Source organism: Oryza brachyantha, chromosome 2, assembly GCF_000231095.2.
Source record: "Oryza brachyantha chromosome 2, ObraRS2, whole genome shotgun sequence".
NCBI lineage: Eukaryota > Viridiplantae > Streptophyta > Magnoliopsida > Poales > Poaceae > Oryza > Oryza brachyantha.
In genome coordinates this window covers 26,441,317-26,711,003 of record NC_023164.2, presented here as the reverse complement: position 1 = coordinate 26,711,003, position 269,687 = coordinate 26,441,317, and the positions used below count along the sequence as shown (strand labels likewise).

General features: G+C 41.3%; 42 protein-coding genes, 3 non-coding genes and 2 pseudogenes across 60 annotated transcripts in view; 18 read left to right on the top strand and 29 right to left on the bottom strand.

The window, feature by feature from the left end:
* Window positions 1-9,667, bottom strand: part of LOC102718712 (myosin-8-like) — a 14,947-nt gene extending 5,280 nt beyond the window's left edge. Inside the window, exons 1-22 of the mRNA XM_006648051.3 lie at window positions 9,077-9,667; window positions 8,504-8,632; window positions 8,187-8,330; window positions 7,915-8,060; window positions 7,634-7,790; window positions 7,478-7,536; window positions 7,236-7,395; window positions 6,483-6,632; window positions 6,244-6,380; window positions 6,018-6,164; window positions 5,804-5,905; window positions 5,049-5,106; window positions 4,848-4,949; window positions 3,340-3,377; window positions 3,103-3,229; window positions 2,855-3,025; window positions 2,638-2,769; window positions 2,454-2,563; window positions 2,316-2,376; window positions 1,282-1,459; window positions 969-1,174; window positions 167-286 (exon numbers count right to left, since the gene is read on the bottom strand). Coding sequence (XP_006648114.1) covers window positions 167-286; window positions 969-1,174; window positions 1,282-1,459; window positions 2,316-2,376; window positions 2,454-2,563; window positions 2,638-2,769; window positions 2,855-3,025; window positions 3,103-3,229; window positions 3,340-3,377; window positions 4,848-4,949; window positions 5,049-5,106; window positions 5,804-5,905; window positions 6,018-6,164; window positions 6,244-6,380; window positions 6,483-6,632; window positions 7,236-7,395; window positions 7,478-7,536; window positions 7,634-7,790; window positions 7,915-8,060; window positions 8,187-8,330; window positions 8,504-8,632; window positions 9,077-9,079 — 2,637 coding nt within the window. The 5' untranslated portion in view covers window positions 9,080-9,667. The remainder of the gene's footprint in view (window positions 1-166; window positions 287-968; window positions 1,175-1,281; window positions 1,460-2,315; window positions 2,377-2,453; window positions 2,564-2,637; window positions 2,770-2,854; window positions 3,026-3,102; window positions 3,230-3,339; window positions 3,378-4,847; window positions 4,950-5,048; window positions 5,107-5,803; window positions 5,906-6,017; window positions 6,165-6,243; window positions 6,381-6,482; window positions 6,633-7,235; window positions 7,396-7,477; window positions 7,537-7,633; window positions 7,791-7,914; window positions 8,061-8,186; window positions 8,331-8,503; window positions 8,633-9,076) is intronic.
* An 8,616-nt stretch (window positions 9,668-18,283) lies between these two features.
* LOC102718429 (NADH dehydrogenase [ubiquinone] 1 alpha subcomplex subunit 9, mitochondrial) lies at window positions 18,284-22,190 on the bottom strand. The gene is made up of 12 exons (XM_006648050.3): window positions 22,013-22,190; window positions 21,797-21,902; window positions 21,022-21,086; window positions 20,837-20,922; window positions 20,669-20,753; window positions 20,525-20,595; window positions 19,670-19,801; window positions 19,428-19,543; window positions 19,164-19,287; window positions 19,013-19,081; window positions 18,802-18,922; window positions 18,284-18,723 (listed from the first exon to the last, which is right to left on the bottom strand). The coding sequence occupies exons 1-12, from the start codon at window positions 22,122-22,124 to the stop codon at window positions 18,587-18,589; spliced, it is 1,224 nt and encodes a 407-aa protein (XP_006648113.2). The 5' UTR covers window positions 22,125-22,190; the 3' UTR covers window positions 18,284-18,586.
* A 743-nt stretch (window positions 22,191-22,933) lies between these two features.
* Window positions 22,934-25,053, top strand: LOC102718148. Its single transcript, XM_006648049.3, has 4 exons — window positions 22,934-23,155; window positions 23,650-23,720; window positions 23,805-23,940; window positions 24,723-25,053. Exons 1-4 carry the CDS (start codon window positions 22,990-22,992, stop codon window positions 24,812-24,814), a joined length of 465 nt encoding a protein of 154 aa, XP_006648112.1. The 5' UTR covers window positions 22,934-22,989; the 3' UTR covers window positions 24,815-25,053.
* A 1,094-nt stretch (window positions 25,054-26,147) lies between these two features.
* On the top strand, window positions 26,148-30,587 carry LOC102720122 (uncharacterized protein sll0005). Its single transcript, XM_006649107.3, has 13 exons — window positions 26,148-26,403; window positions 26,520-26,669; window positions 26,830-27,006; window positions 27,120-27,263; window positions 27,389-27,494; window positions 27,610-27,758; window positions 27,844-27,969; window positions 28,088-28,231; window positions 28,383-28,470; window positions 28,836-29,209; window positions 29,377-29,709; window positions 29,828-30,046; window positions 30,139-30,587. Exons 1-13 carry the CDS (start codon window positions 26,188-26,190, stop codon window positions 30,271-30,273), a joined length of 2,361 nt encoding a protein of 786 aa, XP_006649170.3. The 5' UTR covers window positions 26,148-26,187; the 3' UTR covers window positions 30,274-30,587.
* Window positions 30,588-30,708: 121 nt separating this feature from the next.
* Window positions 30,709-32,739, bottom strand: LOC102717870 (tubulin-folding cofactor A). Its single transcript, XM_006648048.3, has 4 exons — window positions 32,630-32,739; window positions 32,303-32,456; window positions 31,069-31,155; window positions 30,709-30,987 (listed from the first exon to the last, which is right to left on the bottom strand). The coding sequence occupies exons 2-4, from the start codon at window positions 32,453-32,455 to the stop codon at window positions 30,889-30,891; spliced, it is 339 nt and encodes a 112-aa protein (XP_006648111.1). The 5' UTR covers window position 32,456; window positions 32,630-32,739; the 3' UTR covers window positions 30,709-30,888.
* A 5,994-nt stretch (window positions 32,740-38,733) lies between these two features.
* LOC102717592 lies at window positions 38,734-44,182 on the bottom strand. 4 transcript variants are annotated; one of them, XM_015833986.2, is made up of 7 exons: window positions 42,924-43,526; window positions 42,579-42,814; window positions 42,148-42,310; window positions 41,983-42,062; window positions 40,130-41,881; window positions 39,864-40,017; window positions 38,734-39,768 (listed from the first exon to the last, which is right to left on the bottom strand). In XM_015833986.2, the coding sequence occupies exons 3-7, from the start codon at window positions 42,299-42,301 to the stop codon at window positions 39,125-39,127; spliced, it is 2,784 nt and encodes a 927-aa protein (XP_015689472.1). In that variant the 5' UTR covers window positions 42,302-42,310; window positions 42,579-42,814; window positions 42,924-43,526; the 3' UTR covers window positions 38,734-39,124. The 4 variants fall into 4 exon arrangements, with proteins under 4 accessions (XP_015689472.1, XP_015689473.1, XP_006648110.1 ...); XM_015833987.2 differs by lacking the exon at window positions 42,579-42,814 and having other exon boundaries at window positions 42,924-43,063; window positions 43,165-43,526; XM_006648047.3 differs by lacking the exon at window positions 42,579-42,814 and having other exon boundaries at window positions 42,924-43,036; window positions 43,165-43,526.
* A 1,797-nt stretch (window positions 44,183-45,979) lies between these two features.
* Window positions 45,980-55,397, bottom strand: LOC102716572 (CLIP-associated protein-like). 5 transcript variants are annotated; one of them, XM_006648042.3, is made up of 18 exons: window positions 55,018-55,397; window positions 54,106-54,271; window positions 52,880-53,041; window positions 52,685-52,782; window positions 52,368-52,442; window positions 52,206-52,274; window positions 52,049-52,134; window positions 51,857-51,974; window positions 51,243-51,341; window positions 50,840-51,167; window positions 49,064-50,763; window positions 48,887-48,946; window positions 48,297-48,413; window positions 48,117-48,191; window positions 47,974-48,042; window positions 47,823-47,891; window positions 47,299-47,400; window positions 45,980-46,460 (listed from the first exon to the last, which is right to left on the bottom strand). In XM_006648042.3, exons 1-18 carry the CDS (start codon window positions 55,306-55,308, stop codon window positions 46,311-46,313), a joined length of 3,834 nt encoding a protein of 1,277 aa, XP_006648105.3. In that variant the 5' UTR covers window positions 55,309-55,397; the 3' UTR covers window positions 45,980-46,310. The 5 variants fall into 5 exon arrangements, with proteins under 5 accessions (XP_006648105.3, XP_006648106.3, XP_006648107.3 ...); XM_006648043.3 differs by having other exon boundaries at window positions 48,297-48,401; XM_006648044.3 differs by having other exon boundaries at window positions 49,064-50,751.
* Window positions 55,398-67,407: 12,010 nt separating this feature from the next.
* Window positions 67,408-69,009, top strand: LOC102719841 (GDSL esterase/lipase At5g33370-like). The gene is made up of 2 exons (XM_040520789.1): window positions 67,408-67,704; window positions 67,825-69,009. Exons 1-2 carry the CDS (start codon window positions 67,461-67,463, stop codon window positions 68,685-68,687), a joined length of 1,107 nt encoding a protein of 368 aa, XP_040376723.1. The 5' UTR covers window positions 67,408-67,460; the 3' UTR covers window positions 68,688-69,009.
* Window positions 69,010-69,871: 862 nt separating this feature from the next.
* On the top strand, window positions 69,872-73,177 carry LOC102719562 (haloacid dehalogenase-like hydrolase domain-containing protein At2g33255). Of its 2 annotated transcripts, none has more exons than XM_040520858.1 (5): window positions 69,872-70,430; window positions 70,535-70,577; window positions 71,699-71,756; window positions 72,150-72,284; window positions 72,572-73,177. In XM_040520858.1, the coding sequence occupies exons 1-5, from the start codon at window positions 69,941-69,943 to the stop codon at window positions 72,755-72,757; spliced, it is 912 nt and encodes a 303-aa protein (XP_040376792.1). In that variant the 5' UTR covers window positions 69,872-69,940; the 3' UTR covers window positions 72,758-73,177. The 2 variants fall into 2 exon arrangements, with proteins under 2 accessions (XP_040376792.1, XP_006649169.2); XM_006649106.3 differs by having other exon boundaries at window positions 69,873-70,430; window positions 71,696-71,756; window positions 72,572-73,176.
* A 444-nt stretch (window positions 73,178-73,621) lies between these two features.
* Window positions 73,622-77,079, bottom strand: LOC102719276 (FT-interacting protein 3-like). The gene has a single exon (XM_040520857.1). The coding sequence runs from the start codon at window positions 77,077-77,079 to the stop codon at window positions 74,077-74,079; it is 3,003 nt and encodes a 1,000-aa protein (XP_040376791.1). The 3' UTR covers window positions 73,622-74,076.
* A 12,365-nt stretch (window positions 77,080-89,444) lies between these two features.
* Window positions 89,445-96,762, top strand: LOC102716294 (receptor-like serine/threonine-protein kinase ALE2). Of its 2 annotated transcripts, none has more exons than XM_006648041.3 (8): window positions 89,445-89,873; window positions 92,161-92,274; window positions 92,373-92,456; window positions 93,126-93,494; window positions 93,590-93,853; window positions 94,572-94,961; window positions 95,053-95,293; window positions 95,658-96,762. In XM_006648041.3, exons 1-8 carry the CDS (start codon window positions 89,810-89,812, stop codon window positions 96,343-96,345), a joined length of 2,214 nt encoding a protein of 737 aa, XP_006648104.2. In that variant the 5' UTR covers window positions 89,445-89,809; the 3' UTR covers window positions 96,346-96,762. The 2 variants fall into 2 exon arrangements, with proteins under 2 accessions (XP_006648104.2, XP_015689570.1); XM_015834084.2 differs by having other exon boundaries at window positions 93,123-93,494.
* A 378-nt stretch (window positions 96,763-97,140) lies between these two features.
* Window positions 97,141-99,577, top strand: LOC102716014 (exosome complex component CSL4). Its single transcript, XM_006648040.3, has 7 exons — window positions 97,141-97,374; window positions 97,468-97,542; window positions 98,330-98,418; window positions 98,594-98,678; window positions 98,870-98,951; window positions 99,092-99,208; window positions 99,388-99,577. The coding sequence occupies exons 1-6, from the start codon at window positions 97,141-97,143 to the stop codon at window positions 99,178-99,180; spliced, it is 654 nt and encodes a 217-aa protein (XP_006648103.2). The 3' UTR covers window positions 99,181-99,208; window positions 99,388-99,577.
* Window positions 99,578-99,680: 103 nt separating this feature from the next.
* LOC102718994 (carboxyl-terminal-processing peptidase 2, chloroplastic) lies at window positions 99,681-103,780 on the bottom strand. Of its 2 annotated transcripts, XM_006649104.2 has the most exons (13): window positions 103,630-103,780; window positions 102,971-103,268; window positions 102,719-102,871; window positions 102,101-102,183; window positions 101,801-102,009; window positions 101,568-101,636; window positions 101,363-101,478; window positions 101,187-101,262; window positions 101,072-101,113; window positions 100,855-100,963; window positions 100,380-100,477; window positions 100,116-100,209; window positions 99,681-100,011 (listed from the first exon to the last, which is right to left on the bottom strand). In XM_006649104.2, the coding sequence occupies exons 1-13, from the start codon at window positions 103,729-103,731 to the stop codon at window positions 99,886-99,888; spliced, it is 1,575 nt and encodes a 524-aa protein (XP_006649167.2). In that variant the 5' UTR covers window positions 103,732-103,780; the 3' UTR covers window positions 99,681-99,885. The 2 variants fall into 2 exon arrangements, 1 of the variants encoding a protein (XP_006649167.2); XR_001549735.1 differs by having other exon boundaries at window positions 101,187-101,636; window positions 101,801-102,013; window positions 103,630-103,765.
* Window positions 103,781-105,073: 1,293 nt separating this feature from the next.
* LOC102718717 (2-(3-amino-3-carboxypropyl)histidine synthase subunit 1) lies at window positions 105,074-107,167 on the top strand. Its single transcript, XM_006649103.3, has 2 exons — window positions 105,074-106,488; window positions 106,769-107,167. The coding sequence occupies exons 1-2, from the start codon at window positions 105,117-105,119 to the stop codon at window positions 106,798-106,800; spliced, it is 1,404 nt and encodes a 467-aa protein (XP_006649166.3). The 5' UTR covers window positions 105,074-105,116; the 3' UTR covers window positions 106,801-107,167.
* Window positions 107,168-108,009: 842 nt separating this feature from the next.
* LOC121053695 lies at window positions 108,010-108,206 on the bottom strand. The gene has a single exon (XR_005811239.1). It is a non-coding gene; the product is annotated as a U2 spliceosomal RNA (small nuclear RNA).
* A 505-nt stretch (window positions 108,207-108,711) lies between these two features.
* On the bottom strand, window positions 108,712-113,061 carry LOC102718434 (alcohol dehydrogenase class-3). Its single transcript, XM_040520501.1, has 9 exons — window positions 112,918-113,061; window positions 112,626-112,762; window positions 112,056-112,102; window positions 111,637-111,962; window positions 110,553-110,635; window positions 110,400-110,475; window positions 109,568-109,725; window positions 109,091-109,252; window positions 108,712-109,010 (listed from the first exon to the last, which is right to left on the bottom strand). Exons 1-9 carry the CDS (start codon window positions 112,955-112,957, stop codon window positions 108,894-108,896), a joined length of 1,146 nt encoding a protein of 381 aa, XP_040376435.1. The 5' UTR covers window positions 112,958-113,061; the 3' UTR covers window positions 108,712-108,893.
* Window positions 113,062-113,938: 877 nt separating this feature from the next.
* LOC102715735 lies at window positions 113,939-116,669 on the bottom strand. The gene is made up of 9 exons (XM_006648039.3): window positions 116,404-116,669; window positions 116,270-116,329; window positions 116,018-116,065; window positions 115,786-115,918; window positions 115,607-115,683; window positions 114,997-115,092; window positions 114,848-114,918; window positions 114,403-114,493; window positions 113,939-114,320 (listed from the first exon to the last, which is right to left on the bottom strand). Exons 1-9 carry the CDS (start codon window positions 116,623-116,625, stop codon window positions 114,204-114,206), a joined length of 915 nt encoding a protein of 304 aa, XP_006648102.1. The 5' UTR covers window positions 116,626-116,669; the 3' UTR covers window positions 113,939-114,203.
* A 1,942-nt stretch (window positions 116,670-118,611) lies between these two features.
* On the bottom strand, window positions 118,612-120,823 carry LOC102718153 (28 kDa ribonucleoprotein, chloroplastic). The gene is made up of 4 exons (XM_006649101.3): window positions 120,278-120,823; window positions 119,883-119,984; window positions 119,486-119,758; window positions 118,612-119,044 (listed from the first exon to the last, which is right to left on the bottom strand). The coding sequence occupies exons 1-4, from the start codon at window positions 120,791-120,793 to the stop codon at window positions 118,994-118,996; spliced, it is 942 nt and encodes a 313-aa protein (XP_006649164.2). The 5' UTR covers window positions 120,794-120,823; the 3' UTR covers window positions 118,612-118,993.
* Window positions 120,824-121,502: 679 nt separating this feature from the next.
* On the bottom strand, window positions 121,503-122,546 carry LOC102717875. The gene has a single exon (XM_040521455.1). It carries the CDS (start codon window positions 122,544-122,546, stop codon window positions 121,719-121,721), a length of 828 nt encoding a protein of 275 aa, XP_040377389.1. The 3' UTR covers window positions 121,503-121,718.
* Window positions 122,547-124,188: 1,642 nt separating this feature from the next.
* On the bottom strand, window positions 124,189-125,784 carry LOC102717596 (60S ribosomal protein L37-3-like). The gene is made up of 4 exons (XM_006649099.3): window positions 125,699-125,784; window positions 125,468-125,603; window positions 124,537-124,638; window positions 124,189-124,461 (listed from the first exon to the last, which is right to left on the bottom strand). The coding sequence occupies exons 1-4, from the start codon at window positions 125,699-125,701 to the stop codon at window positions 124,415-124,417; spliced, it is 288 nt and encodes a 95-aa protein (XP_006649162.2). The 5' UTR covers window positions 125,702-125,784; the 3' UTR covers window positions 124,189-124,414.
* Window positions 125,785-126,011: 227 nt separating this feature from the next.
* LOC102715455 (nicotinamide/nicotinic acid mononucleotide adenylyltransferase) lies at window positions 126,012-128,300 on the top strand. The gene is made up of 9 exons (XM_006648038.3): window positions 126,012-126,183; window positions 126,276-126,358; window positions 126,463-126,548; window positions 126,629-126,712; window positions 126,802-126,886; window positions 127,026-127,105; window positions 127,247-127,348; window positions 127,434-127,492; window positions 127,605-128,300. The coding sequence occupies exons 1-9, from the start codon at window positions 126,128-126,130 to the stop codon at window positions 127,714-127,716; spliced, it is 747 nt and encodes a 248-aa protein (XP_006648101.1). The 5' UTR covers window positions 126,012-126,127; the 3' UTR covers window positions 127,717-128,300.
* Window positions 128,301-128,336: 36 nt separating this feature from the next.
* On the bottom strand, window positions 128,337-129,876 carry LOC102715179 (glutathionyl-hydroquinone reductase PcpF). Its single transcript, XM_006648037.3, has 2 exons — window positions 129,061-129,876; window positions 128,337-128,972 (listed from the first exon to the last, which is right to left on the bottom strand). Exons 1-2 carry the CDS (start codon window positions 129,804-129,806, stop codon window positions 128,510-128,512), a joined length of 1,209 nt encoding a protein of 402 aa, XP_006648100.2. The 5' UTR covers window positions 129,807-129,876; the 3' UTR covers window positions 128,337-128,509.
* Window positions 129,877-130,124: 248 nt separating this feature from the next.
* On the bottom strand, window positions 130,125-132,225 carry LOC102714891 (60S ribosomal protein L23). The gene is made up of 4 exons (XM_006648036.2): window positions 132,130-132,225; window positions 131,206-131,490; window positions 130,649-130,690; window positions 130,125-130,444 (listed from the first exon to the last, which is right to left on the bottom strand). The coding sequence occupies exons 1-4, from the start codon at window positions 132,140-132,142 to the stop codon at window positions 130,362-130,364; spliced, it is 423 nt and encodes a 140-aa protein (XP_006648099.1). The 5' UTR covers window positions 132,143-132,225; the 3' UTR covers window positions 130,125-130,361.
* Window positions 132,226-132,407: 182 nt separating this feature from the next.
* LOC102713987 lies at window positions 132,408-138,421 on the top strand. Of its 2 annotated transcripts, XR_001549695.2 has the most exons (11): window positions 132,408-132,588; window positions 132,790-132,888; window positions 132,972-133,405; window positions 133,505-133,706; window positions 133,789-133,956; window positions 135,439-135,539; window positions 135,627-135,695; window positions 135,777-135,820; window positions 135,926-136,040; window positions 137,979-138,204; window positions 138,333-138,421. XR_001549695.2 is itself a non-coding variant. In XM_015834008.2 (10 exons), the coding sequence occupies exons 1-9, from the start codon at window positions 132,421-132,423 to the stop codon at window positions 135,994-135,996; spliced, it is 1,356 nt and encodes a 451-aa protein (XP_015689494.1). In that variant the 5' UTR covers window positions 132,408-132,420; the 3' UTR covers window positions 135,997-136,040; window positions 137,979-138,343. The 2 variants fall into 2 exon arrangements, 1 of the variants encoding a protein (XP_015689494.1); XM_015834008.2 differs by having other exon boundaries at window positions 137,979-138,343.
* Window positions 138,422-138,714: 293 nt separating this feature from the next.
* Window positions 138,715-140,346, top strand: LOC121053201 (protein PHOSPHATE STARVATION RESPONSE 1-like). Its single transcript, XM_040520767.1, has 6 exons — window positions 138,715-138,938; window positions 139,119-139,195; window positions 139,281-139,320; window positions 139,555-139,609; window positions 139,830-139,899; window positions 140,025-140,346. Exons 1-6 carry the CDS (start codon window positions 138,872-138,874, stop codon window positions 140,250-140,252), a joined length of 537 nt encoding a protein of 178 aa, XP_040376701.1. The 5' UTR covers window positions 138,715-138,871; the 3' UTR covers window positions 140,253-140,346.
* A 483-nt stretch (window positions 140,347-140,829) lies between these two features.
* Window positions 140,830-141,575, bottom strand: LOC102714618 (cytochrome c1 2, heme protein, mitochondrial-like). Of its 2 annotated transcripts, none has more exons than XM_006648035.3 (3): window positions 141,352-141,575; window positions 141,065-141,272; window positions 140,830-140,982 (listed from the first exon to the last, which is right to left on the bottom strand). In XM_006648035.3, the coding sequence occupies exons 1-3, from the start codon at window positions 141,408-141,410 to the stop codon at window positions 140,854-140,856; spliced, it is 396 nt and encodes a 131-aa protein (XP_006648098.1). In that variant the 5' UTR covers window positions 141,411-141,575; the 3' UTR covers window positions 140,830-140,853. The 2 variants fall into 2 exon arrangements, with proteins under 2 accessions (XP_006648098.1, XP_015689497.1); XM_015834011.2 differs by having other exon boundaries at window positions 140,830-140,979; window positions 141,352-141,573.
* Window positions 141,576-142,760: 1,185 nt separating this feature from the next.
* On the bottom strand, window positions 142,761-143,577 carry LOC102713715 (cytochrome c1 2, heme protein, mitochondrial-like). The gene is made up of 3 exons (XM_006648031.2): window positions 143,432-143,577; window positions 143,104-143,314; window positions 142,761-143,011 (listed from the first exon to the last, which is right to left on the bottom strand). The coding sequence occupies exons 1-3, from the start codon at window positions 143,485-143,487 to the stop codon at window positions 142,916-142,918; spliced, it is 363 nt and encodes a 120-aa protein (XP_006648094.1). The 5' UTR covers window positions 143,488-143,577; the 3' UTR covers window positions 142,761-142,915.
* Window positions 143,578-156,960: 13,383 nt separating this feature from the next.
* Window positions 156,961-161,254, top strand: LOC102717322 (very-long-chain aldehyde decarbonylase GL1-6). Its single transcript, XM_040521487.1, has 9 exons — window positions 156,961-157,090; window positions 157,209-157,432; window positions 157,551-158,003; window positions 158,109-158,499; window positions 158,978-159,085; window positions 159,564-159,764; window positions 159,871-159,969; window positions 160,082-160,255; window positions 160,802-161,254. Exons 1-9 carry the CDS (start codon window positions 157,031-157,033, stop codon window positions 160,991-160,993), a joined length of 1,902 nt encoding a protein of 633 aa, XP_040377421.1. The 5' UTR covers window positions 156,961-157,030; the 3' UTR covers window positions 160,994-161,254.
* A 2,922-nt stretch (window positions 161,255-164,176) lies between these two features.
* Window positions 164,177-171,483, top strand: LOC102717044 (phospholipid--sterol O-acyltransferase). 2 transcript variants are annotated; one of them, XR_005811159.1, is made up of 17 exons: window positions 164,177-164,422; window positions 164,987-165,122; window positions 165,836-165,980; window positions 166,471-166,640; window positions 166,721-166,797; window positions 167,351-167,564; window positions 168,029-168,203; window positions 168,387-168,486; window positions 168,588-168,682; window positions 169,387-169,438; window positions 169,510-169,581; window positions 169,737-169,905; window positions 170,507-170,611; window positions 170,691-170,775; window positions 170,862-170,944; window positions 171,030-171,112; window positions 171,262-171,483. XR_005811159.1 is itself a non-coding variant. In XM_006649098.3 (16 exons), exons 1-15 carry the CDS (start codon window positions 164,177-164,179, stop codon window positions 170,941-170,943), a joined length of 1,923 nt encoding a protein of 640 aa, XP_006649161.2. In that variant the 3' UTR covers window position 170,944; window positions 171,030-171,483. The 2 variants fall into 2 exon arrangements, 1 of the variants encoding a protein (XP_006649161.2); XM_006649098.3 differs by having other exon boundaries at window positions 171,030-171,483.
* A 1,869-nt stretch (window positions 171,484-173,352) lies between these two features.
* Window positions 173,353-174,773, top strand: LOC102713445 (desumoylating isopeptidase 1-like). The gene is made up of 3 exons (XM_040520879.1): window positions 173,353-173,470; window positions 173,605-173,702; window positions 173,824-174,773. The coding sequence occupies exons 1-3, from the start codon at window positions 173,462-173,464 to the stop codon at window positions 174,494-174,496; spliced, it is 780 nt and encodes a 259-aa protein (XP_040376813.1). The 5' UTR covers window positions 173,353-173,461; the 3' UTR covers window positions 174,497-174,773.
* A 3,228-nt stretch (window positions 174,774-178,001) lies between these two features.
* LOC102713166 (transcriptional corepressor LEUNIG_HOMOLOG-like) lies at window positions 178,002-183,580 on the top strand. The gene is made up of 13 exons (XM_015834125.1): window positions 178,002-178,250; window positions 178,355-178,386; window positions 178,483-178,580; window positions 180,039-180,148; window positions 180,227-180,522; window positions 180,632-180,707; window positions 180,794-180,905; window positions 181,557-181,606; window positions 181,695-181,997; window positions 182,086-182,190; window positions 182,811-183,029; window positions 183,137-183,281; window positions 183,347-183,580. Exons 2-12 carry the CDS (start codon window positions 178,355-178,357, stop codon window positions 183,257-183,259), a joined length of 1,524 nt encoding a protein of 507 aa, XP_015689611.1. The 5' UTR covers window positions 178,002-178,250; the 3' UTR covers window positions 183,260-183,281; window positions 183,347-183,580.
* On the top strand, window positions 183,348-185,279 carry LOC107303391. The gene is made up of 3 exons (XM_015834126.1): window positions 183,348-183,456; window positions 184,704-184,852; window positions 184,947-185,279. The coding sequence occupies exons 1-3, from the start codon at window positions 183,359-183,361 to the stop codon at window positions 185,108-185,110; spliced, it is 411 nt and encodes a 136-aa protein (XP_015689612.1). The 5' UTR covers window positions 183,348-183,358; the 3' UTR covers window positions 185,111-185,279.
* Window positions 185,280-189,363: 4,084 nt separating this feature from the next.
* Window positions 189,364-190,865, bottom strand: LOC102716761 (3-ketoacyl-CoA synthase 12-like). Its single transcript, XM_040520868.1, has one exon. The coding sequence runs from the start codon at window positions 190,793-190,795 to the stop codon at window positions 189,398-189,400; it is 1,398 nt and encodes a 465-aa protein (XP_040376802.1). The 5' UTR covers window positions 190,796-190,865; the 3' UTR covers window positions 189,364-189,397.
* A 10,230-nt stretch (window positions 190,866-201,095) lies between these two features.
* On the bottom strand, window positions 201,096-207,420 carry LOC102712888 (glutathione reductase, cytosolic). 2 transcript variants are annotated; one of them, XM_015833867.2, is made up of 18 exons: window positions 207,330-207,420; window positions 206,969-207,126; window positions 206,802-206,866; window positions 206,609-206,678; window positions 206,300-206,371; window positions 205,987-206,190; window positions 205,533-205,606; window positions 205,363-205,446; window positions 204,557-204,644; window positions 204,385-204,466; window positions 204,029-204,102; window positions 203,709-203,816; window positions 203,550-203,614; window positions 202,881-202,994; window positions 202,061-202,160; window positions 201,907-201,960; window positions 201,733-201,828; window positions 201,096-201,486 (listed from the first exon to the last, which is right to left on the bottom strand). In XM_015833867.2, the coding sequence occupies exons 2-17, from the start codon at window positions 207,101-207,103 to the stop codon at window positions 201,733-201,735; spliced, it is 1,485 nt and encodes a 494-aa protein (XP_015689353.1). In that variant the 5' UTR covers window positions 207,104-207,126; window positions 207,330-207,420; the 3' UTR covers window positions 201,096-201,486. The 2 variants fall into 2 exon arrangements, with proteins under 2 accessions (XP_015689353.1, XP_006648092.1); XM_006648029.3 differs by having other exon boundaries at window positions 201,471-201,828.
* Window positions 207,421-209,344: 1,924 nt separating this feature from the next.
* Window positions 209,345-209,431, top strand: TRNAM-CAU. Its single transcript is given in 2 exon segments — window positions 209,345-209,382; window positions 209,396-209,431. It is a non-coding gene; the product is annotated as a tRNA-Met (tRNA).
* Window positions 209,432-209,656: 225 nt separating this feature from the next.
* LOC102716481 (F-box protein PP2-B1-like) lies at window positions 209,657-211,751 on the bottom strand. The gene is made up of 3 exons (XM_015834039.2): window positions 211,369-211,751; window positions 211,127-211,245; window positions 209,657-210,461 (listed from the first exon to the last, which is right to left on the bottom strand). Exons 1-3 carry the CDS (start codon window positions 211,645-211,647, stop codon window positions 209,942-209,944), a joined length of 918 nt encoding a protein of 305 aa, XP_015689525.1. The 5' UTR covers window positions 211,648-211,751; the 3' UTR covers window positions 209,657-209,941.
* A 2,173-nt stretch (window positions 211,752-213,924) lies between these two features.
* Window positions 213,925-215,761, bottom strand: LOC107303703 (F-box protein PP2-B10-like). Its single transcript, XM_015834038.2, is given in 4 exon segments — window positions 213,925-214,627; window positions 215,263-215,281; window positions 215,284-215,380; window positions 215,468-215,761. Coding segments are annotated over 4 exon segments (906 nt in total). The 5' UTR covers window positions 215,747-215,761; the 3' UTR covers window positions 213,925-214,116.
* Window positions 215,762-220,192: 4,431 nt separating this feature from the next.
* Window positions 220,193-223,374, bottom strand: LOC102712611 (F-box protein PP2-B11-like). The gene is made up of 3 exons (XM_040520933.1): window positions 222,956-223,374; window positions 222,708-222,829; window positions 220,193-221,246 (listed from the first exon to the last, which is right to left on the bottom strand). The coding sequence occupies exons 1-3, from the start codon at window positions 223,256-223,258 to the stop codon at window positions 220,706-220,708; spliced, it is 966 nt and encodes a 321-aa protein (XP_040376867.1). The 5' UTR covers window positions 223,259-223,374; the 3' UTR covers window positions 220,193-220,705.
* Window positions 223,375-225,134: 1,760 nt separating this feature from the next.
* On the bottom strand, window positions 225,135-231,801 carry LOC102712334 (translation initiation factor eIF-2B subunit epsilon). Of its 2 annotated transcripts, XM_006648027.2 has the most exons (15): window positions 231,574-231,801; window positions 231,271-231,510; window positions 230,533-230,847; window positions 230,284-230,391; window positions 229,999-230,191; window positions 229,190-229,452; window positions 228,960-229,089; window positions 228,755-228,822; window positions 228,334-228,582; window positions 228,182-228,255; window positions 227,340-227,431; window positions 226,765-226,847; window positions 226,084-226,155; window positions 225,797-225,922; window positions 225,135-225,446 (listed from the first exon to the last, which is right to left on the bottom strand). In XM_006648027.2, exons 1-15 carry the CDS (start codon window positions 231,718-231,720, stop codon window positions 225,405-225,407), a joined length of 2,202 nt encoding a protein of 733 aa, XP_006648090.2. In that variant the 5' UTR covers window positions 231,721-231,801; the 3' UTR covers window positions 225,135-225,404. The 2 variants fall into 2 exon arrangements, with proteins under 2 accessions (XP_006648090.2, XP_040376526.1); XM_040520592.1 differs by lacking the exons at window positions 225,135-225,446; window positions 225,797-225,922; window positions 226,084-226,155 and adding an exon at window positions 226,173-226,339.
* Window positions 231,802-233,793: 1,992 nt separating this feature from the next.
* Window positions 233,794-236,176, bottom strand: LOC102712056 (cinnamoyl-CoA reductase 1-like). The gene is made up of 4 exons (XM_006648026.3): window positions 235,826-236,176; window positions 235,560-235,742; window positions 234,798-235,147; window positions 233,794-234,252 (listed from the first exon to the last, which is right to left on the bottom strand). The coding sequence occupies exons 1-4, from the start codon at window positions 236,174-236,176 to the stop codon at window positions 234,093-234,095; spliced, it is 1,044 nt and encodes a 347-aa protein (XP_006648089.2). The 3' UTR covers window positions 233,794-234,092.
* A 3,301-nt stretch (window positions 236,177-239,477) lies between these two features.
* LOC102716196 (cinnamoyl-CoA reductase 1-like) lies at window positions 239,478-240,795 on the bottom strand. The gene is made up of 4 exons (XM_006649095.2): window positions 240,475-240,795; window positions 240,203-240,385; window positions 239,770-240,125; window positions 239,478-239,652 (listed from the first exon to the last, which is right to left on the bottom strand). The coding sequence occupies exons 1-4, from the start codon at window positions 240,793-240,795 to the stop codon at window positions 239,478-239,480; spliced, it is 1,035 nt and encodes a 344-aa protein (XP_006649158.2).
* A 4,223-nt stretch (window positions 240,796-245,018) lies between these two features.
* On the bottom strand, window positions 245,019-246,928 carry LOC102711778 (cinnamoyl-CoA reductase 1-like). The gene is made up of 4 exons (XM_006648025.3): window positions 246,497-246,928; window positions 246,210-246,392; window positions 245,776-246,125; window positions 245,019-245,505 (listed from the first exon to the last, which is right to left on the bottom strand). Exons 1-4 carry the CDS (start codon window positions 246,794-246,796, stop codon window positions 245,331-245,333), a joined length of 1,008 nt encoding a protein of 335 aa, XP_006648088.1. The 5' UTR covers window positions 246,797-246,928; the 3' UTR covers window positions 245,019-245,330.
* A 1,243-nt stretch (window positions 246,929-248,171) lies between these two features.
* Window positions 248,172-248,395, top strand: LOC121053677 (annotated as a pseudogene).
* A 3,449-nt stretch (window positions 248,396-251,844) lies between these two features.
* Window positions 251,845-255,936, bottom strand: LOC102715922 (annotated as a pseudogene).
* LOC121053676 lies at window positions 255,445-255,636 on the top strand. The gene has a single exon (XR_005811221.1). It is a non-coding gene; the product is annotated as a U2 spliceosomal RNA (small nuclear RNA).
* A 416-nt stretch (window positions 255,937-256,352) lies between the features above and the next one.
* On the bottom strand, window positions 256,353-257,925 carry LOC102711504 (cinnamoyl-CoA reductase 1). The gene is made up of 5 exons (XM_006648024.3): window positions 257,760-257,925; window positions 257,498-257,652; window positions 257,209-257,391; window positions 256,638-256,990; window positions 256,353-256,530 (listed from the first exon to the last, which is right to left on the bottom strand). The coding sequence occupies exons 1-5, from the start codon at window positions 257,923-257,925 to the stop codon at window positions 256,353-256,355; spliced, it is 1,035 nt and encodes a 344-aa protein (XP_006648087.2).
* Window positions 257,926-263,532: 5,607 nt separating this feature from the next.
* LOC102715648 (pollen-specific leucine-rich repeat extensin-like protein 1) lies at window positions 263,533-265,430 on the bottom strand. Its single transcript, XM_040521045.1, has one exon. It carries the CDS (start codon window positions 265,375-265,377, stop codon window positions 263,830-263,832), a length of 1,548 nt encoding a protein of 515 aa, XP_040376979.1. The 5' UTR covers window positions 265,378-265,430; the 3' UTR covers window positions 263,533-263,829.
* Between the last annotated feature and the right edge of the window lie 4,257 nt (window positions 265,431-269,687).

Sequence of the window (269,687 nt, the reverse complement as noted above, 5' to 3'; positions counted from 1 at the left end):
CAAGTGTGACATACACTATCCTATAATATGACTAATCCAGAAGGTGCAAAAATATGGGCCAGTTAAAGAAAAATTCTTGAGCAAAATTTCTCAGGCGCAGCTCAACATGCTTTCATGGAAATAGCGTAGTTAGAACATAACAAATGTCTGGTGTCCTTGAATTTACCATTTTAAGCTTCCGAAGCTCCTTCCTAGCAACCTTTCCTCTCCAGGCACACTGTGTGGTAATGGCAGCTTTCTTTGTTCTTGAATAATGCAACCTCGCCAAGAACTCACGGCAGCGACTCTGAAATAGAAATTTGAACAAGTACAAAGTTAGAAAAACACTTTGATAGGATCAGATAAGGACTGTGCACAGTTTGTCTGCATGTTAGAATTAATAGAATTTTACAAATTCATCGGTGGAATATAAAACTAGCTGCACCATATGTACAATTAATCATATTTGGGATATGTAACTCGTTTTCCTCCTTGCAATCTTAATGAAATTGGCAGGCCTTTTCTTCGTCCTTCCTGGCTAAAAATATTTGGGAATTGGGAGAAATATTCAATGGAAATAAATGTCTAAAAGGCACAGACTCTGCGCGGCAAGTAGACTTTCAGCTATTGAATTCATGGATGAAACTGCCATAGGTGAATAAAATTTTGTTCTAGTTTAATTACTATTCAATAAACTGCAAATTTCTTTAACTGTACCTCCCAATGGAAAATTAGATTTCATGAATCTTTATCAGTTTATCTAGTTCCATGCTGAGGAAGCTGTCCAGGCAGTAATAATAGCATTACTACTAAAGACTATAGCATGTTCCCTGCAGTTTCAGGGCTATCACTGACTGCCAAATAAATCTTAAATATATCAAGGGAAAATCTTAGTACTTTTATTGATTATTATTCCATTCTACTATCAATGTGCATGTGATCAGGCAACACATGCGCATGAAACAAACTTGTTTATTAGTCAGTTTTACCTGGATAACAATAGCTGCTTTTGTTTGTTGTCTGAAGTGGAGCTCTTTGCGTGCAACCATCCCACGTAAAGCTGATTGGATAGTAATTGCCGAATCAGAGAGTTCACTGTATGCTTTTCTAGCAGCATGCATGCGATAGAAAGTCTGGATCTTGAGGGAAGCAGCTTCTCTGCGGAGATTCTGGTAAATTCTTCTTGCAAGCTCCCCTTAAAATATGAAATGGAAGCCATGTCAGAATTTTTTTACATGAATAAAATTTAATATAAGCAGGGAAAGAGAGGCTACAATTTGGAATAAGAAATTCAAATCTCACCGCGACAAATCTTCTGCAATTGTACAGCTGATCTCCGCAGTTTAATGAAATTCTTCTGTGCCAGAAATGAGCGAACTTTCCTCTGAATCATGTTGGCGGAACGTCCTAACACTTCATTTCTACGAGCATCAAGCTCAGCCATTTGACCAGCACGAAGAAACACTTTTGTCTTGCCAATCTACATATTCATTTGCAAAAAAAGGACATGCAGTTTACTCCACATCAATACTGGTAAAGATAGATCTTCAAGCATTCACTTACAGATCATATGTTACATTCTGTTCTAAACAATTTTGACTCTGCAGCCTATGCTCAGCTCTACACAAGTAGATAATTTTATAGGAGATAGCACAATTCTTACACTTCAAGGCATAATTCTTATAAAAAAAAAGGCTAAGAATTAGAATGTCAACAGGTGGTAATGTCTTATAACTAACACAACGCCAATATCTGGCTCCAAATACAGACAATAGCTCAGTACAGTTTGCTTAGCACCTCAACCACAATGGACCAACACTTGTGAGATGTTAGACAACGCTGTTTCAGCATTAGCAGTTATCATTTATTATACAAGTGTACCAGATGAGGTTCCTTAGTAATCATTTATCCAAAAAGTCATGCGTTTATGGATGAAAGGAGTCATCAACAATATTGAAACTACTCCCTCCATTTCATAATGTAAAATGTTTTAGCTAGGCCTAGATTCATCTATTGACTAAGGTATATTGTTTGTATATATGTTTAGATTCATTAGTATTCATATGAATCTAGATAATGCCAAAAAGTCTTATATTGTGAAACGGAGGTAGTACTTACTGCTCCCTCCGTTTCATAATGTAAGACATTTTAGCTATGCTTAGATTCATCTATTAACCAATGTATATTGTTTATATATATGTCTAGATTCATTGATATCTATATGAATTTAGGATACGCTAGAACGTCTTACATTATGAAACGGAGGTAGTAAGTATCAATTAGACCAGATCAATAACACCCAATGCAAAAGTAACTTTCTATGTAACATCCATTACCTGATAACCTTGTAGATCTACCTTCTCCAACAGCCTCCTTACAGCAGCAATCTCATCAGAGCTAGTAAAATGAATACAAACGCACATCAGTTAGTAGGCTCAACAAATTAAACAAAGAAACAGTAACACAGGTAATACCTTCCACTCAAAACATCAGGCGCAAGAATACCAAAGCGATCTATAAACTCATAGAAAGTTCTTCTAGTAGGATACCCAGCACAGCTTATCCTGATTGCTTCCATAACCCCCTGAGGTTAGCCAATATTGTAAATATTGATGTTGGAACTTGAAAGCAAAAAATATGTGAAACAGAAAATCTTACTCCACATCTGAGCTGCTGAAGAACATTCTGGTTCTCAAATATTGATGGCTTGAGTAAATTATTCGGCTTTACACAGCGGATATAGTGGGGCTCAGTAGCACTCAAAGTCTCCAAGAGAGATTGCAGTTGTTGCTGCATTGGATTATATATGTATTAAAAGAGTAAACAATCATAAGAAACAGACATTCAGAAGAATTTTATGCGACTTATTATGCACCTTGAACCTGGAACCGATGGATGAAAACTTGGACGATTTTGAGGAATCCTCAGAGAGAAGAGGGAAAAGGCCCGAAACAAATGAACATTTTGAAGCACTCAAAAGGGCCTGATGTTCAGCAACTACGTAATCTTTGTTCTTGTCCAAAAATAATTCTGTTTGATAGGTGACCTATAAATAAAGAGGTGTCCAACTTAGATTTGATCAAAAGAACTGTGAAAACTAAAGATAAAGGTAGTCATACTTACATCTCCAGCATAGTGGCATATAGTGAAGTCTGACCGTGATAATTTTGGCTTAGTAAAGCGCTTGTTATTTTTGAAAGTTTGGTACAATTTCTGAGCAAATGTCTCATATGTAGATCTTGGGAGCATACTGTAACACAAAACCAAATGTTTACGGATCAGTTTCTTGGAAGATTGGATTGCTGTATGCTTGAAGACCAACATAAACAACAAAAATGATTTCTTATCAGTGATCCATACCAGGCTTCATCTAGAAGGGCAATAATTCCACCAGGTTTCTGCAAAGGAATAATCGGATGCTTAGAAGGAAGGGAGGGAGGGGGTGGAGCAAAATACAGTTGCATGACATCACCAGTGGGTTTCAGCAACACGAAAAAAACATATATACAGCAGCATGTATATCTAAGAATTGGAGCTAAGGATACTTGCAAGGTCTGTTTCATTTGCAATTTATATCTGGTTCGGTTCCATCATCTCAGCAACCAATGGTGCAGTTGGATAGGCCAAACCGACAGACTATGTGCAAATGCCCTGCTTAGTTAGAGGTTGGATGGATGTCTGGGACAGTACATAATTTTGTATAGTTACTCATATGAGGTGATCAAGGACCGGCATGTGAGTGTATTATGTTTGCAAGAAACAACAAGTTTCCAGTGCAAATAACAACAAACTGTCTAAAAATACTGAATTAACCGACAATCACTGCATGTTGTCATGAATGACGAATCAGAAACAAACCACTGCGACAGACCATTGAAAAGTTGGTGCTTAGTCAGTTGATCACTTATAACGAGTACTAAGGCCACGTTTGCCGGTCCCTTCAAGTTAACTTACCACCCTCGTTTTTCGTGCGCACGCTTCCCGAACTGCTAAACGGTGTATTTTTTGCAAAAATTTTCTATAGGAAAGTTGTTTAAAAAAATCATATTAATCTATTTTATATTTTTTAATAATTAATAATTATTTAATCATGTATTAATCTAGTACTATGTTTTTCACGCCAGGGTAAGTTAACTAACCTCCACCCATAAGAACACAGCCTAAATTACTTATGATAGTTGATCACTAGTTAGCGGTTGTATTAGATAGCCACCATTCAACACTAATCATTGTTAATTACTACTCTCTGCGTCCCAAAAAAAACTTCATTTTTAGCATACTTGACATATACCTATAACCAGCTATAAACACTAAAATGCCCTTCACTTTTTCAAACAGACCTCAATGCACCTGTTCCCTACTTTTTCAAATCCCAATACATTTGTCCCCTAATTTACCAAACTTCCATGTAATAATTGCTCAAAAATGAAGTCTTTGTGGGACAAATATAAGGAGCTGAAAAACGAAGTCTTTTTGGGATGGAGGGAGTACAACACAATGCATACCTAAGGGATCCCACGTGACCTGATGAGTGTATGGTGTACAAACATGGTATCTGGAGGAATGTTCAAATATGGCACATTCCCTCATGGGCCATGGCCTTGACTCGACTGCATGGGCTCATTCAGTTTAAGAAACAAAACAACAGAATATGTGTGGATGTTTCATAACTCATGCAAGGAAGATTTTGTACAAACATGACTGCATAGCAAGGTTTGAGAAATAAACCTTCATGACAAACATGATTAGAACACACAAATTCATGAGAGAGAGAGAGAGAGAGAGGTCTCATTTTCATTCAGGCTTGTCTTAGCATGACTATAGAGCAAGGTTTGAGAAATATATATATTCATGACCAAGAAAGCAACCTTCTCAATGAGATCAAGAACATCCTGATTGTCAATGAACTCAATATAACTCCAATTGATTTCTTCTTTAGTGTACTCTTCCTGCTCCATCTTAAAGACATGCTGCAGGAAAGAACTTCAAAGTTGGAGATCTCTTATTTCAAAAATAAAAATCAGAAGACTGAAAGTGTGGGTGGGAGCAACGGGAAACAGAAAACTTGCCTGGTTGAAGTGCTGTTGCAGCTTTTCATTTGTCAAGTTGATGCAAAACTGTTCAAAACTATCAATATCAAAAGAAATATGAATTAGACCTGGGTGCTACAACAAATCCATAAAACTAGAGAAATAATGGAAAAATAATAGACAAATAAAAACTAAGAAAGAATTAACAACCAACAAAAAAATTTCTTGCCTCATGATAAATTGTATCATCTTAGTTAATTTGGTGATTGTAAAAGATAAAATGGATACCTAAAAACAACGTGGTAATAGTCCTGAGAATCTACTTAACTACCACCTATGTTTAACTTTTTGAAAAAGTACGATCGCACCAAACATGCAAAAGGAATACTCTGGATCCAACATTTTGCACTTCTTCAGAAAGTCTTTCATAGCAGGAGCTACATTCATGGCATGTATTGCAGTCAATGTTTAAGATCTTCCCCGAAATGTAGCCATACTGAATCTTTAACATTTAATCCTATGTCAAAGGAAAAGGCCCGCGAATATAGCATCTTCCATATACATCCATAGCTTTAGTTCTTGAGATATATGGAGTACAACTGTGAACAAGTGTTTCAATGACTAGAAGTGCCATACCCTGAACAGCACATAGTAAGGCGTGAAGCTGAATTGCCACCATTTATTACTAAGAACTAAATTGGGGCTAACCCAACAGCTTTCCTCTAGCTTGTCAATAAATTGACAAGATTACATCTAACATGCAATCAATCATCAAAAGCGTACCAGTGAAGCACCTGTTTGTCTTGAAGCTTTCAAACCCGTAGATATCCAGCACTCCAATTAAGCATTTTGAATTTGGATCTTGGCCGATAGAGCAGTTTATCTTATCCACGAGCCTAAGATTAGAAGTCATTTAACACATCAGTATAAGGTGAAAATATGTATGAAAGCAGCAATAATGTTCCTTTTGAATTGGTATAGCAGACAAGTGCAAAACTTCAGACTCACCAATCAAACAATCGTGAGTACACAGTCTTAGCAAGTGCATCTCTACTTCCCTTAGCAGCCTCAGGATCCAACGTTTTTACTATGCTCTCGTCACGAGTCACAATAATACGCTTGCACAATGAATCTTCTAGTGCTTTCTCATCACACCTACAAGACCAGATTTGTGGCTCTTGTGAGATACTGTAGGCATTCAAAAGTTTCTAAAAGGAATCCAAAGACCACATACATAAAGAGCTCAGCAGCTGTCTTTAAATGGAACAGTGATTTTTCATCTTTAGGTTTTGATGACTCCCCATCATCCCCTTCAGCAAACTCAACATTTCCCAAGTGGAGGATGGCAGCGACGACCCGGAAGATTGCTTCCTGAAGCATCATAAAAAAAATAATGTGAAGCTCAACAAGGGTGAGTAAACTTCAAGTAATTAAAAATGGTACTTGTTAATCATTGTAAAACCAAATGCATACCTGCTCTTCAGAACTGATTCCAATAATATCCATAGCTTTTCTAGTTTCAAGGTACTCTTTAGATTCATCTAGGCCTTCAAGCTTGTAGCAGTTGGACTGATTAAGATAGTGAAATGTTCTGGGATCTCCCAGTTTGTATTTCTTAAGTTCCTGTAAATGAAAAATGGCATCAGTCAGCCATAATGCAATTCTATATGAAACACAGTGCGTGACGCGAGGTCACAACACACAGTATTTTGGGCTGCAAAAACGGTTACAATATTTAGCATTTCATTAAGCGGTAAAGGGGAAAAGAACCTCTAGAGGAACATGCCATTGGAAGGCTTTCATGCACCAAACTAGTCATAACAGTTGTCAATCTATCAGAGAACAGGAACAATTTGAAGGGAGAACTTTAGTATTGGAAACTATATAAACTATATATTTAAGTTTAAAAGCATTCTATTCGCGCTACAGTGCATGCTATATGAAACGGTATTCCTTCATGCTGACCAATATATAAGTTGTGGTATAACTGGGAATCGATCGAGTTAAAGAATATGGACAACTGTCAATCTATTGGTCCCCAATAATAATCTATACAGGATATCTTGGGTAGTAAGTAGCATTTACAACGGCATTATGGTCATGCCATACTGAAAAATGGATTATATAACAGCTCATATATTGTAAGCAGCATGTAAACATAGCATTGCTATTTACATAAATTTGTCTAATCAAAGAAGGACATGAGTTAAAAAAAAGGGGCAGCACCTCGGGTGGGGCAGCACAAAGCATGTAGAAACAATGATAATTTCTCTCTGGGTCAGATATTTGGCAGACACGAGATCTCTCAAGCAGATAAGTTCTGACAGCAGCTCCTGATATTCTCCCATTGTGATCAAACTGGATCTCAACAAACTTACCAAAGCGACTGCAATAACAGCAGTGAAAAGAAAATTGGTTGAGCGACACAGATATTGAATCATAATGATCATATAAGGAATGCTTCGTACCTTGAATTATTGTTTCTGACAGTCTTTGCATTTCCAAATGCTTCAAGGACAGGATTAGACTGATAGGAGTATGGATATGAAATAGTCAGTTGAAGAGGAACAACATATGTCACAAAAATAGCTTTCTGAAACTAGGTGGCACTCAGAAATTATCACCTGAAGAACTTGCTTCTCAACAGTTCGCCCTTCAGAGGCAGCCTTCCCACCCATGTACGCAAGATAACGCATTATCATTTTAGTGCTTTCTGTTTTGCCAGCACCACTTTCTCCACTAACAAGAATTGACTGGCTTACTCCTTCATTCAGCATCAGTCTACACCAGTAATCAAGACATTCTCTCAGTAAAACTCAAAGGAGAAAAGAAGTTCTTTTAGTGGAAGCTCCCATTCAAACTGTAAACCACCTTGTAGTTATCAGCAGATATCGTAATGACCTACCTGTATGCAACATCTGCAACAGCAAAAGGATGGGGACTTAATTCACCAAAATCTGCCCCTTTATATTGTTCCATCATCTGAGTATCATACAGGTGAGGCAGTCTTCGAAAAGGATTTACAGCGATCAAGATATTTCCGGTATATGTCTGGTTTCAGCACGAATAAGTTGGAAACATGAGATACAGAAGAATGATGGCAGCACTTAAAATGTGAGCATTGGAAAATATATATAGAGAAGCGTAGTCACATTATACCGGGTAAAAAAAACTTACATATATTTCATTCATGTCATATCTAGATTTCAAATTCTGAAGAACCCCAGGTTCATGCAGGTAAGCAAGCTTCGTCATGTCATCAACTCCACATGGCGATTCCTCGGGATCCTTTGCATGGACATTGGAACCTTTAACGGTAACCTGAACAAAATAACCAAATTTGAACTTGGTATAAATTCCATTATTATGGAAGATCAGCTCAGCTCAGCTTTACATAGTTTCTCCAAGCTGCTTAGATGTTACAAATTCAGCAGTCATATAGTTGACAGCTGGTCACATTATAGCAATACCTAATTTACTTATGAACAACTTACCGTTTTTTCATTGGAACACTTGACAATAACCGTGTCACCATGGACTTTTATAGCCTCCCCATCAATCCAGGCGACATCGGGATCCTCAACCCAAACCTGGGATCCCACCGCAATGGTAGCTTGAGCCGCCTGCAGGAATACATTTATGACATCAAACGCTAGTCGCATATTGCTTGACGCGGGAAAAACATCATTCTTCCTAAAATGTCAACAACACCCATGCATTCTACGTTCATTACAACAGCGCTATATTGAACTATTTTCTGGCGCGGACAATAGCGAGGCGTATTGGTCAGTTGATCAGAAGGGCAGTACAGACAACTCAAACTTCTATAGCACAATAATTTCTGCATCAAAAGGAATAGCACGAGAATTTCTAGGACAAGAAAAAAAAAAAGCATCGTCCTCATTTCCCATCCAAACAGCCTAACTCCCCGAGGGCGGACCTAACGTGGGGCATGGTTGAACTCCAAAAATAGTGTAGGAGAACAAAAAAAAAAAGCGCTATCAGCATCAGTAGGGTAACAGCCGCGTCCCTGGAGCAACAAGCCAGCAAAGCTAGGGCTTCCTTACCATCGAAAGAAATCAAACCAGGTCCGGGTGGATCTTCGCTACTCCTCCAGACTAGCAGGGGAAACGATGAAGACAAACGACGGAGACTCGGACGGGGTAGCCGCGCGACGACGGCCCGGCCGGCCGGCACCCCGAGCCGGCGAGATCCAATCACCGGCGGGAGGGACCCGAATCGCCGGCGGAAAGAAACCGCGAGATCAGCGGGACACCCCCCACGAAAGCAGCCGCACCACCACCAGCTCCTCACGCTCGAACCGCCGCCCTCCGAATCCGCTCCCCCAGGAACTCGGAGCAAATGTGGCCGCCCGCACGGAGAGCGCCGCCACCGGCACCCAACGAGTCCGCGCCCGCGATGGCGCGCGCCGCCGTTTGCTTGGGTTGGGTTTTCCGGGGGCGGGGCGGTGGCGGTGGCGTCTCTCCGAGCCCCCTCCGCTCCGCTCTCCGTGCTGTTCTGGTGCTTCGCTTTCGCGGAGAAAGGGGAATGCGGAAGGGGAAGGGAGGAGGAACAGCTGCTGCTGCCGCCGCCGCTGCCGCTTGCTCCTCTTTTTTTTTTCTTTTATTTATTTGATTTTGTTCTATTGGATTTCTTCGGGTTTTCTTTTACTGCTGCCTTGCTTGCTTGCAGTCTGCGGCATTTTTTCTTCCTCCCGGGTCTTTCGCTTCACCCTTCCCTTCCCGTTTATTTACCTACCGGGTTTTGGGTTTCTGTATGTCCCAATAGATTACCCGATTATGTATCTCTCTTCTAATGCTAAAGGAGATAAGTGCCTGACTAAAAGTTATTTTTTACTTCTTGTCTGTATGTATAAATATGAATACGGGAATGCTAAATGGGATCTAAAATAAATCATTAATCATACATAAGCAAGGCTGCCACAAAGCCGATGTTTTAATGAAGTACATGGGATAATACGGTCTAGATGTAAAGGTTTTAAGTTATATGGTTTTGTTCAAATAACGATGACAACAGAGAAGTAACAGTGAAAAAAATATGTGATGATAATGGAAATGAGATAATGAGCACGGAGCAATAACGTAGGCGTGAGAAGTAGATTGGTAGGGTTGCATAAAAGGGCAAGGTTAACTTACTACAATTGCGCGGGAAAAACAAAACCTCATTAACAACCTCTCTGTAAAAACAAAAAACAATTGAAATGTGGTATGGAGACATAATTAATATGTATTATTGTGTGTACTATTCTATTATCATACTTAAAAAAATCTGATACTTAGAAAATGAAATGGTTGCATATGCGAAATATTTATTAATTAACAGTTGCATCCTGTAATTAAGCGCAACATTTTTGTATAACCATTTTTCTAACTAGTTAAAATCTCAATTAATCTTAACCTTGTTAAGTAGAACTTTAACTTTGTAACTTATTGCCCTACCAAATTATGAGTGATTGTTTAGTTTTTTTCATAAAAAACAAACTACATATTTGTAAATGAAAAATAAATTATATAAAAATTTTATATATACATTCTTAGCGATCAAAAAGTCAATACCGAAAAAAACTTTAGAAAAAACACCAAAATCAACTATGAAGATTAAAAATTCAAATTTTGGTTATAAGTATAAACACAAACATAAAAATATGGCGAAATACATATATACACCAAGGGTTTTTTGACATGGTAGGTAAGCTATACCGTGTACGTGGTGGGTGCAAGCTACCAGCCTAGCATACGGCCGTAGTGGTATGGTTCAGAGGCTGGACCCGGTAAGATGCCCATACCCGGATGCGATGGCAAGTAGATTTTTTTTTTACAGCCGACGTGGCGCCAACTCATTGGGCAAACCAGATTTAGCAGGTCATAAGGTAGGCCAAATAAATAAAATAAATACACGGCCCAAAAAAGAAGACAACAAATACGCGCCGTTTTCTTTTTTTTTTCTTCTCTTGCACCCGTCGCTGGCACGTTGGTGGGTACGCACCCCGCGCCCCCGGAGCGGTGGGCCCTACCGAAAACGGAAACGCGCGGTCACCACCGCCCCCCGTGGGCCCAAGCGCCGTGGAGGCGGGGCCCACCATGTCGGTGAGCGGTGGGGTAGAGTAACACCGGGTGTGCAAGGGAAGAGCTGAATATGTCATCTAAAAAGTTTAAAAATAGGATAAAATCTACGTCTCTTAATGTATAGTTTTATTTATTGTTATTTCCTAGATTACATACAAGACATAAGTTGTATAGGTACCAGTGCATAAAAGGTCTCATCCCCATGAAACTCATTTCATCTCTTTCTTTATTAATGCACTGTCACATCACCAAAAATGCCTACATGACACCCTATTTATTGCACATATGTATCTTTATAAGTTTATATCACTAATGTAAATCATAGAAGAGTAAGCTATAGGCTTATACCTTATGCTCTTAATTATGTGGAAGTATTTAAGCTACATTAGAAATTTTTAGTTTTTTTATTGCACACGTGTTTTCTAGAATGCTAAGCAATTGGATTTTAATAAAAGCAATTCTATATAAAAGTTTATCTCACATCTTGTAAAGTAGAATTTTAATTTTCATCATTATATAATTGAATAGGAATTAATAAATATTTACATCTTTTGTTATAAAATAACGCAACCTTGACGGTAGCAGCTAGCAGCAGCTTATTGCCTCGTGATGCCGTGCTGGTGTGCATCATACAAAAGTCTCAACACGGTTTCACAACTCATTCCTGTGATGACAAGGGCATTTCGGGGAATTCCAGCACCCTTGTGATGGTCGGTGGCGTGTCTAGGAGCTTTCCCTCCTGCAATTTCCTTCCGTTATTGTATTTCCTTTTCTTTAAAAAAAATTCCTGGCAAACTAGGACTCCATTCTTTTTTTCACGTTTTTAAATAGTTTGTGGCGTAAAAAATTATATATAGAAAAGTTTATCATCTATTACCGCGATGGTTAAATTTTATTTGTTTGCACCCTCGAGAAACAAATGATCTAATTTTTTTTTAAAAAAATCATATATTTCAAACGGGATCTAGGCCAACTGGGGATTGTAAAAAATGTCGAAAGAATTCCTCTGTTTAATTACAAGAAAGTTGGCCCCACGACGTTGTTGCCTCGTGATCTTGGGTTGTCTAATTTTCTTTTGAGAACTGTGATCTTGGTTGTCAAACACTCAAAGAAATACCAAAACCAAAACAAAAGGGCTTCCTAGCTAGTGTACGCTTCCTTTTTCTTTCTTGTCAACGACCGAAGAAGGCTTCTCCACGAATTCAGACGCATCTAATTTTATGATGTTGACGAGAAGAGAAGAGAATGCGACAAGAATTGATTAATTTTTGCCTCGATCTCTCGTCCAATGACATTATGTATGGATTTGGTTTCTCACGCTAGTGTGTAATTCTAACTTGGGCCGTGTTAGGCTCACCCATAATTAACCGCATATTCTCTTGTTTTTCACGTGGAAGTTTCCCGAACTACCTAACGGTATATTTTCAGCGAATATTTTCTATAGTAAAGTTGCTTAAAAAATTATACTAATCTATTTTATATTTTTTATAATTAATAATTAATTAATCATGTACTAATATATTATAATTTTTTTACGTGGAATAACCAACCCTCATTCTACGTGTACCGAACACGTCATTAAGCAGCCGCGCTAGAGCCACGGGATGCAAATCTAATGGCCCAAAATCGATAGAGGATGTATTCGTCTAATGTATCCACCGAATAATTACGGTAGGGATGATACTAAGGCATTTGATTTGAAACTTGAGTTAACAAATTATTGATGAGATTATGGGTGGTTCCTAACATGCAGTTGCAGTTGAGATCTTAATCCATGCTGTATAGGGATCACTGTGTCCTCTTCATTCATTCATCTCATGCATGATTCATGATGCATGTGATGAATTAAAAGCGCTCAAATGATGATCGGATTGCTCATGAATATCTATGGATGATGATTTCGTGCCTAACAACGTGGAAACACCGCCATTCACGGGACCCTTTTTTAGCCCGGCAATGGGTACTCAGCTATGATGCTGCGAGACCTACCACTAATTTTTAGTACGTCAGTATAATGCTAGTGGGAATCAATCAAACTCGATCTGTGCCCCCTGCACATTTTTTATACTGATCCTAAGCACAAAAGTAAGCAGAATTTCATGGCAGGATCGATAAATTAATTCTAATTTAACTTCCTATGTTGAACAATGAAAGATAAATCAAGACTAAAGCGGCTACTCCAACTGATTAAGGTCGCGTTCGGGGTAGGGACGAGGAGTTATATATCCGGCACGAAAAACATATTAATATATAATTAATTAATTATTAAAAAATATAAAATAGATTAATATAATTTTTCGAGCAACTCTCCTATAATTTTTTTTTAAAAAAAGTATACCGTTGTAGCACTTCATGAAACGTGCGCGGAAAAATGAGAAAATATAGGGTAAGCTACCGTAGAGTCGAACGCGGCCTAATTGTCTGACTCTGCACAAAGCCATTTAAACAATAGTACTGCCTGCAATGCAATGCAAGTATGCAACAAGTAATCGAGCAATTTTAATTCATTGAAATATCAGAAGAAGAGAGAAACTCGAAATGGATGCACAGATTTTTTTTTTTTCAAGAGGTTTCGGTCGACGTTAAATTTTCTATGTTTTCTATGTATAGCTTATAGCAAAAGATTTTTTTTATTTTCGTATATTTCATTTTTTACAAATCAAATAACACTTATAAATTAATTAAAAGTCTAATTCTCGTCTAAACGGAGCAATCCCTTAATTCGGAGTTCAGTCTGTTTAACATGGACAGCCTTGTACGATCGATATACGTACGCAAGAGTCAGCTTCAGTAAAAACGAAGTAGCGACGTCACAGGCAGTCATTCTTTTCCTAGCTAGTACTAAGGCGGTGTTTAGATGCTGTTTGGGAAGGAGGATTTATTTCTGCTCCATGTCACATTGAATGTCTGGACACTAATTTGAAGTATTAAACATAAACTAATTATAAAACCCATTTCATAACTTTGGACTAATTCGCGAGACGAATCTATTAAGCCTAATTAACCCATGATTAGCCTATGTGATGCTACAGTAAACATTTGCTAATTATGTATTAATTAGGCTTAAAAAAATCGTCCCGCGGATTAGCTCTCATTTATGAAATTAGTTTTTTTATTGGTCTATGTTTAATACTTCAAATTGGTGTCCAAATATCCGATGTGATATGGGGCTAAAAAGTTTAGCCCCATATAAACACCCCCTTAGTTGCCAAAATTTTTTGGCAAAAACATCACATCGAACGTTTGACCTGATGTCGGAAGGGGTTTTCGAACACGAATGAAAAAACAAATTTCACGGCTAGCCTAGAAACCGCGAGACGAATCTTTTGAGCCTAATTAATCCGTCATTAGCACATGTTGGTTACTGTAGCACTTATGGCTAATCATGGACTAATTAGGCTCAAAAGATTTGTCCCAAGATTTCTTCCATAACTGTGCAATTAGTTTTTTGTTTTATCTATGTTTAATGTTTTATTTAGATGTCAAAAATTCGATGGGTTGTTTTTAAAAAAAAATTTAGGAACTAGCAGAAGGAAGGAAAGAAAGAAATCCTGAACCCCAAATGAGCACAGGAATATAGGATAGAGTTGCAGAAAGTCATGACTTTGCTTTTGAGTATATTCGTAGGAAGCTACAAACGCAAGTAAATTGCAGAGGTCAAAAGTGAGACCTCAAAAAGCAAGTGCACTACTACACTACTTTTACTATCGGCTTATACTTGCCCCACAAAGTAAAGAGCTGCCGCACTTTATTCAACACTAGTACACTACAAGCTCCGTAGAAAGGGGTGTTCTTTTCTCAACATTTTTAGATTTTATATACTTTTTAGTTTTATGACAGATATTTAAGCATATAAATAACATTTTGTTTTAGAGTATTTGTTTATGTTCATTTGCAGTATCCATTATATTTAAGAACGGAGACAATACCATTTAGAAACTAGATAAAGCGCGGGTCTCATCTTGTTTTCTTCTGATTTGCTTATAAACCAAAATTTATTTGTTGATTTTAAGGTTTTTTTATGCAATTTATTTTATGATATTTGTTTTTAGATTATTAAGAATATGTTTAAAAGAATTATTCTTAAATTATTTCTTGTTAATCACCATCTTGAGCAAGGCAGAGGACCGCAGTAAAAAGGTTCTTGTGTGAATTAAAAAGTTGGCAAGGTACAACAGCATCAGACGCATGGATGCAGCAGAAAAGATGCAGAGGAAGAAGAAAAAGGAAAATGGAGGCTAGAAAGCATGAGAAGTAAACGCGTTGGGAGAAGGAAAGAGTCAAAACCTTCAATCAATGACTTGTCTGGTGATCGGTTGATCACCTCTTGTTTGCAAGCAAAATGCAACACGAGAACAAGAGAAAGGAAAGGAAGAAAAAAAAAAGAAAAGAAAACAGTTGCCAGACGAACACACCAGACAAAAAAATTAGGGCATCAAAGCATGGTGCTGCCTCTTGTCTGAACTCTTAAGTCACACAATAACAATGATGAATTAATCATGGATCTGCGTACGTTTATCTTAATCCAGCTGGTATCAGCTCTGGATATGCTACAGGCTTGGTACAGTGCTCTATATTTATTCACATTTGCATGGGTGCAAGCAAATATTAAATATATCGGTACGTGATACTCGCTCTGTTCCAAAATATAAGGACACAATAGTACCCTGAAAAACTTATTCATTTAATCTCTATGCTCGGGCTAAAAGGGAATAATTCCAAACTCGATTTCCTTCGACCCCTTTCCGTGGATTGACTAGTAAAATACTAACTTGAAAAAATAAACAAGAGGAAATATATGGGAAATGGGAGTTATGTCGTTGGATTGACTAGTAGCTTGCTCTACTAAAATGGAGAATGAGTGGCTGGCTTGCATTAGTGCAGATCCATTAACAGAATAGCCAGCTAGTTTTGATGACAGATTGGGTGTCCTATTCCTGTCGTACGAATGCTGCTAGTCAAGAGTGACATTCTGGACACAAATAAACGAGTACTGCTATCAATGAAATCTTATAAGCCATCTTGTTAATTAGTTGTCGGTTTAATCTTTCCAAGTGCCATGCAACCAAGTTGACACGACATGCCTTATATATTTCTCTATTCTGAGAGAACACGAGTTCGTTGCTAGATGCCACTGTTCTTGATGTAGGCGCGCCGTGTATGAACACGATACACTCCTCATGAATACTGTCTTCTCAATTTTGTTGCTGTTTACGAGTCAAATTTAAATTTTTTAACTTAAATTTAGACTTGATTTTAGGATTTTTCATAAAAGTATATTTTCTATCTAAACTTTTAGATCGCTTAGAATATATATATATATTTACAAATTATTTTTAACTTGCAATATGCGGTCTGGCTTTTTTTAAGAAAAAACCAAACAGTTACCCCCATAACTGCCGAAACTTGACTCCTATAAGTATTATTAGAATTTAACTTCTTATCAAAATATAAACATTTATGCCTAACTCGATTCAAAACATTCTAACAATTATGGAGCCAATCAGTTACTATTTACAATTCTAAATTTGAAAATTAATCACTAAAATAACCAAAATACATTTTTTTAATCTCACCTTACTATTCGCTGAACAAACTACTCCTAAAAATATTAGATTTGGTACTTGTTCGATCAGTTGTAGTTGTACTGATCATCGTTGCATTGGTACCTTATAAACAAATATAAATGGCTGTGATGAGGTGATCAAGTATATGTAAAAAAGTCTCTCTTAATTATTAGGAACGGTACTAGCAGCAGTGATTATGACAGATGAAACGTGCGTGCGAGGCAGGACGCACGACTGGCTGCCTCAGGATGGTTCATGGTACATGATCTCTCGTCGGTTGATGCATCAAAATCTTCAGAAATTCCAAGCACAGATGCGTCTCCGGCCGGGGGCCAAAAAAAAGGGAGACGTCCTGACGTCGCCGTCACCGAATTGATCAGTAAAACGATCAGTGAAACCCCCACAAAGATGATGATGAAATGAAGCGAGTGATGTGGCAAAGCGTTAGCTGCACGTACAGAAAAGTGCCGGGTTGATTGCTTGATTACCGGTAATGCAGTTGCTGCTGGTCCATGCTTTTGCTTGCTTGCTTGGCTGCATATAATTAGTGATAAATAACTCTCTCTCCTCCTCGGCTGGCACCGGTGGCTGGAACATCCATTTCTCATCAAAGTTGGCTGAGAGGACAGGAATCAGTCTCTCTGTCTCTTTTGAGAGGACAGTAATAATCAGCCAATCTGATTAGTGTGGGTGTTTTGGCCCAATTCCTTGCTGGGCTGGCCTATTTGGATTGATGCATATACTCTTACCATTTTTTGGGGGGTAGTTTGAACAGTATATACTATGGTTTGGTTTGAAGCCAAATAGTTGGTAATGCCCACGCTCAATTTGGTATAGTTAACTTTCTTCGCTATGCATAAAATTTGGTAATAATCTAATAAACCAAATATGAATGATGGTATAAAATATGGCTCCAGGTTGATAATAATCCAAATATGAACAATGCAACTACCCTAACAGTAAACTGGTATTACCAAAATTTACTTAAGATTTTGGCGCTCCAAAAGAATCGGTAGGGCAGATAACCAAACAAGCTCTAAGTTGAACAATCTCATGCAACATCACAAAAGTCACAGTGCACAGACCAAATATCTACAAGGGAAAAAAATTCTACTTAACCCTATAAAAAACATAGGGGTTGGTCTATTAACTCACTCAAGTATATATAAAGAAAAACTCACAGATTGGTTTTATAAATGTTTTTGACCATGTGCATTATGACAAGGACAATATCATGGTAATATAGCGCGTTAAGTATTTTGTAACAAGTGTAAGGGCTTGAAAAAGCACATTGATGCTCGTATATAATTCTCGGTCTCACTGATTAGTGAGAAGAATGGATCAATTTCGATCAAATGGACTAATCTGTGTACCCCACAAGCAATACACTTCTATATCATCATCAACATGGCAAAACTACTCTCCACATATAAGTAGACCCTAATACTTCCAGCCGGGGGTGGGTGGGTAAACACAATTACACAAGGAATAGGTCAAGCATGTAAGTGACTTTTACTTATCTAGAATCGGTCAAAACACAAGGAATAGCGCGCCCGATGCATTGGTTCAGGTGCCAATCAATCATACAGGTTTACCGCATCATCACACTGTACAATCGAGCTGATGCAAAAGCAACGCACAACATTAGGGTATTTGGTGTAATGGGCAAAGAAAGAAACATCTCTGTTATTGTATCATCAGACTGCAACGATTCGCTTCACTTGCATTTTGCAACTCAAAAATTGACAAAAGATTTTGTACGCCTTATTGATGAAAACATGAGCAGGAACCAACATATGCATCGAATTTGGTCCTGCTCGCTGTAGGGCGGCTGGCAGCAGCAGCAGCAGATGGGTAAGAAACAAACACATCAATGTTTCTGCAACTAAATGATTAATTCTACAGTGTCTTCAGGAGTGGAAGACTACAGCTCGGAACTTCGTATCTTCTCACTGACAGTAGAACCAAAAGCTGGACCACCCTTTCGATAACAGACAAGAAACTCAACCGGATACCCCTTCAATTTGTGAGGCATGATTCCAAGGTCCGCAAAAGTGAGAGCTGAATCATGTCCCCATAAAACAAATGTGAGCTTATGCAAAACAATGCTACAAATCAAATATAAGGGAGAATGCTTACCATTTTCAGACACTAAGTTGTCTACAGAAAATGCATTAATCTGATCTAGGTTGAAAATTGATGGGCTTGGCAAGGGGAAGGGCACTTTGTTTAGCAGCATTTCCCTTGGAGAAGAAATAGCCTGCACCACCCGAAGCATACCAGTTAATAGACAAGACAATCTAATATGCAGGCTGTCCTAACCAACACAAGCTGCAATGTAAATTCATACCCTTGCAACAGGAAGAGGAACATTGATATACCGTGGCCATTCACGTATTGTCTCATACATCAGCTCAGCCTGTAATATCCAAGAATATTTTCATGCGCAACTTCAAGATTCATTCGTTGCTGCATAACAAAATGCTGCATATGATAATTACCAGCTCATGAACAGTATAAATTTCAGGTCCACCAAGTTCATAGGTCTTTCCCATGCTGGTGCCATCATCCTTGAGGGAGTTGACAATAGCAGCAGCAACGTCGACAACATAAACAGGCTGAATCCTGCAAAAACCAAAATGTTGCATTAGTGTAATTTCACTTACCATGGCAATTTAAGATGAATTATCTGATTACTTAATGATCTAGAGTAAAGGTTTTAAGTAAAGGCATTATGACAACAGCCAACAGGAAAACTCAATTACTTTGTAGTTCCACCATCAACAAGCGGGAGGAAACTCCAATTTTTTGCAAACTGTGCCCATCTGTTCAAAATCCGATCTTCTGTACCAATCATAGTTGCAGGCCTCATAATTGTAGCCTGTTGATCGATACAAACAAAAGTTTGGTTAAAAGTCATTTCCAATATTAATGGGAAATATAAATCTCCAAATTTTGGCAGCAGAGAAATATTAGGAGTTTAGTATCACCTAACGTAAATTATTACCTCAGGAAATTCTTTCAACACAGATTCCTCCCCAGCAGCCTTTGCCCTCAACATTCTAGAAGGTGAAGAGGCTGATGCTCCTAGGCAAGAAACCTGGATAAATCTCATAATACCCCCATGCTCCTTAGAAATCTGTGCATAGTCCATAACATAAAGTACGTAGTCAGCCACAAATAAAGTCTTAGAGAGAATTATATTCTCATGATGCAGCAAAAAAAAAGTTACAAATGATTGCAAAAATCAGTTTTTTTTCTTTGTGCAGCATAAATTATCCCATTAAATAAAGTTATAGAACATGGATATTTACCCAGGGCAGCAATTCACTTGTACACAAAGAGGAAAGAACATAATAACTCTACACTGAAGGCAGCAACTGTGCTGCTGCATTAAAAGACTAATAGCTCAGTGGAAACAGTGGTATTTTTTATTTTTCAATGAAAGAGTACCATGCAAAATTTAAAGCAAGAAATTTCCATTTCTAGATATCGATAAACACTATTAACCAAAAGGGCAGCTAGACAAACCATATACTGATGCCAGAGCAGGGACATAAAATAGATTGTGCTCAGAGTCATGGATGAAAAACCTAGCCAAGGTCACCTAAGCTGGTAAAGTTTCAAACTAACAGACAACGATTATGTGATTTTCCAATGCTTGATTCATAACTTATGCATTAATCCAGCCAAATGGTTGCCTGTCTATGTGATGCAATCTCAGGATGAGCATAAGAAAGCCAATGCATTCAGAATTGAAATTGGTTGCTACTTTGAATTCCATCTAATCATAATTTTCACTGACCCTTGCAGGAGTTATCTATATAGTTGGAAGAAAAGCGGGTGTGTGCACAAGACATACCATTGCAAGTTGTTCAGCCATATGATGATTTACTTCTTCAAATCCATAGTTTCTTGTTTCATACTCACGTCCTATTGAAATTGAGTTGACATGGTCAGGATGGGTTTTGACCCTGAATACAATGTGTACCGAGTTAAGACATACCTATGAGGTTAATGACTACATTGGACTTGGCCATGACAGCCTTGATCGAATTCACATCTCTTGGATTGTACTTCATAGGAACAATCTGCCAAAAGAAAAGGGCAGGGTACATAAAAGGGACAAATGAAAATAGAGTTAATGACTGACACTACTTGCTAACTACAGTACCTGACCCAAGTCACCCATCAACTTCAGGTGCCGGTGACAATCCTCAGATCCTCTAAATGGGACAAGCACCTGAGTCCCCATCTTTGCTGAATAAAAATAAAAATTTAAGTAGCCGTTCTATTCCACTTTGTTGAGATATATAAATCACTACAATGTAGCACTACAGGTCTACAGCCTTATCTCACCAAGTTGTTGCACAAGATAGCGGCCAAGAAATCCAGTAGCCCCAAACACCGTAGCTATGATTCCACTGTCATGAAATGCCACAATGATTTCTTGTTATAAACCCAAAGCAAGATTGGCAGACTTTGACATGTATAATTAACGCCAGAAATGCGCGAGTAACACCGTTAAGATAAATACCGGTACTGCAATCTGTGCACTTAGCACTCTATGCACGCAGCAGCATGATTTTCTCATACATAACAAAAGGGTGTGGGATCATATACATTTTTTTTAAAAAAATTTTTAGGTAAAAGGCTCAGATGAGCCCTGCTTTTACTGAAAGCAGATCATGATCATATACATATGCTGGAACAACACCATATATATTCCTACCAAAGCTCTAATTCAGCTCAGAGTAACTAATCATGCATAAAAAAAAAAGCCCAATTCACATAATTACAGTTAACAAAATTCCACGAGATGCACAAGTACACAACACGACTAGAAACTAGGTCATTGATCATTCAGGCAACTAAATTCGACACACCCATCGCAAATGCAGCCATATGAATTGCATGATCTGATGATCTAAGCATAAGAAAGACCATACTTAGGAACCCATATGTAGCATGGCAGCACGAATGGATCAGAACACCAACGCGACCTAATACACCTAAACCAAATCACGGGGAAGGCAAACCTGCTTTTAGACGCAGGATTGCGACAACGGGAAGCCCGATACAATCAATCAATCACTCAATCAGAAGAAGCAGCAGCAGCCGCCTAAGCTCTCACCTCACAGACGACCTCCCTCCGGTCCCCTTGCGGACGAGATGCCCCGTCCCCTTGACCGCCGGCGCCCTCGCGGACATGTACCTCGCGCCATCTGCTCCCCCCAGCCCTGCATCAAAACCCAACCACCTCTAAGATCTACCCTCCGGCGGCACGCGCGGCGTGGTTCACGGGTGGTCCCCGGACGCCCGGGAGTGGGAAGGGCGCGCGCCTCCATACCTTGGGGAGCGAGCGCCGGCTGCGAGGCGGATCTGAAGGCGGAGATGGCCGCCGCGGTGGTAGGGGAGAGGTGGCGTTCCAGGAGCTGCCGCCGCCACGCCGCCGCCTGCATCGTCGCCGTCGCTGGTCGCGGTGGTCGGAGGAGGAGGAGAAGGCTGGCCGGCGACGAGGAGGCCAAGTGGTGGTGGAGAGTGGTGAGGGAGGAGGTAGGGTTGGGGGTGGGTCTAATTAATACGCGCGTGTTCGCGGCTCGCGCGATCGAATCGTACTCTAACTAAACTTTATGCAAACAAAAGTTTATACATACAAACTTTTATATATATATATATATATATATCATTATACCTACTTTAGGTGTATAAACTTTATGAAAAAAAACTTTAGATATGTAAAGCTTATACATATAAACTTAAATATACACACATATATATCTTTATACTTACAAACTTATATATATAAATATAAATATTAAATATTATATATACATAAAATTATTGATATAAACTTAATATAGAAAAATCTTTATACATACAAATTTATACATGTAAACTTATATCCGTAAAATAAAAAACCATATACAATCGAAATGGGTCGGCCCATGTATCATATATATACAAGAAACGGGCCGTTTTTCATTATGGGCCGAACCGTGGGCCAGAACATGAGCCGAAAACGTGTAGTGGTAGCTGTTTTGGAAGTGTTCGCGCGTTTGTAGGGTTGGGACTTTGTGAAATCTAGGTGGGCCTTGGTGCGGCCAATTAGGATCGACGCAGTTGGGCCCATTTGGTTGTGGATTTCGTAATGGGCCCGGTTCAGCCCAATTCGGCGGAGGCAGTTGGCCTATTCTGTTTTGGATTTCGTAATGGGCCGAGGCCCATTTACCGGAGGAAAGTGAGTGAGTGTGGACTAGTGCAGTTGGTGGAGTGGTGGACGAAGCGTCCGGTTTTCTCCTCCTCCTCCGGCGAGCTCGACGGCGGATGGACGGGCAGGCGCCGTGGAGGGGTGGGGCTTCTGCCTCCAGGCTCTCGTACAAGAGCGTCACCGTCGCCGTGTGCGCGATCAACCTCCTCGCGACGGCGCTCCTCCTCCGCAACTACTTCTCGTCCTGGCCGCGCATCGCCGGCGGTCACCGGTTCGATTCTGGTATGAACTTACTACACTGCTGTGCTCTCATTCGCGCTGTGACTGCTCGATCTCTCGTTGGATGATTTGGGTCTAGAAATTTGTTCGAGCTGGTACCCAAATTGGACAGTACTGGGATTAACTGGTCAGTGAATTGGATCTAGGATAGCAAAGATCAGTTCTTTTCTTTTGATTGAAGTGCAGGCTGGCTTCAGCTAACACCACGCCACACGAAATGTGGGGAATTTGTTTGTGAACCCGAGCAACCGACAAAGATCAATTTTTTCCCCACTCGGAATGTCTTCTGAGCTTTTGAGCAAATGGGGGAAATCCCAAATGTAGTGAACATGGACGCAGCGCTATAAGCTGCCCTCAAATCTATCGAATGGGACTAGCTTTTATCCATTTTCTGCAAATGAGTTGTGGTTTCATTTGACGTCAGATAATTCCTTGGATAGTTTTCAATTCATTTGAGGCTTCGATAACTGAATTGATCTTGTGATACACTTCTGCAGCTCAGCTACGATATATATGGGAGTCGGAAGAGATACGTCGTGCTATGGAACCTGTGGATTTGATCAGGAGAGTAAGTCATTGTATGTCATGTTTCTCGTAGTTTGTTCAAAGATAATTCATTGAATTGCTAATCAAAATTAGATTTGCTACATAGGTGAAGGAAATCGAGCAAGAAGCTTACGGTGAGCATGGCATGTCAACACAAGAAGATGCCAAGCAAACAGCTGCTGTTGATGTATCAAAAAGGCTTCAGGATTTAAGGGCAGGAAATGATGGCAGCAGCCAAAAAGGTTCTTAAATCTATTTCTCAATCTCTTTCTGTTCCTGTATTTCGGGGGCTGAAGGGTTCTTTCAGTTTATACTCTGCACTATGCCTGTTTGGATTTGAGGAGAACGATGGTTGCATTCGCCAGAACTAAATGAATTTAGATGCTTGCGTACATAGTCGATCCTGACCATAACCTCTTTGTAGTACCACGATCATATTGCTGTCAATTTGTGGCTTGCGATGTGACAATGTACTACCTCATGGAAAAAAGAAACACTTCCACCATTGCAAGGTAGAAGAATCCATTAAACTGGATATGGAAATAATACTTTTGGATACTTGGATGGGTTATAGTCTTTTAGATCAAGGAGCTTCAGGACATGGTTGAAAGAAGTTGAACTAACCAAACCAAGAGTTTGCAATACTGAGTTATTTTGATTTCATCAGCATTTCCATGCTATCGTTCCAATTGATGCAATGTGTATACATAAGCCTATCAACTGGTAATTTAATTCTTCAGAATAGCAGTTAGACTTGGTCTTTAAACCATGGTCATATTATTTTTTCGGTATGTTTTCCTACGCCCTTTTGTAGAAGATGATGACCATTTTCTTGGACACGGATTCAGTGATATTGCATCGTGATATTCTCGGTGACCTTCTATCACTGACATGCGAGCCCCACGTGGGTCCAACATATACGGGGCTCACATGTCAGTGACAGAATACCACCGAAAATAGCACGGGACAATGTCACTGAATTCGGATCCTATTTTCTTTACCATTTTGTGGAAACAATGTGCAGCTCTTGAGGAATGGCGTAAACGGAAGATGGAGCGCGCAAGGCAGCGGGCGATCGAAAAGAACGGGACCGCATCAGGTCCAAGAACGCGATGAAATGGAAGAGCTATTTGGACACAACATGGCGGGTGTTCTGGTCTTCTGGATCTGCGGCGTGTTGTAAAAATTTCTTGTTGCTTTGATGCACGGTGTTGTGTTTTTATGTAGCAAAAAACAGAAATTTTTCAGCAGCAAAGCAAATTTCGTCCTGGAAATGTTTCTGATTTTCTGGACCTCTCTCTATTGCGTTCTGTGATATAGTTCTTTTCTACTAAGAAATAAAATCATTCCATGCAATGGCACTTATAAAAACTATTTAAAATATATTTTCATTTTATTATAGTTAATTCATTTGTTTTTATTCATAATACATGCTGCGTTCAAAACGACTATCCTTTTCTAGTCCTATTGTCCATAAAAAAATCATTTGGGAACATTTTTTGTATTGGAGTTTGCTAAAATTATGCAGACCACAATTAGTACTGTAGTATCGTAAAGAGCCTTCCCCACCCCAAAAGATAGCCATTGAGGTGAAGGGGCTCTTCTACTTATATCTTAGATTCTTTGCCGTTCCATAATCAAGGTGAGATTATACAGCAATCTTCTCTTCCACACATTGGTGTCCCTTAGCCCTTCACCGTATACGAGCCCTCCATGCCCATAGTTCTTCAGGTATACGGGTCCACAGGCACCCACGGTCTATCAAGTCTTCAAACAATATGTCCATCGGGTCTGAGATTAAACTAGTCATCTCTAATATCAATGTAGGATCGTAAAGAGTCTTTCCCACCGAAAAACTAGCCATTGAGATGAGAGGCTCTCTCACTTATATCTTAGGTCATTTACCATTTCACGACTAAGATGAGACTATTCAACAAATATAACCTTTAGGAAAGCTAGTAGATCATATACTCAACCAAAAATACCTTGTGATTCGTTAAAATGGAGAACAAATATTTACATCAATGCGTCTAAGATGGTAAAAAGATGATTTTTTTTTTTCAAAGCAGGAGAGCAATTATCATAAAATCGTTCAAATGTTCAGAGCCTTAACTAATCGTTAGCATTGGGTGGCCAGTGGCTGCCCTTTACCTGAGCTGGTGGGAATCTGGTTGGTCGAATCCAACGCGGACACCTCGCGCCGCTCCCTTTCGTCCTCGCTGGTTCCCCCCGCGCCGCCCACTCCCGCCCCGCGCGCGCACTCACACCAACCTCGTGCCCGCCGCGACGCCACGTGGCCGCTCCCCAGCCAGCCGCCGCCCCCATATCACTTCCAGCTCCGGTCTCCGCCTCCGTCGTCTTCCACCACCAGACGCACTCGCGCGACGCAGGCCAAGTGAAAAAAAAAGTTTCTTCCTTTTCTTTTTCCAACCACGTACGCGCGCGCGCTCCTACTCCTCCTCGTCCTCGTCCTCCTCGGCGTCTTCGCCATGGAGGCCGCGGCGGCGTCGTCGGGGGCGCCGCACCTCCTGCACTGCGGCGGCTTCGCGCGTCTCCCGGGCCTCGCGGCGTCCCCCCTCGCCGCCCGCCGGCGCCGCGCCGGCCGCGTCCTCGCCGTCGCCACGGAGCCCAAACCCTCCTCCGCGCCGCCGCCGCCGCCGCCGCGCTCCAGGTCGAGGAGGACTCCGAATGACATCTCCTCCACCGTAAGACTGTCTCCCTGCCCCTGTCCCTGCCCCTCCCCGCACGATCGCCCGTGCTACTCTGTCTGAGATTGCGTTCGTGCTCTGATTTTGCCTTGCTCTGCTGCCAACGAATGAAGCGGTTCGGGGAGGTGTCCAAGGAGATCCAGCGAGTGCGCAAGCAGATGGAGGAGGACGAGCAGCTCTCCACGCTCATGCGCGGCCTCCGGGGCCAGAACCTCCGCGACTCCCAGTTCGCCGACGACAACGTCCGCCTCCGCCTCGTCGAGGTGCGCCACCACCCGCAAAGCCATCGACTTCACCGCACACGCTTCAATCACACCCATAGCATATGCCATTTCTACTATATGATGTGTCAGTGTTACTGCTTTGGCTGCAATGGTTTGAAAAGAACAAATTTTTGTTTCCCCTTTTCTTGGTTGGCTCTAGGTGTCATCCACGAACAACAACGAGGCACTGCCTCTCGTGTACAGTCCTGAGATCATCTCCGCATACTGGGGGAAGCGTCCGAGGGCCGTCGCCACACGAGTCGTGCAATTGCTGTCCGTTGCTGGTGGATTCATCTCTCATCTCATATCTGACCTTATTAACAACAAGCTCAAGGAGGTAGCAATTCGTTTTACTTCATCCACCTTGTTATTTTCTTTCTGAATCTTCAATTCAGTTGCTAACTGATGAAAGAACACTCGTTTGGGGGTGGTTCCAATGCTTGTCTACAGAATGAAGTAGCGCGTGCGATTGAGCTGAGGGAAATTGTGACATCTTTGGGTCCTGCTTATATTAAGCTTGGCCAAGCACTAAGTATTCGACCAGATATTCTGTCCCCTGCAGCAATGACTGAGTTGCAGAAGCTGTGCGATAAGGTAAATATTTCTATTTTTATTTCAGTATGTCCATACCCTTGCTGCCACACAAAATATGAGCCTATCATTACAAGCGCAAAGAGAGTTATTTGTTTGCTAACTGGGTGATCTACTGCTATGTGAAGGTCCCTTCGTTTCCTGATGATATTGCAATGACTCTTCTGGAAGAAGAGCTTGGGCGACCATGGCATGAAATATACTCTGAATTATCCCCATCCCCAATCGCTGCTGGTACTTAATACTGCCCACGTGCTGCACTGATCATTTGTGGCTAAAACCATTACCAAATGAAATTATATTGCATCAATGATACTCACGGTTCTTGAACTTATGCATTGTGTTGCAGCATCTCTGGGACAGGTTTACAAGGGACGCTTGAAAGAAACTGGAGAACTTGTAGCTGTGAAAGTACAGAGGCCGTTTGTACTTGAGACTGTCACCATTGATTTATTCATTATTAGAAACTTGGGCCTGGTACTAAGGAGATTCCCGCAGGTAAATATTTACTTCTCCTTAGTTGAAACTGATGTTGAGACTATATTTGTGAGCTCACCATTGAACCAATACTGAATATTGTCAGGTCTCCATTGATGTTGTTGGCCTAGTAGATGAGTGGGCTGCTCGATTTTTTGAAGAACTTGATTATGTGAACGAAGGAGAAAACGGCACACGTTTTGCTGAAATGATGAAAAAAGATCTTCCACAGGTAAGTACTTTTGTGTACATATCTAGTCTCATACAAGCAGCGAAACAGTACTGCTTTACTGAGTGATAAATTTGTTTATCAAGCTGTTCACTTGTGAATTTATTTAACGATCTTCCAGGTTGTTGTACCAAAGACGTACCAGAAATACACATCTAGAAAAGTTCTTACCACACAGTGGGTAGAGGGAGAGAAGCTGTCACAAAGTACAGAGGATGATGTTGGATCATTGGTCAGCGTAGGAGTCATATGCTACCTAAAGCAGGTTAGCTCATTGGCCTTATATCATGGGTTAATGTAGGACTCGTGCTATTCCCAAACCACATGTTTAAAAATATGCATGCATATTTTGTTGATGTGAAGTACTTTTATTCATGAATGACTTCTTATTTTCTGGTTTTATGTTCCTCTGGCAGTTGCTTGATACTGGATTTTTCCACGCTGATCCACATCCTGGCAATATGATTAGGACTCCAGATGGGAAACTAGCTATTCTTGATTTTGGTGAGTCATATTATGGATAATACTTCTCTCACACAGCTCTGGTATTTTTATTTGTTTCTCATAATAGACAAAAGATATACTAGTCCCCCGCCAAAAGAAGGAGATATACTTGTCAGTTTGCATGTGAATCCATCTGGAAGAAAATGCTGAGCTGTGTCATTATACCATGGGTCGTTATTATTTAATTAAAATATTTATTCATCGGCAATGTTAACATTACTTGAAAATACTTTTCTTCTATTTGAAGGGGAAAAAAAGGACTCACGATCACTTTATTTGTACTGTCCGTCGAATCAACCTGCTTTTGCTTTGTTTTCCATCTCCTTTGATGCTAATGAAAAGAAATATATCCTCCTTTCTTGTAGGGCTTGTAACTAAATTGACGGATGATCAAAAATATGGAATGATTGAAGCAATAGCCCACCTTATTCATCGTGATTATGATGCGATAGTCAAGGACTTTGTGAAGCTTGGTTTCATCCCAGAGGGAGTTAACTTGGACCCAATCTTACCTGTATTGGCCAAAGTTTTTGATCAGGCGCTTGAAGGAGGTGGTGCAAAGAATATAAACTTTCAAGAGTTGGCAGCAGATCTAGCACAGATAACATTTGATTACCCATTCAGGATACCTCCGTACTTTGCCTTGATTATCAGAGCCATTGGAGTATTAGAGGGTATAGCTTTGGTGGGTGATCCTGAATTCGCCATCGTGGATGAAGCATACCCATATATTGCACAGGTTAGCATTTGATTCAACTCCATGACTATGCTGCATTTCCTAAAATAATACAAGACAAGCTTATCCTAGCATTTTGAATATTCTTTCTTTCTTTGGTCTGTTTGGGTTGAAGGTTGATTTTTTGATGTTTTGCATTATTGATTCATGATTTTCTCTTATTATAACAGAGACTACTAACAGATGAGTCACCTCGTCTAAGGAGTGCCTTGCGATACACAATATATGGCAAAACTGGTGTTTTCGATGCAGAAAGATTCATTGATGTCATGCAAGCTTTCGAGAATTTTATTCGCGCTGCAAAGAGTGGTGGCGGGGAGAACTTAAAAGGTAGCATGGCTGAGCTGGCTGATATAGGAGCTCAACCAAGCACCAGTTTAGTTCCAGTTCCTGCATTTCCTATGGCCATATCACAGCCTGAGCAACCAGTCCAAGCTCGGGCTGCTCTGTCTTTTCTACTATCTGAGAGGGGTGACTTCTTTCGGGAATTCATTCTTGATGAGGTGAGCTCTCATGTTACTGTAGTTGCATGCTTGGTCCAGTAATTTACAAGTTGCAGGGATATAGTTTTAAGAAAATCCAGCACTTTCATATTGAGACCTTTTATTCTCTGCCTTGCAGATTGTCAAAGCCATAGACGCAGTTTCAAGGGAGCAATTGATACAGATTTCTGCATCTTTTGGGTTTGGAAATGCTACCCCAGTTTTCAGCATGGTTCCTGTCAGAGCTAGAGCACTGCTTCCTACAATCACAGAGGAAGACAGGGTCATCTTGAACAATGTTGAGAAGGTTGTGAAGTTCCTGACGGCTGGGAATGCAAATCCAACAACAATCGATGGGGTACGTACATACTGAATTCCCAACACTCTGCATTTCTACAAAAAAAAATCAAAAGATTACTGATTTTCTTTCTTTCTTTGGTTTGATGTCAGGATGTAAATGTGGTGTATCTTGTACAAGAGCTTCTACCTGTGTTGCCGGGCATTTCGTCGAAGATCCTACCAGAAGTCATGAGCCGGTTGTCATCGCGAGTATTTGCACGGCTGATCCGGGAGGCATTTTTGTGAAGTGATTTTTCTTTCTTTTGATGGGAGATTGCAAACAGTTATTTCTCCCCTTTTTAGCATACATCATAGAATGATGATAGAACTCGTAGAAGATTGTACAGCCAAACGATGTATATAATTTATACATCCATATACGCAGATTAACCAAATTTTAACTAGCAATTTTCCTGCGCAAATGGAAACTGCATACCTGCAGTGGGCATTGCACTTACTTTGATTGAGCTGCTAATTGAGCTTTCTTAGCGTTTCGATCAGAACGGGGTGTTCAGCTGTATATGCAAATTAGCCAGTGTTTAAAAAGCAATTCTACGACTTTGCTAATGGTGACTCTTGATAGCTAATAAACGTCAAAAGATCGAAACAAAACTTGCAAACAACCGAAGCGGCAAACAACCATGATTAACTGACACCAATCTTCGCAGTAGAACTATGAACTCCAGGAAGAAAAGCACGCACATAATCAGGGTCAAATCTTCAAGGTCAGGGCTCAAGAGCCATAAAAAGGATACAATAGTTCATTGTTCACAGGCTCACAGCAAACATCACAGTACTAGATAAGCCACTGTGGTATCAACAAAACAGAGTTGCTGGGATTAGAAGAACAAGACTTCGAGTTTAATCTTCTGTTGGCTTCACTACTGCTTCGACTTCTGCGATTGTACTCTCAGCCTCTCCAATCTCAGCACCTGGTTCATCTGATTCCTTCAATTCAGCCTGCAATAGAACAATGGTTGGAGTTACTGGAGATGAGGATGTGGAAAATTAAAACGCAGCTAGAAAATTTGTGTATGATACCAGAGTTGCTTTCAAGTCTGCCAGTGCAGTTTCAAGACGCTTATGGCAGTCTGGGACCATCATCCTTGACTCAGCTAAAACATTCTCCTGCAGGTGTAAACGGCATTGTCATACAGTTCAAAGAATACAGTTGCAATAACAGAGTGAGCAAAAGTCTATCCCAATCTCATTCTCGTGCACACACAAAAAGATCAATTTTGGATCTCTTCAGACATATATGAATTAGGATATCTTAACAAGCCTACCATCACTGAATGACTTGGGAACAAGCTTTCCCCAATACGTATATGTAAAACTCTGAACAATATGATAGTCAGAAAACATAGTAGTGCCGTGAAGAATCAACATGCCACATGTTCATTCAATTTCATTTTCTTGGACGCACAGGAGAGCTGTGTGTCATTGCACTGAAGAAGAAAGTATGACATACAACACCCAGCACACACCCAGTACCAAGTTACATTCGCGCAGGAGAGCTGTGTGTCATTGCACTGAAGAAGAAAGTATGACAATGATGAGAGAGTAGAGGGCTTTTCAGATATGTTTTATTTAATTCACAGTTCTGTTTATAACAATGTCCATTCATATGGTCTGTAGCTATGTTTACATAAGCTTCCCGATTAAAATATCCCACAAGTGCAATTTAGTTTTTCACAAGAAAACATTATTTGCTGGGTAAGACTAAAATAGCTTGTTTTACATCATGTCATTAACATGGACAAACCAGAAGATAAAATTACAATCAACCATTGACTTGTTCAGTGAGTCATGACATATTGAGTTATTGATATACAATGAATTTTGAAGCCAAACCATTGGGTTAATCATCAGAATAAGTGGCATTGGAATATGGATCTGAAACAGGACTTGAAATCATGAATCCAACCATACACAATGCAGAAATCACTACGCCATAACATTGGAGAACAGATGATAACATATGCAAATCTGTTTAGGCAACACACTGACAAGCACAAAAGGATAAACCAGATAGTTAACAAGGAATGTTTAGGTACTTCTTTTGCTAAGTCACTTTGATGAACAGCTAATAACGAAGAAGCAACAAAATCTCTTGATATAAAAAGGAGTATTTTTATATTCTTCTTTTAGTCACAATACACAGGGCATGCATTCCTAGCAGTAGTGCACTGCAGACTAAGGCAGACGAATCAATAACAAACAGGTTAAGAAAGGGAGAAAAAAAGGGTTGCAAGCAAGCACAAGATTTTTTCACCTGCTGCTTGAGATCGTAGGGATCGGCGCCTTTCTCCTTCATGTCAGCGGTCTTGGCCGCCTCCTTCTCCACCTCCTTCTCGTAGGAGCGCAGCTCCTTGACGATCCTCTTGCAAGTCGACGTCTTGATCTTTAGGTTCCTCAGAGTCGCCATCCTACAATGCAAAAAGTGAGGAAAAGCAATCTATCAAACGATGTAGATCCACGGGAAAGAACAGCATAAAGATCGGATCTTTCGTCCTCGTTTATACTGAGTAGGCTCGAACACTTCCGATCGATGAGATGAGATGAAATGAAATGAAGATTAGCGAAGAAGCAATTTGTTTACCTCAGGTTACTTCTCCGGCGAGAGCTGACGGCGGCGGAGGGCGGCGCTCGGTGGAGGAGCGGAGGATTAGGGGAGAGGGAGCGGCGGCGGCGGCGCTGGGGTTGGGCCTATTCTCGTTTCGGCCCAGCTGCGTACGTGACGTCACGCTTAGAATAAATGACGTCAGTGAACTAGGGGACCCGTGGATGCGAGTTCGCATGGCCTCTACTGGGCCTCAGAAACACCTTCTTCGCCTTCTCTTGAGGCCCATTATTTAGTGAAAGCAAGCACGGCCTTAGGAAGGCCCAAATAGGCCCATATTAACTCGCCCACCCTGGCTTTACGTGGGCCGTCTTGATTGCAATAAATTGGACCGTTCAAGGACAGCTTATATAATACCATCGTGTAGTCCCTCTCATTAACAAAAGAAAAATAACCTGTGAGTAAAACTTTTATACGTGTCTACAAATATTTTCTAAAAAATGCTGTAAAATAATCCAGTGCGAAAGAAAACCACACAAAAAAAAATTAACTTCAATGGTTACAACGGAAACTGATGACTGCTACTGGTAAAAAAAAAAGGAATAAAAAACTTCGCAGGGCTGTTGATGAACATTCAGGACCATGTATACTGTGTTAAAAAAAAACCCTGATATTATGTCTGCATAGAGAATACTGAATCCTTGTATTGTGTGTGCAAAGACCAAAAAAAGGAAGAGTGTTTCTACTGGTAGTTAAATTACTCTACTTGCAAGAGTCTTAAAGCAAGTTTGACTCGTGAATGGTCGTTACAGGGAGTTGTGTGTGTGGTCCTTGGAGTGCAGAAGTTAACTGAGAAAAAGGCAGAAGAGTTACTTACTCACAGACTAATCAGCTTGGACCATTATGCATCTATCCTGCTATGATCCGTGAGCTAAAACGCACCTAATATCACTGTACTTTGTGGGACAGTTTGCTACGCTGATGAAAAAACCGTTCTGGTTTAATTCTCTCTCTAGGGAATAGCATAACTTCTGCTGCTTCTTTGTTGAAGCAGGACTGAGATGAAATATATAATGCAAAGTAGCTAGCTACATTGTAATTAAACTACTACAACAAGGGTACTTGTATGAGCTTGAGAAAGAAAACAGAGTCACCGGCCTAGTTCAATCAGTGTTTGTAGGAGTTTGTTGTGCCTTGAATTAATTGAGCCTTTAGTTTTTATCAGTGATGCATTTGGACAGTACAGTAGTTCAATCAGTGTTTTTAAGAGTATATGATTAAGATTCATCTCAACCAATCATGTTACCTTCCTGCAACCAGCCTTAACAATGACACCAACTCAAAGTGGTAGAGCTTTTATTGGGGCCTTTTTGACCTTCTCTGATGCATCCAAGAGTTTCACTTCACCAATGCAGCAGCCCTGCAGCATCAGGACAAACAGAATTCAGAGGATATAATAGCATAAACAGAAACATATATATGGATGTAGTGATAAATTAATCCAGTTCAGTTTGTAGCTTGACCTCATCATGCATGGATGGACACACGTACAGGCTAGCGCTGTCGTTACACTGATCAGTAGCGATCATGTGTGTGGGGGACTTGGAGCTTGTACAACATCAGTGCGTACGCACGCACGCATCCATGCTTATAACATGCACTTGTTCATCTAGCTATACTGCTCTTAGCCTCTTAGGTGGCGTTTAAGATAGTTAAGGTTGAAGCGCAGAAGGATTATCTGATTTAACGATAACTATTTGATGGTATAAACAGATGAAATAACTAAATTAAAAATTTGCTATAGAAAAATTAAATGAGAAATGTTTGTGTATAATTATTTTAGATAAAATACACCGTTTAGAAGTTTAGAAAGCGTGTACATAGAATCGAGGATCTGAAACAAGAGGCTCCCACCACATGATCTGTCTGTGGGCGAGAGGGCAGCAACAACCAAAGCTAAGCTGCTATGATTGTGCAAAATGGCCTGTTGATGAGTTCTTAATCTGTAGCAGTGCCCTGTCAAACATGTATGTACTCTCACACTCATTATGTGTTGTACTAGATCTGCATATATGTTTTGTGTACATCTTGCTGCTGCTACTTGCTTAATTTCTTCCTCTCAAGCTGGTCCCTGAACAATCCTGTTTGATCTGCATGCATGCAGGCCGGCTAGCTAGGACCAGCTGCATGTCATGGACAGCAAATTTGCTTTGGCACAAAAGCTGCCTTGTCGAGTGGTATACATGTATACTGTAGTGTAGTACTGTATTTGTGGGTGTATGTATGTATCTTTGTACATGTGTCTATGCAAGCATGGACCAGTAGCAAGTGTAGTGGTTGTGTAAATATACTCACTATATACATGAGATTGCCGGCTGAGAGATGCAATTGCAGTTGAAGGACCACTCAAGATCTGAACTTTTTCTCCGAAGTAGATAAGGTGAGAGATTGCACAATAATAATACTAGTAGATAGATACACCTATATAGATATACTAGCACATTGCCCGTGCACTGCAACAAGATTTTATTTTAAAAAATATCATAACATGTTATTAACATTATTTTTTGTATGTGTCATATTTTAGTTGTTACATATACTTGTTATTGATATATAGGTCTATTAATCTCACGGTTCTTTTTTCTCATAATAAGTAGTTAGTGGAAACGGTTAATATATAGAATCCACCATTATTTTTTCTTTTAAAAATAGAGTATAGATAAAAAAAATAAAGAGTTGGTGGTGGTAGCAAATGTTTATAGTAGTATAGATAGATACTGCTATATAGATATATGGATAGATAGATAGATAGATCAAGAAGCTATTGGTTGTATAGTTTGATGTTGTGCCTGTAGGCATTGGCCTCTTCTCCTTGGTTTAGTATTTGGCTGAACAGAATTGAATGGCATGCAGCCATGCATGATTCAATTGAATGCAAGCAAAGCTGGTACATGCACTGGCCTGCTGCATTCATGCAATGCATGCATGGATCAAGCTAGTGTAAACTGAATTGAAGGGGAACTGAATGAGTTCTGATGGAGTTGCCTGCTGCTTCTGCTGCTGGATTGCACTCTTCCTCTCTGATAGGTTGGATTATTGGATAGATCCGCTTCTTTCGGGCATGCATGCAGCTGGATTAATGTTGCTGCAGCCAGGATCTCTGTTTCACTGTGCTATTTTGCATGTCAATTTACTACTGTGCTACCACTGGTACTGTACTACTCCTGTATGTTAGCTGCTGCAATTTAGTTACTCCGATCAGTTCAAAATATAAAACATATTTTATTTTGTTAGGATAAGATTTTGATTAAACTTTTACTACTCCTTTCGTCCCAAAAATGTAGACAGGGATGGATAGTAAAAAAGTAGGTGAAAATAACTAGAGAAACGCAGTAATTGGTTAATAAGAGAATATATGTGAAAAAATATTAAATACTGAATTGTTGCGATTTTATTGAGATGATGATATTGAGAAATAACTATATTTCAAAATAAATGGTGAAGTTAAAAATAGATTTATTTTGGGAGAAAAAATATATTAGAACATAACTTTTAATATTATTGTATTTGTATTTAAAAGCCATTTTTATAATCATACTTTTATATTACATAAGTGATATGTCAATACAATAGGGTCAAGCGTATATCCTCACGAAACAAAATAGCCATATATTTTAAAACTGAGGGAGGGAGCAGTTGTCTCGCAGCAACAAATCTCGGCGTGATCGCCGGGAATACGTGTGTACATATACACCGTACAGTACAGATAGGCACATGCACCTGTACGCTTACACGTATGCAAGTACGAGCTAAAGCCGAGAGCCACCCAATTGGCGTGTGACACGTGGCCGCGAAAGCTGTCCTGAATGCACGTCTAAAGCCTAGGAGTAGACGAGATGGCGGTGAACCTGAATTACATGTTGCTATAATTTGAAACAGTCAAGCCAGAATCTGTTAATTTCGTAATTTCTGGTTTTTCTTGTGACCTATTTCGTAGTTACATATTACTTTCGTAAGCGGTTCCTGTAAACTTGTCTCAAAATCTAAATCATTTACTCTCTCCGTTTTCTCTCCATTTCAAAGTATAAATATTTTTAGCATTATCCATAGAGTTATTTATCTCATCAATCACTTAGCACGCAAGATTCTTACTATTTTGCCTGGCTTATCCTTCTACACCCCCTCTCTCCCTAATTTAATAAAAAGTATAATACTATTAACATTAATCTCTTTTAAATAACCTAGAAATATTTATATTTTGAAACATTAATTTATTTTATTCTGGAGTACTTATGCGCAACTTGAACTGCACACACACAATCATCACTCCACGAGTGTCCTGTAAAGCCAGCCAAGGAAAACTGAAAAAGCAGATCACACAGTACTTATATTTAAGTCGTGAACGAAACACACGGCCACCAATGGCAGCGATGATGAACAGAACAGGTCCACCAATGGCACCGAGATCACACCAAAAAGACACCTCTTTTCTAACTCAGAAAAAGGCAGAAAACCGTTGTGCCCTAATAAATGAACAATGTGCACAATGCAAACCAACCCTATCACCCCAACGGCTTCTTCCTCCCTCTAGGCCGGTGAGTGCAGTAGAGTACACCCCATTTCTTCACGCTACAAACAGTTCACACCTTAATCACTGCACCCAACGCTGTTCCCAGATTCACAAGTTCATATGAATCATAATCATTATATACTATAGTAGTACTAGTGTACTCCCAGTAGATCATAAACAAGATTTGCCCCAGGCATTAAATTTAAGTGGCAGATTTGCAACTCATAATGCAGGCGCCCACAGGTTTCCAATTGCATAGAGTTTCATGTTAGCTCTGTTTCAGGTTATAATATACTTAAGTTATAAGATATTTCGATTTTATACTTTGATTCAATGATAAAATCTAGGAAACACTAAAACATCTTTATAACCTTAACCTGAAACAGATGGGGCACTAAAGTTTTCCCGTCACTGCTTGCACAGCCACACATGGAGTAAAATCTGTTGTTTAGTAGCAGGGAAGTACACAAAAGTGAGCATAGCATAGCAAAAGACCCGAGGCAGAAAATGCAGGAAGCCAGAAGAAAAGTTCAGAACTTTTTACCCTGAAACTACTTTCCCATGTAGTAGCACAGTAAAAACTATTTTTCATCATTTTCATTTATTGAAGAGAGACAATGCAACAGCAGTTGCTACTCTCCCTAAAAATACGAGACTCTGTGTGTCGAGCTGAGCCGCAGTGGCAACTTGCAAAGCAGGGTGGTCAGGAAGATGGTGAAATTACACGGCAGGATGCTCCAGATATTCACATGCTTGGCCTGTGAAAAAAGATGAACAGAGATAAACTGACCAGCCTTGGCCCTCTCCTCCTCCTTCAGGTCCCCAGTAACCTGCAAGTGCAATAGCAATCCAGTTGCCAGTTGGCTGTGTGAACTGTGAGGTAGTAGCAACTCACTGACGTGTGGGTCCCAGTGACACACCCACATGAAGCCACAGTAGCCCACTTGCCAATGGGCAGTGACACACACAGCCACAATCCCTAATCCACTACTCATCAGGCAGAACAATTCTTCAGTTTGCAGGAACCAATATGGGTCAAATTTATAGTATATAAACTGGAATTGCACGAGGTACCATGAATCCATGTTTCATGCCGCTGTTTCAGGTTCAATGAAAATTCATTAGTAGTTCCAACTTGTAACTTCGATGTGTGACACCAAGAGATTCTCCAGCGAATTTTCTATGTTCTTTTAGCTAACCCCAAAATATGCTATTATCACGGCGAAGACAGCGTCTGTCTGTCTGTCTGATTCACCATTAACAAAGGGGTTGTCTGTCTCACTGATTCACCATAACATGCCTATGGCCAAACAGCATTTGTCTTACTGTTAAGACGGGTAGGCTATAAGCCCTATGATTGAAGTAAACAAAGCGTGCTACACAATATATAATTCACAGTTGACATGCAATGCAACATAGCAAAAGCTTACATTTGCCTTGTGAGCCTCGTGAACACATGACATGCTGCGGATTTTTATGCCTCATGGATCAGATCATTGCATTGGACAGGGGTTGATAACAAATGAAGCAATTAATATATTAAAATCTACCGATTGTAGGTTACCTTTTTCAATCTTAAATGAGACAACACCGGTGACCACAAAGCAACAACACCAACAGCTCACTAGAGACGAATGGAATCAATTATTTGTCTTGTGTTGTTCATGGATTAAAAGGTATAAACACAATACTGACAAAATGTATTTTTCTTCAAACGTGAAAACAGGGCAAGCTATTTACAGCACACCTCTACTAAGAAAGAGAAAGCTCCTCTCAGAAAGAAAAAGAAAGAACTAACAAATGACACATATTAGGCAAAAGGCACATTTGGCATCACATTTCTGTGGTAATGGGAATTAATGAAGCAGTGTTACAGAGCGAGTATGGCGTGAGCAAGCAGCAATGTTAGTAGGCAGAAGCAAAATTAGTGGTTAGAAAGGTGGAGGTACCTCACTAGTTGTTAGTCAGACACTCAGATCTACAGCTGCATCTGCAATCAGGTCCTCCAAAACCATAGCACAAATCGTAGTGGTGAGTTCAAAAGTCTCCAACCGTGTCATGTCACCACGGGCCGCCTCCACCACCTCTCTCTTCAGTATCATTTCCACCAGGAGGTTTCTTTCAATAGTTTCTCCAGGTGGATACCTGTCAAGGATCGACCAATTCCGTATGACTCGCCAAATTTCATCGGCCGCTGAGTTACTACAATCATTCTCGCAATCTTTGTGTTCCAAAGAAAACGACCTTCGCCATGGGTACGCCATCAATTCTGCTGTCCAAGTGAGCTCAGTGAGTGCCTCATTGACAGCGTCGAAAAGAAACTTCTCTTTCGACCGCCTTTCCCGCAATTTAATTCCCTCTTCTTGGTAATCTGAGAACTTCTCAAGCAGCTCCAGTTCCAAAGGACTTGCCAACATGCAACCATCTCTATCTATGCCCGCAGAGCAGACTAACTTTTGGATAAATGTCAATGAATCTTGATCTTCATCAGCCTTAGAGAAGAGCCTTGATAGTCTCAAAGAATTGGGCGACATGACTTCCAATGGGGGATCCTCCCACGAAAGTGACCGTGAAAATGATCCGATCAGTGGAGATCTGGACAAAGTTTCTGCACAAACAAAAGCACGCAACCAGATGTCATTTACATACATATTACGAAGAAATATTTATTTAATAGTTAGATGAAATGAGTTTCCAGCTTACGTGGGGACGCAGAGATGAAACTTTCAGATGAGCACAGCAGGCTTCTGTTGTTATCAGAGAGAAATGGTCCGTCTAGTACAGACACAGGACTTGGTTGGTCCTGTGACTCACCAAAGATTCCTGGGGCACCAATAACCGGGATGGAAGAAATATCCTGACAAAACATAGCCAAAATTTCATATTTCAAAATTTTGGATGAATACAGAAGAAAAGGCACAATCATGCAAAATTGGTAAAATAAGGTTGAGCATAACATGTTCAATTACCTTGGCAGGTATGTTTTCCATGCCATTGCTGTGCCAAGAACTAGCCATAAGTGTTGGCATAGAAATCTCATCAGCATTCTGTGATGTACAGTTCAGTGGATTGTCCAGTGCAGAATGGTCTGTGTTTTCATTGAAATCACTAGCAGTAGCTGTATTTCCATGCTTGAGTCTATCGTTAGTCGATGGAATTTCAGATGAATCTAGCTTCCCCCGAGCTGTTTTCTTATTTTTAGAGAACAGGCTGGAAACCTTTTCCCTAAATGATAATGACTTCCTATTCTTTTCCTTCTCAACTTCATGAGAACCAGTGGCAACTCCATTTAGCTCAATGCCTCCAAAAGACAAAGAAATCGGAACAGACCGAGAACGTGGCAAACATAAGAACGGTTCTTCCGAATCCATCTCAGGTGTTGTGTTCTCCAATGTTACATCCCCAAACACTTGATCTTTCTTGACTTCCGGAATGGTGAGCATCTCACCTAGTGTGCCTGTACTTCTGCGTGCTTCCCTTTCTTCCTCACCAGAGACAGTAGATGATACCATTGACAACCTCTCTAAAATCCGTTTTTTGGCTTCTCTGACCACTGATGGTTCACGTCGATGGGATGTCTGACTAGAGCATGATGCAGAGTAAGGGCTGCCACTCCTGCTCAGGAAATCCCAGGAACGGCCAGAAGTAGGAGTACCGAACTCCAAATCCTCACTTATTTCACCAGATATTTCTTTTGCATTCTCAACTTCTGACTTGCTGAAGGAGTCATCTCCAATGTAAATATCATGGAACTCATAAGAGTGTAAGTTTTCTTCATCCTGCTTGTCTTTCAAACGCATTCTCATCTGCCAAGTTATCTCTTTGGCCAGTCTTCTTGAGCTTGGCACTGTCTCATCAACTGCCGACATACTATCCTCTTCGCTATCGCCCACAGTTGATGATGATGAAGGAGATCTCAGAATCTTGGGTTCATAGGCCTTTACAAGTCCTGGCTTTAGTACTACAATTCTTGTTGGTTCAGAAAATGTTGAATTGGCTGGGGAAACATTTAAACTCTGATGACGCCTGCACTTGTTCTCTTCACTTTCATCACCGTCCGAATATAGCTGCCTCCCCACAAGAGTGCTGCCATTTCTCTTGATCGAGTCTGATGGCTTCAGTATGGTTATTTGTTTTGTCTCCGAAGGTGGTGTAACAGGTTGGAACTCATAATTGTTGTTCGATAACAGTGGATTTGGCTCATCAAGGAATTTCAAGAACAGATCTTTATTTGAGCTTAAAAACTGCAATGCTTCTTGGAATTCCTTCGTGTGGAGAAGCTTCTCATCTGTTGCCAGACGTTTCGCTTCAGCAAACTTTTCGCGCACAAGGGTCATTCTCTTCTCACAAGAAGGCTCCTTCCCTTGGTATTTATTACTGCTGATATTCATTCTTAAAGTTTGATCATTTAAACCACCGCATGGCTCACTTTTCTGGTGGGTTTTGCTTTCCTTCTTTGGTCTGAGATTCCGGCTGTGCTCATCAAAACCACCAGATCGATATTCCTTGTTTGATCTTTTTCCAGATTTCAGATCAGATTGGTGGACTGCAGCATCATTTAGACCCATCAATCTGGCAACAACATTCAGCGGCTCCTCACCAGACATCCCTTCTTTCCACATGTCCTGCTCTATGAGCATTTTAACAGGCGTCTCACCAGATCTTTTAGTAGGTGAGCTCAATCTTTTAGTTGGGGACTGCTTTCTAGTCTGACTATCTCTCTGTAGTAAAACCAAATAACAAGAAATACATACTGAGTATAGGTTATGCTGAGGTCGTTTGTAGTTCAAAAGGACCAAAGGGAGACAGACCATACACCTACCTTTTTATCTTCTATCTGTGATGAGAATGGACCAATTGCCATCTTGAAAGCATTACCCCGGTCTTTACCTGCTGGAGAAACTGCAAATCGTATGCTGCATTGCATCAGAGCACAATCTTGTTGCATAGTAAAGATGGAGAAACAAAAGGAGCTGAAGAAGCATACCATCTCTATGCGCTTTCTCGGTGAGCATCTTGGTCGCAACCACGCCATTGCTGAGGTCGAACATGTTTATCATCCTCCCCAAGCATCCAGGGAAGGGCGTCAGAACCTGCAGGTCCTGCTTCTTCTTCAGCTTCCTATCTTGAACACCTCTCATCTCTCAACACTGCAAGCAAATTCAAAAACAGCACACATTAGATATCACGAGAATGCCAAAGTACCAACAAGATTTCAAAGTTTCAAATTCACACTGAACATTCAGACAGCTCCAAATTATTATTTTTTGAACCACAGAAAGAGCGGAGGCGAGTAAGAACTAAGAACCAGACAAGACAAACCGGCCAAGAGCGAAACAAACAAACAAAAAAACAACTGCATCCAAAAGAACAAGGAGGGAGAAGGATGGAATCAATCAACACGTGAAATGCACTCACCCCCACATCCCCGAGGAGAAGAACAAACCACACAGGGAGAGGAAAATGGGAAACTATTATGAGAGACAAGAGTGTGGATGGATGGGAAACGGCACAAGAACTAATCATCACACTTCACACCCGGCCTGGAAAGGCCACAGTAGTAGTAAGCAGCAGCAGCAGCCAAAGGAGAGGTGCAGAACAAAAGAACACGCTACAGTAGCAAAGGCTTTCCCCCCATGTTGGATGCGACGAGCCTGGACAATCTCCACAGATTAAATACCGCATCACGCACAAATATGCAGCAGCAAGACCGAAGCTTGCGCATGTCGCAACCACGCCGCGAAAGGTGGGGGGATTTCTTACCGGAACCGGACGGCATGGCGACGATGCGTGATGCGTCCGGCCGGGGAGATCAAATCCGCACGAAAGGGAAAGCAGGCAACGCAAGAAAGCTCAGCTTCAGCTCGCATTCCTCCCTTCAGAAAAGGCACGGGCTTTTCTTACTTGCCATCGAGAGAGAAAGAGAGAGAATGGAGGATGAGAAAAAGGCAGAGAGAAAGGTAGGTTAAAAGAATCCATGGAGGTCTCGTGATTGGGACTGAACCTGGGCGGCGAAACTGACGGACCAAATGCTAAAGCCAAAGCCAAGCTACTATTATCTCGGTGAATCCATGGCAATGCCGCGAAGACGAAGAAGGGGAGGAGGAGGAGGACACGCTTGCACTTTGCGGCCAATGAGGCCGGAGGTAAAGGCGATCGGCATGGTCCCCATGGATGGATCCGGTAAGGAGTAGGCAACAGCGGATGGGATGGGTGGGTAGGTGGTAGGAGAAGACGAACAAGATCAGTCGCTAGCAGGAGTGGTAGTACTACCAGATAGTAGACTCCATTAAAGACGATGAGGGAGCTCCTCCTCCTACTCTCCCATTGATCGGCCGGCGGCAGGTGGGAGAGACGGAGACGATATCGAAACAGTTCGGGAAAGCGAGGCGAGGAGGGAGGAGGAAGGAGGAGAGGTTGCCACCTGAAAAGGCGCCGCTTTTGGGGACGAAAGCGACGGAAGGAAGGAGCGGTCACCCCAAAACGGCAAACGAAAAACCACCACAATAAAACTAATCAAAGCCCCATTCTTTTTGTTCATACCTTCACCGCGCCGCCCGCCGGCGAGGCCCCCCGCCACCGCCGCCGCCGGTATCCAACAGGGCCGGGGTCGCACTGCCAGTGGAGCGCGGATCTCGGGAGCCTCCCTCCTCAGCGCGCCATTTGCAGCGCCGCGGAGCCGGTGATCAGGCCCGCTCGTCCGCCGCCGCCGCCGCCGCAATACCTCTCGCGCTCCGGCGAGGCGAAGGGAAGGGAATGGTGGTTGCGGAGAGGGAAAGAAGAGATACCGGAAACCGCTTCTGCCCTTCCTCCTTCCTGCACACTGTCCCGCGGGCGCGTCTCGTCTCGTCTCCCGCGGTTGCAATGGCGCACACGGAAAGGAGGTGGAGGTGGAGCTGAGCTGAGAGGTGGGAGAGAGAGAGAGAGAGGCGAGGTGGAGAAGAGAGGAGGAGGAGGTGGGGGGCGTGGCAGAGCACGTGAAGGCTCATTAATGGGCCGCGGCACCCGCGTCCAGTGCAGCGGCGTACACCTCTCCTCTTCTTTCTTCCGCCACTGCCATTACCACCACCACCACTTCTTTCTTCCTCGCAGTAGGAGGATTATCCAGTGCTGCTGCTGCAGATGCTAATTTCATTATTAAGCGTAGCCGAGGCCAAATTGGCATGGACAAATGTTTTTCCTCGTCATCGATGCCACCACCAACAGCATCTGCATCTGCATTAGGGCTCCGCTAATCTTAATCTCGTTCTTGTTTACCTCGTCCTGTCGCGTGTAGTAGGCCCGGCCGTAGCTGCTTAGCTGCTTGTCCGTCCAGTTCCATAATACTCCAATATTTTAGCATATTCATCTTTTCACTCTCCTTATATTTATATTTATAAGCTGAATTTTAAATTCTAAACTTAAATTTAGAGTTAATTTTATAATTTTTAGTGTGACTTATTTTTAACATTTTATTTTTAGATCATTAAGAACACGTGTATACAAATTATTTATAATTATTTTTTATTTGTAAATATGCATTTGGTTTTTTCATGACCCCCCTAGATAAATAAATACACAAGTTAAAAAAGAGCATTTTCTCATTCTTGAGTAGGTAACACGATGTACCACTGTTGTCTCTACAAAATTTAGTACCAAATTTCACAAAGAGAACAGTTGTACCTTATAATACCTCTCCTTAAGGATGAAAAAATACTCTAAAAAACCTGTTTTAACAAATATTTTATACTGCAATTTTATTACATTTGATATTGCACGATCTTTGAGACTTTTATCTTAATCAATAAATTTATAAAAATAAGTTATGTCAAATAAAAAAGTACATTAGGATAAATCTAAACATTAATATTTTTAGTTTTTCATTATGAATAATTAAAGCTTAAGTTAGCGTTATTCGGAAAACGACTGAGGCCGGGTTCGGCTCCCCTACTAAGTTAACTTATACCTATTGTTTTCCACGTGCACATTTTTTGAGCTAATAGACGATATATTTTTTTTAAAAAAATTTATAAGAAAGTTATTTTAAAAAATCATATTAATATATTTTATATTTTTTTAATAATTAATTAATCATATACTAATCTATTTTCTACGCTGAGAGGTAAGTTACAGCCTCCCAAAGGAACACGGCCTAACTATATTAGGCATCTGTGGCCTTTTCCTCTCGGGCCTCTTGCCATGGCTGCTGCCTCAACTTGGGCGTTTGGTGGCGCCTATCATTGCGACGTGCATGTGCACTCACAGTGCCTGTGCCTTCCTGCAAGCTTAACTGCCTGGACAGTCCTGTCCAGCAGCCTCCTCTCCTTTCTGCGACACCCCTAAGTCGCCATTGTCCTACACACACATCATTCATGGCTGCCGGCCAATGCAGCACAGATTGATTGAATCCCAGCATACATTACTGCTGGCCGGGCAGATTAATTAACCATCAAGTCTACTCTTTTACTGCTTTTCTACTCACATAATGCCATCTTGTCTGGCTGTCACTGCTGCTGCTGCAAGTGAAGGAGAAGAAGAACAAGAACATGGCACTACATCACTACTTGTAGTAATCTTTCTTTCTTTCCAAACACAACTTGGTCTGTGTCTCTGTGTGTCTAGATCACTAGATGGCCATTTTGTAAATGGCTTCCCAGTCCCAAATGTGGTAGTGTTAGTATCTGCGAGATTTGGCAGCATGAACAGGATTACAGATAGCTCAGCAGGGGGGAGATGTGTAGCATAAATCAGGGCACATGCCGGTTGAGTACGGCCAAAGGAGCAACTGGACAAGTTGGAAATCTCACAGCCTATGAACTGCACACCCATTTTTTTTTCTCCCTTTAGATCACACCACCTGTAGCAAACAGGATGAAAATGCTGGTACTACTATACATATACTCCATTGATGTGGTACAATCTACACTCACTGCCTAGATGCATGTTTCTGGATAGTAAAAACAGGTAATAATGATTTACAGTATGTCTACTCTATACTCATAAATTTGGAGAATGGAGGGAGAGCTGTTGCTGCCCTTATTATTGTGCACACATGGGCATGCATAAAAGAAAGAAAAGGCTAAGGCTAACCAACGGTGGAGAATGCTGCCGTTGCGTTGAAACAAGCAAATGCAGCGCCCTTCTGCTGACTGCTGCAGCCTGCAGCCTGCATCAAGCGTCCACAGCAATAAAGCTCGTCTGGGACAGCCTGCTCGCGTACGTGGTTACCAGCTGCAGCTGGGCGCTGTCCAGCCGCTCCAAATACGGCAAGAACGCCGGCCCGAGCTTCAGGTACGTATCCACCAAGCACAGCACCACAGCCTGCAATGGCAACAACACAGGATGAGCATTGTGCTAGACTGCTACTTCTAGTAGTAGTAAACAAGATTGTGGGGAAAAATGCATTTCTCGATTGAATGAATTTTTACTTATTTGTAAGTTTCATGCTACTGCCTTTTGTGTGCCATTTCTTGGAGAATATATCCATCCATGAACCTAACTATGTGTTGAGTAGAACAGATGTAGAAAAGCAGATTCAGTGGACGCGCATGGCATGGCAAACCCAAGGCCTTATAACATGAGGCCCACAGCCCACTGAATCCAAAGACAGTACTAAGTGATCTAAGCTGGGATCAGTTAAACCTAAAGAGGAAGCTGGCCCACAAATAAAACTGAAGGGGGCAACCCAAATATATACACTACTGTACTCGTATGCATCGATATGACTGGCTCGTGGATTTCTGAACTTTACTGGGAGACGCTCAACTCCTTGACATTGCAGGCTTGTAGCTATAATCTTGTGAAGATAATAGTCAATGCACTGGCAATTGAACAAGGGCAATCTCACTGACCTTTCCTTGAATATTCCTTTTTTTAAACCTATGATTGCCAGCATACTTTTGTCTTTCCTTGAGGCGGCAACAGGTCATGATTGAGAGCAACTTTTTAGATATCACAATTGATGCATTAAGGCCCGAATAAACAAAGATGACATGGAATTTATTTCTACTTTTTAAAAAAGTATTTACTGTGCCATAACCTCCCGATGTCTGGAATTTTGGGAAAGGTGAAGAATAAGAAAAAATGCTCTAAAATTCATCTCTGAAAAATAGTATCTGGTATTAAACAGGATTTCTGAGAGGAAGTGGGTATAAATGACCTTGCGGACATATGGACTATGGTTTTCAAAGGCATCCAGGAGTGCAGGAAGAAATATCGACAGATGTGCCATGAGATTGTCCAGTGATAATCGAATAACAAGCTGCAGATAAAGGAAGAGGTCAAAATTAGCAATTAAAAAAAGAAAAGTTGGGTGCATAGCTCACTCAACTGATATCACAAGTTCAAGGAAACCAGAAAGTCGTAAAACACAGATAATGAAATGCAAGATTAAGCATGTGCTCTTTCACCACATAATTTGACGGTTTAGCCTACTGGCCTAGTTCCACTATATTGTTAATGTCTCCGTTTCACAATGTAAGACTTTCTAATATTATCCAGATTCATATGGATCCTAATGAATCTAAACATATAGATAAACAATATACATTAATATATAGATGAATCTAGATATAGCCAAAACGTCTTACAACAACATGAAACGGAGGGAGTAGAACTGAACTCACCATTTTACCATACATAAGATTGACATATATCAACTATGGAACTTGTGGTTAGGATTACCTTGCTCAAACTATTGATGCTGACAATAAGAATTTTTTCATCCTGGCAAGTCAACTGAGGAGCAATTGCCTGTGTATTTGGATGAAAAACATAAGATATCAACTACTGCAAAAGGGGAAAACGAAATATCCAAAAGACCAATAACGCATACTCTTAGGCATGTCAAGGGATCAAACTGAGTAACCACCGTTGTCAAACATATATGGGCTTGATTTACAACCTGCAATGACAATGGCATAAAGGCATGAGATCATGGCATCAATAATTGCAAGCTGATCACTGCCAGTGCAGTACCTTCAAGGCAGCATCTTTGGTTGCATGCAGCAATTTACCTATAAGAGTATCAATACAATTTTCCATTGCAATTCTCTGGAATACATGGCCATGACAGATGTTATTTTCATGGAAGATGACATTAAATAATGGCACCTCAAGAACACAAGTATCCATTTAAATAACTTAAGAAACACTTACTTGCTTTTCAAGAATTTCGACCAATAGAGAAAGTGCAAGCTCTCTGGTGGATTCCTCTGGATCATCAAGCATCTCAAGTAGAGAAGAGGACATCTGGTGCAAATTCTGAAAAGGGAACTAGTGAAAAAAAAAACTTTTTTTATATATGAACTCTGTTTTCTTTGGCTTGGCTTTACTGCAAACCCTGTTCAGTGTAATATTAATCTAAAGAACTTTTTTTTTAATCTCAGGCTGCTGGATCTAATGACTGCTATGTTAGTTAGATGACTGTTTCTATCTCTTATAATGCAATGGTACACAAAGCATTTTGCATATTCCTATTTAAAAAAGACAGCAGGCCTAGCCAGAGGACAGTCACTTAGGCTGTGTTCTTATGTCATTATGGATTATCAACTTTCGCGGGCACGCTTTTCAAACTCCTCAACGGTGCCTTTCGTGCAAAACATTTAAAGTTCCTCATCTGATCTTTCTAAATCACTTTTTACTAGTTAATTCAGTTGTTTATCACAAATATCAGATGATCTAAAAAACTAAAATCTTCATCACTTTCAAACGGGGCCTTAAAGTTTCAGATTAAAGCCTTGTCTAACCTTGATTGATGCAGGGGGGCCATTTATCTCCGGAACTTCTTCCATTTGACTAATTGTATCCTGCTTATCAAAAATGATATATGTGATCATGCTGGCTCTGACGGGCCAAAATAAGAACAGTCTAAGAAACAGTGATCAGACAAAAACATCAGGCAGGTCAATCAAGTAGTTAGAAACCTGATGGTATGTCTTGGAAATGCTTGGTCTATGATCCTGACAGTTATTTGACATGACATCCTTATTTCTGAAAGTTATACTCAGTTCACTCGCATTTGATTCCTCAAGCCTCTTGATGTCAATACCCTCTTTTCGTGGGCTCTCAACTGTGTTATCTGATATTACACTGTGGTCAAATATTCTAGGGAGGTCACTCGACCTTGTAGCACTAGATCTCTTGTCCATCATTTCAGTATCATGACCATTAGATTCATCGCTAGATCCAGATTCAATTTTCCCAGTGCGGCGCTCACGGACTTCCAAAGAAATTCTTGGGAGACTGTGGAGTGCTGAATTGAACACATCATCAGCCTTAAGACAATCAGACTGATATGTGGCATGCTGATGGTGCTTATTTTTCTTTATGACTAAACCTTTAGAATAAGGTTGATCTGCACCAATTGAAAAAGAATCAAATAATGAGATCTTTGGCTTATGTTTCTTTTGTTGCAAGAACTCTTCCAAGTCGCTTTCCATTGTAGGGATCAACTGCTTTATTGCCCGTCTCAATCGCTTTTGTTCTTCCATTGACAAGCCAACTATAAAACTTAACAAAGATGCAGGATCATAATGAGAATAGATTGATGAGAAACCAGCAACGCTAACCTCTTTTAGCTTACTGTTTTTATCCTTAAACAACAGAGCTAGTTTTTCAAGCCATGGCTTAAGGAAGCTGCTAGAATAGTTGTCAGAACTGACTGTGCATTTTACAAAAGAGGCGTTTGCAAACTCAATAATTGCCAATTTTGACTTGGGGGATTTCTGTTCTTCTAGAGCACGAAGTAGGGCTGGTAAGACAGAATCAATGGAATAGATTTCGCCTGCAAGTTTCAAAACTGCTGAGCACTGCTGTTTGATGGATTCCTTTGGATGATTCAGCTGGGAGAAAACATGAGGCAGAGTCTTGTCCAGATAATGTTCAAAAGGCTTCTTAAAAACTGGCATGATCTCTGAAAGTGATGAGAGAGCAGCCTGTGCTATTTTATGATGAGGGTCATCCAAGTAACGACTAACAAGCCTCATAACCTTGTCAAAATTTTGTGCAACTTCCTGAATGCCTCTTGGTCCCTGCTCGAGCAAAGATTGTCTTAAGAAATTGAATGCGTATACCCTCATCATCCAATCTGACCTTGGGTTAAGACCCAATGAAAGTGCCTCTGTGAGAGAGGAGGGAACATCCATATTGCCGACCATTTCACCCAAAATGAGTTGCTTGTCATCTAAATCACCTCTGGTACTGGCATAAAACCAGTTTGTCATCTGCTTACTCAAGAGAGGGCGCCGGAAGTTGGGGGTGTAATTATTCTGCGGCTCCTTACAAACAACACTCTTATTAGGAGTGCTAACACGATTTTTCACCTTCTGAACTCCTGTTTTTCCACCTGAGCTGCCATCAGAATTTACTTGAATAAGGTTTTGTTTTAGTGAGTTTCCTGATTCTTTCAAATTAACAGAAGGTGAAATGTTCAGCAGATCAGAAGGATGTATCAAAACTTGAGCTTGCTGAGACATCTGTTCAGTATTTGGCCTGCATTCAACCTTGTCTTGAACAATTGTTACATCAGTTGCATCAGACGATGACAGTTCTGAAATAGGTTCTAGTGCCAATTGAGTGGCAGAGGATGGATCACAAGCTGAAAAATTGACACCTGCATTATTGGCTGGATTCAATTACTTGAGATCTTGATTTTCTAGTTGATGGAATATAAAATAAGGTATTTCTGTCATGACATATACCTGAATCACATTTATCAGGATCAGGCTCTTTGTCTGGGATTGTTTCCTTTTCTAATGTACTGGTATCTTTAAATGAATTTCCAGTAGTTGAATTGCCATCAGTTCTGCCTTCAGCTTGAATTTTTGTGGTCGTATCATCATGTTGAAGGGATGCTTTAACTTGTACTGATTGAAGGTCTGCGGAAGAAAATGACGTCCCAGAATCGACCTTGACAACTTTGTCCAGTGCTGTTGAATTACAAGAACTAGATTGAGGCTGCATTAATTTAACTCTTTCTACTGGAGAAAGATGCCTCTGATGTGTTTCAGCATCTTCGTCATTAATCATCTATACATTTCAACAAAATAACGTTAAATTATATGACAAATTAGTCTAATATATCAGATAAGTTTGAGGATATACTTTCTGCCTGGATGATTCAAATGATGAGAACAACTGATGAGAGCGTTCGGGCCAAATCCTTGAAAATATTCTGTAGCATGCTCTAGCACTTGATCGGACCTTCAAATTGGAAAACAGCTTAAATCTCTGGTTTAAGTCATCAAGCTGAACATGAAAAGAGCATCCACACAGGACCACTAGTTTAAGTGCACTTCAGTGCACAAAATAAGTTCTTGGTGAAATAAAGTGAGGTGTTCTTGTAAAAAAGATAACAGGACCATGTTCCAGATTACCATAATTTTTTTAAGGAACTGGCAAAATCACTAATTTTGTGCAGTACATTTACTGAATATGTGTGATATATAGATAAAAGAAAATCAACTAAAAAGTTTCTGCAATGGTCAGGAAGAAATGTGGAAGTGCCCTTCATACATGTCAAAGAATAACTGTGTTCATGGATTACCATCCTCGAAAAGTATCTTGAGTTACCATATTTTTTAGTGTAAAATTTTAGTGCCATGAGGTGCAATTTTTCAATATAAATTTAGTACCTTAAAGCACTAGAATTTTGCACTAAAATTTTTAGTATCTCAAAGATGGTAAAAAAAAACTGTGTTCGTATGTTGTATAAATACCTCACTAGTTGCATCTTCTATACAGCACTTTATGAATTCTTCATAGAGGTCAACTGATCTCTGTATTTCTGGAGTATCAACCCATAACTCCAACATCAATATTGCATACTCACAACACCTACAACAGAAAACACCTTTTTAAAACCATTCGTCCAAGATTATAGCTATTCTATGTTAATGCGTTTATCTTACCTGGCACGAAGAACTGCACTTCTGTCATTCTTTGCAAATTCGATAATTTTTGGTAGAATACGAGCTACTTTGCAGTTCCTCAGCATCTGTACTTGGGAGATAATACACATAAAAATTATGAAATCAAATGGGAAACAAAATTTCTTCAGCGTGTTACCTCTTTTATACAATTATCCGAGGACTCGGCAATTACATGAATGGTGATCACAACATTCTTAAGAAGGACCTACAAATAAAAAATGGTAACAAGGTCATTTCAGAAGTATCCATAATGGTACATTTAACTGCCAACAGATGTAGAAAAAGGAAGGCAACATACCGGAATAAGCAGTTCAGCACATGGTTCAAAGTCACGCAGCAGTTCTTTTGATAGGAAATTTAGCAAATGACATGCCTATAAATATCCGAAAACACTTGGTTAATGAGCACCCAAATATGATTGGAAAATGGCCTGTTAAATACCAAAGGTTTAAAGACAATCACCTATCATATCTATTTTTGGTTCACATTACTTGGCTACAGTTTTCTATGGGAACTACTGATTTGCAGTACATAAAAGCAACATTCTCTCATCTCAATCAGTGAAAATAACTTCCGCTACTAAAAAAATGAGAAAAAAAAACTATACATGCAGACCTGTTTTACAACACTTGATCTCCTATCCAGAATCTGAGTTATAAGTGGGGTCACAAGCTGCTTTAGGAGCATAGGAAAGGCTGAATAGTCCGCAGAACCTGGCACAAATTAAAGAAAAATCTCAAAACTCTTGAACTTACCCAATGTGTGCAATGACAGGAATCAAAGCAAACAGAAAGGAGCAGGAATTGCAACCTCCAAGAACTAAGCCTTCCACTCTTTGCATTGCAGTTATCCGGATTGCCCACTCATTATCTGGATGTAAAGTAGAAGCTACCTTTTCTATTTCCCTTGCTAGGTCCTTCTCAGAGAATACCTTTATTGGTCCCAGCAATTTTCTTGTGAAATCTCCATCTCCTGTAACAATCATGGATGGACAGATTGCATCCAAATTATCAGGAAAAGATATGGTAAGGTCAACAAAATGTGAAAAAAGAAGAAATAAAAATCTGAGGTCCAGGATGCACAATAGAATAATAGGTAACCAGAACTCTATGTTCAGCCGGTGTATATGGTTCTAAAAGCGCACTGCTTGCTCTTAGCCTACTATCACCTATTGGTTGTAAATGGATCCACTAGTACTTAGGCAAGTTCACCGAAACCTATTACTGGTGAAAAGTGAGCCAGCATCTAATGGCCACTAATAATTCAAAGCTATCTGGCAAAGAGAATCATGACCAGCAGGCCCCAGTTAATCATATAAAAACAAATACTCAATTGGAAATCGAGGGATAAAAAATGGTTGTGAATCAAATAATTATAACAAGTGTTTCAATTTTAACTTTATATATGCGATAAAAGGTTGAGATACACAGGTATGCATTTGCACAGGTAATAGGTTCCCTGATGAACCAAATAATTTAAATTTGATGCAACAAATGCAATAATGAGCTCATGATCAGAGTTGAGGGATACCATTGCAATGGTGTCTCAACTATGTGGCGGTTTAGTCTAAGAATAGATAGCTGTTGATCTTTAAGCCCCTGTAATTATTTTGGTATTTCTGGTTGTGTGATTCTTGTATGCAGAGCGGGGGTAAGCTCAGTTTGTTCTATCACCCTGATGCGATTGACTGAGTTCAATAAAGCTTCCATTTATAAAAAATGCAATAATGAGCTCATGACCCTTTGAGACAGTTAGCATATATCAAATAGAAACAAATTTACTGGCTTCATAGGCGGAAAAAAGCAAATAGTTTTGGAATACTTTTACTGACTATCAAGTATATTGAACTAGTAGTACATCATTGATGTTGAAAGTACTGAGAACAAACAATTGTGGGAAAAGAATGCTACAATGGTTACAAATATTTGGCATATAATTTAATAACAAGTTTGGTGTGATCTTTATCTAAAAATAAATGAAACCAAAATAACAATTTACATTCTTTAGGTTTGAATCCCTGAGCTCTCGCATAGTACCTGCAAGAAGTGAGGTGTCTCTTGTGATAATCTTCACTTTAGGACTTTTCTTTGCTTGATTGGTATCCGTAGGTTCAATTTCTATTGTCATACATCGATTGTCTTGGATATCTGATATGCATGGGGTTTTCTCTCCATTTCCCATCCTTGCATGCATCTCCTTCATCTGCAACTCAGTAACCAAAGCATGAAGGGATGATTAATAACAATGGGTATTAATCATGTAGCAGAACTTACAAGTAAAGTGTGTGCCTGCTTTCATGATATGTGTCGAAAGCACTACAAGTGATACATTGGATGAGCATTTTTCAACAGAGTGAAAAATGCAAAACCTTGTTGCATCTCATAAATTGCGCAGATGACTTTGTTTTCAATATGTTAACTTTGTAAGTATGTATTTGTGTCTATACACACACACACACACATTTGTATGAATTGTCAGCATTCCAGGAGGGAGTGGTATTTACTCCCTACGTTACATATTGTAAGGATTTCTAGTTTTGTCTATATTCATCCATTAAAATATGTATATAATTTATATATATGTCTAGATTTATTAGCATCTATATGAAATCTAGATAATTCTAGAAAGTCTTACATTGTTTGTGAAACCGAGGGAATACTGAATTACTAAAAACATGCAACATTCACTTTCTTTTTTCTTTCTGATCTTACTTTTGTGCTGTATATTATGCACTGTTAACAACTCTCAGTAATTTGCTACAGTTCAGAGTTCAGAAGCTGTTCATGCAAATCAACTTTTTTTGGCTGGGCCGACCAAGTAGTCGGCCAAAGTATATTAAGATTGTAAGAGGAATGTACTTCATGCAAATCAACTGGATAATGACGCAGCACCACGAGCTCAACACAAACTAAGGAAAGGGGGAGGGAACTGAGTCCCCCGAATGATACCTCCATGAGCTGCACGAGGAATTTCCTGGCCGCCTCCCGCACGGCCGCGTCGCCGTCCCCGAGCCGCCCGACGACCAGCGGCGCGAGCTCCTCGGAGTGGCGCCGCATCGCGCCCCCCCTGGCGGAGCACAGCGCGTCGAGCGCCGAGCGCGCCGCCTCGGCGTCCCCGCCATCGTCGGAGGCGCGGAGCAGGCGCGCGCAGCACTCGGCGAGCGCGGCCGCGCTGGCCTCCGAGAGCTCCGCCCCCGGCGCCGGAGTCAGCTCCCGCAGACGCACCGCCGCGGCCGCCATCTCGCCGACGGCGATGGTCCGGTCTGATGCGGTGGAGAATTTGGAGGGAAACCAAACCAACGAAAGCTGAGGCGTCCCAGAGAAGGAAGCGAGGCGTGGGCTTTTGGGGAGGAGGCTTTTATAGCGGCGTGTTTAGCGGTTTGGAAATGTGCTTTTACCAAGCTTAATTAGGCCTTGATCAAAATTAATAAAATTTTGATACTGCTCCCTAAGGTCAGAAACATTTATTATTTCCCTAAGGTCAGAAACATTTATTATTTAAGACAGGGCTTTGTTAACCTTCTAAAATTTCCATAGATAATTTGAATACAATATATTGATTCTCTTCGAAAAGTACATGACAGATGAAAGATCAAAGATTATCTAATTTTTATAACTATTTAATGATACAAACAATAAAATTAACTAATATAAAGTTAAAAATCTACTCTAGAACAGTGAGATAGTGAAATTCTATATATAAACTTTTTTTAAAAACGTGTAGTTTGACAAGTGTGCGCGCAAAAGTCGATGAATAATCTTGAAAAAAATCCATACGAACGAATGCAACCAATATTATAAAGTTATTAGATTTTATAAATTTACTTTAACACAAATTCGCTTCTAGACAATTTTAGCAGTTTGATCAAATTTTATCCTAAACACATATTTTTTTTATCAGAGGGGATAGTTTTTTAGAGGAAATAAACTTGGGATTAAATTTATTTGAAAGGGTTCCAATTTTTAGATTCTTATCTTGTGGTGCTAGAGGGGAACCAAACATAACTCCTTTTTCTTTAATATCAAAGCAAGTTAATCTGCTCCAGAAAATACATTAGGAATTATTTTTCCAATCTCCAAAACATTAGGTCCATCTTATGTTTTGGAGCTCTACCAAACAAACCAAACTAAATGTTGAAAATTGTTGTTTTTCAAAGAAGAAACTGCTGATGTGATTCTTTACTTACCAGAAAATTTGGGGGGGGGGGGGGGGTGCTCTATTTTGCATTTGATTCCCAACCACCTTTCTATATCACCAAATCAGTCCTTTTAATTTCGTTGTTTTAAATGTGGTCCTTTAATTCATTGATGGTATTACTCACGTGTCTCCGACATCCATTGAGTTCAGAGATATCATAAGTATTTAATTAACTTCAATTCTAGGTGTTACTGCCTATCAACAAGCGAGACACCTATTCGAGTAGCTAATTTTTTCGCTAAAAAAATGTACGAGATAACTGTGTTCTTAAAAAAATTTCTTGAGTTATATACTCGTACTAGCGATGGTGGTAATTGTTCGTTCCATAGAACCCAATCAATTCAAATTTAACTGATTAACTCAACTAATTAATTCAGGCGTTCAGACCGTTGGTGGCTGATGCACCATCGCTGTTGTGATGGAAAGAAGAAATTCATCCTCTTGAGAGCTACATTCTCTGCTAATGAAATTTTCAAAAAAAAAAAATCTCTGCTAATGTTGATTAGAGTCTTAGTTAATGAGGGACAAATAAGCGTGTTCTATGTAGTATTAATATTTTTTAGATGATATGTCGTGGTATCGTTTTCCAGTTGATTCCTCACACGAACAACTCTGCATTTGTAAGATGCCAAGTGATCGTGTTCTTGTCTCCTTATGCAAAGTTTTCTTTTTACTGGAAATGAGAGCTCCATGGTTGTTTCACTGTTCCTTTCAGAGTTTTTGTCTTGACCTTTGTGTTGGTTCATCCATCACAGTTGGGTAAACTATATATCTATGGTCTCCAAAAGGTTTGCCCTGAAAATAATGGCGGCTTAGCAACTGCGGCTAAAAAAAATCGAGAACCCCAGAATACGTCGTGCTTGACATATCGTCTTGGAATGACTGAAACGACTGAACATACGGTGAAAGCTTTCTGTTTCTGAGACTGAAAATGACTTGGAAAAAAGGAAGAAGGCGACACATGCAATGGAAGTGATGGACGAACCAGTGTCTGAAAATGAACGAGCTAGCTGGAAAACCTGCTCTAGTCGTCGTCGTAGCGTATATATGTAGACGTAGACGATCGAACAAACGCTAGAAAACCAGCAGTATACTAGCTCTCTGATTTAGAATATATACGTGTACGTACATACAGCAAGGTTATCTTCATTTCCCTTGTCATGTTTTCCCAACCTTCTAAACTATACATAATTTCTTGAAATACTTTTTGCCAATAATTAAGGAGTTAATTCATTTTTTATCTTTAAATAGCTATCGCAAATACTAGATACATCAATTTCAGTAATATCAAACGGGGCGTCTTGGTATGCTATACATTCGTGTCTGCTTCCTTAGACAGAGAAATTTTTTTTATTAATTTTATATGATTATATCAAGTTGATACGGTTACATTAAAGCCACATTCAGTCTCTGTATAGCTAATTAAGATGTATACATTCGTGTCTGCTAGCTATGTCTGCGAGCACGCGTAGCCGTCGTCGGTTGGAACAAGCACATCAAACTGCAGGTCCAGGGAACGAAGGAGAGCCAAATCATCTCTTGAGAAGTTAAGATCGCCCGCAGAATTCGCGCGCTAGCTGAGTCGTCGCCGTCTTCATGCATGCAAACCAAGCTAGCCAGCTAGCTGCATATCTCGTCGCTCTGACATGGGGCTCATTGTTGGTCGTTTCAAGGAAAAATGGCAAACAGTAAACGATAAATAATTTATACATATTTATATACATAACCAGAAACTTTTACCTACAATAAAAAAGATATAAAATTAACTTTATATTTAAGATTAAAAATTTAAATTTAAATTTATAAACACATGCAGACACAAAAATACGTGATTGCAGCTATTTTTATCTGGTCCCGATTTGAAGTGGAGCTAGCTCAGCTAGCAGCAGTAGCGGATGAAGACTACAGTACAGTACTCTCCTAGGGCTGCGTTCGTAGTTATCCGGCACGGAAAACGTAATAATAGATTATTATATGATTAATTAATTATTAATTATTAAAAAAATATAAAATAGATTAATATAATTTTTTAAAACAACTTTCCTATAAAAAATTTTTACAAAGAATACACCGTTCGGGAAACGTGCTCGAAAAAAAAAAGGGGTGTTAAATATCTAACTTGAGTTGCCGGCCTAGGAGTATGTACTAGTTGGCTCCTGGTGGATGCATGCGTCTGATCGCAACTCTGAATTTTGGAACGGAACGTCAGTGGCCGCCGGCCGGTCGGGACCGTTAGCGCGTTTGCATCAACGCTGGCTGCTACTGTAGCTACCAAGCTGTCAGTGGTAGCTACCACTGATCCAACGATCAAAAATATGGCCGGTGAGTGAGCACACCGCTCAATTCTGCAACATTCGCAACGACGACTGCGGTCTCTGCAGTAGCCTTCTTGCGTAGCTGATGGACGGCCATGAGTTCATCCGTGGACCATGCATATGGAAGTATGGATCAAGATATCAGTTCAGGCTTCAGGCTCCATATGTCTTGAGATCAACCGTGCATTCAGAGATCTAGATGATTAAGAGATCAGTTCAAACCTCGATCATTTCGTTTATTGAAGGTTTATTAGCAATGAAAACTAATTTATATACATACACTTAACGATTCGAAGCAAATGTGGTAAAATAAGCTACTAAGTAAAACCACATATCAACTCTTTAAAATTAAATTGTAAGATTCAAAGTCTAGCTTACAAACATAGGCATAAACAAAATTTTGATATGAAACAAGTACTGCATACGCGCCTCTGCACTTGCTCCCGGGTGGTTGGGTTGGGATTAGGATAGGATTTGGATGGATAATTGGATATATGTACACGTACCAGCCGGCCGTCGTATACTCGTATTAGTTCAGTACACGAGCGTGTGGCATGATGCCTCCCTCTCAACTTACAAGGACACAAATGTATCCAGTTCAGCATGCATGTCTTATATATACTAGTATTTATACGGTGTCCCGGACGGTATACCAAATACGGATGGTTTTATTATGCTTTGCATGCATTCTTGGAGGGTTGAATACCTACATTATATTATGTATGCTAGCTCGTTTTTTTTTTCAAAGGATAATGCATGCCTTTTTTTTTTTTAAGTCCTGATACTACTCCCCAACAACCAAGCTACATACATCATGTTGGGAGTAGCCAGTGTATTTTTGTACGGAGTAGTTTATATCATTTCGGTTTTGCCGTTTGCGTTCATTTTTCCTGCATTATATATATATTTTCCCATCTGGTGATTGTTGAGTAAAAATGTGAATTAACTATTTAGGGATGCATACGCGGAATTGATGATGACCATCGAATGATGCATTAGTAGTCAGCACTATAATTAAATTCTCAGAATGGTTCCAACAGACACCTCCAACGGTTTGTGTTCGTGTAGTTGGGTGTAGTTAATTAATTTGAGGTTCGATCGATGAACATATAATTATGTTTGGTATACACAATTATTTTTTATGTGACCTTATTTAGAGTTGTAATGAAGTCAAATTTGCTGATAGTTCATATACACTTGTACTGCACAAACTAATCATTTTAACTGATATATCTGCATATGTAAAGAAAAACTAACTTCGATCAATCTCTTTGAATCAACAGACAATTAATTAGTGGTACTTATCAAGGGAGTTTTCATAGGACACAAACACGCAGTACAGTATATATTACGGTGGCATGCAGCAATCGACTGTTACAGATGATACATCAAGATAGTTATTGTACTGGATTGTTCCAACGGGCCAAGACAATGGCGTGAGTCTAATCGTTTGGATATCACACACAAACACACACACACACATGTTTAGTCTTTTTTCTTTCATTTCATCGCTCCGGGGACAGCTTAACAACCTTCATCGCCTCTGTCTAATAAGAGGAAAAACCTGAGTTCTATATATCTCTAGAAACTTAGGAACAATAACATTCCTGCGCCATAAAAAACCTTTTTAAGAAAAGGAAGTTTGCAGTACTTAAGTTAGCACCGGTATATTCTAAATTTTCTAAATTTTATATTAAAAGTTTTGGTATCTTTAAATACATAGTATCTCCTCCGTTTCATAATGTAAGACTTTCTAGTACTGTCTAGATTCATATAGATGCTAATGAATCTAGACATATATATAAATTATATACATTCATCAGTTGATGAATTTAGTTAAAGCTAGAAAGTCTTACAATATGAAACAAAGACAGTAGTATTTAGAGATATCAAATTTTACACTATAAAATATTGTAACTCATGGTAAATCTTAAGAACTATAAAAACTCTCTTAGTAATGTGGCCAGTTAGATGATCCTGATCCACACAATAGTTCGATGGCAATGTACAATTGTTAGCTGTGAGTTATTTGACGATGGATGAAGCTAAGTTTACGGTGAATGAATTAAATATTCAAAAGTTGATAAGTTTACTTAAATATAATTTACTTAAAAATTGCTGATGAAGAAAGCCTTTTGTCAAAAAGAAAAAAATATCGTTCAGTAGCTTGTGAAGCATACCCAAAATATTCTGGTTACCAATAACACCCCTTCAATGCCTGTGGATGTGGAAGCCCTTAATTGCACTCCTTAATATGATGAACATTAAGTTAGCTGCCGGAGACAGTAGCCAGTATGCAGTCGTCTTCAGTTTAAGTTGAATGAATTCAGTCGCCGCCGGTGATGGTCGGCCGGCTCATCGATCCTATCTGAACCTGACGTTGCTGCGTACTGTCGCCGGCCGGCCGGACTGACCGTCGGTCCACCGCATTGCCCTGCCCTCTCGCATGTGGCGCCGCCGTCGCCATCGACTGACAGCCGACGTCGAATCCGACTCGATCGTCGGCAGTGGCGGAGGATTTAGGTTATGGATGGTCCGACCGATTTTTTTTTCTAAACACAGTATGCTAACACATATAATATATATATATATATATATATATATATATATATATATGCAAGCAAGTATAAATAATAGAATAGACTATAAGTACACTAGAATATATGAATAAAGGAAACATATAAAATTAGTAGTTAAGTAAAATTTTGATTGAAACATATATGGCTTCCTCGTAATAAAATAGAAGCTTAAATGACTAGAAAAATTTAAAGAATATTACCGCATTACATTTCTTCTTGTCAAGTCTATGCCTTCTAAATTCTAATGGCTATAAAAGTATTCATTATATCTTCTGCATCCATTTTAAAAAACATCCCGCTCAATAAAGATGATCATGTTACGTCATTTGCCGGAATACCAATCGATAAAAAATATCAGTTTTTGGGTATTAAGGGTTGATTAGCATTTTTTTTTTGGGTGGTCGGGGACCACCCGGACCACCCCCTGGCTCCGCCGGTGATCGTCAGATGTGCGCCCGAATTCTCGGCGAGCGTGATGCCTGACCAACACGCACAGGAGTACAGGACACACGCCTTTTTTTGCTTGCACATCTCCAGTACCCGAAAAGGCCGATGCTGACACCAATCTGCAGAAGAAAAGAGAGGATGTGGAGCGAGGAGGATAACTGTCGACAGAGATGGTGCGCTGTACGCTGTTCGTACGTGCGCATCAACGGACAACGGCCGGCGACTGGCTGTCGTCCTGTCGACGTGCATCATGCTCGATCTCCCTGGATGTGCTACTGGCAGCTCACAAATACGAGGGGTGATCGTTTGACTGATATACTTACAGACGGAAAACTATTTATGAATAAAATTTTTATGTATATATTTTTAGCGAGCTATTCTTTTCGTTCTAAAATAAATTAATCTTTTACCTATAATGTTTGACTCTTCGTCTGATTAAAAAAATTTATGATTAATATTTTTTATTAGATGATAAATCATGAATAATACTTTACGCGTGACTAATTTTTTTTTAACTTTTTGGAAATCTTTTAAATAAGACGGATGGTCAAACATTGGACATGAGTGGACAAATAACCACCTTAAGTGGTTTTGTAGGTGATTTTGCCATATAGATGCTAACATGGTAGCATCGTTGCTTGCCTGGCACAAATATTGACCCATTAAAATCAAGTTGAACCAAGTGTTTCTTTTCACTCATTGATCAACAATCCTAAAAATTACATATTATCATTAATGTTTATCATTCTCAAGCCAGTTCACTTGTGAAAAAAAAAGTACCACCATGTCACTGCTCCCCCCATACTCCACATGGCCAAAACCACAACAATGTCATCATGTACTCAGCAAAACCACCTATAAAACCACTTTAGAAAGATATTTGAACTGGTTTCGTACGGCAGGGAGTGAAATATCCAGTAATATCTAGTTTTATACAGCAGGGACCAACCCTGATAGTTTAGGGGTGAAATAGACTTTTTCCAATTTCTTTATTGGGCGACCGGTGAACACAAGGGCCAGCCCAACTAACTAACCACCCATTACGTAAGCTTGGGCTGGGCCTTCCGTTCTATTGGGCCTTATGAGCCGAGCTCAGCACTAAAACCAAGGACAATTGGGCCAGACCAGTTGAGATGCAAGAGACGATGGCCATGGCCCAGTCAGACCGCCACGTGTCGGCCGGCCCTTCATAAATACTAGCCGGTAAAACGGTTCGCCGGCTCGCCTGGACAAAGGATCGTCCGGCCGCCTGCGGTACAAAGTACAACGAAAGATCACAACTCGCAAGACAATTTTAGGATCCTAGAAGACACACTCTTCAAACTTCTAAATAATATATTTCATAAAAAATATTTATACAAAATTTTCTAGTTTGATTTTTCTAAAATAAGATTTTTTTTAATTGTGTAGTAGTTAATTCAATTGTTTATATCGTCAACTAGTTATCACAAAAATGAAAAGCCATTTAACCTCAGCTATCTCAAACAGCACATGATGATCCGTTTATGTTGGTGTATCTATATCAAACTAAGTTTACCATAATTATTTGGACTATAAATAAATGGTTTCTTAAAATAATTGACAAAACAAAGGATGAATTAAATATTATAAAGGTGATAGACTGATTTGGAAAGGTTGTCTAAGAAATATCGATAAAGAATTTTCTTTAAACAAATCACCCCACTTAGGAGATTTGGCCTGCAATAATTTGATGACTCCAATCAGAAAAAGAATGGGCCTTTAACTAGAGCTAGCCGCTAGAGTTGATACACCAACATACGAGAGTAATTATTTTACCATATGTGTACGCACGTAATGATATAGGTGTACCCAGTACAGAACATACGGCCTTAGTCGTAATTAATACTATATGATACGGAGTAATTAATTAATTACCAGTGGTTGAAACGATCGACACGCTCATGTACTCCATCTTCTAATTAACTTCAACAGTTAATGGTTCATGGCTACCTACCTAACTTGGTACTATTACTGTATATGGCTCCGACAACTCTAGCTAGCTATCAATTGATGCCTGGAATTTACAAATACTATTACATAGTGTAATTACACAATTTAAGCATATATATACCAAGTTCATCAAACTTGTTATGCATACATATGCATACACAGTACATTGTAGAACAACTTGTGAATGGTTAATCATTGGGAGCATCTCTCCCAAATGCATCCTAATTAGCATTTAACAACAGGGGCGAGGGACGAATCTACCACCGGGATTAGGGGGCTTCAACCCCTCTTACACGATCCACGTCATTGAAGCCCCGTAACAAAATTTCTGGTATTACTGAAGAGATAGAAGGGTTGGAAGCAGTTCTTTTTCGTTCAGTCTCTCCTAATATTTTTTCTGAATCCGTCACTGTTTAACGGTGTAGAGAACCTTAATAATTCAATGCTTCGTCGCTGCCTGCACTAAGACATACTGTATCAGTACTGCCTAGCTTGTCTGTATAGAGTGGTGGCCATATGTATATGATGTGCAATTAAGAGATATCATCGGATCTATTTAATTCCCTAACATCACTGTCATCAGAGCATTCTGTGTACATTAGGGATCTCGTGAGACAGTGACACCCTATCAACCTCGACTTAGTTGCATTTGGACACTGCATGTCTGCATGTAGTAGTGTCCATCAGAATGATTAATTTGCCGTCATTGGATCTCCAATGCCTCTGAGGTGACATGCGTTAAGAACAAAGCATCGAGAAAACATCGCTGTAGCCTGCATTTGCATATGCCCAGCAACAGCAAGGACATTGATTATAGTCGCATGAGATCAAATGCACTCCTTAGATTGTCAGAGTAGTTCAGCTGTACCTGTATCTGGTTCACTTGTGTGCAGAAAGCAAATATATACTACTGTGTTCAGGCGCATGAATGAAAAATATGGCATCAGTTCGCCACTGAATCACGTCAGTACATGCAAAAAATGGAGTTTAGGAATGCATTCATGTTACGCATCATCAGTGTTCATAAATACCAATGTGTACCAGCATGGTAAATAATACTCCTTCCATTGTAAAATATAAACATTTCTAGAATTCAAATCTTATATCGTAATATAAGCATTTATTTTCATATTTTCAATCGTTCTAATAATTTCAGAGTCAATCAGATGCTTAGAAAGAAAATCTAATCAATTCAAAATTCAAAAATTGATCACTGAAATGACTAAAAAATATTTTAACTTTTTCTTAGTCTATACTACTACTAAATAATCTAGAATTGCTTATATTTTAGCACAGGGGTAGTACTGCCTATCTGGAGCTTTATCAGGTTTATCAGCAGTAAAAACACAGGACATGTAGATTGACTGCAAGAACAACAGTCATTGTACTTTACTTATAACCGTTTCACTTCAGGAACCAAAAGCATGTGAAGTAAAAATTCTTGTACTTCAACTAGACTTCTAGTAGCTTGGATCTCATCCTACTAGCTAGCTACTGAGCACGTCAATTTGTTTTCATCCTCCTGTCCAGGGAACATGAGAATTCAATGGCCTCCAGAAGGAGGTGAGTCTGGTTATGTTATTATGCAGCCAGGTCATTCCTAATGTTAGAGTAGTTCACTGTCTCCCACTTGTTAAAACAAGGGAACAAGAATGACCTCACCACACAGATGAAGATGTTTACACATCAAACTGTACCCATTCTTTTTCTTGTTTTGTTTTTATAACCGACAGCGTTTGTAACTTGGTAGCTTTCACTAATGCAAGCATATAATCTATATGCATATTTCCCACATAAATCTAGGAGCTAATCACTAGTTGAGTACTTCATTACATATGCATTGTAGCCTTCTAATTAGATTGTTCGCAGACGAAAGTTGATGGATTATCTACTTGATAATATGAAAAGAAAATAAATATTATATGTTTTATATCTTATAAATACCGTAGCTTGGAATGAGTGGCTAAAATGCAGTAGAGGAGAAGTTTTCGATAAGTATTTTTAAAAACTTAGATCAAATAATCTGTAGCAATAATCTAATGGATAAGTTGAAAAGAACTGGTAGTCTGAACAACGAGAAGGCAATAAGTGAATCTTCATGATTGGTACCATCTAGATTTTACCATGAACAAGTTCAGAAGGAAGAAGGTGCTCGATCATGTACCTGAATTCAGAAATAAATGCAGTGTGGCTGAGGGTTGGGAAGGGTCCCCTCTTACTGCTTGGACAGATCCAATTTCATTTCATGGGGATTTGTTTTACTCCTTACTGAAGAGAGTACAGATCCTGAGATAGATATTCAGAAGTAATTGGCAGGCTAATTGTACACCGAGTATATATTCAATAGCTAGCTAGTGTAGATGGTGATGTTTGATTCGTATTGTATATAGTATACATGAATGCATGAGTGTGATCCTATGAAAAAATCTATAAACAGAAGAGGTAGCATTGCAGCTTGTTTAGTAGCTTATCTGAGCAAATGTGGTAGGCAGAAGTCGCCCTAAAAACTACAATTATGTAGCTTGTATTAGGTCATAAAAATAGAAGCAGAAAATAAGTATGGAGAGAAAGAGAGGAGCTTGCCATTTTGCAAATACTGAGTGACTTGGTTAAAGATACAGTGTTTCTGCAATGAATAAACTCACTACTTGCTGGCAGAACCGGTCTCTTGTCAGTCAAGGTACTACGCACTTGCATTTTTTTGAGGTGGCACTGAATCACTGATCGATTGCAATGTAGTATGAATGTATGATCACACTGCAGGGAAAAGAAAACAGCTGCATGTGAGCTGCTGATGCATATTACTCAAACTCCAGATCTTACTATTGCTCAGCGTCAATGTTAAAAGCTAGTTATGTCACAGCTCATCTAAATCCAGGCATGGTTGCATATATGATAGATCCAGCTGCCCTCTTGAATACAATGTACTAGTCACTGCAAAGCATTACCACCGAGTAAGAACTGTCAAGACAAAAACACCATCGTGTCAAATTCAGTCAAGGGGTGAGACTGACCAATCTTTGCATTGCAGCAGTCCAATTAACCACCTAACTGATCAAACTCATTCATGTCAGCTTACCGGCAAAGCAAGGACATCTGAAGAAAGATTAATCCGAATGCAAGAAAGAAAACAAGCCGGACAAATGCAGGTGCAGACTACCATCGAGCAAGAACTAATCCAGTCAACGAGCGAGATTGACCGATCTGTTGCGGCAGCCTAACCAACCACCTGACCTAACTGATCGGCCAGTCAAGAACACCCGAATCTACAGAAGAGAAAGAATCGTGGCTTGTTTAGTCCGTAAAAATTTTTGGGTTAGATGTCATATTAGATATTTGATCAGATGTCGAAAGACTATTTTAGCGACTAATTGAAAAATTAGTTACATAGGGTGTTAGGAAAGCATGAACGAATTTTTTAAATTAATCCATCATTAGCACATGTAAGTTACTATAGTGGTTATGGTTAATCATAGAATAATTAAGCTTAAAAGGTTCGTCTCGTAAATTCTTTCTAAATTATACCATTAGTATTTTTTAACTATATTTTAATGCTCTATACATATGTCCAAAATTCGATGTGACGAGTGAACGTGAATTTTTTTTAGAACTAAACAGGCCTCAAATGTAAATCGGAGGAAAGATTAATCGGAGTGAAAAGAAAGAGAATTACCGGAGAAATGCAGGTGCAAGTGCAAATGCAGAGGCACCAACCACGGACAGTAGTACGGGCGATGCGTAAACACTGATCACCCCAGCGAGCGACGTCGCGAGGAGCGCGCGCTATAAAATGCCGCGGCGGCATGGCGATCGAGCAAGTGCAGAGCGATCCGGCGAGTGAGATCAGCAACAGGAGTAGTAGTCTTCGTAGTCGTAGCATTCATGGCGTCGTCGTCGTCGTGGCTCGTGGTGGTCTCCGGCGCCGTGGTCTGCATGGCGGCGCTCGTCCCGGCGTCGCACGCCGCCCGCGCCTTCTTCGTCTTCGGCGACTCCCTCGTCGACAACGGCAACAACAACTTCCTCATCACGTCGGCGCGCGCCGACTCGCCGCCGTACGGCATCGACACCCCCGACCACCGCGCCACCGGGAGGTTCTCCAATGGCAAGAACATGCCCGACATTATCAGTTAAGCAGCAGCAGCTAGCAAGCAAGCAAGAAGCTAATTAATTACTCGTAGAATTATATATAACTAATCAAGCCACGATCGAGATGAATTAGCTAATGAATCTACGTGCGTGCGTGCAGGCGAGCACCTGGGGGCGGAGCCGGTGCTGCCGTACCTGAGCCCGCACCTGGACGGCGAGAAGATGCTCGTCGGCGCAAACTTCGCGTCGGCCGGCATCGGCATCCTGAACGACACCGGGGTCCAGTTCGCGAACATCATACACATCGAGAAGCAGATCCGGTACTTCGAGCAGTACCAGGACCGGCTGCGCGCGCTCGTCGGCGAGGAGGAGGCGAGGAAGGTGGTGGCCGGCTCGCTGGTGCTCATCACGCTCGGCGGCAACGACTTCGTCAACAACTACTACCTCATCCCCTACTCGCCGCGGTCGCGGGAGTTCTCGCTGCCCGACTACATCCGCTACATCCTCTCGGAGTACAAGCAGGTGCTGCGCCACCTCCACGACCTCGGCGCGCGGCGGGTGCTGGTCACCGGCGTGGGGCCGATCGGGTGCGTGCCGGCGGAGCTGGCGCTGCACAGCGCCGACGGGCGGTGCGACACGGAGCTGCAGCGCGCGGCGGACGCGTACAACCCGCAGCTGGTGCGGATGCTGGCGGAGCTCAACGCGGAGGTCGGCGGCGACGTGTTCGTCGGCATCAACACGAAGCGCGCCCACGACGACTTCATCGAGGACCCGCAGGCGCACGGCTTCGCGACGTCGACGGAGGCGTGCTGCGGGCAGGGCAGGTTCAACGGCATGGGCCTCTGCACCGTCGTCTCCAACCTCTGCGCCGACCGCGACGCCTACGTCTTCTGGGACGCCTTCCACCCCACCGAGCGCGCCAACCGCCTCATCGTCCAGCAGTTCATGGACGGCTCCCCCGACGTCATCACCCCCATGAACCTCAGCACCATCCTCAAGCTCGACCAGCAACCTCTCAACTGATCCATCGCCATTGTTGCTGCATTCCTTCGCATCGCATCGCGCCAATGGCGCCATCTCGTCTTCCCGCGCGTTTTCGTTTCGATTTGAATTAATTGTTCCACGTATTATGCACGTAATTAGTTCATTAGCTGTTGCTAGATAATATCATATAGATTCCACATAAAACCATATGTGAGCTCGATCATCTCCGGCCATCAGATCGATCGATCACTCGTCATATATGTACTGCGTTGTGTATGTAACGTGGTGTGTTCTTGCTTCAATCATATCATTATTGATAGGTTTTAATCTAAGCAATTTTTCCTACGTATGATTTTATTACAATTTTCAGTCACATAAATGCAGAATCACATACCTCCCTGTTACTAGCACATTGAGACAGCCGAATTAAGATCTGTCATGCATGACAGCGGTTTATACTTAACACAGTGTGATGTTAATAACAGAGGTACATACCGAAGAATCCAATGGTCTGTAGAGTCTGGAATGAGTTATTATAGGTAACATAAAATCAAATTCCATCAACCAGTATGAAGTTAATTTTTAGATGTTTGGATTATCTGATTTTTTATAGTTATTCGAAGAATCAAATGTATGAACTTAAAAAAATTACCCTAAAGAATCATATGAGAAACATTTTTATATAAAATGTTTATACGAAATATACCACTTAAACTTGTGGCCGCGAAAAATCCAAAATCTGTGGAGCAAAAGAAAGCAGCCATGCTGCTGTAAAAAGAACAGAGAAGTGAATTAAATGAACAAACCAACCGATCGAACCAACCTAAAATGAACATGCGGCATTGTAGCATTGCATGTACAGAACTGGACATATATGTTTAGTAACTTTATCATTATTTAACTGATTTCACTCTTATCTCACCGATAAACAGTCCACAGTATATTTTCATTTCTGCTTATACTTATAAACGAAAATTTAAATTTTCAACACTAAATTTGGAATTGATATTTTGGTTCTTTTCACCAAAGTTTATTTTTCAGTATTGTCTTACATATATAAAAAATTTTATTTATCAATTATTTTTTCGTTTGCAAATACGTCGTTTGACTTTTCCATAAAAAAACTCAAACAAATACCTTGTAGAAAACAAATTCTCCCTCTAACTAGTGGGTCGATATATTAGTTACATAATAGTAATGGATTAGGATTGTTATTTACACAAAACCCGCTGTTTAAAATCGACCCGACCTAAATATTTGCAAATTTTAATTTACAAATCAGCCCCAATTAGATGTATCGATTCGTTCGGTTATCCCACCACAAGGCGAACCAACCACCAAAACAACACCACACACACGAAGCCGAGCCATCCAATCCAGCGGCTGAGATCGCGCCACGTATGCTCCCCCGCCTGCTCCTCGCCTACCGCCTCCTCGCCGGCGCCGCCCCTCTCCCCGGCCGCCTCGCCCGCCGCCGGACGGCCGCATCCATGTCAGCCGCGGCGCTGGGGCACCGGGGCCCGACGGCGACGGCGCTGCGCCTGCGCGGCGTGGTGTTCGACATGGACGGGACCCTGACGGTGCCCGTCATCGACTTCCCGGCCATGTACCGCGAGGTGCTCGGCGGGGACGAGGCCTACGCCGCGGCGCGCGCGGCCGGGGGAGGCTCCGTCGACATACTCCACTGCATCGAGTCCTGGGCCCCCGACGAGCAGCGCCGCGCCTACGAGGTCATCGCGCGGTTCGAGCAGGATGGACTCGACCGCCTCCAGATCATGCCCGGTGAGCCTCTTGGCCTGCGTGCCATGGTGTTTTCTAGTACGAGTTCTGTGGTCGCGGTAGCTTGATTTCTAAACCTACTGGTTGCAATTTGGGTGATTTTGCAGGGGCGTCGGAGCTCTGCGGATTTTTGGACGCAAAGCAGATCAGGTGAGCGTTCTTGGCCCCCGTCTGGTATAGCCCCCGGTTCTAAAAATTAGTTCAGAAATGTAGCTCGATGTGCTTATTTTTGTTCGTCAAGATAGTTAGTTGAGCTGAATTGATTTTGTGCAAGAAGCCAATCCTGGACGGGAGATTTGTAAAAATGGGTCTCCGAGTGTATGACATGTGGGTCCATCTGTGTCTATGAAATGTGGACCCAGGGGTAAATCTGCGAAACACTACAATTGAAGGCCTATTTTTCCAATTTTTTCATCCTTGGACAGACTACAGAAATTGTACTGTTGTTGCTCCCCTTGCCTGTATCATCTCATCATATGGTAGTCTGTGGAGCACCCAGTTCTTAGTTCCGAAATGTAGCTAAATGTGCTTCTTGCCTTCATCAAGATACTTAGTTACGCTATCCATCCAATCCAAGCTGAATTAATTTTGCTTCTTAAGATTGATTTTGTGCAAGAATCCAATTCTGGGCGAACTAAGCAAATTGTACAATTGCTGCACCTGGTAATATTATTTATACACCTATTGCTTACAAGTTGATTGAATTAAAGCTTTTAATTGATTTACAACAGTACAGGCCGAATGTCAGAAAGATAGACAAATATTTCTGTTGTAGACTGGCAATTGGATGGCTGGAAAGGTCATCTGGAACTGAACCCGTGCATACTGCTATTTGAGATACACAGTTATCTCTATTCATTGCCATCTTTTCTTTTGCAGTAAAAGACCTTTGTTGTTCTAACAATTGTGAGTGTGCTCTATCTATTTGAAATGTGCGTACATTGTAAAATGTGGCTGCTAGGCCACATAAATATCAATGTACTGCAATATATATCAAAATTATGTCGTGCATTTCTGACGGGGTTTTCGTTAGATTGCACAATGTGTGTGACTATGTGCCTCAGTGCTGGGGTTGTTGATAACATCACTGGAGCGATCTGAAATAGTCTCCTGCCCTCCTTGTAGTGCCTAATGATACTTAGTTTGTGTTTTTACCATTTTGTAAAACAGCAGAGTTATTTAACTGTTTTTGTCTGTTTTTCCTTCATTATGTTAACGACATTTGCGGTACGACTGAGGCACTGAGACCTACCCTCTCTTTTTTTCAGAAGAGGTTTAATCACCCGCAATGTAAAGAGCGCAGTTGATTTGTTTCACCAGAGATTTGGTGTAAGTTGCTGTATCTTTATTCTGATCTTCAATTGTTCATGTATTCTGATAATTTTCATTACTCTGACCTGTTGAACATTGTTTATATTTGGGCACATTTTACTAAACTGCATGATTTTTTATTGATTATTTGTTGACCAATTTGTTGCACCGCTACTTTCTTGTGAGCCTTCCCAGTGCGTGTCCCATATTGTAAAAGGTAGGATGCTTGAATTTTGCGAAATTCAAGAGATTATTATAATGTTCTGTGAGTCTAATTTGTTTAATAGCTTGCTTCTAACCTTCCTATCTTCACTCAATCTGATCCATTGCTTGCTGTCAGCCCAAGTTGCAATTTATGCTATGTCTTTAATATGCTAATGGTACATATGTGCACTGAACTTTTTTCTGCAGATGATGTTTTCTCCAGCCTTAAGTAGAGAATTCCGCCCATATAAACCAGATCCAGCTCCGCTGCTTCATATTTGCTCCACTTGGAATATCCCACCAAATGAGGTGGTCATGGTTGGGGACAGCCTCAAGGATGATGTGAGCATTCTTTATAAATTAATTTCTATATAGTATGCTTTATCCCATGGATTTAATTGTCAGTCTGCAGTTTGAGTTATGTTTACATCATAGCAAGCAAATACATTTTTTTCTAGTGTTGCTTTTTATGCCATTTAACTGTAGTACTTACATTAGCGAGGGTACTAGGGACTAGACTGCCCTTTTAGCTCGCGGTCACGGTTTTCTGAATTTAGAAAGATGGTTCAGTGGCCTATGGACACTAATCCGTTGATTCTGAAATGCTTTCGTTGAAAAAAAATGTGCAGATCGTTTGTGGAAAGAGAGCAGGAGCTTTTACTTGCTTACTCGATGAAACAGGACGATATGGCCCCCATGATTCTTTGCCTGAAGATGTTCGACCTGACTTCAAGGTTTCTTCGCTTTCCCAAGTACTCTCGGTGCTGGAAGAGCATTTTGATTTGGCACCGGTGGCTTCTGAGAGCAGAATTTGACAGGAAAGTTTTAGTTACCTGTGATCTAACGTGGAACCAGCTCCTGCTCCTTAATACTATGGACTCTGTCAGTGGTGTTTCAAGTACCAGAATCCCGTACAGCTTATGAAGATCATGCTCCCCCACTAAATTGGATTACAGTTTGTGTTCGTCAGTTGCCCTCAAAATGATTCATCGTTTATTGTCAAGAGCTCCGATTTGATGTATAACCATATCTGCTTATACCTGTCAGTATTCTGTGGCACACGATGCACTCTGTCATAGGCAAAAAGAAACCCTTGTGATGACCGGCAGAATTTGCCATACTATTTGGGTGAATTTGTGTTCGTTCACCTAGCACACTGATTCAATACAAAAATTTTCAGTTTGTGCCCTGTTTCAACAAGTGCATATACATGCGCCAAACGCAAGAAAACAAATTGGCTCTTTGTTGTTTCATGGCATGCAGCATGTACCAATCTTGGTCAGACACAAACCAGCCAAGCATTCAGAGTTTGAACAGAACAAGCAGCCCACTGTCACCGTGGTCCTCGTGGTAAGTCAGAAGAGCACGTAGCTCCATGGTACAAAGGCCAAACCAAACCAACCGGCAAACACGTTTGCTCAAGAAGAAACTTTGAACAAAAAAAGGTAACAAGTTCATCCATTTTTTTTCTCTTTGCTTTAATCGCTTCAAAAGACGACATGAACAAAAAATTATTCAGCACGAAGACAGGTAGAAGCAACAGCCCACGGGCATGCTCATTCTGCATGCAGCTCACTGCACAACGTCGAGGTAACCAATCAGTGATAGAAATTTAACGCTTGTTTAGCTTGAAACGAGGAAACTAATTCCTTCTTCCAATATTTTGAGCCCTGCAGCCACATGGGAACAGAATGGAGACAAAAACAAAACAAAAGGAAGTGTCACAAAAGCCACACCCACATTGGCACATGTGTGAGGCACCACCATCTTGAAGAACACAGGTACTAATAGTAAAACCAATTAAACATTTACTACTAGTATTAGTACTAAGCCACACTGCACTCTGACAGTTGCAGTCCAGAACACAATACAGCTAACAGCCTCCTCATAAACTCTCAAGTATCAACCTGATGAACTGAAAGGCACAAGAACAAGCCTGCTGCAAGTCTGCAACTACTACAAGTTGCACCATAGAGCAGCATACATTACCTAAAAGCATTAAACTAAGCAACCAACCTGAACCTACTGCAAGTTTGTTTCTTCCTAGATTCCTTTGAAGCATCTCCTTCCCGCCAAAATCACTGATCATACCACAAGGTTAGCTACCTTGTCAACAGCTGCACAGCAACGAGGATCAGAGCAGGCTGTCAGCCTTGGAAGGCAGCCTCCTGAAGAAGTTCATCAGCGGAGACGGCATCCTGCTGCGGAACCTTGGCGGCCGCAGAGCATAGAGGCCCCAGAGCCCAACCAGCACCTTCATCGGTATGGTATATGCAATGACCGCTGCAAGAACACAGGCGATTGCGAAAAGCAGTGTCGCCCTCGGGTCACGCCAGCTGAGAAGAGCCTGCATTCGCTCACCCTGAGTCGCAATGTCGCCAACCACCGTCTGCACCCTCCCTGCCACGCTGCGAAGGCGGTCATACCTGAAGCGCACAACATCTCCTCGGCTCGAAGGGAATGTGTCAAACTCCTCATCCAGCTCATCCACGGTGGCGGCATCTGCATGGGATAGCCTCATCTCCATGTGAGGCGGGTGCCTTGGGCGGACACGGTACCTCCATAACCCGGTGAATGCCATCGCCAGGAACGCTGTTGGAAGAATCAACTCTGGCATTGTGACAAACACCAGGAATGTAAATACAGCAAGGCATGAATGCACCGGGCGATGCCAAGAGCGGACAAGTTCAAACCATCTGCCAATAGTGATTGGACCAGAGAGCACGGTGACAAGGCGGAAGAAGTTTGCCTTGCTACGCCGCATGCTCCATAGATGTGAACGGTGGTCTAGCATGTACTCAACAACCTCTCTGCCAAGTGGTGGCTCAGCGCGGCCAAGGCGAGCTGCTACAACATTGGTAGCCTGGAAGCGAAGACTCTCAACCTGGCGCACAAGCAGCGGCTCGATATAGTGCATCTTTGGAAGCAGTGGGCGCACATAGGCATGGAACATGTTGCCAGCATTGCCACAGCAGAAGCGCACAGCTAAGTGAAGCTCTCCCATCTTCTTGACCCCTGATGGATGCAGCATGAGAAGGGGGTAGGCATGTGTATACACCCTATCAGTCTCCAATGTCGAAAGCCGGATACGAACTTTGCCGATGCAATTATCACGGACAGCCAATGTGGTATTCCCCGAAGCTGGTTTGTCAACATGGCAATTGTCAAACACACCAACTGTGATCACAGTGCAAGGATCAAACACCTCCCATGTGTACTGCTCATTCCACCTAGGGCACACAGAGTCGACGACAGTACGAGTGCGAATCCACTTCTGGCCATACTTTGCAACACAGTATGCATCTGATGTTGCACCTCTGCCGTCACGAGTCTTCATCGGTATCAATCCAGTTGCACCAAGAACACCAAGCTCAAGAACCCCAACATGTGGTTGCCACAGCTGTTTTCCAGTAGGCCGGAGATCACTGCTGTATGCAGTAGCCTCATCAAGAACATGATATCCCCCATCAAGACTTAAGCGGAGATGCACGCGGCTCCCAAACCTATTCGTGTTGCCACTCCCGACATTGCCACCACCAGCGCCACGGTCGAGCCCAAACCACCTGGACACGACAAGCTTCTCGTCCCATCGCCTCTCAATGGAGGATACTGGAACAACAAGGCGGCCAAGAACATCATCCCTTCCTGGTGACACATGATCCTCCAGAGACAACACCAAGAACTCCTCAAATGGCTCAGCAACCACAAACATCAGGTCTTCATTCCAGAATGGGCTTGATGGTCCCCGGTTCGCCGCCACTGGTGCCGGCCGTGTGCGCAGCATTTGGCTCCCGACCTGCGCGCGCACAAACAGCTCCGGGTACCGGCCAATCGCCATTGGCCCCTTGTCCATGGGGATCAAGTCCTGGGCTTCAATGACGGACACACGAAGATACCACAGCTTGGGGGCGACATACACCTTGGACTTGATGGAGCCCAATGGTCCATAGCCATGGACGCCGGCCGCCTTGGAATGCCAGGCCTCGGCGAAGGCCTCATCGGCCTGGGTGCCGAACCAGACGGCGATCATCACCTCCGCGGCGCCGCGCTCGCCCTTGCGGTCCTCCATGATGTGCCACTGCGGCGCGAGCGTGCTGTCCGGCGGTGCTCGGCGCGGCACCTCGGAGAGATCGAACCAGACGCGGCCGACGTGGTCGTCGCTGCCGCGCGCGCGCACGAAGACCTCGACGAACGAGGACTGGATGGTCTCCTTGGAGAAGGCGAACACCTGGTCCCAGTGGTGCGCGGCGGTGGCCGGGGTCACGCCGCGGTAGTTCCCCAGCTTGACCTCCGCGACGGTCTCGCCCACCGCCGGCACGCCGCGCGCGCGCACCACGCGCACGTAGAGATACTGCATCTGCTCGACCAGGTCGTAGGTCGCGCTCGCCTTGTCGGCCGTCGTGCCGCCGCCGAGGCGGGGCCGTGTCTCCTTGAGAGAGAAGTCGCCGGGGCCGGAGAACACGGCCGAGGCGGGGTAGGGATCGGCGAGCATTACAGGCTTCATGAGCACCGGGGCAGGAGGAGGCAGGATGTCCATGGGCGCCTGCGGCTGCGGAGGCGGCGGCTGCACGGCCACCACCGGCTGCTGCTGCTGCTGCTGCTGCTGCTGCTTCTTGGTCCCATTGACCGGCGGCGCGGCCACCACCTCCGGCCCAGACACCACCGCCTTCACCGGCTTCTCCGGCTTGGACTTGACAACAACATCCCCGGAGTTGATGCGATAAATCTTCAAGGTGATCTCGCCGCGGATGTGGGAGAAGAGGCTGCGCTTCTCAAGCGTGTGGAGCTGCGGCACGACCTCCTCCCCGGGGGCCGGCACGCCGGCGCACGCGACGCGGACCTTCCCGAGGAAGTTCCGCCCGTGCGGCGCCGCCACGCCACCGCCGGCCCCGGACGCGGCGCGCTCGTTGTACACCCCGACGTCGATGGCGCGGTAGGGCAGGCCCCCGGGGTCGGCGACGGCGAAGACGAGGCGCTCATTCCACACGGGGTTGAGCTCCTTGGGCCTGGCCCGCGTGCGCAGCTTCTGGTGCTCGAACTCCACCTCGACGTACGCCGACGAGGAGCCCTGGCCGTCCTTGGGCATGAGGTTGTGCGCCGCCACCACCTCCACCACCAGCTTCTCCGCCTTGGCCATCTCGCCGCGGAGACCTCCAATCCACGGCAACCCCAATCACCACCAAAGATTCAAACTTTATCCAAGATTTCAAACGACGGACAATGGCCGAGCTGCTCTCGCGCTTTCTTGGGGAGAAAAGGGTTTATACGGCAGTGTGGGGTTGGGGTGAGGAGGAAGACGAAGAAGAGCTAGGCAGGCGCGCGTGGAGGAATCTCCATCATCGCAATCGATGAGGTGAGGTCAGGGAGGGAAAAGAGGAGGAGGAGGTGGGCTCTGCTTCGAGCTCAGAGGCGGTGGAGGTGGAGGTGGTGGCAATGGTGGCTGGCTGGCTGCTGCTCCTGCTGCGTGCTTCGCTTTGTTTTTGGCTTGGACTTGACTGCTCTTCCGTTTCCGCTGTGCTGGCCGGTGCAGTGCAATGGGCGGTCAAAACGAACGGAGAGATCGAGCAGTATCCATCCGATTCAATGCAGTGTGAACTGGAGTGGTGATCTTTTGCTTGGATCAGTGTTTTTTCCACCGGTGAAAGTCTCAACGAGGTTGTTAATTACTCGTAGGTTAATGCAGTGGTAAATGCATGCACAGTGGAGAAGTGAAAACGGCAGCTTCATCAAACAGCTTGCTTGCCAGGCTGCCTCCTCTGCTGCAGTGTTGCAATTGCCATGGGAGCTATGGAAGCCGTGTGCTGGCGGTAGGGCGGTTATGGTGCGTTTTCCGTGAAAAGCATGAAAAGTGTGGTAAATTCAAAATTAAAATTTTGAATTCAAGTCTGATGGTAATGGCAGTTTGGGCTCAAAACCGCACGATTTGTGGTTTGTGAAAAAACCCATCGGCAGTTCAATCCGAGGATAAAAAATAGATAAATCTAAAAAATATTATAAAATTAGAAAAATAATAAGAAATAAGTAATATGATATATTTAGAACAATTATGACATGGTAAAAAACAGAAAATTTAGCACGATATCTCTTAAAATAGAATAATTATATATGACAATTCATTATTGGTTATTAATATATAACATAATTGAAAGTCAAAATGGACGTCTATTTGGTGCAGGGTTGCAATTGCCGTTGGAGCCATCGAAGCCGTGCGCTGGCAGTAGAGCGGTTACTGAGAGCTTTTTGCGGAGAGCAGAGAAAGCGTGATAAATTCAAATTTAAAATTTTGAATTCAAGTCTGACGCTAAGTGCGGTTTGGGCTGAAAACCACACGATTTGGCAAAAAACCCATTACCAATTCAATCTGAGGATAAAAAATAAAAAATCCAAAAAATACTATAAAATATAAAAATAATATCACATCTGTTTCATATTGTAAGACTTTCTAGCTTTATTTAAATTCATCCATTGATGAATATAATATATATATATATGTCTAGTATTTATATGAATCTAGTTAATGCTTGAAAGTCTTACGTTATGAAACGGAGGGGCAATTCACATTTGGTAATTAGTATATAACATAATTAAAAGTTAAAATACACGTCTACACCATAATGCACTAGCATAAGTATTATAGTTAGGCCTTTCACGGGCCATGATGAACAATACTATCTTTCTTCCTTTTTTTTCATTGTTCCTGGGCTAATAATATTTCGGACCTTAATCTTTGTTAAAAAAATCATGTATTTCTTTCACCAAACAACTGTATAAATCAATACCTATTACTGATATTTTTTTAAAAAAAGAATCTCATTTTTTTTAACTTGGGACGAAATTTGGCAATTCAAACCGCACCCTACTGGCTACCATGGTTTTCACTGACCATGCTCCGCTGAAAGGTTCCCCCTACCGCCCTTGGACGGGGTTATCGTATCCGACAGTAAGCATATAACTACAAGAAATCACATATAATTTATTGAAATTCTATTTTATTTTTTAATACCTAATTTAATATGGTTACCACTTATTACTGTTACCCTACACCTATTACTGTTACCCTAGGAGTAATCGTGTGCCTTTTGAGACTCAACGGAAATACTAGCAGGAGCAATGAGGAAATTGAACGGCTTTTGTGTAGGTTCCCATTCATTGTTCATTATCAACGATGGATTATTGCAGATATACCTTTGAAACACGGTAAATTATATTTTAAAATTATATATATAGGTTTCTTATTTAATCTTTGTAAAACAGAGTACTTAATTTAGTTACTATGAATTTACTCTTTTAAATAACTACTCGTATCATATAAATAGATAATTATGATAATGTGAAATATCTTATGAGAGAGAAAACCTAAGCTAGGGACACCTATCATTTAAAAAAGAAAGAATTATAATCACATCATCATTTATTGTTTTGGTACACCTATGAATACATGTAATGTATACACTACTTCGTCCTAAAAAAGATAATTTCTGGATTTCTAGATTTAGTATTTAACCATCCGTCTTATTTAAAAAATCAAAAAAATAATCATATGTAAAGTACTATTTATATTTTATCATGTAGTAATAATAAAAATATTAATCATAAAAAAAATTTAAATAAGACGAAGAGTTGAAAATTCCATCCAAAAACTCAGAAAGTCGTTTATTTTGGGAGGGAGGTTATAGTCTTTTTTGTGGTGAAAAGTTTTAAATAAACTATACTTAGAGGAGAGATTTATGCTAATTAATACATGCTCGTATATATCACTTCCACCATGGGATGGACCAAAAAATGATGGGCAGAGAAAGAATAGTACTCCCTTTAATATGTTTGATTTTTTTACTCATAATGTTTGATTATTTGTCTTATTTATTTTGCTTCTGACTTAGTTTATTATAAAAAGAATTTTAAGTACGACTTATTATTTTGTATATTTATATTAAATTTTTAAATAAAACGAATGGTGAAAAAATTTAAACATCTTATATTATCTTATGTTATGAATATAAGATAATGGAGGAGGTAGTAGTACTTATCTCTTAATGGAGTATAATTTAGGGCTGGAATAACTTAGGGAAAATGGGAGTTTGGCGCGAAGCGAAGAACGAGAAGTGGATAAGCCTGCCGGGGTACAAGCACGCATGGGGCCCGGCCGCGGAAAACACGGCGGCCGGTTCTGTCGCCGGCGGCCCGTCGGCCGGGGCTTCGTGCCGACGTGCTTGTTTCCTTTTCCGTTGGTTCGTGTGTGTTTGCTGTTTTAAATTTCCGCCGTATTTATTGGGAGCAGGGCTTGCAGCAGTGCAGCAAAGGGGTCTGTTGTAGTTGTTGCATGGACGTACGACGCCAGTATTTTTTAGCAGATTTTTCTCATATTTTTATCGATTTTTAGCACACACCTCTTGACGGTTGAATGATATTTTTCTAAAAAAATACATATAGAAATTTATTATCTTATTATTCTAAACATGGAAGAGAAAATACTATGTACCCTTGAATAAATAAGGAATGCATGGGAGTGTGAGATTAAGTGAAAATAAAATAAAAAATATTTAATGGGAAGTAATTAATAAGATAAATAGTATTGTAAATAGTGACAAAAATACTTGTATTGTGTGATAAGATTCAAATAATAGAAATGATTATATTTTAGAATGAAGAGATTAGATAGTACATGCTCTGACTGTTCCAAAGTGAAATCATTATTCAAATATCATACCACAGTGTAATCATTTATAGTCTGATTCGTATGATTTCGATCATTTCAATTATTTCAAAGTCAATCAGAAACTTGGAAAGAGAATTTAATTATTTTGAAATTATAAAATTGATCACTGAGGTGATTTAAAGGAATTTGAAACATCTTTTTAGCCTATATCAATAAAAAAATATTTATATTTTGGATCATATCTAACCGGTTAGAAAATTATCCGAGTAGCTGCAGCTGCCTGCCTTGTATGAGTATATCGATCACACACGTCGGACCAATCTGCCATTTGCTACCTGGATGTGGAGCGGCCGTCCAACACATCTTTTATTTTTAACCAACACATCTTTTATTTTTAACCATTATCCCGAGGAAGAGAGCTGTTCTTATTATAAGAGAGGATATAAGAGTATTTCTTTAGTAAGTATTAGGTGTTTTAAGGGGGAGATGTGTAGTTAATATATATTAATAAAATATAATTGATGTAATATAAAATATGTAATATGCATAGTATGTTGAAGTACACACAACTATGGATGAAATATTTTTACATGATGGTTCAAATAGAGTTACGTAAGTTTAAATTTAAATAAGTTGTTGGACATTCAGCATACTCTCAGGGCTCTTCGGTTCCGAGGGAATTTCGTCGATATAAATATGAAAAGGTAAGGAAAATGATTACATATACAAACTACTCTATACGAATGTTTTCGAGAGGTTGAAATGGATGTGTATTTTTTTCTATATATAACTGTTATATGAAAAGAAATGTTTTTTATTTACTACGCATCATTTCTATAAACCGAATGACACTCATATGAATATTCCCTATGAATCCAAATAATTTGTTTTTTCTCCAAAACGAATGAGTCCTTAAAGTGAAGTATCAGCCTCATAGTTTTGCTTAATTAGTACTTCCTATGGTTTCATAATTCTTGTCATTATGTATAAGTCTATGGTCAAACTTTTAAAACTTTAAATATCAATAACTTATAAAATATCTAGTTTAAAAACATTAGCACACACATGTGTAGAAACATAATAAATAGCATCTTAATAAATTTAAACATAGGTTTGTTTTTATATATTTTAATAGAAAATCATGGTTAAAATACATTCAAAGGACCATATCATTGTAAACAATTATGAACTATAGCGAGTACAAATCACACTGCTTTAATAATAATTTTGAGTAAAATTTTTATATATTGTTATCAACGATTTAAAAGCAAAAGCTGAAAAAGACATCATGATGAAAAACTCTAAATTTAAGTTATAGTAAAATTTTAATTTTGTCTTATAAATACAAACATAAGAAAAAAAAGATAAAAACATCCCCATCCACTACTCCATTTTATCCTCCATCTAAAAAATAATAGAAAGGAGGAAAAAAATCGCTCCAGCAAATATTTTATCTCGTTCTTTCAAAAATAGAATATCCTCCACGTTCAAAAGATTTCAACAACATGAGAATGAGAGTGATTGGTTGCAAATATTAGTAAGATATATATACAAAATGTAATATAAATATTCTGTCCGAAAGATAACCAGTACCAGGAACAAATGTATTTTAGGCGGTCATCTGATCAAATGTTGATAAGCTGATGGAGAATGCAGCAGGAGTTTATCGGATTGGGATTAGTGGCGTGGTACGTGCACTACTGGTAGTAATAAAAGGCCACCACAAACCTCGGGCCTCGGCGAATGTTTTGCGTTATCTACTCCTGCTAGTACCGGCACTCCGTACTTCTCACGTTGCTCTTACCTTTGTGTGTGACTGAAACTGGGACCCAGAAAAATGTGGGGCCAGCATGGAAGCGGCTGGGTAGTCGGGTCCCATGAGTGAGGCGGCAAAGCGAGGCACACGACGGGAACGGCGCGGATAGCACCGAGATTCGTGCCGGGGAGTGTGGGGACCACGCAACGGTCAAGCTAGAAAAAGGCTATGGCCGGGCGTGAAAAGGGACGTCATGTCCGCTGCCGCGTTGCTGCGGGGCGGAACGGAACGGGGGCTCCTCGTGAGCAGCGAGGCGTGCCTCCCGCCCTCCCTGCACTGCACCATTTGTCTCGCGCTCTCGGTGCGGTTCATTCGACGAACGTGATGTTTATTTGGAAGGACTAAAAATCTTATTAAATGATATATCTAAAGTAAAATAGTAGAGTAGTATACTATAGTAGGCCTTTAGTCTTTTTAGCATCTCTCCCAGAGACTTTTTAGAGGCTAAAAGGGACTAAAGTGAAGTAACTTATTAGATTAGCCACTCCAAACAAATAGGTCCTAACAAAGAGGATTTGATTTTTCTAAAAAATTATTCCTATGTATGTCCTTGGGGTCGTAAGAATGAAGTATAAAGAAACATATTTACAGAGAGAAATAAAGAAAATTTTACTTCTAATATTTTGCCCTCTACTCATATAGTCATGTGTAAAAAAGAAAAAAAAGGGCAAGACTAGTTTATGGCACGGAAAAGGAAAACCAAAGTGCAAGTGTTCGATATTTTTTATAAAAAAGTCAAACGAAATATTTATAAATAAAAATTAAATTATGAACAAAATATTTATGTATGTATTCTTAGCGAGCTAAAACCAAGATTAGGAAATAAAACTCGGTAAAAAACTTTAATTTTTAGTGTATAATTATAAAGAGGTTTAAAATTTCTTCGGCTCCTGAGCGGAGAGAATACATTTGTTTAATCACGGAGCCAGGGCTGTCTGAGTTTCTGACTCGCAAGCCTGACGATACAGCAGCAGCAAAGCAATGCTGCCTGCGTCGGAGGAGATGGCCACCGATTGCCGTGTGGGAAAAGATGGTCGCTTCCGGCCGGGCACCCCCCCCCCCCCCCCCCTCACCGTACGTACGTACGTCCCGTGCGCGAGTAGCGGGCGGGCGGGCGAGTACGCACATATACCTAATCTGCGCCCTCGTATTTTTTATATATTTAGGCTTATAAGTTTTAATTTTAATTTTAGAATTGATATTATGATATATTTTTCATCATACTTCGTTTTGCAGCTTGTATTTTACTCCATCCAATCAAAAATATTTATCATCTGAAACCAAACTCCTAAAATACTGTCAAGCAATTATTTCTTAAACACAGAATTGTTTATCAAAATTTTTATAATTTTGATCAAATCTTATTCGAAACTATAAATATTTTTGATCGGGGAAGTATATAGATAAGGACACATATATAAAATTTTATCCATACATTATTTTAAAATGTAAATATGCCATTTAATTTTCCATTGAAAAGCCAAAAGATGAGTCGCTGCTCATCGGCTCAGCTGGGCGTGCACGAATGACAGTGTGCCATACTGCCATGCGATGGCAAAACCGTCAGACGCGAGGGTCCCCAGCCATGGTTGCCTTTTTTTTGGTCGCTTGCCCTGGGCGTGCCGATGCACACGATCGAGTACACTCTTTTGGCTGCTGCTGCTGCGTCTGCGTGCCCGTCTGACTGCACTTCTGATGATCGCAGGCAGCTCCAGCTCAAGCTCCAGCTTCTTTGTACAGTAGTACCTTTGGATATGGATGGAGGGAGATGTGAATTTGTGGCATTTTCGTTTTGGCAATCTTTTGGGCCAGAGAAGTTTTGTACTCAAATGCAAGCCCATGTTAGTAATGCCTCTGGCCCATGAGAACACACATGGGCCTAATCTGTCGTGGGGTTTGAAACCTGCCCAAGCTCATTGGAGGTCCCTCAACTAAACACCGAGTCTGTTTGATGTCTTTAATCCCAAAACCAGAAATGTATATCCCTAAACTCACGTAATCCGTTCAAAAAAGGTCCCAAGACAGTGTTGACATATTTTTTTACTGGTTTTGCTGACATGGCGTTTAGTGGGTCCCACATGTTATTTTTCTTAATTTTTTTCTCTCTCCTTTCGCTCCTTCTCTCGCTTCCTCTCATCTCTCTCTTTCCTCTATTTTCTGCTCACCCACATCCTTCTAGCTCGCGGTTGGTGGCGGCCTGCGGATTAGGGCACGGACGGCTGTTTGCGGGCAGCAGCGGGGGCCGGCGGGTTGGGTACGGTCAGCGGGTGGCGGCCGTCGTCTTGGCCTTGGCAAGCTTACGCACGTCAGACGTTGGCGGTTGGCCTTGGCGAGTTTGTGCCCAGGTGCGTACGTGCAGACGTGCTTGTGAATGCATTATGCATGTTTGCTTCTGAAACCTAGCTCGTCAGCGGTTGCATGCATTTTCGTTGCATTATACTTGCGTCCAGGTGTGTACATGCTTGTGAACGCATGCAGAGTTGCAGACCATTTACTTCGGTGCCGAGAAGCTCAGGAAGAAGGTTGAGAAGGGATGCCGGAGGAGAGTTGAGCTGGTACCTCCTGACCACCAATGCCGCCGCCATGACTGCCACGCGCGCCCCAACCATCCGTCGCTATCCGCACCCAGCGCCGGACGGGAGAGAAGAGAGAGAGGAATGGAAGGGAGAGGAAGAAAAGAGCCACGCCCGGCATTTTTTTTCTCTTCCTATTGTTTTCTCTCCCATATTGTCCTCTCTCTTCTTCCTCTAATCTCTCTCGGTGCGCCAGCGACTCACGTGAGCGGCGACGAAGTAGGCCATACGCGTAGCCGGAGGCGTTCTGCATCGGGCGTAGGAAGCAGACGGCGTGGTAGATCTTGGATAGGTATTCGAACAAGAGTGGCACCAGGAGCACCGTCATCATCGTCGTCGTTGATTCGACGCATATCATTGCTGGCGCTGCCGCTCAGATGATCACCTGTGCACTCATGTAGAACGTGATTGTGTGCATTGGAAGTAGTCAAGGCAATGTATTGCATGCATAGGTAAAGAGGAAAACAAAAACAATACATACAGAAACAAATACATGGAGGGAGACATGCACATGGCTTCACTTGTAGATTTTTTTGTCTAGCTACCGCCGCAAGACTAGCCACCGCCAGCCCGGCCGTCGCCACCGTCGCAGGCTGCGCCGCCCAGCTGCCTCGGCCGCCGCAAGCCACCGCCAGCCCCGCCTGGCTCTGCTCGCGCCGGCGTCCTCCAGCCTGTTGCTCTCACACCCTAGCCGGAAGAGATTAGAGGAAGAACCGAAGAAGAGAGGGAGGAACTCTGAAGAGAAAAGAAAAGGAAGAAAGAGAAAGAAAATAAAAAAAATCTGACACATGGGACCCACCATGCGTCACGTCAGCAAAATTGGATAAAAATCAACTCAATACTGCCGAGGAATCTTTTTTAATGTTTATATGAGTTTAGAGGTACATATTTCTGATTTTTAAGTTAAAGGACTTTAAATAAACTCGACGTTAAGTTGAGATACAGTGAACTCATTCGTTTTTGATACAGAGAAAGCAAGTGGGCCGGATCTTTTCTCTAAGCATTGCACTGCACTGCCCGAGCTAGGTATGGATGACCCTTCTCCGACGTAACTTTTCTTTTTTTAATTTATGACTTATACGTGGGCTCGATAAATACGAGATATATATGTTGAGTGCGTTCTAGAGTGACGTTAGTAGTGTTGCTAAATAGTGCACGAAAAACAAGAAATGTTATTAGCATATGACTAATTGAATATTAGCTATTGTAAACTTGAAAAATATATTAATATGTTTTTTAAACAACTGTTATATAGACATTTTTAGCAAAAACAGTTTGGTAGCGTGCACACCGGAAAAGCTAAACATCAGCCTCTACGTGCCTTTGCGAACGCACCTGTTAACCCTAGAGAGAATCTCAGAGAGGTGTTTAGTTGAGAAAATAAATTTTTTTGCCAGTCACATCGAACGTTTGACTGGATATCGAAATAAGTTTTTGGACATTAATAAAAAACAAGTTTTATAGCTCACCTGAAAACCTCGAGACAAATATCTTGAGCCTGATTAATCCATGATTAGCATATGTGGGTATGGATTAATCAGACTCAAAAGATTCGTCAAACGATTTCTCCCATAAATATGTAATTAGTTTTTTATCAGTGTTTAACTTTATTTAAGTATTTAAAGATTCGATACGGTGATTTAGGGGAAAAATTTAAAACTAAACGTGTCCCAATCCACTAGTCACAAGTCACTGGACAGAAGAAGACGCTAGCAGCACACTGCAGTGCTGCTGCTTTTGACACAAGAAGAGTACACGGAGCTAGTAGTAGAACGAGCACGGTGTCTGCTCGTCGATTGGCAGGCATGCGCGTTCTGACGCTGCCCTTTTCTTGCACGACTCCGCATGTCTACTGTACCGATGCTTCCACTGTACCGGGATACCGGATTGCCGCCGTCTCGCCGCACCGGCCTTTTCCGGAAGGCAGAGATCTCTCCTAGCGCGTTCGCAGGTGAAACACACAGTGAAACTCTTTCTCCTTTTTTTTTCCGTGGTCAGACTTTTCAAATTTGCTAAACAGCTTGTTTTTTATAATAACAATTATATAAAAATAATTCTAAATATCAAATTAATATATTTATCAAGTTTATACAAGCTAATACTTAATTAATCATGTACTAATGTCTTTTTTATTTTACGTGCGCTGATTAGATTAGTTAGCACCATCAGATGCGACGATTATTTAAGTATTAACTTTTACAAAAGGTTCTTTGGCCTATGACCTAGGTATGTTCATAGTGTAGCGAAAAGCAGCTTGATGGGTGGGGACGACATATGGACCCAACTAATTCTTTTACTTTTTATTGTTTATTGGATTACCACGTTGGTGTCATCTATACAATCCTATATCAAAATAACTTTAAACGATACTAAGGAATAATTTGTTCACGTTAAAACGTCGTAAATGTTTAGTTTTACCGTGCGGGGGTAATTCATAACTTCGTAATAGTTCAAGAGTAATTCTTACCTAAAATATATACCCAAACAAGTGATCAGCGGTAAGGATATGGCCTACACGTGTTTGTGAATGTTTAACGTTGAAGCATAAGCATACCGTTCTTAGCAGTTTTAACTGTTGTTTACGAAAATTTTCTAGTTGGCATGTTTTACGTGTGATACTAAACTCAATCCGTGAAAGCTTTAACACAACCCCAAAACCACTGCCATCTCCACCAGGGTCCAGGGATAAGGAGATAATTTGATCATTAACACCCAAATTCATGTATTACTTTCTAAATTTTATATCAGATGAAACTTCCGCTCTTCCCCAATCTCACCACAAAAGTGACGTACTTTTCCGTCTATCAACTTTTATACTACCTCCATCCCATAATAATCTTATCGTCGTTTTTCCGTGTCCAACGTTTGACCATTTATCTTATTTGAATTTTTTTGTGATTAATTTTTTTATTATTACTGGATGATAAAATATAAATAGTACTTTATACGTGACTAATTTTTTTAAGTTTCTGTACAAATTTTTTAAATAAGACGAATGGTCAAATGTTCGACACGGAAAAATAAAAATTGAGGTTGTACAAATTTTTTAAATAAGACGAATGGTCAAATATTCGACACGGAAAAACAAAAATTAAGGTTATTATAGGATGAAGGTAATAATATTTTATTTCTCCCCATCATATAAAGGACGGAGGAGGGCACACTCTTCGTCTTGTTTTCCGTTATAATTTGTTTTATATAATCATGTCACCAATTAATACTCTAAGTTCCCGCTAAAAGTCACATCTTGTTTCTTGCTATCTTGTTATAGTACACCTCTCTATTGTTTTTCATTGTTTTGACGAATATCATATGTGGTTAATAAAACAGTGATACTTTCGAACCATTGATTATAAATATAATCTACTACTTACTTTATGTTTAATTTTTTTTATAACGTTTGATCATCCGTCTTATTTAAAATTTTAATACAAATATAAAAAATGATAACACATGCTTAAAGTTCTTTTGATACAAAGTAAGCCACAAGCAAAATAAATGATATTTTTATAATTTTTTTATAAGACAAATGATCAAACGTTATAAGTAAAAAAGTCAAATATCTTATATTATAAAACGAAATGTAAAACGGAGGGAGTATTTAAGTAATATTCCCGTTCCCGATTCTCAACATTTTTCAACGGAATGCCTCCACCATTATTATTCCCTTTCTACTACTTATATCAGATAAGGACGGCCTAAACCATCCTAACATTCACTTTACGCTGTAAATATACACCTACAATATCATCAAAATTCACCAGTTACAGAACAACCACTAAAGAGAGCATATGCACAATCCCAATTATCCATAGGCAACATAGAGCGCGTTCGCAAATGCTCATTGGGCTAGTTTTTTTTATTTTACTGTGCACATATTTGATATGAAAGATTCTTAAAAAATAGATTAACTAATTTATAAGTTTGGAATAGCTAATACCGAATTAATCATGTAATAATGAATTTTCTCGTTTACGTGCGCTAATTAGCCCAATCGCCACATGTAATTGCGAACGCGCTCATAGGCCATATTAAAAATTCACAAACATAATGAAGTTTTTTTTTTGAATGCTGATTTTTATATCAATTTAAGGGTTCAAAAACACTGAATTAACTACTACAGTACAAATTAAAGTTTTCCTCCATGAAAGATCATATAAATATTTTCCATATAATCCTTTTATGCACCATTTATACATTTGAAAAACAAAACAAAAAACAACACGTCCATAGTCGCGCACACCACACTTCCATAGCGAAGAACTAGCGTAGCACTGTAGCGTAGGGGCACTGCAGCAGCAGTGGCAGCAACAGTGTACCCCAGCCAGTGGGCGGTGGGCCCCCCTACTCGTCCCCCAGCCAGTGGGCGGTGGGCCCCCCTACTCGTCCCCGTCCTTCCTCCCCTCGCAGCAGCAGCAGCAGCAGCAAATCGAAGCAAAGCAAAGCAAGAGCGGTAAACACAACAAGTCGCGTCGCTTTCTTCCTTCTCCTCCTCCGGATTCGAATGCCCCCCTCTAACCCCGCGATTAGCAGCTCATTAATTCCACTCCAAAATTAATGCATCCATCCATCGATAATAATCCTCCCAGCCCGAAGCGGAGCGCAGCCACCACACCAACGCGAGCAGCCGCGGATGCGCTCCAATTTATTGCTTTCTCCCCCTCCTCCTCCCCCCACACACATCCCCTCTCCCCACGAGTAGAGTAGAGTAGAGTATAGTTGGGTTGCGTTGCGTCCGCGCTCTCCTCGCTCGCCGATCCGCCGCTTCCAGAAGCTTCCAGATCCGCCGGCAATGGTGGTGTAGCGCGGCGAGGGGGGCGAGATGGGCGGGGGTGGCTTGCTCCTCCCGCTCCTGCTACTGCTCGCCGCGGTCTCCACGCTCCGTGGTACGTATGCCTTCCCTTTGCTTGCTCTCGCTTTCCTTTCTGCTACCGTTGGGGGGTGGACGGGGTCGGAGGCTTGCTTGCTCTAGGCTGGGTTTTTGGGGCGAGGGGATTGCGCTGCCGGTGCTGCATTTTTTGTTGGGGGGATCTGTGGCGACGTGCGGTGATGCCGTTCACGGGCTAGGGTATGTGGAATCAGGGCGTGGCGCTGTCGTCTCGACCGTGCGCGCGAGGTGAGGGGTGCTGTTTGTGTGGCGTGATGCGGAATTCTGCTGTTAGCGGCACGTTCTCTGGGTGGAAATCGTAGATTATGGCGTGATCGATGGTTTTGCCTAGTGGATTGTCCACTCCCTGGGCTCCGATGCTAGCTATGATGTCGGCGAGCTAGGTTTGTGCGTCTGGTGATGTGTGTATGGTCTGGGATTCCACTTGCAAGCCTGCCCACGTGACAATCTAGAGAGTGTCGTAGAAGCTGAGAGTGAACCATCATGCTTGGATCTGAGTCATCTGACTCAAGGGTTTCCATGCTTGAATTCCACATGCGCCGGAATACCCGTTACGCCATCCTGCTACTTCAATGGAATTTAAATTGCGTTTGGAGCACATGTGCAATCTGCGCGACAAAACCAGTCAATAGACTGATGCATGGGATCTTAAATTAGGAATGCGGAATAACGCTTTAGTAGTACAAATCTGACCTGTTAGGCACACTGATGAAAACTCAGCCAGCACATAGTTGTATTTCTACAGAAAGCGTAACGGTCTTTTGCGCCTTTCTTAATATAAATGCAAGGCGCTCTTGTTCCCGCGTATTTCAAATAAAACAAAAGTGTAAACCTGTCTCCCACACCTGTAGCACATTATTGACAAATGATGAAGTGGATATGCCCTCCCTTGATTGTTTTTTTCTGGTTGTGAGATTTTAGCGCACACTGAAAACTCAAGCAGCAGTTGGTTGTACTTCTACACAAATTGCAACGGTCTTTTGCGACTATATAATAAATGCAGGACACTCTCGTTCCCGCGCATTTTGAATAAAACAAAAGTGTAAACCTGTCTCCCGCCCATCTAGCATCATTGTTGACAAAAGATAATGTGGACATGCCCTCCCTTGATTGTTTTTTCTAGTTGTGAATTGTTAGCACTTAAGTGGTACAAATTTGACCTATTACACACACTGAAAACGCAATCAGCACATGGTTGTACATCTACACAAATCGTAACGGTCTTTTGCGTTTGTCTTAGTTTAAATGCAGTTGTTCCCACACATTTTGAATAAAACAGAAGTGGAAACATGTCTCCCACCCCTCTAGCATCATTATTGACATATGATAAAGTGGACATGCCCTCCCTTGATTGTTTTTCTGGTTCTGAATTGCTAACACCCTTCTGGAACATATAATGAATTTGATATGTATATTTCTGCTCATTTGTTGACCATAAAGAGAATGCCACTCACCTATTCAATTGTTACTCATAGGTCAAATACTGACCATATTAAACTAGGATATTAGATTTAACAACCTTGTACTCAGCTCTAGATATATGAACTGCCACATAAACTTCTATATTTGCAGAGGCGCTAATCCTATCAATGATTGAAAACTATCATCTAAAGGTTATTTCACGTTTTCTTTCCATCTCAGTGAAAACAGTTCATTTAATTTGTTTTCTTTTTTCCTTTTGAGAGGAACAAGTAGGGGTTAGGACGCACATGGCACACACCCCACTGTTGCCACCACACACATGCATGTGTACACACCCGTTACATACGTTAGGAAACAGGTCAAATATCCCTGTCTGGTGTGCTGGAATGCACAGTCCCACTACAAGTACATGTGTATATGTACTTGCAACCTACATGTAATTTAATTCAGATTGCAAGGCAAGGACCAGTATCGAGCCCAGGGTTTGAGCGCTTGTGGGCATCCTGCACAACCTGAGGTCCTGAGCTAGTGTTTGATCTCCGGTTAATGTGTTGTGTTGTAGCAATGTAACAGATTTAACATGCATTACGATAGCATATGCAAACCTCCAACATTTTCAGAATCAGAAACAATGATATCATCTTCCCACTTTATATACTCTTATTTTAGAAACAGAAACCTCCAATGACCAATGCCTATTTAGGTCCCAAGTACAATGGCTGAGCATGCTTTAAGTAATATTTTGGAAGTACATATATTGTTACTCTTGACATGATGCTCGCCATTTGATCGGAATAATGTTTTCTCCCATTTCCTGAGTTATTTTTTCTCAACCTCAAACCTAACCCCTTGTTTTTTTCCAGCAATGGCACCACCTAGTCCAGCTCCATATCCATCAGGATCCCCAGATACAAGATTGCTTGGGCCCCGAATTTCACCGGCATTTTCTCCAAGGGCAATGGCTCCAGAATCCACTGGTATGTATCTGTGAGAATTTCTGTGCTACAAGGTCCATCATATAATGTCCAACTTTATATTTCCCATCAGATATTTAATATCTGCTTACTTTTTACAGGCGTTTCGGTGCACCCTCCTTCACATAAGCACCACATAAGGCCACAACATGCTCATTCACCATCCCCATCTCCCCTGCCCCAAGGTTTGTTATGCTTTAATCTTGTCATGAATCCTAGAGGAAGTTTCTTGCTCTCTGGGAATATATAAATTTTGGGTGATTTCAACACAGTTTAAAACTTTCCAAAAGTTGTGATTTTTTGGGGCAACATAGTTAACCTTGTCTTCTATCATTCCACTGAATATTAAGCGAATATATGAGTTGTGTAAGAAACAGAAAAAGTTCAGTCAACAGTTCTGTTTTTTTATTTCAGAGCAGCAGAGTTTTTTCTCTCTTGATGATTAGATCAGATAATTTTATTTGATGATGTCATTACATATAAAAAATTGAATTCTTTTGTTGAAATGTTTAAATTTAGATGCTCCTGGAGCTCAGGAAACTTCCTCATTCATCCTTGTGCCACTACACCAAAAACTTTGATATTATTTTTTTTGTTAGATGTATATGTACCATTGTGCACTGATCTTCCAGTATATGTGTCTTCTGCATAGTTTACCTGTATCCCTATTGCATATACTCTTTCCATTGTGATCTAGGGTCCAGTTCTTCAACATGGTATCATGAGCCCATTCTGTGGATAATTCTTCATATAAAGTGTTTCTATTCACGAGTATTTTTGGAACTAAATTATGCTTGCATCATTGCATGTTTTTGCATATTAATTTTGCTTATAGTTCCTTTTATCTTTAGCAGGTTGTACTGATAACTGCTCGGATCCAATGACTACAACACCGATTGGCTCCCCCTGTGGTTGTGTGCTGCCTATTAGTGTTATTGTTGATCTAGATGTAGCTCCATATTTGCTATTCATGCGGATAGCAGAACTAGAAGTTGAAGTTGCAGCTGGGACGTTTCTTAAACAAAGCCAGGTGAAGATCATGGCTGCAATTCCAAGTATACAGGATGATCAGAAGACCAGGGTGACCATTTATTTGGTGCCACTAAGAGAACAGTTTGATGGCTATACTGCCTCCCTGATATCTGATAGGTTCTGGAATAATAAGATTCAGATCAATTCGTCTATTTTTGGAGATTATGAAGTTATAAATGTTACCTATCCAGGTAAAAACCTATAGATGGAATACTTTCTTCTTACTCATTTTTTTGTGTGCTTGTGCTTCAAGTTATGTTTCATATATTCATTGTTGTCTATGCAGGCTTGCGATCTCCACCACCATCTCTGCCTGAGACATCTCATAATGATCCAACTGGAACCGGAGAAGATCCAATAACTGCTGATGTGCACCATGGGAGGAACAAGAAACTAGATTCATGGATCATTGTGGTAGTTGTAGGGTCTTCTCTCACACTTATAGCAGCATGCATTGGGCTTGCGATTTTACTAGTAAAATGGTATAAACTTAAACAGCTTCATGAGGCTGTGAGCCCTGCAACTACCCCAGCAGTCAATAGAAGATATGGTATGACTACATTCCTAATTCCTTTTGTAGTTAGCATGCTATTTTCTACTAGTACTGCTTCTATTGTTGTTTGCTTCCCCCCCCCCCCCCCCCCAGTTTCTTTGTTTAAACCTGCTTGGAAATATGGGTAACTTGGATTTAAAAAATTCCCTATTTTTTGCAGTATTTCCATGCCAATCCATTTTATTGATACACCCTGTTTTAAAGCCATTGTAATGGAGAAATGTAATGAACTTGTTTTAGTGTTTTTGGGCAGAGTGGAATTTCAAACACTAAATCGTTTGTATAGTATTTTCCACTGCAACTGATATTGTTGCTGCTTAATGGATGGAAATCAAAATTGCATTGTATGGAAGTCTGTAAGTGTTGCAAGAGGTCTGCATGGGGAATACCAGTTATTTATTTTGCAATCATTTCCTCTTGTAAGAAAATAATTTCTTGCTTGCATGCCAGCTAAACATGATATGAATTTATCCAGATTGAGCATTCCATCGATAAATTAAAACATTTAATACTCCGGTTGTGATAAGAAGTATGCTTGACTACACCCTATTTAGAACAATATTCAGAAATGCCTTCATACAGACCTCTCATGGTCTTTATATGTTTATGTGCCTTTAGCTTCACTCTTTGGACCACAAATTCTAAAGTTGTCGTTACACTAAACTGTTGCAACATAAACCCTTACAGCAAATATAACAGCTTATATGTAATGTAGGTGGCAGATCAACTTTATCTGTTAGCAGGGTGAGCTCAGCATCGGCGTCAATGCTCTCAACAGTGGCTACTTGCACAACATCTGTGAAGACATTTTCACTTGCCCAGCTTGAAAAGGCTACTGATGGTTTTGATTCAAAAAGAGTATTGGGTCAAGGTGGGTTTGGACGTGTCTATCTTGGGACCATGGATGGTGGAGACGATATTGCTGTTAAATTGCTCACCAGAGAGGACAGGAGTGGTGATCGAGAGTTCATTGCAGAGGTGGAAATGCTCAGTCGACTACATCATCGGAATCTTGTCAAATTGATTGGCATTTGCATTGAGCAGAACAAAAGGTGTCTTGTTTATGAGCTTATACGCAATGGAAGTGTTGAATCCCACCTTCATGGTATGTTCTAAATGCTAGTTACTGTGAGCCATGCCAACAAAATGCTTTGAGTTAACCTCTCTCTCTCTCTCTCTCTCTCTCTCATGTCTAGGTGCTGATAAGGCTAAAGGCATGCTGAACTGGGATGTTAGGATGAAAATTGCTTTGGGTGCTGCTAGAGGCTTAGCATATCTACATGAAGATTCAAACCCTCATGTTATACATCGTGACTTCAAGGGCAGCAATATATTGTTGGAGGAAGATTTCACTCCTAAGGTTACTGATTTTGGTTTAGCAAGGGAGGCAACCAATGGAATTCAACCCATTTCTACTAGGGTAATGGGTACTTTTGGGTAAGACTCATTTTGCTTATATCCATCTGCTATGACAATGTCAATAATTGTTATGTTAATGTATAAAAGTGATATGTGATCTTCATTTCTTTGTAATTGGCATGATCATGATCAAATAACTGCTTCCTTTTGTGACTATTAATGTTTGTTCCTTCCTAATTTCATTCCTTTATGTTGCTGTCGTAAATAATATGAGAGTTTTGTTGATTATTTCTTGGTATGGTTCTTCATGCTATTTTTAATGTCAAACATTACTAGTCTTGTGCAGAACTTTTGACGAACCACACCTTTCTAAACCAGACAAATTGTAGCTTGCTGCTGGATTCCACTTAATAAAAAAATAATTTTTTATTTTATTATGCAGGTATGTTGCTCCAGAATATGCCATGACTGGGCATCTTCTTGTGAAGAGTGATGTCTACAGTTATGGTGTCGTCTTGCTGGAGCTTTTATCAGGAAGGAAGCCTGTATGCATGTCCGATACCAATGGTCCTCAGAACCTTGTGACTTGGGCTCGTCCTTTGCTATGCCACAAGGAGGGTTTGGAGAGGCTGATCGACCCTTCTCTGAATGGCAATTTCAACTTTGATGATGTAGCTAAGGTGGCATCCATCGCTTCCATGTGTGTTCACAATGATCCGTCACAGAGGCCATTCATGGGTGAAGTGGTGCAGGCACTGAAGCTTATTTACAATGATGCAGATGAGGCCTGCGATGATTCTTACAGTCACAGGGATTCATCGTGTGACCAATACGACGACTACCATGGTGCCCTGGCCCTCGACAGTGGAAGCGGTAGCTGGTGGAATAGAAGCTCAAATCCTTCCGGGTTTTTTGACAATCGGAACCCACTACCAGTTATTACCATGGAATACAGCTCCGGCCGGATAGACGGATTACATGACCCTCGCTATCCATTGTCGACGGGTGCTCATGTACAATCACCAGCCCTCCAGAATAGATCAGGACCCATCCGGATGAAGAAAAAGCTTGCCTCATTTTACCGGTCTAGAGGTAGCTTCAGCGAGCATGGGCAGATGCCTCGCCATTGATTAATAATCTAGTGTTAGACTGTTAGCTTCAGTTGACTTGGGATTGAGGCTGTGGGGGGGTTTCTTTTACCTCTCGTTGATTCTTGCCTCTTGGTTAGTGTACAGTTTTCCCGACAATCCCGGTGACCCTCTGGTGTGGTGCTGCCGTCACCAGTATAGATGTTGTTTTCATTTGCCTTAATTTCTGCCTCCCCAAGAAGCAAATGAGGATATGGGGTTGGCAGGTGTTCTCTAATTTTGCAAAATTGCGGTTCATTCCTCATGCATCTCATCTCTGATTTGTGTAACCTGGGTAGGAAAATTTCTTGCCAGAATTCTGGGCATCATCTTGTACTGGGTTGTTAAGAATTGGATTATTTGACCCTCCTCTCGTTGCCGAGGCTGTACATGTCAGGTGTTAGCATTCCTTCCTAGTAATGTGTGTGATCTCTCTCTCTCTCTCTCTCTCTCTCTCATTCTCATTTTGAATTTGTCTTCAATTCATATATGGTTTTTGTTTGTGCTCCAGCCCTTGGCTTCGCTCCAAATTGTAGGTGATCAATTCTTGTAGCAAATACTAATGTTTTTTTTTCCAGAAGCCACGTAAGGGAAATAAATTATTGAAAAAAATGAATTTAAGCTCAATTTTTCACCCTTTACGACCTCCCTCCGAAGCATAAACTTTCAAAAAAATTATTTTACTAAAAAAAAACAGGAGTGTTCAATTCCTAAAAAAAGTTCAAAAAGATGAATTTGTTTATGGTAGACGACACACAGGGCCCGTTGTTTAAAAGGCCGTTAGGCCCAAATGCCCAAATGATCAACGGTGAGGCCGAAACCCTCCTCTCCTCCTCCCTCGCTTCTCCTCCCATGGCAGCTACGGCGATGGAGCACGACGGCGGCGGCGAGGTCGTCACCCCTGGGGAGCTCCTCGGCAACTCCTCGTCCCTCCTAGCGGGGCGCGGCGCCTACGCCGAAGGCCGCTCCGTGCGCGGGTCGGTCACCGGCCATCGCCGCCTCGTGCCGCCGCCTCCCGGCTCCACCGACCAGGTAGGGTTCTGCTAGGGTTTTTGAATTGGTAGTGCCCTCGAGCTTCTGCTTCTGACGGCGCGTGTGGTTGATGATGGATCGATTCGGCTGCAGAGGTTCACTGTGGAGGTGGTCGGGCACAAGGCCCATGGAGCTGTGCCGCAGCCCGGAAGCGTCGTCATTGCCCGTGTAAGATCTATGTGTGACTTTTGGAATCTGCAGTTCATTGTAGCAAAATCTGTGCTGTTGTGTGGATGAAAATGCCATGGTTGAATAATTATTAATGCATACTAGCATTAGTCATTAGTGTGTAAGGATTGTTGCTGACTGTAAATCATGCAGCGTTTGGTTATATATCTAGTGTCATTGTGTCGGCATAGACAGTATGCAGTTTACTTGATTTTTCCAAAATGTGGAACATGGCATCCTTCTGTCATCCTTGTGTGGATGTACCAACATACAGGTGGATCACACACTTTGCGTTGTTCAGTCTTGGAGGATATGCATGTATTTGGTTCACAAAGTAGGTTTCATAATGTCATTTCTGTGCGTATGAACATCTAGAACCTACTTCAAATTTTGTTGAGGTTATGACATCCAGGCTCCAGCTAATCCTTCAAATGTATTTAGCACATCCCTTCATCATATAAGTTGGCTTGGATGACATCTTGTACTGTTTCATGTATTGGTCATGACTCATGACTGTTCTGCTTATAACATCTCTCTTCATTGACCTATTCTGCAAACTAAATGATGGAGATATCTTAAAGTTCCACCTATGCCTTTTCCCTGTTAAGGATCTAAAGGATTTTACTGTCATATCTTCCCTAACATCACTTTCTTAACTGCACTACTGGTACACTGTTTTGGTTAGCTGCAATGGTTATTTGTTTGCTGCTGTAGCCTTTAGGTGATTAACTAAGGAATTTTGCATGTAACTTCTTCCTAATTTTGAATGTGCTGGTTGACATCGCAGGTGACAAAAGTTATGGCTAGGATGGCCTCTGCAGATATAATGTGTGTTGACTCAAAGGCTGTCAAAGAAAAGTTCACTGGCACGATAAGGTATGGGTCCTGTTTTCTTTGCTGATATGCTTACATTTACACAACGGATCTTTTGCATTACTTCACTGAGTTAATTACCAAACACATTTACAATCCAATGTTTCTGCTTGCCACATTCCGTTTAGACTATCGCAACCAAGTTCTTCATGGTTCGGCTATGCTCCTCTGTATGTAGGCAACAAGATGTCCGTGCAACTGAAATCGACAAGGTAGATATGTATCAGTCATACCGACCTGGTGATATTGTCAAAGCCCTGGTTGTATCCTTCAAGGGAAACTATGATGCCCCTTTTGATTGATCTTGGCTATCTACTGCTGTGCATCTGTATATTTCAAATCACTTTATCCTGTATGCATTTTGTCTCCACTTGATAGTTTATCTACAAGTTTCTAATCTTGACAAGCTACATGAAAATTATGATTGGCTTGGCATCCTTGAATCATGTTAAAGCTTTCTCTTGGTGATGCAAGGGCATATTACCTTTCCACTGCCAAGAATGAACTTGGAGTTGTTTCTGCACAGAGTATAACTGGTACGTATTCCATTATTTGAGTAACAATTTACTCTGTTAATTCTCTGCTTCCAGGATCATGCAATTTATATCTGTGGAAATAGTTTGTATTGTCTGTTAACCAGAAGTCCTATTAATGCTGCTTACTTATGTTGCTCCAGGTGGTACACTGGTTCCAATCAGTTGGACTGAGATGCAATGCGAATTGACAGGCCAAATAGAACAAAGGAAAGTTGCAAAAGTGGAATAGATTTGTTAACTTTGCTAAATAGAAAAAGGTAAATATGTCAACTACTGTGTTTTCTCACACACCCGCCCTTTTTTTGGCTGGAAGCGTGGATGTTGTGCATTTCGAAAATCCAGTAAATCTGTTATGCTTTTAAACACTGATCTATCTGCATCATTATGCTACCGCGACTGAAATTTCTCACCATGATCACCTTGTTATTTATTATAGGTTCAGGATGGTCTACAATGTGTCGATCAACGCTGATGATTCCTCACGCGTGTATGAAAAGTCGCGAAGCTTAAGCTCACGTGGCCGAATCGCCGATGCATTTAGAATTCTGGTTAGAGATGATTTCATTAGGATTCTTAATGATGCAAGCGATACAACTGAAGGTTTTGTAGTGCATTTGTTTGGACCTTTGTTGTTGCTTAAGCTCTTACATCTGGGGGTTCAGAAGTTTTTCGATCCATACTGTAAAATCCCCAGTGTGTCGATGTTCCAAATATGCTGCGGTGCACCCGTCACGCAAATTAAAAAAAAATGATCTACAGTTACACATGATTTTTACAGCGACACATACCAGCACAGTTCCACCAGCTAAGGTAAATTTGGGATTCTAGACAAATTTTCAAACAAAATGAACAATGAACATGGACCGATGGAACTCGGCCACTCCAAAATGTGAACAAAAAACCGGCCAAAATGGGCTTCTCCGTTCCAGACGCATCATCTTGTGAACAGCTGAGCAGCGTTAAGGTTGCAGGCAGAGCTGGAGTCCCTGAGGCAGCTGCAGAAGGCGTCTTCATCCGTGGGGAATGACGCCGGCAGCGGACGGTCCGGGATCACGCCGATCTACCAAGGTACAGTAGAACATTAACAAGACATCAAAGAAGCAATCTTATCTTCCTCCATGAAAATTTTAAGCCATCGACAAACTCAATGGGCAAATGCCCTACCTTGTCTATGTCCGTATGGGCAGGAGTTTCATAGCGAGCAACGGTCACAGCTAAGCCAGAGCCGTCAGATAACGCAAACACCGACTGGATCTTCCTGGAGATTGCCAAAAGTAGAGTGAGATATCCGGACAGACAGAAGAGAATAATTCCCTCCGGGCTAATAAGTTCATCTTTCTGGTTTAAATATGAACTAAAGATAAATTTATTTTGAGATTGAGTAAGTAGCGTGCACAAACAGATGAGAAACAAACGTGAGGGCAGTACCCTTTCCCGTATGTTGGCTCCCCATATATCACTGCCCTTTTGTTGTCCTTCAGTGCCCCAGCAAGGATCTCACTTGCGCTTGCAGTCCCTTTGTTTACCTAGCAAGTTCAGAAGGTGATATCCCCATGTCATGATTGTACGATATGTTATATATTCATCCCTGACCGAACATATTTACCCTCGTCTTTTCCCTTATGCTTATACCTATAAGCTAAAATTCAAATTTTCAATCTTAAATTAAAGTTGATTCAAGGGGTTTTCATCGTAGTTTATTTTTCAGCCTTGATTTTTAGATCACAAAAACACATATATAAAAGTTTTATTACAAATTATTTTCCGTTTGCAAATATATTATTTTGCTTATTCCTTCGATAAGCCGAAAAATAGGCAACAAGCTAATCACGTTCTTAAGCCACCACCCTCGGATAAATTATGCAAAACTCATGTCCCATTGTTGAGCAGTAATAGGGCATACCAGCACAACTAAAGGCTCCGATGCCGCAACCGTACTGATTCCATCTGCCTCATAGATGTCACGAACACCTTGGCTATCACATATATACACAATAACACCCTTGTCCATCCTGACAAACCGCAAGCAACATGTTGACACTTCAATTTAACTAGGAGAATCAGGAAAAGAATGCAGCATGACAGCTAACGAATGAAAGTTATGAAGTGAACAAACTTACCAAATCTTTGCAATTTCAATTCCTTCAGGAAAAAGACCACCGCTGCATGAGACATAACAGTATTAAGATTTCAATAAAATGAGGCGAACACAGCCCTGTTTCTTCAAGTTCAAACCTGTTATTTCGCAGATCCAATACAAAAGACTTCACATCATTGTCCCTTAATTTCTTAAGAGCTTCCTTAACAGATCCTGGGAGAAGATGACCGATTAATATGATCAGCAGGAAATAACATCTAAGGAAACATATGGTGTTTTATAAAGGCATCAGAATCAACTCAAAGTCACTAACCTGCGGCGTTCTGGTTGAAAGTTGTCAATTTAATGTAACCAATCTTTGAGTTATCTTTTGCACCTGGAATTTCACACATCCTCGACCTTACTGGGTTTAAAGTGACCTTTTGTCTCCTATGATAAATCAAATAATGCAACAACTAATGAAACGAAATGACTCTTTGCTCTCCAAATCTATGAGGGTATCACGAGAAGGAGCTTACTTCACAACAACATGCCTGGTATTGGAGCCACTACGAATGTCCAAATCCACTGAGCTTCCTTCAGGGCCCCTTGCAAAGATGTAATGGAATAGCGTCAGCCTCTAAAAGAAAGTATGCAACAGTTAAGTAGGCACTGAAATACCCAAAGAAAGGTCAAAACTAAGATACACAACTTCATACTCGCAATGCAGTTGTTTTTTTTTAATAAAAAAACAGTTACAAATCGGTCTTACTGTAAGCGTTCTGCTGCATCATATATATCCATGTCTTCTGTGCTTCTGTTGTCAATTGCCAATATAATATCTCCAGTAAGAATACCAGACTTTTCTGCAGGACCTCCTGGGGTGGCTGACATGACAGCAAGCCCTGAAGGTGATCCATTAAGCGCCATTGGGTAGCCAATCGACAAACCTACACCCGTGAGTGTGCCTTGCGAGCCAGACTTCCTTCAGAAAAGGTAATGGCATGAATTAAAAAACGGTTTATGATATACTGCTATGGTTTCTCTGACCATCAAGGACTGAGTTTCATACCCGCAAACTCTTGAATTTCTCGGGTTCCAAGAAACGAGTGAATGGGTCGTCCAATGTTGAAAGCATTTTCTTTATTGCAGCATCTGAAATCCAATTGTTCTCAAGTAAACTGACTGAACGGTATCGAACTTCAAACATGTTCTTGTTTCTCACATATTTATGATGTTTCAAGGTTATATTTTCTGATTTGTGAAAAATGCTCAAACCTAAAGTGCTACGTTATCAATTATCGCTGTTCTACAAGGCATATCTTCCTAGCCTCCTGCCTTGGCACTTTAGCCCACCTAGCTCAACTAGTTGGTGACTATGCACCACCAGCCTAACGCCTTTCAAAACTCATTACGATATAATATACACCTGTAGCATATAAACTTATGGATATAATATATACCTGCCTTGGCACTTATATCCTACTCTAATTGACAGATGTACTTTGAATAATCACCTAATGACTTTTCAATACAGATATACTTTTTCCGCAGAATAAAACGACCTATGATGTATCAGAGTATCCTGCCTCTTGGCACATAAAACTAATTTTGCCACAGTGATATTATTGAAGGGCAATATAAAATAAATAACCTAGAAAGAGAAAGAACAACATTAAAAAAATCATACATGTCTCTTCCCGCGTATTCATTGGTTCATTGCGAAGAGCAGTTTCACGGTATCTAAACCAACTCTGCCCATTGAACGATTTGTCATAATACGCACGATCAACTGCACGCCAAGCCTCCAGGAAAAGCAAATTTTCCTCAGTGAGCGCCGATGCTTGGATTTTCAAAGGCAAATTTTAGACACAGGTGTCAGTATAGGTAGGACATAGAGCAAGAATGAAGGCTGCAGTTTGTACCAATGCGGAGAACTCACATGAAGGTGATGTATAGGTGGCTGCAGATACAGACATAACAAGCACCACACCCAAAACCACACGGCCAAAGCCAATCGACAGAAAGGGCTTGGCTGCCTTATAGCCTTTCGCAAGATTACCACGCAGACTCATCAGCAGGGATGCATAGCTTGACAGCATTCTCTTCACTGCCCGCGGCAATGCGGAGATATGCTGTCCAGTTGTTAAATCACTGCTGGTTCTCCTCGTTGCCTTGCAGCACAGATTCATGTGAGCACACCGATGACTACGAGGTTCCCATGTGGAAACAACTGCCACCTAAAGTTAAGTAAAAAAAATGAGTGTTTTAAAATCCTGATGACTGATACAATGAATAAACATGAACAGCAAAATGTGCAGAGCTGTTAGGTCGATTGGGGACTGAAGCGGGAGCACTTCATGCCCATCTGAAGCAAGCAACCGAGGAGCCACCTATGGAGGAATAGGTCGTGGCTCCATGAATCACCCCTGCAACCTAACGAGACATCTAACACGTTCTCGTACTCCAAACTAATCAATCAACAGCAGCGGGAGCACGAACTAGTCCAGCTCCTTGCGATGTCGCGGCACCATCCACGCACCAGCACGACACGGATCGGCAATCCCGCGTCCAAATTGGGGCATAGCAGGAGCGACTCACCGTGTGCAGCCGTAGGAGACGAGCGCCCCGACGGGTCACGGCCGGCGACGGGGAGGCGGCGGCGGCGGGGACGGAGAAGAGTGGGCGGGAGCACGTCGCCATCGGCCTCGCCCTTTTGCGCAGCCGATGAGCTCTCGACCAAAACTGGAGGCCTCGCTTTTTTCTCTGGTCGACTCGAAATTGAAATTGGAAGCAATTTAAATCTTTTCTACTTTTTTTGAGGGAATTTTGGGGCTGAGAGATGAATGGATAATGGCCGCGGAGTTGGCTCCCTCCACGTGGCATGCGCTTTTTCGCCTGAGTGGACGTGTGTTAGCCACACAACTTTTCTCTGGACTGAAATCGACGTGCCTTTGGATTGGAATTTTTCTTGTTTATATATTTTAATATAATAATAACAAAAACAGTTTTTTTATTTTTTTAAAAAAACAAGGCCCTATGTATGGGTGCACTGGTTGGACGATATAACCGACATGGAAAGCATCAGCTAATGGTCGTGCAAATCAGAGAAATATTTGATATATTTATAAATAAAAAATAATTTATGAAAAATTTCATATACATAGTCTTACTAATCTAAAAGTCAATGTTGAAAAATAAAATTTTATGAATAAATCTCAAATTTGACTATAAATTTTTGCATATAAGTACAAGCAAAACCTAAAAGATAAGAGTGCATGATCAATTCCGAGAAGAGGGGCTGCCAACTTGAAATATTAACACCCTCATAGTAGGCATTTTATCCGCTTTTATCTTTTCGACACATTTAAAGGGGGCATTTCATATACATCCCTCTTAGAGCATCTCCAACATCTCATTTATCTCATCCTCTATCCTGAAAATAGAGGATGAAGACTATCAATTAAGCTCCAATAAACATCTATCATATCATCTATTTTTAGATGACATCTATATTAGAAGAGAGAACCTTCATATTTAGATGATCTCTCTCCATCCTCCAAAAAGATATAGAGGATGTCATATATGTATGATACAGTGGGGTACAAAGAGATATAAAGAATGAAACTCATTTAGATGATTATCCAAATGAAGATATGGATAACCAAATTTACATGAGCTGTTGGGATGCTCTTACTCCGGTTAAATTTGTCCAATAGGTGGATGCTATGGGCTGCTATGGGCTAATCGTAAATGTGACCATCGTTTTTAGCAGCCTATCTAATCGGTGCCAACAAGTATTTGTCACTCGGATATATCGCCTTTTAGCTGGAGTTGTGGTCAAGTTTTATAGTTTTTTCCAACAAAAATATTTTCGTTAATTTTTAATAAAAATTGTATAAATAGAAAATTTCGTTGGATTGGGCTCAAAGTGCTGGCTGGGTGGGCTTTTTCCTTCTTGAGATTTCGGATACAAGCGGCCCAATTAACTGGCGAGCCTCTTCCCTCTCGTTGCCCTCCGGCCTCCTCCGCTTCGCCTCTTCTCCTCGCAAACCCTCGCGCCACTCTCCCCACCCGCCGCCGCCGCCATGGACGCCGGCGAGCCCTCCACCTCCGACTCGCTGGTCGTTGCCGCGGAGGCCGCGCAGGGGCCCAAGAGGAAGCCACCCAAGCGCTTCGTCCACACCCCCATCCCGCCCTCCATCCTCTCCGACCCCACCCTCGTCGCCGCCGCCACCGACCTCCTCCCGGCCGCGTACAACTTCGAGCTCCCCAAGACGGCCCACCGCATCCGCTCCTCCGGCGCCCGCCGCGCCGCGCTGCAGCTCCCCGAGGGCTTGCTCCTCTTCTCCCTCCCGCTGTCGCACCTCCTCGCCCCGTTCCTCGAGCCGGACCCCTCGAACGACCTCCTCATCCTCGCCGATCCCACCTACGGCGCGTGCTGCCTCGCCGACCGCCCCGCCAAGGCGCTCGCCGCCGACGTCCTCGTCCACTACGGCCACTCCTGCCTCGTTCCCGTCACTTCCTCCCTCCTCCCCGTGCTCTACGTCTTCGTAGAGATTCATGTTGACGCGCAGCGCCTCGCCGATGCTGTCCGCGCCGCCTTCCCGGACCCCGCCGATGCGCCCCGCATGGCCATCGCCGGCACCGTGCAGTTCATTTCGGCGGTTCACACAGCGAGGGAGATCCTCACACGTGACGGGTACCATGACATCGTCGTGCCACAGGCGAAGCCGCTGTCCTCCGGTGAGGTTCTTGGGTGCACCGCACCTGCCCTGAAAAGGTCTGAAGGGATCGGAGCGGTGGTGTTTGTAGCAGATGGGAGGTTCCACCTTGAGGCCTTCATGATAGCCAACCCCGGGGTCAAGGCCTACCGCTTTGATCCATTCCTGGGTGTGCTTGTGCGTGAGGAATATGACCATGTCGGGATGAAGCAAGCGAGGAAGGAGGCAGTGCTGGCAGCGAGGAAGGCGAAGAGCTGGGGTGTTATACTGGGCACGCTGGGGCGGCAGGGGAGTGTAAAGGTTCTCGACCGGGTGGTGGAGCATTTGGAGGAGAAAGGGCTGGAACATACAGTAGTGCTCATGTCAGAGCTATCCCCAGCAAGGATGGAGCTGTTTGGGGGTTCAGTGGATGCGTGGGTGCAGATTGCATGCCCACGGTTGTCGATTGATTGGGGTGAGGGATTTACGAAGCCAATGCTGACAACATTCGAGTTTGATGTCGCACTAGGTTACGTTCCCGGATGGTGGGAGAAGGGGAGCAATGAATGTGGCAGTGGATGCTGTTCAGGATTAGGAACTTCCACAGATTGTGGTTGTAGCAATGGTGGTTGTGCTGACAAGGATTTTGGAGGGGAATACCCGATGGATTACTATTCTCAGGATGGAGGTGATTGGAACAGCTGCTACATGAAGAAGAAACCCTCTACTGGAGAGAGAAAGCTGCGAGTTCGGATTGGTAATTACTCAAATTCATAGCAGTTTATGTGTGGCTTTTTTGTATGTCCTTTTGCCCTATATACTGGAACGAGTGCCTGTATCTTACATTTTGAACGATGGCAAATATCAGTGGCATTTCTCTATGTTTTATTAATCCTTTTGAATTAACTAGGAAATTAATGAGATGTTAGTCTGTTTTATAATACCCTGCTTAATTGGTACATGGTGAATTGGTAATTTATTTTTTTGCCGCCATTTGTTATATTTGACATTATTTATATTTACCAATATATGAGCAGGCAGCAATGTTCAAGTTGAGGACAAACAATAAAGCTAAACATTGTTGAAATGAGATACCAAGAGCAGCTTCATGTTTGTTTCGGAAGTTTTGACACCAGAGTTAAATAGTAGTTTTGGTCTTAGCACTGTGGTTCTATGCGCAATGCAGAAGTTACGAGTGCTGTGATATTTGTATCTGTACACAGATGTAAACTACTCGATCCTGCGGGACACTGTAACACTGTGGTATTGTCTTCCCATAAATAGTGAAATGGTCCTAGTTTATGGAGCACAGTTTTGCTATCTCGAATTTGCAACCTGAATATTGATGATCTGATTGTCAGCTGTACTGTTTTAGATAGGCATGCGCGTTGCAATGGTTTTTTATTTAGTATAGTGGAAGGATTGGGGTTGGGCTGAGCGGGCTGTTAGTTTTTGATACTGCGTGGGCAGTTTCTTTGAGAATTCGTTTCTTTGGATGGTTTTTATGCAATGGTTTTTTTTTACGCTTTTAGGTTCTACAATTATAGATTGTTCCAATATGTAAAAAATATGGTCGGTCATCTATCATATTGCAGATGTTTTTTTTTGTCAAAGTAAATTATCTAATAATATGAAAGTCTGAATATCTGATTGCCAAGTTGATTTGTGTTAACCATGTGCCCGTGGTGTCAAGCATGCTGGCCTTGGCCAGGCAATGGGCATGAACACACATGCACCAGACGATGCTTCAGAGCTCAGAGAGCTTTCCAGTTCCTGCAGAAATACTATAAGAATATAAGCTCATTCCAGCGCCAGCCCTCCATTCACAAAGTCGACTGCACCATCAGTATTTACTTTAATCCAAAAATAACGGTTTCCATCTCGGTTCTTCTGTCGGTACCATCACATTTGACAATGCTCCAAATACAATACAAAGGCATCAGGCATCAGATCTTTATAATATCGAAAGTTTCTGCAGATTGCATCGAGTTTACAGTGCTTCTGGAAACTCTGATAAGGATATCTATAATTCAGTTGGGAAGGCACGTGAAGCCTGAAATTCTGACTCCGCAGTCTGCACACATCTGACGGAGGGTGTCCATTATCAGTTCATGTATGTCCTTTATTCAGAGTTCCTCAAGGCCTGTTATTTAGAGTTCGATACTGCATAATGAATACATTTTAACACTGAACTAAACTACCTGGTGCAAACTAGGATGAGGATACTGTATCTATGAATCAGACCAATCATCAGAATACAATGTTTAAAATGTTTTCGTTGGGGTGCGCCAGGCCCAGGCAGCAGTGCAACGCCTAGGCAACGCGTGAGGACCCCATTGGCAAGCCAATGTAGTGGGTCCTTCCCCACAAAAAATAAATTTAATATCACAGTGGACACATGGCCCACATATCAGATATTAAACTGATAAGAACAGATACTACACTTGATCTTAGCCAAAAGGCCGAGAAAGGTATGAGTTGCATAGTCCAACCCCTCCTGCTTATGTACACTGCGCAGCGCCCTCGTCCGCTCTCCCGTCTCCGAGGTGGTACTAAACATCTAAACCCAGAGCCACCTGGAGCAAGCAAATATATGGGCCGGAAGTCTTCCCTTCGCGGGCTTAAATATGGGCTGGATTTGCCTCTCTGGCGCGTTGTGGAGAAGGCCCAAAAAGGACCGTATGGTTCGCCGGCCCATGACGGAGGTGTTAAATAGGTACTGTTTCCACGGAGCACACTTGCTGAAATAAAATGTTTATGCAGACTATCACATGGATTGATCGAGTTTACAATGTTTCTGCAGAAATTGGAGAGTTTAAAACGTCTGATGATGGTATCTGAATCTGACTCTGATGAATGTATCTGTTATTGTGCTATAGGTCAAATGGTAATAGTGCGGCAAATTTCACCGTAGAACAAGAACAGATCACTTTTATTCCCAAACCACAGACACGTCAGCAGGCAAACATTCAAATAGCAATTATCCCCAAATATCCAACAACGCATATTATTATTAAGAAGTGGTGTCAGTTCAAAGTGCTCCAAAGCGAAAAAGGGTACAAGAGTTCTATTTCAAAGGCTGGTCGATCTGGATTACAATTTGGCGTGACAAGGACTGCTTGGATCAGAAGCACAGCCAAGAGCAGATGCACCATCATCGGTTCATTTGTCCATTGACAGCACGCAGCGCAGGCAGCCACCTTCGTGGAGCAGGTCAAACGCCTTGTTGATGTCGGACAGGTTCATGCTGTGAGTGATGTACTCGTCCACCTTGATTTCCTGTGGATTAATTACATGGGGATTCTGGTGAGATGAATCTCCAGAATGAGACTTGTAAAGGTTTTAGATAGTGTAATTACCTTGTTCAGGTACTTCTCAACAAGCCATGGAACTTGGGTTCGGCTCTTAAAACCGCCGAAAGCTGTTCCCTTCCAGACACGGCCAGTGACGAGCTGGAATGGCCGTGTCGAGATCTCTTGGCCAGACGCAGCTACACCGACGACGACAGAGGTTCCCCAGCCCTACAGTAGCACCCACAGAAATTAAGCGGTTGAAAGCAATATATTTTACTTTGTGATGGAAAAGCAATATATTAGTCTATGAGTGAAAGTTTAAAAACAGATGTTGCTTTACACATATAATGAATATACCTTTCAGATCAAATATCATTAATTCATTTTAGAAATAGACATTGGATAGTAGCATCAAGTGATTCAAGATCGTGAACTGCTTATTTACAGCAAGCATTACGAAGAAGCACTTGAAGTTTGTCATTAATTTGTACACAGCGACAAGTTCACAGAGATATCTGAATGCAAGCTGCAACCGTAGCTTACCTTGTGGCAGCATTCCAATGCAGCCCTCATAACAGAAACGTTTCCAATGCATTCAAAGCTGTAGTCCACGCCACCATCTGTAAGGTCAATTAGGACCTGTTGGATTGGCTTGTCATGGTCTTTTGGGTTCACAAATTCTGTAACCCCAAAGTTCTTCGCTGCAAATAATAACGGCAGAAGAAATAGAAAATAAGCGATGTCTGGTTTGCAGACAATTTTCATGAAGTAACTCATGCAATGTAATACATACTTTGTCAATAAATAACACATACAAAGCATCCAATTTGAAAGAATACTTGTGTGTTACATATGATGGGGTAATGTGATAATTAACAAGAGTAAGATGCACACAAGTAAAAGAGGGTAGATAGTAGTAATAATAAGTTAACTATGGATGGATTATGGATCAAAATCCCTGTCTGTCTAGATTCATCCCAGAAATCCCTTATATTTTGGGCGGAGGTAATAGTTAGTTAACTATGGATGGATGATCGATCAAAATTCTCTTTCCTATCAGAAGTTATAGAAGTGCTGCAAATACAATGGTGGGCGATGGTGCATCAAAGATCCTTCGCAAGAAAACAAATTATTATATGGGAAAGTATTTGCTGGTAACCAAAACATTATATTAGAGAATATTTACCTCTCTCCCACATTAGACTAAACAGAGCAATTTCAGAGTAACAGATTTATTAAAAGGCTCCAACAAACAAGTTGCACCACCAGACAGGTATAAGATGAAAACAGATCCCTTGCTTTAACTCTACCAGACTGTTGTTCGAAATTTATGCATTAAGGTGTGTGACAGAAAAATGGAAATTATGAAACATACCAACATCAAACTTTTTGCTATCAATGTCAATGCCAATAATCCGAGAAGCACCAGCTGATTTCGCCCCCTCAGCAACCTAGAATGATAAATAACATGTCAAAGCTCTCTTTACAGACTAAGATATTAAGTGTTTGTGAACGTATTTCAACTTACTGCAAGTCCAACTGTGCCAAGGCCAAAAACAGCAACAATGGCACCTGCTTCAACCTTTGCAGTATTCCATACAGCTCCGAGGCCTAACGATTGTAGTTTGTTAGATATACAGATGAAGATGTCATAATTATCTGGATAATGAATGTGAAAGTGTGAGGCAATAGTACACAATATTGTATCTAATGTGCCCCAAAAGAGTACAAGGAGTGGAAATCTTGAGGTACCATTGACACAGATGTGGTGAGGCTCTCCACAATCCACATTTATAAAATAGGGTACAATAAACCTAGAAAATGCATTCAAAGAAATATACAGACCCATCGTTTGACTTTTTGGTGGAAAAAGATAATCGACATATTTGTAAATAAAAAATAATTTGTGAATAAAACTTTTATATAGTTGTTCTTATCGCTGGAAAATATACTATGATGAAAAAAGAACGAAGTGCATCAGCGGTCCCTAAACTTGTGTGCATGTGTCATCTAGATCCCCGAACTCTCAAAATGCATTTTTAGGTCCCCGAACTTGTCCGGGGGTGTCATATAGGTCCAAACCGGCTCCGACTCACTCCATCCGCTGACGTGGCATGCCACGGTGACGCCTACGTGTTGGTGGGGCCATGTGGGTCCCACATGTCAGTTTCTCTGTCTCCTCCTTATTCTTTTCTTTCTCTTCTTGTAGGCGCCACCGTGGCATGTCACGTCAGCGGATGGAAAGGTTTTGAGCTCGTTTGGACCTATATGACACCCCTGGACAAGTTCAGGGACCCAAAAATGCATTTTGAAAGTTCAGGGACCTAGATGACACATGCACACAAGTTTAGGGACCGCTGGTACGCTTCACTCATGAAAAAACCTTAAAATGAACTCCAAATTTAAGATTAAAATTCATTTTTTGGCTTATAAGCATAAGTAAAAGCGATAAATGCAGAGTTTGTCTAATACTACATACAAAGCTAGAAAGCGATAGCATGTTACGTTGAAGTGCTGATTAATAAACACATCAGAGTAGTACAAGATATGGTATGGAACTATAATTGGTGAATAAAAAATTAGCCTTCATGAGGTCACATGCAAGAACCTACCAGTAGAAACACCACATCCAAGCAGGCAAACTTTGTCCAGCGGTGCCTGTGGGTTTATCTTTGCTACACTTACATCATGCACAACAGTATACTGACTGAATGTAGATGTCCCCATGAAATGGTAAATGGGCTTTCCATTTATTGAGAAACGGCTCTTGCGATCATTCATCATGATACCGACCCCTGTGGCAGCACGAATTTTACCACAGAGGTTGGTCTTTCCACTCTTGCAGAACTTGCATTCTTTGCATTCTGCTTGGTAGCAAGGAATGACATGATCCCCAGGCTGCACCTCAGTTACTCCTTCCCCAACACTTTCAACAATTCTATGAACATAATTAGCAGAAACTTATAAATGCTCAACTATATTAGCTGCACATGGTCATGTATGGAACAAACTAACGTATCTATATGCTTACCCAGCAGCTTCATGACCAAGAATGCAAGGAAAAAGACCCTCAGGATCCTGCAAGGCACATAAAACACATCATAAGGGCCTGTGTCGTTGGTATAATAACGTTGCCAACATTGTCACAAGGCACAGTAAACGCAGCACTCTCAGGTTTCTGCCGATAATTTCAACTGCCTATAGATTGACAGTAATCTACATCCATTTTAGCTTTCAAGGGAAATAAAATACAGGAGCAACTCATGCGTTGTTAGCTCGAAGAAATCTGCAATCTTACAGTAGAAAATTGTGTAATCTTCCCCACATTTATGTAGTCTGAAGCAACACCTAACTTATTGTAACAATAACCTGTTACGATGCTACTCGACAATTAAATATTAGTAATGAAATAACTAAAGTAAATCGAATTCCATACGGTGCGGCCACTAACTACCATCACCAGATACGTGGTTGGGAAGAACACCACACTAGTACACTACACTACACCACACTACACTAGTACCTACCAGTGTAAAGTGACGAGTTCGAAGAAATCTAGATTCGAAGAAACGCGGTGAGCAAGAGTCGGGGAGAGACGGACCTTGCCGCTCCATGTGTAGTGGTCGGTATGGCAGAGGGCGGTGAAGAGGATCTTGACACGGACCTCGCCGGCCTGCGGCGGCGCCACCTGCACGTCCTCGATCGTCATCGGCTTGTTGGGCTCCCATGCCACCGCCGCTGCACCCACCCACCGGCGGAATCCCCCGCTCCAGATCAAACCAAAATACTCCCAAAAAAATAAAATAATAATAAAAAGGAAACGGTAACAATACTAGCATAGTACCACCATGATGAGGACGAGAGGGAGGGCACCAAGATCAGTGCAGGGTTACCTTTGCAGGTGATGACCTGGCCCTGGGTGGAGGAAGCCATTCCTGCCCCCCTTTCCTTGCTCTCGGAGGTAGCAGTAGATGCGATGGAGAAGAGAAGAGGTAGTGATTGCGAGGTGAGGTGAGGAGAGGATAGGGAGGGCGAGAGCCGAGAGAGAGAGAGAGAGGAGGAGGTGGGTGAGGGTTTTGGTTGGGTTAATTGGGCCGGGCCCAATTTGGATTTTAAAATTTTATGAATTTTGACTTTATTTATTAGATATTTTGTAAATTTAATTTTGTATTTCAAAAATTCATAGAACTAATCTCGGGCCCAATTTGGATTTTAAAATTTTATGAATTTTTATTTTATTTATTAGATATTTTGTAAATTTATTTTGTATTTCAAAAATTCACAGAACTAACCTCCTGCCGCCCTCTAGGAGGGCGGAATGCTGATGTGGCAAACAGTCACTCGGCCGGGAGGGACGGCCGGCAACGGGACGTTGGACCATTTTGCATTTAACCCCTTATTGCCCTTAGGCTAAATGCAAAGTGGCCACGCGTGCCTCAGGAATTTTTCATGATTAAACTATAGTTTAATACATATATGTATAACATATATAATTATTTAATCACAAACACTCTCTTGGCTCAATGATCACTATCCTCCTCTTCTAAATCGAAGAAAATATGCTCCCACGAAGATTCGACCTTTAGTCTCTAGGACAGAAGAGATTCCTATTTTTGCCAACTAAAAAAGTTCAAGCAAAAATCAAAGAAAATATGCTCCTATGTAACCTCTGGTCCCCTAGGATAGAAGAGAGCGACGGTGATAACATATCTTCTCTCAACCGATGATAACATCGCTCCCATCTAATTTCTTCAAATACTGTCTCATGTAATCGCGACCATTCCTCACTTGATCCTTAATTCCTCCGAAAAAACATAAATCTCTATATTCTGGGACGGAGGGGTATAAACATTAAATGTTTTGTTCTTAACCATCCAATTCGTGGGATTTTCCCACAACCACTGAGAAAAAAAATTTAAATGCCAGGTCAAATGAATACTAAATCACATGCCCTGCGGGGTTTTAACTGTAACTAGTCAGTCCCGAGTTGTTCAACATTTCATTTCAAGAGCTTCAGAAATCACTGAGAAACACTGTACACTTGGAATTCTTGTACAGAAACACTCCATGATTAATACATACATTTATACAAACAGAAGGCTGCGAACATGGCCTGGTGGCCTAATTTAGAGCAGATACAATGGCATGACATCCACGGTTTCAGGCAACTGTCAGGCAGCTACTCCGGTTTGTCGTCAGAGTTGATCTGCTGGGCTAGTAACAGCAGCCCCAATGCCGCGAACACGGAGAGGGCAGCCGACGTGTAGCCAAGAACAAGCAGAGAGACCTTGAGTGACTGCAATGGATGGAAGGCCATGACAAAAGTTAGCAGAATTCAAATGGAACTTGCTGTAATCTTCAGGTGTTTATGCTGTTACCTTGGCCATCTGCATCGCGTTGTCGTTTGCATACTGCATCGTGCCGTCTGGAATGTTTTGTACACCACGGGCTAGTTGCCATGAGAGAAGCCTGGTTCACAAGATAAATTATTAAATAGACAAGATACTTGACTACTTGAGAGCCCATATCATGCAGAAGTACATGGGAGTGAAGCACTTCCTAGAGAAAGCCAATAAAAAAAGTAACTTAAGTATGTGCAGGTGTGTCCAAAACTTTTTAATATGACCATCCATTAGACTATGGGGAAAACAAATCTGTCAGGATGGAATCGTTTCACTAACATCGGAATTGTATCCAACAACATTGGTCTCATGATGCAAGTATTATATGGTGAATTTTTTAACACATGCACGAGCAGGAGTTGACGACATCAGGATTTTCGAAATTTCAATAGAAGAAATGTTGAGTGGGTCTGACATTTACCCGAAAACAAGTCCAACTGCAGCTCCAATATTTGCCTTTTCTGCTGTCAACTCAAACTCAAGTTCTAAAAACTGGCAAAGCGGGGGAATAAGAACTAAATTGTTCAGAATAATTTCTTTAACATTATTAAATTGCAGATAGGTTCATACCTTCAGTTTCCTTTTTACTTTCATAGCCTCTACTTCAGATTGAACTACCGGACGTTTTGACAGCAGCTTACCAGTTTTGCTCATTGTTTCAGCAATCTACAGAGATACAACAAAAGAAAAGTTACATTTGCACAACCACCTATGTGATCAAACCTTTTGACAATCCAGTAAAACAAAGCAGAGAGGACTTCCAGATAGTGGCTACAGAGTGGATGAAAGGTAATTTAGCAATAAGAGAGAACAAAGGAACATGCTGTGTCATAACACAATGAATTTCACAGGCTTTCTTCTGCCTCCATAGGTAGGATTTTTTCCAGGAACTCATCCGCATTACAGAAGTTTCCATCAAGCTGAAATCAGTTATACCTGAATGCTGGATGGAAGCAACATTCCTACTGGCCCCAATCATAACATACTAACATCTATACATGATTTATACATGATCATTAGCAACTAATAAGCAAATGTATAGAAATAAATTTGTTATGAATAGCACTTGTATTCATTATGAGGGCACTAGGCCCGAATATATACAGGTACAAGGTATGAGTAAATATAGAAACTATAAGATTCAAGAAACAACAGCATGGATAGAAGAATGAGCCTAAACCTTCTTGAGCTCTCCCTTGCCGTACTGTCCCATGGCCTGAAACCTCCTTCCAGCTGATACCAGCCGCTTGCCAAATGCTACACTATGTAAGGCAAACAGCAAAGGGACACAACCTTTCAGTCAAAAGACTATGTTACATAAAACACAGCTATTGAAGATGTATGGGATCCAATCCATGCCTGATTTGGCGCTGCCGGTCAAGTAGGGTTCCATTGAAGGAATTTGCTTCACAAGGCTATTTGATGTCGATGTGTCAGCCATCTCCCAGGCCTTTGCAAGGTTCAGCAGCAGATCACCTACTTCTTGGCCACACTATCACTCCACCAAAGAAACACAAACAAAAATTAAAACTTCTTGTACCAAAAAGAGGCCTTCCTAGATCCACTATATGTCTAATGCATCAGTGCCTACCTCATCAAGAACAGGCCCATTGGAGAGATCAAATGCGGCATCATTGAGCTTCAGCAAAAAATCACCTAATACTTGTTAGCCCAAATAAAAAAAGGGGTTGTATTCACAGTTTACACTATAAACTTTGTATCTTTGCCACAACACTGCTGTTCGAGAATGCCTTTGTTTGAATTTATGTGGTCAAAATCGTATCTTCATAAAGCATACACACGAATTCAGTTAGAACTGGGTGAGAGGGCAGTCGCTGCTTACGTCGAGGCGAAGGTCGCGGGGAAGCTGGGACAGGAATTTGGGCGGGAGAACCAAGCAATCCTACGAAGAAAAAGTCTCTGCAAATTGAAATCTTTCGAATCCAGGCATAGATTTGAGACACTAGAGTGGCTTACAGCGAGCTCTTGCAGGAGGGGAAGGATAGGCTCCTCGTCGGGGTTGTCGCCGCCGGTGGAAGAGGAGGTGACCGGCTTTGGCGAGTCGGAGGAGACGGCGAGTACAGTAGGTGGATATCTACATCGCCGGAGACGGAAGCGGGAGGGACGGGAGGAGGAGGCGGCGGCGGCCGCGGGGAGAAGTGCAGCGAGGAGTGGGCGGCGGAGGACGGCCGTGGCCATTCGAAACCGCTGCGTGTTTTTTTTTTCACTTTTTTTTTCTCTACTTTTCGTTCTAATTTTACATGTTGAGATTTTTTTTGTTTTGGAAACCAAAATTTCTGGGCTTGGGCTTGGGTGGAAGGGCCCACGCTATCTCTTTGCTTCCAATGGAATTTGTCCAAAATCAAATTTCTCATATTTTTCTTGGAGTAAAGCAAATGAAAAATCGTAGCAAAAACACGTGCACTGTAATGGTGCAAGGTTACAAATTTGCAGCGATAGCATTATGCTAATTTCGCTGGAACAAACCGTACTCACTCTATTAAAAAACAACTTATATCATATTTATAGAAATAAGATCTGTAATTATGATTGATTGAGACGAGAAAGTACACAAAGAAATTAAATATAGAAGATCATGATTATTTAATATGTTGAGGTAAGTAGACAAACCACACTATCGTGAGATAAATTTCAGTTATAGAATGATTAGTGTTTTAAGGAGGAGACACTATAATTTTCTGAAGCTAGTGATGTTGTTTCCAGTCTTTTGTGTTCAGAAATGTGATAAAATTCTTATCAACGACGCATAGCAATTCCCAGTGTAAATACAAAACATAATGCCTTTTTGTTTGCAGTATTTTGTGTTCAGAAATGTGATAAATTTCTTATCAACGACGCATAGCAATTCCCAGTGTAAATACAAAACATAATGCCTTTTTGTTTTGATATATCACGCCATTTCAAGGCAGGAATCGCCAGTGTAAACATGAAAACACAGCCACGATCCATCACTCTATGAAACAACTAATTTACATAATTACATCCACAGAGTCATCAGCAGATGATCATATCCAGTTAAGCACTTCACTGAATTACTGAAGCATCCAATGGTCTAAACTAGAGAGCCCTAAGCATGATGCAGCAGCAGAGTCTCCCTTGTGTCTCTAGGACTCGGGCCTCAGGATGCCATTGACCACGGACAAGCCCACCACGACGCCGAGCGCCTCGGCGGCGGCAACCGCCCCGGCCTGCACTACCGCGTCTCCGGCGAGCTCGGCACCGGCCACCAGCTGCAGCCCCTCCCCGGCGACCTCCCTCGCCTCCTTCCCGGCCGCCTCCACCGTACCCTTCACCGCCTCCCCGCCGGCCTCCGCGGCCTCCACCGCCGCCTCCTCCACCTCCCGCACCGCCTCCTCCGCCGCCTCCTCCGCCCGCTCCAGCTTCTTCCTGATGCCGAACAGCCCGATGCCAGCGGCGTTCGCCGGGGGCGCCGCCACGGCCGGTGCGGCGGCGGACAGGAGCAGGAGCACCGCGGACCTCCGGTCGAGCCGCACGGCGGAGGCGGCCACGCAGCGGCTGCGGTGGCGGGCGGCGGTGGATGCCGCGGCGTGGACGACGAGGTTGGAGGCGCTGGAGACGGCCATGGTTGGTGTGCGTGGCGTCTGCTCAGCTCAGCGAAGTGGCGAGTGGCGCGGAGGGACGCTGCCTTCTGGTCTAGGATGAGGTGGACCGGGAAGACGGTTGCCTTGGACCAACCATCCCATGACACGTGGCACAACTATTTCCCCTTTTTTGTGTATAGATCTTTAGCCATTTGTTGATCTTTTTTCTTTTTTATATTACAATGTTAGAAGCTAACATTACACTAGAGTGGTCAGAGTACCTCTAGAAAATAACGGTAGCTAGTCATTTGACTTGGCTATCTTCAAGATTTTGGTGAGTGTACAAAATGACGCACGCTCGAAGAGATTAGTCATTTGACTTGGCTTGCTATTTCATTCACCAAATAGGTTTGACCAGCTAACCTCGTTAGTATTGGGGGCTTAGGGTTCACTGGACGGTACCCCTCTGTTTCACAATGTAAGACTTTAGTCTTGTCTAGATTTATTACTATCCATATGAATTTAGACAATGCTAGATAGTATATATAGAGAGAGTCGTGCTGTTATGAGTCACGATTCAAAAACATATAAAATCATCTCCAAAATTTGATTTATATGGCTCAATAGATTCTTTATATCAAAATCTTATAGCACACATATTAGACAGTCTTGAAAAAAATGTAGTTCCAACAGGATGGAACTATGGAACTGAGTGGTAAGTGATAACCCAGTAGCCTAAAATTGTTCAGTCACAGCTTCATCAGATATACACCTGATAGAAACTAATAAGTTTCCCATGCATACAAAAAGATACATCTGCTGTCATACTAATTCAGAACTATGTTCTTCCTGTGCCTGCTCTTGCCGTCTTGCGGTGCGCTGCAACAAGTAATCGTTGCATCCATGTTTGCCTGAAATTCGCATCTGAAGGCAGCATTGCACATTGCACACAGTATTGCAGGTTTCTCCTGTGCATGTGAAGTAGGAATAATCAAGACACCCTTTTATTTCTTTCCAAGGGCGAGGTTGACCCGGATCTCCCTGCCTTCTAGTTCCTGAAAAATATGTTATTGTTCAGAGAATTTTTTTAAAGATTCAGTTACATGACATGTTAAACAAAGCATTTCACGTCCAAGATGGCATTCAAGATTCATTCCAAGATTTTTTTTTTGCAGTGTTATTAGCGATTTCAAATTTTCAATCGCTTTCCAGGCATATTTTAACTTGTACAAATTTAACTGAAATTCATCATTGATTTATCTTGCATCTGGAAGCTTAGCTAATCCACTCTCGTTGTCATTTCAGCGCAAGAAAGCTTTTGATTTACTCCCCCGTTTCGTAGTAAGACTTTTTAACATCATATAAATTTATCCATTAGTTGATGCATACAATTTGTGTACATGTGTTTAGATCTATTAGCTTTCATATGAAAGGCTAGAAAGTCTTACGTTGTGAAAGCAGAAAAGAAACGACGTAATCAGGATGTTGTAATTTACCGTTCCGGTGAGCGTGGAAAGAGCTTCGTCCATCTCCTCCTTGGTGGAGTAGCAGACGAAGCCGTAGCCACGGGACCGGCCGGTCTCGCCGTCGTAGAGCACCCGCGCGCCGACCACGTCGCCGCACTGCTGGAACACCTCCGTCAGCATCTCCGACGTGACCGTCCACGACAGGTTGCCGACGAAGAGCTTGTGCTCAGTCTCCGGATACAGCGGCAGCTTCGGCTTGGGCTTGTCGGCGAAGTTCACCCTCATGGTGCGGCCACTGTACAGCTGAAACAAATCGAATCGAATCGAATCATGGCTTCAGGAACAGAACTGAATACCGATCAATTTACGACGGAAGCAGAATGGAAGATGATGCATAAATGGATTGATTGATCATGAGAATGCTCACGCTGCCGTCGAGGTTCTTGATCACTTGCTCGCAGTCTTCGATCGTGCTCATCGTCACGAACGCGAAGCCTCTGCTCCTCCCTGTTACCCGATCGTACAGCACCTAAAAATAAAATTTTCAGGTGTTGAGATCTAGTTTAATTTTACTGAATTACAGCTTAAGTTGATTGTGGTTGGTAATGGGCACTGAGCTGGATTGTTAGTGCAAAAAAAGATCAATTTTACTGAATTCCAACATCAGGTAAAGCATCTCATGTGCTATGGTGTTTATGTTCGGTAAAAGAACTGCAAAAGGCGCCATTTTTTTTTTCACTCGCCAATTGAATATTTAAGCAGAAGCAAGCATTTATCGCACAGAAGTTCGCTTAAGCAAGCAGGCCATGGTATATACGATACCTCCACCATCTCCGGCGTAGCGTAGTCCTGCACAATGCCGGCGAGCTGCGCGCTGTCGCAGTTGTACGGCAGGTTCCCGAAGTACAGCTTGGTGGTGGTGGTGGTGGTGGTGCCCGCTGCCTCCGCCTCCGCCGCGCCACCGCCCGAGACGGCCTCCAGGAAGCCACCCTGCTGCTCTTCTTCTTCCTCCTCCGCCTCATCCAGCACAGCTCCATCTTCGTCTTGCAGCTGTTCGTCGACCTCCTCCTCCTCCTCGACAGCCGTGGCCGCGGCCTCCTCCTGCGATACCATCGCGGTGGCCGCCCGCACGCGCGTCCGCCCCGCCGTCGCGACGACGGGCTTGGCGACGTGGTCGGAGACGGCGAGCAGGAGGCGCCGCTGCTGGTGGTGGTGGTGGTGCGCGCGCGCCGGCGGGGGGCGGGGGAACAGCTGGGGCGCGTGCTGGAGGTGCATGGTCCCGGAGGCGGCGTCGGGGAGCTTGGGGCAGGCGAGGCGCAGCGCGGCGGGGGTGGCCATGGCGTCGTGGTGTGATGTGGAGGGGCGCGAGGCCAGTGGGAAGGGATGGAGCCTTCATGGAGGAGATAAGAGGGTGGTTTTGTATGGGCCATTGACATGTGGGCCCTGACTTGTGGCTCTTGTTCATCAGCTCCCCTATTGTTATCAACTTATCATACTTTTTTGTTGATTTTTTATTATTATTTTGTTGATGCAGCGGTGTTTAGCTTTGCAAGGGTAGTATCCACAGTTTCCTTCACGTGCAACAACCTAAATTTTAGCAATTTTTAAACGTGCCAATACATATGTTCAAAACGGTGGATAATATTACCATGGTTGTTTTGCACCATTTCGTTCATAGAATAAAAGTGCAAACAGTTTGAAATCATTAATTTTTCACAAAAAATATAAATAATAAGGCTGTAGTTACTTTATACAGTCAAACGTGCCAATACCCTTCGTCCCAGTCCCAAAAATCAATTACGGATTTAGAATTTTTATTTAAGTATTTAACAAACCTAATAGTCGTACAAAGGCCACGAACGTGAACGGACATCTACGGTGACTGGGTCTTGAATACGTCACGGCTCAAAATATAACAACTTCTATGTTATATATTTTCGACCCACAATAAACTAATTATTGACTTTTCTTCTTAACCATCCATATCATTTCCTTATTTATTTTTATTAAATTACTCAATCCACGCACCCAACTTAAAAACGTTTTATTTTATTTCACGACCGATGGAGCAGTAAACAGACGTGTTTGTCCCTCACAAATATTTTCCAGAGAGCTTATAACAGCTACTACATCTTACAAAAATCTTCAGTTTCTTGTACAATTTAGGACTAACTGAGCAGCCTTTTATTCTGTCCTGCTGCTTAAACGCAGCAGAGAATAACTATCATCCTGAAAGCGTAGGCTGATGCGATCATCAAGTTCATCACCTCTCCCGCTCAGCGCCGCCGCCGAAGCAGGAGCTCCGCCGCCGCCGCCTCCGCGACCCGCTGCGGCGGCGGTGGTTCGCCTTCTGGTCCGGCGACAGGTCAGCCTTCCACTTCTCCAGCGTCAGCTCCAGCTTCCTCTGCTCCACGGCGGAGCCCCTCGCGTCCATCGGCCCGGAGTGTTCGACGAGCGCCGCCGGCGGCTCGTCGGCCTCCTCCGATTCGCTCACCTCGGCGATCCTGGCTAGCGACCCGGGCCTCTTCACCAGGAGGTCCTTCACGGAGAACGCGTCCGGGGAGTCGGGAGAGAGCGGCGCGGTGTGCGCGTCGGTGGTGTCGAGCAGCGCCACCGCCACGTTCACGATGCCCTGAGGCCGGAGCGAACGCGGGCGCCGGAGTTGCAGCGCCGCCACCTGTCTGCCGGTTGTCCCTCGCGCGGCGGACGCAGCTGCCGCTGACCCCGACGGTCCGACGAACGTGCTCACCACGAGCCGCGTCAGGCCGAGGACAGCGTCGCCGCCGAACCTCCGCGCGGCGCGCACCTCGACGGTGACGGCGGCCGTGTCGGACCGGAGGAAGGCGCCGTCGACGCGGAACAGGAACCTGTCGTTCCACGTCGGGTCGGCTCCGCCGGCGAGGTCGACGCCGGTGCGCAGCTTGTGCGCGCCGTCGGCCCAGGCCACGGCGTAGGCGCGCACGCGGCGGCCGAAGCGGCGGTGCAGGTCCTGCGCGGAGATGACGGTGACCTCGAGCAGGTGGGGTGCGGAGGGGGGCGGCGGCGACGGCGACGCGAGGCCGTCGTCGCGGTGCCCGCCGCCCGCCGACATTGTTCCGGGTGGATCGAACCAAACGAGAACGTCGCGTGGGGCATTAAAAGGAGAGGCAAAATTGGAGGGAAGGGAGCCCAAGTTTAGGCGCGAACGAGTTGGCTACAGCTCCAAGAAACGCAGCGCCAGCACGCTTGCCTATTTGGGGGCGGTTCACTTCAGGTAAAATTCGTTATTTGTTTTAGAAGCTGTGTTCTTCAGCTGAATTGATCCGATTCATGTACCATATAGCGCTGTCAATTTCCATCTTCAAGGCAATTTCGTGTGATTTGAATTCTTGAAATTAAAAGAGATGAAAATGGAGGATATTCAAAACTAGCTGCCTATAGCAGTAACCTTTGCGTTCTAAATAGTCACTAACCTTGTACGGATGTGCATGCTAAGAACAGGTTAGAATAGAAGATAAACACAATATGGAATTATAGTTGTAACATATATATTAATTGAGCAATCTCAATGCATGCCGATCAAATAAAACGGTATAATTTTAGGTTCAATACATACATGAGTGTGCTGCAAAGAAAGATATTAGTCGCGCATTTTTATAGAAAAAAATAGCGTTTCATGATTGCTATCAACTATCGTTCCGTTGGACTATGCTTAGGCAGTATAAATGTTAAGATAAAATACTTGATAGGAATCTCAGAGAAACAGAGGACAATATAGTGCAAATATTTGATGACACCATTATATACCAAAACAAAGCTAGCAACAATGAAAAAAAAAACCCAGTCTCGTTATGCAAATATTGGATGACACCCGTGGTTAGATCAGCTCAAGGAGATCAGAAGAAGAGGCGAGATGCGAGTTCCAGCTTGAATGATAGAAATGCTGTGAACTGGAGAAAGAAATGTCATGAATGAATGGTGTTCGAATTAATAGCGGGACAAATAGCGGGATAGTAGTAATGGCATGGCCAATAAAAATGGAATGGCCTGGCAATCTGGCATGCATTTAAACATGAAGGAAGTAAGAACCCGTTGAGTGCAATGGCCCAAGCAAATTTGGATATTCTTGCTGCACGCTCGAAAGTAAACAAAGTTCCAAACATGAACGTAGCACTGACTGTAGACTGAATTTCTTCCTTCTCAGCTGTGTGAATTAACTAAAGCTTAATCCTTTCATGCTAAAAATGTAACACGGGGAAACAACAAACAGCAGCAATAAAGCCACGTGCATTGATATACAGCTTCAATACAACTCACGAAGCCAAATCTCAATGAAGAGCTAACTCATAAACGCTGCACCAATAGAATTGGCATAGCTGCTTGTCGCCAGAGACGGCCATCACTCATATGACGTCCACCAAATTTTAAGGGAAACTGAGCTACAACATAACATTCACACAAAACAATTGACAAGCCGGTACTGCACACTGGCAAAAAGCATTCACACGACACAACATACTAGTACATCTGAACTCAGAGTCTCAGACTGTCCATCATAACATCCACACAAAACAACGTACTACTTCTGAACTCAGATAGTCAGATCCCATCAGATAATACACACACAATACACACACAACGTTTGCAAATTGCAAAAGTTCCACTGGTGCAATGAACACACACAACATTCGCATCATAGCGCAGGAATCACATAATACACACACAACGTTTGCAAATTGCAAAAGCTCCACTGGTGCAATGAACCCCAGGCAATAATGGCAACTGAGCGTGCAAGGGATGATAAACAGATTAAACGATCTAGCAAAATTCAAAACTCAAGGATTAACATCCAGGGTGCAAAAACAACATAAAACCAGACATTGTTTGCCTCTCATCTTAGGAACAGAGTTTCGATAAATAAAGCAACAAAATACACTAGTTTCAGGAACCAGGGCTCCAAGTCTTTAGCACAAGTGCAGTCTAGTTGCTGGCAGCAGCTCCCTTCTTCCTCGGTGCAGCCTCAGTCCCTGAATATCATTCAGGGCATGAGTCAAAAATCAAAGGAAGTGTAGAAACATAAGAGAAAGAAGATATAAACATACCCTCTCTGAAGTTGCTCTTGAACCTCCTGGGGAGGTGGCGAAGGTATCTCATCCTCCCAGTTCCGGTGGTCTTCCTCCTGATGGCCTTCATGCTCCAGTTGTCTGTTACAAGAATGAATCAAGAGGGTCAGATTTACATCATAGGAGCCGAATAGATTCTATCAAACTTCCTAATGTAAACAGTAACGACTAGCAGATTCCAAGTCTAAAGCAACTGTGATAATCAACCTAGCCACCACTTTGTATTTGGATACAAACAAATTGGCCAAAAGTTCTGAACTTGACTTATTAGACTGAAACATACAAGAATCAGGGTGCATAAATCACGACACATGTTTCCTCTCAGTCACAAAGCATCTGCCAAAAGTATCAACAGACAACCGGAGATATAACATATACTCACTTTGACACTGGAAAGTAAACACATATAAGCACCATTTAGGTACAAATTACAATATAAGACAGCAAAGCAGCTCAAGGAAAATGCTACAAGGGCAGTTACGCATCTCATATATTTCACATGCTAATCAAGTAATCGTTGTAGAAATGTGATGCAATCTCAACAAATGTTGATATAATTGGCGTCCAGGGTATGTATAATTGTAAGGTGAATTATTGAAAAGACTAAGAGGCTAAAACACATCAATAATTTCTCTAGACGTAATATACCAAGATTGTTGATCAATCAAAGCTAGCAGGGACTTGTACAGAAATAGCACAATCAGCCTGTGCCAAGGTAACAATTAACATAACAAAAATGCTAACTGAGTATGCCGACTTGCTGAGCAATGTATGTCTAGATTCGTTAGTATCCATATGAATATAGGGAAACCCAAAACATCGGATAGGTTTAAACGGAGGTAAATACAAACTAAATGGAGCACAGTATACTGGAGAAGGTGGGTATGGGGATCGGGCGATCTCATCTTACACTTGCGGATGCGGGCAGCCGGGTAGCCGCAGGAGGAGCAGGTGCTCTTCTGCAGGTGGAAGCTGCGGCGGCCGCAGCGCACGCAGAGCGTGTGCGTCTTGTTCCGGCGCTTGCCGAAGCTCCCCGTACCCTTACCCTGCGCAACACCAAAATCAAGCGAGTCAGATCCACCGCGAGGACAAGCCACAGCGAAACGCATCGATCGCCTCTCTCGCGGCGGATTCCCCTTACCATTTCGCCTCCTCCTTCGCCCGCCGCCGCCGCCGCCGCCGAGGGAGATGAGGAAGAGAGCGCACCAAAAACCTAGCTCACGACGGGGTTAGGTTTTATAGAGGAGCGCAACCGCTCGAGGCCACCAAGGCCGGGCCTAATTAGTTTATGGGCCTTTCGGCCCACTAAGTGGACGCGGCCCAGTAAAAGGACAGGGCCCACCTGGGCCCATTCAGCGACGAGCTCCCTTTCCTCTTCCGCCCTATCGCCGGCGGCGCTTTCCCCAGTGAGCTCCGCCGCGTGCTCCGGCGACCAAGGAGGCCACGGGATTCTGGGAGGGAGGGAGGGAGGAACCGAGGTTTGCATTCAAAAATTTTGTGGCGATCGAGAGTCTTAGGTGGATAAGCCTCGGTTTGAAGTTGCAGCTGGCACAGGAAGAGGAGGGCGGCCATGGAGGAGCTGGAGTTGCCGCTCCCCACGGAGAAGCTCGCCGTGGATCCGGCCAGGTAAGGAGATCCGATACTGTCTTGTTTTTTGGATTGCTTGATGGGTGGTCTCATCCTGCCATGTATCTCTTGATTCTACCTTGATTTGGTAGGGATGGAGGAAAGCGAGGTGTGGCAGTGCTAGTGGCCACCGGGAGCTTCAATCCTCCCACCTACATGCACCTGCGCATGTTTGGTAACCCTCACAATTTTACCTACAGGCTTGTGTTACCCATGAAAAAAGCTTGATAATTACAGCAAGGTGGCTTCTTTTTCCCCCTTGTGATATGTTCCATTTAGAACTGGCAAAGGATGAGTTGCAGCAGCGAGGGTATTCTGTCTTGGGTGGTTACATGTCGCCAGTGAATGATGCTTACAAGAAAAAGGTACTTGGTGGCATTAGCCATTTTTATGAATCTAATCACCACTGTTATCCTCACTGAATTTAGAATTTGGAACGGATTAGGACCTCTTATCAGCAATCCACCGAATTCGCTTATGTGAACTGGCATGCGAAAGCTCATCTTTTGTGATGGTTGATCGATGGGAGGTAACTTTGTTTTTTTTCATTTTCATCTTATAAGGTCAGCTGGACTCTGCCACACATTTCTTATACAGAATGTTGCATCCTTGGTACAGGCAATGCAGAAAGGTTATCAACGCACCTTGACTGTTCTCTTGAGAATTCGGAATGCTTTGTGCAAGGATGGTTTAGCAAATGGAGGTATTTAGCAACCAATTGTGTTTGAAAATAGCAAGTCCTTTTTCCTCGTACTGTTGGATAATGTGAACCAGTCAATCCTTACCTTGCATGCATATAAATCAATTATGTCCAACATGTATTGACAACAAAAATGTCACAGCTAATCTCAAGGTAATGCTTTTATGTGGTTCTGATTTTCTCGAATCATTCAGCACCCCAGGAGTTTGGATTCCTGATCAGGTATAAAATTTGAACTCTGGTGTCAACACACAAAACTTATGTGTCCATTTTGCAACCCATGCTGTGGTATCATATCTAGTTGCTGTATGCTTTGCTTTCATGGACAAACTTACTTTTGTTGGCACCACCTTCTGTTTCCAGGTCAGGACCATATGTAAGGACTTTGGTGTTGTTTGCATACGGAGAGAAGGAAAAAATGTTGATAAACTAATATCCAGCAGCGAGACACTGCAAGAATGCAGGGTAGGAAGGACTACTGCAGTAGAATAGTAGATTAGTTTTATTTTCTGATGTTGTTTGCATCTTACCTTGATGAAGCCATTTTCAGGATAATATCATTTCGGTTGATGAGATTGTTCCAAATCAAATAAGCTCATCTAGAGTAAGGTAGTTCTTTTCTACACTGGCTTCAGGTTTATCATACGGGTGCTCTTATATCCAACATCCTCTATTGAATACTGACATGCGGATCCTGCATTTGTGCACGATTAAATTACAGAGATTGCGTAAGAAGATGTCTATCAATAAAATATCTTATTTGTGATGAAGTTATCCAGTACATTGAAGAACACAAACTCTACAAGGAAGCTGACAGTAGTGATACAAGATGATGAGTTGACAATAGCAATGGTCGAGTGCAGACAATCTGAATATGGATATCTGCAGTCTAAATACATACGTTATTTATGATTATACACAGTTAAATGCTACTGGATGCCTATTTTATAAATTATAACTAACAGGCAAAGGTTTCTGTCATTCTGTGGGCATCTATTTGAGATATACAACTGACTTGGATAAACATTGAGAAATAAAAGAGGGCCTGCCAATTGTATGTTGACTGGAAGTTGTATGCATAATAAAGAGTAATATACATGTGGTACTTGTCATCAGCTGACCTCCTGTTTGGCATAATACAAGAGTAAAGTAAAGGATGGATATTTCCTACAAACCTTCCTGGTATCAAATGCCAGTTTGGCAGCCGGTCAACAATGTTTCAGAAGCATCAGCTACTCACATCCATGTTTTACTGAATTTCTCTTGCCACTCGTTTAATCTTCTGCCTGGTCTTATTATGCAATTGAGCTAACATGCTAAGATGTCATATGCATTGCAATGAAAAATTTTGGTATTTTCACTTGGAACACACTTGTTGCAATGAAATTTAGGCAGACTGAAAATCTGCACTTCCAACAGGATGGAGCTATGGAACTGACTGACAACCAAGCAGTTCCAAGGTGAACAATGGTGATCAGCTTCCTCCTTTCATGTCCCCCAACAAATCAATATATACATACATGTTTTTTTGTGATCCTCATGTCATGCAGCAGTGGCTGCAGCTTTAGTTGATTTACAAAAGTTTTCATGTCCACAAACTAGAGAAATGTTGCAGAACTATTGCCACTAGTTGGAAGCACTCGTTGCTTCGAGCTGCTTACTGCCACTACCAGCAGCAGCAGAAGACAGCGCCTCCCGGCCATGTGGCTCCAGGAGCGCCTCCCGGTCGCAGCTCGCCGGCACGAGGGGCTGGATGCCGCCGGGGTTGAGGGGGAAGAGGGCGCCGAAGTAGCCGTCCATGATGGCGGCCATGTCGCAGGTGGCGGCCACCTTGGGCATCTGGTAGATGTCGCGCGTGTAGGCGTGGAGGCTCGGGTACTCCACCAGCTTCCGCCGCGTGCACCGGAACAGCGAGCTGTAGACGAGGTCGAACCGTATCAGCGTCGTGAACAGGCACACGTCGGCGAGCGTCAGCCTGTCGCCGCAGAGGTAGCGAGACCCCGACAGGTGATCCTCCAGCCGGTCCAGCGCCTCGAACAGCTCGCCGGCGGCGGCGTCGTACGCCTCCTGGCTCTGCGCGAACCCACACCTGCACCACTAGAAGGTCAATCCTTGCAATTGATCATCTGATCATAAAATGGAAGGGGCAATGCGTGATTTTTCTTTTTTTGAGATACCTGTAGACGCCATTGTTGACGCTGGGGTAGATGAAGGAGTACCAGCGGTCGATGTCTTGGCGGAGCTCCGGCGGCCAGAGGTCGAGGCCACCGGCGGCGTCGGCGTCGGCGAGGCCGCAGAGGAACTTGGCGATCTCGATGCTCTCGTTGCACACCACCTCGCGCCGCTCCGCGTCCCACAGCATGGGCACCGACGCCCTCCCCTCGAACCCGCCGCGGCGCGCGGCGTACACCTCGCGGAGCTTGCGCTTGCCGTAGAGCGCGTCGGGGCTGTCCGGGGTGAAGGACCATGCGCCGTCGTCCCCCGGGAAGGCGACGGAGAGCGGGAGGCGGTGCTCGAGGCCGAGCAGCGCGCGGACGAGGAGGGCGCGGTGAGCCCAGGGGCAGGGGAGGCCGACGTAGAGGTGGAGGCGCGGGCTAGGGGTCCCCACGACGGTGGGGAAGCGGGACGGCGTGCGGGTGAAGGCGCCGGTGGCCGGGTCGGAGGGGGCGAGCTGCCGCATGAGGAGGCCCCACGCGGAGGTCCAGCCATGGCGGACGGCGAGGACGAGCTGGGAAGGAGGCAGCGCGCGGCCCCAGAGGAGGCGAGTGAGGGCGGTGAGCGGGTCCTGCGAGGCGGCGACGGGGCTGAGCCGGTTACGGAGAGGACGACGGGGACGGTAGGGGAACGGAGATGGGGAAGGTGGCGGCCGCCGCAGCTGGAGGGGAGACGGGGGAGGCGATGGCGGAGACCACATCGGCGGCATGGCACGGCTTGGTGTTTCGCCGGCGGAGCGGGGAGGAGTGGAGGAGGACGGAGAGTGAGTGGGTCCGGCGTGTCAGCGACTCAGAGGCAGTGTGGTGGATAAGGAAGTCCAATCAAGCCCAGGCCCAACAAAGTCACAAGCACGCCCACAGACCAGAAGTATGGGCCTAAACCGCACGGCCCATTTAAACAAACTCAAAGATAGCCTATTTAGATTGAAATGGAGACGATTGGTTTGAAAATTAACCAAATACTGTTGTCAATTGAGTATAAACAAAAAAAATCACATCTTACATTATGGAGGAAATGAGACACGCAACATCAAAATTCCGAGACAAAGCATTACGGTTTAAACTCGGGCCAAATGTCAGGCTAAGCATCAGTGCCATATCATATTGCTCAAATGTGTTTCAAAAAGCTTAACTGGCCATAATCCAGCAGGACAAACATAATCCTGGGGAACTACTTTAAGGTCGATACAAAACTAGCAGCTCTTTTCAACTCTGTCAAGACAAGCAAACAAAACGCTAATGGAACTTTCAAATGGCTGCTTTGATTAGACGATCGCATTTGCTGCACTTGCAATCCTGGGCCACAGATCAGCGCACTCCTTTCCTATTGGTCCAGTGATGGCAGAACCTGCACAATGGAAGAACATGTTATTACTAGATTTCAAGAAAGAAAATTGCTGGCTCAGGTGTATGCATCAAGTGCAACGAAATTTGGCTCAACGCTTCGATCAACAACGTTTTCAGTATAAATTAGCCCTTATTAATTCAGTATTGTTCTCAACTACATATTTTGATGCATTGTACAGAACTATCAAGATTTGCAGGATGATACCTTTCATCTCTCCCTTGGGGTTCACAATGACTCCAGCATTGTCTGGAAATGACATAAAAGGAACATCAGAATTTAACAATAAGGCAATCATTGTGAATTTGTGATTAGGAACAACTTCTGTAGACAGAGGAACAGGAGAGCAGCAGCTAAACACCAGAAGTATAGAATTGAATACTTTACAATTCAAGCACATTTTAATTACAGGTGAAAGACAAAAGGGCTAGATAGTTTCAACTTTAAGGGTCCTTTCATGAACAGGTTCCAACTGACTACTGAGATAGGTAGCACAATGCAAGAGAACAGCGTATAATGCTGTTTATTGCAGGCGAAGTTGCATCTATAGTAAAAGTGACTCATATCAGCAGACTGGAAACTAAACAAAACACATGTCCAAATTATTATGGGTTCATGTGCAGAGGGCTTCCATTTAAGCAAGCAATTTCAGCTATAATAGAACAGTATATCAACAAAAAAAAAATAAAGAACCATGTAGATGCTTGAAGAACTAAATCATTAAACACAAGATGAAGAATCCCAAGCATGTAAACAGAAAGCACCTTCGAAGTACATGTAGACACCATCCTTTCGGCGCCACGGCTTGCGCTGCCTCACAATGACAGCTGGCATGACCTTCTTCCTCAGGTCAGGCTTCCCTTTCTTCACAGTAGCCATAACCATGTCCCCGACACATGCAGAAGGAAGCCTGTTAAGGCGTCCCTTGATTCCCTTCACAGAAATGATGTAAAGGTTCTTTGCTCCAGTGTTGTCGGCGCAGTTCACAGTGGCTGCCACTGGAAGACCCAGTGACATCCGGAACTTGTTACCAGCACTACCTCCACGCCCTGTGGTTTAAGAAACAGCAGCAGCACCCAATAAGTGAGATCCAAAACATCTACTCAGCAAATCATTGTATCCATTTAGTCTACTTGTCAGTTTAAGACATCAATACCGCCAAATTAGGACAATTGAAGCCTACCTTGAGAAATGTGACTACTCAAATGCTTCATCTAACAGCTTTCCAGAAGAGAAAGCCGCAGAACTAAAACAAGTAAACATCTAAAAAGAATGAAAGTACACTCATTTCCGAAGGCCCTTAATGAACCTAAATACTATACTGATACTAACAAGGGATAAACTTCAAATATCAGATCAGCAGAACAAGAACACGAATCTACCCTCCTAAACCAACAAATAGCTAGACAACGATCCCCATTTCGTAAAAATCTACACCACATCTAACTATAGATAATCAAACAACCAACCATCCTCGCAAACACTAGAAACAGACCAGATCATACATCAGACCACTCAATCACTTCCACGCAACCCTAACGACGCATCGAACAGCCATCCATTTTGCATCTTACAAACGATGAATTGCATGATGTTGCGCACCCCAATCCAAGCATCCCTCCGCACAAACTAAAGTAGCGCGCACACACATAGAAGGAGAAATCATCGGGAGGGAGCAGGAGATTCACCTCGCTTCGACATCTTGGAAACGGCGGGGCGGCGGCGGCGGCGAGGGGATGGCTTCTCCCCCTTATATACCGGGGGTTTCTAGGGCTTTGTGGCCATTATTCACTTTACACCCCACAGAATTTTCTACGAGTCTGAACCAGGCAGCACGACTGCACGAGGGATTTACATGAGAAAAGAAATAAATTTAGGAGCTCATATAGAAATAATCGAACGTTGTGGTGTTTATTGCACATTAGTCCCTCCAAAAGTTGGAATTGTGAGAGAGCGGGTAGTGGCAGGAGGAGGAGGGGATGGGTTGGGCGCACGAGACGGTGGCGATGGAGGAGGTGCTCGCCCTCGTGCGGAGCTTCGTGGACGTCCTCGTCCTCGCCGGCGGCAGCACCTCGTCCGGCTCCGCCGCCGCCTGGCGCTCCGGTGACGTCAAGAAGGCCTTCCAGTGGGCGCTCTTCTTCGAGGAGGTATGCGTCGTGCTGCCCCTTCCGACGACATGGTTCTCTCGGCATCTTGAGGAAGTCCGCGTAGCTTACATGGTTCTCAATGGTTTCCGGATTGAATACAAACAGACAAGCCATCTGAAGAATTTGTTGTTGTTGTTGAAGTAGTGAAGTGTTAGTACTGATTAATGGAGGGTGCTCAAATGTTCCTTGCATTGTGTTCAGGTTTTCAAGAACCTGCGTGACATTGGTCGGTATGATGATTCCGCAAGAGACCTCGATGCTGCACTCGTTGAACTCACCTCAAGCCCGAATTTCCCCAAGGTGCTTCTGAAAAGATATTTCTTGGCTGCGTCCATTCTGTTCATCCTGAGTTTGCACGTAATGATGTACCCTGTGTCATGCAGGGTATTGAGGACCTACGGTCAAAAACACTTTCGAGGGCAAGGGAGTTGGTTGTGAAACATTTTCTGAAAACAACGAGTGTGGATAATTTAGGCGCTGTTCTTGAAGCAGTTGTTGAGATGGATATTGATGGCATTTGTCCTAGTGGTGAACGCGATGTGTGCCAAGAGTATGTGCGGTCAATATTGGATATGAATTTGTCTCGTTTGATGCTAAAAAGGAATGCCTGTGATGTTGGACATCCCCCTAGCTCTGAAATTTGTGAAGAATCCTTGTTGGGTAATTCACAGATTCTACTTAAAGAACTACAGAAGAAGCTGGATACATCATTGTGTATTTCTTTGGCTGAGAGAGGGCTGAGCACACTTCTCAAAAGCATGAAAAATAACAGCTTTGATGATGCAGGGAGCACATCGTGCACCCCAGCAACTGCTTGGTATGTAATCCTGTAAACACCTCTTTCTATATTTCTATAGTTGTTAATCTGTATATATTTGTGTCATTTTTTTAGACAGACTTTCTATTATTAACACAGGAAAACTCAAATCATTGACAAGTTTATCCTGTGGAAACAATGGAGAGCAAAGTGTTTGTCATACTTGCTCAATGAACGTACCATTCGGATTATTTCCGGAACTAAATTGATCTTTAATGCTCCCAAGGAGCAGTGGATAGGATTGTTCGGACCATTGAAAGTTTCTGCAGATTCTTATCAGAGTGGTCTCATTGAAGTCATGGTACATATTCGTGGATTGGTCTTTGCACTTATGAGTAATTCATTCCTTATATTATCATAAATATGTCATGTTACATTTATAGGAGATATGCTTGTTGGGCTTGGCTGCAAGGCAATGGAACTCATTGATAGAGAGCTTCATGTCACATACTTTTAGTTTCTTTCCTATATCAAAACAGTATGCTGATCTGCGCCAGTTGCTTCAAGGAACAGCTCAGGATGTATGCGAAGACAAGCTTCTTGGTTTCAAGGTCTTTTTGTTTTATATTACTAGCTAAATACTGTGCTTTGCTATGGATAAGAATGAACCATACATGTGCTAACATTGTTTGGACTAAGTTCATTGTTAGATTGTTAAAGCAACTAGGGGATTCCCTACGTAATTTTGCACGAAATTAGATAAAACTAGAATTGGATTTGATATTATATATTATATTTTCTATTTCTATTTCTATATAACTATGGCCGCGTTCGTTTGAAACGTTGGTAAGATAACTTAGCTCGCGCGGAAAACGTAGTAATATATTAGTACATGATTAATTAATTATTAATTATTAAAAAAATATAAAATAGATTAATATGATTTTTTAAAACAACTTTTCTATAGAAATTTTTTACAAAAAATACACCGTTTAGCAGTTCGGGAAGCGTGCGCGCGGAAAACGAGGGAGATAAGTTATCTAACATGGGGGACGAACGCAGCCTATATCAATCAATTTACACCGCTTAATCTAGACCCACTACAATCCGATGGCTCAATTTTTTTTCTTCGATTAATGTGAATATTTTTAGCCCCAGAGCAAACGGAGTGGCTCGTTTTCAAGCTATGTTTATAATATAATATATTTCACCTGTGCAAATGACTTTGCATGATAAATTTGTATGCAATAAGATATTAATAACATGTAGAAAGACTATTTTTTAACATTAAAGAACATAAAGTAGTTGATAAAGAAAACAAGATAGGTGGTGGGGTGGCAGATTCACTGCCACCACCATTCCCTTGTTTTAAAGTAGTATAGATTTTGTTGATTCTTCCATCTACTGGGAATATTAGTTTCTGTGAGAACCTTTTGAAACGAAGTAAAGTCATGCCCCTGTAAACTACTAAATGAATACATAAACAAAATTAGGAACAGCTTCTGAAAGGTACACTTCAACTGTCAGTATTATCAAAGCATCATTGTGTCAATGGTTGATGGCGCTTTCCTGATGTTGTGATAATGGATACAAACCTTTTAAGTTAGCAATTGCCTTTTGGTTTTGTTGCCAATTGAGATATCTTTTTTTAGATAATGGAAGCTTTATTGATCTCAGCCAATTAAATACAAATATACAACTGTTCTGAGAAAAATAATCCCAGCCTCTGCACCACGAAAGTACACACAGCCAAAACACACTCACGCAAAGTACTGGAAAAAAACTCATAATTAATGATCAAGGGCCTATTCGAAGATTTGATCACCACCCATGCGCCTGAGTAAAAAAATCCCTGGCCACCTGGTCCAATCGTAGACAAGCCACAGTGATAGAGTACTTTCTGAGATTATCTGAGGAAACAAGAAGGTGTAGCAGGGGCATAGTGTTGGTCAGATAAAGTAATTTTGTGTGTGGTCATTCTTACCTCTTATTTTTGCAGTGGGCATGAACAGGTCCTTTTATTTTCTCAGAGCTGTTAATTCCTTTTCTCTGAAGAAAGTGACATCTTCAATCTTACCTTTGAACTTCAACAGGAGATCGATATTTTTGAGTATGTGAGGCAATCATTAGAGAGCAAACCGTACATATTATGGCTTCTACCTCCAGTTCTTACTGCTGCAGCAATGCCACCATGGTGAGCTTCTTGCTTTTCACCTTATGGTACGGCCTGTTTAGTAGCATCGTTGTTATGATAATTTAATGTTTGTAATGGATCCTATAGGTCAAGCTTGTTTAAGATATACCTTGTTGAAATAGATAAGCAATTTGATGAAGCTGCTTCCATAGACCGGTATGTTACCAACAGCTGAGGCATGCAAGCTATGTTATATTTGCAGATTGTGATAACAGCTCTTATCCTTGATTTTCATAGAAAATGTAAGTGCAGAGGAGATGGAATAGACCAACATCAAAACTGTAAGTAATATGATAGCTGTAACTAAAAACTACCTCCTTTGTCAAACTTCAAATCATGAAATACTCTATGTTTCCAAACGTGCTTTAATATTTTTATTTTGCTAGGTGAAATCACTGAAAGGATTCAATGTCTCTACACATTCCATGTTCAAAGAACTCAACTAACAATTCAGTAGTGGCAGTAGCCATGGGTCACAGGAGTATGCACTGCAGTTTCAGAGTAATTGATTTTTCCAAACTGACTGCACTACCTATTTCCACTGCGTATTGCATGTTGAAAATTTTAGCCCAGTAGCTCATTGATTAACAGTGTATGCAGATTGTAAAACTGGAAATCGAATAATTTTTGGTTTTCTCTGTTTTCCTTTTAAGTTGACAAGCTATGATGAATACAACCATCAGATTGCTTCTTGTTCTGGCCATGTTGACTTTAGGTGATTTATCATAATCATGTTTGTCCTCTCTTTCTTTCTGAACATTGAAACTGAAACCTTGGGAGTGATTTGTGCAACTGTTGTGGTTTTACTGGCAATAAGCTTACAGTATGAGTTTTCTCTTTTTTTGGGTTTTCATCCAATCTCTCTCCTTTTCTATCATAGCCCTAAAGCATCAGCTATCCAAGGGAGACTACACCAACCCCATCAAGAGAAGGAATCAATCAGAGTTTTCTTTTTTTCCTTTGATAACTTACTGCAATCCAAACAATGCTTCGTTGACTTTTTTTATTATTTTTTTCCTCTTAGTGCTTCTGGATCTCACCTGCACCAGATCAGAACTCAATTAATAAAGTTTTTCTGCAAACTTTCAGTTTTCTATGCCTGCTATTCTTTCTTCATGGTTTTGGATAATGGTAAAGATACAAGTATTATTTTGGAACAAGACGTTGCCAGGCCAGCTTTTCAAGGAAAGCTTCTGTTACATGCCAAATTGAGTTTGTCAACTCCAAGGTGCCTAGTAGCCATAAAATACTCCTAGATTGCAAGCTCATTGTTTGGATTCTTTTATGATTATTGCTTCATCAACACAGTAAAAGCCTTGTCAAGATAGATGTACGATGTTCAGATACTGCTAGTGAAGAGCTTCTTGTACTGGAATCTTTATTAGAATTCAGTAACTGATCTACCTAGTAGTTTTGTGTACAAGATATATGTTTCGGTTGGACAATGCAAGCAGAAGTGAACATATATGAGGCCATAGGTCTGTGTACCGTGCTATTAATCTATCATTTATTATCTGTGTTGATACTTGCAAAGCTTGTAAAAACTGAAGGAATCTGACATTGGTTACTTCTGGGAATGGTTGGTGCATGCAAGAGCTGGTAGATTTAATATTTACATGACAGAAGAGTGGTCCTTGTGGTCCCATTTACAAAATAAAATGGAGACATTTTTTAAGTAGTAACAGATCATTAGGTTAGTGGTTATAAAAAAATGGATGCATTTAGCAGATTAAGTGCTCCTCTAGAACCGTAACCCCACCCACCAAGATACATACAACAGACTAACCTTCTTAGCTCCCAAGACGATCAAAGATCCATAGCTTCAAACCTTTGTTTTGAAATTTAGTACCATCGCATCTTTTATTTCATTCTGGGAATAGGCAGGTAAGTAGCTTCACTATGTTCAGTTAACTGTTTAGCAACACAAAATCCAAATCAAACTACCTTTTTCTGCAGCCTCTTTGATCTGATTTCTCTTGGAGATTTTCCTTTTTGTTCTTCTGTTCCCTTCTGTTCTTCATTGTGTTTCTTTGGGAATTACTGTAATATGCTGGACTTGTTCTTCTTCTCCTTTTATGTTTAAGCAGCGGTTTAATTCTGCAAATTTTTCCCTTCTCTCTCTTTTGCTTCATTAGAATGGTCAGTTTACCCTCAACTGACACTTCACATAAATATTTTGGTCCGATTATATTTTTTTTCCTTTGCTAAGATGCATATCATACTTGATATTCACAATTCCAAGTTCCTTACTGATTCAGTATTTGGGGGTCACAAATATATCTAGCTATTGGGCTGCAAATTCTTATAAGACAAAACTTTGTTAAACATGTGGAAAGAACACTTATAATATCTGAACAAGATCAGGGAAACTTCCTTAAGTTTGATGTAATAGACTTCTGCACTTAGCTGATGATATGACCAAAGCTTCACTTTTAACAGATTGAAGTGGATCATTTGAGGGGTACATGAAACAGGCCTACATCAATTATGGATCAGATACGCAATGGAAAAGTTCCCCGATATCTTTCATCATCTATAACTGTAGTACCAGCACTCTCCGAAGTGGCATTTCCTAATTTTTCAGACTATAGACCAGCCTATACCGAAAGGGAGCAGTGTGGTAGTTCTATGAACTCATTTGGTACTTCTAGTTCCCAGCCTATGTGTATGTTAGCTTCCAACTTTACATCAGATATTTATATCAATAACAGTGAGTCACCTGTGGGCAAGCTTTCTTCTGAATCATATGCTATTGACACCTCTTGTTGTGATTCTTCCTTGCTGCCAACGCAGTCATCATACAAGGGTAATCCAAATTCTTTAAGGATGCTTTATCCTAAAGTATCTGAACAGAATAGTTGGAGTCAAGAACCACTGCCTGGAGTATTTGTTTGTCCAACTAGCGTTGATTGTCTCAATCAACAAGATGCAACTATTTTTGACCAACAAATGCAAGATAGCATTGCACGAAGTCCTAATACCAACCTGGGAAAGCAAATTGAGTGGTTCTCGTCAGGCACTTCATGGCAATATATGGAAAATTCAGATTCTGCTAGGTCTGTGCTGAAGGTATATGATCGGACCTTTTGAATGCTGTAATTAACTTCAGGATTTCTTATCCTCTCTCTTGCAATTCAGACCAGCTTTTTATTGGTGAACTTAAAATTTCAGATAACATTGCCCCTCATTTCCAGGCTGTTGATGCAACAAGTACAGCACCTTCCAATTATTTACATTGCCATACACCGAGAAATGCATCAAATCTTCCCAACTCCAATGAACTTTGTTCTGGCAATCTCACTTCTTCAAACATTACTCCAAACAAACCAAGGATGCGGTGGACACCTGAGCTCCATGAGCGGTTTGTAGATGCTGTTAACAAGCTTGGTGGAAGTGAAAGTTGGTCCCTGATCCTTTTTTTTTACATTCTGTTTTCTGTTTTTCTTATTTTCCTCCTTGACATTTTTTTACAGAACCGTGATGTTTTCACAACAAGAAACAAGTGCAAGTCCATGTTTGCTAGTTATCTTACTATTTTTGCTATATTTATTCTCATTCCTTTTTATTTTTCCCCTACAGAAGCTACTCCAAAAGCTATCCAAAAAGTTATGAAGGTTGAAGGCTTAACTATATACCATGTAAAAAGCCATCTACAGGTATGCATTTGTTGCTTGAGTTTTCAATGATTATTATATGACTCTTCTTGATTTTCCCTAATGACCATGGATTATTCTTGTGCAGAAGTACCGCACAGTTCATCATCGACCTGAACTATCTGATGGTCGGTGTGTTTCTATGTTGCAGTTTTGGTTTACTGTCACCATTTTAAGATAGGTGATGCATGTCATATTGTACTAGAGGGTTATAGTGACCCTACTATGCTGTTGAAATTTATTAGAATGTAGATTGTGATCTTTAAGAGAATGAATTTAATCATTCACTGTACTTGATTAAATTTGAAGTATATTTGAATATTTCTGGAGTTTTATGTGTTTTTCTTTATTTGTTCTAATAGGTGAATCTGCGAAAAGAAATGGCCAAGCAGATGAAGTTTCCTCTCAGCCCATGAAGTGAGATGATCTTTATGTGATATATCTCCAAGTCTTGATAATGCTATAAATATCATGTATTCGCGTAGATGAGTAATGAAGGCATAATATCTCGCCTATGCACTAAGTGAATGAATTTGCATTCTTTTACTAACTTATTTCGATGGCCTGTTTTAGGTTCAAATATATATATATATTGTACGCCAGTGTTTTCTGAGCTTTTACTGTGTACCTACTGCAGAGGCATGGAGACTTGCGAAGAATTAAGAGCGCAGATTGGTTTGCAGAAACAACTTCATGAACAACTTGAGGTGCACTTATTCTTTCAAAAATGAGATGCTTGTTTTTTATTTGGAACTGCAAAAAGAAGGAACGTGCCAGGTCAGGTTTTGTGCATTTGGTTAATGTAGGATCTCTTGTATTTTCCTATCCACAGATCCAAAGAAAGCTTCAAATGCAAGTAGAAGAACACAGCAAGTACCTCGCCATGGTGATCGCAAAGCAGAGTGAGAGCCTTAAACAGCTGGGAGCATTACCAAGATCTCTTGGTGCACCATCCACGCAGGTTTTGGATAATAAGGAAACATGTGAGGGACAAACAGGAGACACCGATTCAGCAGAGCAAAAATCTGAGGAACACGATCTCGAAATTTCAGCCAAGTGACCTGCTGGATCATTGGCTGCATGAAGTGAGAATCAGAGCTCAATTCTATTCTGACAGGATTTGGTCATTGGCTGTAGAAGATGATAATCATAACCCAATTACTAGGAATATGAGCCACCACTTTGTCTGAAACTCCCATGCTGTTCATTCCCTACACAAATTTTCCCTGAAATTTTCGTTCAGGGAGATCCAAAGCTGCTTCTTTTCTTTGTGGAGAACTATGACCATGTAGTAGTCCGTGCCAGAATGTAGTTTAGTCACAAACTCACAATAAAGTCAGTGCCAGGCATGGTTAGCTTATCCATTTATTGATGATTTACACTTGTAGTAACATAGTATGACCACTACTTTTTTTTTTAATTTGCATCAGAACTCAACTTCAGAACATCATTTTACATGTAAATTCTGTAAACCGAGCATATCATTTCCACACTTATATTCTATATCTTCATTCTACCATTACAGTAGGATACACTGAGCAACACAAGATAGACAGAAATACATGCTGATGCATGATGTGTTCATATGATATGAACAGAGTAATTTATTCCGAAGCAGTGTTGAATTGCTGATGCCATCTGAAGCTTGGAGGCAGCAGAAGCTACAGCCAGGCAGGGCCAGCCAGCGCCCGCTTCTTCAGCTCCTGGCACACGGCGGCGGCGCCGGCTAGCATCGTCGGCGCCGCGGCGGCGCCACCGCCGCCGGCGTAGAGGTTGCCGCGCAGCCCCTGCTGGATCAAACATGACTCGGCAAAACGAACTTCAACGTTGCTAGGCTAAATTGCTACTACGACATGTGCGCTTGATTATTACCTTGGTGATGAGGGCGAGGTCCGGCGAGCACGCGCCGCCGTTGACGGTCGCCGCCGGCTGCGCCTCCTTCACGACGACGATCTCCGCCGCCTTGGGCTGCGCCGCCGCTGCCGCCCGCGCCGCGTCGTCGCTGAGCCCGGCGTAGGGGAGCATGGAGTGGCACGCGGCGCAGTCGCTCTGCATGAACACCTTGCGCCCGCGCTGCGCTCTGCACACCACGACACTGGGGTTAGCTCGCCGCCGCCGCGACGGCGTGGTCAGGCAGGAGGGAAGAGCTCGGCGCTCACCCGTCGGTCGGCCACGGGTAGGCCGAGCAGGCGGCGGCGTCGCCGGAAGTCGCGGCCATTGCGGCACGGCTAGCTACCTCGGTCGAGCAGGCTGCCTGCGGCTGCAATGGCTGGTCGAATCGAGCGGCTAGTGATCTCTGAACCAGGCAGCGTCTGTCTCTCTCTCCGGATAAGAGAAGCTCGTCGGTGGCGACTGGCGCGCAGCTTAATTATTGTGGATCGCGTGGTGCCGACGTGGAAACTGGCATGATAAAGTGGCGCCTTCTTCACTTCTGCAAGGACAATCCGTTATCTCCGATGCAAGGCGTATTAGTATTGGAAATCGATGATACACGTACATCAAGTTTTCACTCAACTCTAGATTATTTTATTTTAGTTTAGTTCTGATTTATCTATCCTTAGTCATGATATGAATTCTAGATTATTCACCGTAGTTGGCCACGACGACAGTGTTAAAAAACAATCGGCAAATAAACAATGAATATAGCATATCAATCATAGAATATACGAGATCTAACGTGAAAATCCTTCTAAAGTAGAAGAGAAAAAATAACGGAATCAGCCAACAAGGATGGGGTTACAACATCGCACGGAGGCTTAAAAGAGCTATATATAAGGTGAAACCCTAAAATCCGTTGCTCGAGCCTTAATCCTCGGCCTAATCCTCCCGAAGACGGGTCTTCGCTTCACTCTGTGAAATAGATCTTTCTACTAACACAAATAAATTTAGATCATAACTTAATAGACGGTGGGGGCATACAGCCATAGCCGCCGACGAGACGGCTGAACAGTGAGCACCCTCCGCAGGCAGCCGGTGGACGTCCAGATCTGAGGCCGGCCGCCGTAGAAAAAAAAAAAAAGCAAAGCCCCAGCGGCGAGCAGAGCTCTCCGGCCGCCTGCTCACATGCAGCGGCCAGAGCGAGCACACTATCCAAGCGAGCGAGTTGCAAACTTGCAATTTACCGCCATGATCGCGGACGACGTCAACCATCCATGGGGGCGGCTCCCGAGGCCTACATAGTGATCGATGCATTCATTTTTAAAAGAAATTCTAAAACGGCACGTTAATTATATTTTTATTAAATGATTTATCTGCTACTAAAATTAGTTCTATAGCATATAAAATATACTAAAATGGTAATAAATCATATTTACATATTTCAAACGGCAGATTATTTCGAGCATATTTTACAAACTTCTAAACTATGTGTTTCATGAAATAAAAAAAATTCTTTAAAAGCTTGTTCAAATACTTTCCTAAATTAATTTTTAGGAAAAACGGCGTAAAAAAACGGGGAGTAGTATAAACCCTAAACGAGTTATAGAGAAGATTAGGATCGATACCACCTCACACCACACGAACCATACCCAACTCGATGACAAAACCCAACGCAACGCATCTTTGCTAATAGAGTACACACCTACATGGTGATGCATTTCATTTTGCGTAGAGTAAATTAATTTATTTCAGTGCCACAGTGCTGGGAGGAAGCGATAGTAGTACAAGAGATCATCACTGATGTCACCATGGACAGATCACAGATCAGACTTGGCATCTAGACTTTCAGAGCCAGACGAGGCTACCCAGTGTCCGCTTCCTCAGCTCCTGGCACGCCGCGGCGGCGCCGCCGCCGGCGGCGTAGAGGTTGCCGCGCAGACCCTGCGGGATCAAATAGAACCTGGCTTAACAACCCAACAGTAATGTAAACAGCTACGTACTAGTAGTAGCTAAGAATGCCTTTTAATGTGTACCTTTGAGACGAGGGTAAGGTCCGGCGGGTACGCGCCGCCGTTGAGGGTCGCCGCCGGCTGCACCTCCTCGAAGTCGAAGACGACGATCTCCACCGCCTTGGGCTCCCACGCGGCGGCCCGCGCCGCGCCGTCGTCGCTGGCCGAGAACATGGCGCCGCCATGGCAGGCGGTGCAGTCGCTCTGCATGAACACCTTGCCCCCGCGCTGGGCTCTGCCATGCTCACAAAACAAAAGCACCACCGGGTGCATGGGTTAGTTAGCGCACGAGACGGCCGGAAGCGAGCGATCGGAAGAGCAAGCAAGCAGCGGCGTGCTCGGTGGTGCTCACCCATCCCTCGGCCACGGGTAGGCCGTGCAGCCGGCGGCGCCGGCAGTCGCAGCCATTCCGACACGATCGAGCTAGCTAGCTAGCTAGCTCTTGGTCGAGCTCGAGCAAGCAAGCTCTTCCTACCTCCAATGGCTGGTTCGCCTGCCACTGGCTACTGGCTAGCTACTATAGCTGCTACTAGTAGTGGATCGATCGGTGAACACGTTGCCTGTCTGGGAAGACGGAGATCGAGGAACACGTTGCCTAGATGGCGGAGCACAAGATTCTCGATCACGTGATGCTGACGTGGGAGCTGGCCGTGGAGACATGTTAGGCTGGCGCCTTCTGTTGCCAGAAGCCGTTTTCTCACTAGGAAGGCGTACAGCTCGCAGGGTAATTAGCCTTTCAAACAAATGAGGTTCCTACCGTAACATAACTGCATATAGTATTTGTTTTTATTTTTAATTTTTGTTCTTCAAACTCGAACTATAATTTTATTTTTCCTTATTTTTTTGTCATTTCGATAGAACTTTATTAATGATTTATCTGCTACTAAAATTAGTTCTATAGCATATAAAATATACTAAATTGGTAATAAATCATATTTATATATTTCAAACGGCAGATTATTTCGAGCATATTTTACAAACTTCCAAATTATGTGTTTCATGCAATAAAAAATTTCTATATAAGCTTATCCGAATACTTTCCTAAATTATTTTTTTTAACTCTGCAGTTCTAATTTATTTTCTTTTACCATTAATAGTTACGATAAAATGAAATGATCTTCTGTATTCGTCCTAAAATATACAGTATACTATAGCCAGCGCAGCATTGCAGTGGGTATCAATTTTCAGCAACGAGGCCTTAAAGTGCAGGCACTTGGGCTGAAAGAGGGAAGACAGAGTTGGTTTGGGCCCAATTATAAGGACTTTGTTGCTTGCTTTTCCAATATGGGCCCAATATACACTCATTTTTATTGAAGAAAACACAGTCAAATTCCAATTGAAGTAATGAAAATTTTCATTTTTCAGGTTCGGTGACCTGGGATCATCTATGTGAAATTGAAACATATAATGAGAGGAGGCAATATTACTCATGCAACGACAATAAAAAATATTGACTGGGATGCATCTGCGACCAGTTTGAAGAACACCACAGCCTGTTCACTCTTGCAGTCTTTGGCTTTCAGTTGAATATTTCTGTATTTAAGAGGATGGTACCCATCGACCAAGAAGCAGAGGTTGGAACTTAGGAACAAAATTGCTCAGGGGCACACTCGCTTGCCATGATCCACTTCCAGCCTGTAATAATGGCTGATCACCATGCAAAGGTGTTACTCTTTCTGTTTCACAATGCAAGACCTTTTAGTTTTTTCTAAATTTATATGGATGCTAATAGATCTATATATATATATAAATTATATATATTTATTAATTGATAAATTTAAATAAATCTAAAAAAATCTTACGATATGAAACGAATGCAGTATATCAGTAGTTGGCTAAAGCGACCGATGCTGTGTTTGTTGACGGCCCAAATAAATTGATCTAGATAAGCCTGGCCAGCATACACGTAAAATAACCAGAATCGCTCGTGCTTTTCTTCGGTCGGGGCCCATGGTCAGTAATACATGTGACATGGACGACCCAAAGGGGTCATTATAAAGGGAAAATTGATCCATTTTAAGTTTCTCAAATATGAGTTGAGTTTGATCTCAAGCAATATAGAAGTTCCCAAACTATTAAAATTGAAACAATGACTGAAACAATTTATCTTCGTTTATAGTTGCATTCTACTCCCTCCGTTTCATAATGTAAGATGTTTAATTTTTTTTTACTTGCAATGTTTTACCATTTGTCTTATTTAAAAAATTATAGAAATATTATTTATTTTTGCTTGTGACTTACTTTATTATCAAAAAGAACTTTAAGCACGACTTGTATCCTTTGTATTTATATTAAATTTTTTGAATAAGACGAATGGTCAAACGCTACAATAAAAAAGTCAAACATCTCATATTAGAAAACGGTGGTAGCTCACGACACTAAGTAAAGAACGGTGATTTTTATGCGGTAGTTCAGTGACGGTCCAATCAAAACAAAGAATTTAAAAACTCATAAGATTGTTACTTAGAAAATAAAAAGATGAAACCGACTTGTCCCTTCTCCCTCCATTCCCCTATCCCTTAGGGATGGTGAAGACACCTAAACACCCTCCTTCGGCTCTGATCTGGCACACACGCTGGCATCCACTACTAGATTTCCTTATCGCCACTTTCTGTCTTCTCTCCACTCACCCCATATCAATGTTCTCCCGTTGATATCATTCTAGGATTAAGCTTGCCTAACATTTTTTACACTTTATTCTTTTTAGAAAACTTATTTTATAAATAGACTTCTAAAAAATAATAAAAAGTTTCATTATAAACCTTAATTACTAAACAACAAAAAACACAAGACGAGGGCAATGGTTTTGTCGTCGAGTGAGATAAATCAATTGATGAGCTATTTAAAGTTGGCTTATTCCTCAAATGAAATCAAGTGGCCAAGTCAACTGAGAAATCAACTGTGCCTGTATGTAGTGTCAAGGGGGGCTGTTTGGAGAGCTTTTGGTAGCTACACTTTCTCGCGGAATCTTAAGAAGTCAGAAACTCTCCCAAACAACACTTAGCTTCTAAAAATCTGAAGTCGCGGAATTCAAAAAAATAAAATAGAAGCTAAAAGCTGATAAACCTAGCTTTAAAATAGAAGCCAAAAGCTGAGAAACACTTAGATTCTGAGAAACTTCTCACCAGCTGTATCTTAAAATTTTATAATTTTAAGCTCACCAAATAGGCCAAGGGTGGCAGCGTGCATGCATACGGGGGCTCACCGCCGACGAGAGCGAGAGCGCGACGACGGCGCACTGCTATTGCGATGGACGTTCAGATGAGATCCGAGACCGGTCCTTCGAGGAGATACCGCCCACGGTGTCCACCGTACAATGGGCGCCCTCCCCGCCGCCGCAGCCAGCGGTAAACCATCCCGCCGGTCGCCGCGCTTGCCCGCCCCCCACCCACCCACCCACCTGACCTGACCTACCCACCCCTCGCCGCAGTTATGTTGCTCCATCTCCTCGATCCGGCCCCTCCCTCGCTGTGACTCTGCAGTACGATCACCAAGCTAGGGCGCGAGCTAGACCAAGCTAGGCGCGTCAGCCGGTGGGCCGCGCCCCACGCAGACACTGCAGGCTGCAGTGCCGGCCGCTCACCGCCTGTACCATCGAGAAGTAGAACCAAACCAATGGCATAAGTGTGGAGCACATGAACTGCATTCGATCGATCGCCATGAGAATAGTATCAGCAAATTGCAAGCTCTGCCTCTGCACGCCAATGAGACCACTATTATGGCGTCGTCGTCGTCGTCGATCCTACGCGCACGCCGAGTGATTGATTACTCGATCTGGGGGGTACTTAATTAGGCGGCCGTCGATCGAACGATCGCCATTAATTCGTCCTTGTCCCGGCGATCGCCGACGACGTCAACGACCCATTATTCCATGGGCCGCCGCGCTGACGCACTGCTCCGGGTGCCCCCACATGTCGCTCCCGGCCGGCCTCCGATCCCGGCTGCTCGATCGATGCTTCTTCCGCGCCCGCAGCTGCACACAGCAGCACCGTGCTCGATTGCAAGAAAATCTATCAGAGCTAGTTTCAGAGACAATCAAATCTGCACCTTCTTCTTCATCTACTAGTACCTAGCTTGATCAACAGTACTGAGAGAGAGCTGAGCCATAGATGCAGCTACGAGTACCGTCAACCACAGCGCCTTTTCGCTTACAAGCCAAAAATCTTATTTTTTTAAGTTTTAAATTTAGAATTGATTTTGAGTTTTTCAACTAAAGTTTAGTTTTCAGTTTATTTATAAATTAATACGTTGTTTGATTTTTTTTCATCACCCTTAATATTTAGAAAAATACCGAAATGCTGCTAGCACATTTCTGCAAACTGCAGCTAACCATTTTCAACTTTTAGCACGCGTTAGTTTGCGATCCACTAGGATCAAACAATATGAATTTAATCCAGACGCAATTAAGCTAGCTAGCTATGTGAGGAGCCAGATCAGCTTGCGTTGTTGGCGTCCAAGAAAAAAAAAGGGGGGGATTCGATCTGACTAGGCTGAATCATATGTACGTACGAGCTTGCAATTACGCATGCGTGACTACCAACTGGATCAATGTATACATGATACATAAAACACTGTGAAAGCCCTGTGCTTACACAGTGTGCTATATATGTGGCCTAGCTAGGCAGCCATGATCATCTGGATGGTGCAGCAAAGATCGATCGATCGACTCGCAAATCACGATCCATGTATGCGTGCACGAGCTAGCATTACTGATTTACGTACTGAGGCCTTGTTTAGTTTCTAAAAAAATTTTCTAAAAGCATCGTATCAAATTTTTGGAACATAGATGAACCAAAAAACTAATTTCACAGTTACGTAAAAAATCTTAAGACGAATCTTTTGAGCGTAATTAGTCCATGATTAGTTATAAGTGCTACAGTACCTAATATGTGCTAATGACGGATTATTAGGCTCAAAAGATTCGTCTCGCGGTTTTTAGGCTAGCCGTGAAATTCTTTTTTTTCATTCGTGTCCGAAAACCCCTTCCGACATCCGGTCAAACATTTGACGTGACATCTCTCCCAAAAATTTTCTCCCAACGATGATTTCCCTTTTTCACTGAATGATGAATTGATTTTTGATGGAAAGACTCAAAAGAGCCCTTCTTTTTTACTGAAAGCGAAGAGAGTGTCTGCTTGCTGGGATTACCAGCTTACAAACAAAGCATACCAAATATTCAAAACATTTCACAAGGTCTTTAAGCAGCTAGCTGAAAGATTTAACAACCCAACAGGCAGATACGCTAAAGATGTAAGGCTCCTATCGTTTCGCTTTTCAGAGAAATAAGCGAAAACACGTTTTTACAAACGAAAAATAATTTATAGGTAAAACTTTTATATACTGTCTATAGCAACTTAAAGCAAAATACGTAAAACGAACCATAATGAAAAAACCACAAAATAAAGTCCAAATTAAGTTCTAAAATTTAAATTTTGACTTATAAGCAGTTGCAACTGCGAAACCTTTAAGATTTCACTGAATGATGAATTGATGGTCTCTGACTTCTGAATATATATCAGTTGGTCACAGTATTTAATTTAGGCTAACAATAATATGTGGTTGATATTTTTGAAAAAAATTCAAACGATGTATTTGCAAGTAAAAAATAATTTATAAATAAAACTTCTATATACATATTCTTAACAATATAAAAGCCAAGGCTGAAAAATAAAATACGATAAAAAAATCACAAAATCAACTTTAAAGATAAGGTTTTAAATTTAAAAATTGTTTTATATGCATGAGCAGAACCGAAAAGATAAGACTGCTACTCTTTCATTTATTTTAACGCGGAGTATATGCCTAGTGTATATATAAATACACACACAACCTATACAGAGTACATTCATTAGTTGATAATACTAGGCGTCGTTGCTGACGAGAGGAGAGTTGGTAAAGGCATTATTAGCAGGGAACTGCATGCATCGAAATGCATCTCCTGCCTACCAGTACAACTCGATCGCTCTATCTGCTACTTTTGTGTATCTGTCGAGGGGTGGGTGCCTGAAATTAAGAGCTGTGCGTGCAAAAACACTAGGGGTGATGGTTTGAAAAAGAAAAAGAAAAACAGTATATTTATAAATAAAAAAATTGTGAATAAATATATATATATATATATTCATTATTGTTGCCAATCTAAAAATCAAACCTAATAGGTAAATTACGGAAAAAAATATTACATATTTAAAGTAAAAAACGTATACATTTAACTTATAAACACAAGCAGACGCGAAAAGATACGTTCGATGTCTGCATACACTATACATTAGTCCACCCTTTTCCAGTTTTCCTGGATCGATCATAACGAGACATCTGCGTGCTGCATATTTCTGCTTTTAGCGGCAGAAATGCAAGGACGATCAGCATAACGAGTATGAACAACCTTAATTCAGGACTGATATGGCATTTCACTACTTGCAAAGCCAAGTGAACTGAATAGTAGTAACAGTAATGCAGTAACATGTGTTCAAATCAATCGACCGATGTGTACCTTCCAACACATGATTTGCCTGTTCCTCATCAGGAAGGAAAGGGGTCATTTTATATCTTATTCAGGAAAAAAAGTCAAACAATATATTTGTAAATAAAAAATATTTTATGAATAAATTTTTTCTTAGTAGTATAAAAGCTAAAGCTGAAAAATAAACTATGATGAAAAAACTCTTAAATCTTATTCTCTAAATTTAAGGTTTAAAATTTAAACTTTAGCCTATAAACATAAACATAGTCAGAAAGATAAGGTGAAAGGTAGCGACCGGTCTGGCGACCCACATCTGTATGCACAAAACCATATAGGGTGTGTTTGGTTCGTAGCACCTAACTCATCTTGGCTCAGTGTATGCATGTGTCATTTGTTTGGTTTCTTTGGATAGGCATGTGAGCCTAGTCCTGGGGATGCAAAATGGCAATAATAAGAGCCTGGTTCTACCGAAACGAGCTAGAGATTCGTGCAATGTTTCTAGTAGACATTTCGCAAGAGAGGCACATGTTAATGAAACCAAACAATTTTATTGAGGAGACAGGCTGAGCAATCCCAACTTACCAATCAAACCAATATTCATGCTAGGCCGAGCCAGGATCAGTTGGACGGGCTAGGCCATCCGGCTATTCAAGTTGAGCATGGTATTCAAGTTGCACGGGTACCCCGAAGATATCCATGCGGGGAATTAACTGCCACAACTCTCCCGCGAATTTGTTTTCTTACTTGTGCGGTTAAATAGTAAAGAAAAAAAAAGAAATACCTGACTGATACTCTCTCCGCTTCATAACCTAAGATGTTTACTTATAATGTTTGACCATTTAGCTTATTTAAAAATTATGAAAATACCATTTATTTTGCTTGTAATTTAATTTATCATCAAAAGAAATTTAAACATGACGTGTTATTTTTTATATGTGTACTAATTTTTTTAATAAGACGAATGGTTAAACGTTGTAACCTAAAAAGCCAAACATCTTATATTATGCAACAGCCAAACATCTTATATTATGCAACAGAAGTAGTATATTTTTTACTAAAATAAACCAAATATAACTACAGTATAACTATAAGTATAATTACAACAATTGCAAGTAGTATATAACTACATAGCAGGTAAGTCCCATAGATACAGAAAAGTTTAGTACTAGTTATATTATAATTACACTATAATTGTTTTACGGTTGTATTCGTCTGATTTTAGCGGAAAAAATATTAGGATAGATTTTTAGCAAAATCGAAAGAAAAAGGCTCGCTTTTCGTCCATAAACTTACATAAAAGCATAAAGCCGTCCCTCAGAACTTTAAAACAAAACACAATTCATTTTTACATCTTCGAACCCTTCAACTTTCATTCCTAGTTTTGACCGAAGAAAGTTGTATGGTTTGAGAAGTTGGGTAACAAGTAATGTCCGGTTTTAAAGCCGTGGAATAATTTTCGGGCTTTCATGAAAGTTTAGGGACAAAAGGTTAACTTTTTTCGATAGTAAAGTTAACTATGTTACATATCCTTTCAATAACAAATAAAACTAAATTTGATCACACATGGAGCACAATTAAATAACTAATTTAATCAAATACACCTTCTCTTTTCATAGTTTTATCTATGAGATCTGTCATGGTCCAACAAAAAGTATCTCGACCGGTACCAAATTGTTTCTGATCGTTGAATCTTAGGGCCTGTTTGGCACAACTTTAGCTCTCAAATGGTACAGATTCTACTTTTTTAGAGCGGAGCGAGCGGAGCTGCTCCTAAAAAATGAACTACAGGGATGGAGTTGGGTTTTTTACTACTCCACAGCTCCACTCCACGCCAAAAGACCCACTACCCTTTATTATTTTATTATAATTACTCTCGAATTTACCACTCATGTAGGACTATATATTATTACTAAACATTTATATTATATGTTAACTGTTATATAGGATTTTGTAACCATATAGTTGTGTTGTTTAAATTAAAATTTTAATTATATGAAAAAAACATAATTAAATTATAGCCTAATCATGACTCCATATGATCCACAAGAGTATTATTGTCAATATACTCTGTATCGTCTTGTTTAGGAGTTCTACAGCAGACCAAGCTAGCCAAACAGTTTTGATCTACTCTACAGCTCCCATAGAAGAAGCTCTCACTAGAGTTAGAGTTTGGAGCTAGGATCTGGAGTTCAGAGCTCTATCAAACGGGCCCTTATAATACCAAACGGGCCCTTATAATGCCTATTCTACTGAGCTAGATCCAATGATAAAAAATGATTTAGTACCGTGAGATAGCGATATCTCGATGTACTTATTTTTTGGATCGTAGCAAATCTCTTTGTTTATTGTTTATGTTTCTATTTGTAGTATGATAAAATAAAATTTGAGACATTTGACCGGATTTGTTTATATGGGAATATAGCATAATATAATTTTCATGTTTAGTTGTCTGAAACGAAGGATGGAATTTTTAGAATCTACAAAATCCTTTGTAATGGCTTAAACTATGTGAATTTTGTGATGTCCAATCCATGGTAATTCTCCTAGCTATGAGTCTGCATGTATCTCTTCTTTATTTTTTTAAATAATTTTCTTACTACCTCCGTCCCATAATAACTTCATTTTTCAGTTTTTTGATATAATGTTTTTACTCTTCGTCTTATTTAAATTATTTTTGTGATTAATATTTTTATTGTTACTAGATGATAAAATATGAATAGTACTTTATGCGTGACTATTTTTTAAGTGTTTGTATAAAATTTTTAAATAAGACGGATAGTAAACGTTAGACACAGAAAAATAAAAAATAAAAAATAAAGTTATTTTAGAACGGATGTAGTATATGCACTCTAACTAAATGATATTTCCAAGTTTTTATTACGATTTGCCAGTACCTATCAAAATCATGAAGGAGCCACGAATGAAAGAATGGGAGAAAAAGTGCCTATCAAATACACCAAACAGATTGATATGGAGGGGAAGAGGATTAGAGGAGTAATGGTCCTAGGCGTGGTTATATATATGCTTTTATTATGATTTGCAATCAACTGTTTTACGTATACGTGTACAACAAAATGATTAAGGAGCTATGAATGCAACAAAATGGGAGAAATATCTACTTGGTCTATTTTAAAATATAGTTAACTTTAGAGCAGCGCTAACTTAAATATTTTAAACCTTAACTATTAATAAAAAAATCGATATGATTTACACTAAACAAACTATTCTGATATATGTAAATCTTTTCTACCTAAATAAAATATTTCTATAAATATTACTGGTTGGTTTAACATCCTAAAATTAAATAAATTAAAGGAGTATATTTTAAAACTGATGGAGTATACCCAACGGAAAAAAAAGGAATATAGAAGGAGGCACGGCTGCATTTGGTTGGAGGTTAGTTATCCAGCGTGAAAAATATAGTAATAGATTAGTATATGATTAATTAATTATTAATTATAAAAATTAAAAAATAGATAATATGATTTTTAAAATAACTTTTATAATAACTCGAAAAATGTACGATCGAAAAACAAGTAAATCTGGCAGAAAAACTCGGCCTGGTCCTATCCTGGCACGGATGCCATCGCAATGAAGTCTGCCAGGAGGCAGAGTTGAGCTGGAGAGCAGCTCTCATACTCAGCTAGGTGTGAGTAGCTCTCAAACACTACCGGACACACAAAAGCACCGTAAATTCCATCTTGAATTCCCCTCTTCAATGTGCACCGGCCGTCCGGAGAATAGACCGGAGTTGCAGCTTTCATGATCGCAACCACCAGCGACCTACTTCGACTGCTACGCACAACAGACCGGCCACTGGGTACGTACAAAAAATGTTATCAGAAAAAGGGCATGTCACGGTCTCTCAGGGTACATCCATTTGCTGTTTCATACTACAATCATGTGTGCTCTTATGAATTTTTATTTGTCTTTTGAACCTTTTTGTTTTCTTAATTTTAAAACTATATCCCTGTTAGAACTTACTTTTATATCTAAATTATTTTGACCATATCACTTCATCCGACGTGGCCAAATAATAATGTTATGAGAAGTTAAACGACAGTCCCGCTGTCATGGCAAAATAATATTATAAACTCATTTTCGCTGGTATGACCAAATAACATTGGCTATGACATGACTAAAAGATTTATGTCTTAATATAAACTTTTGGAGGGTTTAATTTTAAAATTATAAACTACAAGTTCGAAAAAGGAAAAATAATACGTTGTTATCAACTTCATCCGTGAGTATGTGACTACTCCTAACCGTAGTGTGTACCAGTGTACGTACGTGGGCTAGTGATCTGGCGGTAATCTGGTTTAGTAGTGATATAGTAGTACGTCTGTTGTTAATTAATTTGGTCCACATTCTATACGCGCATGTGTCGATGATGCCAACCTACGTAGGGGCTGATGGGTTGTCTTTTTCAATGAAAAAAAAAATCAAACAGTATTTTTTAAAGAAAAATTAATTTGTGAATAAAATTTTTTATATATGTGTTTAACGATCTAATAGAAAATAAACTTTAATAAAAACCTTAAAATGAACTTTAAATTTAAGGTTAAAAATTCAAATTTTGAATTATAAGTATAAATAGAAGTGAAAAATAGGGTGGCAGTGCAATAAAATAGATCATGCATGATATCAAATATGTTGTATCCATTTTATTTTAAAAATATTTAAGGTCAATTGGGAAAGAAAGATGGGTCCTTTCAACTTTTGCTCGAGCATACTACCTCCATTCCAACTAATTACCATCTGACACTATTCAAGTTCAAACTTTGAATGCTTATCTTATAATGTTTTATGAATATTTAATTAAAATATCTCGTATTATTAAAGCATGTTATATCCTAAACATAAGCATTAAGCTTTTGTTCATCATAATCTAACCATATAAATATATAAGAAATATCGGTTAGAGTCAATATTAAAGCAGTCACAAATGTTTGTGGAATAAAGGTTGGAGAATATCCAATAACAGTGCATTTTACAATATTTTGTCTCCCATCTAATCCTAGCTGACAACGCGCATTACAATTTTACAGATACGAAGTCATTGATGGAGAATTTGAGAAGTTTTATGGAAACTAATTAAGGTCATATTTTGCATAGATCTAGTGAGAACATGTGGTTTCCAAGTCAAATTAAAGTGATCTAAAGTTTATACTTTATATGAAAAAAGAATCGAATGGTTCATCAAATGTTACTGTCAATGTAATTATAACTTTAGATTTATAGATTTATAAAGCTAGAAATAAAAATATTATTTCAAAATAGAGTTTTCTTACTATGTGAACGAAGGTGCATATAGGTATCATATTTTCTAGTGCAAAAATTTAGTATCTCCAACTATTCTACAAGGTATCTAGAGGTAAAAAAAATTCACAATAATAATTTGGTACGTACAGATACTTTATTTAAAAACTGTAGAAATTTTCGTTAGAGTATGACCGGCAACTAAAAACATCCCCTAAATGCATCTCGAACGATAGGCCTGAATACTTGTTAATTACAGCTGAAAAAATAACTAGACAACCGGCTATCTCCTTTTCAATTGAAATGTTTATCGAAACGACCATTCTTTCATTTTTGTTTATTTTTTTAAGTACGTAAGATTGTACCAACCTTAGTTATATATCTCAGAGTAAAAGAATTAGTGAAAATTTGGTACGTACTCCATTTCATATTCCATTTCATATTATAAGACTTTCTGACATTGCCTAGATTTATATGTATACTATATCTAGACATACATATACAATATATACGTTGATATATGGATGAATATAGATAAATCCAAAAATCTTAATATGAAACGAAGGGAGTATTTAATAGTAATTTCTGAGGTACTATAAAATTTCTCTCTTTTTAGCTATGAATATGGGAGTGCTTGCATGCTACAGCTTGCCACGTCTAAGACTAAAATCACAGTTTTGTCTTCATCACTCGTTTTGTTTCATATCACAATTATGACGAACCACATTTTTTTTTTCTTCTACAATGTCCCACATATGAGAGACTGTCAATTTTTTTGTTAACGTTGTCGAAACTGTGACTTGGATTTTGTTATCCACACTTTGTATATGACATCAAGTCTAGCTAGCCTAATATAGTACTCCAATATGTAGCTTAACAAAGTTAGTGAATGACCCACCAGCTAACTCCTTGTTCAGGGTTATTTCGTTTTAAAGAATTGCAAAGAAAAAGTGTAGCAATGTGAAATGCATATTATAGCGGCACTCATTTCAAAGGAATACACATAAGAAAAACTATAGGAAAATTTCCTATCTCTCCACTATTAGGAGCAAAACATAGAAAAAAAGAATCCACTCTAACCTCATTTTCACAATGCTAAAGAAAGAATTTATATGTTTTTCAATTCTATATGTCTGCACATGTATTCTTGTCTTATTACTATATTTTTCCTATTTCTAAAATTTAGAAATTCCTTAAACCGAATAAGCCCTCGTTCGTGGATCGTATGGACTGGTTTGAGTCAACTAGTTGGTGTAAACCCCACTTTTTTACTCCCGTGGTCTAATGCGGATCACCAGCTAATTACTCGCTGCATTCCTAAATATATTACATTATTACTTAAGTGAAACAAGAGTATATTCAGTATTTTCAAATGCAAATCTAATAATATTAATTTTGTGACATAAAAATTCTACCTTAAGGGGCTAATCTCTAGTTAAACCCTTGCGCTAATAAAAACAAAACAAAATCTTACTAACTCCGGGCAGTTATATATGGCGCTTCGGACATCCAAATTAACTATTTTCAACCACAACCTTTTGTCCTAACGACAAGCATTAATTACCGGAGGCAGTATATATTCTGAGAGAGAGGGAGTAAGGCCTTATTTAGTTTGAAAAAAAATTTGCAAAAAAACATCACATCAAAACTTTAAATATATATTTGAAGTATTAAACGTAGTCTAATTACAAAACAAATTTCAGATTTCGCCTGGAAACCGCGAGACGAATCTTTTGAGTCTAATTAATCTGTCATTAGCATATATTGGTTACTGTAGCACTTATGGCTAATCACGCCTAATTAGGCCCAAAAGATTCGTCTCACTATTTTCTCCATAACTATGTAATTAGTTTTAATATTTATATATATTTCATATTTTATTTAGATGTCTAAAAATTCGACACGATGTTTTTAGGAAAAATTTTGGGAACTCAACGGGGCCTAAGCTAGCTGTAAAATCCGTGACGGAGCAAGCTGTAAAAATACCCGCAGCGTGGCTGGCCCTGGCCTGCATCTGCAGGAGGGGCCACAGGAGTAAAAGCTCTCGCCATTTGATCCGGCCGTGCTGTATGATCAATGGAGGAGTCGATCGATCGATCGAGCTAGCTAGCTACTCGATCTCGCCGAGCCTATATAAAGCCACCATCAGCCATACGATCCTCGATACCACAGCTGCATTCGCCGGAATAAGCAGGATCGACACAATCACACCCAACCAATTTGAAGCTAGCGATGGCCTCCAAGCCTGGGCCTTTCACTCGCTGGCCGTGGCATGACCTTGGAAACTACAAGGTATCAGCATCATTATAGCTCTCGATCTGGTGTTTTATTTTTTATGTCATCAGATAGATAGATAGTTAAGCTAGCTGCTGTGTGTAACAATGGTGTGTGGCTGGATGCATGCATGCAGTATGTGCTGCTGGCGCCATGGGCGGCGCGCAGCACGTACAAGTTCGTGACGGCGAGGAGCGAGGAGAGGGACCTCCTCAGCTTCATGGTGCTTCCCGTCGTGCTGATGCGGCTGCTCTACAGCCAGCTCTGGATCACCGTGTCCCGCCACCAGACCGCCAGGAGCAAGCACAAGATCGTCCACAAGAGCCTCGACTTCGAGCAGGTCGACAGAGAAAGGAACTGGTAATTAATCAATCAATTAATCACTCACAAAACTCAACAACAACAAATACAAAATATGTTCGTTCGATCCAAATATATATTTACAAAATGCATGATTGAATGTGCATGATGGCTGCAGGGATGACCAGATCATCCTGACGGCGCTGATATTCTACGCGGTGAACGCGACGGTGCAGCAGGCGCAGGGGGTGCCGTGGTGGAGCTCGAGGGGGCTGGTGATGACGGCGGCGCTGCACGTGGGGCCGGTGGAGTTCCTCTACTACTGGCTGCACAGGGCGCTGCACCACCACTGGCTGTACGCGCGGTACCACTCGCACCACCACGCCTCCATCGTCACCGAGCCCATCACCTCCGTCATCCACCCCTTCGCCGAGGAGGCCGTCTACTTCGTCCTCTTCGCCATCCCCATCCTCACCACCGTCGCCACCGGCACCGCCTCCGTCCTCACCGCCAACGGCTACCTCGTCTACATCGACTTCATGAACTACCTCGGCCACTGCAACTTCGAGCTCGTCCCCAAGCTCCTCTTCGACGTCTTCCCCCCTCTCAAATACCTCCTCTACACTCCATCGTATGTAACTCTTTTTCTTTTTTGTTGCTATTGACGTCTCGCTGTCGATGGGAGATGAATAATTAATTAGTTAATAGTTATACTAATAGTGAAAGATTTGTGCAGGTTTCATTCGCTGCATCACACGCAGTTCAGGACGAACTACTCGCTGTTCATGCCGATGTACGACTACATTTACGGGACGATGGACAAGTCGAGCGACGACCTGTACGAGAGGACGCTGCAGGGGAGGGAGCAGCAGCAGGCGGCGCGGCCGGACGTGGTGCACCTCACGCACCTCACCGCGCCGGAGTCGCTCTTCCACCTCCGCCTCGGCTTCGCCTCCGTCGCCTCCGCGCCTCTCGGCGCCGCCTCCGCCGGCCGCCTCGCCATCCGCGCCGCCTCGTCGCTCGCCTCGCCGCTCCTCTCCCTCTTCGCCTCCACCTTCCGCTCCGAGGCCAACCGCCTCGACAAGCTCAACATCGAGACCTGGGTCATCCCAAGGTTCACCTCCCATGTACGTATACTACCCCTACAATTTCCGTATTTTATTTTTTTAAACTTTTTTATACCATATTTTTTAGTGCAAAAGATTTGGTATCTTAAAAGTACATTGTAACAAAAAAATATACTAAAAATCTTGGTCCCTAGATGATAAAAAAAAAACCCTTATTTTTTAGTCTCACTTCCATTTCAAAACATAAACATTTTTATACATTTTTCAGAAACATATCTTAAACACGTAGAAATCATTTCATAAATTTCATATTATAATATTATAAGATGTCGTGACTATGTCTAAATTTATTTATGTATATATGAATATGCATGTTTTATATATAAGTTTAATTTGTTGACATCCATATAATTTAATGGGGCGGTATAAAACATCTTATAAAACACATAAAGAAATTAAGTAATATTGTTATAGTTTCGAATGTTTTTGTGTCCGAGAAAGAGTGAATTAATGGGGGTATTAATGGATGCGGACGCAGTATACGTCGAAGAGTGATGGGCACGCGGTCAGCCGTTTGATAGAGAAGGCGGTGTCAGACGCAGAAGCAAGTGGCGCGAGGGTCCTCACGCTCGGCCTCCTGAACCAGGTAAATGCAATGCAACAACGCTGCCCCTGACAGATCCAATTCAATTCAATGCATGCCTTCTCACTGTTCACCCACTTTAATGTAACAGTACCAGCAGTAGGTGCAAGCTCGTAATACCAGCCACTGCTGCGTTGTGTCACTCGCTCTCTGCATGCCGTAGCACTTCAAGTCTGAATCTTTGCAATTTTATAGTTACATGGGCCCGAATGCATCTACCAAGATTTAGTGCAAGTTTGTTACTTATTAGCATCAGCATCAGACAGTTGGTAATTATCAATCATGCATGATTGCATTAGCATATTTTCACCAACCAGATCGAGAGAGGTCTGATAGAAGGAACAGTATTAGGAGTAGCATTTAGTGGCATGCATGCATGATCATGGACAAGTGTGTACTAAATGTTCACCCCATAAATCCGCATGGTTCTGCACGGATATATGTCAGGTGATGCTAATTGAAGTCTCTGAATGATTTGCAGGGGTACGATCTGAACAGAAACGGGGAGCTATATGTCACCAGGAAGCCCAACCTCAAGACAAAGATCGTCGATGGAACCAGCCTCGCTGTTGCCGCCGTCCTCAACATGATCCCTCATGGCACCAGCGACGTGCTCCTGCTGGGAAACGCAAACAAGATCTCTCTCGTCCTTACCCTGTCCCTCTGCAAGAGAGAGACACAGGTCCAGCACTCCTTTGACAGCAAAAAAGAAATTAATCTAGGCTGTTATTACGAGACTCGATCTGGTGATTTAACAAGTTGTTATTACTGGATGTGATCTGGAACAGGTGAGGGTGGTAAACAAGGAGCTGTATGAATGCCTGAAGCAGCAGGTGCAGCCTGAAATGCAGAAGCATCTGGTTTTGTCTCACAGTTACAGCAGCAAGGTTAGCAATCAACACATGCACTGCATGCGCTGATCTACTGCTTGAATACTTGACCATGATAAGCTGGGTGACTGAACAATGGCGGCATGCATGGATGAAATTGCATTTGCAGGTGTGGCTCGTCGGCGACGGGCTGACGGACGAGGAGCAGATGAAAGCCCAGGAAGGCGTCCATTTCGTGCCATACTCGCAGTTCCCTCCCAACAAGGCCCGCAAAGACTGCATCTACCACTGCACCCCGGCGCTGCTCGTCCCTGAATCCTTCGAAAACCTTCACGTTTGCGAGGTACGTACCTGTGTCCTGCACAATGCTCTTACTGCTTACACACAAAAACGAAGAGAAAGCGTAGGATATCACCTCCATTATTTGCTCTTCAGCTTATACGCGGACCGCAACAGCTAAAATTAAGTTTTTTTTGCTCTTCAGCTTTTCGCCCCCCGCTAAATTTTAAATTTTAAAACTTAAATATAGAATTGTTTTAATATCTTTATCGTAGCGTACATTTCGGTCTTTATTTTTTTTAAATCACTAAAGAATACTTCACTCGTTCCATATTATAACTCGTTTAACTTTTTTTATCAACTATTTTTAAGTTTGATCAAAAAATATTTTAGTATTTTTTAACACAAGACAAATATATTATAACATATATAAAATAAAACTAATTTAATAATAAATATGTTGCTATATTTTTCTAAGAAATTGGTTAAACTTAATAAAATCTGACTTGGGAAAAAGTCAAACCACCTATAATATGAAACGGGCGAAGCACGTGCATATATAAATTTCGCTCGATTGGTAATAATAAGCGTACGTAACGGGGGATTGCAGAACTGGCTGCCGAGGAGGGTGATGAGCGCGTGGCGGGCGGCGGGGATCGTGCACGCGCTGGAGAGGTGGGACGCGCACGAGTGCGGCGGCAGGGTCACCGGCGTCCAGAAGGCCTGGAGCGCCGCGCTGGAGCGCGGGTTCCGGCCATACGACCACCACCAGCCCACCGGGAACGCCACCGCTGCGGCGTAGCACGGTGGTGCACAGGACACAAGAACTGGAAGGAAACTGGATCAAGATTCAAGCAGCGTCAGCCTGGCTGCCTGGCGTGTGTGTGGTGGTGTATCTCTTCAGTGGTCTTGATGATCCAAATTAATTAAATGTCCAGCGGTGAAATCCCAAGCTGTACTATTCTGTTCCCTCTGCCGGTGTAATCATCTATTGTTTGAGCATAAATCAAAGATCATGATTTGGAGATAATATACTTCTATTCTGCTGCTGTATTACTCCCTCTAGCCCTTTTCTTTTACGTTCCTTCATGTTTTTCTATCTGACGAGGTTTAATTTTGGATTTACGTTTTAACTGCTCGTATTATTTAAATTTTTAATGCAAATATGTAAAATTATAAGTCATTTTAAAGTTTTTTGTAATAAAAAAAATTATAACAAAATAATTAATAATTGTATATTTTTAAATAAGAGGAATAATTAAACGTGGTTCTAGAAGTCAATGACATCAAATAAAAAACAGATAGAGTAATAACATATTGTCCGTTGCAACGGATGAAAGCACAAGATGCACAAGATGCAGAAACAATAATTTAACGTCCTTTTGTGTAACAATCCAAGAAGCAGTTTACTAAGTAAACGTTCCAAGGCAATAGGGATGGCCACCTTTCATGATAAAATAAGATAACCAACTGGTATATAAAAGAACATCACCAATTTTGTTCTACAAAAGGAGTCATTTGGGCATTGAAAAGGCTTACTGTAGTTTATCATATATTCTTCGGATTATAGTTAGTTTGTGCATTGTCTGCTACTCAAGGTAATGTTACCATATTCATATGTCCGTATACATAACATGTTCTATTTCTAGTCAAAAAATCCACTTTTAAAGTAATAGAAAGAAAAGCTAACCACTGAAATGAGAAAGTCTAAGTCAAAGAAGAGGTTTTAGCGGTTCGAGAAGAGTACACCTACAAAAGAAAGTCATCACTCCCGAGCAGATGGAGGCTGCGCAGGCAAACGGCACTGTGGCGACCGCGCGGGCAAAATGCGACGCAGGTCACGCTGGGAGAATTTGCGATGGTACATCGTCCCTTCCCTTTCTCCTCCTACTCCGTCCCTTCCCCGTGGAGATGGAGATGCTGATGGTGGTGTGCAGCTACTTTTATTAAAATCTATATATGTTGTTGGTACGTGTGCAGGCTATCTCATTTCTGCGGAGGGTGGCTTTCTCATGCTATGCCCAACCTCAGTCCCAAGGAAAACCCTCGCCCTTCCACACGGTATACTAAAGACCTAAGCTGGAATCAAGCACCCATTGTCCTCGGAAGGGATCCAAAATATGGTGGTTTGGGTGCGAACGGCACGATTAGTACATGATTTAATTAATTATTAATTATTTTAAAAATAAAATATATTAAAATAATTTTATTTTTTTAAAAAAATATCATTTAACCGTTTAAAAAATATGTGTGTGAAAAACGAGAGAATCTGAGATAATAAATAGGAGAGCCGAACGTGGCCTTCGTCCCTATAATGGCCAACGTAGTTTAGTTTTGGCTGAGGCTGGCAGGTACCTGGGGTTATTTAAATGAAATTTACTCTATGATCTTTGTTAGCTTTTAGAAGTTAAGTTAATGACTTCAAATGCATGCTATGATAAAAAAACATGAAATCTCTCCCAATATTACATCAAACAAGAGATTGAACAATCATACAACCTCATCTTTCGGCTTTTGCTCATGCTTACAAGTCAAAACTTAAATTTTCAATTTTAAATTTCAAGTTAGCTTTGATGTTTTTATTGTAGTTTATTTTTTACCTTTGGCTTTTAGATCGCTATGAATACGTATATAAAAGTTTTATGTATAAATTACTTTCTGTTTACAAATATGTCATTTGAATTTTTTTCAAGACGCTCAGAAATTGCCTGATAAACATAGGTATAGCATTAACTTACTTACAACTTATTAGGCCATGTACAATGGCTATTATTAGTTGTCTCTCTCCATGGTCACATGAGCAAATATGCTACCATAGAGAAAAGAGAGGTGATGAAAGAGAAAAATTGTGATTATGCATGACAATAACTTAGAGTCGACTTTTGACATTTATTTAAAAATTTTATTTACATGAGATAGATTAAAAGATAATGAAAATATTTTATTGTATTATTAAAGAAATCGTATCCGACTCTATCTTTGTACATACGCTTATAAAATAAGTTAATGTCACTGGCGTAGATAATGAAAGAGTTAATACTAGGTTCTACCTTTAATAATACCTCATAGAGACTTGTTATGTTACAGTTATAAAATTAAACATATAAAATATATTTAAATTTTTTAATATAGAACAAATCATAGCAGAATAAACTACGAAGAATGCAATATTCCGTAATGACACCTACTACTTAGGGGTTGTTTGAATCCAGAGACTTTTTTTTAGTCCGTTGTCACATCGGATATTTGAACATTAATTAGAAGTATTAAATATAAACTGATAACAAAACTAATTACATAAATAAAAACTATAAAACGAAATTTTTAAGCCTAATTAATCCATGATCAGTAAATGTTTACTGTAGCATCATATTCGCTAATCATAGACTAATTATGCTCAATAGATTCGTCTCGTAAAATAGTCCAGAGTATGAGGTGAATTTTATTAATAATCTATATTTAATTCTTCTAATTAGTGTCTAAATATTAGATAAGGCATAAACTAGAAAAAAAAGTCGGACGAAAACGAACTCCCCCGCAGAACACACCTCAGCGGGCGTACACCAGCTCTAACTCGTCACTGACACGTGGGACCTCCTACTCCGCTAGGGAGCAGTTGTCGATACACGCCAAACCTCTCACAGAATCCGAGCCGTTCATCAACAAAACCAACGGGCCAAAAGTGGCCGTGATGACACGTGGCCCCGAACTGCCAGTCAAACTCGGGCTACTCCACTCCCCCTTGTCGGGAGTTCGGTTCGGACCCACTCACCCAGCGACACGACACGAGACCTCCTTCTGGGGAAGAGGGACACGCGGCCGATCTCCCGCCGTCCGTTCCCGCGACATCCTACCTGTCCTGCGCGAACCGGACGGCCCAGATCGATCCACGTCCTCCCTTCTCGATGCACGCGCTGGACTCCTCCTCGTCCAGCTCCTGCATTCCCGTCTCGACCCGTGAATCGTCAGATCGCCTCTCTTCGCGATGCCTCGGCGGCGGCGCCGGCGCGGCGACCTCGCCTGCGCGGCGGTGGCGGTCGCAGCGGTGGTGGCGGCGGCCGCGGCGGCGGGCGGAGGCGATGGCGGCGCGGACTTCGACTACCGGAAGCTGTCGGGGATCATAATCCCCGGGTTCGCGTCGACGCAGCTGCGCGCGTGGTCTGTGCTGGATTGCCCCTACTCGCCTTTCGACTTCAACCCCCTCGACTCCGTCTGGCTCGACACCGCCAAGGTGAAAGCCCCCCGATCCGTACCGTTCTTCTCGTGATCTTCAGAAAGCTACTTTCCTGGTGGTGATTACTGTTGTTTTTTTGAATTTGTATATGCGTTTGCTCTTATTAGGATTCGTTTGTTTGTTTTCTGTGATATGCTGATGTATCAAAGTAATTTGAGATGAGCCATCAGCCAGATGCGTGTGTGCAAACGAGATGCCTGCATACTTGCCTGTTTTGAGTGACCATCTAGTTACAGATTTGGTAATATTTTAGGACTAAATCGGTTGTATGTGCTACGTAAACCATGCTAAAACTAGTGACATGTTCAACTTCAGTTAGAGAGGTTTATCATTACTTCAGTAGAAAGGGCTATTAGTAAACTGCGGTTGGTTGGTGCTGTTTTCTGCAAGGCCTCGTCTGGCCTAATTGGATAATCTGTGCAACGAACAAACTGACAGATTCTATATTATCTTCATGTAGGTGTTCCTATTTAAGTATTTGTTAGGTTTCCCCCCTGAATAGTAATACCCTTTCCATATTCATACTTGACTACTTGTGACTTAATCTGGCTCATGGTGCAGCTTTTGTCTGCTGTTAATTGCTGGCTCAAATGCATGCTGCTTGACCCTTACAATCAGACAGATCACCCAGAGTGCAAGTCAAGGCCTGACAGTGGCCTTTCTGCGATTACAGAATTAGACCCTGGTTATATAACAGGTAAGTTATATGCCTTGCTTAATTGTCCTTGGTACTGACTGGATTCTCTAATTTTAAGTACAAGTATGTTGCACAAAGTGTCTACGATGTGATAGATTGTGATTTATGCTCATCTGTCATCTCTTAAGTCTGGGTACCCCTGTGGGGAAGAAAGAAAGAAAATGTAGTTTGTTTTTGCACATCAACTCATGCACAATGGAAAAAAAACATCAATGGCAAGTGAGGCAGACAATATTTGTCATCAGATCTAACAGTTTGCAGGTGGTATGGAGCAGTAGGGCAAGGCCCATTTCGCCAGTTGTAGACTGGTAGTCATTCACCAGGAACATGCCCCTTTCCTAGTTTTGACTTGGAGCTTAAGTCATGAGCAAAATTCTGTGCGCTTTTGCCTTGAGAGCGTTTGCCTCATTTGCTCGAAATACAGATATTAGTACAAAAGAGACAAACAACTGTTCTGTCTTAATCTGATGCACATGACATTTAGCAATTGGACAACTGGAGTATCTTACATGTTCCCAGTCATTCTCAAGCTTTTGTACATCAGTAATGGATATTTTCATTAGAATAATAATAGTATTAGCTAGGTTATATTGTGTACTCATGTTCACTAGTAAACTATGGAACTCCCTATCTCAATCATCCACAAAGAACAAAAAAATGATTAGCCATAAAAGGGACTTTTACTAATTTGGTTTTATTGGCCAAGGTTTCAGGTCCTCTTTCCTCAGTGTGGAAAGAATGGGTCAAATGGTGTGTAGAATTTGGTATTGAAGCTAATGCTATTATCGCTGTTCCATACGATTGGAGGCTGCCCCCTTCGATGCTGGAGGAGAGGGATCTGTACTTCCACAAATTAAAGTTTGTAATACTTTACTTCTCATGTCGCGTAGCAATCAATTCCCGCACTGCTCGTAGGCTTTTCGATATTATTTGATATTTTGGAAATAACTGAGTACAGTGTTTATATAATCAATGATCTTGCATATTTTCCATTCTGAGCACATCCTTACTCCCTAGCATGGGTGCAAAAATGCTTTTAAATTGTATCAACCAAAATATACTCACTTTTTTTTACTTTCCACACCATCAAAATTTTGGCCAACTTCAAGCACAACTAATAGTAGTATCACAAATACAAAGCTAGTTTCCTTTGGTGTGCATGCAAGCTAAAACTGATAGACCATGTTTTTTTTTTTCACTTTTTACGGCATCATTTTCACTTGATTTTGAATGTAGTTTCCTTAAATTTTATACAATACTTGATGATGATACAAGGATACTGGGGAAATTCATTGTTATATGCTGAGGGATGTGGGTGTTTTGATGCTCACAGTCCTTTTCAGCGCAGGTTAACTTTTGAAACTGCATTGAAACTTCGAGGAGGGCCTTCTTTAGTGTTTGCTCATTCCATGGGTAATAACGTGTTTCGCTACTTCCTGGAATGGTTGAAACTAGAAATCGCTCCCAAGCACTATATCCGATGGCTTGATGAACACATACATGCATACTTTGCAGTTGGTACGTAAACCAGGAGGAATCTTAATTCATCAACATCACTGTCTATCAGTATCATTTTTTCCATTTTCCCATGCTTTCAGGTGCACCTCTTCTTGGTTCTACTGAAGCAGTTAAAGCTGCTCTTTCTGGAGCAACATTTGGTCTTCCAGTCAGCGAGGTCAGTCTTTATGAGTTATATTTTTTCAATAATGTGTCCTCCTTTGCCATCAGGAGACTATATTTCTGATATTATGAATTTACAGCTTATGGATTTTAAGTATGCCGTTCAATACTAAATGTTTTTTATTTCCTTGTTGTATGCACTAGATTTAGTGGGGATTCTTTTGCCTATTGTTTACTATGTTCCTGATCTTTCTAAGAGTACTGTTTCGATTTCCTTTCATCCCTTCTACTAGATGTGCAAGGGAACATTTGTTTGCACTGTTGGAGATAACAGTGACTTACCTCTCATAGCGATTCATATGGCCAGGTCGTGTGCCACGACCATGCTAGTTTATGTGTCAGTTAGGGAAGTTGTTTGTTGGCTTAGCATCTCGATGTACAAGTTTCTCTCCCTGCAAATAACACCTAGCGTGTTGAATCCCAGCTCTCTTCAAGTACCTATTATATATTTTAGATACTACAGCTAAGAATACTAAATGTTGTTACATCATATGCCATCCTAGTACTATAATGTCTTACACATCTAGAATTGCTTATATTGTTTTCAGGGAACAGCACGGCTGATGTTTAATGCATTTGGTTCATCTTTATGGCTTATGCCATTCTCAGAATATTGCAAAGCTGATAATATATATTGGAAGCATTTCTTTGAGGGAAAAGGAGGTTGCCACCACAGACAGCAATGTGATGAAATGGAGTATAGGTCTGATTACTCAGGATGGCCCACAAACCTTGTCAGCATCGAAGTTCCTACAGTCCGAGGTTCTTTGTTGATATCTCTTCCTAGCTTTCAGTTTGGTGACAAATGACCTACTAATTGAAAAGGCTAGCGCACATGCGCTCGTGCGCGATAATTTGTTGGAGGCCTAAATATGAATATGCGAGGAATCCGCCAGAGGCCCAAGTAGGAAAAGATAGTGGTGGCTTTTTCGAATCAGGCTGATAGGCTAATGGAGGATATAGTCCATGTAACCCTTTAGGCCCATTTGAACATTGTCATTATATTTTTTAAAAAATACTTATTCATTTGCTAAATGTTTAGGTACCAAAATATTTATACGTATAAAGTTCAGATGTATAAAATTTCTATATATAGATATTTTTGTAATTAAGTTATATGTATGAAGTTCGTTAAATAAATTATATAAAGTTTTTGTCATTACAGGTAAACTTGTTTCAATGTAGCAGGTCTACCTTTTCTGACATTTTCTGTTTCTCTCTGGCAGATATGGAAGCATACCCATCCGTTATGGATACAACTGAGAACATAACTTCTAGCATGGAATGTGGAAAGCCAACTCTATTGTCATTTTCTGCCAGGGAGGTTTCAGATGGGACCCTGTTTAAAACCATTAAGGATTGGGATCCTCAGAGTGTTGGGCTTCTCCATCAGCTTGAGAAGTGAGTTTGCGATTTTATATGCGCCAGTGCTTCTACATTGTAAATTGCAACTCACAATTTTACATACATGTTATCTTCAAAATAAACTACCAAATTTCATGTTTGCTATGCTTATGGAAGTGAATGTGTGCACTTTAATTAGATTGTATATAATCCTCTCATTTTGAGCTGTGTTGATCTCAGGTACTACCAGGGTGATCCTGTCCTTAATCCCCTCACGCCCTGGGAGAGACCCCCAATAAAGAATGTCTTCTGCATATATGGGATTGATTCAAAGACTGAGGTATAATTGTGGGTTTTTCTCTGGTTGTTAAAACTTTTACTTTTAACTTGCTTCGAATCACATTACCATCCACCAATTTGTGGCCTTTTTTCATCAAGCAGGTAGGCTATTATTTTGCACCAAGTGGCAAACCATATCCAGATAACTGGATAATAACTGATATTCTTTATGAATTTGAAGGGTCTCTACTATCAAGGCAGGTATCATACATCTTATGTTGAAAAGTCTTGCACTCTTGTGTTCAATTCTCTTGAAATATCCATTATATGTCTTTATGGGGGCTGTTTGGATGACATACTCAAATTTCCTAAGATCGCCATACCTTTTTAGCTAACATGCCTAACTTATGGCCAACAAAATTGAAGTCACACTTTAGCTAGGATAGTGTAAACTTGCCACACTTTTATGAGGCAATGACGTGTGGAACCCTTATAATGATGAAAGAATCTTGCCAGAAGTATGGCACGAACCAAACAGATGCCTAACTTAAGGTGTGGCATGCTGAGGCAAATTGTGGCAATGAACCAAACAACCTATGTCTGCTTCTTGTGAAGATACTTGTATAGTATTTTTTTTTGCTTCAAGTTGGTTTATTTCATCCGGAATGTCAATAAGAGTTATATGCATTTACCAATACTAGTGGTGGAGTTTATAATTCGTTAATCTAGCTTCAGTTCATTGATAATTTGATTGAACAAAGATCCTAAGAAGTTTCCATGGTTTCTAATGGTAATTAGTGCAGATAATTGCTTTTTGTGCACTTGTTTTGTTGTAAAATACTGACATTTGTACCTTTGAGATTTGATGAGTTAAACAATTCTGATCTGACCAACTATTTATCTGGTCACATTTGATATGCCTTTTGTTTTAGAATGTATAGTAACAATTTATTCTTACCAGATCAGGTAATTCTGTTACCGGGAAGCCCAACAATTCAAGCGGAGATGGAACGGTATGTACTACTATGATAACCTCTTAGGTCAATTCAATGTCTTGAGGTGAACAGGCAAGACTTTGTGGCAGGTATCCTACAATTCCCTCTCATGGTGCAAGAATTGGCTTGGGCCAAAAGTGAACATAACAAGGGCTCCACAGGTATCTAATGTTCCTAGTGATATGATCCTCAGTGGAGGGGCTTGAGGCCTCACTATTAGTTTGTTGGGTTAATAGAACCATTGACTGTTTTTCTTGTAGTATGTCACAATGTTAGTGCGACTTTCCTACTTTGTGCATCCTACTCTTTTTTGCAGGCAGAACATGATGGATCTGATTTACAAACAAGGATGAATGTCAATCACCACGAAGGCCATGGCATACTTCCAAACATGACGAGGACTCCACATGTGAAGTACATAACATACTTTGAAGATGCTGAAAGCATTCCAGGATGGAGAACAGCTGTCTGGGAGCTTGATAAAGGTGCAGATCTTCATTTGTTTTATCCAATTTGTTTCATATTTCTGTCTAAACATGTTTCCTTATACCAGCTTTATGCCTTGCTACAAGGGAATTAGAGAACCCTGTATACGTTCGTGCTTTAGGGGTTGTTTAGATGGGGCTAAACTTTTTAGTCCCATGTCACATCCGATGTTTTGACACTAATTTAAAGTATTAAACATAGACTAATAAAGAAACTAATTTCATAAATGAGTGGTAATTCACGAGACAAATTTTTTAAGCTTAATTAATCCATAATTAGAGCATGTTTACTGTAGCATCACATAGGCTAATCATGGATTAATTAGGCTTAATAGATTTGTCTCGCGAATTAGTCCAAGATTATGGATGGATTTTATTAATAGTCTACGTTTACTATTTATAATAAGCGCTCAAACATTCGATGAGACAAGTGACTAATTTTTAGTCCCTTGTCCCAAACACCACCTTAGAATATGCATATATTTACAGTTATTTAGGGGTAATATTTGTGCATGGCCACTAACTCCATATAAAACATGCAATCTTCGCTGAAGTTTAATTATTCCTACAACACTCATTCTGAATGCTATTATTTTAACAGCAAATCACAGGAATATTGTTAGGATGCCGGTGCTGATGCGTGAGTTGTGGCTTGAAATGTGGCATGACATGCACCCTGATGCGAAATCGAAATTTGTGACGAAAGGTGTGTTTCAGTTTCAACTCCTATGACTTGAAATATGAACCACTCTGCATTTGATTTAACTTCCAAAGTGCATAAACAGCTTTCCGAGGCCCATTGAGAAATGAAGATTGCCACTGGGACTATGCAAAAGCTCGATGTGGCTTTCCAGAACACTGTGAATATAGGTCTGCAACTCATTTATCCATTTTTCCTTTGCTATTATCTTTTTCCGTTATCGTTAAAATTGAAGATTCTGGTGACTGTATGCCAGGTACACATTTGGTGATGTCCATCTAGGAATGAGCTGCAAGCTGAAAAATTCATCAACTAACCTCCTTCAACAATATCTCTGAAGTATGCGCCCTTCAATTTATTGATGTTTGGTGTTTTATGTCCCTCGTAGACTCTTAACTTCGTGTAGTGTTGTATTGTGGTGCAGAATTCTTCTGGATCAATTTTTAGGGTTATGAAATACTCAGTGGGGACTGAACCGAGGATAAAAACGGGTTCGACCAGAAACAGGTGAACATGTACTGTTAGTCTTATAGCCATGATGATTTTCATCTTGCCTAGCAGCCGGCGTATTCTGTTTCCCTTTTCTTTTTTTGAAGATTTTGCTGATAATTCTGATCGAAGTGCTACATTTTTTTAACCAACCTTTTGGGTTGAAGATGGAGATTAGGATATTGCTAGGACATTGGATGGCAGTTGTAGAAGTGTTTCCAATTTTCTGAAGGCCCATGACCATGACCATGCGACCGCAAAGATGTATATAGTACGAGTAAATGTTAACTTTTGGACAATAAAGTTCTCTTGATTCACGGTCTGGGAAGGCTCGCTCTACCTGTTTTTGTTTCCCCTTAAAGACGCATACTCCCTCCATCCAAAAAAAAAAAAAATTCTTCGGTTTTCGTGTCCAACGTTTGACCGTCCGTTTTATTTGAAAAATTTTCAGGAAATTAGAAAAAAATTAGTTACACGTAAAATATTATTTATGATTTATCATCTAATAAAAACAAAAATATCAATTATAATTTTTTTAATAAGACGGAGAGTTAAAAGTTATAGATAAAAAGTGAAAAATGTTCTGCAATACGATTAATTGGTGCCAACTGCCACATGCGTGAATGATTTCTTTCAAAGGTAAGCTTTACTGCGTACTCGCGGGTACTATGGATTTATTCCACTTCAATTGCGGCGCAGTGGCGCAATGATTATGGATTTATGGGCAATCTCAGTGCATGGTCTTTTCCTCTTCATGATTTACTCCGTTTATTTCGGATAAAAATAATTTAAGAGTTGCTTCTTGGAGTGCCTGTGTTCCCAGAGAGGCTAACAACTCTAAAATATGAATTTTTAACCTTAAATTTGGAGAAGATTTTGTTTTTTAGTTTATTTTCCAGCCTTGTAGACAGATAGTAACATGAGTATAAATTTTTATTTAAAAAATATTTTTATTTAGAAATATGTTATTTAGTTTTTTTCTTGAATACGTGTGGATAGCTTGAAATCTGGAACACAGGGAGTAAACTCAACCAAGCTAAATATTCAACATTGTTAAGGAATTTTGGTGCCAATTTAGTTTGAAGCCATAAAAATTGGCACTACTAAAACTTTAACAGTTTCCATTTGGTTTGTTGTAATTTATTAAACCAAATGGAAACTGTCAAAGTTTTGATATGACCAAATAGTGCAATTGTTGTAAATGGCTTACAGGCGACCATTTCATAAATTGGTAGCGTTAGCAAGCCAAACATCCTCTCAAAACTTTGCGCAAACAAATTTTTTTGGCCTTATGCATGCATTTTTCTTTTATTGTCATCAATCCAACACAGTATACGAACTGAACTCTGTTGTACCTATCTATAAATGGCCCTTGGACGTGACTGCTTATTGGCTGTGTTTTTTATAATATTTTATTTTTATAGATATTTAATAGCGTAAACGATAAAATTAACTATCCTAGAGTTATTAATCTATCTTTATGATAAAATTAATTGTATAAAGTTGTCAATTATTTTATAATAGATGATAAATCTGCCAATAGAAACTATTTTATAGAAATATGTTTAATAGTTAAAAACATGTTAAAAAACACGAGAAAAAAACAAAATTCAAAACGAGAAGCTCCTGGCTGTCAGCCATGTTGCAAAGTCAAAAACGTACATATCGTTGAGACCGGCGTTGCTTGTTGTTGACTCTCCAGAGGAGAACCGAAGACTCTAGAGACAAGTCAGCTTTCTCCTCATGTATCGCCCTTTGGTCTTCATGGTTTATTTATAATATAAAAACTAATTTTAATAAAAATTTTATATATATAACTTTAGCGATAAATTTTAATAAAAAATCTAAAAGTTAAACTTTATATTTAATATTATAAATTTAAATTTTGGTTTATACGGGTATAAAGAACGTCGAAAAGAGAGGGTGTTCGTCTCAAACGATCCGGAGAGGCAGGACCCCGCCGAGCCGGAAACACAATCAACCACGCGTGACGCGTGTGTGGTTATCTGACGTGCTCGCCTCGAGCCCGTCTCCTTCTAGAAGATTCCCCTCCCTCCGCGACGCGCTCGGAATCTTCGAGGAAAGCGGCCTCGCACCGGCCCCCTCCCATCCATCGCCACGTCACCCCCATCACCCGATCCGACGGCCATCAAAACCCGCACGCGCCGCGTCCCCCTCCTTCGCGCCTCCAGAAGCTTCCTACATTAATTTCTCTTTAATTAATTTAATCCTCCCTTTCTTATATTTATTTCTCCCTCGTCGTCTCGTCTCCCCTCGCCTTGGTCCAGATCCCACGCGTTTTGCTCGTCTTCTTCCGGCGATTCGGCGTGTTCTTGCTGCGAATCCGAACAAAATTTCTGCGCGATAATGGCGGAGGTAATGGTCGGCCACCTCGATTCGTTTTCCCCGTTTCATTTGTTCGTCCGGCGATTCGTTTATGACGAAGAGAGAAAGATTTGTTGATTGATTTTACTCGAGATCTTACGGGTGTGGTGGTGTGGTGATGGCAGGAAGGATACAAGGTTGTTCTGAACGTGTACGACCTGAGCAACGGGCTCGCGCGGCAGCTCTCCACCTCCTTCCTCGGCAAGCCCATCGAGGCCATATGGTGAGTCGTCGCCGTCTTCGTCGTTCTCCGCAGATCTGGGTGAATCTGATAAAAAACGATTAGGGATTTGGGTTCCAATCCGATTTGATTTGATTTGGTTTGGTTTGTTTCGGGGGTGTAGGCATACGGGCGTGGTGGTGTACGGGAACGAGTACTTCTTCGGCGGCGGGATCCAGTCGCTGCCGGCGGGGAGGACGCCGTACGGGCGGCCGGTGCGGGTGGTGGAGCTGGGCGAGACGCACATCCCGCGGGAGGTGTTCGAGGACTACCTCCGCGACATCTCCCCGCGCTACACGGCGGAGACGTACCGGCTGCTTAGCCACAACTGCAACAACTTCAGCCACGAGGTGGCGCAGTTCCTCGTCGGCGCCGGCATCCCCGACTACATCCTCAAACTCCCCGCCGAGGTCATGTCCAGCCCCATGGGCCCCCTCATCATGCCCATGATTCAGAACCTCGAGTCCACGCTCCGGACCAACGCCGCGCCGCAGGCCACGCAGTTCGTCCCCACCCCCGCCTCCGTCTCCGTGCCGCCGCCGCAGCCGCAGCCAAACAAGCCCAGCTCCGCCGCCAAGTCGTCATCTGACGACGCGAAGCAGCAGAGCGAGGCGGGTGCCGCAGCATCAGCTGACCCGCTCGGCGGCGCGAGGGGGAAGGTGCAGGAGGAGGTGATGCGCGAGTTCGCGGCGATCATGGCGAGCGGGACGCTGCGGGCGAGCGAGGCGGCGGCGCTGGCGATGCGCCGGGTCATGGAGCGCCACGGCAACGCCGCCACCACCATGCAGCAGAGCTAGACGAACTAGACACACACACACCACCATACCATATGTACTAGCGTTCGATGCGTGTCGCAAACTCGCAATTGCTATGAACGATTGCGTAACAAAACGGAGAGGACTAATCGAGTGATTTCTGTAGCGTAACTCTGATTGAGTGATTGTTGTGAACCTGGACTTTTCTGCCTAAATTCGATTCTCGTGCTGTTGTCTGACTAAACTCGCCATCCGATCCGAATATCCGATGGATGATGGATCGATAGATAATATGATCAAATCACGTTACATTTGTGCCTCTGCTTATTTGGTTTTGATCTTTCGGATGTTGATCTAATCGTGGCCCCGATATGTCACTGTGCAGTTCTAAAAGCCAGTTATTTTTCAATTAATAATATATTCGTGCTTAATAGACTTATTATACAATTGATGGTAAGGCTGTACAAGCCGTCACTTAATAATTTCTTGGTTGTAAAAAGGCGAAAGTTTTTGCGTGATATCGCAGGGGAGGATAACTCCTCTTTTTAAGCAGTAGTTAGAGAGACGATGGATGCATTTCAGACCCAAATTTTAAGCTGGAATTATGTACATGTTTTTTTCATAACTTCCTCATCCCAAAATAAAACTCAGGTTTTTTTTTCTAAACTAAACCAACTTCCACATTAAATACATTAATAATCATCCGCCAAACAGTTTATTCATTGATAAGTGACATTTTAGCTTTACTTTTCACCTTATAAATACTTATTGGCGTGGTAGGAATTGAGGTACAAAGAGGATAGCTTATTGTAGTTTATTGTAGTTTATTTTTAGTTGTTTTGAGGTTTTTATTGTAGTTTATTTTTCCTCACATTATAAATACTTACGCTCATAACCAATAATCAAATTTTCCTCACATTTAGAGTTGATTTGAGGTTTTTATTGTAGTTTATTTTTTGTTGTTTACTTTATATCACTAAACATATGTATCCATAAATTATTTGACTATTGTAGCCAGTCATCCCGTTTGCGGCTAGCAAATTCAAATCAGAGGCATGTGTTCACTCTGTTTCACAATATAAAATATTTTATCTTTGTCTAAATTTATGTGAATGTTAATAAATCTAGACACATATATAAATTATAAACGTAGGTAATACAACTTATCCATATTTGATTATTCATATTGCGATTTAGATAATAATCTATAATAGATTCTCTATTCATATCGGTTATTACTCTAACAAAACATACGTAGTAATATTTTTGTAGCAACATTTTCTCACGTTATTATTGCTCTTTTCTCTTAGGACTGTATGTTGAGATATATAAGGAGAAGTGAGAATATTTATATTTAGAATTTTTTTCCTAATATAGATGATGCTATATTATTAGAGGATAATATGAAGGATCTGTTGGATCAACAACATTTTCTAGTATGGAGTATTTGCTGGTGCAACATTTTGGAGGATAATATGGATGAAGTTACTCTTGGTAATGTTCTTAGATGGAGTTAACCGTGAGTATATGTCCCTAAATTGTTAAAGGGAGAGTTTTCTTTTATAAATTTTATATTTGAAACTTTCTTTAAAAATCCAAATCGATTTGTTTTTCAAATTTATTAGCTTTTAAGCCGTACAGAAAACGGCCTAATAAACAGAGAGCTGAAATTGACGAGCAGTGAGCATTATCACTATTAACACCAGCAAGGTGAGACGAGACGTAACCATCCTGAATAAATATTAGTTTCACAATACTTTCTTTATTTTTTTATTTAAGGACGTTAAAGTTTTCATCTACATTTGAATATCTGTGTAAATCAGAAAATTTACATAATTAGCTATTTCATTGTGATTCAGTTTATTGTTACTACACTTTAAATATGAATTATAATTTTATATATTTACACAAATATTTTAGAAAGAATCAACGGTATTAAATAAAAAAATCAGTACTTTATCAACCCAGTCAAGCATAATTCCATCGGCCAAATAAAAATGGTTTGCTTTTGCTTTGTTCGTTTTAACCAATGATCAGCGAAACGTGACAACCCAGTCAAGCATGATTCCATCGCCCAAAGAAAAATGGTTTGCTTTTTCTTTGCTCGTTTTAACTAATCATCAGCCAAACGTGACAGGGGTGGTACAAAAGGGGTTACCCTAATAAATTATTATCGTTGTTTCACCCTTTCGGGCACAGTTTTGTTTTGTCACCTTGACGTTGACGATCCAAACGGGTATAAGGAGCGTTATTGCATTGGTTAGATTTCCTAAAAGCATGGAATAAATACGTTACTGAATAAAATACAAAACGATTACATTATTATCAATAATGTGGATGGTATTTTTTTACATATATATCATTATACGTTGGATAAGTAAAATGATAATGTTCCTTTAGTATGGAGCGTTAGCCCATAGCGCAATAGTAAACTTGTGCACTTACACATAGGGGCGTGTTCGGTAAGGGGCAAGGGGGCAAGAAGAAGCTAGTTATGTAGCGTGAGAAATATAGTAATAGATTAATACATAATTAATTATTAAAAATATAAAATATATTAATATTATCTTTTAAAACAACTTTCCTATATTTAAAAGAACACAATGTTTAACAGTTTAGAAAGCACGCATGCAAAACTAAGAAATCTGGGATAAGATAATAGACTGCCGAACGCGACCATAGTAGTACTTGTTTTGGCTTAGTTATAACAGATAAGCATTTATGAGATTTCCTCTGTTTTGTAATAAACTTTTTATGATTATACCAAAATACAAGTATTTTTAGTAATTCAGATTGCTAATGGTCTCATCAATGAAATCTCATATACATTTAAGATTCTTCCTGTCAACCGCACTACTCGTATACATTTATACCTATATACAGTCTTTATTTATAAGAGTGTCATGATCTTTTATTCTTAACATTAATTAACGCTAAAAAACATAAAATACTTTTATTTTAAAACATATGTAGAATATGTTAAATCACTAAAAGTAAAGTTTGTTAAAGGTATATAGGCTATGTTCTTTCGTGGATGATACACTATTTGTTTTTTATAGCAATTGTACAAATAATAAAATTAACTACTACAAAATAGAAAATTTACTTTAGAAATATGATACACTAATACAATGAATGGTTATATAAAATCATTTTACAAAAAACACACCATATAACAGTTGAATGAACGCACGCGCAATAAAAGCTATAACAAACACGAACTCGTACTACTATCACATGACTGCGTCTTTTTAGACCAAATTATTTATCCATTTTTACACGTATGCCTACCAAACTGTTAAACAATAAATAAATAAATAAGTAAATAAATAAATATATAATCTTTGCTATTTCATATTTCATTTTATTTAAAAAAAAAGACTGTTCCTGTACCATTGGCGCAAAGATGCGTGCGGCTCTGGTGTCTGCCATCCGAACCTTCCGGAACCGGGTTCCCCACCCATACCCAAACCCGACCCACACCCCAAAACCCGATACATATCTCTCCCCTCTCCCCCTTTCTCTCTCCTCTCTTTTCCAATCTCTCTCTCTCTCATCTGCTCCTCCTCGTTTCTCCGGAAAGCGGCGCGACCTCCGCTCAGGCCACCGGCGGGCGAGCGCTCAACTCCCCGTACGCCACCGGCGGCGCGGCGCGGCGCGCCTCTTCCCTCCCCCCTATCCGAGCTCACCGCAGATCGGGCATTCGGTCCTTCCCTCCCCCCACCGTCGCCCGTTCGGCACCTGTTGGTGCTTTTTTTTAAGGGGGTTCTCTGCGTTGCGGGATCGCTCCCAATCGGTAATGTCGGCTCCGATCCCTTCGTTTCACGCGGGTTTGAGCCCGATTCGTCTGGCTTGGCCGCTAATTTTGTGCTGCGTTTTGTCGGTTTAATCTGTTTGCAGATGGCGCAGAGCAACTGGGAAGCAGATAAGATGTAAGCTAGTAGTTCGATCTGTGTTTTTTGGTGCCTTTTTTTGTTCGTGTGGATTTTTTTTTTCTGCTAGGGTTAATTTCTGTGGTGGCTGTGCAGGCTCGATGTGTATATCTATGACTATTTGTTGAAGAGGAACTTGCAGTCGACGGCCAAGGAATTCATGGCGGAGGGAAAGGTCGCCGCTGATCCAGTCGGTAATAATCTCCGCTGTTTCTGTAGTTGCTTGCCCCCCTTTTTTGGTGTGATGGGTCTGCTAAAGTTTCAAAGTACGTTTATTGTTAGGAATTTGAGATTTTAAGTGGAGTGGCTGAGTTTTGAGATTAACCAGGACCTAATTTGGATTTCGAACTGGAGGGGGAGGGTCTTATAGTGCTAGAATAATGCAGGAAATTTGAATTTTATTTTATTCAGGGAGTAACTTTTGACCAAATCAGATCAGAGAACCTTTGAGGCAAACTTTAGGTATGGACTCTGAGGATAGGGAGGTCTTCAAGCTAAAACATGAGGATCTTTTGAACTTGTGGGCAGTAACGTGGAGATGCTCGTTTTTTTTTCCTTTCCCTTTTTTAGATGATAGGCTCGAGGTTGGTTCATGGTATATTTTCAGGGTATGCATTTTGCTAGCTATGTAAATTGACCTACTATCATCGAGTGGATGAGAGGATAGCGTGATTGCATTGGGGTCTTTTGCATGCTTTCTGTCTTGTGGGGATTAGACAAAGGTAGAGGCAATTATTTGTGCTTCTGTGTATTGTGTAACTATTTTTATTTAATTTCATTTGCTGGGTTTATTTAGTTGAAGCGTAATAAATTCGATATTCAGATTGCATGGTGCATTGATTGATAATGGTAGCATTTGTAGTAGATGAATACATTTGCGCTATATATTTGTAGTACATCTAAAGGATAAGATGAGAAGCTACATTGCTTATGTGGTTCTGGTCGTGCTCATAAGTTAGCCCAGTATCTTGATATTTATAGCCGCCAGTGAACCATTAATGGCAATTGAGCTAAACTTAGTAAATTTAGTGCAAAAACTGTGCTGTTGAAGTTCCTGTGTTGTGGGGCCAGAACTATAGTGGAAAGTACTAAATATATAGTTATGTGTATCGCAGTAGGTACTATCTGTGATACCAACAAACTGGACTGGAGCACATTGCCAAACTCAGAGAATCGAACTAAGCTTAGTAAATGGTGCAAAACTATGGCATTCCCCCCCTTTTTTACCTTGAAACAAATTTCTTCCTTGCCAAAACCTGTCCCTTCAGAAATGGCTAGAGCCTTTGAAGGCATTACCTGAGTGATAACATGCCATGTATGATCCTCCCAAAAATGTCTCTGATTGCATTTCCCTGTCCTAAATGGCTCCTCAGCTCTGATATGGTAAAGACATTGTGACTTGCTAAGATCCCTAACGCTTTGTGAAACAGTACCATCACCTTTTAAGTCCCGAATCAACCTTTTCATTACTGAAACCACGCATTAGGTTTTTTTTTTTTGTTTGCTGGGTGGAGTATATCTTCAAATATGCCAAATACCCTATCTAAGAGACAATATTTAATGTAGAAATTCTGCACACGGTTTTGTTGGTAACCCTTCCGTTTCACTAGTTACTTGTTCAAGAATCATGACTCTGAATTCTTCTCATGCAGCAATTGATGCTCCTGGTGGGTTTCTCTTTGAGTGGTGGTCTGTTTTTTGGGATATATTTATTGCAAGAACAAATGAGAAGCACTCTGAGGTTGCAGCGGCATACCTAGAGGTATCCTGGGAACCGTTTAACTCACCATGCATCTATTAATCTTGATCTCATCCATTTACATTTATGTTGGAAATGTAGGCACAACAACTAAAAGCAAGAGAGCAGCAACAGCAGATTCAGATGCAACAGTTGCAACTCATACAACATAGACATGCTCAGCTGCAGCGAAGTAATGCAAGTCATCCTTCACTCAATGGTCCAATCAACACCCTAAATTCTGATGGCATTCTGGGACCATCAACAGCTAGTGTTTTGGCTGCGAAGATGTATGAAGAGCGCTTGAAGCACCCTCAATCCATGGACTCTGAGGGATCACCGCTTCTTGATGCTAGTAGGATGGCTCTTCTCAAGTCAGCTGCAACAAATCATGCAGGGTGATTCCCTTTTTGTTTTTTCGATATACTTTGATATAAGGGAAATGGAAGAAATTGAATTTTGACATTTTACGGGCATGCTCAGTAGTCGTACATCTTACTGTCATAGGCAAGTAGTTCCCGGGACTCCTGGAAATGTGTCTACAACGCTACAACAAATTCAGGCTAGGAACCAGCAAAGTATTGTAAGTTGTCGGCTTCTTTAGCTCATCTTGTGTTTCGATCACTGCATTAAATGTACAAGTAAAAAGACGAATGCTCTTTCCAACAGGATATAAAAAGTGATGGTAACATGGGTGTTGCCCAAAGATCTTTGCCCATGGACCCATCATCCTTGTATAGGCAGGGTATTATCCAGCCAAAACCTGGATTGAGTGATGCAGGTTAGCCCTTTCCTATGCATATTGTAAGATAAATTTTGTTTCCAAATAGACACTGCAATAATGTGGAACTACTTGCCATTTCTAATAAACATTGATAGTAATGCATTGCAGGAAATTAGGAATACAGGTTCTCTAAGAATCCACATCTGTGTAATTTTTATGGTACAGAATTTGTAAAGAGTACTTGTGCTGTTGCTATTGTTCTTACTAGCCTGTCATTCTTGTAACAACAGTAACAACTAAGGTTTTGAATAGAAAGATGAACCGTTGAAAAAGCTGTACATTAGGGGGTGATTGTTTGGACATATTTGCAAATGAAATAATTTTTAAATAAAACTTTTATATATGTATTCTTAGCGATCTAAAAACTAATGTTGGAAAATAAACTTCGGTTGGAAAACCACAAAATCAACTCTAAATTTAAGGTTGAAAATTTAAAATTTAGCTTATAAGCATAAGCAGAAGTGAAAAGATGGGGGGTGTATGCAAGTACTGTGTTATTTTTTAATGCTTTTGGTTGGCTTTTCTGGTGATTATTGCTTGGTTATATTTTGAGCGAGTATTAAAAGTAAATGTTGTTCTTAATGAAGAAAATTATCCTGCCCGGATGCCTTCTTTGTCAATTATTGAAATATCATCTGCTGTTAACAGGACTGAACCAAGGAGTAAGCGGTCTACCATTGAAGGGTTGGCCATTAACCGTAAGTTCAAGAAATATAAATTGTTCCTTTGTTCATGTTCCTATTTAGGATCTGATCACCAATTAATGTGAGTGCTGCCATCTTGCAGGGAATTGACCAATTGCGACCAAATTTAGGTGCACAAATGCAGAAGCCATTTCTATCAACACAGTCACAGTTTCAACTTATGTCACCACAACAGCAGCAGCAATTCTTAGCACAGGCCCAAGCACAAGGAAATCTTAGCAACTCTATTAATTATGGGGATTTGGATCCCCGGAGATATACATCGCTAACCAGGGGTGGCCTGAATGGTAAGGATGGACAGCCTGCTGGAACTGATGGATGTATTAGTTCCCCAATGCAATCCAGTTCACCGAAAGTCAGGTCAGACCAAGAGTATCTGATGAAGGTTGGTGTGTTTTGGATGCCCTGCTTCTATATGTGTTTTCTTTGTCTTTAGTATTCAAGAATCTGACTGTACTGGCACATCCATCCAGGTACAACAGACATCTTCCCAGCAACCGCAGGAACAGCAACAGCAGGAACAACAACAGCAGCAGAGCCAGCAACAGCAGCAGCAAAACCAACAGCAAATGCAACAGGTACAAGCAATGCGCTCAAGCTCTTGAATCTTGATTAACCTTCTTTTCTTGAAAGTTAACTGATCTGTGGATATGCCACTGCGAAGTTGGAACTTTAAGTCTGAGCAACAGAACTATGCTTTGTGCCTCTACAGTTACACTTTTGCTAGCAAGTTATAAACTTATTACTTTATTATTATAAGTAGTTAGATGTACTGATTGTTCACAGCTGAACCAACTAGATCTCAACGCTCAGCACAATACAGCAACGACAAACTAACGATAATTGTCAATACAGCACAACACACTAGGGAAGACATCCTCTTTCATTTGGCCTATTTACTGAGTGGTTTAGCTTTTGCTTCTGTTATCTGTTTTTCATATTCTTGGGATCAATTTATCAAACAGCCTGCATGATTTATTGGAGAACGCCCCACATAAATTTGGATACTTCACACACTTCTTTTTTAGTGCTTACATATGAAATTCATGGAATACTTATGAAATGGTTCCATGGAAATTAAGTTTGAACCATGGCTACCAGACGGCATATAAGTATGTTTTTCAGAATTCTGTTTTGCTCACATACTTCTTGCTTACCGTATATCTTCTTGTTCTATAATTATCTATTTTATCTCTAGGGCAATAGGAAAAGAAAACAACCTTCATCGTCAGGAGCAGCAAATAGTACTGGAACAGGGAATGCAGTTGGTCCATCAACTAATTCTCCACCATCTACTCCATCCACGCATACCCCTGGAGATGGAGTTGGGATGGCTGGCAATATGCGCCATGTCCCGAACAATTTAATGATGTATGGTGCGGATGGAACTGGACTAGTGTCCTCTTCAAACCAAATGGTTACAGGCTTACAACTTTTCTCTTTCCATTTAAGATGTGCAGCTAGCTGTATATAATGACTATTCTCTGTCAGATGGATAAGTAAGGTGTTTGCTGTACTTAACAGGATGATCTTGAGCCATTTGGTGATGTTGGCTCTCTGGAAGATAATGTTGAATCATTCTTGGCCGATGATGATGGAGATGCAACAAGGGATATTTTTGCTGCACTTGGAAGAAGTCCTGCATAGCCTACCCAAGCGGCTTCAAAAGGTAATATTGTGAGGTTTTCAGTATTCTGTAAACATGAAATAAAACACAAACCCTTTGTTTTTTAGGTTTTACCTTCGATGAGATTAATTGTTGGCGCACAAAAAATAGCAAAGTTGTCTGCTGCCATTTTTCTTCAGACGGCAAGATATTGGCTAGTGCTGGACATGAAAAGAAGGTATTAGAAATGGTCCCTTTTTTTCACCTCTGGCTTTTCGGTTTAGTATGGTGACTGTACTTTGGAACATGGACAATTTCCAGACCCAGTATACGTCAGAGGAATACAGCCTCATAATTACCGACGTCTGTTTCCATCCTAATTCTACTCAGCTGGCAACATCATCTTTAGATATAACTATTTGTTAGGAGTTGTTGGGCTGGGTGCATTGGAGATTGTTGAGTTAGGAAGAAGTGGGTTCCTAACACTATTAAGCTGTGGAATGTTGCAGATGCTAGTTATTTGCTGTAAATTTCTCATTAACGTTGTTACCAAAGCATGATGATGCAAGTTCACGAAGGTCTAATAGCCGCACTGGCGCAATCGCCAGTTGACGGAATGGTCGCTTCTGCGACCCCACGACTTACTCTGTCGTACCTAGATAAGATAGGGGGTGATTCTGTGCGTGTTTCGTGGAAAAAAAAAAAGCTAAACGACATGTTTATAAACGAAAAATAACTGTGAATAAAAAAGTATATATATGCATACTAATCAATATAAAAGTTAAGCTGAAAAGATAAATTTTGGAGAAAAACCCCAAAATCAACTTTAAAGTTAAGATTAAAAATTTAAATTTTAGCTTATGATTATAAGCGAAAAGATGAGGGTGGCAGTTGTTACATATAATTATTATATGTTTCTTCAGCCAAGGCTAGGCATATAAGAGCAAGTTCAATTGTATAGCCAACTACTAGCTTCAATTCATTAATTAATTCATCTATAGTTAATATAATAGTTATTTATAAAACATCAATATATGGTCCTATATTTTGCCTTGAGCTCATATGCAACTGCCTATAAATTAGTAGCACACCTCTCTTATCTTTTTAAAATATGCTTATAGTTGGCTTATAACTTGCTATTGTATCTACTCTAATAGCCAAATATGGAAATATATCTGAAACGTAGAGAAAATAAGTTGGTATCTTTCGCATGCCAATAAAAACAGCATTCTGAATTTGCTTGCATATGCATGGGCATTCATTCATTCCAATGTCTTACTACTTATCTAAAACAAAAATCTCTATGGAGTAATGGCCAAGATTTGCCACTTGAATTATCTTCCACATGCGTGAAAGTCAAATCAAGAGCCAAATCTCGGCATTTAAGCAGGTGATGATGCCCCCTAAATCATGCTGCTAGATATAACACAGTATAAATAATCGACGTACGCGTTCATCATTCACCAAGGCAAGGCAAAGTCGCAGGGCAAAAACTAATTCCATCCTAGAGCAGCAAGAGCGATCTTACCCAGCAATGGCTATCTCGAGGCCGCCGTTTTGCTTGGCTCTTGTTGCCGTAGCAGCTCTTCTTGTTTCCTCCTGCTGCCATGCTGCATCCGGATCAGAACACCCAGGTAGTAATCGCTTACTTTGTGCCTAATTAACCTTGGGATTTACATGCATAGTATGTGAGCAGTTGATATACTTGTAAAAATCAACTAATCGCAGTGGAGAGCAGCAAGATGGTGGTGATTCAGGACGACCCAAAGTGCGAGGTGATGGAGAGGTGCTCCGTGGACAATTGCACCGCCTACTGCGTCTCGATTGGGCTTCAACAAATCGGCTTCTGCACGTTCCGGGACCTCCAATTCTACTGCTGCTGCCCCATCTAGCTGATTACGATTGATTTTTCTACGTTCCAAGGGAGAAATATAATACTTCCAATGTTTCACAACTCCATTTCAGATTATAAAATATTTACTTTAATTTTTCTAGATTCATCAATGAACTTATATATATGCTGGAATTTAATAGTATTTATCTAAATCTTGAAAAATCTTTAACCAGAAAGGGAGACTATACACACCATCGCCTGCTCCATCACAATATGTATGGTTATCAGGTTATACAAGTAATAAGTTTTTTTTTGATGATTTATACAAGTAATAAGTGGACGGTTCATGCCACTCTTATAACTTTTGTCGAGATCAGCCGCAGGCAGGACACAGTCTGGGATATGGCATAGCTTGGCGTCAAGATGGCTGGCCACCGGCCATAGCTATTATAAGTGAATTGTTTTTTTTTGTCTTAATCAAACCTAATTCTTTGGTTGAATAATCCGTTGATGAGAAATGAGAGGACCTCGCGTGAGGGATGAGTGAATTGCTAAAATTTTTCTGTTAAATTAATCTCTGCCGTATAAATCGCCGCACTACCGCTTAATTTCAACCGTACAAGCCGTGCATTTTGCACTGGCTGATGTGGTACTGTGCACGCCGGGATTTCAGTTTGCTTTTTAGCTGTCCACGTTCGTGTGTCGTCCCTCCGGTGCGGTGCCGCCGCGGCTCAGATCCAACAACTACGCGTATAAGTACCATGCACATCCCATTTTTCCTCTGCTACTTCGATTTCGCTACGTACGCTAGCTTGCATCCATCTATGCATAGCCAAGGACAGGGATCCCTGTAGGTTAGATGTGATGTGTCGCGTGCATGCATAAAAACATCGTCTGACGATGCACGATTACTGTAGTTTGCCGCGTGTGGTTTCGTGGTGTAATAGCCGCGGTTATTCCGGTGGCTTCTCATTTCGTTTTATGAACACTATTATATATAATCTGTTCTTTCTCCGTAATTTTTAACTTCGTCATCGGTTTCTATGATATGTTTTCCGAATAATAGTACTATCAAATAGCCTAAATCAAATAATCTTTGATCGTTTACCTTTAGCTAAAAAGAACACAAGCTCTCTTTACTAAAATAAATCCTTACAAAATAGAGAAACTAGTTGTGTCAAGATTCGTAGTTGGGCACATGTTTGGTATGAAATATATTTTAGAATTGAAGGACTAGTTTTTATAGACAGAATGAGGCACCTCTTGTGTGTTCATCTCTAGGTAATATTCTCAGTTTTTGCGTACAAGTGTTTTGAATTGCTAAACAATATATTTTTTTATAATAAACTTATGTATAAAAGTTCATTATCTTACATTTCTAGAGTAGAATTTTAGCAGATAATTTTATCATTGATATTGTTAAATAGATATAAAGACCAGATAATCTATCATTTCATCATTAAAAGAAAAAAATATCTATTTAGTGCTTCTTTGGAATGCACGATTATCTATCTAGGGCTTTTTAGAATGCTGAATTCTCAAGTAACAAGTCCACATGAGGTCTCTTAATTTATCGTCCAGTCTATTTTTATTCTTGGACTACAAAATCAAATATAACCGGTCCCTAAACTATCAAAACCATCGCAAAAGAGGTCCCTCGGTAGTTTTGAAGACAGTTTTAACTGACTTGGCGCCTATATGGCTAGTTTGACAAGGTCTCTATCCCACGTGAACTTGACATGACGCTTACGTGGTAATTATATATCAAAAAACAATAGGTTCACCTGTCAACTGCACATAAAAAATAATTTAAAATAACAAGCCCACGTGGGCCCACAGTTAGCTACCCAAAAGAAATAAATATGGTGACATATTTATTTCTTTTGGGTAGCTAACTGTGGGCCCACGTGGGCTTACCATTTTTAAATCATTTTTGTGTGCAACTGACAGGTGGGCCCATAGTTTTTCTGATATATAATTAACACGTAAGCGTCATGTCAATGCCACATGGGACAGCGACCTAGTTAAACTTGTCATGTAGGCGCCAAGTCAGCCAAAACCGTCTTCAAAACTGGCCGAGGGAGCTCTTTTGCGTCGATTTTGATAGTTCAGGGTCCGGTTGTATCCAGTTTTGCAATCCAAGGACCAAACAGACTGGTCGATAAGTTGAGGGACCTCAGGTGGAGTTATTCAAATTCTCAAAACACAAAATTGGGCAAAAATGTAGAATTAAAGTGCACTGTCAACCGAAACCCTATGGATTGGAGAAACACGACCGTTTGGAGAGAGCGTAGAAAAAACGCAGGAAATAGAAAAGAAAGATAGACACAAATGATTTTTTTAAGAGGTTAGACCTTATTTTGAAAATTATCCAAAATTTCTATTTTTAGGTACTTCTAAGGAATTCAGAAGAGGCGTTACTTTGTTACAAAGGGTTGCATATGAAATTTTCCGTAGGAATATGATCCTTTGAAATTCCTGTCGATCTAGTAAACCCTTGTCATGGGACTAGCTATACCTATATCTGTTGGTGACGATCGTCCTGACATTACACGACAATCGCCAATGGGATGGTCCAACCCTCACCAAAATTTATTTTCTAACATAAATTTTTCGTTGGCATGAAAAAACCAAACAATCTTATGCATACACACGAATATAAGCTGCTACGCATACTGTTTTTTTCCGATCCCGGTACGATCCAACGCAACAGCGCAGAGGGGATGGCAGGACATATGGAGCATAGATGGATATAAAATTCTCCGTGTGCTAATGACAGATTAATTAGAGTTAAAAGATCCGTTTCGCGGTTTTCAGACGAAATCTGAAATTTGTTTTGTAATTAGACTAAGTTTAATACTTTAAATATGTGTTTAAAGTTTTGATGCGATGTTTTTGTAAATTTTTTTTCAAACTAAACAAACCCAAAGTTGAACGTGTGCAAGTCCGGCCAGGCCTTTCCAATGATAATGCACGCCCATGTTTGTCTGTTTCGTGTCGCTTTCCAGAATTATTTACTCCTGCAAGAAATTCTCCATGTCTCTAGGACCTGACATTATTGATCGATGCATTCCTATTAACTACTGTTCATCATATACTACTATATCATGACTATCTACGAAACGGCTTTCTGGACAGGAGAAAAGAACGTCACCATTATTGACTTTATTGCATTGACGACTGAAGAACATGGATCGGTATATCCATCCCTCAACAGAGTCTCCTACTACTAATCCAATTAATCCATGAAACGTACGCCATTGCCTCGCTGTTTCTGCATGTACCAGTGCTGTGTCCTTGTTACCTGGCAAAAGTCCTTGCCCAGTGCCATTGTTATTGCACACCAACTCAAAGCAGCGACAGAATCATGCATATTAATTTACCATCATATCTATATATAATCCCTGAAAGAAAATTAATAGATATACAAGCTGCATGAGACCGTGAGAACATGCTTGCAGGTACAGTACCATTCAATGTTCTTCCTCTTAGAAAATATCATGTGTGTATTTATAAATCTTGCTGTAAGAGTGAAAGGCCGCATGCATGCACATCCAAATAATTGATGTGGTTGATTTTTGATCTACGTTTCACCGTTTATTATATTCAAAATTTTTATGTTTAATGTGTTTTTAATAATAAATCAAATCACAGCAAAATATTTAATAATCACATTTTTTTAATAAAATGAATAGTCACACATACACATCAAAATCAATTGCATTAAATAAAAAAACAAAGGATTACATACTCTTCTCTCTTTTGAAGGCTACACAAACACAAAGTACACTTGCTGTTACTTTGTCATGTACATCCTCATGAGCAGTATTCCTTCATTTCTGCTTGAAGGGTGTGACTTTTGACATTGTAAATTTGAAGTATATGCATGCATGTGGACTAAACATTTACAGGTAAGTTTAATACATATCCACAAGCAAGACATGTAGCAAGTGATAAGAGGTAAACAAAAAAAAATGGAAATATAAAAGCACAAAAGTACCGTACATTCCATTATAATCGCTCTTGTCCAAGATATTTGACGTTGAACTTATTTCTCCCAACATCGTAGACAGCAAGACTGATGTTCTTTTTTTACAGTTTAGGCCCCCTCTTGGAATACATAAATTTTATAGGATTTTCACGTAAAACAGTCTAATTGCTCTAAAATCCGTATAAATTTCCTCCAATTCGAATGGGCCATTAGTCAATTCTGGCTGTAGTTTTAAAATTTTGACGGTTTAATCCAATCACCTGTCTGCTACTAGTATACTATATACGTATACGGATATTTCATTGATGGTGGTAATTGAATAAAAATTAATAAGTGCAGTAATTAATTAATTAATTAGAAGAAAGGGAATGCGCCACCCTGACCCTGGCTGGGAAGGTCGTTGACCCACCCGAACTTTTCCATGTAGGGGTTGACCATCTTCTCCGGCGGGTAGTCGGCGATGCAGTCTTCCCAGGCTCCGGCGTCGGCGAGGTCCTTGGTCACCTCCCAGTAGCAGCTATTGCACTTGAACCCCGACCCGAAGGTCACCATGAGCAGCCTGTCCCCGGCCTTGAGCCGCCGCTTCGCCTCCATGTAGGACAGCACGTACCAGAGGCTGCTCGCCGACGTGTTCCCCCACCGGTGCAGCGTCATCCTCGCCGGCTCCACGTCGTAGCTGTTCAGACCCAGGCTCTTACTCACGGCCTCGATCACCGCCTTCCCGCCGGGGTGCAGGCAGAAGTGGTCGACTCCGGTCTTGAAGTTGATCTTGGGGCCCTCGCCCTTGGCACCGGCGGACTTGCGGCGGAGGAGCTTGCGGAGGAGGAGTCGGGCGGCGAAGCGGGCGAGCTCGCCGGCGGGGAGGATGCGTGGGGCCAGGCGCTGGAGGTTCTCGGTGAAGGCGCGCACGGCGGCCTTGGGGAGCGCCTTGCTGAGGCTGACGCCAAGGCGGCCGTCGGCGTCCTCGCGGTGCACGGCGGCGGCGTGGGCGTCGTCTTGGGCGCCGATGTGGGCGCGCACGAGGCAGCGGAGCTCCATCTTGGCGCGGGACCGGAGCGCCGGGTCGTTGGTGAGCAGCGCGGCGGCGCCGCCGCAGCGGAAGAGGCAATTGCCGAGCATCATGGACTTGTCGGTGCCGGTGTACCAGTTGGGCGCGCAGGACTCGGAGGTGAGGACGAGCGCCATGGTGCGCGGCCGCGTGAGCATGACGTTGCGGGCGAGGTCGACGGAGACGAGCCCCGCGCTGCAGCCCATGCCGGAGAGGTTGTACGCCATGACATCACCGCGCATCCCGAAGCGGCGCACCACCCTGTCGGCGAGCGACGGCGCCGGCGCGAACGAGCCGACGTTGATGACGAGCAGATCAACGTCGCGCGGGGAGACGCCGGTCTTGGCGAACACCGCGGCGACGGCGTCGTCGAAGAAGTCGTCCATCTCCTCGAGCGCGTCCCGCAGGGTGGGGCACTCCTCGCGGCCGTCGAGCACGTTGCGCGGCGCGTAGGTGTGCTCGCCGAAGCCGGAGTTGACGATGACCTTGAGGAGAAACCTGTACTCCGGCAGGCCGAGGCGCTTGTTGCGCTCGATGATGGCGCCGGACTGCTCCATCGTCACCTTGCGGTCGTCGGAGGGCTTGTGGCAGGCGTAGTCGAGCAGGTAGCACCTCCCCCGCTGCCGGCGCGCCGCCGCCTGCCACGCCAGCCACGCCGCCGCGTGCGCCAGCAGCAGCGCCATCAACGTCGGCAGCAACTCCATAGCCAAGCTCAAGCGAAGCTACTGGTCGATCCGACGTAGCAATGGCTGGCCACGAGCATGCAATGCAATGGTTGCGAGTGAGTGAGGTGGTGGTGTCGCGGGGGTGGAGGTATATATGGAGTGGAGTGGGAGTGGACACGCGACCGGTGCGGCGCAACTGCTACAGATTTCGAGCGACGTGATGCCGGGGAAATGCGCCAAAAGCGCGTGATCATGGGTGGATTGATTTCATCGGATGGGTGGCCACGGCCGCGTGCGCCTTGGATGGATGGAACGGCTAAACATAAATACTCTATTTTTTATAAAAAATTATCTCATCTTATTTTTAAAATAATTTTTATTTTTATAATAAGTAATTTCATTATTTATTTATTATAATTTTTATCAATAAAAGGAATATAGTCTAAAAACAATGCTGGATCGATCAGTAATCATCCGTATATATCAAATTAACTATTCTCCTCACTCATTTGTTGATGATAAAATTTAGTTAAACTTTTGGCTATAAATTATTTTGTGATAATTTTTAATTTCTATCGCCGTTGAAATTTTTTATTTTTAAACCTTTTAATAAATAAATTTTATTACTGAACCTCCGGAGAAAATATTTCCACCATATGAATCTTTTGGCCACGCCACCAATATTAGCGTGGCGTAACGGTTTGGCACGCCATTATCGGTGGCGTGGTAGCATTGTCTTGCCACATCACCGGCATTGGCGTAGCAAGACTGCCACGCCATGCTACGCTGACTAGGCTATATGGTAGTGTTATCTTATCATGCCACCAACAACGGTGTGGCTAAAAGGTTCAGTTTTGAAAAAAAATTACCCGGTAATTTAGTAATAAAATTTATTGCTAAAAAGGTTTATTTAATAAAAAAATTTCAGGCCGTTTCCTCCCTACACAGGGACGGATTAGCTAGGCTGATTAATGCTCTGCCCTGGCCTCTGGGCGTGGGCAACGGCCAACCAGATTGGTCGCTGCAGGTAGGCTGCATGCAGCCAATCGGCGAGGAGGGCTCAGTGCTAATTATGATGTTTTCGTTGGAGTTTAGTTAGTCATAGTCAGATCAATGCGTGCTCCGTGCGACCCGTGCTACCAGCAATTGCAGTTCCATCGCCCACAGTTTCAGTTTTGCAATGCACTGAACCAAGCCTACATACGAGACACGCCTGCCTGCTCTCCATCTCCGTCCGTTCCGTCACCCCAGTCCCCAGCTCCATCCATTGGATACGATGCTATTGATTTCCTTCTCTTTTCCGGTTTCACCTGCTTTCTTTTTACCGCACATACCTGATGCTTCTTCTGCTCATTCTGTTTTTTCACCGTGCATTCACCTGCTGCCTGCACAGTAAGAAGGGCATGTTTACGGGATTTTCTGGTAGCTACGAATTCTTTCGAAATCTCTGGCTATTCTAAATAATCTAAAGTTGTAGAAAAATCTCTGGCTATTTTAGAAAAAACTACAAGTTAGAAGTTGAAAACCCTTTTTTTTTTCTTAAAAAAACTCGTTTATTACCGGCTGTTTCTATCTCACTCTACGTGCATATATCCGCTCTCTCTCAATTGTTTGCTCGTGTCATAAACAATACGTGAACTATTAACACTGTTTTTGTTCCAGCTATTCCTAACTACTCCTAGTTGCTTTTCTTCAATAGATCTGTACAATTCTACGTACTCATGCACAAATGTCCAAAACTTATTTAACCTCTAACTGCATGCACGTACAGGCAGCGCTATACTGTACATGTGTACATATATATTTAGCATCTACACGTACTAAAATAATTGAACTAGAATCTTCAAATACACATACACATTTTCATAACACGTATGACGTACGTACGTACGGCCGGTCAGATTGATAGCACTTGACTAGTATAATAATTAAGTAGCTGGAGATAACATGGGGGTTAATTAATTGGAAAGTAAGCAGGCATGTGCATGCTGTTAACAACGTGGGCATGCAGCTAGCTCTCTGTACATTCTTGCACCATGTTACCAGCTGCTATCCACAGTACTAATCTAGCCATTAGGTTACATGCCCACTTCTTTTGCAAGTTAAAATAGTTATTGAAAATTTTTAATTTTTTTAACAAGATATATTTTTTTTGAATCATGAATATTAAGGTTCAACTTCTAAAATTTATAGTAAATTTATTTATAAATGTACGGCATACTAGTTTCAGAATTGATCAGTTGTACATGAGCTTGGTAGCTAGCTTGGTCCTTTCAGTTAACAGCGCTTAGCTAGCTAAGGCTTCTGGTCGTTTCGATCGGTTAAGCACGTAACAGCTGGTTTCTGGATCAATGCATTTATCCATCTCCTGCAAATTAAGATTGCACATAATTATTAAATCAATCTCCACTACTTGACTTTTGCTAGAATATCACTGTCTCGATTTGACAGTGCATTCATTTCGTCAAATTCGTCGTCGTCGTCGCGAGCACAGCTAGCAGTCGTCCATAATTAATTTTATTTTGCAGCTGGTTGAAATCGACTGCCTAAAAAGGCTATAATCAACGTACGACTGCTTTAACTACTATCACTGGTGATCTTGTCTGCATTATATATATATATATATATATATGTGTGTGTGTGTGTGACCAATAATCTATCTAGTTAGACGTCTAGATAGTTCCCGAGTTGTTTAATTTTGTTACGCTTATATATAAAGAAATTCGAATTTTGAATATTAAATTTATAATAGATTTTAAAGTTTTTTATTACAGTATATTTTTTAGCCCTGACTTTTAGATCGCTAAAAACACGTATATAAAAATTTTATTTATAAATTATTTTTATTTATAAATATACGCAAATAACCATCCCTTTCCTTAGTCACGCAGTACGCTAGCTACTGCTTAATTAAACTGCATGGGATACAGGAGTGCTCATCGGTAATATTCAATTTGCAGCACATTGTTTAGAGAATGGGAAGGGGGAAAAATGCACCGTCCGGAATTAGGCCCTTCCATTTATAGGGAAAATATGGGTATTCTGTGGGACTTAATCATGTAGAGAAGTTTCCTATTTGGTTGGATAAAAAGGATTGAGACTTCAACGATACTCTCTATGATTTTTAATGTTTTATGTCATTAACATTTTAATACATTTTGAACATTCATGTTATTCAAAAATTTATGTAAAATGTAAAAATATAATTCATGCTAGCTTAAAGTATTTATAATGATAAAACAAATTAAAAATAAATGTTAGTTGCATAATATTTTTAAATAAGATGAATGCCAAACATATATCTAAAAGACAATTATATAAAATAGTAAAAACCAGATATAGTACTACAAAAGTCCTATAGAATAGCTCAAGACAAAGAGATTTTTGAAGAAAAGTTTGTTCGCCCAATTTTGGAGAAACTTTTCTTCGAGTCTATATCTCTATTTTATTTTTTTTGTTTTTATATATCCAAACAGTTATTTCCATGTTTTCTAATTTTACGCTTGCATTTCTACTGAAATACTAAGTTTTTTCTATTTATATTTTTTTCGAAGTCTGTATTTGAAAGGACCCCCTTGATCTATTAATGGTGGCGTACAAATGAAGGGAACTAGATTTCTAGATAGACGGTCGATCGACTTCTAGCTAGCGACGAGCGTAGCACTGTACGACTCATGACAAGATAGATGCAAGTAGACCGACCCAACATGGAAATTATTTCGCATAACTAACTAGATCATGCATGATAATTAATTAACCTAGAATGATGCATGATTAATCCAGACCGGCCATGCAAGAGGGTTGCAGTGTTTGGCCGATGTTTCCCCCTGTACCTAAAATTATAGGGGGGCAATTGTACAGCCTTTTCGTAAGAAAAGACAAACATATATTTGTAAATAAATATAATTTATAAATAAAATATTATCTTAACGATACAAAAGTAAATACTTAAGAAAATAAGGAACGTTGAAAAAAAACATAAACTTAACTAAAGTTAAAAATGTAGATTTTGATTTATAAACAGAAACGAAACGAAAGGATGACCTAGCTGCATCGGCATTGCATGCAGGCGATCATCTGCTTTACGTTGCCTCACGAGGAAAGGCAGGCCTGATTCATCCATGGATGGGTGTTGGTATGTAGTGAAAGGAGAGGCAAAATATACTGTTGGTATGTAGTGATCGATCGTGCTTAAAACAGTTTTTAGCACATGGGTGTATATACATCCGTGTGCTTGCATGCCATCTAAATAATTACTAAAAAATATAAAAAAATTGACAAGATAGATTAATATGAGTTATATCACTTCATAAACATGTAAGTTTAAATTTAACTTCTACAAGTTATAGAAAAAAATAAATAAAACTAAAATTAACTATACGCATATTCATAATTGTTTTTGTTATTTTTGCTACAACTTGTAGAAGATGAATTTAAACTTGTATGTTGGTGGAGTGATATAACTCATATTAAACTATCTTGTTAAATTTTTTTTATATTTTTATGACTATTTAGATAACATGTAAGTAACGGGTGTATAGCGTTTCAAAAAACTGCTTCCAGAACAACATGCATGCGTGTTCTTCGTCGATCGATTCATCTGTATCACTGTATGCATGTATGTACGTACGACACGATACGATATCCGTCGGTGGTCGAGAGGCAGGCAGCATGCATGCAGTTGCTTTTTTGCAGTTCGCACGGTAATACTTCGCTACTTTGCATCATGATTCATGCAAGGCCATGGCATGCTAGCTAGCCTATAGATCGGCGACGATGCATGCATCGATCCCTCTTAAGACAACTACAGTATCAAGGTCAAATACAAGAGGCAACTGCTAGATCTAAAATCTTCTTATATCATTAAGAGCTAACAAAAAGTTAATTCGTAAAATAGTTACACATAAATATATATACATTATTAATGTATGGCCCAACTCTCATACATGTATATTGTCTTGGGAGCTTGTGCTACAACCGACTAATCTATAGTCCGTTTTTCTCCTCTTGTTTCCTCTGTCCTCCACGTAAGTATAAATATTCATTTATTGTACTCGCTCTAAGCATGTGCGGAGGAGAGAGAAAAATATATAATACATAGTGTTGGCTCTTATGCAAGAGCTAACTCTTGCACATGTTCCAAGATAAATGTATTAAATATATAAGTGAAAGAGATATGAGAAAAATGTTAGAGTCAATCTTATAACTAATCTATTGTACATATTAGCTCTAATAGGAGACTATATAGACCTGCTTGGAGAAGAGAATTTGCTTTTATGCAAGAGCGAGCTAGCTGTACATATGCTCCAAAATTGATACATTAAATACGTACGTTAGTGAGAGAAATATATATATGAGAAAAACACCGGAGTCAACAATATAACTAATCTATTATACATGTTAGATCTAATATGAGTTATATATCTCTCGTATAAAGTTTTGCTTTACCATTAAACTTGCCGTTAATTTGCTGCATCGACCATGCATCGATCGATCGTTAGGCCGGCGGTTGCTTGGCATGTAATGCATGGATCGATCGACGAATGTAATGCTTGCATTGATGGTGATGAGATCGATCAAAGCATATGGGAGATGTGATGGGCTGCACCTACAAGCTCGTAGTCGCGACGAATTTGCAGTGATGCATGATAGTATGATACTGTGGGAGGTGCCCAACTTAATTTTCTGGTCGGTCGATCGAGATGATCGATCGAAATGGGTGGCAAAGGAGTGCAGATCTCTCTCTAGCTTAGCTTGGCATTGGTTGGGCATTTCACCAACCTGCACTTGTTAGTAATTGATGGTACTAACTTGTCTGGCTGGCTAGCGTGCAAACTTAGGCTGAATTTAGTTCCCAAAAAAGTTTGGAAGATAGGCCACATCGATGTGTATGATTACATATTTGAAATATTAAACGTAGTCTAATTACGACATAAATTTTAGATTCCGCTTGGAAACCGCAAGACGAATTTTTTGAGTCTAATTATCCGTCATTAGCACTTATTGCTAATCATGTACAAATTAGGTTTAAAAGATTCGTATCACGATTTTCCCCATAACTGTGTAATTAGTTTTAATATTCATGTATACTTAATGCTTTATTTAAATGTTCAAAGATTCGATGTGATGTTTTTAGGAAAATTTTTTGAAAACTAAACAAAGCCTTAAGTGCTTAACCCATTAGCTCTTGAAAATTTTTGACATGTATATTGGGCATCTACTTTATGGACATATATACTCTCTTTTGTTTAAATATAGCTATTTTTAGATTTAAATGTTTTCTCAAAATATAACTAGGTATTTATTCATTAACTTTTCATCGCCACCGGTCCCAATGTACTAGGGGGTGGTAATCCCAATGTACTAGGGGGTGGTAATGGATTAAAACCCTTACGTTTTTTCACAACCTTACTTAACCCATACAATTTTTTTAGCTCAAAAGAAAATCATAGCCCATCTCATTTTAGACCGAAAACTTAAATTCCATAGAGAAAAACTTAACCTCATTACCACCCTAGTCACCGCTCTCTCTTATGTAATTTCCCATGTGCTTTCTTTTTTATCTCAATCAATCATGGTCATATCTTATCTCACTATTAATTTTAAAACAATAGCACAAGTATATGTATTTTAAGACAGAAAAAGTAGGTAGCATGCATTTTCTCGAGAAAGAGGTGCCAAATTCTCCTTTTTTCCGTTGACAGAAATGGCAAAGAAATGGACGCTAGCAATCTAGCTGGTAGTAGTATTGAACATGCATATGAATCGATCCAACCGGACTGTACTTGCATGTGTTCATGCCGTCTTAATTATTATGTGGTTAGTTATACAGTACTTGCATATTTATATAAAGTCTCTATTGTTTCCATCATATATATCAATCATTTAACCTAGAAAATTGTAATATGAGGCTTTGTTTGGTTCAAAAGAGAACCGTAGGAAAAGTGCAAGCTACATAAAAAAATCACTGTCCATCCGTTTGGAATGAAAGGAGAGGCAAAATAGAGGAAACGTTTCATATACCCTGTCTTCTGCAACCAAAACATAGGAAAACAAGCCTCCACTATAAGATCCCCTTTGATTCAAAGGAAATTCATATGAATTTTAAGCCCCCTTTGATTCAAAGAAAAATCATAGAAATTTTAGTGGATTTCATTTCTATAGGAATTTTCCTACAAAGGCCTTTGAATCAAAGGAATGAACCCTATGAATTCCTACAAAATTTCTATGAAATGCCTCTTCCTATACAAGTTTTAGAGAAAATTTAATGAGAGATATAACCTCATGGAAAAAACATTTGAGTCTTTATCTCTGCTCAAATTCCTGTGTTTTTTCTGTAGTCTAATCAAACGGTCATTCCTACGTTTTTTCTGTATTTTGCAATTCTCTGTTTTACACTTACATTCTTGTCAGAATCCTATGTTTTTCATATTCTTCCGTTTTTTCATTCTTGTGATTCAAATGGGCCCTTAGACGATTTCAAATTTTTCCTATAAAGCACTTTGAATCAAACGTAATCTAGGGGCAATTATGATATGTACCGCTCGATCACTAGCCAGTTGTATTATGGGAAATTTGCAAACATACCACTATAATTTTACAAAGTTAGAGATATAACATTGGTATTTCAATGACATGTAAGACACGCATGAGTTAATGACATGTGGGTCAGGAATCTCAGGATGGCATATCTCTAAGCATCCTTGCGATTATAATACCATACAATGGTATTATTTATTGGTTCTTTGTACATTAATATTTTTTAGATGAAATATCTATATTAATAGTGCTGTTCTTATCTGTCAGTAGTGCAGCATTTGCGATATTTGTTTAGAGGAAATTTGCAAGAATTGAGACTCAATTATTGCCTGTCAAACTAAATGGTCACAGCGACTCGCGATAAGGAGCTGCACTGGGACGAAATTTACGCCACATGCAAAGTCTAGGCAATTAATCCTTTCCTTTTCATGGATGGCTTCATTAAGTAGTTACCTACGTACTGACTAAAAAAACTATCAAAAGTTCAAAACGATGCATATTTCATTTTGATAATACCGTGGCCAAAACATCTATTATATATTTCCTCCGTTTTATATTATAAGAGATTCTAGCTTACGTAGATTCATTTATATGTTAATGAATCTAGACATATATCCAAAATATATATAGATACATAGATAAATTTAATTAAACTCAAAAAAGTCTTATAATCCGAGAAGGAGAAAGTAAGCAATATCTCCCGCTGAGTTTTGACTTTGCATTTGCATTTTGATAGCTGCTGCTGCGTCCCGTCACTATAAATACATATGCGACCAGTTAAGGACACATTTCCTTCTCAAGAGTGAGTCTGTTAGATCAAATTAAATGGGTTTAAAATGTTCATACAACTGCATGGGCGCACGTACGAATTCAAAAGACAAAAGAGGAGGGGTGTCATCTTTTCGCTTTTTCGAGAAAAAAAAACCAAACATCATATTTTCGAACAGAAAATAATTTACTATTAAAACTTTTATATATGTTTTTATAGTGATCTAAAAGTCAAGTCCAGAAAATAAACTACGATTAAAAATTTTAAAATTAACTCTAAATTTAAAGTTAAAAGTTTAAACTTTAGCTTATAAGTATAAGCAAAAGACAAAAGATGTGGGCGGAGATCTTATGTCTTGGGAAGGAAATGTGTCCTTAATTTGAACTTGCACCAAACTTTTGTTTGATAATTTCCAAGAACTAGTGATTTTGCGTGTATACGACTGTCTTGAATTTTTTTTTACCAAAATTGGGTTAGTTGGGGATAACTAGAATCCCATGAAACAAAACTCAACTTGTCAACTTGTGAACTTAACATTTTTCATTGACCTTATAATATGCCTGCCTAGTGTGTATGACTATCCTAGTGTCTTGACGAAATTTACAGCTAGGTCAGCTTGAGGAGCATTAATGTAATAGGTCCCGGGGCAATCTAATTCCCAGACTCTTTATCTCTCCCGATCAGATCTTGTTTATTGCATAAGTACAGTTAGAGACGGGAAAGCCAATATCCTGACTCGTATAATTACAGTCGCTAGACGCTGACACGAAGAGAGAAATCGGTGAGAGTGACGGCCGTTGCCATGAACTGACGCAAGGTAACACCCACATTTTCAGCAAGAGGATGGGGTCCAGAGTCCAAATGCATTTTCCGTGCAGTTTCAGTAAAGTTGAGACTCCATGATTGTTTGGTTCTTGGACTAGATGAAATGGACCGGATCCATCCACGTTTTGCGGGATATGTTGGTTCTATTTTCTGTTTGGTTAGAGAGATGGATTGAATCCTGTTTTTTATTTGGTTGGAGGGATAGAGTGAACCCATCGCTTATTTAGTTCGAGAGATGAATGTATGATGGTTGGATGTGATTACCTCTTTATAATGAGTTGGTGAGATACCTCTCATATTCAAAATAATATATTGAATATTAGGATTAATATATAAATAATCTAAAGTAATTAAAGGTATAGTTATATATTTAAAATGCTTTAAATAATTTTAATAAAATAAAATGAATATTTCACAATAAATATCACATATGCACATGCAATGTAACAAGCTTAATCTCAATTTATGTTTCATCATAAATAAATTCACTGGTTAAACAGCATCAAATGATGCATTAGCAAACAATATAAAAACTTTAGGATTGCCGAACCGTTGTGGGATGGATCCGTCCTACCGTTTTAATGGGATGAGTTAAACCTAGATCTGAGAGAAATATTTCTCTCCTAAATCCAATCTATCCTACTTATCCACCAACCAAACAAGACCAGGAATGAGTTAGTCTGTCCCAACCTATATCATACCTGGAACCAAACATATTCTAAATAGATTATCACGGCAGATCCAATAGAAATGAGATCCTCTTACATACGTTACGTCACTGATATGTAGATCCGTCTTATGATAAATTCACGTATCAGTAGGAAATGATGTGCCCGTTATGTTGGAGGATCCACGGCCAATTCAGGAAGGTAAGGTAGGTTCAGAAAGATAAGATCCATACGGTTGTGCATTGCTGTAACCTGTAAGATGCAGTGAAGGAGCAGCCAATGAGCGGCAAATTGCACAATTGCACGGGTAAAGTGAGGAGACGCACAGGCTGCACAGACACAACCGGCTGCGTGACCTCACCATATAGCTGCGGCGAAAACGCGTACAGAATTTAGTGAGCAGCGTGCAGTGCGCACAGTCTAAAGGCACGGGAGCGGCAGATGAGACGGCCGTGGTGAGAGAGCTCCTTGCGACTACTGCGAGACAGGCAGGGCATCGCAGGCATTCATTCACTCGTGACAGCCTCGCCGCAAAGGAGGACCAGGTGAACGAAAGATTGATACAGTAGAATCTGCAAGTCTAGAGTGGCAGGTAGGATTTGAAGGCAGCACAGTAGTAGTCGTAAATGCACGACGAAACGAGGACCAGGCATAAATATAGCAGACACTAGTAGTACAACATGTTGATGATACGACATGTTTGGCATGCTTGCTGAAAACCTGCAGTGATTTGGTGTCCGGTCAGGACCACGACAATCATCTGTTGCTGTTGCACACCTCATACCGGGAGCCGAAGCCCACTGGAACAAGCCTCACCAGATCGCATCTCCTGCCTGAACCTGTACGTCTTCTTCAACTTTCTGAGCCCCAGGCTCCCAGCAACTCAGCAATTACACACAGCAGACGACGATGATGTTCAGTGTAGCTGCCTGCAGACGGAACGAATGATAGTTCCATCCGCTTATTTGGATTAGAAAAACACAGCAGTTTTACTTTCTGTACAGGCTGATATGCAATGCATAAACCTTATTTCGATCAAGTATACATTGTTTCCTCTGAAACCTCCCAACAGGTCGAATGCCTAACGTGAAATTACCAGATGCAAACCAGAGGCACTTGGCAACAATATATAAACCAAAATGGGTGTATATATTTCGTTATGCAAAATTACTTGCCTACAAACTTGTCTTTGGCTTGGATGCCGGGCTCACGCGCCTGGTCAAGGTCCGCATCGTCACGAACTCTTCAGCGGCAGACGGGTGAATCCCAACCTGCAAAGCAACGAAAAAAAATATCAGAACCTTGAGTGCCAAATGGTATTCACAGCTCGTTTATAGTTGTCCACGTACAGTGCTGTCAAAGGCTGCCTTGGTGGCTCCACACTTCAGCGCGACAGCCATACCCTGAATTCAGTAGAAGCTCGGATGTAAAATACAAGTGAAGAATGGAAAATTTCCATGATTTTCTTTTATAAAAGAAACACTAAAACTTTGCATAGCTTACCTGGATAATCTCTGGCGCATCTGGTCCACACATGGATGCACCAAGTACTCTATCGGTCTCTGAATCAACCACCAATTTCATGATAGTCTTCTCCTGCCGCCTGAAAGAAAAAAATGAGCAAGTCAGAAACGTTAACCAGAACAGGGACTCTAAAGGACAATGCTGATAGGGCTCATTACTACAATGTTGGTATGGCCCATGTGAGTATGAGGCTATGACAAGGGTTTGCAAAACCACGATTGTCACGATAATCGTGTGTATCATGAGGGCAAGGCTTTGGTATTTGGTGGTAGGGCTCAGCAAATATCGTGAAAAATCAAAAAGAAATGAAAAAAATTGGTAGAACAATAAAAATCCCAGTGATAGTTATGTAATTCCTGAATCTAGTGGTGAAGAGATTTTTCAAAAAAAAACATGAATCAATCAAAAGAGGTCACAAAGTGATTTGAAGTGAGTTAAGTTGAAAAAAAATAATTAGACAGCGTGCCGCGCGATAAAGGGTGATTTTATCATCATGTCACACGATTATCGTGCTATTCTACATGAAAATCGCCTAAACCGCCACAATTATCGTACTAAATCGCGTGATTATCGCGCCAAATCGCACAGCATCCCTTCCAAAACCATGACAATTTTGTTCAAAATATTCCGATCAAATTTGCACGGTTTTTGCGCGATCACCGATAATCTCGCTACTGTCGTGCAGCGATTTCGGCTATGACAAGTCAAGATCAATTAAATACCTTCCTTCAAGTGATGAAGAGCTCAAGAAGTGAAACTATAATTTAACAGATACTTTTGAAATAAAAATTATGCTTACTTGGATATGCTGTTCTTCATTGGGTTGAAGCTAGAAGTGTAAACTAGAACATCACTCTTTGCTTCCTCCAAAGCCTGTTGTTCACTTAGGCCCACTACTGATAGTGGTGGGATGCTAATTCGACCAAAAAAGCCCATGTTATGATACAGTAATAAGATGACTGGGGAAAATTAGATAATCTAAAGAAAGCAACAGCACCATAAATGCAGTTAATAATATATGTGGTAGAAGCAGTGCCAAAATCATAAATCACTTGTCAAGGGATCCTCAGATTTATCTCTACTGAAATGACTAGAAATTTCTCGATTTAAATTCTAGTCTGTGTTTTGTTAATGCAACATTCAAAATTGCTGTTTACTCCCTGATGGGACCTAAACTACATAGGCAACAGTGAAGAAAAATCCAGCATTATCACAGCACACAAGTTTCATGCAGCTCAATCACACCTGGAAGAATAAAAAGGTTACACTATCATACCATTCTACTCTCTTTCACCGCCAAGATCTAAGTAAGTAAACATTTGTGGTGCATACAAGAAAAAACCAAACAGGCAACTGAGTCACAAACTACAAAGAATTGTGAAGTATATATGTGGTCATCTGGTCGACACAACTTGCTTCAGTAAAAATAACAAGAAATAACTGAGGACAATCAAGGTTGTTGGCTTACGAGAAAACAGCACAAGGTACGTCTCTGTAATCAGGCTTAGTTGGCTGACCACCAAATACAGTTTTCTGCAATTAAAGTAAAGTTGCTGGTTACACACAAACAAAGAAATTTTACACAATCAATTTGATGAGGGAATCGTGAATCACTGTAGTCACTTACAGAGAAGCAGGTAGCCTCCATCAGCGCAACAGGTGTTAGATTTATACGGTTTGTTACATCACCCACGGCCCATATACTTGGAACTGATGTACGAGAATATTCATCAACCTAAAAAATAGAACATCAAACAGTAAAACAACATTAGTCTAAAGGTACAACGTACAGATATTTGGCCAATTTAAATACCCAAGATGATCTCGTGTAGGTTCACATGTAAGTTTTCTCCACAGACAAGACATAAGAGAAATAAATCCAGATAAACAGAAATGTTTTCAACAATCTAACAGTTAAGATGCAATTAAAAAAGCAAGAATATCAACCTTGATAGCTCCAATTTTATCAACCTCAACACCAGCAGCTTCCAGGTTTAACCTCTGGGAGTTTGGTGTGCGACCTGCACTCAATTATAAACCACATATAGCAATGATATGTAAAGTTTCCTTCAAAGAAAACACAAATCAGAACAAATGTCACTCTCAAAATATATTAAGAGATTAAAACAAATAGTAAGGCTGACAGTTATCAGTTATGAATGGATACAGCGCCTGATTATGAGAAATCAGGATATATGTATAAATTCCATCTTGCACAGAGATGCCATCAAGAGAGATGTGTGCAAATAAATATTTAAAGTGATAAAGAACATAAGTTCCAGTATTAAAATTATGCTAAATACCTGTAGCAAACAAAACAACGTCTGCAATGATTTCTTCTCCTTTATCAGTCACAACTTTAATGCCATCAGCTGTTTTACTCAACTGGTTTACATAAAACAAAAATGATCAAAACATATCATGGGTAGAACACATGGAAATTAAAATAAACTTTACAATGTTAGCTTAATCTACCTCAGAGAGATTTGTTCCCGGATGTAATCTTATTCCCCTTCCCGCAAGGTTACTTGCAACAACCGCCCTCATCTCGTCATCAAAACCTCTGCGAATAGACAGTTTGCCCATTACTCATGATGGAGAGACAAGTAATACACACCTTGAAACCTTGATTAATATTTCCTTAGATACTAATAATATCCTGGCTCTGCACCCCAGGATGCACAAAGCCATAATCACTTGGTAAAAATTTTCCAATCCAAGCAGAATCATAGACAAAAACAGAAAATGCTGTTGCAACAAACGGAATGCAAATTTTCATTTTGCATGCATGTTATTAAACATCCAGCCGTGCTTTGATTAAGAAAAGACATTGGCATCTTTCCTGCATGATCATTAATCGGTTGTTCAGTTAGCATGACCACATTGTCCAGGCTTCATATTGTTTTATCTGATATGTGACTAGCCTTATTCTCCATGTTTCTCTAGAATGTTGATATTACTAAAAATTTTTAGTAACTAAAATTACATCAATGTAAAAATTATAAGATCAGGTAGTATTAATTGTCCTGATTAGCATGAAATTAAGATCAACAAAATAGGACAGTAACCTAAAGTAGCACATGAGTGAGCCCTGAAGAGAACAACAATAGTCTCACTTAAACAAGAAAACCTTGCTAGCAACTATAAATGCAGTATGACATAAAATCAGCAATTGCAGAAGCTACATAAATGTTCTTCTGAAGTTGGGTTGTACATTATTTTGTTATAGAAATTTAAATATTTTGTCATTACAATGTAGATAACCGATTATAAAATAATACCTTAAAGGAAGTTCTTTTCGATAAAACAAGTCTACTTCTGCACCCATCCCTTTCCATATAGAAGCAAATTCAACAGCAATATACCTGCGATATAGCCACCACATGAACAAAAGGAAGACAAACAGAATTAGCAATGACAGAACTACACTTAAAATACACAATATACATACCCGCCACCAAGGATCACAGCACGCTTTGGTAACTCCTCCAAACTTAATGCCTCATCTGAAGTAATAGCTAACTCCTGCAAGAGGGGTTCTTATTAGTGAAAGTTAGAATAATCTACCAAGGTACATAAAAAAATAAATGGAAATTAAATCAGTGATGTAAGCAGCATATAGATGGCTGTTATAATGTGTTAGATGAATGCTAATGCTTTGTGTCTCTAGCATTGGCTCAAAGGAAGTCAATACACACTATTGCCCATCTGTAATACAAATAGTCATGTTGTGCAACATTATCATAACAACTACAGAAGATGGTATGGGAATCAGCATCTCAAAGCCAATCCAATGGTTTTAGACACAGAAGTTGGCGGATGTGAAGAGGGTGTCAAACAGGTACCAGTACCATTGCTGGTCATAACAAACAAGGATGCAAAAGCTGGCAGAGAATTTTGGTTACCTTTCCAGGAATGCTGACACGTTGAGCTCGGCTACCAGTTGCTATCAATATGTGCTTTGCTGTATATCTTTGCTTTGAACCATCTGGCTTTGTGACTTCAACCGTATGAGCATCAACCAAACTGCCAGCCCCTTCGATCATTGTCACACCAGAATTGCCAAGGATCCTCTGGTAGACTCCATTTAGTCTAACAATTTCTTGAGTCTGCACGGAGAAAGGTTTTTACAATCTTGCGTCTCAGGCATTTGTGGCAGTGCTCAACGAGCAAATAATACAGGCAGAATGTTCTCTCAAACAAGGTTGTGGCTCTGACCTTATTTTCGAGCAGTTTTTTCCAGTTGAAGTTAATGTCCCCATTGATTTCCCACCCAAAATTCTTCGAATCCTGCAATCATACAACGGTAGCAATTACAATAAGCACACCAGAGTGACATATCCAGTGCATGTCCTTACAAGTATGCACACAACCTAAATGCAATAGATTGTTTAAAAAGACGAAAACAAGCTCTCAAATGGATGATCAATCAAGGATGAAAGCTTTAAGAAACCAGTTGGTGAATTTTGCAAATTGATGAAGAAACATAATTCAGTAAGTCAATAAGGCAGTAGTAAGGACAGTTACCTCAAATTCTCCCCAGAAAGATGCACCATACACCAGTATCTTTTTAGGAACACAACCACGTATCACACACCTAGTATAGTGATGAGCACACGGTTTTAAATTAATACGCACAATTAAGCACTCATCACCACCCGAAATGTATAAAAGTGCATTAAAAGAAAGAAATGTAGAGAAGTAATCGGCCGATGCTTACGTCCCGCCGTGCCCTCCTTGCCAGTCGGAGCTGATAGGGTGGAACGGGAGCTCGCAAATCGCAACCTGCACCGCGCCTCGCACCCAATCAAATCACACGCAAATAAATCCATTCCGATACCAGTTTGCTCGCGGAAAGGGAAGGGGAGGAGAGGAGAAAAGTCAAACCTTAGCTCCGAAAGACGCGGAGGTGCGAGAGCCGCGGACGCCGCCGCTCCCGGCGCCGATCACGAATAGGTCGTAGTCGTAGCTCCCGCCGTCGGCGACGGCCACCTCATCGTCCTTGAGCATCTTCCTCGCCATCGATTTCTCAACACCGCGAAACCCTAAATCACACACACACACAAAAACAGAGAGCGAGGCACCCCCTCCCTGAGACTCTAAATCCACACGACAACAACAAAAAAAAATCGCGAACCACTCGAAATTGGGGCGCAGTTCGCCGCCGCCGATGCGTGGAGCACGAAATCCACCACTAAAAAAAGCAACAAAAAAGATTAAGATTAAAGGGAGAAGTGAGCACACGCACCTTGGAGGAGGAGGAGGAGGGTTGAGGCGAAGTCGAAGTGGTGGTGGATCTGTCTGGTTTTAAGGGGAGCGCGGATACGTGGGGTCGCTGCACTGCTCTTCCCTTCGCAGCCATGGCCCTCCCTCGCCTTACATGTAAGCAGTTTTTTTAGTTTATTTAATATAAACTAAAATATGTTTAAAAAATTAGTATTTTAGTTATTAAGTTTTCAATTTTGAAATGATTAAATTCATTATCTAAGCATATGTTTAGCTATAAAATTATTGCAGAAATGTTTATATTGGTTTAAAAATTTGAGTTATATGTATGTTTATATTTTATAACGGAGGGAGTATATATCTTGTATTTTTGCCAGCAAGATTTTGTGTTTCTATTCTCTTCATTTAAAGGTACTTTATTTCAATCTATCTCATATAAATCGTAAAGACTATAATATATTTCACTTTTCCAAATATCAACATACTTGTCCGTTAATTTTTCAAATTTTGATGTATTTGTTTTTCGCTCTACTAAACTCTCACATAAAAACAATTGCTTAAAAATAAAGTTTTTGGGGACAACAGATAAACTAAACATGAAATTTTTTTGAACGATAAACAGTATATCATGTCTAAAGATTTTATTTGTGTATAAGTTCTTGTATGTTTTCGTACTTTATAAGGTAAATTTAATTGTTTATATTATCAAATACTTATTATAAAAATCTTGTAAGACACCTCCTGGATCAGCCTGGCATCAGGAGGCGTTGACACGGCCACGTTGGCACTTGACAGACAGGTGTTTAATTAGTTGGTTTTAATTATCTGACTATACAAGCTTACATCAGCAGTGACAATTCCAGGATCCACTGTGGGTGCAATGCTTCATCGTGGATCCACTGACAAATTTACACAAAATTTCTCAGATTCGAAAGAGGCTTGTGTTTCCATACGAGAATTCACGTTCGATGAATCTAGACGGGACAGGAATGAACATTCAAACGTGGAAGATGGACATGGCGAGCAGGCTGTGAGTAGCAAAAGACGACGTATCCTTGGATAGGTAGCCATCCAACTGTGAAAGCAACAAGGGACACGTCTCCAGTTAAGTTCTTGTGGTATTTAGGGTTATTGTTTGTTTTTAAAGAAAAAGCCTAATAACATATTTATAAATAAAAAATAATTTAAGAATATTTTTTATATACGTGTTCTTAGCAATATAAAAAATAAATGAAAAATAAAATACAAAATATACTTTCAATTTAATATTAAAAAGTTAAATTTTAGGTTATAAACACAAGCAGAAACGAAAAATAAGAGGTGATTGATCAGCGTTGAATACACAACAAAAAATGGAAGGGGTGACTTTTATGTACAGCAAGTACATAAGGAAGACAGACAACAGATGAAGTGGAAAAAAAACAAACAACATATTTATAAATAAAAAATAATTTATAAATAAAACTTTTATATACTTATTCTTAATGATCTAAAATCAAAAGCTATAAATAACTACAATAAACAAAATCCTAAAAATAGCTCTAAATTAAGATTGAAAAATCAAATGTTGGCTTATAAAGCTAAACATATGCGAAAAGACATGACGGTAAATTATACACTGAATTAAACTTGTGCTTTCTGTTTGATCTCCGTTCGTTCCAAATTTGTTTATTCCTCATTGATGTCTCCCTCCCTTGGCGTTGCCGGTTCCAACCAAATCTAACGTGGCAACACATCGTGCACAAACTCAGAGCATTAGGCGACATTGACGGCGGTCCGTTTCAAGCGAGTTTTGATTATTTTTTAATTCAGACCTCTTTCCATTTAACTGTTTAAAAATATACCAAATTTTCAACCCAAAACAAATAAAATATAAAAGTATATTCAATGAAATATTTAATGAAACTAATTTGGTATTGTAAATGCTGATATATTTTAATATAAATTTAGTGAAATTTAAAGAAGTTTGATTTTTTTTAAAAAAATCAGATGTCTTATGAAGGCCTATAAAACGAAAATATAACCTCCTACTAACATGGGGTGGTGGCGCAGTTGGCTAGCGCGTAGGTCTCATAGCTAATCTGAGTTATCCTGAGGTCGAGAGTTCGAGCCTCTCTCACCCCAGTTTTTTTTATACTGATTGTCTTAAAAAGAAAAATAGCGATGGACAGTTATTTTATTTATACGTATTCTGATTTTTTAAACACCATGATCTTAATTCAGATAAATATAACCATAAATCTATGTAGCAGCATGGATTTTCAACTGGACCAGATTTAAAACGCATTTTTTTAATACGGATTCTGATATTTTTAAACACCACGATCATAATTGAGATAAACATAACCATAAATCTATGCATCAGCATGGATTTTCAACTGGACCAGATTTAAAACGGCAACCGCTTCCGCTAAATACACATTGCAAACCAAATGTTAACTATCATGCAGTATCGCACTATGGTATTCTCATCTCTTCATAAACTTCAGTTTGCCCATAAGAACAGAGAAACACACCTGTAGCTTTCACAGCATTGGCAGCAAAAGTTAAAAAGAAAACCACACAAAAAGAACATTGCGCGCATTACAAATCTTATTTAGTTACTCGATGATGCGCCTTAATCCTAGAAGCACATCAGCCAGATTTCTTAAGTCTGACCTCAATGCCCTGCACAATAAGACCTCTCTTCCAATTGCCTCCTTTGGTCTCCATCAGGCTGAATTGAACCTCTCCATCTTCACCTTCCTCATTGAAGAATTCGCCCATCTCCAGCTCCATCCAGCCATCAGCCCTTCTCTGAGGGAGCGTTACACCCTCTTCAAGATGAACTGGACGATGGTTTCTTCTCCTCACCCTTTGTCGCCTAAATGGACCCCTTGAGACCATAGTAATAGACCAGTAATTATCGGGTACCTGACCGCTGCCATCCTCATCTTCACTGTCATAGCTTTGGACACAAACACTTTTTGTTGATCCCCTACCTCCCAGACTGACTGATGCCTCCTGGAATGGAGAATCGAGCCCATAGAACTCATCAGCTATCTTAAACAGCATATATATGGAATAGCTTGAGTTTGGGGAGAGCATCTTGCTGTGTATCTTGCCACGGATTTCCAACCAGCACACATTTCTGAGTTCAGCGCCTTCTGCAAACCTGTTGTGAATCAAGGTTAAAACTTGTAAGTTGTAACAAAGAAAGATAATTCAACAAGTATTAAGTTGCAGAGGAGCATTCAGCACTAGAAGTAAATCCCGTAACTTGCTACTGACCAGGTTTTTCATCACTACTACTGTGTAGAGCCATTTGTGCGGTTATAATAAGGGCATATGTGAAGGAGTAGTTAATACTACCTATTTTCTAGCATTGCCTAAATTCATATGAATGTTAATAAATCTAGACATATATATATAAACAACATGCGTTGATAAATAGATGAATCTACGTATAGCCAAAACCACTTATAATATGAAACGGGCGGTAGTTACTACAGTAGTATGCCAATTCAAAAGCAAAATGACTCGCAAAGTTGCAGTTGGACCATCGAATTCGCATTAGAATCTGCAATTGCTCTCAAGTAACACTAGTTGAAACCACACTTTGACACTCTTCAATCCCTATGCTAGGAATGAAATCAATCATAGATTAAGCTGGTGCTAGTATCCTAGTCTCCCTTCGACCACATAGTGCAATTGCCACATTGTGAGTTGCAACTAGTAACCATCAAACGTTATTGAAGGTTTAAAGACGCGGAAGCATTGGACTAACATTTCCATATGAAATGGGAAAAAAAAATAGCATCTTTTAGGTAGGAGACGGACCTAGAGTCGGTGAGAGGGATCCAACGCCAGTACTGCGGCGTATCGCCCCAGATAATTACTAGCGCTCTGGCCGAAATCATGAAGCACTTGGCCCCGGTCTCCCTGTCCAACCATACGCCCTGCGCCCAAAACAACAGTGTTAAATCGCCAATGAAACTGAGAGAGCTACGATTAAGCAGAGAGTATGAGATTGCCGACGAATCGAGAGGCGGAGGAAGAAAGGGGTTTCCGTACAGACGCACCATGAGCTTGTCCGGAAGTAGGAAGGGGGCACCGGAGCCGGAGAGGCGGAGGAAGAGCTCCTTGTTGGAATGCGGCGCGGGGGCGAGCTCCCCGTCGGCGAGCGGCGGGAGGTCGCGGGGGATGAAGCAGGCCCAGACGGCGTCGTGGTCGGCGGCGGCGCGGAAGGCCGGGGAGACGGCGGCGGCGCGGCAGGCGTCCCGCGGCGCGGTGCGGGAGATCGCGGCGGAGAGGAGCTCCTCCGGCAGCCGCGCGATCTCGCATGCCTCCACCTCCTCCATCGATTGCTCGGATCCGGGTGAAAGGGGAGAAGACGAAGAAGAAGAAATATCGCAGGAGGAGAGTGTGCGAGGGGATCAAGAAATCCGACGCAACAAAAGCTTAACGGCGAAGCACTGCCGGGACACGATAGCGTTGGTTAGGTTAGGGGTTAGGAGGAACTGGGCTGTATTTTCAATTTTTATAATAGCTATTTTAGGTTGTAATAAAGATAAATTAACTACTATATAAATTTAAAAACCCACTGTAAAGATACGAAATAACTAATTTTCTATAAAATATTTTGAAGAAGATTTATTGTTTATTAGTTTGAAAGCGTAGGAATAATACGACAAAAAGAACGTGAGATTTCAAGAAGGCAAAAGCTTATTACCTTTTGCACAGTGGAGCCCACATGTCATACCAGCATGCTCCGTGCGGTGAGGGGAGTGTCCAGCGCGATGGCGACGTGTACTACATATAAAGAGTAAGGCCAATAGCAGTGTGATTGTTTCTAAAAATTATACTATCATGACACTAGAAATTGCCCGTATTTGCTAACTATTGTTGATCCCTCTCCTTCAAAATATAACGAGCAGCTATCACTAACATAAACTACAATTGACTACAATCAGAAAAAAATGTTATAACTACCGTCTACCTACTTATTTAGATTGCCGGTATATGCAGGTAATGGGATTGGTTGTTTTGGTAATAAAGATTTTAAAATAAATTTAAATGAGAGATATGTGTTAGTTAATGCATGTTTACCGACGCGTCTTATATTATGGGATAGAGAAAAATAGTTATCCCTTGTATTTCTTGTATTTTAGAACAGATCAAATTTTTACTTTCTCCGTTACAAGATATTAGTGTTCCTAAAACATTTACCAACTACTAAGGTTAAAGAAAGGTATTATCTTTTAACTATCTTATTGGTTAGAAAACGCACTTTAGATTCTTCTTCTAAACACCTAATTAATATATGTATTTCTGTGCACTAGAATTATGTTGTGCTATAAATGTTGGATTAATAAATACTATATCATTTTAGATTGAAGGGAGTACAAGTGACAGTAGATTAATAGCATATCTTTGTCCCTGCTCAACATCCTAGTGTAGATCGACATGGGTTTTAATACCGACGAGGCTTCTTGTCACCACACTGTGAGACTTGGCAATAGGGCATTAAATACTTAAGTCGTCCACTAGTTTTTCCTCGTCCTTAAGCAATAAGATAATTGTAAAACTTAAAATATTTGTGCGCAGTTAGGTTCATTTCTCTATCACGACGGATGGTGCATTTGTTTCGATTTATGATTATTTAAACATTTTTGCTATCTGGTTTAGAGAAGAAACAAATAATTAGAACTCTCCCAGCTCCACTTGCATCCAGCCGTCACCTCTTCTTCTATGACGGAACGCTGCTGAGTTCGCTCGATTCTCTTCAGGAGGAGCTGGACGACGGTTTCTTTCTTGCCCTGCTCCTCAGTTGCATTGATCGAGTGAAGGCAACCTCGCAGTCTTGACTCCCACCCTCGGGTTCATTGTTTGGTTTTTCAAAAGAAAAATAATTTATAAATTAAACTTTTATATAAATACCCATAGCGATTTAAAGTGAAAGACTGCAAAATAAATTGCGATGAGAAAAAAAAATCTAGATTTAATATTAAAAATTTTAAATTTTGACATATAATCATAATCAAATCAAATGCGAAAATACAGGCCCTCTGTCCGCGTGGAGTATCCAGTCCGCAGAACTCATCAGCTGATCACCATGAACACAAGTAAGCTGAGTTTTGGGACAGCAGCATGCTGTCTATCTTGCAACGGGTTTCCAACCAGCAAGCATATATGAGTTCAGTAGCTTCTGCGAATCTGTCGTGAACAGAAAGGGTTCAAACTTAAAAACTTGTAACATAGAAAGAGAAATCAACATAGATGAGTGTCCAGCAAGACCAGCACTAGAACTAAACTTTGCAGTAGAAACAATTCCTCTCATCGTTTGGGCTACGGCCCACAGCTGATAAACGGTTGAAAAACGAACGAAGCATTCACGGATAATTTAGTGTAAAACTTTTATGTATATTATTACTTATTAGTGGTTTTAAAACCAATGTGGAAAAACAGCGATCGGCAGTTATTTTTTTTATACGGATTCTGTTTTTTTTTAAACACCATGGTCTTAATTCAGATAAACATAACCATAATACTATGCAGCAGCATGGATTTTCAACTGGACCAGATTTAAAACGGCAACCGCTTCCCCAAAATACACATTGCAAACCAAATGTTAACTATCGTGCAGTATCGCACTATGGTATTCTCATCTCTTCATAAACTTCAGTTTGCCTATAAGAACAGAGAAAGACACCTGTAGTTTTCACAGCATTGGCAACAAAAGTTACAAAGAAAACCACACAAAAAGAACATTGCGCGCATTACAAATCTTATTTAGTTACTCGATGATGCGCCTTAATCCTAGAAGCACATCAGCCAGATTTCTTAAGTCTGACCTCAATGCCCTGCACAATAAGACCTCTCTTCCAATTGCCTCCTTTGGTCTCCATCAGGCTGAATTGAACCTCTCCATCTTCACCTTCCTCATTGAAGAATTCGCCCATCTCCAGCTCCATCCAGCCATCAGCCCTTCTCTGAGGGAGCGTTACACCCTCTTCAAGATGAACTGGACGATGGTTTCTTCTCCTCACCCTTTGTCGCCAAAATGGACCCATAGTCATAGGCCAGTAATTATCGGGCACCTGAACGCTGCCATCCTCATCCTCACTGTGATAGCTTTGGACACAAACACTTTTTGTTGATCCCCTACCTCCCAGACTGACTGATGCCTCCTGGAATGGAGAATCGAGCCCGTGGAACTCATCAGCTATCTTAAACAGCATATATATTGAATAGCTTGAGTTTGGGGAGAGCATCTTGCTGTGTATCTTGCCACGGATTTCCAACCAGCACACATTTCTGAGTTCAGCGCCTTCTGCAAACCTGTTGTGAATCAAGGTTAAAACTTGTAAGTTGTAACAAAGAAAGATAATTCAACAAGTATTAAGTTGCAGAGGAGCATTCAGCACTAGAAGTAAATCCCGTAACTTGCTACTGACCAGGTTTTTCATCACTACTACTGTGTAGAGCCATTTGTGCGGTTATAATAAGGGCATATGTGAAGGAGTAGTTAATACTACCTATTTTCTAGCATTGCCTAAATTCATATCAATATTAATAAATCTATGCATATATATATAAACAATATGCGTTGATAAATAGATGAATTATGAAACGGGGGTAGTTACTACAGTCGTATGCCAATTCAAAAGCAAAATGATTCGCAAATTTACGGTTGGGCCATCGAATTCGCATTAGAATCAATTGCTCCCAAGTAACACTAGTTGGAACCACACTTTGACACTCTTCAATCCCTATTCTAGGAATGAAATCAATCATAGATTAATCCGGTACCAGTATCCTAGTTTCCCATCAGACCAGGTAATGCAATTTCCACATTGTAAGTTGCAACTAGTAACCATCAAACGCAATTGAAGGTTTAAAGACGCGGAAGCATTGGACTAACATTTCCATATGAAATGGGAAAAAAAATAGCATCTTTTAGGTAGGAGACGGACCTAGAGTCGGTGAGAGGATCCAACGCCAGTACTCCGGCGTATCGCCCCAGATAATTACCAGCGCTCTCGCCGAAATCATGAAGCACTTGGCCCCGGTCTCCCTGTCCAACCATACGCCCTGCGCCCAAAGCAACAGTATCAGATCGCCGATGAAATTGAGGGAGCTACGATTAAGCACACAGTATCAGGTTCCGCACATACGCACCATGAGCTTGTCCGGAAGTAGGAAGGGGGCACCGGAGCCGGAGAGGCGGAGGAAGAGCTCCTTGTTGGAAGGCGGCGCGGGGGCGAGCTCGCCGTCGGCGAGCGGCGGGAGTTCGCGGGGGATGAAGCAGGCCCAGACGGCGTCGTGGTCGGCGGCGGCGCGGAAGGCCGGGGAGACGGCGGCGGCGCGGCAGGCGTCCCGCGGCGCGGTGCGGGAGATCGCGGCGGAGAGGAGCCTCTCCGGCAGCCGCGCGATCTCGCACGCCTCCACCTCCTCCATCGATTGCTCGAATCCGGGTGAAATGGAAGAAGAAGAAGAAGAAGAAGAGGAAATATCGCAGGAGGAGAGTGTGCGCGGAATTGTTCGAATCCACGCGCGGCGCGGCGCAGCAAAAGCTTAACGGCGAAGCACTGCCTTGACACGTGACAGTGATAGGCTGATAGCTCTTACATTTTACAACAAAGCAAGTTCAAGACAATTTTTTACTTTCTATAATATTTACCAAATGCTAGAGTTAAACAAAAATGTTATCTCTTAGTTAACTTATTGGTTAAAATACTCCCTCTCTTTTTTTTTTGACACCATCGACTTTTTATTTACATTTAACCTTTCGTCTTATTTAAAATTTTTATTTAAATATACAAAATTATAAATCATACTTAAATTTACTTTAGTAATAATTAAATCGTAATAAAATAGTCAATAATTATATAAATTTTTTGAATACGACGAAGGGCCAAATGCAGATTATTTAGATTTTTTTTAAAAAAATCGGAGGCTTCTCCTAAATACCTAATTAATACACTAGAATCGGTGCCTTGGAAATAATTATGTTGCGGTATAAACGTTGGATTATATAAATACTATACCATTTTAGATCGAAGGGAGTACAAGTGATAGTTGATTAATAACCTATCTTTGTCCTTGTTCATCATCCATAGCGTAGATCGACATGGGTTATAATACGCTTCTTGTCACAACGTTTGTACACTGTGAGACAGGGCAATAGGGCATTAAATACTTAAATCGTTCACAAACCCTTTCCTCGTACTTAGAGCAACCACAATATAACATAAGAATAAACCATAAGCCCTTATAACTAGCAATATACACGGTAAACTTTGACCATAAGACAATGATGATAAAAAGTAACCTTAAGCTTAGAGCTTGACCTTAAAAAAAATAAAATAATAAAGTAAATCACACGCACATGACAACTAGTTTATTTGTTAGAGATAAAAGTTAGATTTCATACATACGATGTGAAACCATCTTAATATCTTTTCTGTTTTAACCATTGTGCCAATGACTATAGTGTAGGTGGGACCTACCTTATTTTCATCAGGAATTGCTGATGCCCTTAAGCAATAAGATTATTTGTATGCAGGTCAGCAGGTCGATTCATGTCTCTATCACGACCGAGGCCGCGTTTTTTACGGTTTAGAATTATTTTTATGTCGATTGTTGTGTTATAATCTTGATTTCAAACTACCGTAACCTAATAAACTTTGACAGTGACTTTTCTAAATTATTGGGTAGCTAAAGTCTCGGTAGCCAGATTACTTTAAAAAGTAAATTATCCACCTTACCCTCTGTTTAACTACTGCTTCAACTAACAGTAATCTATCTTATAATAAATTAACTCAATAATCTAGATACTATGGTCACAATGACTCGAATCACATCGGTGGAATGACCTATTAACCCAATCGAATAGCTATGAGCTTAGACCTGTTTGGATACCTAGAGATTTTTTTAGTCCATGTCACATCGAATATTTAGACATTAATTAGAAATATTAAATATAGATTATTAATAAAAACCACCTTATACTTTGGACTATTTCGCGAGACGAATCTATTGAGCCTAATTAGTCCATGATTAGCGAATATGATGCTACAGTAAACATTTGCTAATCGTGGCTTAATTAGGCTTAAAAAATTTGTCTAATGAAATAGCTTTTATTTATGCAATTAGTTTTGTCATCAGTCTATATTTAATACTCTTAATTAATGTCCAAACATCCGATGTGACAAGAGACAGAAAAAAAAGTCTCTAGATCTAAATAGCCCCTTAATCTGAGACACGTTAGACCGGATGTAGCAAGGACAACTTCCCGTTGCCAGATGAAACCAAGGCAAGGTTGTCGTCGCCGATGTTGGATGTGCGCTTGTTGAGACGGTCGAGAGATTTGGGAAGAGACGATGCTCTTTGATGAAATTTGTACAATTTTCACCAAATTTTAAACCATAATAATAAATACTTTGGCTATCAAATTCTTGCTAAAACTCTTCCATGGGTTTAGCCATTTTTTTATTTGTGTTTTATTTTGTTTTTCAAATTTGACACCAAATAATTATATTCAATTTTTATTTTCTTATGAATTATAACGTTTTCACATTGAGATTTATGAAATAGGTAGTACGCAAGTAATAGAGAGGCAACATAGTCGTTTTTAAAAGAAAATCTAATGATCAACTAATGAAATATACACAGCGGGATTAAAATAAAAACTCAGGAGCATATAGGATGATTAGACAAAATGTTAGTTGGTCAAAATTTGGTCAACTGGCATAATTTGTGTGCTTCATTTGTGCATATTAATTTAACAGAGGAGGATGACATATTTAGATGGAACTTTCATCAAAATGATCATTTTTCTGTTAGATCAATGTATTTAGCTTTAATTAAGAATGGGTACATAGAGAGGAATAAGATTATTTGGAAGCTTAAGATGCCCCTTAAGATTAAGATTTTTATGTGGTATCTGCTTAAAGGACTTGCTTTAAAAAAAGACAATTTGGCTAAGAGGAATTGGAATGGTAATTTAAGATGTTGCTTTTGTATGAAAAAAGAAACAATTTACCATCTTTTCCTAGATTGTCATTTTCTAGATTTTTTTTAGATCAATTCAATTCTCATTTGGATTATACCCACCACAAAATATCTCTCATATGTTTGGGAATTGGCTGGTGGGTGTCAATAAAAAGTTAAGAAAATTATTCCTGTAGGGGCTTCCGCCATATGTTAGGATCTTTGGCTTAACAGAATGATATGATTTTTGATAAAACACCATCAAAATCTTATTTGCAGGTACTTTTCAGGGCAACCTATTGGCTTCGAGGTTAGGCCCAACTGCAAAGGCATGATGATGATATCAAGCTAATAAATGATGCATGTCGTAAACTAGAGTCGACGATTATGCACCTTTTTGCCAACTTCGGATAGAGATTCTCGAATAGAATTAAGTAATTAAGGGTTCTTTTATCTTATGTTGGTGTCTTTTAGTTTGGAGTTTCTCTACATTATGTCAGTGTGTGAAACTTTTCATACACGGATTTTATAATAATTGGCCGTAGCTCATTGAGCAAAGGCCGGAATGTTATTCCATTATCTAAAAAAGACAAAATGCTCATCGACACCTTAGATCATTCTCTCGATAAATATACCAAAATATACCCGTACTAATTAGCCGCAACGATTTAAAAGAGCAATTGCTAACTATTACTGTACATTTTTGTAAGCCACATGTTAGTAGGATATGGTCCAGCGTTGAACCATGACGTCGCCCTTTTGCAAACCAGACGCTGGCTACAGAATGTTCAGTTTGTCCACAAGAACAGAGAAAAAAAAAATCAGATTGTCCACAAGAACAGAGGAACGGCCTGCCCTGCAGTTATTTTGCACGGCATTAGCAGCAAAAGCAAAAGCCACAAAAGCATAGCAGGAGACAACAAAAATCTTATTCAAGCAGTCCAAGATGGGCCTCAACCTAGAGGATTCAGCTGCCAATTGCAATGCCCTCTCTTCCGATTGCCTCCTTTGGTCACCATTCTCACTGAAGAACTCTGGCATTGATAGAGTGAAGGCAACCTCTTAGTTTTGACTCGCACCCTCAGAGGCTGACGGGGTCATTGTTTGGTTTTTGAAAGAAAAAATAATTTGTAAATTAAACTTTTATATAAATGTTGTTTGTAGTGATCTAGAGAGAATGCTATAAAATAAACTACGATAAGAAAAAAAATAGGTTTAATATTAAAATTTTAAATTTTAATCTATAAGCACAAAACAAAAACGAAAAGATTATTCTTTTTGACCTGGTTGGTGGAGTATCTAGCCCGTAGAACTCATCAGAGGGAGTTCGATTGGACTTGGGAGTGTTCAGTGTTTGAACGGCTTGGCGCTAGTGGCCGAGGAAACTTTGCCCAGGTGGACTGGCACGTGGGCCCGGTGATACAAGCTTCTTATATTGTATTTATTTCTAAAATTAAGATAACAAAATTCATTATGGCCTTTCCTTTTTAAAAAGTTACAACCGATCGTTATAGAAGTTGTAGATCAAAGGACTGTAAAATCACAATTTAATTAAAAAACTTAATTATCTCGCCGGTCAAAAAATATTTGTAATTTAAGATATTATTTATTTCAATTTATAAAATTTCAACCATCATTTTTTAAAAAAAATATTTAGTTTAAATACAAGACAAATGATACATATAGATTATCCTTAAAAATAATATCATAATTTCATAAACTTATTAAATTTTATAAATTTATTATAAAAAATACTTATCGAAATTTAAAAGTTTAACTAAATCTTATCCTAAACGATAAATATTTTTAATGGCATGGAGTGCTAAGAATATCAGCCTATAAGTAGAGTCATTACGTACACTTTATAAATAAATTGTTAAATAAAGTGAAAATAATAAAGTGATGGCACAAAGGATAGTTAAAAATTTGACACAAATAATTGTCCACTTAGAGGAATGAAGTACACTTCCATGTAATGGAAATTAATTAATACAACTTATGAATAACAATCAAACCATAGGATACGCAGAACAAATCATTCAACTGAGGCTTCAGTACATGTATGTCAATACGTTCCGGCCTCTAATGGCACCACCGTACGATGCATGTACGATAATACGACATGCATACATAAACTCAGCAGCCTAGCACACCTCAAAATAAATAAAACGACAGCTACGGTTAGTGCTTAATTGATCAGATTAAAGCTAGCTTCAAGTGATTATGATATGATCTACACGTCCGTACTGCCGCCAAGTGGAGCTAGCTGCTGTATAATTAATCTCATGATCGATATGATCGGATGCGTTATTAGCTAGCTTGCTCTATTGCTGATCGAATTCTCCATGGAAAAAAAAATCAACAACGTTTAATTACATGCATGCAATGCAATGGTCGGTCGATCGAGTTAGCTAGCTAGCTTTGCTAGCAGTGCATGCATTTGGGCCTGAGCTCGATGCCTTGCACGATGAGCCCCGTCTTCCACCGGCTGGTCTCCTCCTTGAAGCTCACCTCCACCACCCCCTCCTCGCCGCCGGCGCCGCCCGGCACGGCGAACTCTCCCAGCTCCACCTCCCTCCACCCGCCGCCGCCGCCGCCGTCCCTCAGCCGCGGGCATTTGATGTCCATGTCGGGATCGAGCCTCACCTTCCGCCCGAAGTCCTTGCGGAGGCTGATCACCAGCTCCTGCCGGTGCATCATCGTCTCGTCCTCGCCCATGTGCTGCAGGCAGATCTTGTGCTCCGTCGCCGGCGGTCTGCTCGTCGTCCCGGCGCCGGAGACGACGACGGTCACCGTCGCCTTGGGAGACGGCATGCCGATGTTGCACTCGAGGCCGGTGGTGTAGTCGGCGAAGGAGTAGACGAGGTAGGCGGCGTAGGTCGTCGCCGGCGAGAGCAGCGAGAGCTGCAGCTTGCCGGTGATCTCCAGCCAGCACACATCCAAGAGCTCCGCCACTTCAGGAAACCTGATCGATCATCAGCAACACAGAAAATTAAATTGATTTGTATATTCATCGATAATATGTTTGGATTATACTGTAATTTGTACTAATTAAGCTACAATTCTTGTCGTTATCGATGCATAGACGTAAAGGAATAGATCCACCTGATATATATATATATATATATGTGTGTGTGTGTGTGTGAGCGTACGTGTCTAGTTCCTCATGCTGTCATGCATGCCTCAGAAAGGTTTTCACACGTGCTGACAAGCCTGCATGCATGAGCTGGACGGCACGCATGCGAAGCTGACAAGTGTACACGCAATTGTGATACGTGTAAATGTACGAAATTTTCTTCTGTTCAGATAAACACCAAACTCTCTGGCAGACAGTCATAAACTAGCTCTGTCCCAAATTTTTTTTTTATTTCTTTAACAGAGATAATAAGGTTGAGAAAGGTAAAACTATTGTATCCCTTACTGACCGAGGAGTCGATAGATGCGAAAAGTGTATAAGAATTTTGAACGAAACAATTAGTACCGTAAATTAGTACCGTAAATAGTAAATAGTATTAGTACTGTAAATAAGAAAAAAGAATTTTGAATGAGACAATTAGTATTATAAATAATATTAGAAATGCTTATAGTTTGATATTATATTTAAATCTTACAGATATTTATATTTTAGAACGGATATAGTATTTAACTAGCGAATTTCCACCGAGAAATTTTGCATAAAAATTAAATAAAATTTGATATACACCATTGCCTCTGTTTTAATTGTATTTTGTATACGTTAGAATTATGAGTTAAAGGGATTTAACGTACAACTATTTAATTCTCATTTATATATACGTACAAATATCCCAATCAATCCATCTGCACGTTATGATTTGATCTCAACACTACCGAGTGACCTAGAATTTTTTTTCCTAATTAATGTCGTAATTTTTAGATCCTCTCAGCGAATGTGATGTCGTATTTTTGAGCTATTTATTCCACGTATGTTCGCACGTATTGACCGAACGGTGTGTGCGCGCGCACACACATACATACATAATATTGGTCTAATGCATTAAAGACGGCGACTAAGTTTTGCGGTCTCCGAGTCAATAATTAAATTGTGCTAATTAAATTCCGGCGTCTTTTATTATCTTTAAAAAATCAAATACTGGCATTGTGTTAATTAAATTGTGCGAGGCTATTAATTCTATATTGTAATATTTTCTACTCTTATTTAAATTCATCTGTTAATTAATATATATAATGTGTGTATATCTCGATACGTTAATAGTCCTATGAACCTAAATAAGACTAATCTTATATTACGAAATAGAGAAATAAAGAAGTTTAAGTCAACATGGCTAGCATGCACAGTTGAAAACTAATTTGTGTTAGGAGTAGGTGCTTGTGTTCTGCAACATGCATGGTCAGCATGGACTCAGTACATGTATAGTCGTTAAGTCTAAGTACATGTTGTCCGTACCTTGATCCGGGGAGGCAGGGTGTCCATCTCCAGCGAGAGGGATCGTCTCCCCACGCGATGCTCAGCGCCCTCGCCGACAGCATCACGCACTTGGCGCCGCTCCGTCGATCCAGCCCAAAGCTCTATATAATATATAAAATCATCAGCACAATTAATTACTTCAACCAATACAATTAATTTAATATCAATTGGTTTAATCATCACTAATTCCAGGCTTAATTAACCTGCATTAATTAATCTTTAGTTACCATGGTGGCGGCGTCGAGGAGGACGGGACGGGCGCAGAGGCGGGCGAAGAGATCCTTCTTGGAGGCGCATTCGCTGGCGGCGGCGGAGGACGCGTCGACGGCGCGGGCGAGGATGGCGGCGTGGTCGGGCGGCAGGAAGCGGTCCCAGACGGCGTCGGAGTCGGCGGCGGCCTTGAACGCCGGCGACACGGCGGAGGAGTGGCAGGCGTCCCCCGGCGTCGTCATCGAGATCGCGTACGCCACGCACTCCTCCGGCAGCCGGTAGATCGCCGCGCCACCCGCCGACGCCGCCTCGCAATCCATATACTACACCTAGTGAGAAATCAATCTGATCGTCGGCGGCAGGCCGGCCGGTCGGAGATGACGCGATCGCTCGCGACGCACGTAGACGGCGGCGGGCGGGAGTGCGAGGTGGCGGCTGCATGGGTCGTCGGGTGAGTGAGTTATAAGGAGGGGTGGCGCGCGAGGCTTAAGCCTTAAGGGCTAAGGCTCACGGGCAGGGAGCGAGCGAGGGGGAAGTGCTGACTCGGACGGCGGGTTTGTTAAGACGTAATAAACGCATGCGATGCGGCCATACTCGTACTACGAAACTGCCTTTTTTTTTCTAGGCGCCGAGATCTCGTGTGTGACCCACGCCACGCTTCGCCTGCCTCGACTCCTTTTCGTCGACAGCCCGCCTGCGTACGTGCTGCCTCAGCTATATTAGTAGATAATGTTATTAATTTTTTATTATATATTTAACAAGTTCGTCTTATTTAAAAACTTACTTAATTATGTATTCATTTTTATATAAATTTATTGCTATACATATTTTAATTGTAACTTATATTTTATACATTGGTTAAACAGATGTTAAAAAATTAAATGTAAAATACGGAGGGAATAGGTGCCATCAACGGCTATTCTTCAATTCAAAACATACTCTTAGATGCCAGAGGTCGCATTCCGGGACATTTTGCTCACAACCATGCCTTGTTTCGACCGTGGCGGACCTATGGACCCCGGGCTCAGTTAACCTTCATATGCATATATACAGTACGCCATATTTACATAATTACAGTAGTTAAGTATCAGCCACACTGTTATCTATGGTTAGCTTGCCTAAGTTTTTTTTAAAAAAAAAATCTGGATCTGCCACTACGTGTTTGTTTTTGAATATTTACCAATCAAGATTGGTCAAGAACAGTGTAGCTATCAGGATTTACAAAACCAACGAAAACTAGTCTATATTTCATTTCGTGAAATCTGACCTCCCCAAGCCGGATCGATAACACAACCGTTCAATTTGTCAAGTTCAAAAAAAAATCAAGCTGAATTTTACATTTTTTTTACCATTTGTTGTTGATTTATCAACAGTTCTCGTAAAGCCTGGTGATACTGCTTTGTGAAACCTAATAGCTACATGATTTGCGTCCAAATTGCTATTTGGGGTTCAGGTATGTACTTGTATACGAACCCACGGTAAAGACAGAAGGTAAAGACAGGTGTTGATTCGCCGGTAATCTTGAACACATCAGGATACGGTCAGCAAGAATAAACCGGGTCAGAATATTTTAGGTGAGGTGATAAAACCTAACAAAGACGGCATTTTACGGAGTTTCTTATGGTCAAAGTAAAATCTTCTGGAACATTAAACAATGCTGATCCAGCACGACCAAGTAGGCCGTATTAGATTAGAAGTGGATAGATCAGAAACCTGCAAATGCGCCGAAGAGGAGGGCCAAAGGCAACGCAAACGGCGAGGTTGCTTAGCGCAGGCCCTGCTCATTCCTACAGGCTTTTCCACTTTTGGCACCCAAGGAAGTTCTTGTTTTTTTTTCCTCTTCATTCTTTTTATATCGACCTTTGATTTTGCAGCCTCTTGTTCAGTTGTTGCACAAAGCATAGAAGGCTTTTAGGGAACTGGAAGAAAATTAAAAGGATTGGGGAGAAAAAGAACGTACTTTAAACAAACCGTGCCCCTTTTGAGGTAAGATTAGTGCCGGATCTACGCAACCCACATGATCCATTGGCGCCTTTTGGGCAAGAACCCTCCATTGCTTTCTTCCCCACTACATCTCTCAGCAGAAAGATGAGTAGCAAAGGAACCATATCTAACTAAGCTTTTGTTAAAGATTTGATCAAGTGCTGGGTGCAAAGAAACAGATAGACAGTTAAACAAATTCATCACAAGAGCGGGGGAAAAGCTTCATGGAAGCATCAACGAAGCAAACATGGAAGCGGGTTTAACTTATCTACACTCTACAGTCGTTTTAACCCATGGCTCGTGGGCAATGTTGCTCCTTTCTTTCCCCAGATTGGTTAGGAACAAAAATGTGATTAATTAATGTACAAACAATTTAGAGGTTTCAAAACTTGCCGCTTGCAAACTCACCGGCAGACCACCCAAACTGGACAAACGCTGCATTTCTCCAAGCAATCGAAGGAATGCAAGCACAAGCTCCAGGTCTTATTCCTCTTCTTCATCTTCCTCTTCCGCTTCCTTAAGCCACTGAGATGATAAAATGGAGGGGATTTAGTATAGTTTCATTAAGACTAGAAGATACAGTTAAAAATTGATGCCGGCAATTCACTTAGTCATAACAATGGTTGCCCCCATGGATGGACCAGTTGAGGGAATACCGGTGCCAACCATGCCAGGCATGACAACATAGACACAGTAAGCTAAATTTAAATACAACATTAATAGCTAAAGGAATGCAGTTGAACTCTTCTCATTGGATGGAAGACCTGAGACCAGGGGAAAGCAAATGAAAACTAGCAATGCGATGATTCAGTAAACTATGTTGGTTATGTAGACTGTTCACAAACAAAATAAAGGGCAATTCAATATTAATATACCTGAATGAAAGCTTCAGATTGTTTGACGAAAACCTTATCAGATTCATCAGCATTTTCTTTCTCCTCTGCCCATCTCAAAATTGCATCTTCACTTACTACCTCTTTATCATAGAGGTAAGGCAAGATCTGTGTTCAATAACAGATTAGCAAAATGAAAAGGAATAAAAATTGCAAGAATAATCAATGGACAAGGAGTGTGCATTGCACACTGCAAACTAAACTATATATGTATGTGCTCCAAAACACAAAACCACAATAAAACAAGAGTATAATGGTAAGATGTTTACCTTTGAAAATAGAGGAGAAAATTCTTTTGCATTTTCTTGGCACATTTCCTCAAACTTCAATAGTATTTCCATCTACCAAAGCACCAAGATGATGATTTATTTAGCCCACATAAAAATCAGATATATAATATCCCAAATAAGCCAGAAAATTCAAAAGCAAGGAAATATCTGATCAGAACACATGTTTCCTTCCCTCAAAATTTCTGGCTAAAATCCTGGGTTCAAATTGCAAGATGGCAACTTGGCAAGAGAGAGCCTTGCAGGAGTATTATGAGGAAAGAAACATCGAATAAGGATCACTAGAATAATCATAATATGCACACATTATATATCTCAACATATGATGTAGATGAGTACATATGCCAAAAATAGTTGGATAATGTAACATGCATTGACTCTAATCATGAAATAAAAGCTTGATTATCCTATAAACTACTGGTCAATCTCACAGATATCATGATCAATGTGCCAATGGACAGATAACCCTGCAATTTACAGCAACGCAGGCAAAAAAATAGAACGAATAACTAATCAATTAAACAGCAAACAGCAGTGAACAAATTCAAAATGATTACACCTACCAGTGGCAGGACATGCAACATAAATGTGTGATTATACATACTAAGCCAAAAAAATCAGCAGAGTTTACTTCATGGTATTTATTTAGTTATTGGGCCATACCTCCTCATCAACTGACTTAGTGTAATTTCGCAGTAGGTCCTTCCACTTGCCAAGAGCTTCTGCAGTTGTCTTTAGAAGGCTGCCTGTATAGAAGGGTCGCAAGCAGAGGGAAAACTCTAATTATATGCCATCAGATCTAACAGCTATAAATAAAAAGTGCAGAAGCATTTCATTACAGTCATGCTGAAACCATATGATAGATTATTAGCCTAGCAAAATTAAGGACCCGTGAATGATGAGTTCCACAAAGAGAATGGAACAGGCATTTTTGGAATAGAAGAATCTCATGTGATTTTCAAGGAAACTAGTAACTTCCTCCCAAAATTACTGCCAAAAACTTCCATTCCAAATGGGGCTAAAAACTAAAGCACCTCCTCAGTCCACTAATTTCAAAGGGTGTGACTGTTACAGCAAAACATATTCAACCTCAATTTGTAGGTTAAACCAGCACATGGAATTAAACTGAGATGCTCATGCATATATGGTCTGAACATGGACTAAATAAACCACTCTTGTCCAAAAGAAAAGGGGGAAAAACTACTGTTTACTCAATTTTGGCAAGCATAAATTTGTACCGTTAGTAGATTGTGCAGCCACTAATGCACTCCTCATAACAGAATGGAACAAAGCTCCAGCACAGTCCGCATGTTGAAGGCTATAAGATAACCTGAAAAATAGGCATGAAATTGCACAAAATCAATCAACTATGGTGGCCATAGACACAGAATAGACAAAACAACAGATAAGGGAATAAAATCTTGAATGAAGCTTTGACTAGGTGAATAATCCCATATCAAGAAGCAAATGTTAATGGTAGTGGCGAGTCTGCCATCGCACCACCACCTCTTTGTTTAGTACTACCTCCGTTTCATACTGTAAGACTTTCTAGCCTTGCCTAAATTCATCAATTGATGAATGTATATAATTTATATATATGTCTAGATTCATTAGCATCCATATGAATCTAGCCAAGGCTAAAAAGTTTTACATTGTGAAACGGAGGGAGTAGAATATTCTATGGACAACTTGATTATTTGCACATGTGACTTTTAATAGAGTTTATTTATGGATTGATATTTAGTTGTAAATTATTCATCATTTCTTCTAGAAATATCCAAACTTTTCATGTTTAAAATGTATAATATTTTTTTTGAAACCCAATGCATGCATGTGTGTTTGGTTAATAATAAGAAAGTCAGCTTTGGCAAGAGAAAAGCTAAGTTATAAAACTAATGCAAGAAGTTAATCTGGACATGCGACCAAAAACCTAGATTTTTTTCTCTGCTTTGCTCTGCCATTGGTGCCAGTTTTATACATGTAGTAATTTTGAAACACGTCAAGCACGAGACACCTTATATGCGACCCAGTTTTATACATTTAGTGATTTTGAAACACATCAAGTATGGGAGTCTTATACCTGAGTGCATTAATTTCTAGTATCAAGTTATCTTGATGGATCCCATCCAGTGCACGTTGGAAAGTCTCTTCCACCTACATAGGGCCAAACAAATCAGAAGGGAACAGAAAAAAGAAGCACATATATCAAATATTCGATTATGTAGTAATAACCTCTTTCTCAAACTTAGAATAATCATCATCCTCAGCCACGCTAACATCAGAATCATCATCTTGGTCCAGTACAGTTGGACGGTTGTTCAAGTCATCTTCTGATCCATCGTCATCATCATCAAAGGAAGCAGCATGCTGCAATTCTTTGAGTTTATCTTTAGGAATTGGACCAATTGATTGTCTCCATTCTTCCTGAACTCCAGTATCAACATTTGCCCATATGTAACCAGCGACACCACAGGTTCCAGTCTAGTCAAAAGCATCATAGACAGAGAAACCCCCAGTAATTATCAGATCATGAGAATGGTAAAAATGTATCACCAAAGTATCAGGAGGTTATTCCTCAGTTCCCACAGTGAATAATTTCAAACATGCATAAAAGATCATTGCAACAAGCCACCAAATAACGCTAGAGTAATACCTCTGATGCCTCCAAGTCATCATCATCAGATACAGTAGGGTGGTCAGCGCTCCTCATGCTGGAAAAGGCTGCATGGAACAAAAACACAGTTCATGAATTAAACTAAAACATGAAAATTGCAAGCACAAATCACTAGAAAGCAATTATAGCAATTGTAAATGTCTGGTACTTAGAATAAATAACACTTTAAAGTATGCAGACTAACGTGGACTATCTGTAACTCCGGAATTGGTGTCGGCATACTCAAGCTCCTCATCACTATCTTCATTTGAAGGTTGAGGGAGTAGTGACACTTTCGAATAGGCAGGAACAACAACGTTCTTTCCAACTTCAACCTAAACGATGCAAGTGCGAGCATATTGTCAATAAGGATTTTTTTTTTGTTTCTTTGTTCAAAGAATAAGCATATTAACTATGAATACTCTACCAGCATACCTTAAATGACAGTATGCAGCCAGGTTCAACAGTAGCCCCTGCCCTTAAATGAACGCCATCACAGATTAGTGAGTTACTCACTTTGCATCCATCTTCAATTATGACATTGTCCCATATATAGGACCCATGAATCAAAACATTTTTTCCAATATTGCAACCCTCTCCTATAACTGAATTGGACACCTTGCAGTTCTCTCCAATGCTTGTTGCATTGCCAATAACAGAATTGGCACCAATTTGTGCAGAATGTGACAGTGTTACATCTGGAAAAGACATGCTCAATTGATATATAGACATATATATGTACTTCACCAGAAGAAAGGATGAACATTCATATATAGTTATAAATGATGGGTCGGTGGGGTTCGCAATTTAAAAAAGCCATAAAATACTAACGGTGCATAACATAGAAGTTAGATATGTAGCTTTCTATATACTCACTCCACAACCAGAGCTATCATCGTTAGACTCAATGAATTGGGTAACATACTAACATATAAACATGATGACCTGCAAACTAAAGCATCTATACTGCATATATAATGAATACCAACGATACATACCTAGAAAGCAAATTTTCATTAGTTTACACAAAATAAATATTCCACTTTAGGCTATTCAAGGCACTAATCAGCACAAAATCCAATATCAGCACAACAAATTTTGTAAACCAGATATCAATCTAACAATTATTAAAAACAGGGTTGAAAAAAAAAAGAATTTCAGAACATCCTTTTTAGTTGAACAATGAGTCTATGAGCAACTGAAAACCCATGATCATTGTGGAAATTTATTTTCATTCCATATACCTGATGCCTTATAGATTCCCTGCCGATGAAGTTTGATTTCTTGACGATCACCAAAAGACAGGACGTCAGGTACCATAGGGTAAGTCCACCTTTGAATTATATCCTTACTCACTGTATCATAACTCCTAAAATTATCTATTCTGGCCGCATAACTTGATCGTATTTCATGGGTATATATTTTATAACCCATAATCTGAAAGGATCGGGAAGCACAGAGAAATATAAGAACAGAGAGCATATTTTCTCATGTATTGTTGATGTTTAAACAGAGGTGATTGCACTTACATCATCAACTAGTAAACCCTTGACAAAATGGCGCCGAAGATGCTGATAATCAAAGTTATCCGTAAAAAGACTAAGAACTTCTGGTGAGCATATATCAATATAGCAGTCCTACAGAACATAAGTAAAAGAAGATATGTGAAAACTATGTAGATTTGAAGTACTGAAGAATGCTAGGCATGATCTTGCAACAACATAGCAAAAAAAATATTACAAAAAAAAGTCATTATCTGCTGAAGTTTAAAAGCAGACCTCCATATTATTACACAACTGGAGAGTAGGATTACTGGCCAGAATGTGCTTATCAATTGTCACATACAGACTTGAGCCATCTGCCCTGTCCTCGTAATAAAGTAGCTCTTTAGTCTCAGGATCTATCGCCATAACAATTTCGTCATTACCTAGCCGTGTTTGGTGCGTCAGGATTGAAGGTTTTGAATGCTTTATAATCATAGTCATGACAGCAAGTGGGTCTTTTTTCCTTCTGTCTTTATGTTCCTGGAGAGCATCTTGCAAATTCATGTTGCTGATGGTATCACCGCTGATTAGAACAAAATCTCCATGAATCTACATCGAAGGGAGGAGAGCATAAGATAATTGAGAGTTTAGTTATCAAATGATAAGTTAGGCACAATGATAGTCCAATCAGGAGTGAGATGATGTGCTTATATGTCAGAAAAGTCCAGCAGAGGCAACAGCATATAGCAAAATGGGACAACAAAATCTAGATGAAAGACACTGCTTACAGTGTTACTAGGTTGGCAAACTAGAAGTAATCACAGAATTGAGTATTCGACTTGATTTCCATGTTTAACTGGACCACAGCCAAAAAGAAAAACACAGCAGAAAACCCTACTGTTTTTTCCTACTATCATTCCTTGAATGAACCCAAACAGCACCCAAAAAAATCTGAAGCATCAATTATCAGTTTTAGCTTCTAAGCAATTGTTGCGTCGTGCTTCAGTGTAAGGGCAGAGATTGAAAACTCACAACTCCACGGCCGTACATGACGCGCAGCGCGTCACCTGCGCTGATCGCGTCATGCGACTCCACAGCTGTGACGGTCATCTCCCTGGCAGCGGCCTTCCCCGTCCACCCCGCCTTCGCTAGGTGCTCCTTGACCTGCTGGGCGTGCGCGCAGCAGAAGACGAAGACCTCCTCCACCCCCGCTGACTCTAGCCACGACAACGTGTACTCGATCATCGGCACATTCACCAGCGGCAGCAGCACCTGCGAGGCAGCGGGATGAGCTCGAGCGCGAGGCGGTAGGATTCGAAGAGGGGGGCGGGTTACCTTGGGGCGCTCGAGCGTGATGGGGCGGAACTTGAGCGTGAAGCTGTCGGCGAGGAGGACGGCCTGGAGGGGCGAGCGGGAGAGGTCCTCGGGGTCTTCGCCGGCGGCGGCTCCCCCGCCCCCGCCGCGCGATTTCTTCTGCGACATGGCAGCTGCGGCGGCGGCGGAGAGGGGTTCGGAGGTTTAGGTTTCGTCGCTCGCGCCGTCGTCGCCGCCGTGGGTCGGCAAGTGTGGTGGTAGGAGGAGCGGCGGATCGTAGCTGGGCTGTGTGTGAGGCTTTGGGCTTTCGTGATGGGCCGTGTGGGGTTGGTCAACGTGATGGGCCGGATCTCACTTTTGTACCTTCGCGGTTGACTGCGGCCCATGAACGTGTCAACGATTTTTTTTTTAATTTTTAACAACTACAAGATCATTAGTATGCTTGTAATAAGCATAAACGAATTAACGATTAAAAATAATTTATACATAAATATTTTATATTCATGTTATTAGTGATATGAAATCAAAGGCCGAAAAATAAAGTACGATGAAAAAAATCATAAAATCAAATTTATATTTAAGTTTAAATTTTTAATTCTAGCTTGTAAATATAAGTATACGCGAAAAGATGAAAAAAGTGAAATGAAATTTATTTTGAATCTTTTTTACGACACACTTTGAGGGTATATTTGTCTTTTTTGTTGTTGTTGTATGTCTTACGTTATCTTTATAAACTCGATTGATCTGTAGAAAATCCAACGTGTCTTACGGTATAAAACAAAGGGAGTACTTTTGAAAATATATTAAAAAGGTTATAATATAAAATCCAAAATGAAGTGCTGACCAGGGTGGAAGACAGATTGGTCTTTCCGATGATATTACAGTATTACACACGAGATAGCTTTTTGAAAATATATTAAAAAGGTTAGAATATAAAATCCAAAATGAGGTGCTGACCAGAGTGAAAGACAGATTGGTATTTTCCGATGATATTACACACGAGATAGTTTCCATGCCATGCAACATATGGAATATCCAGAACTATGGGATTACTTCCCCAAATACATAGGTGGCAAGTTCGGTTGTAATTTCACGTCTACAGATACAAAACGTAAACAAGTAGTCTGAAGGCCCTGAAGAGCATACACAAGGCATGCTAGATTTCGAAGGAGCCAAAATCAAGAAGCGTTGCAAAAGGGACTGAGAGTAGATGCTTCAAGCTTTTGTAAGCACGATGGTTGTCTTCCATAGGTTCCTCCAGATGCCAGACAACAGGCCAAATAGCTGGTGAACATCTTGTTCTTGATACTTGATTTCAGTCAACTTCAGGTTTGGACACTGAAAATTTAGTGTGTCCAGACATTTTATAGTTATCCTCTTCGGATGGTCCATCCTTTTCCTTTTCCAGGAAGCTTCTGGAAGCTTTTGGCAACAAACAGAATTCATGCAAGTTGTCTGAAGATGGTAAAGCAAGAATATGAAACATGCATGGTAGATTAAGGAAAACAGAAGGTACCTTGCAGTATTGCAGAGTCAGCTTCTCCAAGCTAGGGGCATTGTTCAGAAAGCATCCTAGTATCCGGAAGTCGTCACTCAGATCACATCCATTGAACAGCAAGGTTCTGAGATTAGAAAATGTTGGGAAAGTATCCAACCCCTGATGAAGTATCGACTGAAATAGAAGATATAAACAGCACATAGTTTATCCTCTTTTTCAAGGAATTTTCCAATTCTGAGTATCCTCTTGAATTCATTACCAACGTATCAAATTATTATGTTTTGTTTGTGCCATGGGCCAGTTTGATTTGAGGCCAAAGTTGGCTTACCAAGATTTGGTCATCCAAATAGTGTATTTCAGGCAATTAGTTTGGTGTTAAATTTTGGCAATTCCTTTGGTTAGAAGTCAAATAAGACTCTACAAAGTTTGGTTTGGCTCATTTTAGTCTCAAACCAGATATAACTTTACCTTACCTATTTTGGTGATAACAAATTTTGATATAGGCGCATATTGGTAGGGCATATTTTAGTCTCAAACCAAATCAGCCTCACATGTACATGTTGATTCTTGGTACAGATAGCAAACCTCAGTTCCCTTCTTAAACGAAGCATACAAGTTTATAAAAAATTAATACAGGTACTAAATACTGTTTAAGAATTTATGCTAATCAAGAATTTTGTAATAACTTCTCATTTGAAGCAACATGTGTAATTTCAATACTAACATTGGCTCCATTCCCCCAAATAAAAAGTTTAGCACCCAAACGGGCTAGCCACATATGCAATATTTGGCATGTATAAATACAAAACAGAAGCAGCCATGCAGACAGTCCTGTTCTCTGCAAAGTATTGCAACGTAATTAAGATGGCTAGATGAAATCACAAGCATTGCAATTTGCAAAATGGACTAAAGCTGAATTCTTCAGGCTTCCAGTATTAGATCGCTAGATGGTACTTATCTGATCACACACACAAAATCTATATCTTCAGAAATTAGTCATTTTTCGTTCTGCAGGCTACATACATACTACACTCTTCTTATGCTATGGTGAGACGACAGGCAGCAGGTGACCCTTGTGTTGCATGCATATGACTGCCTCGTACAAACTCGTCCTCAGGGGAGTGAATTCCAAGCCCAAATCCCTGAGCCTCTGGTTCGAGAACTCGTACGGTTTTACCATCACCTTCCCTTTGTCTTCACACCTGCGACTTGAGAATGTGAGATCCACCAATTACATCTCTCGATTAGTATTATCTTTGTTTTAGATCATAATTAAAATGTTTTGGTTTTTATCTATATTTATGTAGTTATTAATAAATCTGGTGGTGGATTTAAGGACCAGTGATCATGGCCTCTGCCCAGGCTCATGGGCTAATGGACCTGATACTATGCTACATAGCATAGAAGATGGTGTATGTAAAATACGGTCATCATTAAGCTTTTTTAGGCTTAGGATTATTTTTAATCCGGTACATTTGTTAATAAATAAATTTGAAGAAAATTAAATAATCTTATAACGGTATGACCTGAAATGATAGAAGTATCGTATACAAGAGTGGTAATGAGCCAAGACTCTTAGGTTCTTTTACGACTCTATTTAATTTTTATAAATTTTTAGCTTAAAACTCTATATAATTTTATTTTTCACCTATTTTGAATCTAACCCTTAAATTTTATAGGCAAAATAATTGGGCGTTTACCACTCCAAACCGTATCTAAGTAAGGAACATATACTGTAATTGCTTACTCTGCAGTGATGCTGTACAGGGGGAAGAGGTCCTTGAGCATCTGCAGGAGGTCGGCGCGGTGGACGACGGTGCCGATGCAGAGGAAGCGGCCGCAGGCGTCGGGGCGCTCGTAGACGAGGACGTGCGCGCGGGCGACGTCGCGGACGACGACGTAGGCGGCGACGGCGTTCGGGTAGGACCTCTTGGCGCCGGTGAGGTAGTTGGCGACGTGCGTGCTGCTGAGGTTGAGCGTCGGCTGCAGCATGGGACCCACCGTCATCGACGGCACCACCACGGCCAGCTCCAGGCCCCTCTTGGTTGCCTCCTCCATGGCCGTGATCTCGGCCACCGTCTTGGCGTAGCAATACATCTGCATTTCGAGTGTGTTTTACTACAGGTCATGGAAATCTTTTTTAAATATATATGCTGAAAAGGAGATGGCTTTCATCTCTCGGTTAAGTATCTGTTTTTTTATGTCATCTAGATGTTCATAAAAAATTTAAAAGTTTTAATAAAATATTTTAATATGTTATAGTTACATAAACATAAAATTCAAATTCGATTAAAAAAATCAAAACCAGTATATGCACGCACCTTCATAGTTATATTTTTTTTATAACTTATAGATGTTGAATTTGAATTTACATGTGGTGGAATAATATATCTTTATATTAACATATCTTGTTGAAATTTTTAATTCTTTTAATAAATATTTAGATAAAGGAGTGAATATCTCACCAATTAACGAAAATGCTTTTCCTGCTAAAAACTGGCATACGTACGTCTTTCTGCCGGCAGAATGCCAGGTCGCTCCAGCATGTCTCGTCGAGGACGGCGTCGGGGCTCCTGGCGGGGTTCATGTGCACGGCGCCGTACGACGACGTGAACACCACGCGGCGGACGCCCATGTCCGCCGCCGCGTTCACCACGTTCCTCGTCCCCTCCACCGCGACCGGCATCAGCTCCTGCGCGCACGCAGAACCTCAACAGATCAAGCATTAACTCATGCAAGCTAGAAGCAGGGGAGGAAGCGCGCGCGCGAGCTTACTGGGTCGTGCTTCGACAGCGGGCAGGCGACGTGGAAGACGCCATGGCACCCGGCGAACGCCGCGAGGAGGCCGGCGACGTCCAGCACGTCGGCGCGGCACAGGGAGAGCCGCCGCCGCTCGCCGCCGGCGCCCTCCAGCGCGAGCAGGTGGGCGTTCTTGCGGTCCGCGGGGTCCCTGACGGCTGCCCGGACGCGGTAGTCATGGAGGAGGAGCTCCCGCACCACCCATGACCCGATGAAGCCACCTGCTCCGGTCACACAGACCAGCTGCTTCTGCTGCTGCCGCGTGTCATCGCCATTGTTATTGACCTTGGAAACGCCATTGCTATTGACCTTGGAAATGGACGACATGGTGGTGATGCTGGTGACCGACCGGCCGGCTAGCTAGATTGCTGTTAATTGTTCGATCGATCTATAAGCCTGACATATTTATGTTACGGAGTAGTTGACTTTTTATTTTTCCCGTTCCCTAGTATGCATGTGGGTGTTGGCGGGGTTCCACGTTCATCATCTCGTACTCCAATGAAGCATCGTGGAATCAAATGCATCTAGTGCGTGAATCACATTTGCATGATGCGCACGGCATAACTGATTTATTAAACATTTGTTAGTAAGTTTTGACTTTTGAGTGGCAAGGTAAGCCCACGCCACCAAGTGACGTGTGTGCCCCCATGTCACGACCAGACGTCACACCTCGTTGTCTAGAACCGAGTATTGGGGTGATTGTCTATTTTCTTTAAAAAAGAAAAAACCAAACGATATATTTATAAATAAAAATATTGTTATTAGTAATATAAAATACAAAATTAAAAAATAAGCTACCACAAAAAACACTAAAACATACTCGAAATTTGTGAATAGGCGGCGGAAGGCAGTTTTCCTTGCGCTATCCAATATGAATGTTAACTCAAATGTATAAATGTTCAAATACTCACGCAATGTATTTATTATATAATCTCTCATTTTAAAGGGGGTGACGGACTTTTATAGCACCTAGATCATCTTCAGAAGTTATCAGAGTACCTCTTGATCCACACAGAGTCTAGGATGGTATTTTGGTAGTATATGCAACTATTTAGTACCACATCACGAACTGTCAACAGTACTTGACTGCTGGTCCTTGAGTATGTCGAAAGAGATATCTTATAGCAGTGTAATTGGTAAGTTTCATACTACCTTTAGCTGAACTCTATTTCTCGGCATCTAACTCGTTTGCATCTTCACTTTGTTCATCTTGCTTTGCCCTTACAAAAGACACAATAGTCAACTCGGACTTGGTTTTTAGGCCCCATACTTAGCATATTGCCCTGTTTATATTGAAAGGTTGAACACTTCATGTACATAGCTCACACTCAAAAACATTTTATAAACAAACCTGAGTTCATATTTTATACCCTGATAGTGAAAGTTAAATACTCTGAATATACTATTTGTGTTTCGGACTAATAGGGATAAGATGACTCTATACCAATAAAATTTAGGACTAAAAATTTAAATTTTAGGTTATAAGCAAAAGCAAAAAGATGAAACCGTTGATTTCTACAGATATTTTGTAAACATTTTGCTGGGATAAAAGGGACTATATATAAGTTTTGTTTTTTTTTAAAAAAACAGTTTCTTTAAACACATACTGAAACACTGACAGTGCATGCAGCTCGATCAATCGTCGCGAACTCGCGATGATCGATCATGATCGGTCGGTGTGTTCCAGCAGCAGATCGTAGCTAGGCCCGTGGCTGCATCGTATGGTGAAAAGATATGTCGAAGGGGGTCGGAGTTTGCCTGTCCAATTTCTCAATCTGCTCTCTGCCTAATTAAGACAAAACGCACGAGACAAACAAAGATCGATGAACTCGAACTCAGGCGGCCGGCCGGCCCGAACCGCCGCTCGATTTCTTCAGCGACATGCTGCATGTAGGCCTGATAATGAGTCGAATGGAAATGAATTAAATGGGTTGGTTTTAATTTGGATTGTGTTTGGTTGGGTGCAAATGGACTATAACTTCAAATGGTCTGTATTAAATTTGGTTAGGTTATTTTAGTTTCTAAATGAATTTAACCCGTGAAGAGTAAATGGATCCTTTAACTGGATATCTAATGGATAAAATAGTAGAGATACGTGAGGCTCACATGTAGAAATCGATCAAAATTTACACAAAGTTGCTTTTATACATAACAGATCATTCAACTAAATTTTAGTCAAATTTGATAAACTTTTATAGTGTGAACGTGAGTTTTAAAATTCTAGATCCGAGTTTATACATATCAAATGGTGCATCCATTTTATAAGAGTGGGTTGAATCCATTTTAACCAAATGGGTTGGTGTGGATTGGGCTAAAATAAAAGTAAGATTGGTTTGGATTGGATCCCAATAAAGAATAATTGATGCAGATTGGTTTAGTAGACTAATTAGTAAAAAATAAATTAGAGTGATTTTAAATTAGATTACAATCCTCTGTCAGGCCATGCATGAACTCAAATCAGGTTTGGGTCTCTCTCTCACGCCGTCGTCGTCACCGTTGCAGCTGTAGGTAGTCAGTCATGCGCGGCTTTGTTCCACAATCCGCGCGCGCATGGCGGCGTGACTGTGCGCCCAAGGCGGCGGTGCACGTGATGCAGTACGGGACTTGGAGCCTGCATATTAGTTGGGCCGGAACGGAATTTCAGTTTCGTCAGGTCCATAAACAGGACTGAAAATTACGATGCGTGAGGATTTTGGACTTTAAGTGCGGCCCATTTTTTTGGACCTGTCTATTTATGCGGGGAAGTCCGCGCGCGCGTTTCTCCGTATATATACGTATACATACATCTCCTCTCTCTTTCTGTATATACACACTTTAGGCATATAAAGTTTATACATATAACTTTAGACATACAAACTTATACACACACATATAAGGCATATAATTATTATATATACAAACTTTAGTCAAATAAAATTATAAACTATATAGTATACATATATTTATGCATACAAACTCTCTATATGGTATAGAGAATCTATCTATATACAAATATTATATATACCCAAAACATTATAGATATATATAAATTTATACATGTAAACTTTATACACATAAAGTAAAAATTATAAACTTTACACACATAAGGTAAAAAAGAAAAGTTGTTTTGAGAGTGTTCGCTCTCTCTCTCTCCACACGAGTGCACGTGAAATAGACTTTTCAATTTATGGGCCCTAGGTTTTTATTTATGCGGTTCATGAATTTATGTCATCCGACCGTTAGATTTGATTTTTCTTCATTATAGTTTATATTTTATATTTTTGGCTTTTAGATCGTCAATAACATGTATATAAAAGTTTTGTTCTTGGATCATATCCTCTTCTATGCATTTTTTTTTTCGTTTTTGCTCAGACGACGGGTCGTTGGACTCAGTTTTTACTTAGAAGCATACAAAGTACTGATAATATACAAGTCATACAACTTCACCTAGGAGGCCTGCTTAACAAAAGAGCGTAGTAACAAATTTTAGCACATGAAGACAAAGCTAAAGCTAGCTTCGGAAGGTGGAACAAATTCTGAGCAAGGCCAAATGTGCTGCAACTCTCACGTAAACAGTTATCACAATTATTCCAGGCGTAAATTGGAAGCCCGTCGTTTATATGCATGCATGCACGCAAGCACCGTTGTTCTACAGGCACGAGAGCCGCTGTGGAACGATGACAGGTAGGTGACCCTTGTGCTGCATGCAGATGACTGTCTCGTACAAACTCTGCTTCAGTGGAGTGAACACCAAACCCAGGTCCTGGAGCCTCTTGTTCGAGAACTTGTACGGCTGCGCCATCGGCTTCCCGTCGTCCTCACACCTGCACGGTTGACGAGGACGTGCGAGCAGTTGAGGAGGACGTGCGCGCAGGTCTTGCAATACCAGAGAAGAGATGCACGCACAGCTGACGAGCAGTGGATTGAATCGGTGTGCTTACTTGGTGGTGGTAGTGGCGGGGTAGTAGGGGAAGAGGTCCTTGAGGATCTGGAGGAGGTCGGCGCGGTGGACGACGGTGCCGATGCAGAGGTAGCGGCCGCGGGCGTCGGGGCGCTCGTAGACGAGGACGTGCGCGCGGGCGACGTCACGGACGTCGGCGTAGGCGGCGACGGCGTTCGGGTACGACTTCTTGGCGCCGGTGAGGTATTTGGCGACGTGCGTGGCGCTGAGGTTGAGCGTCTGCTGCAGCATGGGACCCATCGTCATCGACGGCACCACCACCGCGAGGTGAAGCCCGCGCCTGGACGCCTCCTCGCTCGCCGTCCTCTCCGCAACCGTCTTCGCGTAGCAATACATCTGCACGTACGCATCGAACATTACTAGCTAGCTACTGTATCATTATGTTCGTAGCGAGCATGTATATACATACGTACGTCAGTTCGCCGGCAGAATTCGGGGTCGCTCCAGCAGGTCTCGTCGACGACGGTGTCGGGGCTCCTGCTGGGGTTCATGTGCACGGCGCCGTAGGACGACGTGAACACCACGCGGCGCACGCCCATGTCCGCCGCCGCGTTCATCACGTTCCTCGTCCCCTCCACCGCGACCTTCACCAGCTCCTGCAAGCAGCACCAAAACTGTGAAGTTCCTACTAGCTATAAGCAGCAACAAGGCTAGCTAGCTAGGTGCAGCAAGTAGATAAAGTTACTGGATCATGGTTGGACACCGGGCAGGCGACGTGGAAGACGCCATGGCAGCCGGCGAACGCGGCGCGCAGGCTGGCGAAGTCCAAGACGTCGGCGCGGCACAGGGAGAGCCGCTCGCCGCCGGCTCCCCCCAGCGCGAGCAGGTGGGCGTTCTTGCCGTCCGCGGGATCCCTGGCGGTTCCCCTGACGCGGTAGCCACGGAGGAGGAGCTCTCGCACCACCCACGACCCGATGAAGCCCCCCGCTCCGGTCACGCACACCAGCTGCCGCTTGGCGTCGTCGCCATTGTTGGTCACCACCTTGCAGTTGGGCAACATCGACATGACGGTGAACCGTGAAGAACCAGCCAATGCGCTAATCAGATTGGATCGATCAAGCTTAATTTTGCGTTTTGGCTTCCATGGTCGTGGGCTCGTGGCCCTCTTTAAATCGTTACTACTCGTGTATCTCGGCGTCAGGTCAGTCCTCTCATTTCCTTTGTCCCATGACTCCCATCCCAAGTGGGAGTTGGTGGGGTCCACATTTACCTTCTTAACAACAAATACAATGCACCATGTACGAACAATGTACTGAAAGTATTCTACGAATAGTGTACTGAAATGGCAGGCATCGGTGCTAAACAGACGTACAGCCTCATCTTTTCGCCGGGATTAAGCACAAGCGTAATAACTTATTAATGTTAAAAATAACTATAGTTAAAAATTTTATATATGTGTTGCTATTAATTTTAAAACAAGTGATGCAAAAATATAATAAAATCTTCCAAAATTAATTTTAAAATTAATTTTTAACTTATGAGCGCAAACATACAAGTAAAGACGAAAACCGTAGTTTGGATAGTAATGAAGCAAAGTCAGCTCCTTGACTTTGTCGGTCAACCCTCAAATACATTGGTTTTTGCTAAGAACACATATACCTACTAGTACTACTTGGATGCAGAGAACCAACGTAAACGAATGCCACTTTAGACTACACGGTGCAACCGCTAGGCTAAATGATCTTTTCACATACGCTATTTCTCATGGTTTTAATAATTATAATGATTACATATTTAATCAAATGTTTAGAAAAAATATAATCAATAGAAAGTATAAAATGATTTAAATGACTAGTGATGATTTTTTAAATCTTTTATTAGTCTTTGCTAAATAACATAGAGATACTTATATTTTAAAATGGCGTGTATAAATTATGTTGAGTCAACTTTGTTTTAGACATAGAAAAATAAAAGTACAACTCCAAGTCCAATCAACTATACCAGCATACTGAACGGTACTCACTCCATCCCATTATCATTGTTAGGTAAGTTACAACGGGAAAAGATATTAAAATATACGGTTTTTTTGGTTCGGTTCACACCGATGAACACAGAGAAAAAAAATTAAACATTATACATATTTCATATTCCATTTCAAAACTACAGCCGTTAATCTTTCACGTCAATCCCAAAAATACCACGAGGGCGAAAGGGTCTGTAGGCTGGGAAGCCCAGTATTAGATAATAGAAGAGAGAATATTAGTAGGCTACTAATTTATATCTAGCTATAGCACGGGTTTTAAGACGTAGTGTATGATATGTGAGACCATATATTAATTCTTTGTATGTAAATATTATATAAATTAACTATTAGATTGACTATATATAAATTGGAGCTAGTAATTGGCTATACTATTGAACTTGCTCTAAGGGCCTTAGCAGTACTTGAGATCCTAGGTTCAATTTTGTATTGGAGCGGATAATCCAGGATTTTAATGGGGCTTTGTGCTTTCAGTGGTAGGCGACATACCCGTCAGCGAGGCGCTTGTGCTGACTTCGTCAATCTCTTTAGGATATGCTAACCATGCTTCGGAGGTGCTCATAGGGGTAAGGTTTGTGTGCGTACATTTTTAGGAAAGAGTGTTATCCGTTGTAAGCGTCTACGTTGTACTATGTTCCGTGTTGTGAGCGTGCTGTGTTTTTTTTAAAAAAATGCCATGATGGCCGTTGCCGGAACGAGATCCACTGCAGTATACTACTGCAGAGAGCAATAATACCGTAAATTTGGTATATCTCATGACTGTTGGATCGAAATGGATAGATGAGATCTAGCGGCATAGTATTTGCTACAATGATGAACAATACTTTAAAATTACTACTGTTGCAGTATCTCGACATTCACGATACTAAATCACTGCTACTCACGTAAACAGCGTTCGTTTGCAGAGGAACCGGACCCGCCGTTGGCACGTAGCGGTAAAGCGCCACCAAAGCCGGGTGAGCATGAGCGGTGGCGCCTGGCGCGCATCCATCTAATGCATCCACGTTGCACTACTCACTGTGTAGTGTGTATGTTTACTCCCTAATTAGCTTATTAAACTAATGCTGATTATCTTTTATGCCTGCCGCCGTCATTTACCTCTTCTATTTTATTACTCAATCCAATCCAATCCAATCATGTACCAATGCATGGATGTAACAATATTGTACTCTCGTAAGTTGCACCTACCTAGGCAATGCCTCCACCTGACGGCATGCACTTCGCTAATCTAGTTTTTCTTGCTAATGCTAATCAACCAATGTTCGTGCCTACTATGGCTGTAGCGTAGCGTGTAGACTCCGAAGCATGTGCATCCATGTGAAGTGCACGTGTCCTCCTGCAGCGTGACAGGCAGGTGCATGGTGGCGTGGTGCGCGCCGGCATCGCGGTTCACGGGCCGCGGCTGCCGGCTGAGCTGACGTACCATCGTTGGCGCGCGCGATTATATTTTCCGAGTGTTATTTATTTATTTATTTATTTGCACATGGGCAAACTAAACAAAGAAAATGTATATTTTAAATTTTCTTTGCGTCGCCCTGATCTCGTGCCTGGTCACGATGGTTCGACAAGAGTGGTGGATATGGCGGATCATACATTATGCGTCATGGGCCTTTGTGCCCACTGCGCTCTCTTTTTTGCACATGGGCTAACCGTGGAGTCTGCGTGCAGCCCAAGGCCCACGCACGTCGAGGGACGAATTTTTTTATTTTTATTTTATTTATTAAATAATTTATAAATTTAATTTTGCATTTGAAAAATTCATAGAACTAACCACCTGACGCCCTCTAAGAGGGCAGAATACTGACGTGGCAAACGGCCACCCGGCAGAAGGTTAGTTATGTGAATTTTTGAAATGCAAAATTAATTTTATAAATTATTTAATAAATAAAAATAAAAACAAAAAATTCGTCGAGGGACAATGCATACATCTGTCTGTCAACTGAACAAAGTCCACAATAGCTAATTCTTGTGAAGCCCTCTCCTTTTTCTTATACCTATAATTTAAATTTTAAAACTAAACTTTAGATAAATTTTAAAACTTAAATCTGGAGTTAATTATGAGTGACTTTGTCATGGTTTATTTTCTTTTAAATCACCGATAATATTTATATAAAAGTTTATTGTTTTTCTAATTATTAAGTCGTTTTGTTTATGTTTAATCCGAGCGAAGCTACTACTGGCAAACTATAAGCGACGAGCCAAGTGAAATTGGCGCTTCCTGTTGGCAAGTTTCCTCGATTTCTGAACATACGGTGATTTGTAGTTTAACTATTCGGTAGCTCTCGAAATAAATCAATATCATTGCAGAATCCTTTTAGTTAGACAGTGTTCACTAATCGCATATTCATTTCCCTTGCACGTGGCATACATTAGCAATGAGATGTGCACTTAGACCCTGTTATTCACCTAAGTTAAGTACATCCGATTTTCTCATTTTTCATGTACATACTTCCCAAACTGCTAAATACTATATTTTTAACGAAAATTTTATATACAAAAGTTGAATTAAAAAACATATCAATCTATTTTTCATATTTTATAGCTAATAATTAATTAATCGTATGGTAATATGTTGCTACGTTTTTTTGCACCGGTTAGCTAACTCGAACACAGCTTTTGAGGTAGTTAAATTACTACTTTAGTGGACTTTTGACAAAGATCTGCTTCCAACTTCAAGTTAGCTAGTGCGGAGCTATGAAAAAATATAGATTCTATTGACTTAGTAAATTTACTACTAAAAATTAAATTACATACGTGGGACTAGATTTTTACTAGTCCACAGTTCCACTTTATCTTAAAATATCTAATACCTTATAGTTTATTGATGTAATTACGTAAACCTCTGAAACCGCACATGTATTATTGTTAATATTTCGTCTATCTTCTCTTTAAGAAGTTCTAAAGCTAGGCAAATAATTTTGAATATCCAGCTTACGCAGAACTTGGAGTTTGGAGCGTAGCAAACGGGGCCTTAATAGTATTGTTATTATTACCCCTCCACGGCTCTACTGAATCCTAACAACAGTATCAAATGATTGTGAACTGTGAATTCTAAACCCAGTCCCGTCTTTTGCTTGTATTTGTTCTCTTCACCTTTGTTCTATTCTTCTCTTCACCTTTGTTTTGTTCTTCTCTTCATTTAACTCTCGACACATTTGTCTGTGTCTGTATTTTTTTTATCTTTATTTGATGTCGTGCAAGTATATGAACAAGATGAACACACAGAAATATATGCATGCCATATAAAAAAGAAACATGTATAATGTATTATACATGCAGATCCAGGTTGTCTAGTACAAGTATGGGTTCCACACTCCTTTATGCTGATTCTTTATTCTTCATGGACCAAAGGATATTAATGCCACAGGTTTATATCCATGACTTTAATGTCACTCTCGTAGTGATAGTGACATAGGATGCCTATATAGCCTAATACCACTACTGCTAGTTTAACGAACTCGTAAACACATTTATTTATATGCCACTGTCTGCTAGCCTCCTCTTTTATTATCACTGGAAAAACTCGTAAGTTCACCGTGCATGCATAGAACCATTTGCGTCTACAAGCACGCACGCTTTTGTGGCACCGTGACAGGCAGGAGGCCCTTGCGTTGCAGACACACGATTGCCTCCTGCAGGCTCTGCCTCAGCGGAGTGAACTCCAACCCCAAATCCCTGAGCCTCTGGTTGGAGAACTTGTACGGTTTCACCATCGGATTCCTTTCGTCCTCACACCTGCAGTAGTAACACGCACGTAGACGCATGGATCATGAGTTCTTGACATATGGCAATGACAATGGCAGATTGGCAGTGTGTAGGGGCGATTGTTTGATACGTTTGCAAACGAAAAATAACTTGTGAATAAAAATTTTATATATGTATTTTTAGTGATATAAAAGCTAAGCTTATAAAATAAACTTCAGTGAAAAACTTTAAAATCTACTCGTAATTTAAGGTTAAAAATTTAAATTTTGATTTATAAACAAAAAAATGAGTCTGACGTACTTGGAAGTGGCGGGGTAGCAGGGGAAGAGGTCCTTAAGCATGCGGAGGAGGTCGGCGCGGTGGACGACGGTGCCGATGCAGAGGTAGCGGCCGCGGGCGTCGGGGCGCTCGTAGACGAGGACGTGCGCGCGGGCGACGTCGCGGACGTCGGCGTAGGCGGCGACGGCGTTTGGGTAGGTGGCGGCGGCGCCCGTCAGGTAGCGGACGACGTGGTGGCAGCTGAAGTTGACGGCCGGCTGAAGGATGGGGCCCACCGTCACGCACGGCACCACCACCGCCAGCTCCAGCCGCCGCCTCGCCGCCTCCTCCATCGCCGTCCTCTCCGCCATCATCTTGGCGTAGCAGTATATCTGCCCCATGCACGCTGCGTTTCAGATTTCTGAGCTGAGAAATGTGTGTGTGGTGTGTGTGCGTGTGTGTGGAAGGGAACTGACGTCCTCTCGCCGGCAGAATTCCGGGTCGCTCCAGCATGTCTCGTCGAGGACGGCGTCGGGGCTCCTGCTGGGGTTCATGTGCACGGCGCCGTACGACGACGTGAACACCACGCGGCGCACGCCCATGTCCGCCGCCGCTCTCATCACGTTCCTCGTCCCCTCGATCGCGACCGGCACCAGATTCTGCGCGCAGCACGGAGCAGGCAGTAGCAGCTCAGCCGTCACTGGCAATGGCGAGCTAGGGCGCCTGGAGGAAGCAAGCTAAGAGGAAGGGACGGTGAGCTTACCGGGTCCTTGGACACCGGGGAGGCGATGTGGAAGACGCCATGGCAGCCGGCGAACGCCGCGCGCAGGCTGGCGTAGTCCAAGACGTCGGCGCGGCACAGGGTGAGCCGCTCGCCGGCTCCCTCCAGCTCGAGCAGGTGCGCGTTCTTGCGGGGATCCCTGGCGGTTCCCCTGACGCGGTAGCCGCGCAGCAGCAGCTCCTTCACCACCCACGACCCGATGAACCCTCCCGCTCCCGTCACGCACACCATCTGCTGCTTCTTCTCGCCATTGCTGGCCTCGACGGAATCACTCGACGACATGGCGGTGCTCTGGCTGTCACTGATCACCTGATCAATGCAACTAATATTTAGCTCGATTTTTCTTAAAGTTGCTTTCCAAAACTGGAGTAACAATCGAGTACAGTGTGTCTCTGACGATAGCTTATGTCGAGCTCGAGTGATGCAGCCATGGAGGACGAGGCCTATTTATAGTGCGGCATCAGCGCGCGCAAGTACACAGCTAGCTGCAAATCGTCGGGCTGTCAATTAGTTTCGCCACTAATTCAGCGGCGCGGCCGCCCGCCATTGCTGCAGTCTGCATACAGCACCTGGATAGAAACATGGTTCGTTCCAAAATTCGATACGCAAGCTGCGTTACAGGAACATCAAGAATTAAGAATTTGTAAAGATCTACAAATACCTAGATTGCAGGTATCTTACGGACAAGGCAGGATCATTGTGGGCTATCTGTCCCCTCTCTTTAGAAAGATGACGTTAGTGATGACGGCATATGCATGCGGTCAAGCGTTCCAGTCAGCAATAACGTAGTATTCCATATGCTGGCCGGAAAAATTAAAATCAAATTCAATAAACAGTTTTGATTGTACTTCAAATTGTTTTAGACACAGTATCAATGATATCACACGCGTTTAAGTTCAAACGTGACAACTGACAACTTGATGGTTAAGAGCCCATCATTCCTAAATATCAAACGTGAGAAATCAAGAGAACACCAGCAAAATCAACAATACAAAATATTAAGAGTCCATCGTTTGAGATTATAAAAGATTTGAATTTACATCTTGATGGTTAAATTTGGATAACGGTTGGTAAGTGGTCTTAAGCAGGGGACAATATTTATCGGGAAATTCTTCAAAACCTTGTACGATACAAGCTAATGTCATGGCCATAATATTGGCCATTTGACTGGCCATCGTGTTTGACTCGAACACTACTGGCACACGGTTAAACAAATGCATGGTACCAAAAAAACACGTAAAGAACCACTTGTTATTTTCGACAGGCAGTGACTGCATAAGTGCATAATAAAAAATTCCGCCGAAAAGAGCCTCTAATTTAGTAGATTCACTACTCACTTAACTCATCAGTTTAGAGTGGCAATTTCTTGACGTCCTTCTATCCTTGAGATTCTTCTTTTCTAGAAGGAGCCAACATTGATGGGCCGGTCCAATAATCCCATCACCGTCATGGGCCGTGGCAAACCATACGGTCCTTTTTGGGCCCTCTCCACAACGCGCCAGAGAGGCAAATCCAGCCCATTATTTCGCCCCCCAAAGGGAAGAGTTCGGCCCATTTATTCGCTCGGTTTAGATGTTTAGTACCACCTCGCAGACGGGACAGCGGACGAGGGCGCTGCGCGGTGTATATAAGCAGGCGGTGTTGGACAATGCAACTCATACCTTTCTCTGCCTTTTGGCTAAGATAAGTGTAGTATCTGTTCTTATCAGTTTAATTAGCACTGTGGCCTGCGTAGCCTGCGCGCCTAATTTCGTTCAGACCAAACTTAGATTAAACTTTTATATTTGATCAAACTTAAGTAAAGCTTTTATATTTGATGCTTCACACAATTGATGCTTCACACAAAGTAAAACATTGACTTTTTTATATTATGTAAATACTATAATAGATTTAAAAATAATACTATAACAGATCAAAATTATACAAAATTTGTCATAATACCTCTTTTTCCCTCCACCCTCTTGAGTCACATATTTCATATATCTCTTTTTCCCTCCACTGAATCAAATATTTCATATATATTACTTATTTATGATTATCCGCAATATGTTTCAAATAACTTTATGTTTACTTATAAAATAAATTAAATAATTTTTAGGCATATGAGATTAATTTTTTTTTAAGCTTGGACGATATCTTTGTTGAGATCGGACGGCAGTAGCGCTGATTCAAAAAAAACCTGAATTTTTTTCTTGTCTGATTCCAAAACATACTTGTCTTTTCTTTTTTTTATCTCTTATTTTTCGTCGACTACTCAATCAAAAAACCTAATCTTTTTTCTGGGACGGCAGCCGCGTCGATTAAAAAAACTATTTTTTTTCCTTTCCATGTCAGATTCAAAAAAAAAATCTTTTCTTTTTTATCTCTTATTTTCCTTCGACGGCTCGATCCAAAAAACCTGTTTTTTTTCCTTTCCCAAAAAATCATTATCTTCTCATTTTTTATTCCAAATAATCCAAAAATCACGGATTTTTTTATCAAAAAGTCAAGTTCTTTTTTCTATCCTAAAATTTCTTGTCCGATAAAAAAAATCAATCACGTTCTTTCCTCCTAGCTTTTGTCTGATCCAAAAATTTATTACGTTATCTCTCTTTGTCCGATCCAACAAATTAATTACGTTCACGAAATTTTGGATGTTTTTAAATTGTATTTATAGATAGACTCTTCGCTCAATATCAATTATTCTAAAATATTTAATCCGAGATTTGAATTTTTCTAAACTGTATTTACACATACACTATTTTCTTTATATTCGAGATTTGGATTTTTCTAAACTTTATTACCCATGGACTTATTATTATTATTATTATTAATTGATCTTTCTTTCCTTGTCCGAGTAAAAACATTATCTTATCTTATTTTTATCTTTTTTTTTTGCGTCTAGTATCTTTCCTGCGGTTTCTATCTTTAGCGCTACATAATCCGATCCTATTAATGTGCTATTGATTTAGTCTGATTAGCTAGATCTAACAACCAACGTATATATGCAGCTTTTGTTCGATTGATTTTTTTTATTTTTTTTCTTATTTTTTTCTATTAATCTCAGAATTTATAGCCCGTGAGAGTCAACGTGGAGACTTCCTTTTCTATTACTTTAAATATATAATAGATAAATATCTGATACGTGGGTCATGTTATCACTGTGATATTAAATTTAATTTTTGTGGAGGAGGACTCACCACATTGGCTTTGCACTGCTGCCTTGGCCTGGCGCACCCCAAACAAACCAACTTGAACATTATATTATGAGTGTGTTTGCTCGCATTATCATACCCTGCCCCATCTCTTCCATTCATGCTAAGTGTGGCTTGGCTAGGAAGGTACACATGCACTTGTTTGGTTAGCGTATCTGTTAGACTGTTTGGTTGATTGTATGTATATATGCTGTATACAAGAGATTTTGTTTGGTTGAATATATAAGATATGAATTTGGTTATCTCCTCTATTATAGTTTATGGGTGAAAATATATTCAAACCGGACTACAAATAGTAAAAATAGCACATATATTAATATGTTTTTCATTCGTACATACATACTGGTATGAAAAAAATAAAAAAAAAGAAAAAAGGGTCATGCGGGGCTCCGTGCCTGGACGGAGCGGAAGGAGCCAGTGGTCCATGGCGAGGCGGGTGAGCTTGCTGCCGTGCTCGGAGAAGAGCACCTGGACGACGCAGCGCACGGGGAGGCGCTCGTTCTGCACGGCGTGCGCCGTCGCCTCCACCAACAGCTTGCGGGCGTCAATAGCCGGCACAACGACCGCCTCTCTTCCTTCCCGGCAGATCTGGCAACGGGCAGCGTTGGCGGATCTAGCGACGGGCCACTGCCGCCGCCGACGGCCTCTCCTCCTTCCCGGCGGTTCTGGCGACGGGCCACCGCCGCCGTCGACGGATCTTGCTTGAGCGACGGCGGCTCTGGCGGCGACGATGGTGGAGACGAAGGGGCGAGGACGGTGACCGCGGGCACGACGACCCCTGCAACTCCCGCACAAGCGTGTGCCGCCGCTGCATCCGCGCCTGCACGGGACGGGCCTGGTTGAGAAGAGAAGCTCGAGTTGAGCGTTCCTCCTCAGCCAGGCTGAGAGCCCAGTTTTGCGCACACGGGTGCAGGCTCCCGTGTACATGCAGACAACCAAACATACATCTCTCTGCTCCACTGGTACAATCCAACCCTTATAACCAAAACAACTTGCATGTTTTGTGAACTTTATTTAAGGACTATGAATTGAATTCTCTTTTATACGTGGTGTTGGTGCCCTGAACTCTTCTCTTTGATGTGACTTCCCTTCTCTTTGATGTCAACTTCTGGTTTTGTCAACTTCTCTTTCTTTAAGGACTATGAATTGATGCCTTACCTTGAATAATGTAACTTCATTAACCATGAACTATGAATAATGGACACCTTCGTCAGATGTGTGCCGACTGTAGATTCTGGATAGTGCTCCACTCCGAATAATTAGATACAATAGCTTTATTAGACGTTACTCTCTAATTACAGGTGCCTTTCCAACTCTGAGTAATAGATATCCTTGTGAAGTTATGTTCCAATTCCCCGCAGAAACACCGTAAATTTGTTGCAATCTGCAGAAACTCTTGACTAGATGCATTTCTATTACATTTAGAGTACATCGAGCTTGTACTCAGCCGTTTTATATTGCATAAGTGAAATGACTTAACATTTAGAGTACATCGAGCTTGTACTCAGCCGTTTTATATTACGCATAAGTGAAATGACTTATTAATAATTTAAAAATAATTTAGAATTTTGGTTTTATATTAAGCGAAATAACTTAATGTTAATTAAAAATACTTATAAATAAAACCTATATATATATATTCATAGTGATTTAAAAATAAAGGCTAAAAAATAAACTATAAAAAAACTCAAAATCAATTTCAAACTTAAGTTTCAAAATTTATTTTTTGGCTATAAGTATAAGACTAAGAGCAACTTCATCATCAGTTACCCAAATTTGGTTTTCCAAATCGTGTATTTTAGCAAATTTGTAAACAACATGGCAAAGGAAATTTGTTTTATCTCCAAGAATTAGGAATATTCTATTTACCAAAAACAGATTTAATCATCAAAATGGTTGGAAGTTGACATGAGACGAGAGGGAGATCGTATCCTGCAACCCGGAGCAGCGTAGTAGCCGTCCACGCGCCATCCTTTGCGTCGCCCGCGCCGCCGTCCAGCGTGCGACATACATTATTCTGTGAACCTTTGGCATACTGGCAAGTAATCTTCTAGGTAGAAGATAGACCACGCCTCCACGGTACTCGTGCAACATTATTTTGTTGAGAGTAATTTTCTCGGCATTGGTGTACCGAGCCTAGCTTGCCGCGGGCAGCGGCGCGGCGTAGAGCGACCTGAGCTGCCGGTCGATGAGCTTGTTGTGGTTGAGCGCCACCTGAAGCTCGACATCGTCGCCCCCCACTGGTGCAGCCCGTGTGCGTCCAAGAACTTGGTCGGCCCCTTGGACGCCACCAGCATCCTCGCCACGCCCGCGCTTCCAGCGCCGCCGTTCTGGCTCCCATCACCTGCCGCCACGGTCGCCGTGCCGCCCGTTGCGTCGTTGTAGTAGCAGCAGATGTAAGTCGTTGGTGTTGATGTACAGGTGCGGCAGACACTTTCCAGGCCATCCCCGCGCGCGCCAGCGACCGACGCCATCAAGCCCCCGTAGGGAGCCACGACCGCACGCGGTCCCACAGCTCGCCGGCCGGCTCGGCGAAGCCCTTGAGGCTCATGGCCAGCGACACGGACGGCGGGTTGAACACGTGGCACTCCACGAAGACGCCCTGCTTGGCGAGCGCCTTGCCCACCTGGAGCGCAAACCCGGCGCCCAGCGAGTGGCCGCCGATGCACACGCTCCCGGCGCCGAACCTGTAAAATCGAGATTGTGCGAGTGTTTAGTGGATCAATCAAACATCATCCCAGCCTTAGTGGCCCCTCTCTGATAAGGTTTGAAATCAAAACGAAAAATAAATGAAAAAACTACTAATTCTAGACCTGAAGATCTTCTAATGTGTTAAATATCGGAAATAAAATGGGTGATCTTTCGGGAGGGAGTGCGACTAGCAGCCAGCATTCATCTTCTTATGATTCTCGACGGAGCTCTTGAGACTGTCCCACGCCAGGAACCGGAGGTCGTCGTAGACATCACGCCGGAACGTGGCGTGGTGAGCAGCGTGCCGCGCAGCGCAACGACGGCGGCCGGTGCGCCAGTGGGGCGGAACGGGATGGTCCCACTCGAGCACGGCGCCGTAGATGGAGCAGTCCCGCTCGACGACGAGCACCTGCGCGAGCCTGTACTTGAACGCCCGCCACCACTGCGGCGCCAGGCCGGTGCACCCCCTGGATGAAGCACGCGATCACCATTTGCTGGTATTTGGCGTTCTTCCTGCATGCATGCGCCGGTGGGGGCGGGCGACGCCGGGGCGCCGGCGGCGGCGCGAGCCCTGGCGACCTGGCGATGTGACTTGCGTCGGCAGAAAAAAAACGAACGCTGAAATTTCCAGCCCAAGGCGCGAGCGTTCTACTTTCATGGATGGATGCCAACTGAAACACCGACTTTCGTATATGCGCGCAAACAAGAGGATATGGTAAATTGCTAAAATTTAACAACCCAGGTGACACACTGTTGTTAGAGGTAGTTTTTTTACAGTTTACCAAAAAAACTAAAATGACAAGCTAGAATGGAAAACTGTTAGAGTTGCTCTAAGTGATAGGATAAAACTCTTATAGTAATTTATACAACAACCAGGGAGTTATCTAGAAACAATATTATCATTCTTGTAAAAGTAACGAGAGACAATATATATTCTAGAGTAAAATTATATATATACACGGTTAACTGTTACTTGAGTTACTAAAATTTAAATTTTAAGCGTAAATAATGGTAAAATTTCTCGTTATCTAAACTCAGAAGCACTAATGTCTGTTGCCGCCGTGCAGTTGTGTTCAGACTTGCGAGTGCAAAAAACTACACTAAAAAAGCCAAAAGATTAGTTAGGTTGAAACACGATTAGGCCCTAGTTCACAAAAATTTTCAACCAAAAACATCACATCGAATATTTAGACATCTAAATAGAGCATTAAATATAGATAAAACGAAAAACTAATTGCACAGTTATGTGAGAAATTATGAGACGAATCTTCTGAGCTTAATTAGTCTATGATTAGCCATAAGTGCTACAGTAATCCACATGCGCTAATGACGGATTAATAGACTTAACAGATTCATCTCGCAGTTCCTAAGCGAGTCGTGGAATATATTTTTTCATTTGTGACCGAAAACCCCTTTCAACATCCGATCAAATGTCTAATACGACACCCAAAATTTTTATTTCTGCAACTAAACACCTCCTTAGGGTCTTGCCCATCGCCCAGTCATCGTGCATGACGTAGAAATAAGTTTAGGATGTGTTTGGTTGGAGGGATTTCATGGGTTGGGATGGAGCCAACCCGGTTTTGCCATTGTTTGGTTTAGGAGTCGAAAGGAGTGGGTCGGACCTAAGAGAAAATATTATAGCCAGATTCGGGATGGGATGATCCGGCAAAATTTGCTAGACCGAGCTGACCCAGCAGCGTGCGCGGGCGCGCGTGAAGAGGGCCCACGCAAGGGTAAACTCTCCAGAAAAATCACCGGTGCGTAGACCGCATCTCCCTCCTCCGCTCGCGATTTTTCTCCCCCTCAGCTTTTCTTCCTAGTAGGCGGCTGCTACAGCGACAGGAGGAGAGGAGGCTGCGGCGGCGGCAGGGAATAGATTGGCGTCGGCGTCCATTTCCGGCCGATGGCGTGGCGAGGCTGCCGAGGAGGGAGATGAAGCTAAGGCACCCAACGAGCACTTCTTGCTGCCCTTCACTGATGTGCAGGTCCTTCTGGATGAATATGATGCATCCGCTCATCACTCCAACATCTGCAAATCGGTAGTACCGTACAACAAGCGGTTAACATTTCATGCGAATTTCATCCATTTCAAAGTTTGATCGATTGTTCAAACATGTCATTTGTTGCTTGCTGATAGCCAAACGACATATTGCCAAACGAAAAATAATTTGTGATTATTATCCTTATATTATTTAGAACATAGATTGATTGGCTTGTCAATGTTCTAAATATGCTATTTATGTGTGAAGAATTGATATATTAATGCATGCATATAACTGTTCTTAGTTTGTAAACTGAGTTTGTAGCTTCACATTTTTTTGTGAGGAGATAATCTCACCTTTACATATGAGGAGGTTACTTTACCTACTTGTCCTACCAAAATTCCTCAGTCCAGACACATGATAGGTTTATTCTATCCATTTTCATCTCTTCAACCAAACAGAAAACATGCTCACTCCAACATTCATTCAAACAGAAAAATAGAACCGCTCCAACCCAAAAAATAGGAATGGGTCCAACCCATTCTAACTCATCCCCAAACCAAACACATCCTTATTTAGTTATAAATTAAATAATAACTAATAATTTTATAATTATTTAAATAAGATGAAATAGTTAAATATAAATATAAAACTTAATTGCGTTAAATAAAAAAAAGATGAGGGTTAACATGTTATGCCTGCTGCTGTGACTCAATGACATAGAAATTCCGCCGAAAAGAACATAGTATTCACCGTTCACTTGGCTCAGTCTTAGAATGACAAATTTACAACGTCCTTTGTCGTTGAGTTCATTGCGAGGCCAGCAAGCCAGCGATTCGTCCTAGGATTCTTCTCTTCTGTAAGAACCCATCCGTGCTGGGCCGGCCCATTACCATCGTGGACATGACACAAGCAAATCTGGCCCAGATTATGCCTGGACTCGGAGACGGAGGATGCATCGGTGGTTGGTTTCTCCGTTTTTAGTACCGCCTCAGAGACGGAGAACCGATGCGGGAGAGGCGCTACGTATAAAATCAGGCGGTGCTGGACGATGAAACTCATACCTTTCTCGGCCTTTTGGCTAAGATCAAGTATCTGTTTTTATCAGTTTAATATTTGATATTTGATACGTGGGCTATGTGCTCACTGTGATATTAAATTTATTTTTTATGGGAGAGAGCCGATCACATTGGCTTGCCAAGTCGTTGCACTGCTGTCCTGGCCTGGCGCACCCCAGTCAAAACAACGTTTAAAAAATTTAACCGCTGTTTCTTATTTGCAGTTAATAAATAGACCCAGTAAGTGTGCATGTGTACGTGGCAATTATTTCGTAAAACTGTGCCGGCCAATCACCTAGCCTTTTCTGGTTATATATGCCTCCAGAGCTCGTGCTACAGAAAGAGTCGCGTAGTTCAATCTTCCTGTCCAAATTTAGTGCTGCAGTGATCTGGTTGATCCTTGAACACAAACTCTCACTTTCATCAGAATAAATATTAGCTCTCCAACTCTGAATAATAGATATACCTTCATCGGAGTCAGATTGAGCTACCATTATCAGACGTTCTAAACTTTTCAATTTCTGCAGAAACATTGTAAACTCGATCAATCCATGTGATCAGCATAAACATTTTATTTCAGTATGCTCCGTGGAAACAGTACCACACCGAATACTTTCAAAATGTCTCGCAGAAGAAAAATGAAAACAATGAACATCATAGTACAAATGGAACCCGTATATGCATTTATCATTCCCTCCATGGGACTTTATTGTTCAATTACAGAGGGGTTTTACATGTGTGACAAACAAAAATTTAAATTCCTACTACACTTTTGAAACCAACAATTTCCTACCACACTTGCAGAAATAAACAATTCCATTCTGAATCCTTGGAGTCACTGCACTCTCTGTGTTTTCTTTTTTTTTTCCTTTTTGGCTATCTGTTTCCATGGCAAGATGTTTTGTCGATTTTATAGGTATGCACGTTTTGGCACGGGATAAATCAGAGGCAGGTGACCCTTCTGCTGCATGCATAAAACCGCCTCGTGCAAGCTCTTCCTCAGTGGAGTGAATTCCAAGCCCAAATCCTTGAGCCTCTGGTTCGAGAACCTGTACGGCTTCGCCATCGGCTTCCCGTCATCCTCACACCTGCCAAGTCCAAATCCAAGAACACGCATTCACCCGTGAGAATTCGAGACCAATCGCATCCAAGAAGAGTAATTTAAGCCGAAATTGAGACTAGTTTTGCCGCGTACTTTGCGGTGGCGGGGTAGTAGGGGAAGAGGTCCTTGAGCATGCGGAGGAGGTCGGCGCGGTGGACGACGGCGCCGATGCAGAGGTAGCGGCCGCGGGCGTCGGGGCGCTCGTAGACGAGGACGTGCCCGCGGGCGACGTCGCGGACGTCGACGTAGGCGGCGACGGCGTTGGGGTAGGACCTCTTGGTGCCCATGAGGTAGCGGGCGACGTGGTTGCTGCTGAAGTTGAGCGTCTGCTGCAGCATGGGGCCCATCGTCATCGACGGTATCACCACCGCCAGCTCCAGCCCCCTCTTCTCCGCCTCCTCCGTCGCCGTCATCTCCGCCATCATCTTCGCGCAGCAGTACAGGTTCTGCACGTGTTACCGATGTTGATCAATTCCATCGAAAAATAATTTACAAATATAATTTTATATATTCAGAGAAGACCGAAAAATAAATTTGAACCAGCTTCGAATCTAATATTAAAAATTTAAAATTTATTTATAATATAAGCAGAAATGAAAAGATGAGACGATTGATTATTCGAGCTGCAAACTGTAAAGAACAAGAAGCAGATTGACGTGCTTACGTCCGTTTGCTTGCAGAATTCGTAGTCGCTCCAGCAGGACTCGTCGAGGACGGCGTCGGGGCTCCTGCTGGGGTTCATGTGCACGGCGCCGTAGGAGGACGTGAACACGACGCGGCGCACGCCCATGTCCGCCGCCGCGTTGATCACGTTCCTCGTCCCCTCCACCGCGACCGGAACCAGGTCCTGCAAACCACCACGTCATGCAATGCAGCGTTTAGCAGAAGCTCCAAGAAAACCAAACAAAAAGGAGGAAGGCATCGCCTTCGCTTGTGGCGGCGAGTGAACCTACAGGGTCGTTGGACACCGGGGAGGCGACGTGGAAGACGCCGTCGCACCCACTGAAGGCGGCGCGGAGGCTGCCGGCGTCGAGGACGTCGGCGCGGCAGAGGGAGAGCCTCTCCTCGGCTCCCTCCAGCTCGAGCAGGTGAGCATTCTTGCTGTCAGCTACATGAACACGCACGCAAAGAACCACCGATCAATAAACCAAGCACACAAAATGCAGCAACATTTGCAGAAGCACAGTAAATCACTCTACCACGAATAATACTTACCAGGATCCCTGGCGGTTCCCCTGACGCGGTAGCCACGGAGCAGGAGCTCCTTCACCACCCACGACCCGATGAACCCTCCGGCTCCCGTCACGCACACCACCTGCCGCTTCTTCTCCTCGCCATTGCTGCTGCTGCTGTTGTTGCTAGCCTCAAAATTGGACGACATGGTTGGTGTGTGGCACTGATTCGCTCTCAAGTCTCAAACTCACGATCGATCGAGCTTGTGTTGACTAGTGCTCTGCTTGCTTCCCAGTCAAGAAACTCTCAATGTTGGTGTGAGTACTCCGTGTATGGACATGGCCGCTATTTATATATACGCGCAGCCATGCGACGGAGCAGCAGGAGAAGGTGCAGGAGGAGGAGGACAAGAGCAAGATCGCTAGCGTCGGCCGGTCAGTGGTGGGGGAGGCGCAACTGCGACCGCGCCGCGAAAACGGAGTGCCGTCGCGTGACTCGCGTCGAGCGTTCGTGCATTCCGCGGCGCAAACAAGGCCGGAATCTGCTGCCGTGCCGGTGGGTTGGGGCTCAGTCGCAGGCGCGTGCTAGGTACAGTTGAATCCAGAATATTCCCTTTTTTGCCTTTCTGGAGGAGGGGATCACGCACGAATCGAAGCCAACTCCGCCACGTAAAACCGTTTTTTTAAATACTGCATAGATTGATTACTGAGTATCAACATGGAGCAACCTCTGAATACACTCAGGATGCTATCACGGTAAAATGCTCAGCGCAGTGAGCCAGTTTGTGAGCCATCTCATTGAAACGGCGGTTCACATGATAGAAAGAGCAAACTAAGAAATTGGCTCTAAGAGCATCTCTACGAGAATGCTAATATTTTATTTTCTAAAAACTTATATTAAGTTCATCTAAAAAAATATCAGGTATAAAAATTACACCGCTCCTCCAACAAAAATCTAAAAATGAATAATTTGTATTAGGAACCCATATTTTTGACTCGAATTTATGATACAATTGAGGTAATTTTAGTCATGAGTAAATATTATAAATGTATTTGGTAATTTGTTGAAGATATATTTTCTAGTCTAATTTCTAAAATTTGGTTTTTAGAGATCGATTTTAGATATCTCGATCTCTTAGGTTCTTGATATCCTCCACTAAACCGCACCTTTGAACGATCCTTCTCCACCGAATCTTCTGCTCACAGGTCAAAATTCAAATTTACAATCTTAAATTTAAAATTGACTTTAAGATTTTGTATTATAATTTATTTTTAGTTTTGATTTTTAGATTGCTAGAAACATGCATATAAAAGTTATTTGTAAATTATTTTTTATTTATAAATTTGTTTGATTCTTTTCTTTAAAAAAGCGGATCCAAGAGGTTTCCGCAGAATCTTCTTTGCAACTTGTAAATGAAAAGGAAAAAAAGAGTCCCATTTGCTACTGGAACGAACCAACGATTCGAGTCAGCGTGGTCGGAAGGATTGACTAGTATCGTTTGAAACATGACGTAAATAAGAGTAGCACTAGTATGTTCGAGGGAATTTGACGGTATTTAAAATTGATTAATAATGATACCACTGAAAAACGTTAAACAATTGATGGTATTGCGTACGGTCGTTACGTTATACTAAGTATTACGAAGGTAAAATACCGATGGTGTGAAAAATACATATACTGCGTAAAAAGAGAGAGAAAACTGGCACAAATCTATAACAACTTATGACATGATTAATCTAGAACGTAAAAAACACCGTGACCATAAACCACGTACTACCTCCCTTCCATATCGTAAAATTTTTTAGGTTTATCTAAATTCATCCACTAATAAATATATATATAATTTATATATTTATCTAGATTTATTAGTATTCATATAAATCTAGACATACTGAAGAGAGTCCTATGTTACGAAAGTATTTATTTTGAGATGCTGCTTTTTACCGAGAACAAAAGGCTGAATCCGTCGTGCTCAAGCATCAAACTGGAGTGCTTAGTGGACTAAAAACCAACCAAAGAGAATTCCGCCTGCCGTTGAAAGCGCGTTTTAGCTGCTGCACGACTCGCGGCTTTTGAACCTCAACGGCTGTCACGGCACGCTCGGACTTGTACGTCATACGTGACAGAACCCATCCACTGGTATCCGTTACTCTGTTGGTCCAAAGGGACTTATATTTTAGCCTATACCTATATTTATTCACTATTTTATGGAAGTCTAATATAATAATTTTAAAAAATAATGTTTATGTGGGACAAATAAAAAAAATGAAAGGAAGGATTGTTTGGCTTATCTAATGAAAAAGACAAATGATATATTTACAAACGAAATATAATTCATAAATAAAACTTTCACGTGCTTAACGATCTAAAGTCTAAGGATGAAAAATATATTAGGATGAAAAAAAATCATAAAATTAACAAATATTAAATTTTGGATTAGAGTGATAAGAAGAAAGGAAAAGATGAGTAAGAGAGTTCTCGGAACGGATGTATTATTATCATCATGTTGTGTTGTAGTGCCCCTTGTTTGAGAAAAAAAAAGAGGTGAGGTTGGCAACACCAACCATTTTGACGGCTTTGGTGTGGTGGTGGTGTCGGCTGGGCTGGCAGCTGCTTGCGTCAGGCGGTGGGCGCGCGCCAGCCGATCGGGAGAGAGAGGGCTGAAGTCCAACTTCAACTTCTCCTCCACCTGCGGCGCCTCCGGTGGGCTGGGCTGCGCTGCTGCCACCCGCCGACACATCGCCACACGTTCTCTTCCGAACTGCCTTTTTGCCCTGGATTATTTATGTACTGAGGCCGCGTTCGGTACACGTAAAATGAGATACAGTTAAACATTGTAATATATTAATATATAGTTAATTAATTATTAATTATTAATTAAAATATATATAATAGATTAATATGATTTTTTAAAGTAACTTTTTATAGAATATTTTTGTAAAAAATACACCGTTAACCGTTCGGGAAACGTACATTGGAAAACCGAGGAATATAGGCTTAGTTTTACACCCGCTAAAATATACTACACCTTGTTTCTTTTTAGCTTTACATCAAGTTCAGCTCATACTTTTCACTCTCTTCACTTTACATCATGGTAGATTGAAAATATGTTTATGTTTATCTATCCACTAGACCGTGTTCTTTTGAAAATTATTGACGAGAGATGAAAATTTATCTGATTTTGTGATAGTCATTTAATGATATAAACGACGAAGTTAACTACTATAGACTTAAAAAATCTACTTTAGAAATAGAAGAAAATAAACTTCTCTATAGATACTTTTTGGCAAAAAACAAATGCACCCTTTATTACGATTATTTGCTCCATACTTCCAAAAAAAAATTCTTTTGAACAGAACTTTTTTGAACAGGGCCCGCCAATCATTACTTCCAAACGTGACGGGCCGTTCTCCAAGAGTTCAAGCCCATACTCTTCGGCCTATCAGCAAAGTCAGGCTGAATTGTAATGGGCCCCATTCCACAGATGGGCTTCACTCCGTCGCCGAGCCCAAAATCACAGCCAAACTCAGTCAACCCATCAGACTGACAAACACTAACCCTGCATGTGGCCTAGAAATAGAATATGCAAGATCCCCAACAAACAAGGACAAGAGAGATCGAACCTGGATGCAGTCAACTGTAGATGTATTTGTAACGGCATGAAGCTGCACATGAAAATCAGTTAATTGGCACTATTTAGAGACCTAGAGGTGATCTACGGTGAACATGTCAATGGCAACGGCTCCATAATAATAGCGGTAGAAGATGTGCATCACGACTAGTACTTCAGTAGTGCAACTACGATTTTAGAACCATCCACTCCAGGCAAGACATGCTTGCAGTTTCAGACATCCAAGCAGTAAATAGTTTCATCAGACATCCGAGCAGCAAGACGCCCAGCTACCAGGTGATCATCATGATCTGCATGACATGCACACACAGCTGCAGTGGCAGAACAACAACGAACAATCATAAACAGAAACAAACAGCTCAAAAGCATGCATGCTTTTTTTTTCTTTCTTTTTCTCCCTCAGGCCGGGCTAATCGATCAATGCAGAACGGATCTGAATTCTGAAGAGAGCCGCAGAAACAACGGAGATCGATCGGTCGATCCATCTCAGATCATGCTGCCAGGCATGCAGAATTGCCGAGATTTTACACGAGCAATCCATCTGTCTCCAATTTCTTGCCGTCATTCACCGACGCTTTCGGAGGAAGCGAGTGGTAGATCGAGGCATCGAGCTGCTGCTGCTGCTTACTCAACTGCAGCAGCACAGGACAGGCCTCCGAACGCAACCGCGAGACACTTTTTTTTTTTTATGATGCCCATGCTTGTTGGCAGCTGCAGCCGCTAGCATCCACCCATCAGCTGCGCCGTCTCACATCATGCACATGAACCACCCATCCAACGCCACCAGAGATCAGTACACCAAGCGAGCATTCAAGGCTCCGGTGATGGGGTGCCATCCCTACCTCCCCATCCATGTGCCATGGCTACACTGCACTGCCTGCATCCAGCTGCAGCTCATCAGTCGCAGTGATGCACTGCACACTGGCTCAGCTCGACGGATAGTGCCGTTTCTTACGCTGCAGCTGCACCAAACATGACCATCGAAGCTACTACCACTAGTATCTGAGAATTCTGAAAGACTGAAAAACAGCTAAACAGTTCCGGTTCTAGTGCTGAACCGGGATCAGCAATCCACACACAAAGGGAGCAATTACACTTTGGTCAAAAGCCATCTTGCAGGAGGAGAAGCAGCAAAACATCTTTGGCCAAAAGGAAACGGGAATATGATGATGGATGATACCTTGAGGGCATCGAAAGAATGAAAGATCCTCTTTGCTAGGCATCCAATCAGACCCAGCACGCTTAAGTTCGTTCCCCGTGCAGCATGCTCGCGCGTTTTTTTGAGCAACCACATTTCCGTTCTACAAAAGCAATGGAGGGGGGGAATAAAATGCACTTTGCTACTGCTACCGTTTTCCAGTACAGGATGGAAGAACAGGTTCTGAAAATGCAGCAAGCTGAGATGAGGAATTTACACAGGATTATCCCAGGGAGTGAAAAAAAAGGGAGACAGGGTCCTTCCATCTCAAGTTAAAATGCAGAATCACAATGAATTGGTTGGCCAGAGAGAAGACATGCAAGTACTGGTCACCTGAACAATCTGACATAAGCTATTATGAACAGTAATGAACCAATCTGATAAAACAATATGATCAATTGACAGTTTCGTTGCTCTATTATTGTTACCCTGATGCGGAATGGCAAACACAAGAAAAACACTCCCCAGGCTAAAATTGTGATACTAAACAGGCTAAAATTACTAGCCTGATGTGGAATAGCAGAACACAACATGCTCCTCAGGCAACACAATATCATAAGCTGCATTACAATTTTTTCATTCGAGACATTATGTGAAGCTGCAAGCCGAACACAGTAGGCAAAAAACCCAATTAATACTTCATGCTGGCACTTGAGGATTCAACACAACTTGAACCAAATCTGCCATCCATACCAGATATCACGCCGATAGCCAACACTTGCCCCAGATCATACATACATAAATGCTTCAGACTGGCTTCCCCGTGAACAACACAGGAAAACACTGTACTTGTACGCAAGAGCTATTAAGTAATGACAATTACTCCACTGATCACAAAGATCAACTTGAATGTCGACAAGATACGCAACAAGGGGATCCATCCATCTGCACCTTGATAGATATTTGCTTTGCAAGGATACAAACAACCTATCATGTAGTCAACTGACACCTTTGTGATACCATTGTTAAAAGAATTAACAAACAGAAGCAGTAACAACTTAAGACATTTGTTAATGAACTCATCCAATAGGCTAATATAATATCCATTATGTCCACAAAGACTATGTACATCTGAGCACACCAAGAACTCTAGTTGCATATCATCATGAACCCTGAAGGCCAAAACAAAAACTCTAAACAAAAGAGAGAGAAAAAGAATATTATAGGTAGTAAATACTAGAGACAATAACGAATCCAACTTAACATATTAACGCGTATTGACGGACTGACTGAAAATTGCCAAACTCTTTTTAGTTTTTAACCCATCGACGGTAAGATGCTGCTCAGGAAACTGTTGGTTTCACCGCCACTGGCTTGGCGGGGTCAGTGCCGAGTACTGTCGCCGGCGCCGGTACGCCATTGACAGCGGAAGCGTACTGGGGGAGGACGCTGGTGTAGTAGATGGCGCGGCCATTGCTGTCATACGCCATTTGCTGCGCGTAGGCCTGGGCATTTGACGCGGCGGAGGAAGGGCCGTTGCCGTTTGCGTTGGCATTGCCATTGTGCGGTGCGACGGCGTAGACGGCGGGGAAGGAGTTGGCGCCGTGGCCTGCGGCGGTGGTGAAGTAACCATGCGGCGGCGCGGGGATGAAGAAGACAGGGCCATGGTCAGCGCCAGAGGCAGGGGCAACAGATGTATACCTGCCCGGCACCGGCAGGAAGGCCGTCGCTGGAGGAGCGGATGACGGAGGCGGGGCAGTGGGCTTCTCCTGGTACTTGGGCAAGTAGTACTCCGGTGTGGCTGTCGGCGTTGGGGTGACGGTGGCGGGAGGGTAGGCGCGGGTGAGGGAGTCGTCGCTGCCATTTCTCGGTAGGGCAGCCGGCGGCGGAGCGGCCGTTGCAGGAGCAGGTGGTGGTGGCTGCTGTGCTGCAGTGTCGGTAACCTGTAGCTTCTCGAGGCCATGGATCTGACGCTGGAACTCGCCGGGTGAAACGGCAGGGGAGACAACGACGTGGTCGCTTACGGGGTTGGTGGTGTGGCGGTCGTCGTTTTTGGGGGGCATCTCGACGGGGACGTTGTCCTTCACCGTCGGCGGGTCACCGGCGGGGTCCTTCACCTTCACCGCCGGCGGTGGCACGAAGCCGTTGTCGAGGCCGAACAGGTAGTCGGGGCCCGTCGGCGCTGGCAACACCGGCTGGTGAGGCGTCGGCACCGACACAACAGTTGGAGGTGGCGACTGCACGGACACCGACTCCTGCTTCGGCTGCGGTGGCGACGGTGGCGGCGGAGGATGGACGGAGTTGAGCGCGTCGACGAACCAGTGACGTTGCTCCTGCTTCGGCTCGAGGAGGCCGGACGGCTGCGGCGGCGGCGGTGGCGTCGGCGACTGGACGGGGAAGAGGAAAACCCTCAGCCTCGGCGTGGAACCGCCGCGGGAGGAGCCGCCGCCAGATCCCGGCGCGGGGCGGAGCAGGTGGAGGCGGTCGTACTCGAGGACGAGGTGCTCCAGATCCTCGTCGTTGGTGACGGAGACGAGCGCGTCGAGGTCCTCGCCGGGGAGCTGGTACTTGACGCAGAAGTCCCCCGGGGAGCCCGCGAGCCCCGCGAGGCGGGCGGCGAAGTCGGCGAAGCGGAGCGGCCTCTCGAGCGACAGGATCTTCGTCTCCCCGTTGACGTACGACAGCTGGTGGTCGTGCGGCCGCGGCTGGATGCGTCCCCCGTAGCTCACCATCAGCCGCACCTTCGCCGGCGGCACCGGCACCGGCGGAGCAGCCGCCGCCGCCGCCGCCATCCCCGCCGCAGCGGCCGCGGCCGCCGCCTCCGAGCCCTCGTGGTGCGCGTCGTCCGTAGCCGCGGCGGAGTGCGGGGACGAGTCGCCGGAGTCGGCCATGGCGGCGTCGGCGGCGCGCGCGCGTGGCTAGGGTTGGGAGGGAATGACGAAGAGGGGATTGGGCGGAGGCGCGGGGGAGAAGAGAGGCGTGTTATAAGGTAGGTGAGCGGTGGGATTAGCGGATTTAGTTGCGATTAAGGGGGTGATTAGCGATCTCTAATCTCCGGAGGGGATTATTGACTGCGGATTTTGGCGCGGGTTTGGTTAAGGAAGGAAGGACGCGCGCATCGGGAGACGTGTGGGGACAGTTGGGATTGAGGTGTCTACTACTGTGACTGTGTGCTGGTGCGGTGGGCCCCACCTCTTACACTTTATTTTATTTTTATTTTTTATCTTCTCTTCTTTTTCGGATCATCTTTTCCTCACCTGGAGATGAACCAGGATACTACTGGTAGGATATTAAGGATACTTTACTCTGCAGATTCTAAATCGTTTGATTCATATTGTGAAATGCAGCTGGCATTATTTGTAAGTGGAAAAAAACGGCAGCATTTGAATTTTCTGTTTTGCGTTGCCCGGTCTATTCCGGAGGGTGTTTTGGCCGCGGAGGAGCGTATCACGGCGTGCGTGATGGCGACAAGCGGACGGACACCCAAGGCGTGTTTGGTTTGGCTGCGCTTTACGACGGCACTCACCCGTGCAGAGCAGCTAATCCGCAGCAAAAACGCACGGGAAACTAGTTCCATTTTCTGGTTAGGAACATGCTCCTGCGGTGGTAGCGAGGCGATTTAGATTTTGGAAGCGAATTGTGCGCGAGTTTCGAAGCGTGGAGGTGGACGCGCACCCACGGTTTTCCAGCCGACATGGCAGCGTGCGTGCGTGCACGCCCGATCCACCGCCGCCATGGCAAACGCAGCAGCGTGGAGCAAGCGAAGCGGCCATGGCGATGGCGGCCGGGAGCTCGGAGCTGGGGCCACGGCGACGCGTCCATGTGTCGCGGGGGGCGCTGCCGCTGACGACGCCGGCGCGGCGCAGGGCCGCCATGTGGGGTGCCGTCGGGCCAGGCCCACCACGCAGGCAGGAGTTAATGTTGGCAGCGTGTTAGGCAGCGCAGCGGCAGCAGCAGCCACAGAAACCGGTCGTTTCGCTTCTCTTCTCCTGGTCAAATCTGCCGCTTCACAGGCACGGCCACGGGCGCCATCCGGCCTGCTCGCGGGCCCGGTTCTTCCGGTCCACTCGTGTAGAACAAACGATCTCTGAAATTCTGACCGGTGGATCATGGGTTTAATTTTTACTGTCATTTTATGCCGAACTGGCTTTGTTTCCGGAATATTATTATCCCGCTGGTACGAATTTTGTTTAGGACCGATATCTTTTTTTTAATTTCTGCTTATACTTATAAGTCAAAATTTAAATTTCTAATATTAAGTTTAGGATTGATTTTGAGTTTTTCATTGAATTTTATTTTTCAGACTTGACTTTTTGATTTCGCTAAGAATATAAATATAAAATTTTTATTCATAAATTATTATTTTTACAAATATATTATTTGACTTTTTATAAAACAACGTGTTGTCGTCTGAAATCAAATTTATGAAGCTCAAAATATTTAGCCGGGTTCACATTTCTCAGATACAATTCCCTGGTAAAGTCAGAAGGACGTTATCACTTACATATAAACCCACTATCTATGGACATATGTTATCCCCTGAGTCCCTTCAAATCTCGTTCCACGTCACTATGTGCTATGTAGAAGAAAACAAAACGAGACCAGGAGCAGTTAAATACTGAGGATTAGTAGAGTGAACAGCGGATCTGACACTACGCATGCAGCCAAACCAGCCATCAAACTAGAGCCCGAAGAAGGAGGCGAGCACCCGATGTTTCAGTTGCAGTATTGACCCGGCCCCCTTTTCGGCGCCTCATTAGTTTATCCCGGCATCCATAAACACCCCACGATCAATCACGCATGGAGCCACCCTTCATTACTCAGCACAGTGATTACACTGAACTGTGGGTCCCACCAGCAATACGGCGACTGGGCCCACAACATTTTTGTTTTCTCTCTATGGATTTTTTTTCTCCACGATCATGCTTTTTTTTTTTGGTTAGGAAACACAAAAATCAGTTTTTATGGATAGCTCTATCTTTTCTTACCAAACTCAGAGCGTGTGATCTTTTCGTTTGGCTGCTTTAATTTGGAGAGGATATGTGCAGGATTACAGTGACGTCGTCGGTATCGATTCCAGATGAAAGCCGGATACTATATTATTATTATTGCCATTAGATTACAATATATAGTTACTTAATTAACAACGCATGTGGACGCCAGTTGGTAGTTAGCAGGCATGTAGCCGGATTCTGGTAGTTCTGTGGATGGAGTATATTAGTGCCACTCCTTGCACAAAAATAAATAAATAAATATTAGTAGTACTAATTAACAATGCTGGTTAATCCATCCAGCCAATGCAATAATGTATACTTTTTCTGTCCAACCAACGCATGCTAATGTGATCGAGTAGTAGCAGGACCTGTGTTTTTTTAAGCAGGTGGAAGAAGGTTAAAGAAATCATTAGAAACCTGACAATCAAGGTGCCTAATGGGCAAGCAAGCCAGTGAATCCTTTCCAGACGCATCACTGTAGCATAGCTGGAAAGGATTACAGAATTTTTTTCTCTTAAAAAATAATAGAAAGTGTAGGCGGCGCCATGATTAGCTGTGCATAATTACCACTTTACAAGATTGCTAATCAGCAAAATCATGCTGTTTTTTTTGTTGCTTTTTAAAAAACTGCAGAAAATTCACGGGCCCGAGTTTTCATCCGAGGACGGGTAGTGGGAATGTGGATTTGACCAGGAGTCATCTCCTTGATGGGCCCACGTGGCAGATCCAAGAAATCGGGGGCCCACCTGGCTGTGGGAGTGGACCATGTCCACTCCGCAACGGACGCAGACCGAGCTGGCGTACGAGGGGCATGGCCCACCCAACACGTGGCTGCATCATCTACATTGCAGGCACAGGTGTGGTAAAGTTGACTGGGTTAATTTGACTAACTTTTTTTAGATTAGTGCCCATATCACTCAAGGGAGAATTGACTATAGTTCGGCACAGGTGTGTTTCTCTTCCTCGGTAGATTTTGGACTACTGTTACACGCACCACAAGTATTTAAACAATATGTTTTATGTAAATATTTTATATATAAAGTTTATTGTCTAATCTTTGTATGGCCTGTGTAATTATTTTATAGTTATTTAACCTTAAATGCTAGTAAATAGTTATAAGGAATATACTCCCTTCGTACTTATATAGGTCATGTCTGACCATTCGTTTTATTTTAAAAAAAACTATACAATTGTTAATTATTTTATTATAATGATTTATTATTATGTAAATTGTATACTTTTACATATTTGGATATAAATTTTGAATAAGATGAATAGTTAAATGTAAATTTTAAAATTAATTTTAAATTTAAATTTCTTCAGTTTTTAGATATATGTTACTTACTTTTACATATGAAATCTTATTCAAATTTTTAGAAATATCATTTGATAGCAGGTAGTACTGATATTTATTCATCGTTGATTTTATTTTTACCTGACGACGATGACGTTGCTGCCGAGTGAAACTATAGATAATACCACACCGGACCGGCCGACAGAGATTATTAAGGGCGTGTGAAGAGAATAGTGGACGGAATAGCCGAATAGGTTCTCCGCCAAAGAGGAGATGCTGCTCATCGCAAAGAAGAGGAGTCCACGTAAACTTGCCTCAACACACACACGGAGAGAGCGATGTGCATCAGTGCATTTTGTTGTATTTTGTAGTGGTCTCGATCTGCAAAGAAGATAGCCGTATGAATTAACGGGGCATGTAAAGAGACATAGCAAGGGAGATTGTTTTGCCCAAATAGGAGAAAACACAGTCCATTTATACTCAATTCTGTTGAACAATACAAGAGTATTCTCACAAATTTAATATTATTATTAGATTATAAAACATAAATAATATTTTATACGTGACTAATTTCTTCAGTTTTCTTATAATTTTTTAAATAAGAGTATAAGACGGATAATTAATTGATGTACACACAAAATAAAAAATAAAGTCTTTTTTAACGGGATAGTACTACACGCATGTGAATGGCTCATCAAGTTGCGTATATCCAAATAAGCATGGTCAGTCCACGCTAATTGCAGTCTCTAGTCTCAAGTCCTCTTTCTTTAATTCCAAACGGATAAAACTGAATTAGGTGGCAATATCTGCTGCGTCTTTTCATCCATTTCTGACTAGAAGCAACAGCGTCAGGATTTATTTGTGCAGACGAATCGTTCTTTCCATGTGTTTTGTTCATTCCATGACTCCAAGA

What these genes read in the sequence shown, in the direction of transcription:
- LOC102719562 (XM_006649106.3), top strand. Translation starts at nt 69,941, where the DNA reads ATGTATCGATTCGTTCGGTTATCCCACCACAAGGCGAACCAACCACCA. An exon ending in CCGCCTCCAGATCATGCCCG is followed by an intron (nt 70,431 to 70,534) that starts GTGAGCCTCTTG and finishes GTGATTTTGCAG; the next exon opens with GGGCGTCGGAGCTCTGCGGA. An exon ending in TGTTTCACCAGAGATTTGGT is followed by an intron (nt 71,757 to 72,149) that starts GTAAGTTGCTGT and finishes TTTTTTCTGCAG; the next exon opens with ATGATGTTTTCTCCAGCCTT.
- LOC102713715 (XM_006648031.2), bottom strand. Translation starts at nt 143,487, where the DNA reads ATGGCTGCGACTGCCGGCGCCGCCGGCTGCACGGCCTACCCGTGGCCG. An exon ending in TACCCGTGGCCGAGGGATGG is followed by an intron (nt 143,315 to 143,431) that starts GTGAGCACCACC and finishes TGAGCATGGCAG; the next exon opens with AGCCCAGCGCGGGGGCAAGG. An exon ending in ACCTTACCCTCGTCTCAAAG is followed by an intron (nt 143,012 to 143,103) that starts GTACACATTAAA and finishes TTGATCCCGCAG; the next exon opens with GGTCTGCGCGGCAACCTCTA.
- LOC102715648 (XM_040521045.1), bottom strand. Translation starts at nt 265,377, where the DNA reads ATGGCCGACTCCGGCGACTCGTCCCCGCACTCCGCCGCGGCTACGGAC.
- LOC107303391 (XM_015834126.1), top strand. Translation starts at nt 183,359, where the DNA reads ATGAGATTAATTGTTGGCGCACAAAAAATAGCAAAGTTGTCTGCTGCC. An exon ending in GTGCTGGACATGAAAAGAAG is followed by an intron (nt 183,457 to 184,703) that starts GTATTAGAAATG and finishes GCAAAGTCGCAG; the next exon opens with GGCAAAAACTAATTCCATCC. An exon ending in ATCCGGATCAGAACACCCAG is followed by an intron (nt 184,853 to 184,946) that starts GTAGTAATCGCT and finishes AACTAATCGCAG; the next exon opens with TGGAGAGCAGCAAGATGGTG.
- LOC102719841 (XM_040520789.1), top strand. Translation starts at nt 67,461, where the DNA reads ATGGCGTCGTCGTCGTCGTGGCTCGTGGTGGTCTCCGGCGCCGTGGTC. An exon ending in GAACATGCCCGACATTATCA is followed by an intron (nt 67,705 to 67,824) that starts GTTAAGCAGCAG and finishes GCGTGCGTGCAG; the next exon opens with GCGAGCACCTGGGGGCGGAG.
- LOC102711504 (XM_006648024.3), bottom strand. Translation starts at nt 257,925, where the DNA reads ATGTCGTCCAATTTTGAGGCTAGCAACAACAGCAGCAGCAGCAATGGC. An exon ending in CCCCGGTGTCCAACGACCCT is followed by an intron (nt 257,392 to 257,497) that starts GTAGGTTCACTC and finishes GGTGGTTTGCAG; the next exon opens with GACCTGGTTCCGGTCGCGGT. An exon ending in AATTCTGCAAGCAAACGGAC is followed by an intron (nt 256,991 to 257,208) that starts GTAAGCACGTCA and finishes TAACACGTGCAG; the next exon opens with AACCTGTACTGCTGCGCGAA.
- LOC102717596 (XM_006649099.3), bottom strand. An exon ending in GGCTGCCCGCATCCGCAAGT is followed by an intron (nt 124,639 to 125,467) that starts GTAAGATGAGAT and finishes TTCTTGTAACAG; the next exon opens with ACAACTGGAGCATGAAGGCC. An exon ending in CAAGAGCAACTTCAGAGAGG is followed by an intron (nt 124,462 to 124,536) that starts GTATGTTTATAT and finishes AATGATATTCAG; the next exon opens with GGACTGAGGCTGCACCGAGG.
- LOC102716196 (XM_006649095.2), bottom strand. Translation starts at nt 240,795, where the DNA reads ATGTCGATGTTGCCCAACTGCAAGGTGGTGACCAACAATGGCGACGAC. An exon ending in CGGTGTCCAACCATGATCCA is followed by an intron (nt 240,386 to 240,474) that starts GTAACTTTATCT and finishes TGCTGCTTGCAG; the next exon opens with GAGCTGGTGAAGGTCGCGGT. An exon ending in AATTCTGCCGGCGAACTGAC is followed by an intron (nt 240,126 to 240,202) that starts GTACGTATGTAT and finishes GCGTACGTGCAG; the next exon opens with ATGTATTGCTACGCGAAGAC.
- LOC102716761 (XM_040520868.1), bottom strand. Translation starts at nt 190,795, where the DNA reads ATGGAGTTGCTGCCGACGTTGATGGCGCTGCTGCTGGCGCACGCGGCG.
- LOC102712888 (XM_015833867.2), bottom strand. Translation starts at nt 207,103, where the DNA reads ATGGCGAGGAAGATGCTCAAGGACGATGAGGTGGCCGTCGCCGACGGC. An exon ending in CTTTCTGGGGAGAATTTGAG is followed by an intron (nt 206,372 to 206,608) that starts GTAACTGTCCTT and finishes GTATGATTGCAG; the next exon opens with GATTCGAAGAATTTTGGGTG. An exon ending in CGTTGTTTTGTTTGCTACAG is followed by an intron (nt 204,103 to 204,384) that starts GTATTTAGCATA and finishes AATTGAGTGCAG; the next exon opens with GTCGCACACCAAACTCCCAG.
- LOC102717044 (XM_006649098.3), top strand. Translation starts at nt 164,177, where the DNA reads ATGCCTCGGCGGCGGCGCCGGCGCGGCGACCTCGCCTGCGCGGCGGTG. An exon ending in GGATTGATTCAAAGACTGAG is followed by an intron (nt 168,487 to 168,587) that starts GTATAATTGTGG and finishes TTCATCAAGCAG; the next exon opens with GTAGGCTATTATTTTGCACC. An exon ending in ATTCAAGCGGAGATGGAACG is followed by an intron (nt 169,439 to 169,509) that starts GTATGTACTACT and finishes ACTTTGTGGCAG; the next exon opens with GTATCCTACAATTCCCTCTC.
- LOC102717870 (XM_006648048.3), bottom strand. Translation starts at nt 32,455, where the DNA reads ATGGCGACTCTGAGGAACCTAAAGATCAAGACGTCGACTTGCAAGAGG. An exon ending in CCTACGATCTCAAGCAGCAG is followed by an intron (nt 31,156 to 32,302) that starts GTGAAAAAATCT and finishes TTACACCTGCAG; the next exon opens with GAGAATGTTTTAGCTGAGTC. An exon ending in CAGACTTGAAAGCAACTCTG is followed by an intron (nt 30,988 to 31,068) that starts GTATCATACACA and finishes GTTCTATTGCAG; the next exon opens with GCTGAATTGAAGGAATCAGA.
- LOC102718994 (XM_006649104.2), bottom strand. Translation starts at nt 103,731, where the DNA reads ATGGCGACGTGCTCCCGCCCACTCTTCTCCGTCCCCGCCGCCGCCGCC. An exon ending in CGGAGCCTTTAGTTGTGCTG is followed by an intron (nt 100,478 to 100,854) that starts GTATGCCCTATT and finishes TGAACTTGCTAG; the next exon opens with GTAAACAAAGGGACTGCAAG. An exon ending in GAGCCAACATACGGGAAAGG is followed by an intron (nt 100,210 to 100,379) that starts GTACTGCCCTCA and finishes GGCAATCTCCAG; the next exon opens with GAAGATCCAGTCGGTGTTTG.
- LOC102718434 (XM_040520501.1), bottom strand. Translation starts at nt 112,957, where the DNA reads ATGGCTTCCTCCACCCAGGGCCAGGTCATCACCTGCAAAG. An exon ending in CCAGGTCATCACCTGCAAAG is followed by an intron (nt 112,763 to 112,917) that starts GTAACCCTGCAC and finishes GGGTGGGTGCAG; the next exon opens with CGGCGGTGGCATGGGAGCCC. An exon ending in ACTACACATGGAGCGGCAAG is followed by an intron (nt 112,103 to 112,625) that starts GTCCGTCTCTCC and finishes TGTGCCTTGCAG; the next exon opens with GATCCTGAGGGTCTTTTTCC.
- LOC102713987 (XM_015834008.2), top strand. Translation starts at nt 132,421, where the DNA reads ATGGGTTGGGCGCACGAGACGGTGGCGATGGAGGAGGTGCTCGCCCTC. An exon ending in GCTGCAGCAATGCCACCATG is followed by an intron (nt 135,540 to 135,626) that starts GTGAGCTTCTTG and finishes TGGATCCTATAG; the next exon opens with GTCAAGCTTGTTTAAGATAT. An exon ending in GAAGCTGCTTCCATAGACCG is followed by an intron (nt 135,696 to 135,776) that starts GTATGTTACCAA and finishes TGATTTTCATAG; the next exon opens with AAAATGTAAGTGCAGAGGAG.
- LOC102717322 (XM_040521487.1), top strand. Translation starts at nt 157,031, where the DNA reads ATGGCCTCCAAGCCTGGGCCTTTCACTCGCTGGCCGTGGCATGACCTT. An exon ending in TCCCAAGGTTCACCTCCCAT is followed by an intron (nt 158,500 to 158,977) that starts GTACGTATACTA and finishes ATGCGGACGCAG; the next exon opens with TATACGTCGAAGAGTGATGG. An exon ending in CGCTCGGCCTCCTGAACCAG is followed by an intron (nt 159,086 to 159,563) that starts GTAAATGCAATG and finishes AATGATTTGCAG; the next exon opens with GGGTACGATCTGAACAGAAA.
- LOC102711778 (XM_006648025.3), bottom strand. Translation starts at nt 246,796, where the DNA reads ATGTCGTCGAGTGATTCCGTCGAGGCCAGCAATGGCGAGAAGAAGCAG. An exon ending in AATTCTGCCGGCGAGAGGAC is followed by an intron (nt 246,126 to 246,209) that starts GTCAGTTCCCTT and finishes TGCATGGGGCAG; the next exon opens with ATATACTGCTACGCCAAGAT. An exon ending in TGCTACCCCGCCACTTCCAA is followed by an intron (nt 245,506 to 245,775) that starts GTACGTCAGACT and finishes TTACTACTGCAG; the next exon opens with GTGTGAGGACGAAAGGAATC.
- LOC102713445 (XM_040520879.1), top strand. An exon ending in AAGCCCATCGAGGCCATATG is followed by an intron (nt 173,703 to 173,823) that starts GTGAGTCGTCGC and finishes TCGGGGGTGTAG; the next exon opens with GCATACGGGCGTGGTGGTGT.
- LOC102712334 (XM_006648027.2), bottom strand. Translation starts at nt 231,720, where the DNA reads ATGTCGCAGAAGAAATCGCGCGGCGGGGGCGGGGGAGCCGCCGCCGGC. An exon ending in TCACGCTCGAGCGCCCCAAG is followed by an intron (nt 231,511 to 231,573) that starts GTAACCCGCCCC and finishes GCTGCCTCGCAG; the next exon opens with GTGCTGCTGCCGCTGGTGAA. An exon ending in AGTTGTGTAATAATATGGAG is followed by an intron (nt 230,392 to 230,532) that starts GTCTGCTTTTAA and finishes TATGTTCTGTAG; the next exon opens with GACTGCTATATTGATATATG.
- LOC102716572 (XM_006648042.3), bottom strand. Translation starts at nt 55,308, where the DNA reads ATGGCGGCCGCGGCGGTGCGTCTGCGGGAGCTGACTCCGGCGCCGGGG. An exon ending in AGACACCTCACTTCTTGCAG is followed by an intron (nt 53,042 to 54,105) that starts GTACTATGCGAG and finishes TGATTGTTACAG; the next exon opens with GAGATGGAGATTTCACAAGA. An exon ending in AGTGCAGTTCTTCGTGCCAG is followed by an intron (nt 51,975 to 52,048) that starts GTAAGATAAACG and finishes TTTCTGTTGTAG; the next exon opens with GTGTTGTGAGTATGCAATAT.
- LOC102718148 (XM_006648049.3), top strand. Translation starts at nt 22,990, where the DNA reads ATGGACGGGCAGGCGCCGTGGAGGGGTGGGGCTTCTGCCTCCAGGCTC. An exon ending in CTGTGGATTTGATCAGGAGA is followed by an intron (nt 23,721 to 23,804) that starts GTAAGTCATTGT and finishes TTTGCTACATAG; the next exon opens with GTGAAGGAAATCGAGCAAGA. An exon ending in TGATGGCAGCAGCCAAAAAG is followed by an intron (nt 23,941 to 24,722) that starts GTTCTTAAATCT and finishes AACAATGTGCAG; the next exon opens with CTCTTGAGGAATGGCGTAAA.
- LOC121053201 (XM_040520767.1), top strand. Translation starts at nt 138,872, where the DNA reads ATGCGGTGGACACCTGAGCTCCATGAGCGGTTTGTAGATGCTGTTAAC. An exon ending in ATGTAAAAAGCCATCTACAG is followed by an intron (nt 139,196 to 139,280) that starts GTATGCATTTGT and finishes ATTCTTGTGCAG; the next exon opens with AAGTACCGCACAGTTCATCA. An exon ending in TCGACCTGAACTATCTGATG is followed by an intron (nt 139,321 to 139,554) that starts GTCGGTGTGTTT and finishes TTGTTCTAATAG; the next exon opens with GTGAATCTGCGAAAAGAAAT.
- LOC102717592 (XM_040520709.1), bottom strand. Translation starts at nt 42,301, where the DNA reads ATGAGAGGTGTTCAAGATAGGAAGCTGAAGAAGAAGCAGGACCTGCAG. An exon ending in CGAGAAAGCGCATAGAGATG is followed by an intron (nt 42,063 to 42,147) that starts GTATGCTTCTTC and finishes TACGATTTGCAG; the next exon opens with TTTCTCCAGCAGGTAAAGAC. An exon ending in TGGAAAACATACCTGCCAAG is followed by an intron (nt 40,018 to 40,129) that starts GTAATTGAACAT and finishes ATGTTTTGTCAG; the next exon opens with GATATTTCTTCCATCCCGGT.
- LOC102716014 (XM_006648040.3), top strand. Translation starts at nt 97,141, where the DNA reads ATGATCAACGGTGAGGCCGAAACCCTCCTCTCCTCCTCCCTCGCTTCT. An exon ending in GAAGCGTCGTCATTGCCCGT is followed by an intron (nt 97,543 to 98,329) that starts GTAAGATCTATG and finishes TTGACATCGCAG; the next exon opens with GTGACAAAAGTTATGGCTAG. An exon ending in AAGTTCACTGGCACGATAAG is followed by an intron (nt 98,419 to 98,593) that starts GTATGGGTCCTG and finishes CTCTGTATGTAG; the next exon opens with GCAACAAGATGTCCGTGCAA.
- LOC102714891 (XM_006648036.2), bottom strand. An exon ending in TGTCTACATGTACTTCGAAG is followed by an intron (nt 130,691 to 131,205) that starts GTGCTTTCTGTT and finishes TGTCATTTCCAG; the next exon opens with ACAATGCTGGAGTCATTGTG. An exon ending in CCCCAAGGGAGAGATGAAAG is followed by an intron (nt 130,445 to 130,648) that starts GTATCATCCTGC and finishes TCCATTGTGCAG; the next exon opens with GTTCTGCCATCACTGGACCA.
- LOC102712611 (XM_040520933.1), bottom strand. Translation starts at nt 223,258, where the DNA reads ATGGATTGCGAGGCGGCGTCGGCGGGTGGCGCGGCGATCTACCGGCTG. An exon ending in TCCTCGACGCCGCCACCATG is followed by an intron (nt 222,830 to 222,955) that starts GTAACTAAAGAT and finishes TATATTATATAG; the next exon opens with AGCTTTGGGCTGGATCGACG. An exon ending in CCCTGCCTCCCCGGATCAAG is followed by an intron (nt 221,247 to 222,707) that starts GTACGGACAACA and finishes ATGATCGATCAG; the next exon opens with GTTTCCTGAAGTGGCGGAGC.
- LOC102713166 (XM_015834125.1), top strand. Translation starts at nt 178,355, where the DNA reads ATGGCGCAGAGCAACTGGGAAGCAGATAAGAT. An exon ending in GCTGCAACAAATCATGCAGG is followed by an intron (nt 180,523 to 180,631) that starts GTGATTCCCTTT and finishes TTACTGTCATAG; the next exon opens with GCAAGTAGTTCCCGGGACTC. An exon ending in ACCAACAGCAAATGCAACAG is followed by an intron (nt 182,191 to 182,810) that starts GTACAAGCAATG and finishes TTTTATCTCTAG; the next exon opens with GGCAATAGGAAAAGAAAACA.
- LOC102718717 (XM_006649103.3), top strand. Translation starts at nt 105,117, where the DNA reads ATGGACGCCGGCGAGCCCTCCACCTCCGACTCGCTGGTCGTTGCCGCG. An exon ending in AAAGCTGCGAGTTCGGATTG is followed by an intron (nt 106,489 to 106,768) that starts GTAATTACTCAA and finishes ATATATGAGCAG; the next exon opens with GCAGCAATGTTCAAGTTGAG.
- LOC102716481 (XM_015834039.2), bottom strand. Translation starts at nt 211,647, where the DNA reads ATGGAGGAGGTGGAGGCATGCGAGATCGCGCGGCTGCCGGAGGAGCTC. An exon ending in TACTTCCGGACAAGCTCATG is followed by an intron (nt 211,246 to 211,368) that starts GTGCGTCTGTAC and finishes TTTTGGGCGCAG; the next exon opens with GGCGTATGGTTGGACAGGGA. An exon ending in ATCCCTCTCACCGACTCTAG is followed by an intron (nt 210,462 to 211,126) that starts GTCCGTCTCCTA and finishes GATTCACAACAG; the next exon opens with GTTTGCAGAAGGCGCTGAAC.
- LOC102715455 (XM_006648038.3), top strand. Translation starts at nt 126,128, where the DNA reads ATGGAGGAGCTGGAGTTGCCGCTCCCCACGGAGAAGCTCGCCGTGGAT. An exon ending in CATGCACCTGCGCATGTTTG is followed by an intron (nt 126,359 to 126,462) that starts GTAACCCTCACA and finishes TGTTCCATTTAG; the next exon opens with AACTGGCAAAGGATGAGTTG. An exon ending in TGATGGTTGATCGATGGGAG is followed by an intron (nt 126,713 to 126,801) that starts GTAACTTTGTTT and finishes TCCTTGGTACAG; the next exon opens with GCAATGCAGAAAGGTTATCA.
- LOC102718153 (XM_006649101.3), bottom strand. Translation starts at nt 120,793, where the DNA reads ATGGCCACCCCCGCCGCGCTGCGCCTCGCCTGCCCCAAGCTCCCCGAC. An exon ending in TCAAGAACCTCGACGGCAGC is followed by an intron (nt 119,759 to 119,882) that starts GTGAGCATTCTC and finishes GATTTGTTTCAG; the next exon opens with CTGTACAGTGGCCGCACCAT. An exon ending in TTTCCACGCTCACCGGAACG is followed by an intron (nt 119,045 to 119,485) that starts GTAAATTACAAC and finishes CATATTTTTCAG; the next exon opens with GAACTAGAAGGCAGGGAGAT.
- LOC102716294 (XM_015834084.2), top strand. Translation starts at nt 89,810, where the DNA reads ATGGGCGGGGGTGGCTTGCTCCTCCCGCTCCTGCTACTGCTCGCCGCG. An exon ending in TATAAATGTTACCTATCCAG is followed by an intron (nt 93,495 to 93,589) that starts GTAAAAACCTAT and finishes TTGTCTATGCAG; the next exon opens with GCTTGCGATCTCCACCACCA. An exon ending in AGGGTAATGGGTACTTTTGG is followed by an intron (nt 95,294 to 95,657) that starts GTAAGACTCATT and finishes TTTATTATGCAG; the next exon opens with GTATGTTGCTCCAGAATATG.
- LOC102718429 (XM_006648050.3), bottom strand. Translation starts at nt 22,124, where the DNA reads ATGCAGGCGGCGGCGTGGCGGCGGCAGCTCCTGGAACGCCACCTCTCC. An exon ending in GGAGGGAGGTCGTCTGTGAG is followed by an intron (nt 21,087 to 21,796) that starts GTGAGAGCTTAG and finishes ATTTCATGACAG; the next exon opens with TGGAATCATAGCTACGGTGT. An exon ending in GTTGATGGTGGAACTACAAA is followed by an intron (nt 19,288 to 19,427) that starts GTAATTGAGTTT and finishes TGGTTTTTGCAG; the next exon opens with GATTCAGCCTGTTTATGTTG.
- LOC102717875 (XM_040521455.1), bottom strand. Translation starts at nt 122,546, where the DNA reads ATGTCGGCGGGCGGCGGGCACCGCGACGACGGCCTCGCGTCGCCGTCG.
- LOC102715735 (XM_006648039.3), bottom strand. Translation starts at nt 116,625, where the DNA reads ATGGCCACGGCCGTCCTCCGCCGCCCACTCCTCGCTGCACTTCTCCCC. An exon ending in CCCTCCTGCAAGAGCTCGCT is followed by an intron (nt 116,330 to 116,403) that starts GTAAGCCACTCT and finishes TTTTCTTCGTAG; the next exon opens with GATTGCTTGGTTCTCCCGCC. An exon ending in CCCGCGACCTTCGCCTCGAC is followed by an intron (nt 116,066 to 116,269) that starts GTAAGCAGCGAC and finishes TTTTTGCTGAAG; the next exon opens with CTCAATGATGCCGCATTTGA.
- LOC102712056 (XM_006648026.3), bottom strand. Translation starts at nt 236,176, where the DNA reads ATGTCGTCCATTTCCAAGGTCAATAGCAATGGCGTTTCCAAGGTCAAT. An exon ending in CGCTGTCGAAGCACGACCCA is followed by an intron (nt 235,743 to 235,825) that starts GTAAGCTCGCGC and finishes GCGTGCGCGCAG; the next exon opens with GAGCTGATGCCGGTCGCGGT. An exon ending in CATTCTGCCGGCAGAAAGAC is followed by an intron (nt 235,148 to 235,559) that starts GTACGTATGCCA and finishes CTCGAAATGCAG; the next exon opens with ATGTATTGCTACGCCAAGAC.
- LOC102714618 (XM_006648035.3), bottom strand. Translation starts at nt 141,410, where the DNA reads ATGGCCGCGACTTCCGGCGACGCCGCCGCCTGCTCGGCCTACCCGTGG. An exon ending in TACCCGTGGCCGACCGACGG is followed by an intron (nt 141,273 to 141,351) that starts GTGAGCGCCGAG and finishes CGTGGTGTGCAG; the next exon opens with AGCGCAGCGCGGGCGCAAGG. An exon ending in ACCTCGCCCTCATCACCAAG is followed by an intron (nt 140,983 to 141,064) that starts GTAATAATCAAG and finishes TGTTTGATCCAG; the next exon opens with CAGGGGCTGCGCGGCAACCT.
- LOC102719276 (XM_040520857.1), bottom strand. Translation starts at nt 77,079, where the DNA reads ATGGCCAAGGCGGAGAAGCTGGTGGTGGAGGTGGTGGCGGCGCACAAC.
- LOC102715179 (XM_006648037.3), bottom strand. Translation starts at nt 129,806, where the DNA reads ATGCCGCCGATGTGGTCTCCGCCATCGCCTCCCCCGTCTCCCCTCCAG. An exon ending in GTCAACAATGGCGTCTACAG is followed by an intron (nt 128,973 to 129,060) that starts GTATCTCAAAAA and finishes CTAGTGGTGCAG; the next exon opens with GTGTGGGTTCGCGCAGAGCC.
- LOC102720122 (XM_006649107.3), top strand. Translation starts at nt 26,188, where the DNA reads ATGGAGGCCGCGGCGGCGTCGTCGGGGGCGCCGCACCTCCTGCACTGC. An exon ending in TCCGCCTCCGCCTCGTCGAG is followed by an intron (nt 26,670 to 26,829) that starts GTGCGCCACCAC and finishes GGTTGGCTCTAG; the next exon opens with GTGTCATCCACGAACAACAA. An exon ending in ATCCAACAACAATCGATGGG is followed by an intron (nt 30,047 to 30,138) that starts GTACGTACATAC and finishes GTTTGATGTCAG; the next exon opens with GATGTAAATGTGGTGTATCT.